At 42.8% G+C, this 249,655-nt stretch overlaps 4 protein-coding genes across 10 annotated transcripts; 1 reads left to right on the forward strand and 3 right to left on the reverse strand.

Moving 5' to 3' along the window:
- Positions 1–53,352: 53,352 nt before the first annotated feature.
- Positions 53,353–119,145, reverse strand: stim2b (stromal interaction molecule 2b). Of its 4 annotated transcripts, XM_084043404.1 has the most exons (14): positions 117,867–119,145; positions 83,961–84,091; positions 72,040–72,151; positions 70,376–70,487; positions 67,360–67,475; positions 66,684–66,861; positions 65,505–65,682; positions 64,452–64,676; positions 63,754–63,915; positions 60,482–60,582; positions 58,329–58,567; positions 57,273–57,456; positions 56,636–56,730; positions 56,007–56,171 (listed from the first exon to the last, which is right to left on the reverse strand). In XM_084043404.1, exons 1-14 carry the CDS (start codon positions 117,997–117,999, stop codon positions 56,140–56,142), a joined length of 1,998 nt encoding a protein of 665 aa, XP_083899530.1. In that variant the 5' UTR covers positions 118,000–119,145; the 3' UTR covers positions 56,007–56,139. The 4 variants fall into 4 exon arrangements, with proteins under 4 accessions (XP_083899528.1, XP_083899529.1, XP_083899531.1 ...); XM_084043402.1 differs by lacking the exon at positions 56,636–56,730 and having other exon boundaries at positions 53,353–56,171; XM_084043405.1 differs by lacking the exon at positions 56,636–56,730 and having other exon boundaries at positions 55,910–56,171; positions 57,269–57,456.
- A 4,640-nt stretch (positions 119,146–123,785) lies between these two features.
- tbc1d19 (TBC1 domain family, member 19) lies at positions 123,786–151,458 on the reverse strand. 2 transcript variants are annotated; one of them, XM_084043494.1, is made up of 21 exons: positions 151,304–151,458; positions 150,568–150,640; positions 150,331–150,376; positions 147,978–148,053; positions 147,754–147,828; positions 147,023–147,086; positions 145,972–146,018; positions 145,739–145,849; positions 144,652–144,724; positions 143,845–143,883; positions 139,866–139,978; positions 135,630–135,704; positions 135,039–135,101; positions 131,814–131,898; positions 130,179–130,223; positions 128,964–128,996; positions 128,699–128,808; positions 128,346–128,437; positions 126,774–126,889; positions 126,321–126,391; positions 123,786–124,450 (listed from the first exon to the last, which is right to left on the reverse strand). In XM_084043494.1, the coding sequence occupies exons 1-21, from the start codon at positions 151,400–151,402 to the stop codon at positions 124,376–124,378; spliced, it is 1,581 nt and encodes a 526-aa protein (XP_083899620.1). In that variant the 5' UTR covers positions 151,403–151,458; the 3' UTR covers positions 123,786–124,375. The 2 variants fall into 2 exon arrangements, 1 of the variants encoding a protein (XP_083899620.1); XR_014599701.1 differs by lacking the exon at positions 123,786–124,450 and having other exon boundaries at positions 126,374–126,391; positions 128,748–128,808.
- Positions 151,459–155,749: 4,291 nt separating this feature from the next.
- cckar (cholecystokinin A receptor) lies at positions 155,750–162,991 on the forward strand (the record flags this gene model as incomplete). Its single annotated transcript, XM_084042705.1, has 5 exons — positions 155,750–155,882; positions 157,151–157,402; positions 159,953–160,214; positions 161,374–161,501; positions 161,672–162,991. The coding sequence occupies 5 exons, from the start codon at positions 155,750–155,752 to the stop codon at positions 162,286–162,288; spliced, it is 1,392 nt and encodes a 463-aa protein (XP_083898831.1). The 3' UTR covers positions 162,289–162,991.
- Positions 162,992–169,035: 6,044 nt separating this feature from the next.
- On the reverse strand, positions 169,036–225,600 carry rbpjb (recombination signal binding protein for immunoglobulin kappa J region b). Of its 3 annotated transcripts, none has more exons than XM_084043708.1 (12): positions 225,489–225,600; positions 196,756–196,794; positions 186,421–186,516; positions 181,593–181,758; positions 180,053–180,227; positions 177,904–177,993; positions 175,851–175,988; positions 175,110–175,222; positions 174,553–174,693; positions 173,605–173,760; positions 172,735–172,838; positions 169,036–169,579 (listed from the first exon to the last, which is right to left on the reverse strand). In XM_084043708.1, exons 1-12 carry the CDS (start codon positions 225,506–225,508, stop codon positions 169,243–169,245), a joined length of 1,575 nt encoding a protein of 524 aa, XP_083899834.1. In that variant the 5' UTR covers positions 225,509–225,600; the 3' UTR covers positions 169,036–169,242. The 3 variants fall into 3 exon arrangements, with proteins under 3 accessions (XP_083899834.1, XP_083899835.1, XP_083899836.1); XM_084043709.1 differs by having other exon boundaries at positions 225,526–225,559; XM_084043710.1 differs by lacking the exon at positions 177,904–177,993.
- Positions 225,601–249,655: the final 24,055 nt, after the last annotated feature.

Below are 249,655 nucleotides of genomic sequence, written 5' to 3' on the forward strand. Positions count from 1 at the left end.
TGGACTAACTGTTACACCCCTACCATCATCAACCACAAGGTATTGCATCCTAGTGAGGAGCCCAGTACTGGGTTGGAGAGCAGCATACTATTCTTGTTGTTCTACCGTATAGAAACCAAGTAGAAACAGACGGGTGACAAAATAAAGGGAAATCATGAATAAATGAGTGGAGAAACATACAAATGCAGATGCCTCCTCCATACAGGCAGACTGCAGGATACAATTAATCTATCAACAATGTATCATGTTCTGTGGCATGTATAAAAATGACATTTAAATGGCAAGAGAAAATATCTAAGTGACTATGAAAGAGGGTTTGTGATGCATGTATTAGTGCATAAGAGCAAATCTTCCTCGGTTGACTGAGAATGTCAATGCAATACATGATCAAACTGTCAGCAAGAACAGTAAAAAAAATACAAATAAAAAGTTACATGTTGGAGTTCTGGTAGCTCGTGGTGGCCGACTAAGACAATTTATGCAGTTTTCAACCACAGATAGATGTATTTTATTTATGTTTAATTTTTTTAGACAATAAAATCTTTTTGAGAAAGACTATGCCAGAACGAATATGTGCTTCTTGTTTGCTCAAGAGGAGACGCTAGCTTCGACTGGGAAGGGAAATAAGGGGGGGGGGGGGGGTTGCCGTTGAGCAGGGTTAAGGTGCTTCCTTAACTGTGCGTGACTTAATGTGATGTGGATACGCCCCCTGGAGGACTTCAAAATCTCAATGATCAAAGAAGAAAAAAAAAATGTAAAGAGCCTGACAGACGTTGCAGCGTCTTCTGACTTTGAACTGAAGGCAACTGGGAGATCACACACACACACACACACACACACACACACACACACACACACCGGTGGAAATGTCACCTGTCATCTGCGTATTTACATTCTCCCAGCAAGTTTCTCTTGAGAGCTGTAGTATGTGAAAGCATGAGGATCACACAGCAAAAAAAGGACAAAATCACCCCACGTAGGTTGACCTTCAGTACGTTGACGATAAACACGGGGAGGGACAAACAATACAGTGCCACCACACCACACACAATGGTCTTACTCTGTCTGCTCTCAACACTTCAGCACCCTTTGTTTCTTTGTCTTTTTTTTTTACCAGTTTTTACCCTTTTTGGCCAATATTTCCCCTGACATCAGTACATGTAGCAGCCATTTTCTTCACAATTTTAAGAAGGAGTATTAAGTAACTAGTGACAAAGGAAATGGGGATTAAAGGAGCACTTCGCCCATTTTCAACCATATCTTCATTTCCCAGGCAGGTTTCTGGATCGTCTCTGAGACGCAGAGCGAATAGACCGTAATGGTGCCATCTTACAACGAGCATTAGAGAGGGCCAATTATATGAAGATAAGGTTGCAAATGGGTGAGGTGCTCCTTTAAGTGGTCAAACAAATTGGTCTTTGAAGCACATATTCCACACCCTGGATCTGTCTAGTATACCAGTCATACACCTCATCCTACCCCCCTTATCTCCACACGTTTATGCATCCATCCGGCCATCCATCCATAAAATAGGTGTGCAACAGTTAATCAATCAATGTAATTGATTATCTAAAAAGAAGTCGATAATTCCATTAAATAATCGATTTAAAAAATGTAAAATAAATAGTGAAAATAGACTATCTACAAGCTCACAACGCATCGCAATCAGTGCAGGCTTAAAGGGCAAGACCACTTTGGTAGAGGTTTGGGTTGTGTAGTTACCTCGCCATGATGTAACTCCAAAGGTGGACAAGAAATAAAAAATACTTGCTCCATTGATTAGAAATTGATCATTCAAAATATGCTCCCCATTGACTTACATTGTACAGTAAAACAGCTCTCAAAGTCGCTCTTTTAGTATGTAAAAGAACGTAAACAAAGTTGATTCCGACAATATAGAACATCATCAAACCCAGTACTGTTTGTTTTTTGGAAAAAAATGTTAACTTCCTGTTGATTTTGCTATTTTTATTAGAAAGAAAACCCGGACTGGATCGGCGGATCCGGATCCGGATCTTCAAATAGTAAAATCAGCAGGAAGTTGACATTTTTATTAAAAAAATAAATAGTACTGGGTTTGGTGATGTTCTATATTGTCTTAATCAGCTTAGTTTGTGTTCGTTTACGGGCTAAAAGAGTGACTTTGAGAGCTGTTTCAGTGTACAATGTAAGTCAATGAGGAGCATATTTTGAATTATCAATTTCTAATTAATGGAGCAATTATTTTTCATTTCTTGTCCACCTTTGGAGTTATATCATGGCAAGGAAACTACACAACCCAAACCTCTACCAAAGTCGTCTTGCCCTTTAACGGAAGGGCTTTAGGTGCTGAAGCACAGAGCTTCAACCTTGGGGGGGCGCCAAACGGCGGGGAGAAAGTGAAAGAAGACTGAACTATCGCCGAAAAGCGTTGAAATTTAGAAGCAGCCGCTGCTGAAGGAGTGCTGAAGGAGTGCTAAAACAGTGAAAACGCGCCGGCGAGGCGTAAAATTTCCGCACAGCCGCGCACCGAAACGGGTCGTAGCACCGGGCACCACGAAGGGTTAGTGCGGCCCTGATCGCAATGTGACACGTCGCCGTTGTTCAACGAAGTATAAAATAATGATAAAGTGGTTAGTTGTTTTCATTGATATATAAAACAAAAGTAATTTGTTTTTAAAGGGTAAGACCACTTTGGTAGAGGTTTGGGTTGTGTAGTTACCTTGCCATGATGTAACTCTAAAGGTAGACAAGAAATCCAAAATAATTGTTCCATTGTTTAGAAATTGATAATTCAAAATATGCTCCTCATTGACTTACATTGTATGGTAAAACAGCTCTCAAAGTCACTCTTTTAGCACATAAACGAACACAAAGTAAGTTGATTCAGACAATATAGAGCATCACCAACCCCAGTACTGTTTTTTTTTTTTAATGAAAATGTCAACTTCCTGCTGATTTTGCTATTTTTATTAAGAAGAAAACCTGGACTGGATCCGCGGATCCGGATCTTAAAATAGTAAAATCAACAGGAAGTTGACATTTTTATTTAAAAAAAAGTACTGGGTTTGGTGATGCTCTATAGTGTCTGAATCAGCTTTGTTTGTGTTTGTTTATGTGTTAAAAGAGTGATTTTGAGATCTGTTTTACCGTACAATGTAAGTCAATGAGGACCATATTTTGAATTATCAAGTTCTAAACAATGGAGCATTTTTTTTTAATTTCTAGTCCACCTTTGGAATTACATCATGGCAAGGTAACTACACAACCCAAACCTCTACCAAAGTGGTCTTACCCTTTAAATGTACGCGCTCCTCAATTATTCTTTTAATCGAAAACATAATCGGTGGAATAATTGCCAAGAACATAATCAATAGCTGCAGCCCTACCATCCATCCATCCATCCCACTTTCACTCTGTTGTTTTCCTTTTGCAGTGTTACAGGTTCTCTCCCTAAAAAAGCCTCTAAAGATGGGGGTCCTAGTGACTAATTTTCACTGTGCTTTATCTGCATGGCTGCTGTTGCATTTCCCTGCTGTCTGACAGCGGGCTGTTAAGTGTAAACACCCCACACTGCTATTTCACCCCCGTGTCTCCTCTGGCGTGATTACAGACAGTGCATGTATCACTTCTTATTGGGCTCAGAACTGGGCTGTGGCAGGGCTTATTTGTGTGCTGCCGGGGGCCATAGAAGTTAAGAGAAATGGATTCATGATGCTGCAAGTAGTTAGGTAAAGACCTACAGTAGAGTGTAAGAAACGGCATCCTAAAGTTAGCTGTGAATAGGTCTTGCGTGCTCTCGTTCATGTGGGCATGAGGGGTGGGGGCAGTGGTGTAAAGTAACTAAGTACCTTTACTCAAGTACTGTACTTAACTACAATTTTGAGGTATTTTTACTTTATTGGCGTATTTCCAGTTCATTACTTTTACTTCTATTCCACTACATCTCAGAGGCAAATATTGTACTTTTACTCCACTAGAATTATTTTAAAACTTTAGTTACTAGTTACTTTTAAAAATGTTATTGAATTTTGATTACAAAACATACATTATACCCACTTCAATCCTATATATATTTCATCCATTTGAAAAAAGCCAATCAACAAGCTCACAATGCGCATTGTGAGCTTGTAGATCTGCTATTTTCTAAAGATTTATATACATTTTATACAATTGAAAACTTGTGAAACTGAACATTCTGCATAATGAGTAATTTCTACTTTTGGTACTTTAAGTCAATTTTACTTTTACTCAAGTACATTTTGAATTCTGGACTTTTACTTGTAACAGAGTATTTTTTAAATTGCATTATTGATACTTTTACTTAAGTAAAAATATTGAGTACTTGGGTGGTGGAAAAATAAATGCATTTTTGACATATGCATGGCTCATGAACCATGAGAAACACAGGTACTTTCTAAGTATATTTCATGATATACGCTGTTCACTATAATGCATCCCCCTGATGGTGTTTATGATTAGCCACAGGCAGCAGTATGACAAGGCAGTGGAGTGGCCTCGAGTGTGACTGACAGCCTTGCAGTGTCATCCAGTACAGTGTATATGGCCTACTGAAGTATAGTGTGTGTAACACTGAACGCCTGTCAGTCACACTCGACAGTGTGATGATAACTCGCCACTTTCTACCTCACGGTGGAGAGTGATGTGTACTCCGCCGCGATCTATCATACACCGTCATCATCACCATCGCTTTTAAGTGACACTCGTACAGGACTGACAGAACAGGTCTGGACATGCACACACACACACACAGAACCTACAAGCTCGCCAACACATCGCAGCGCCAATATGGGCAAAGAGATTTGGTGTAGAGGGAAAAAGGAAAGGGACCAGGTATACAGATCCCCTGGGGGACCCCAGTGAACAAAATATAAAGGGATTAAATGGTTAAGAGTGTGTGTGTGTGTGTGTGTGTGTGTGTGTGTGTGTGTGTGTGTGTGTGTGTGTGTGTGTGTGTGTGTGTGTGTGTGTGTGTGTCTCACTCTCACTCCCCAAACGGCCTATCGTTACTTCTCGGGACAAATGTGACGGGAAGGGGGTACACCGTTCTTAAACCAAGACGTAAAAGGGTGAGGGGTCCGCCAAAAAAAAACAGTTAAAACGACGGAGGTGTGCCGTCTAAAGCGGACTTTAGCCACGAGAGGCACGGCCGAGTCGCCGCGTCGAGTGTTGCGAAGTCCGCTTCAGCCGACTCAGCGCCGTTCGAGTTAAAGGTAAGTGATATTTTTTGGTTAAAACAAAAAGTATTTTGTTAAAAGGTTAAAGCACTATATTCTGATAGTAATCATTGCTATAGAGTGTTTGTTCAGTAACAGGAGTCTCCCCGTCTCTCCAGCTCTTTAATAAACAGAAAATACATTTTTCGGTAGGTGTCAAAATCTCAGCCAATCAGGAGAAAGTACCCATTTTTAAGCTTAATTTGTATAGTGTTCCAGTTCCAATTTTGTCTGCTCATTTCTTAGTGTCATCACTTCCAATTTCACTTGTTTAATCTATATCCTGATTGAGTTCTCCATCCTGATTGGATAACATTGGAAATGAAACTGAAACGAAAATGCATTTTCTGTTTTATAAAGAGCTGGAGAGACAAGGAGACTCCTAATACTGAACAAACAGTCTATAGCAATGAGTACTATCAGAATATAGAGCTATTTAACACTTATTTTAACCAAAGCAAATCACTTACCCTACCTTTAATGTCCCGATAGGGACAGAATCATAACTCATATCCCTTCTAGTCACAACATGTTCCGTCACGGGGACTCTTTTAAATATCAGATCTACAAGCTCAAGCTGTGAGCTTGTAGATCGGCTATTTTCAAATGGCCGAAATGTATACATAGCTAAAGTGGTTAATGTATGTTTTGTAATTATAATCAAAATCTACAAAGTAACTAGTGACTAAAGTTGTCAAATCATTGTAGTGGAGTAAAAGTACTGGAATGTGGAAATACTCCAGTAAAGTAAAATTACCTCAAAATTGTACTTAAGTACAGTACTTGAGTAAATGCACTTAGTTACTATCCACCACTGCACACACACACACACACACATATTTCATGGCAGAGCAGAGGCCCATCTGTGGCGAGTGTGTGGCACAGGCTGCCACTGCAGCAGCAGCAGCCGTGAACAACAGGGGGATGGATGGATATAGTGGTGTGTGAGGGGCTGCAACAGTGGCATTGTGCTCCATTGAAGGGGGAATTGATTGTGTTCACTCGGATAGCTGCACAGCTCCTCGCGGAGGAGGAGAGGCGGGCGTACGTGATGGAAGAAGTACTCGGATATTTTACTTAAGTAAAAGTAGCAATGTCAACAAAATGGAAATACCCTGTTACAAGTAAAATAACTGTATTGAACATTTTACTTCAGTAAAAGTACAAAAGTATTGGCGTCAAAATATACTTACCAAAGTAAAAAGTGCTCAAATGTTATGAAAATAAATCTACATGACTACGTAACTATGTAACTTAAGTTTTAAAATAATTGTAGTGGATTAAAAAGTGCAATATTTGCCTCTCAGATGTAGTGCTGGAGTAGAAGTTTAAAGTATCAAAACATCTAAAGTAAGGTAAAAGTACCTCAGAAGTAAGTGAGTGTGTGGGTGAGTAAATGTACTCAGTTACTGTCCAGCACTGGACGGAGGCCATGTGATGCGGATGAGCCGGCACTCGAGAGACCGGCAGAGCGGGCAGGAAAGGTGCAAAAAAAGGATCCGAGCGAGGGAGGAGGGAGAGAGGGGAGCGTGGGAGAGGGAAAAAGTGCAAAGGCAGGAGGGAGGCCAAGGTCTGTAAGGTCATCACTATGTCTGACACTCAGCAGAGTAAATGGCAAAAATGTGTTAAGACCATGTGGCAAGTAAAAAAGACAAAAAAGGGGACAGTCCACAGAGCACATAACTTGGCCAGGCTGGGCTGCCTAGCTAGGGCTGTGTAAAGCATGGGTTGCAGCCTTCATCAACATCATTTAAACTGGAGGGGGATTGCATTTCTATGACATAAGGTCCAAGTTTTCACATTTGTGGAGCACACTATGGGCAAGTTAAAGTGCTTTTGGAGGTGTGCTCTAGTGAGTCTACTGTAAGAGGTCCCTCAACACAGTTGATTGGATGTTGCGTTCATGATAAATGGTGTTTTTTTGTAAGAAATAGTCTTCTCCCACGTATCTTTGAAGCCAATGAACCACTTAATTAAACCACTCACGCTGTGAGCTTGAAGATTTGCTATTTTGTAGTTCCGATACTTCTTTTTGAAATTGTAAAATTGTGATTCTTTTTTTCTTAAACAATTTGAAAATGTGCCAAGAATAGGTTTGTCAGGTTTTATATGGTTAAAGGCACACCGGAATTACCCAAAACGTGTTTGATGGTCACTGTCACAACAATATCATGTGCACCTATTTTGGCGAAATAATTCAATACAATTAATATTTCTTAATGTTAACTATACACTAGTAAGTAATAAAGTGTAAAAACCTAATAAGTTTGGTGTCTGACCATATACTGTAGGTCAGGGATGTGCCAACACTTGAAAAAGAGTATTGAGGTTATAAATTAAGTTGAAAAAAATACATGATGAATGTGTTTGATGTTCATAAAACCGTTCTTCAAAGACACTATTAGTAATATTAAATGATTGACTCATTAAGTTTGTTAACAAACTACGGTATAATAAAAAAAAATCAACTATAAGAAAGAGGGAAACTTTTTTTAAATAGCTGATTTAGCTATTTTCACATTTTTTATCAGTGGAACCGAGTGAAACAAAATATAATGCCTCAAGTCCTACAATGTAATGCCTCAAGTCCTACAATTCCAAGTGCTTGTCGGGGTGGGGGGTCCCCAGTTCTATTATTTTGGGGCGTCACGGCCTGAAATTTTGAGATCCACTGGACTAGGTTATAGAATAGTTTTGAATTGACCAAGGATATACAGAATACTAGATAGGGTGATATAGGATGAAGAGAAAAAAGTTTGCGCTCTTATTAAAAAGTCGAAATAAACAGGTATTACAATCGGGTGCGTAAGCCAAACACAATACAAAATCTTTCTTGTATTAAATTCCCTTTTTTAATGTGTTTGTGTGCAAGCATTCCTTTTGCCTTTCTTGTGTACAGATAGAACTATTGAGGCCAATGGCAGAATCAGGAAATGAGTGGGGATGACATAAGGGTCACTGTAGCTGAGGTAGTTCTTGACTGCTAAACATGAATAGCTGGCACTGCCATCTGAAATACTGAGGGCCATTAAATATATCTTCTAAATACCACAATGCATAATTTGACTTTCCGATATCAGCATGTGACATTTGTCGAGCGACAGTAAAAGGTTTACGTGCCAAAGAAGATAGGGGTGACGGAGGGTCACACGAATTGACAAGACGCAGCCAACGCTAAAACATTTTGAGCAGAGCAACCTTGAACTGAAGCCAAGCAGCTGTCCTCGTGGTAGCATTGTAATGAATTCAGAATGAATGTTTTTCTACATCTGGCTTACCTTGTTTACTATCTGTCTGGAAGGCAAGCATAGATTGTGTGGGGTTTGGGGGGGGGGGGGGGGGGGGGGGGTAGAGAGAAAGATAGAGAGAAAAATGCTACAAAATCTCCACCCATTGTACTCATGTAATGAGCAGCAAAAGATTCAACATTTGGGAAGCAATGAATACTGTGCATCTGCGTCCCTTCCCTCTGTGTTTAATCAGTGCTTTCATCCTATTTGTCAGCGCCTCTGCTGTAACCCTTATGCCAAATGTATGCTCCATCGTACGACCGTGTCGCCTGCCTAAAATAGCCGATCTGCAAGCTCACGTGCTGAGGATGCGAAGCATTGTGGACCGCAAGCCCACAACGCAGTGCGGATGCCGCTTTGTAAGCTTGCAGATTTTTTTCATGTTGTCGTCGTGTGTTCTCCTTTCACCATAAGTTTCGCTTGTAGAGAAAGTGAAATTGTTGCCCACAACGACACGCTTTGTGCTCTCAACTCTTCATAAAACACGTTTTTTTCCCATCACTTTTTCTTTTTGATGCCTTGTAGTGAGCTGGGTTCAAAAAGCTGCAAAAACACAATGTTCCTTTCCACAGAATTTCTTTTTTACTTTTCTTTTCGAATCGTTAGAGTGGTTCTGGACAACCGCCGATCCGACCGCCTTCACGTCGGACACCGCACTCCCTCGGGTCCTCTGCAATACACAACTTTCATCTTCAACTTTGAAGATGATCGGTTTGTGCAGTTCTTGAGATACCCAAAGGAAAGAATTTATAGAAGGATTCAATATGAATATTGTGATATAACAAGACTAGGGTGATGCCCATTGGGAATGCATGCCCCTCCAGTTATGGAAGTGTGTCCATAACATGCATGTCTTTTTGGTGTGGAAGGAAGCCGTAGCACATTGGCAAAGCTCACATGAACACTGAGTGAAAATGCATATAGGGCTGCAACTATAGATTATTTTCATAGCGATTATTCTATCAAGTGCTTTTTTGATCAATCGAATAATTGAGAAGCAAAGTTTGTTTTAATGAACGCGAAATATTCTATCTAGAACTGGGTAATTAACTGAATATATATTTTTTATATTGATATCTAGAACCAGCAATAACCAACTTAATCTTGCTCATGTACGTTAATCCAATTTTAGTTGATAGACTAAATTGATTGGTTTGACTTAACCATGTATGTACTTCATTGTACAACAGTAGCGTACAATTCTTTTTTAAATAGCCAGTCTACAAGCTCACTACATGTTGTATAGCGACATGCTGTGAGCTTGTAGTTCTGCTATTTTCACTTTTCTATAATCGTTCATTAGTCATAATCAAGTCAAAAGTTTAAAATAACAATGACATTGATTTTATGTCATATCGCCTAGCCCTAATTCTAACAGATTTTTATAATCAACTTCATAATCAACTAAATCAATTAGTCTGAATAAGCCTTGCTAAGCACTGAGCCACCATGCCACCCAAATAATGATGTACAATAGTATATCACCCTCACACAATGTCGTAACATGAGTAAAATCACACAACTGGTGCCTTGAGACATTTTAAAGATAAACCTGCCTCACCACGCTCTCCCCACTGTCCCCTTGTTCCACCATCCTCTCTCTACACAAACACCCACACACCTAACCCTCAACTGAGTCACAGACTGAGAGACTGAGGGCCCCACAGTAAATTCCCCATGTCAGGTACTAGCTGGGGGCCATAAATCCAGCCGGACTCACATGGGTGGGAGGTGAGGATGGGGAGCCGGGAGGTAATTTGTGGCCAAAAAAGGGGGCATTTTTCCTAGGCGCTCATAAACCAAGAGCCTGGCCTGGCACACTAATCCACGGGCCCCCCGAACTCTCTCCAAGCTAGCCGGAGGCTTGACACTGCTTTCGATCATGTGTAAACTATCGTGAGGGGAAAGGCCGTCATTTATTTCCCATGATCCTCTGGGAGGGGTTGGGGAGGGAAGGGCAAAGATGTGCAGGAGGGATCAGACAGAATAATATCACCCCTTTCTCTCACCTCTCCCGCTCTCATCTTTCTTCTGGTTTTGAAAGATGGGAAGGAGTGAATACATGTGTGTTTGTGTCTCTGCATGTGTGTATCTGCATGTGTGTCTCTGCGTCTGCGCATGTGTGTGACTGTGTGTGTGTGTGTCGTTCTAACTTTAGGTGACTGCATGCGTGTACATGGTTTCTAGATCATCAAGCATGCCTATGCTGTGCATGTATGTGTGCGTGCTTTGATTACAGACTGTATGTGATTGTTGGGAAGACAGCGAGTGTGTGGGAGGGGAGTCAGTTGGATCCAGGAGACACTAGAGAGAGCGCAGGGGAAAAAGGATTTTCTCATGAATCTTTAACACACACACACACACACACACAGACATTTAATTTTACAGCAGCACAAATGAGGGGGGACAAGCGACACCCCTGTCCCCTGGCTACAGTGTGTGTGTGTGTGTGTGTGTGTGTGTGTGTGTGTGTGTGTGTGTGTGTGTGTGTGTGTGTGTGTGTGTGTGTGTGTGCAGCATGCATGTGCGTCGTACACATACAGTATGTGTGTAATAGTTTAGTGCACACTACCACTACTTTGAATGAGCACACGTGGAATGGCGATGCTCGCGCGTTCATTTGCAGCATGTGTGTACTGACTTGCAACATACTCTATGCAGCCTCCGAGCAGCGCCTCTATGTATATGTATGTGCATGCATTCCCCTCATCAGCAAATGTTGCTGCCTTCAAATAGCCTTGCTGGGTGTGAATTTGTAGCTGTGTGCCTCCGTGTCTGTGTGTAGCCTGTCCCTTCATGGATCAATGAATTAAAGTGTGGCGCCTCGAATACCAAACAAGGCTTTGGCTTGCTGTGGCGAGCAGACTGCACGTGGTCACTCTCCCCGTCTCGTTCCACAGAAATGTCCCTCCCCAGAGCTTCCTGAGAATGACTGTAGCGCTATTTAATAGTAGCCCTAGCTATCCTCCCTCAGCTACACAGCATGCCAGGGGCTCCCACCAGTAAGCAGCTCCCCTTGCGTTCCCGCATGCAAAATTTATGACTGCAGTGAAACACAAAAAAGAGAGAGGGAGAGAGAGAATGGGATCCAGTTCTGTCTCACAGAGCAGATATAGGTTTTCAAATCCCATACCGGCTTTCCCCAAGACATTGCTCAGCTGTGTGACAGTGGCAGAGGAGAGAAGCGAGGAGAAATGGAGAGAGAAAGCGAAAGAGGGGGGAAAAAGATTAAAGTGTTCCTGTCTAGCGCGTGTCTATTTTCATCCTGCTCTTCAGAGTATAAGAGTTTGTGTCTTATTACAGTTTGGAACAGACTCCCGAGCACTCCCGGCCCCCCTCTCCACTTTCTTTCTAACCCCCAGAGAAGGCACTCTGCCTGGGCTAGGGATAAGCGAAAGGTGGGCCCCTTTTTTGTGTGGAGGATCTGATGGCTCATATGGGGATAGCGTTCCAAACAAAAACACCAGGTTTAGAAGAAGTTTCAGGTCTTATGCACAATGAAAAAGGGGTGCACCACGGAACGCATATCTCCGCCAGGTCGGGTGGCCTACCCAGGGCTGTGTAAGAGGCAGAACGTGACATTGGCAGGGACAACGTGCAGCATTGTGTCAACACAAAAAGCAGGTACGTTGTTGGACACATGCACTTTCATAATAGTAAACAGTTTAAAATGGCTGGGTATTTCATGGCAGGATTGCCATGCATTGATTAGAATCTGTACCAGGCATTAGGTGTATGTGTGTTAATAATGTGTTTTTAGTTTAGGTGTAATATTTGAGCTTAAATCTGTCGGCCTATGTTAGGGCATTGTTTGAGTAACAGAACTCAAAGTGTCAACAGAGTGGTGGAATAATGTACAGTGCAACTGTATGGCAGAAATTATATTATTGAATGTAACAATGTTACATAATGCTCTTCTTCACAGCATGAAATACGAGGGGTACCATCAGGGGTCAAACTGCGTCTCTCTCCCTCTCTGGTCTCTGTGTCACATGACTCCCGTGAGTCATGTGAAAATTAATGAAGCATTATTGAATAAATAAAACTCTGCAACAAATGGTATACGTTTTCTCGATTATGGGCATTTCTTTCTTTCTATACAACAGGTCCCTCCCACATACTGTGGAAGCCAATTATAGCCAATATTTATGGAATATAAAAATTCTGTATGATACGGTTGTATCACATTACTCCAGAAAACATGTGTAGCAATTTGTGTGAGTTTTGGACAAAATTCAAAGTGGTGGAAAATCGAGTCCCAACACCATTGGGACTTGCGTCATGAACCAAGGAATCCATGGAAAAGCTTCGAGTCTACAACCTACGTTTTCAGCATTATAGGTCAAAACATAAAGTGGGCTGGTATAGCGCCATGAGGTTGATTTGAAAATGATGCGGGAATTGACTTCCTTAGCCTAATGGCAACGTGCTATCATACGTGCTAAGATATTTGGCACTGACCGGTCCAGCGGTTTGCAAGATTAGCCACGGACAGACACACAAACAGGGGCAAAAATATTATCTCCTGCTCCGGCCTTCGGCCTGGCAGAGTTAACAATCATTTGCTGGAAACTCGTTGTGATAAAATATTAATATTGAGGTAAAAGCCAATGATTAACTGTCATGGATAGAAAAGGTATCTACATCTTGCTCTAAACAAAAGCAATTTAATATTTCAATGTTATTCAGGACAAATATACAGATTGCAAATGTGGATATTAATCCAAGAGGCCCATTGGGTGCTGTCAGTGGTAGCTCTCCGTCATTACGTGCTTGAACGCACACATTTGAAAAATATGCAAGCCCCATCCCCTTTCTCCATACTTTACTCCAAAATCTATTAATTATCGGCATCTGCGACACCCTCCTACCCTCCTGCACCCCTGTTTTAAAATATAATGCAAAGAATATCTGAATAGGCCATGGCAGGCTTCCTAAAATCCCCATCAATCTTCATTTCAGAGTCAACCAAGACTCGCTTTCCCCCTCAGAGTGATAGTTAGGATTTCCACTGGCGGGGAAAATAGCTTCTTAAGATTGCCGCAATGTGGCCAACAAATCACGTTTTGACATCGTTGAAAAAGGGGTCAGAATCAATCAGCCGCCCAGTGGCCTTTGACATTCAATAAACGTCAGTGAATATTTATATGTGTCCCTAACCGGCGGGCTAAAATAACAGGCTGCAGATGACAAAATAACAATTAAGACAGGCCACAGCTTGGGAGCCCCTCACGTCTGGATCACTGGCATGACAGACAGGGCAGGAGGGACAGAGAGAGAAAAGAAAAGACAGAGAGAAAGTAAAGTGAAGTAAGGCAAAAAAAAGGGCATACTGTAGCAACAATAAGAAATGCCACATCACAGTTGTATGCCTCCACCAACCAGTTGCAGTTTTCATCCATGTCTGTCCAGACTCCAGACTCATATAATATGTTGTGTGAAGACTGAAGACTTTGAAAGAATTTCTCCAGGAGACCCGGCCTCTCCTCTCTTTCCTTTTGTGCATGTTGTGTTTGTCTCTTTCTCCCTCTGTGTTTGCTCTTTTTTTACTACCGTACTTGTGTGTGAATGATTTGAGGCACTTTTTTACATACTTTTTTTGCTAATTGGGCTATTTTCTCCCAATTTAAAGCTCTTGCACACCAAGTCTGTTTTGTTTGTATCTTTGTAAAGACGTCACCTGATAAAAATCGTTGTGCACAGACACCTTGCACACCGAGTGGAATGTGCGTTGTTCTATTAGTTGTGAAGGTTTTGCAGAATGAAACAAAACAGTGTCATCAAGCGGTGACGATGATTATGTGGTCCTCTCACAAAAAAAAGGAACTTGGTGGACATAGCGTAGGAGATGGTTGTGGATTATCTTCAGTCCCCATGTCATTCACGGGGAGATGGTGGAGATGGTGGATAGCTACAAGTTTCTGGGAGTGCACCTGATCAAACAACTGGACTGGACTGACAACTCTGATGCCCTCTACAGCAAGGGCCAGAGTATATTGTTCTTTCTAAGGAGGCTGAGGTCATTCGGTGTGTGAACAGGATGCGGAAGGGGGGGTTACACCCCCAATGCCGGGGACACAAGCAACCTGAAAAGCCAGGAAATTTAGCTCCATCGTGGGGGCTACCCTGGACGGGGTGGAGGAGGTGATGAAGGTGCGTATAGCGAGGAAGATATGTGCTATTATGGACAACCACTCTAATCCCCTTCACTTGCAGATTGTGAGAACGTTTAGCTGCAGGGGGAATGTCCCCCGGGGACAACCAATAGACTTAGACAGTCCTTTGTGCCGTTAGCTATGCAGATGTATGACAAGGCACACGTTGGTCGCTCATCTCGTTCAGTGGACTAATTGCTCGGAAACAGGAGCAGAACCAACACAGAATTGTATAGGGAAGACGCTTCATTATTGGCATAATGACTAAATTGGGAGATGAAAGAGCTAAAATAAATATTTACTTCAAGTAAATAAATATAAAAGAAATGTTATTTGAAACCGTTTTGTACACGAGAAATAGAAATCACTTTCAGACAGCATTAGCTTAAAGTTTAGCGTTGTTTAGCACTCTCCTACACAGATGGTTTGATGTCACAATGACGCACGGCTACAAAACAAGGTAAAGCGAGCTAAGTCGAGACCATGCAGTGAAAAAGCACCAACAGAGAGAGAAAAGTGATGGGGAGAAAGAGAAGTGCAGAAAAGAGCGCGAGAGAGAGAGAATATGAGAGAGAGATAGGGAGTCATCTCGTTGATGCAGTCATTTACCAGAGAGCAGCTCTCAGCCCACACAAACCCAAATGCCATCCTCTAAATTCGGCCCTAATTAGGCCCCATGTTGAATGGAGAGGACAGGAGGCTGAGCGCGACTAACAATATCAGTTGTTTACAATAACATCAACAGGCTTGTTATGGCGACTGTATGACAGGGTGATAAGGTCACACATGGGACTCTATTATAGCCGGGGAGATGCGGATGGATCGCGCCGAATTGATTCCTCCACACACACACCCCTCCGCCCCCCCGTCCTCTGCGAGAGAACGCGTACAGTAGGTGTTATAATGAACTTGAACTGAATTTCGGCAAACGACAATTAAACTGTGAATGTAGACGATGACAATCAGTAAAACTGGATAAGAAAAATGACGACCCAAGTGTCTGCCAGTCGTAACTCACATTTATGTCACAAACGCATTCAAATCACACTCAGTGGAGGCATTTACGCCCCACTTAGATGGGATCTCTGGACAACCGACGGTATCTGTGTGGGTGTACGGTTTTTGGTGGCGGTTACTGTATGTGTGCAATAAAAGCCGCTCTGCACCTGGCTTTCGACTGCATTCGCATTCAGGCTTTCTTCGCGTATGCGCCTGAGCTATGCCCTCGCAGTCCCACTGTGGACGGAAATAACCCCCGACATCACCATCCTAATGAGTAGTCTCGGCACACAGCTTTCTCCCTCTTTCTCTCCCTTTCCTTTGATTGATTGTTTTAATTTTAAAAACTGCAGTTATCTTTTTATTTTTTACGGTTTATTTTGTTGAAACAGCTCCTATCGGTCGCCAGCAGGTCACACAATTCCAATTTCCAGCGTCACTCGGCCCACCAAAAATGCAGAATGACCCTAAATAATGGCCTTTCACTCTTTCCCTTTTCTCTGCAGAGTCTCTAGTCTAATCCCCTCTCTCTCCCTCTCAAACATTGGCTCCCTCAGTCAGTCAACCATTGTATTCTCTGGAGCAAGGAGAGAGGTCAAACTAACACACATTTGGCATTTCATGTGAGGAAATGTGGTGGATTCAAACCATTAAGTTGCCTATTCTACTGTCTAAACTTATGAAGAGAGTGTATTTAGGGCAACGGTAACTGGGTATTGGGTCGGAGGTTTACCAATGTTATTTTTGTAAAAGTGCAGTAATGGCACCCTTATCCTCAAAGCAATTCAAACTTCCATATAATCAGTCAATACAATCAATCATACAATATTGACATTGCTTGTCCTGCCAAATCAATGCATTTTCGCTGCTTACAAAACAGACTGCATCCTGCACATTGAGAAGCTCTCCACACTGGCTCCCAAACATTTTAGCTCAAGACCCAAAAGAAAAATGTGATGTCTCTCTCTGGGACCCACACTTTTATGCAGGAAACGAGAAAAAAAAGGGATATTAACTCACAAGTGGGACCACGAGCCACAAATGGGTCCCAGTCCCGACCCACTGTTTGGGAAACACTGCAAAAAGAGATACTGCTGTCCACCCAACAGTAACATGGGTTTTGGGCTGAATGTGGGACTCGTTGTGACTTTTGACGCCCTGCAATTACAAGCACCAAGCCGGCTAAACAGGCCTGGGGAGTGCAACCCCCAGGAGGAGTGTGGATTAGGTTGTGGGAGTCGGGACACACACAAGGAACAGAGTCCCCAAGGGCCTGCAGTGCCTAAGAGAAAGGGTAAGTGAGTGTAAGTCCACCACTATCAAACAAGGAGACAGCACAGTATACAGTACACAGGAGAGTGACTCAAGCTCATTACAGATGAGGAATGTTAAAGCCCACAAAGGGGTTGGACGTGGTCTACTTATCACTGGCAAAATGGGGCATAAGACAGGAGAGTTGGGAGATGTCACTCAGAACTAACTCTTAGTGTTTAGAATAAGAGCCAACAGTGCTCTGATGGTATGTTATGGGTCACATTGTTATTAAACTGTAAAAGACTATTAAAATAAATTATAAACAGAGGCACTTTCAAAATAAACTGACCATATGAGTTTAGTGTGGCTATTATTAATATTACTATTATTAATGATTTAATTTCACATATTGGAGCAGTCAAATTATAAATTCAGAGACATAGCCTGTATCAAGTGGAGGACATATAATAAAGATTTTTGTTGCCTTGCTAGCAGCAGGGCTCTTGGTGACCCAATGGCTTTTCCTCTAGCGTCCACTTGAAATCATTACAGTACTGTATATCTCAAACTCAAATGGACATATTCCCATGACACTTTGGTCCCAAACTAAAATATTTTGAAACTACTGTCTAGGGTGTAAGGGGCAGCACAACCTCTAAAGGCCAGTATTGGGGCTTATAGACTCTCACCCTTGAGTAGACAGAGCAAAAACATGGTACAGGTGCAACATCCGATATGCGTTTCTTTTCCACAGGGTTCCCTGGAGGCTCTGCTAGATGGGACCACGTCATAACTACAATGTCCCCAGTTCTGTTCTGACTAGGCACCCGACATACCTTCTCTCCATCCTCATATTTCTGGCACTCTCCACTGACCTGGCTAAAGAAAGCGTGAAAAATGCTGCAAAAATAAGGAATGTGTGCTGCTTGACATTTTCTACAATCAATTACACCGCTACCTTAGATGAATCTTAACAGCATCGAGGCACATACAGTAGATAGGCAAAATCAGCAAAACATGCACAGTTCACACACATTGCTATGAGAACTAACCACTAATTAGCAGTGAGAACAATTTGATCCCACTAAAACAAAAACAAAAAATTACACTACACTTTATTCAAACAGAAGGTCAAACCAAAGTTATAACCCAAGAGATTACCCTCGTTAACTAAACAGAATAAGACTACAGTACATTATACCCTGATCAAATCCAGCAGAGCAGCCCACTCCATTTGAACTGCTGTTGACCCCTATTTCTGGATATGAAATAGGGATGTTTGATATGGATATATGGATATGGTCGAAATGGTTGTTTAGCAAATCTCAAGGTGTCCAGTTTCTACATTTGCTCAAAAACAAATGTTTTTTTTCTTCACATATAAATCATTGGACATCTTGATAAACTCTCAGGACATGTAATTTGCTATCCGTAAGACTGTCAGTGATTTTATGAATGGAGGCACACAGCCCACTGCTTGGTAATTGCCCTCTCAAAAGCCTCTGCTCTGTGAGAATTATTCAGCCAATCATATAGACTCTAGTAGAGGGAAAAGACCCCCACCATGTGCCGTCAATCACGCCCACATGCATAGCATTTCTTGTCAGCGAGGTTGGAGGGGAGCACGGTACGGATGCTAGGGGTTATAGGAAAGAGTCAAGGATGTTCTTTTAGTTGTATCTTTTTTATTCCAGAGCTTTGTGATGTCTTTAAAAACTGCCTGGCTGGTGCCTTCATTGGAGAAGATTCTAATTTTCCCTATCATTACCTTCATATAAGCTTAAGGTTTTTAATTTGGCCTAAGAGGCACTTGCATATCCCAAATGAGACCCCAGTGGCTAGAAGTTTGGAAATAAACAATAAAAGAGTGTGGCGGAGAGCAACAAAAGAACAACAGTCAGCAGGCACATTCAGTCTTAACATTTACTTGGACACCCATTACAAAAGGGCCCCAGCAGTTCAAGGAAGCGTCCCATAACCAGAAGGTCATAGATGCAATCCCCTATGCCTACCCCTGCGTTAAACCCTTCTCGTAAAATACATAAACAAATTATATGTGTCTCAGTGGGATGTGCAAGGAAGCAAGCTCCCAATTACATTGTGTAAAATGTTTTTCTTAAGTGCTCTAAAATGCCAGAGATAAAAAAAAATGTAAACAAAAAGAAAGACCACCACTATAAAGGTTGGAATATTCTACTATATTGAAAACAAATGCTTTCATTCAGAAATATATAAATTATATATGTTGATTCATTCATTCATATAGTATCCTCAAAATAGTTCCTTTGAGGATGTCTCATTAATGACTCATCAGTAATGACGATGGATTTCCTTTTTTTATTGTATTATATTTTTATATTGTTGTAGTGTTTTGTGTTTCATTGTGGTGATTAGGCTTGATTTCGTGTATTACCTTTGTTATAGTTTATTGTGTGTTCAGTGTGTCTATTTGATGCATGTTGGTTTTAAGCAGGCTTTTAGCCAGGTGACAGCCATCATGATGACAGAGAGTGTAGCACAGTGAATGGGATTTGTGTATGTGCATGTGAGTATTTCTGCATACATTGTTTCTTATTGTACATTCTAAAATTGTAAAAAAAAAAAAAGTGAAAGCCCTGGGCTAACCTACATTAACCTAGGGCTAAGCAGGAGTGAAAATGCCTACAGTCTACTGAATATATTGACCTGACTTAACATTGGAGTTGCAAAACTTAATGTGAAACAAACTGACTCCACTATTAAACAGCACACCACACTTTCAAATACTATATGAACCATTTTTCTCAACTCAAACTTGAAAACGATCTATTTTTCAACATTTATGAAACACCCAAAGGGAAACTTGGCCTTAAACTGTTACTTTTATAATTTCCACCTGAGGGAAAGGTAGGGCGGGTCTGCCACTCGAGCAAGAACCTGATTCCATCATCTTTGTAGGTGGCCTAGATCAGCCTCTGCCATTGGTCACTGCCAAAGGTTACCGTGAGGAGTATAGTGACAAGTAATAACCAATGATGAGCTATGATCTAAAAGAGCTCAAACACTTTTCTTGCCTCCCGACAGAGCCCCATAACTAATCCTCTAGCCTTGTTAAATGACGTAAGAGGTGCCAAGGCCATAGCTCTCGAGACACACTTGTCAAAAATGCATTTTCAAAGTTTATCTACAACCATGCCTCAAGTTATACAGTGTACGGCCTGTTCCGTTGATGCCAATACAGCACAGTGTTCTGCGTGATGCAAAGAACCCAAATAATGACGTACCATTGGGATTCAGTTAATAGAGCGCTCATCACATCAGCTCAGCTAGGTTGAACTGTACTACTTTTAAATCTCTTGCTCTGTTGCACTGCAAGAACACTATACTGTACTAGAAATAGAAGAGCAACCTAAAACAGTGTTTGAACTTGGGGCAAGGTTGTGTGTCAACTTTGAAAAGACATTTATTGACAAGCGCCTTAAAAGAGGAATGGCTTTGGTACATTTCTGTCATTTTGTCAAGGTTAGATGATTAGTTATAGTGTTCAGTTTAGATGCAAGAAGGGTGTGGTGTGCTATGTTATGTTAGAGCATAGCCTATCACACTGGCTCTACCTCCTGAGCCAATGCCTGTTTTGTATCAAGTTAACTTAACCTACATTCAACTCTTCTCTGATTTTGGCTGAGGATGGCGGATCTGGCAACCAAGATGGCGCCGCCCAGGGCTGCTATGGCAACGACGTGTGTTGTGTTCTGTCTGTTAAGTTTTGTTTACGTGTCCTGTGAACCCTCTTACACTAGAGAAGAGTTGCTGCACATTGGGTCTTCTACCCCACCGGACATTTTACCAACATTACTCACCCGTTCCACGGATATATTGGATATTCTGGTGAGGGGGACAGCGTTCTTTACCGCTGCTGTGCGTTGGACCAGACGACAACGGGGGAAGAGAGGAGGTTGTTTGGTTCGCCTACGGCGGAGAGGATCGCGTCCACCACTACCAGGTATATTCCTTGGCAACGTGAATTCCCTACCAAATAAAATGGATGAACTCAAGCTGCTAGTTTCGAAGGACAATGACTTCCAATCCACGGCTGTTTTCGCGTTTGTGGAGACACATCTGAAGCCGACAGTCCCAGACGGGGCTGTACAGCTAGAGGGCTTCTCCGCCTTTCGTGCCGACAGAGACTTCGAGGCGGTAGGGAAGTCGCGTGGAGGTGGATTAATGTTCTTTGTGAACAATCGCTGGTGTTCCGACGTGACAGTGTTGCAACAATACTGTTCTATTGACATTGAGACTCTCTTCATACTCTGTCGCCCATTCTATTCCCCCCGTGAGTTTAATGCGTTCATCCTCGTGTGTGTTTACATTCCACCAGATGCTGACGTCACCACAGCAGTAGACACACTGACAGAACAGCTGTCGGGGGTGGAGCGCAAATACCCGGACAGTTTGGCTGTGGTGCTTGGGGATTTTAACCAGGCTCATCTTAGCCGGGCTCTCCCCAAATACAGACAGCAAATCACATGCGCTACTAGGGAAATGAACACTCTTGATCACTGCTATTGCACTATTCGACAGGCATACCATTCTGTCCCCCGGGCTGCGCTGGGCAAAGGAGACCACCATCTCATCCATCTGATCCCTCGCTACAGGCAGAGATTAAAAATATCAAAACCTGTAGTGCGGAGTTTCAGAGTGTGGTCCAGTGAGGCAAAGGAGAGACTCTGTGCCTGGCTGGAGAATGCGGGCTGTGACCAGGACCTTGTTGAGTGGGCGGGGCCTGAGGCTGGAAACAGTCTGGATGAATACACTGACACTGTGACATCATTCATCAGCCTCGGTGAGGAAGTGTGCGTTCCTCTCCGCTCCAGGAAGATCTACAACAACGACAAGCCCTGGTTTTCAGCCCATCTCAGGAGGCTGAGGTCAGAGAAGGAGGTGGCCAGGCGTAGCGGTGACGTGGCTTTGTTCAGGCAAGCAAAGTACGGGTTTGCCAAAGCAGTGAGGGAGGCGAAACATCGCTTTTCAGAGAAGCTGCAGCAACAGCTCTCTGAGGGGAACTCCTCCTCGGTCTGGAAAGGCCTCAAGACCATCACTAACTACAAACCAAAGTCGCCACAAGCGTCCGACAACCTCCCCCTGGCGAACGAGCTCAATGAGTTCTACTGCAGATTTGAGAGAGAGGTTCCCTCCCGCCCTCTCCCTCCACCCCCCCAGCCACAACCACTACCCCCGTACCCTAGTGGGCCCCCCTCCTCCCCCCCCCCCACCCCCTCTCTCTGTCACGGAGAGAGAGGTGAAACTGCTGTTCGGGAGCCAGAACCCCCGGAAGGCGCCCGGCCCGGATTCTGTCTCCCCCTCCGTCCTGAAGCACTGCGCTGACCAGCTCGCCCCGGTGTTCACCAACATCTTCAACGCCTCACTGGAGCTGTGTCATGTCCCAGCATGCTTCAAGGCCTCAACCATCATCCCCGTCCCCAAGAAGGCCAAGGTCACAGGCCTAAATGACTACAGACCCGTCGCCCTGACCTCTGTGGTCATGAAGGTACTGGAGCGCCTTGTCCTGGCTCATCTGAAGCGCATCACCGATCCTGTGCTGGACCCGTTGCAGTTCGCGTACAGAGCAAATCGATCCACGGAGGACGCCGTGAACATGGCTCTGCACTACGCCCTACACCATCTGGACACTGCCGGCAACTATGCCAGGATCCTGTTTGTAGATTTCAGTTCAGCCTTCAACACCATCCTACCATCTATCCTGGAGCACCAGCTGTCCCTGCTGCAAGTGCCTGCCTCCACCTGCAGGTGGATTACGGACTTTCTATCCAACAGGTCTCAGCGTGTGAAGCTGGGAAAGAGCATTTCCAGCTCCAGGTCCACCAGCACCGGTTCCCCGCAGGGCTGTGTCCTGTCCCCACTACTATTCTCCCTGTACACCAACAGCTGTGTTTCCCTCCACCCGTCGGTCAAGCTCCTCAAGTTTGCCGATGACACCACCTTGGTGGGCCTGATCTCCAAGGAGGACGAGTCGGCCTACAGGAGGGAGATCGAGCGGCTGCGTAGGTGGTGCAGCAGTAACAACCTGGAGCTAAATGCCCAAAAGACAGTGGAGATGGTGGTGGATTTCCGGAGGAACGCAGCCCCTCCCCCTCCCATCATGCTGGGAGGCACCCCGGTGAACTCTGTGGAGTCCTTTAAGTTCCTGGGCATTACCATCTCCCAGGACCTGAAGTGGGAACTGAACATCATGGCCCTACTGAAAAAGGCACAGCAGAGACTGTTCTTCCTCCGGCAGCTGAGGAAGTACAGACTGTCAAGGGCTATGATGACCCGTTTTTATACGGCCATCATCGAGTCCATCCTCACCCACTCCATCATCACCTGGTTCCCCGCTGCAGCTGCAAAAGATCTCGTCAAGCTGCAGCGGGTGATTCGTTCCGCAGAGAGGGTGATCGGCCGTCCCCTGCCCTCCCTCAAGTCCCTACACGACTCCAGGGCGCTGAGGAGGGCAAGAAAGATCATGGCTGACCCCTCCCACCCTGGCCACGGCCTCCTCACCCTGCTCCCCTCTGGGAGAAGGATGCGGCTGCTGAAGGCCACCACAGCACGCCACAGACTCAGCTTCTTTCCCTCAGCTGCCAGGCTGCTCAATGAGTCTGGCTTCCCTCCTCCCCCGCCCCCAAGGGTCACTGAAACTTGACACTGGCAATGACATTGCACTACTGACCACTATGGCACTTTATATTTATCTATTTTCCTTGCACGGTGTTGTTTTGTGTTGTTGGTATTTGTATGTTATATGTGAAAAAAGAGAAACACAACAATGTAATTGCCAAAACAAATTCCTATGTGTATTACACAATGGCTAATAAAGGAATCTGAATCTGAATCTGAATTCCCCTAATTAATATATTGCCAAGTAAATATTTTCAATGTAACTTTTAATTGCCGGACCTTAAATGGTTACCGAGTTACAATTCCCGAACAACTCCAAAACATCAGTACTATGATGTCATATTGTTGACATTTGGGATCTCCATATATGGGCATAAAAGGGACACAGACCCACAGATAAAGAAATGTATGGATTTATAGATACAATTGACAACCGCCAATCCGACGACTTCCCACCCAAGCACATCATTCCCTTGGGTCCTCGGCAGTACAGGTGCCTTGTGAAGTCGATGGGTCAGACGGTTCTCAAGACACGCGGGGGAAATACAGACGGACAGAGCTTCTGTGCATAATAGACAATGTTCTGCACAGCTTCTGCATTGCAAAAAGCCAGGATGAACACAAACTTTGTTCTGTGCTATGCGGTCAATATAAAAAACATTAAGCGAATTTCATGTCATGTTTTGGGCACAGAATGCATGGAACTTAAACTGTAGGCATGACTTATATTTACGGGGCCAGGCTTCCAGCATGGACCCGTATTGTTATTCGCATTATTCCATTTCTTCTTCTTCTTCTGCCGTTTTTGCCAGTTCTGGCTGAACCGTGCATACGCTTTTTATGAAACTCGGCCATATGATAGATGGTCATGAAAAACGATCAAAAAATAAATCTCACAATCTTTCGTCAAAAGGTGGCGCTATAGCACACAGTTGAAAATGCCAACTTTGAACAGGTACAACTCATGCCCTGTTTTACCTACAGCCATAAAACTTCAATACACACATGCGTCTCCTCATGATGAACAACTTTCACACTCTGACTTTTGACCTCTGACCCTTAGATCTCCCACCATTTCCAATTATATGAAAAACCTATCTCCTCCTGGGATTTTTGAGTAATCTGCACGAAACTTTTTACACATGAACTTTGGACCTATACCAAAAAACGTTTGCAAAATATCTTCCATAAGTGAAAAAATGAAGCTTTAATGAGCCAATGAATATTGCAGTTTTATGACAATTATTCATCTGCCCCTAAAACATACATGCAGACTTACCATTCTTTGAAACTTTGCAGAAATGTAAAGGGCCATTCCAAATATCACTGAAACCAATCTTACTCCAATTGGTCAAACGGGGGCGCTATAGCAATTTTTTTTAAATTGAAACTTTAAACAGGCAAAAGTCATGCCTCGTTTGGCCGACAGCCATTAGACCTGCTTACACATGTGCCTTGACTAATGAGGAACACATCTATCACGTTAACCAGTAAGCACCGCTCTTATATTGTCCGCAATCTTGAGCAGTTTGAAAAACACTTAAACCCAGGATTTTTCAGCTATTTGCGTGAAACTGTATCATCTGTGTGATCTCCTTCCACAGGTTCTTGTCTGTTGGTGGCTTCTCGCTTAAATGTGTGCCCCACAACCTGAAGGTCACCAGTTCAAGCCTCACTTGGTGCAGACTTCATCTAAGTTGCATTTCACACAACATGACTATCAATGAATACATCTGCAATTGTTAAAGATAACATGAAATACTTCATTGAGTGTTTTTTACATACTTCATTGTGAAAATAGCTGATCTACAATCTCACAACTTTTCAGATAGCAATGAGAGTATGTTTTTTCAATGTATAACATACTTCATTGTGAAAATAGCCGATGTACAATCTGACAACTTTTAATGGTTTGTGAGCTTGTAGATCGGCTACTTTCACTAATTTTGGTTCTGAGGAGATGTACAATTTCTTCATTGGTAAATGGTTTGTGAACGAGTGATCTTTGTGTTAGTGAAACAGGGGCTTGGGTCATGACAGAAGGCAAGAGTTTGTGATCCTCAACAGACAATATCAGCCTAGACAAAGCTATAGCACTATAGGTAGTGTTGCAGCTACCTAAGAGTGCCTCACGATCGCAAGGTTTCCGGTTCAAGCCTCACTTGATGCAGACTCATTTAAGTTGAATTGCAAAAAACATGACTCAATCTATTCCGTTTCCATGGCTCTCTCTCTCTCTTCAATCTATTCCGTTTCTATCTTCAATCTATTCCGTTTCCATGTCTCTCTCTCTGTCTCTTCAATCTATTCCGTTTCTATCTTCAATCTATTCCGTCTCTCTCTCTCTCTCTCTCTCTCTCTCTCTCTCTCTCTCTCTCTCTCTCTCTCTCTCTCTCTCTCTCTCTCTCTCTCTCTCTCTCTCTCTCTCTCTCTCTCTCTCTCTCTCTCTCTCTCTCTCTCTCTCTCTCTCTCTCTCTCTCTCTCTCTCTCTCTCTCTCTCTCTCTCTCTCTCTCTCTCTCTCTCTCTCTCTCTCTCTCTCTCTCTCTCTCTCTCTGAGGGTCGGCCATAGCTGAGTGGTTAGTGAGCCCGCCTAGGGAGCCAGAGGCTCTGGTTGACCCAGGTACGATTCCAGGCCAGGTCAGCAAATGTGTCGACGAAATGAAATTTGTCCCTGAGCAAGACTCTTAACCCCTAATTGCTCACAGGCCCTCATTGGAAACAAGACCGCAAGGACTTTCATGAACTGACCTGTTAAAGGAATTATCATTTCTCTTTCTCTCTCCTGGCCCCGTATTATCGCTGCTTGCAGCTATATTCATTATTTGAATTTCGGCAAAGCCATATTTCACTGGGCCACAGTGTACTGCATGTATGGTCTATGAGAAAGTATGTGTGTTGAAATGAATTGCCCCCTTATTTGAATATCAGATCTATGCCACGTTTCCAAACAAGAAAATACCAAAATATCAATGTATTAATTTAGTAATTTACTAGTGCAAAGAGTAACTTTTCCCTTTAGTTATACAGGTCTCAAAGGTAAAATACCTTTGAGATACAAGATATTTCTTTCATCCAGCGTAGCAGCAGTATTGTTATGCAATACATAATCTTTAACAGACTAGATTTTTCATTATATCAAAATATAAATTCCTTTTCCAAGCTAGGGCCACAATGCAGTCAAATGTAAACAGCCTCTTTTGACAGTGCAGGCAAAGAGAAAGAGGTGAAGACACGTACGTACTGTACAGGTACACATGAGAACAACCTGACATGTTGCATCATCAATGAATTTTGTTTGTACAATGGATCTTGTTTTGTTTTTAGCTTTCCCTCCATTTGTGTATTTGTATAACATATTGTAACCTGCCTAGGAACTACGGATGTAAATTTGCATTCTTGCCAACTCCGGCATGTTCACATATTATATCTGTTATATGAATGTTCATTAATGTGCTGTCCCCATCACATAAACAAATAAAGTAAAGCAGAAGCTGAACTAAAGAATGATTTAAGGAAAAACACCACAGTAACAGTACCTCGTATTTACCGGCTTACTGTAAATCGCTCTGGATTAAAAGCGTCTGCTAAATGCCTAAATTGTAAATTGAAACAGGGCACACACTCATAGATCCCCCACATCCCACATTTTTTGTTTGTGGTAAAATTAAATTTAAACATTGCTTTAGTACCCTTTTGTACAAAAAAACAACAACAACCTCAGACTCAGTTACTGAACTGGCCAGGAGCATCACTGGCAAGTTAGTTTTGTGCACTGTATGTGTGCATTGCACTGTGGAATGGAATGAAAGGACCAAATGATGTCAATCTACAAGACCACCACCATTACACGCTTGGCCCCAATGGACCCGAGTGCATTTTCTCAATCATTTCAGTGTCCTGCTGAGTCCCCCCACTGTTGAACGTAAGATGAGAAGCAGATTAAAGAGTGAGATGTGGAAGACCTCAATGGGTCGATGCCCTACGAGACCCTAAATCACATCAATGACGACACTATTGGAATAGAATAGGACTCCTCTGTGATTTAAGCGCAGCTTTATGGCAATGCTGGAAAGTAATTTAGGTTAAAACCCTGAGGGGGATATAAAAACAAGCATGGGATAGCATACAAAAAAAATAAACACACATGCAGTTTGTATAAATACCTTGTGTACAAGAATGCACTGCACCTGCTCTAAATCATAAACATTTTCATCCATGCATGTATGCATGCAAAACAAGCGCACTGTCAGTTACCCAGAATCTACCTGCACCAGGCAGCGCATTGGGATCATTTCAACTTTGACCCCGATAGGGAAGGTCACAACTGACAAACTGTATACAATGTGCTTAAAGGGGCATGAAACCCTATAGGATGATTTTGTAGCTTGTTTTCTGTAAAGGTTAACAACTACAAATGAGCAAAACCATGGCAAGCTGCCCTTACACCGTGATGTAAGGAACACAGCTGCAACTAATAAAATGAATAATGGGTACGTTAGATTTACAGCGTAGGTGCGCCAATGTGCAAGCATTGACAATACTGCTGACTACTCTCAATGCTAGCACATTGGCACAACTAAATCTACACCATACATTATTAATTTTATTAGCCGCAGCTGTGCTGCTTACATCATGTTGTACTGACCATATTATGGTCAGCCCTCCATGTGTATACCCTTATGTAGTATTTAACCTGCACAGGAAAACAAACGACAAAATCAGCATTGGGATTCGTGCCACTTTAATGTTAACATGCAGCCAGAGCGCACGCACACACACACACACACACACACACACACACACACACACACACACACAGCTCTCACTTTCGAGACCATCCATTTCAGCCTAATATGTAGAGAGCTCTAAACAGCATCCATTGACAAGGGTACACCATACTAAGGCAACTGGAGTGGTTCAAGTGGTGCCAACCAGAACCCCTCGTCTCCTCTTTGACCCAGAACATCAGGGTAGTGCGCTGCATGCTTTGTGTGTGTGTGTGTGTGTGTGTGTGTGTGTGTGTGTGTGTGTGTGTGTGTGTGTGTGTGTGTGTGTGTGTGTGTGTGTGTGTGTGTGTGTGTGTGTGTGTGTGTGTGTGTACATGCATGCAAGAGAGTATGTTAACATATGCGCACGCAGGCCACACATGCATGTGCACTTACATTACGTATGTGTGAGTGGTTGTACATTAAGATGACATGACATGACCCTTTACTGATCCACGGGGAGGAATAATGTTTCTCAATGAAAAAAAAACTAATGAAGATAAAACAATACAATTGTTATGCTTAGACACAAGACATTTTCCAACAATAAATACAAGTATAAATGTACAGTCTACCACCAGTGAATATATGAATGAATGTACGGCAGAGACTCAGCAGTTAAAGTGGCAGCTTGGGAATCGAAAGGTTCCCGGTTCAATCCCCAGCTCCCCCTGGGTAAATGTTGAAGTGTCCTTGAACAACACCCTGAACCCCTTACAGCTCCTGATGAGTAGGTTGCGAAGGTGCAACGTCATGTGACGCCATTATGGAAGGGTTAGGACAGACAGCAGGGTTCTAGAGGAGATCACAAATATCTAGAGGTTCTAATACTACCAGTTCACTAACTAATGGCCTTCAGCTCATGCACTGATTGACGTGCCTGACCGTAGTTCACGACCTGCAGATTCCCAGTGATTTAAGACGATTTTTGGCAATACTGCCGACATCGAACCATCCGTACCTCAAAAGGAGGAATCCTTCGTCCAACTTGAACCTGACGTTTTGTGTTAAATCTAGTTCAGTGACATACTCTGACATCTGCAACCTCAACTAGCGCAATCTCCACTACAGTGTGTGTGAATGTAATGCACATTGTAAAGTGCTTCGGATAAAGGCGCTATATAAATGCACCTTTTGTTTTTATTTACATATATTGCCAATGAATAATGGATATTTGTACAGACTACCAGCATGATATGTATTATGTATACAGGCTTCAACAGTGAGTATATGGGTATATGTACAGCCTGAGCCTATCAACATTGAATATTGTCGCTGTTGCGTAGAAACCTTCCATGTCCAAAAATGTTGCTTTTCAGAAAATGGAAAAAATAATGCGTTCCAATGGATCCATTGTAGTTTGTCATTTTTTTTTCATTGGCTTAATATTTATTAAACCCACAGACAGACTTAACCTTTCACTTTCAAAAAATCATGACATGTGCAATCAATACACAATACAGTATCAACAATGCCCCTGGTGAATATTAAGAAGTCTCATCAGTATATGCTAGCCTAGTCCATCTGTGTGCCAGAGTCAAGTCAGTAGTAATAAAAACAGAACAGTGCCAGAGTCAAGTCAGTAGTAATAAAAAAAGAATAGTGCCAGAGTCAAGGCAGGAGTCAGTAATCCCAAACACCACAACAGACACGTACGGGCCAGGTGTGTAGACACTTGAGGGAATCAATAGCATGCAGCCACATACTCTTGACCCTGTCACTCTGCAGTTTGTCTGTGTGAATGGCTCTCTGCCATTAAGCCAGGGGTCTTCAACAGGGGGTACGGGACACCTAGGGGGTCCTCTGAGTTACTACAGGGGGGGGGGGGGGGGGTCGCCAAATCTTTGAGTGATTTTTCTTTTTTTTACATGGACCCTAATATTCCTATTCTGGTGGGAGCATTTGCAGAAAATAGCAGATCTACAAGCTTACAACGCATCGCGCTGCGACACGTTGTAAGCTTGTAGATCGGCAATTTTCGGCAAAGAGGTTTTGGTGTAGAGGGGGAAGAGGAGTAGACCAAGTACAGAGTCAAATTGATGGTGTAAATGTCTGAAAAATATGCATGAACATTAGCTAATAGAAACGATAATGTGTAAACAAACAGACAAACAAAAAACATGAATTGACACAACGCTGAGCTGCAAAAAGGTCTATGAAGCTATCTATGAAATCTATGAAAAAGTTGAATCTGCAACACAATTTTATACAATATGTAGTGGGGGTCCCTGCTTCATCTCTCTCTCAGCTAAGGGGTCCTTGGACTGAAAAACATTGAAGACCCCTGCACTAAGTCATTTGGCAAAAACTTCCCTCCTCCTGACACTAATTTCCCTATGTTGCACACACTTCTATTTCCGCTCTTGAATACTATGCAGTTACACTCGTATGAAATTATCTATGTATCTATCCATCTCACAAATACAAAGCCTTTGGCAGTCAGTCAACCATGTCATTCCCTTCTCTGCATTGGGGGATTGCTCTCCATTACTCTGTGACGTCTATCCTTCCTTTGATCTCAGCCAACACCATTTTTCTCCGCCTACTTTCTCACAATCTCACTCGTTCTCTTTCTCCACAAGAGAGTACATGAAACACCTGTTTCACTGCCTGGACTACTGGGGTGACATTTTATTTGCACCACTTTAGGAGGAGATCTCTGATGGTTAAACCAAAGAATAGGACCCGCACACCGTCTGAATCTTGCAACAACAAAAAAATAGTTCTTTGTTCGACGTTTCGGTCGTTAGACCTTCATCTGGACAGAAAATAAAAATTTGCACCACTTTTTTAAAAAAAAATAGCAAAAATAGTCAATCGATAACTGTGTGTGTATAGATCTGCTTTTTGCAATTTTCTAATTTCTAAGAACATTTTTAAATTTTGCCAATGATGCCCGAAATAAGGACGTCAGTTTGCAAGTGGTTAAATAATGAGGGGGTTGGGGAATGCATTGTTCTTATACTCAATGATAATGGTGTGTGTCAATTTATACTGTAACGGCAAACTGTGAGAGGCAGCGCATGAACTGAATGTTGACAATCATTAGTAATTACAACCAATGCCATGAAAGTCAGGGCCTTCCACCGACTAGGAGAAAAAGTGAGTGCTATTTAATGTGCCCAGTACAAGTTCCCAATGATCTTGCCAGTAGGGCTGCCCCCTAGAAGTCGTCAATTTTAATCTACCATACTCTCTCTAATCGATCAGCCAGGCACAGTAATGTTACCCACCAATGATATACAAATATAAATAATACACCAATAGTGCCTGCCCACCACCACGGAGGTTTTGGGTTCAAATCCACCGTGGTGCATCCGACTTCGTCGAGCGTCTCTATATCACCACAATCGGCGTGGAGGGTAATATTAGTTAGTGTGGGCAACCAGACTATAGTACTCTATAAACGTTATTCTTTCTTTCTAGATGAACTTTATTTCGGGCTGCTACTCCTCCCACAGTTTTTTTCCCAATTTGCAATATGTCAAAATGACCGGCTTCACCGGGAATCGTGCGCTAGTACTTTGCTAAGACATTTGTTACATGGTTTAATTGATATTGATTTATTAGTGCATTAAATTTCCCCATCCACTTTAATGGGAAAATGAAAAAACGCCCATTCAAGTATTTTCTTCTCAGAAACTGTAAGGGCTAGAGTTACAAGACTTGCAGGGGAGGTTCATAATTTAGTGCGAAATTATTATACAAAGTTTTACACCAGTCGGCCTCATGGTGGCGCTATAACAGCCCCCTTTACGTTTACCACACTTTGCAATTTCCCAGAATTGTGACGCGTCCAGTTATTGACTGCACTTATTCCTAAGGGCTGGTGCGGGAGGAGTAGGACGAAAGCTCTACATCCACCCGATGGGAGCTCCTCACTGGCAGGTGAGTCTGTAGGATACAACAGCAGAGACAACACACAAATGTGTGTGGCGAGGAATCAATTGGCATAGTGATTAAATTGGGGAGAAAAAGGGGTAAAAATAAGCCAAAATAAATAATAATAGCTTCATTTGAACAGAAACACGTGTGACCCTTCCGTCTCATTATTCCAATATGGAGAAACGGAAGGCTTAATGTGCCAGAACATTCACTGACTGGATTTCCAGCAAACAAGTAGTGCAAGCATGCCAGGAAAACAACGTTTTGTCCACCAACTGTAGCGCTCCACCTGATGTGTTCTATAATGTAAAACACAACATAACACTTTAATGATGACTGATTATCTGCCAAAGTTTAGACCAACTTATCCAGCCAGGCAAAATTTACAAGCATTTGGCTGGGGGCTACTGTTCTTTTCTCCATCCGTTATCGTCCAACAAACAAGCCTAAAAAAGGCATGGAGAGTCTGAACAATAATTGGAGGCAATAAAAGTCTTTGTTCACATTTGATCACAGCTATGCTGCAACCGATAGAAAATACTGTACCACAGATAGATTCAACCTTTCTTCAAATATGAGGGCTGGCATGTAGAGTTATACTTGCCATCAACACCACCAACTGTGACACAGAGAGACGTGACAAGCATGCTGAAATGACCTCAATATTTGTGCATGGTACTGAAGCAGCGCTTTACTCAGATACGAGGAAGAGCACTGTTGTCTCACACAGACACACAACCTTCAAAACCATTAGACTAGAAAAAATAACTATTCACCTTTGCGGCAACAGCTGGGATGCCGAACTTCGACAAGGCCATCGCGGAAAATTACCATTTGCATTTCCAATAATAAACCCCCGTTATTACCCCACTTCAAAGACTTTACATTTTCAACTCACAGCATAGCCTTCGAGGATGAAACGTATACTTGGTTTAAATATTGGCAGAAACAGATTCTCTTCCATTTATTTTCCATTGTCCTACATACTACCAATACCAGGGGTATTGGTAGTATGTAGGACAATGTTAAATGCAGGTAATACATGCAGGCACATGTACTGGTATATGGGGTGTAGAAGCGTGCGCGCGCACACACACACACACACACACACACACACACACACACACACACACACACACACACACACACACACACACACACACACACACACACACACACACACACACACACACACACACACACACACACACACACTAAAATTTCTCTTTAAAATGTAAGTCTCTTCCTCTGTCCTTCCTTCCTTGCTTCTAAGTAAAGGACCTGAAGGCATGTCTGCTATAGGTCTGTCTCCCACAAAAATAAGAGCACCAAAATGAGTCTCACTGCCCTGTACTAACTGTGGCACAGGTGCACCACCCGCCCTGTCTGTGTCGCACTGGCGGCTAGATACCTTGCTTTTCCGTGCACCTTTAAAAAAAACAATACATCGATGCATAACAGATCAGCGCCAGGGCATTTGTGGATGCCATAGTTTATGCAAGCAATAATTTGTTTCTCACATCAGCATAGCTTTATTTAGTCACAAAGAAAACAAGAACAGAGCATTTCATCTGACATGCCGAGTTCCTTCCGCAGTGAGGTCACTCACAGTGACACTTCAGCCTGCAGTGTCACTTTAGTCAGCTACTGCCATTTGTTATCAACCCCAGGGCTGATATCAGTTATCAACCTCTCTGTCCTTTATCACTCCCATAACCGAGAGCAAATACGAGCTGAGTATGCGATAAAGAGATACATCAAAGCTCTGCCAACTTCATTTCCTGAGTATTACTATAATGACATAGTTTATCATATCAATGTCCTCCAAACAATACATTTATATAATCACCAACCAGGCATTGGTGAACCTTCCAACGGTCACTGCTTTCTGCTATGTGTTTGTTTCCTTGTGCCCAATTACACAACCATGAATTCCATGAAACCTTCCATGGCAACCGTGTTGCTTTAGTTTTAAGGTCCTTCCTTACGCAGGCAGCTCGCTTTCGGTGCCAGTACAACACAGGCAATTTAGCTCTGCTGATTTGTCAGCTGCGTATAACCCCTTGGGAAGATAACGCTTTATCTTGTAGCAAAGGTTTATTCCATTTACTCACCCAAATAATGGATGGGTATCTGACTTCAAATTGTCTGACAATAATCTTGGGGTCTGACTTCAAATTGTCTGACAATAATCTTGGGGTCTGTGAAAAGGTAAATTACTGCATCTTGGACATTCTATTACAGAACAAATGACAGATGAAGGATAAATGCAGTCGGGTAATGCCATGGTATGTATAAACAAGCAAATAGTAGGGCTGGGCGATATGGACAAAATCAAATCATATATTTTTCACCAAACACCTCAATATCAATATATGACATTTTCAAACATTGCCAAAACTAGCCAATCTACTTGTAGATCGGCTACATCCACCATCTATTTTTGAAAGAATAAAATAAAGCTTAAAATACAAGACAGCAATTTTGCCATAACACGGTATATACTGTAATATGCAAAATTCCAGAAGAATTACTGTAACACGATATTGATATAACAGATATACTGGATAAATCCAACAAACACTACCTCGTGCAAGTTTACCATGTGTATACTGTAGATGCAGTGAAAGTGTCAAAGTTCATAGTATATTGTACTGTACATCAGTTGTTCTCATGGATTAAAGCAAAAATAAAATCTCACAACTGACAATGTTTGTATGACCAAGTCCTAATGTGCGATTTGTGAAACAGTGTGCTTTGATATGAAATATCAGAGACTATTAAGATTTTATGGAAGATGCTTCTACAAGCTTGTAGATAGGCTATTTTCGCTGTACAACTTGCTTTCATAGAAGACATCCTGCTGGCTTCTATAGAACAGACAGAACTTTAATCAAAGTGTTCTCAAACATTTTCATGTCAAAGACCCCCAAATTTTTATGCATTAGGCTATGGACGCCCATCTGAAATTATTTTATTCCAGGGACCCACAGAAGAGAAGAATTGTGAAAAGAGAAAAAAAAGAAATCTAAATGCCACCAAAGTTATTTTTCAATAGCTTATCTACAAGCTCAGAGCGCGTCACGATGCAAAGCATTGTGAGCTTGTCGATCGGCTATTTTCTAATACGGTATCTAAAATATAAATACGGTTAAAGTGGTTAAACTGATTGTGTTTTTTTGTTTTTGCTGGGGACTGCCTGGCACCCCTTCAAGGACCCCTGGGGGTCCGCAGACTCTACTTTGAGAACCACCATTGTACACAAGACACACCACTTTATACTACATATACTGTACTTGCGGTCATGCTACAATAAAACAAGCCTGCAGAAAATTCTAATAGTTTATATTTAAAAGTCCTAGATGGTGTCGTGCAAGTAAAATGTGTGTGGCTGCATGTGTCAGTACCTTCCAAGCTGTTTTAAGAAGGCTTATGCATTTATGCTTATGCTATATGCCGGGCTAAGGGACAGCTGTCCATTTGTTGGACATTGGTGTCTTAAGCCATGTTGTCGTGTTTGTTGTTGTTTGCCTTATGTGTGTAATTTTTATATTTTATGTTATCTCCAGTCTTTATCTGGACCCCCTAGTCTGAAATAAAGTTAGAAATTAATATCTCAAAATCAATCATGTAACAATTCCATAATTATCTTACCTGTGGTCCTGTGGCAATGTCTCTCCTGCTTGTCCTGTGTTAGGCCATTGTTAGAACTTCCATAATTCCCCCTGATTTAAGAAACAAAAAATACACAATGCTTTTAGACAATGAGGCCACTGTAACTCAATGACACTTTTAACTTCTCTTAAACTTGTCAAAACTTTTTTTCCAGAGGTAATTTGCTGTTTTAAGTCACCTAAAGTAGGCTACAAGTGATGGCTGACAACACCAGGCTCACACACTAAAAGAGTAAAATGATATTATTGTTTAAAATGTTTGTTTTTGTTTATAATAGTAAAATATATTTTAGAGGTGAATTAATTAGTAGGGACATGTCAATGGTTCCTTTATTGCAATACCAAATGTGACATAAAATACATACACAACACAGCCCTAGTTACAAAACTCGATAAAAATGTTAAAAGAAGGCTGAAGATAAACCGCCTGCTGCCTACACCTACATTGGCTATTTTTAGTGACATTTTCATGCTAGAAGAAATAGCAGTTAAAAGTTCTTTCCATGGCTGACCGATATTTCCTACTGCCAGGACAGACAGTCTGATCTCCAGCACAGAGATGTGGACACAGTGGACAGCCAGGACCAGGCCTGCTGGGTTCTACCATCTCAGCTGCTTAACGAAGGCAGTCCTGGCCACGACAGACAGTCCACACACTGACAATGGTGGTGAACTGCAGAGAAAACTTTCAGAGACAATGTTCATGTCAAAGTTTAGCTATAAGTTTAGTGAGGAGAAGCCAAGCCAGGTGAGCTGGAAGTTCTGGAACTCGCGCCACCCACTACATCCATTGTTTGGCCAACAACACCGACTGTTCTACAAGCTACGCGCGCGCGCACCTGGGGTGTAATATACGCCCCTCCCCCTCTAGAGAGAGAGAGAGAGAGAGAGAGAGAGAGACATAGAGAGAGAGAGAGAGAGAGAGAGAGAGAGAGAGAGAGAGAGAGAGCGCTGCAGTGCGAATTTGTCGTGGCTATCTATTGTGTATATTGTGTTCTTTTTTTTGTAATGTAAGGATAGGTTTGTTCCAATAAAGCCTTTATTTGAATTATTTTCCATCACAAATGATCCACCCCATCTCAAATTCTCATCTCTTACTTTACTGAGATTTAATTTATCTAACTATATAAATGCCGACCAACTTCCGCACCCTCGGTGTCCACACCCCACAGCTCTGTTATCGACTAAACAACGCACCGCCAGACCACATCTCGCCAACTGACTCGCCACGCCGGCCGCGCTGAATTTACACCTCGCGTAGGGGACATCTCACTCCTCACTACACCTTTTCCACCGCGCAACATAATTAATTCTACTCACCAAATGTCGGACAAAACGGAAGGGGAGCCAGCTTCGTACCGTTTACCGTGCGCACGACCTCATCACCACAACAGCACGCAGCCGCTGCGGGGGTTTTTTCCTTTTTTTCCAAACTTTTTTTTTGGTCACCATTTTCTCCAGGCACCATTTCTGGTGTAACGTCGGGTGTTTCTTTTCACCAGCCAATCACCTTTCACGTTGCCACGTCCGTTGCCACGTCGCGCTGACGTACGCTAAACAAGCGCTGCCGTGCGCACAATGCAAACGAGCCCAAAGGCGCGCAAAAATAAGCCGACCATTGCTTACACACAAAGTCAGACCTGGCAACGCAGCCTACGCCAATCATGTGTGAGAGATCTACAAGCTATGGGGCAGAGACGCCACCGTATCTTAGCAACAACTACAGCGCTCACTGTCATTGGTCCTGTCACGCTAAGAGCAGTCTCCAGACAATGGCATCGCAGACAGCTTGCTGTTACTGCTGTAGCCATCACAGGCAGTTGCAGCACGACGGACAGGGCGCTGTGATAGCTGCCATGTCGCTAACCTGGTTGTCATGCCTGCAGCGGCTGTGCAATCACTTTGTCAACAATGCACGTTCGTGTGGTGAATGTCTATATTGCTGCTCAGTTCGTCCATTGTAGATGGTGTATGTTTGTGTGTGTCTTCTGGAGAACTATGTAGCTCCACAGCAACTACAGTAACTAACGTAATGGCAGGACCGCCCCCTGCAACGCATGTTAGGCTGCATTATGGTCATGTAGTAATTTCAGATAATTTCGCTCCGATTAGAGCAGTGTTTATCAACCCTTTCACGCCGCCCCCCCCCCCCCCCCCCCCCCCCCAAATACACGTACTTGATCTGGGACCCCCCCATTCTGTTTGACTCCGTTCCACAAGTAAATATTGTGAAAATAGCCGATCTACAAGCTCGAAACGCCTCACGTTGAGAGGCTTTGTAAGCTTGGAGATCGGCTATTTTCTACATGATTGCCTCTTTCTTACATTCTTTGCCAATGTGGCCCATGTTTTCATAGCATAGTTTATTGACTACTTCTGTTGCAGAAATGGCCATTTCCTTTACTTTCGGTTTTTTATTGTCTCCGCCAGGCCGAAAGGCATGGCGCAAGACTATGTTTCACCCCCTGTCCGTCCGTCTGTGATAGCTAATCTCTCACATCGTTGACTTGATCGCAGCAAAATAACAGCCCGATGTGGAGAGTCAGTGAGAGCTGGATAAACGACGTAAAATGTCTCAAAAGGAGTCTGTACGCCTGTCGATAAATGAACACATGACCTCGGTGGGAGAGGAGATATTGTGTCTTTTGGACAAACAGCAGCGTGGTGCTGATGTTTGTTGTGTGAAGCAGCTTAATGTCAGAGTGTTTGTGTTGGAGCGCCTCAGTGCGGCTGCAGAGTTCATGTGCAACCTCTTCCACAGAGACACAGAGACACTAGAAACTCTGCTGGGGAAAAAAAACACTGCTGGCCATTGACTTTCCTATGGACATTGATCTACACACTGCAGGTATATCTGCTACACACACAACATCAAACTACACACTGCAGGTATGATGCAGCGTTAGCATTACAGCCAGCATGCCAGCGTAGTTCCCATATGGTTTCAAGGTGGGCTAAACCATATGGACCCCATGTCAGCAATGTCAGCGGCATCCACTTCAGTCCCAACTGCGATGCCCATGCAGGCTATAAGTAGCTTCTACCTGGCCCTTAGGTGGGCCCCAACTAGCCATGTTTATGTGGGACCAAGGCGGGTCCTAACTGGGTTTGCCCATGCAGCCTTTAACTGGGTTCTACCTGGGCCCTAGGTGTACCCTAACCAACCACAGTGCAGTGCCCATCGCTCCAATTGTTGTGACGTCAGGGCTCTCAATACTGCACATTGGTGGAGGAGGAGGGGCCGCAGGGCGACCGCACACATCGCTGAACCAATGGTAGCCCACGGATGTTTCCTCTGTGGATTTACAATCTGCCCCTCTATGCCACATATCATCCGCACTACAGGGTCTTCACTGACCGAGCCACGGCCCCACTGACCCTCATGACGCTACGCCACTTAAACGTGCGGCAGCATGCGCTGGGTTGCCAGGTTTGCACAGCCTGCGCCAGAAACAAGCAACCACCTTCATGGAAAAAAAAAAAACACCGAAATGGTCCGCAATGTTCCAGGGGTGTCCCCGCGCGTCCCAACACTCCACAGGGGGTCAGTGGACCATCAGGGGGTCCGCGGACCCCCTGTGGACCCCCTGAAACATAACAAATATTATTTCTTCAAATTTTTTCCTTTTTCAAAAAAAAATTTCCACAGTTTCACTCCGGCGATTTGGGTCCCCCAATATACACACGGCCACGCTGGGCCCCGTGCGCGGCTGGGGTTGAGGGGGGCGTAGCCCCCCGAAACTCTAGTTTAATATATTTCAGGCCAACAGATGTCTTAATCAAATGTCATGGTCCTCCAATTGTCTTCAAGGTGATATCTGTTTGATATTTGGCAATGATGGTCTAGTGGTGCTTGCTATTATATTATATATGTTCACGATTTCATATTATGAAAAATAGCAAATAGCAGATCTACAAGCTAAAAACCTACTGTGTACACACACAATTCAATTTCTTTATTTGAGTCCACATTTATAAAATATTTTTAAGTTACTTCTGATCTCCCACTCACTTGAAACAACATGTGTCTAGCACACACACACACACACACACACACACACACACACACACACACACACAGTGATGTTATGCAGTAGGATATATGCACACAAAGTCTATACACAATCTCACACACAAACAGTACCGATTGCTTTTGATCTATTCTAACCTGGCCTTGATGGATTTGCCTAGGCAGTGGGGAACTGGTACGGTATAAATTCATTCTCTGCAAAATCTCACATGAAAAAATAAATGTATTTATTGTGCTGCTGCTCCTATCCACACAATGCCATTTCCTGCCTTACTGTAATCTATTGTATACTGAAATAACCCCAGAAAAGAGAGCTGGGCTCAAGATATTAACCAGGACAAATGGCACCACTGTAACCAGTGCTGGTCACATGTTCCCCTAGCATGCACTTAGCCACAGACAGCACTCAATCAAACCACAAACTCCACACAGTCATTTAGACCAGTGGTTCTCAACCTTTTCAGGCTGCGACCCCCCCAAAATAATCATATTTGAGCTGGGGACCCCCCACCCTGACAAGCACTTTTTGTAGAATTGTTGTTGAGGATTTTCTTTGACTCGGTTCCACAGATAAATAGTGAAAATAGCAGATCTACAAGCTCGCAACGCGAGGCCTTGTAGAGCTTGTCGATCGGCTATTCGGCTTGTATATCAGCTATTTTCACAATTATTGCCTCTTTGTTATATTATTTGACAATTGTTATAGTATAGTTTGTTAATATACTTTTGATGCAGTAATGCTCTTTTTTCTTTTCTTTCTTTTTCAGGTATTAAAAAGGTCTTGAAAGTCCTTAAATTGTAACTTCGCTGTCATCTGGGGATCCCCCCCCCCCCAATCTGCTGCATAGCAATATGCAGATGTAGATCACCAACCTCAGAGTCAGAGTCAGAGTCATTTTATTTGCCATTTGTAGTGAACTACATTGGAAATGGGGTGCAAGAGCTAAAAACATTTTAAGAACATTTACAAGACATGATACAAAAAGGTACAAAAAAAACATCAACAATTCATAGAAGCATGAGGAAATAAATACGAGAGGGACATGAGCATTTTTTGGATACACCTTGGACCAGTCCTTCCTTTTCAGGAGATTGATCGCAGAGATCACATTTCTTGTAGGCATGTGCAAGCACAGTGGCAATCAAATCTATTCTGATTGCATAGTTTTATTACAGTGGTTCTCAAACTTTTTCATTTAAAGGACCCCCAGTTTGATATTCATAAGGCCATGGACCCCCATTTGAGTGTGCAAATGGAGAGTGGAACCAAATGAACCCTTATGGGTCCATCCGGTTCCATTTGTACATTCTCTGAGTTACAGGCCTGTAAGGATCCATTTGGTCCATAACTATCATTTAGCTGGGGGCCCCCCTGGAACCCCTTCAAGAACACCTGGGGGTCCCCGGACCGCACTTTGAGAAGCACCGGTTTACCATACATTTGCATCACCCCATGGAGAGTCAGCACTTCTCCACAACACCTCCACCTGTCCAACGGTCTTCAAACCGCAGCCCCCTTCGTGCTCACCGGTAAGGAAGTATGCAAATGTATTTCAAAATAATAGCCGCAGGGCACGATGGCATCTGTATTCTCAGATGTGCCAACCAGCTGGTGCTGGTGTTCACCAGCATCTTAAACTGCACCCTCTGATCATACAGGCAAAGTTACTGTACTGTACTTTGCATGAAGTTGAAGTGCCAAAGTGCCCAAGTAGGACAAAGTCACCTGCCTTGTTATACTGACTGTAGAATGACTCACCTCTGTTCTCCTTGACCACACACACACACACACACACACACACACACACACACACACACACACACACACACACACACACACACACACACACACACACACACACACACACACACACACACACACACACACACACACACACACACACACACACACACACACACAGTTTGGGAACTACATACAGTAGTTCCCAAACCCATAACTCTCAGAGTTACAGACCTGTAAGGGTCCATTTGGAACTCCCTCAAGGAACCCCGAGGGTCCCTGGACCCCACTTTGAGGACCACTGATGTAATAGCCCCCTGTGTGAATGGTCAATAATGACCTCTGTGCAGCTTGTACTGATCTACACAGTGCCTCCAAATCTGCCAGAGTGAACTGTAATCCTTCATCATTTGCAATTAGCCCTCAGGGCAAACTAATTAAAGAATTATACTAGTCATCATGGGCATACATGTCATCCTGGCACAATTATGCTTTCTGGCGACTATGTTAGGATTCTGTTGTTGTCGACTTTAGCTCTATATTCGGTACCATCCTTTCATAGCTGATTACAGTAATTGTTGACATCGCCTCTCCAATGTCACTGTGACGGATTGTTGTTTTTCTTCCATGCGTGACCCTGAAAATAAGTTTAAGGCATTACGTTAATGTCTGGCTCCTTCCCTCTAACACGCACACCCTCAATGGAGGTTGTGTCGGGGTACAGTATAGTCCTGGCCGCCATGCCAGCTGTATTAATAATGAACAGAGTGGAGCAGGCCTGGTGTTATCTCAGTCTGCAGCAGCAGCATCAGAGCTGGGAGCCATAGAAAGATCTCCACAGTGCAAGCCTGCCATCTACTGAGGGAGAGAGGGAGGGATGGGGGATTGGGAGGGGCGTGGGGGGCAGAGAGATGATGTGCATGTACAGTACCTGTTGACGCATTGGGTGAAATAAGTTTGATGCACTCCCCTGGTAGAAAGTACTACTACACACTCCATCTAAATCAAGAGCACACTTTCGATTTGTCTGGATCAATACCAAGCCTATCTTCCATGCTGGCAAACTAGAGGTCTGGTGAGGAGGGCTCACTGTGGAGAAGATGATATGGCTCATGTCAACTGAATGACAACATACCAGACCAGACTGGCAATGAGCGTTTGTTTCTCAGTTCACTGACTTCTGGCTTTGTTCTTGGTTAGACTGAGCCTAAACCATAGAATTTATGTTATAGGCTTTCTAAAATAAAGGGGTGTTTCCAGAGCCATGGGTGAGATCAGAAATGTCCAAAAATATGTAAGAAATTGCAGATCTACAAGCTTTTAAATCAACAATTTATGCCCTGTCATATTATGACTTATGTAGGGCTAAAGTGTTTAAAAGCGAATATATCAAATACCAATTCAATCCAGGGCTGCATTCAGTAAACTCGTATATGAAAGAATGCCACACATTCAGTGGATTGTGACTGCAGCAACACGGGAGTGTTCAAAATGAAACTGTGGATTATAGAAGAATGTGTTTATTACATAACTCCCACAGTGAGACTTCTGCTGTATATTCAATGTTTGTATATCCCATGCTGTCACATGTAGTTACACTCACTGAACTGGACCAATAAGATCAAATAAGATCCGCTCCTCCTCTTTTGTTCCCATTCTCCATCTCATTGACTATCCTTCCTTTCCTTCTTTCTTTCTTTGATGTCTCTCTATTTTCTTGATTCCTCAATAACAGTATGCCCCTCAGCCCCCCTCTTCTGCCAGCGACGGTGAGCCTGCCTGTGCAAAATCAGTGTTATAGGATAGAGAAATGGATCTCTGGTCTTTCAAGACTGCCATTGTCTTCAAAGAAATGTGCGTGCGTGCGTGCGTGCGTGCGTGCGTGCGTGTGAAAGTGGATAGGCATACCTACTGTACATGTATGAGCACTGCAGGTTATAAGTTTGGGTTTGTGATGTTTGTTGCATTTTCTCAATATTTATGTTGCACATACATATTGCTGCTGTAAGGCAGAAACCTTGTATGTCCAAAACAGTTACTTTTCAGGAAATGGAAAAAAGAACCTATGTTCCAAAGGATCCATGTATATATTATTTACTCACAACACAAGCTCTTGTCCATATTTTTCATTGGATAAATATTTCAGTATTTCACTTTTACTTAAAAGAAATAGCAAACATAGCAGATCTACAAGCTCGCAACGCCTCACATCGCGGCACGTTGTGAGCTTGTACATTTTGTTTTGTGTGACACTGTAGTATTACGAAGTTGAAATATAGTGATGGGAGGTTTCTGACCTATGGCGGTGTTATGCATGTGTTGTGTTGTGTTGTGTTGTGTGAAAGCAGCAGTTTAGCCAGCCAGTGATGTGGAGATACGTGGACTTCATCTTGTCTCTCTCATCCTGCACAGCTCGTCTGCTCTGTCACCAGCGAACTCAAAGCGAGAAATCTGTGACTTGATAAGTCTGCGTAACATCAAGAGAAGCAATGTTTTATTCATTGGCACAAAGCTCCTGAATTCACTCAAATCAAATTCGCCTGCTTTTGTTTGAGAGATCAAGCTATGGGTTTGACACGTATAGAAATGATTGAATTTGTTTGACTGGGGAAAGGTAGAAGGAACATTGTGTTGTTCCATGTGAATGTGGAGAGGATAAATTACAGAGAGGATAAAAAAAAAATGCTGATTCCTAAATGTGTTTCATTATTAAATATATATTTTATTTGTCAGAATAAAGGTTAATTTGTCCTGCAATGAGCATAGCACTATTAGTTAAAGTGTTTACTTCCATTCCATAGCTGTTAATGAAGTGCCTTCACTTGTTAGAAATATCATGTTTATTTATTTTGACACGTTTATACCATCCAAAACATTTAATAGTCTCAGTGATATCCATTCCCTACAGGGCTGGTCTGGAAACAGGCACAATAATGCACTTCTTCCAGCAGCACTTAATGGCTGGTGCAGCAGCAGCATTCATGAATAGTTCATGTGGTCAACTTGTACTGAGATGATGTCAAAAGGAAAGAGGCTAGGGCTTAGAAGGGCTGCAGCTATCGATTGTCTTCTTAGCAATTATTCGATCGATTAATCAAATAATCGAGAAGTGTGTTTTTTAATATATTTGAAATAACAAATCGATTAACAACTTAAGCATTATGTTATACTTTGTCACACGACATGTGTGTCATGCAAAATTATGAAAATGGCAGATCTACAAGCTTACACCGCGTCGCAAATCGACGCATTTGAGCTTGTAGATCGTATTTTCACTATTTTGGAAGGGAAAAAGCTTTTCACTTATAATGGCATGCCCAAAATAGGGATAAACTTATAGAATATATATCGATTATTTTTTATAGTCAATTATTTTGATTATTTCATTTTTTTTAATGGTGTGGCTAGTCTAGCTGTCTATAAGATCGGTATGTGTGTCTATCTATGTCTGTCTTGTCTGTGGCAGACACTTGCAAACACACTGCCAGTAGGCCACAGAAGTACATCCACTGCAAACATACGTTTTATACGTTGTAAGTATATAGGTTGTAAAATAATGGTCTTCTACTGTGCATGCTACCACTTACAGTATATTGGGGTAGCGGCACAAACGTGACGCACAGCTTAGCCAATCTGTGAAACACAGAAAGATTCACGGCATCCTCCATAGTCCTGCAGACAGACTGACAGACTGATAGACAGACAGATACAGGCCTACGTAGATTATCGGTTCTGGACAAAAACTAAACGGTCCGACCGAATTCCCGCGTCATCGGCAACAAAAACGGCAAGTTTGAAGTCAATCGGTCAGCCAGTGCCCAAGTTATGCCTGTGAAGGTCACACAGACATACACACACAGTTTTTTGTAATTTACTAGAGGGTCGGGGCGCTGCGCGCCCCTCCCCCCTAGCCGCTGCGCGGGGCTTTGTGTTTGTTGGTCTCTATAATATATAAAGCCATAATAGGAGATGTTCCCAATGGAGCTATGCCCAAATATGGAGTGTGTTGTCTGACCTCACTTGGGTCGCGTTGGCCGGTTATATAAAGCCATAATAGGAGATGTTCCCAATGGAGCTATGCCCAAATATGGAGTGTGTTGTCTGACCTCACTTGGGTCTCGTTGGGCGGTGGTCGGCGATGACGCTAAGGAACAACATGGCCGACTGTAATGTTGTGAGTTTGTGTTGGCCGCAATTAATTATGCTGCGAGGGGGCAGATGTGTGCTGAGCAGTATGAAGTGGCCTACAGACTGCGCGTAGTAATTCTGCACGTTGTGGCGTGTCTTGTTAGTGACATTGATATGTTGTTTTTGTGTTTAGTCCCACACAGTGGCAGTTTTTTTTTTGGGGTTTTGGGTTTAGAAATGTATATATATAGATAGATAGATAGATAGATAGATAGATATAGATATAAAGAAAATAAATGGTTCAAGTCAATACTGCTCTGATCGGGCTGAAACCGAACCCCAAATGTGGAGTCATACGACTGACATCACAGGCGGGTACCCATGAAGCCCAAGATCCACATAGGAGCCACGCCACTCCCATGTGGATCACCAGATTTATTTTCTTTTTTTTCCAGAGGTGACCTTGTGAAATTGTACTTTTATTTTGAAGCAGCTCACTGTGATCCAGGTCACAGTACAAACAGTGCATGAATATTCATAAATAGCACTTTCAAAGTGAAGAATGTATCTTACTGACTATCAAGGGATCTCAGGGAATTGTTATGTTATGTGCTCTGCAAAAACTATCCAACTATGTCTTCTAAGCATATTAACCACTTAAACCCTACAGTACTGTATATACTTTGTTAATCAGGGTCCCCCATGGCTCTATAATTACCCGCCCCCCCCCATACACACTTTTTTTCCCCTCTAAACCAAATCTCTTCTTTGATAAGCTGTAAGCTTGTAGATCTAAATATTCTAATATTCACCTATTAGTACATGCCCAGAATTGGGACAATAGGCTTCATGTGGTACATACAGTACAATCCCTACATGCTCTGGTATTATTCTGCCCATTTTGCTGTATCAATACATATTAATTAGTAGTAGTAGTAGTAGTAGTACTAGTACTAGTACTGGCTGATTCACCATTGATTGTCATAGACATTATCAAAAGTTAATGGGGAAAGAAACTTGAAAGTTTATTTGTATAGCACATTTAACTGTCACGATATCGCCGCGGACAGAGTGGTGGATCCAAATGCAGGACGCGACACAGTATAACGTTGAAATAATGGCACTTTACTAGAAGTTAAGGTTACAAAACAAGGTCACCTCTTGCAGGAGGGAAACAGACAGGAACAGAAACAACACCGTAACAATGGTTATCAACCAGCAAAAGGCCACCGGCTGGAAAGTCTTAAGTAGCCAACATAAGTCATTAGCCCAAGGGCTTGCAGCCGGGCGTGCTGCGGGTCCGAGCTCACACACAGGCCAAAAACAGAGTCAGAAAGGAGGAGGGGGGCGGGGCCGAAACCCCGCACCGTGACAGTACCTCCCCTCCACGGGACGACTTCCAGGCGTCCCAGAATGGGGGGGGGGCAGTGAAGCGGACCAGAACCTCCGGGGGGGGGGGGGGGGGGGGGGGGGGCAGCCAGGGCTCTGCGCGGAGGACATCAGCGCAGAGGGCACAGGCAGGGCAGGAAGGCGAGGCGTGGTCGAGGCCGGGAAGGCCAACCGGGTCCGGCCGGACTGCGGCAGGTGAGTCCGGAAAGGCAGGCGAAGACCAGGCCGAGAAAACTGGAACGATGCCGGAGGGCCGCCGGGCACTAGCCGGAGCGCGGCTGGGGAGGCCCGGACGGCGGGCGAAGGTCCAGGGACGGAGACAGGGGGGTCGAGGCCAGATGGGCCGCCGGGAACCAGCCAGGACTAGGCTGGGGAGGCCCGGGCGGCAGGCGAAGAACCAGGTGGGGGTGGGGGGGGGGGGGCCAGGGCTCTGCGCGGAGGACATCAGCGCAGAGGGCACAGGCGGGGGGGGGGGGGGGGGGGGGGGGGGGGCTGCCAGGGCTCTGCGCGGAGGGTGTCGGCGCAGAGGGCACAGGCAGGGCGAGAAACCAAGGCTGAAGAGGAAGGGCCCGGGCAGCGACGACTGGAGCACGGGAACCAAGTGGACCTGCCGAGGCCGCCAGCCAAAACAGAAGGAGCGGACGCCGCACCGAAACTGGCGGCGCCCCTCCAGGCCCGGACGTCTCGGCAGGCCGCTCGCCGTTCGTCGCCGCCGACCCGGGGCGAAGGAAGAGCTGCAGACAGGACAGGTAAGAAAGAGAGACAGAGGGGGAAAAACCAAGGCAAGGCAAGGTGAGCTCAAAACAAAACCACAACAGCAAAAACAAACTCAGAACTAGTAGAGAACAGAACAAAACAAGAACTTAACTTTCTACTTAGGGCGCGGGGGTCTCACTGGACCGTTGTTGATATGGTGGCCCCCCTTCGCCACAGTAGAAACATAGTCCAAGCCGGGCCCGCCGCTGCTTCTCCGTCTCGGGCTCCGGCGGGAACCCTACCACAGGAGGAGGAGCAGGACGGGGAACAGGAACAGGACGGCGAGAGAGAAGAGGATCGGAGGACACCGCCCGGCGGGGACAGTGACTCTCCCTCTCGCGGGAACCAGGACGACTCCCCGATGACGACCTCCATCGCCGGGCTCGCGCTCCCTCGGGGGAGGGAGAGTGGTGACGAACCCGAGGCAACCCCCGACGGCGGGAACTCCGCGGGTCGGAGGCCGGGTACGGGCCCTCACCCGCAGGTCCGAAGATGAGGAGGACGAAGCCGCGGGTTGCGGGGTGGAACTGGAGTCTGCTTCGGGAGCAACCACCTCCAGAACGTGGGAGCGGACCGTCGCCGCTTCCGCGCGCGCACTGACGGGCGCCTCCCCCGCCTGGAGCATTCGCTCCCACCGAGAGACACGGAACAGGATCGCGGACTGGCCGCCCGACAGATGGATCTCGAGACGCAGCAGGCGATCATCCATGCGGCGCAGAGTGTCGAATATGGCGTTTAAACAACCCATGATGGTCACGCCATCTACCTTGCCTCCAGGCGCGGACGCGCGCCCCGCTGGATCCATGGTTGGCTGGTTGATACTGTCACGATATCGCCGCGGACAGAGTGGTGGATCCAAATGCAGGACGCGACACAGTATAACGTTGAAATAATGGCACTTTACTAGAAGTTAAGGTTACAAAACAAGGTCACCTCTTGCAGGAGGGAAACAGACAGGAACAGAAACAACACCGTAACAATGGTTATCAACCAGCAAAAGGCCACCGGCTGGAAAGTCTTAAGTAGCCAACATAAGTCATTAGCCCAAGGGCTTGCAGCCGGGCGTGCTGCGGGTCCGAGCTCACACACAGGCCAAAAACAGAGTCAGAAAGGAGGAGGGGGGCGGGGCCGAAACCCCGCACCGTGACATTAACCAAGGCAATTCAAAGTGCTTTACTCAAAGATATTATAACGAGTTTGTGAATATCATTCAATGATATCATCACTGAGTTTGTGTAAACATCGTTATAGTATTGAATACATTTGATTATAACCAAGCTCTTTGTGAATTTGTGTAACAAATGTTAGGCGTTATTCTTCGGTACCAAAAAGAAAAAGGCTTTTGAATTGAAGATAGGAATTGCTGTCCACCCAGTGGAAATTATCTTTTCGGAATGAGATTTATAATGTCTCAAATGAGATTTCACAGTGCAATTTGTAACTCCATAACAACCCCTGATTTAAGCAGTGCATACTACTCCTTTCATTTACATGTGCCTCGGGTCTTTGGAAATTGCTGAATGCAGATTATGTCACGTGCAACTTGTCATTTATAAATTAAGGGGGAAAGAAAAAAACATCATAACATGATATCACACTGCTGAATTATGATGGTCTATAAGTGCGAAGGACTAATCGTTTATGAACCATGATGATTGCCATCACGTATGACAAACTGATGAAATGTTGTTTAATTGCAACAAATCCATCATAACTGTCACTCAAGATTGTCTGTTATTGAGAACTTTGATTTGTTTTTCAGTGCAGGCAAACGAAACGAGCCACCCGCCGATGATTAAAAGGTGTGGGCAAAACAGAATTCCCCGTTTGAAAATCAGGCATAGCTTGACTGTGACTTTACGATCAAATTGGGAATGGAATTCAGACTGACCGTGTCTGTTGAAGGAGGTATAGCTGCAAACATTCAGCTTGTAGGTGAGCCTTTGTAAAAAACAGAAATCTGACTGGAACTGGGTGGGTACACACATTTGCTGGAGGACTACTTTTGTGAATCCAAGCCAAATGTTCATATGCAAGTTTCCTTTAGCTACCATTTGAAAAGAGTAACGCCTGCACTTACAAATTGATAGACAACTTTCCTTTTTCCACTTGTTCATCTAAAAACATAGGCTACCCCATGTCTATATCTAAACCACTCCTAAAATGTACTTTTATAGAACCCGTGGCTTACTGTGATTGTATAGAATGTTTCTTTCTGTACAAACACTGAATACTGAATATAAATCCCTCTGAAGTGAAGCATGCGGTCTCTAAATCCAGTAACTTTAGTGTCAATGTTTTGATTTGGCACAGTGTTCAACGTTTTGAGTGAGGACACCAGGGTCCATATTTGAATGGCTTTATACTAAAACACACAGTCTCCAAGCCTCTCTCTTTGCCAGCCAGGGCTTCAGTGTGGCGAGACATTCTGCACAGTTCGTTTTATTTGCAGTGAGTACAGTCTGTGCCAGAGCTGACTTTGTCTCGCCCAGCCTGGGTAAACATGACAGCTTATCGTCTGGACTGGCCAGGTCTGTTTACAGTGAACTTGGACGAAGCCACTCAGCTCTCCAATGGTGTTTATTGTAATAGTGAGGAGCTCTGTCTGTGTGTCAATTGCTGTCCGTCTATATCTTCATTTGTACTTGTGCACCCCGCACCCCCCTCTCAAAACACAAGGGAATGGGAGGTGAGACAATACTTGCCATTAGGGATGCAACAGTTAATCAAACTAATCAATTTACCATTATTGATTATGGAGCATTTTCTATAATCGATTATGGTAAATTGATTTTTAATAATTTCTTAATAATCAATCCCTATTTTGAGCATGTGTCATTATAGACTTTTCAAAAAATTCAAAAATAGTGAAAATGCAAGTTGATGCAATTTTGTATATGTTGTTTATCGATTCACTAATATATAAAAATGTGTGTGCGTATGTATGGACACACACACGCACGCACGCACACACACACACACACACACACACACACACACACACACACACACACACACACACACACACACACACACACACACACACACACACACACACACACACACACACACACACACACACACACACACACACACGCGCGCGCGCGTACTAGTAATCGATAGAATAATCGCTACGAAAACGCAATGCCCTACTTGCCATGGCAGCCTACGTACTTGTCTTTCACATGTGAGCCATTTCTTTCATTGTCTGTGTTGCTTGCCTTTTTCATAACTCTCACCACGTCCCTGTCTCTGTGTTTGCTACCCTTTCAAAAAGTACCCCACCTTCCCTTTCTTGCACAGGAAGAAAGGTAGACGGCAGGCCCTGGTAGGTCACAGTGCATTAACCACACTAATAAACCCATTACATCGCAATGGAATGGGATCCAAGAGAGAGGGGGGGTAAAGATGGGAGAGAGGGCGATGCTGAGAGAGGGAGAGACAAAGCACAGCCTTCGTAAAAGCTCCTGATACTGTAGCCACTCTATATATGTACTTTTATACCCACCGTCTATTCATTACCTTCTCCACTACCATTCATTAGTGTGGGGGAGGAATCTGCCATACCCAGCGTATTGCATTTCCTTTTCCACTACTCTACGGCTTCTCTTTCAGAGCATAGCATCATACCAGGGCCCAATTAGAATGCCATTGTGGCCATAAATATCCACAATGGGTCTCTTAACCTGCATTACTACTGCCAGAGGAAGGAAGGAGGAGGTGGGAGGGGAGTAGTGGCTTCTAAATCTGAGTTTGAAAGTAATTTTCAATAAAGAGATCGCTTGGGATGGATTTTTTTCCCCCCAGAAGGCATAACACCACGTAGTTTACCGAGGAGTAGTCTGTAGGTTGTTCAAAACCACTGAAATGTTTGAATAATTCATATGAATTACATTACCAAGGTCATGCAACTATCAAATGCTAAAAAGAAACATACATTTCAAATCAATGTTCAGTCTAATGATGTTGCGGGTTCTTTTAGAGTTTAAACCACTAAATGCCAAGCAGCATGTAGCCAACATAACATAATGTACTTGTGCATTATTGTAGGCTACATTCCCATCATTAGCAAGTCAAGTTATGAACCTGAGGCTCTGATCAATAAGATCCTTATATGGCCTGACTGAACAGGCAACAAGGCCAAGTCAATTAATTTGTATGGTCTACAGTAGGAAGATGGTATAAGTGAAGATAAAGTCAACTGCATGACGAATCCATGTGAATGTGTTTCAGTGTAATCATAATGTCTCTGACTAAACCAAAGCTGCTGCGGCCAATTTGTTAACATAAAATTGCTGTACATTCAGTACTTGATAAAAGAAGTGATTCCGATCTTCGAAAACAAGCACGTGTGCCTCATTACATACAGTCTGTAGATTCTTATTTGTTTGCCCTCATTCTAAGCCACTTGCCTGAACATGGTTGAAGCCAGCTGGTTCTGAATGGTGCTCCATTCAAGGGAGTGGCTGACAGAATGGATTCCCCTTATACATTACTGACACCATGTGGCCAACTCAGTAATTACACCCCTGAGGGGGCGACCCAATGAGGTGGGCCTGTGGGGAAGGCTGGGATTTGTAATCAGTGGTGGAAGAAGTACTCACATTTTGTACTTAAGTAAAAGTAGCAATACCACAATATAGAAATACTCTGTTACAAATGAAAGTCTGGTATTCAAAATGTACTTACATTACAACATTATGTAGAATGTCCCTTTTCATAAGTTCAAATTGTATATATATATATATATTTTTTTTTTTAAAATAGCAGATCTACAAGCTCACAATGCGTTGCATTGTGACGCATTGTGAGCTTGTAGATCTACTATTTTCAAATGGCCGAAAGGGCTGAAGTGGTTAGTGTGTTTTGTAATAATAATCACAATGAAACTAGTAGTACTAGTAATCCTCTGAGATATAGTGGGGTAGAAGTAAAAATATTGAAAATGCTAAATACTGAAGAAAGTAAAAAAAATACCTCAACATTGTACTTAAGTACAGTACTTGAGTACATGCACTTAGTTACTTTACACCACTGGATTTGTTGCTGTGTACAATGGTGTCCGAACAACACATTCATCACCTGCAGACGTCCCCGCTCCTCTCCCTGTGTGCCGAATTGATGAACCATCAACACAAGTTTCATCACATTCACTTTATATTGATAAAGCAATCATGCATGCTTTTCTAGTGCGTATCACCGTTTCCCCTCCTCTCAAGACAAATGGGGTGTCAAAATAATACCCCCCCCCCCCCCCAGTTCCCGGCTCTGTGCTCTCAGTGGAATGTGGATTCCAAATGGAGGGTCATGACTGTGTGCTCTCCACACTTTACCGTATTACATACCTGTGTACCATGTGCAAAACACCAAATGTACTGACAACATTCAAATACACGACTCTAAAACAGCTGTTATGCCTCCACTTTTTTTTTTATTATTAATTTGTCTACAGTATACAAATATTCACACACCAAATGTTCTCAAAAGAAAAGAAAAGAAAATAATCCCTACCATCACGTAAACATTCAGATTTTTTCCTCGTCTTGCAATCCTCTCGCTTTTTTTGCTTCATTGCGTCATATACTTTACATGACTTTGCTAAAAAAAAGAAAAAAACAGAAAAACAAAAACCACAAAAACCCCACATTGCCAGGTCCTGCTGTTGCCGAAAGACCCTTTCTGAAATTCCTTGTCAAGTCATCACGGTGACATCTCATCATCGCTGAAACTACAGTACAGTCATCATGTCGCGTGTCTTGTCATGACACCCAGGAGTCACACCTGTTACATTCGGACGTAAAAGTGACGCGACAACAGTGACATCGTGTCCAGGATGAAGGGAGGAGGGTAGTAAAAATCACAGTGAGAAGTGAGAGCCCTTGAAAAGAGACTGTTCAATCTAGGCCCAGTGGCTAGGAGCGGGTTCAATGGAGTTATGCAGAGAGGGCGCCATATTGCATGGATTTGGAAGTGGGGCAAGGTACAAGGGGACAGACAGTGGCGAGTCTGGAACAGACCTGGCTCATTTGTATTTTGCTTTGCCCTGCTGGGAGTGCAAGTCAAGCCTTGACAGTCGTATAAAAGTGCATTAATCTGACACTAAAAACGTGTATGTGAATGTCTGTCCCTGTCGTATTCCATGTAACAAAGCCTACTCCTGCACTATCCCAATCAGGCTGAAACAAAACATTACAAATGGTTTGCAAACAGCATTTGACCCATATATGACATAGAGGGGTTGAATAATAAATAGGAACAGAAGGGGAGGTAGAGAGGATCGCGTAGAGGATGATGTTTGTTTAGTATTAGGGACTGGCTAACACGTGGAGTCTGAAGTAAAGAATCCAGGGGAACGGTTTCAGGGCAAATGAACACGGACAGATAATTGAGGGGTATGGATTAAATCTGCATATTCGTTAAACGTTCTTCAGTAAAAATCACTCCTTATGAACCCCCACCAATAAAAATCTATTTAAAAACATCTATAAGAACATAATGTAAAAACAAAGTATATATATATTTATATTTATATATTGAAGAATCCATAGGCAGGGGCACTGAAGACACGTCAAATTATTTTGGCTCTGACATTAGATGCTGCGTCTCCATTGCCCCGATCCATGCATTCTTCCTCTCTACATCTTTATTCAATATGTACTCCGCAAGCAGCGGCCCTTTCCCAAAAACTAGGAAAGCAGTAGTGCAACAAACTTTAGCAGGATTCTTTTTTTTCTCCTCGTTCATTCTTTCTTTCTTTCTTTCTTTCTTTCTTTCAAAGGAAATTAGTCACATACATGAGCTCAGGAGCCTCCATAAACTGGAGGTCACTCAATGTGTAAGAAAAAGCCCATGATTGAAACACTTTAAAAGATGCAATCCATAATGCAGAAGGAAACATGTCGCGAGGAAGGAAATCAGTTGTCTTTCATTGTCCAGGTTTCCTGCCATTTTTACGAGCCACTTTCACTGTATAAACTTCATATGGGTTAGTAAACATACTGGTGTTTTAAGAGGTGTTTTAAGAGGTGTCTTACAGTCTCTTGTACAGTGCAAACAGTGCAAACAGTGAAAACACGATACCTGACATCTTTTTCTTTTCTTTTTTCTTTTTTGTTGCATCGTGTGTTCACCAACAAACTTATGGATTGCACCTTCAAACCCCAAACACGCAGTGGCTTTTTGGTTCAGACTCACAAGAATTTGAGGAGACAGTGAGCAGGCCATGTGCTTTGCGGTTCTCTGGATGACAACCGGCCTTACCCTTGACCCTTTGACCTTTTGTTGACATTTCCTTGACCTCTGAAGGCTTATCTGTGAGGCTATGAGTGAGCTAAATAAAAAGGCATTATTGAAAAATAAGGCTACCAGTCTGGGGGGGGGGGGGGGGGGGGGTTGGAGGAACCCAGACTGAGCTACATTCCATCTTTGACATTTGTTTTTAAATTAAATTAAAGAAGAAAAAAGTGAAGGAAAATGGAAAAAGAAAATGTTTTAGCTTTTACGATGACGTCCTTTTTTCTTTTTAGTATTAGGGCTAAAACAACTTTCTCTTTACAACTTTATTTTCCCTCTCTCTATCCATCTATCTCTCTCATACCCCAGAAACCCCTTCTGCCAGTTTCATTTCTTCTTCTTGAACAGGCTCTTAATCTTAGAAGAGGAGCGCTTCATTTTCTCCCCGTTGTCGCTGGAGTCCTGGGAAGAGGCGCTCTGGAGCTTGTGCTCCTTGCCGACACTGCGACCCTCCGAGTCCAGGGAGGTGAGGGAGGGGTAGCGCCTCACGCTGCCGCCGGGCAGCATGCTGGCGGGCAGCTGGTTGAAGCTGCAGGACTTCTCCAGCATGCCGTTCACACCCTTGCCGGTGGCGGTGCTGTGTCCCTGGGTAAAAGGCATGCTGTGGGTTAGGTCGGGCGAGCCCTTGCGCGCGAACGCGTGGTGCTCCATGGAGGGCGAGGGCGAGGTGGAGGGCGGGCCGGAGGTGGGTGCGAGAGGCAGAGGCGGGGGGGTGGAGTCCCTGAGGCTGCCGCTGGTGACGGTGGCTGGGGTGCAGGCTGTGGAGGAGGCGGACGTTGACATGGGAAGCTCCTGGAGCTGGCCGAACAGCAGCATCTCGTCACGGGAGATCTTTCGGTAGGGGGTCTCGGACCCCGGTGTGGAGGCGCTCCTCTGCTTGCGCCCTAAGGAGGAGCTGAGGGAGTCTATGTCGGAACAGCTCTCCTGGAGGATGTCCCTGAGAGAGAGAGGGGAGGGGGAGACCAGGGACACAAGCATCAACATACAATTCATAGATTCTCAGATTCAGATTCCACTTTATTGTCACATTAAACGATTGCAGATGGACTATTATACTTTTTTTTTTACAGTTGCAGTTTCAAGAGTTAAAATAGAAAAAGAGAATAGAGAGGGAAATAAACAAGAAAACTAGTCAAAATCTCTATTCAATGTGTAATATACCCAAGGTGCATCCTAAAAAAAAATGCAATGGATAAAATAGCAATACAGAAGGCAGAAAAACGTCTTGTGCAGGTAGAGAAACAGAAGCAGATTTGGAAACAGACCCTAGTGCGTATGGTCTCTTGTACTGATGAGACTGTGAGACATCATTTACAGTAGCAGCAGATATCAAATATGACAGTGTAAACATAGTGGCAGTGTTGCTGCAGTGCCTCGCAGCCACCAACATACTGTATATACCCGAAAAACATAATCCCACATGGCAGCCTGTGTTGTGAGGACAGCCTGGCACTGGGCTGGGCTCAGGGCTTGTGAGACATGACCTTTGACGCCATCTAAATGTCTCAATAGAAGAGCAGGGAGACAAAATACAACCAATCCAGTTGTATAAGTTATATTGTATTAACATACTCTACTATACAGATTGGTCAAAACTACATTTTATTAATCCCTATTTAAAATGTTCAAAAAGTGTATTATCATTATTTAATGTTTTTAATCAAATCATTTTAATGAAACGTTCTCCAAAAATGTTCAGCAAAAACTTTCAAAAATATCAAAAGTATCAGATACACACACTTATTTTTTCTATGCTAAGTATAAAGGGCTAAGAGAGGTTAATGCAAAATGTCTCTCTCCAGCAGTTTTTGAACGCATAAATAGCTCAGAAATCCAACTTCTCAGCAGTCCCCACAAGCAATGGTCTGCATTTATATTTAAGTGTCATGCATGCGTAGTCTGTGTACTATCAACCGCTCCAGCATGTCATCTATACTGTCAGGCTCAAATAAGGAAAAAGGATGGATCGCATCGCAGGTGTAATTTGCATAATTATACAGTAATTAATGAATAAATCAATGGATGACTGCTTACATACCCCCTGCGTTCCACGTTGAAGAAGTGGTATTCTTCTACTGCCTCGGGGTGGTAGGAGTGGGGGGAACTGGCCATGGACAGCAGGTCAGGGTCTGGACCCATGAGTGACGACTGTGGGCTCAGAAGACTCCTGCGGGAGCGACACAGGCTGCTGTTTCGCGTCAGCGGCGGGCGGATCATAGTCGCTGCACGAGGACAAACGGAGAACAATGTGAGGACATGGTGTCAGACACAATGTCCGAGGGGGGTGTGGGGTTTAACTGCAACACAAAAGAGGATGACTAATGGGCCGTCCACACCTAGCACCATAAGTTTAACTATAAATATATTGTTTTAAAAATCGTTCCGACTCAAATGGATGGCTGAGGCCACACCACAACTATAACAACGACATCGATGTGGATGCTCACATGATTATCTTTATAGTTATACTTATACTTATTGTGCTTGGTGTGAACAGCCCTTAAAGCTTGTATGCTTCAGCGGAAGAAAAAGAAAAGTTGCGAGAATCATGTATTCTAAACCAATGCTCGTGTCAACACTTTTTTTCAGTTTAAAATAGGCTATGTTATGTATCCACTGACAGATACACACCACACACAGACTCAAAACTACACTGAAAGCAATACCAGCCACACTGGTACACATATGGGAGTTGGAGTTGTATGTCCAAAATAATAATACTCAATTCGGGATGAATTCGTGGGCTGAAGGTCAACTCGCGAATACAGAATCGACCACAAATAGACACTCAGTAAACAAGTATGCATCTCGCTCATAAAACACTGCGGCCCTACCGGGTCGCACAAACCTCAATCCAACATAGCCTTTTCATATAAATCAGGGTTTCTCAATGTGGGGTCCATGGACCCTCAGCGTTCCTCACAGGTCTGTAACTCTGAGAGTGTTATGGGGGTCCTTGACATTTTTTACGTTTTGAGAACCCCTGATCTAACACATGTGCACTTACACAGGGAGAAGTACTTAAACGTACTTAGTTACTTTACACCACTGATGAAGACTTAAAGATTAATCCTGATGCCCTTCCCAGACTCACTGGAGAACTGGGAGATGAGCGGGGGGGTGTCCTCGTCCAGATCGTCCACTCCGCCGGCGATGGGGTAGGGCGGCACCGAGACGCGCGGCATCACCACCCAGCTGTGGTCCGAGTACAGGCTGGCCGTCAGGCTGGGCAGGCCCGAGTTGTGGACCACCGCGAAGCCACAGAGCTTCTCGATCTGGTGCCAGCGGTGGAGACGCTCCCTCAGGCACGCCGTCACCTCGGACAGAGACTTCCTGGGGGAATTACGTGAAAGACAACGCAGTGTTTAGTAGAGGGTTGGGATCTGGAAACCGGAGGAATCGGAGGAACCAGATCCAACATTGAGGAACTGGAATCGGTTCCGTCACATTTGGAACCGTTTCCCCTAACCAGGTTTTTATCACACTGTCTGTGGTTCTCAAACTTTTTTAATGTCAAGGACCACCTTAACTCTGAGAGTGTACAAATGTCAGCATACCATGTTTCAAATTTATTTAGAAAAACATGAAACATGGTATGCTGACATTTAAAATAAATTATGTATACTGTCAGCGATGAGAACTGAGGACTGGAAGAAATGCAAACTTCAGTACCATACTTCACACATAAGTATATTTTTTCAAGTGTCAATATTGAGCTGAATTCTAATGAAATACAGGACAGTCGGTACCAACATTGCCGTTGATTTGAAAAAATACATTCAACCTCAGGAAAAATGTCATAATACTCTCAACTCCAAGCCAACTACTGACATTGTACAGTCATCTTCAAGAAAGCAATAAAGAAAACACCAACCATTTCCAAACAGGACAAACCCATTAATGTACATGTATAGACTATCTGTCCTTACACATACAGTACTATGGCTACTGTGGCTCTCAACAGTGTGTTATTTGGTTCATTTTTAAAAGACCAATTTATACTTCGACAACAGTGTCGTTCAATGTCGCTTGACAGAGTTGAAATTCTACGCATAAATCGGGGCTTTAGTTTTTGTTTGTTTCTTTTGTTTCTTTTTTAACAGCACATCTCACAGGTTAAGCCATTGAAAGTTCAATGTGGTTAATTTGGATGTAGCATTTGTTGCCTTTATTGTTGCATTATTATTATGGGATCGCTAAAGCGATCACACTAATGTTATTATTATTATTAGTTGTTGCCTCACACAGAGACTTGACAAAATGTCTGTCAACACTGACAGGAAAGTGTGCTGCAAACACTACACTTGAGCTGCTGTGGTCATATCGACGGACGGTGTGCCTTTCAATACCTTTTGCATTGACAAGGTGACACTGTAATAGAAATTGATATTCAATAACACACAAGGACCCTTCTGGTCGTTATCAGTAATCAATGACTAGTGTGACTGACTTCACATTAATGAAAATCAATGGATGAAGATCCATGAACGTGGCCGATAAACCACATTGTTCAGGAACATGTCTTCAATGTTGAGGACTATTGATTTGCCTGTAGTCACACTTGTACTAAATGTGTGATTGAATACTTTATTGGTCAGATAATGTATGTAAACAGCACGGGGTACAGTCAGACATTTAGGCTAAAAGGATAACACAAAAAAGTCCAGGGGACTTGTTTCCATTGTGGTCCTATGTATTCAATTCATCAACATAGCATACAATAAATAACACAATATTACATATCATCAACAAATACAAAACACTATATGTACAAAGGAGAAAAAGGAAAACGTGTCTGCAGTGAATGTCTGTGTGTGTGTGTGTGTGTGTGGGGGGGGGGGATTCTAACGCCACTGTGTCCCCCATGAGTCTATACTAGGCCCCCTCCTTTTCCCCCCTCGTCACCAGAAATAGCAGATCTACAAGCTCTTAACGCATCATGTTGTGACACACTGTGAGCTTGTAGATCTGCTATTTTCACCAAAAATGTTTGCCCCAGAATGTGGACACTAGGGTAGTGGTTAAAGTCATGCGTCTGTATATATTGTTTTGTGTGTGCTTAACCCATTAAAAGTAGGAAAGCATCTGTGTCATTTTAGATTTTAGCGTTGGCTATTCAAAAATAGCAGATATACAAGCTCACAGCGCGTCACTTCGTGTCGCACTGCAAGTTTGAACATCTGCAATTTTTGAACATTTTTTAAAAATCTTGACAGTGTGAGAACTACTGAATATTCTATTCCTTACTTGGCCTCCAGTATCTTGTGGTCGACCTCATCCAGTGATGAACTGTGGGCTACGTGAAGCGTTCCAAACACAGTACCCCTCTTCTTCTTGATTTTCTCCGCCTATGACACACAGACAAACCACACACACACACACACACACACACACACACACACACACACACACACACACACACACACACACACACACACACACACACACACACACACACACACACACACACACACACTAAATTAGATGAACAGAAAAACCCATATGGACGGTGTCAAGGAAACACACGGTTTCAAGATTCTCTTAACTGAACACAAGACGTCAAAGGGATAAATCAAGCTTTGCGTTGTGAGTCAACAATAGACACTTGTGCTTTGATGAGAGCGTCTCCCGGCTCTGTGTGTGTGAGCTACGTGCGTCCCTGAGTTAATCGTTCAGAGCCCATAATTCCTTCCAGCTGCAAGTAACAAAGACGAAAACAAATGACGCAATTAAAACATAATTTGGCTAAATCATCATGAATAACAAATGAGGGAAAAGTGGAGGCAGGAATGGGTTTACTCCCTCACATGTTCAGGTGAGAACTCAATTAAGATTCAAATGTTTGTAGTCCATTTTGAAACGGTGAGCGCTGAAACCCACAGTGTGATGCAAGAAAAACAGAGTTACTTCATATAACGTGGCTTTAAAGACAAAGAGATCACTTTGTCTTTATTTTTCCTAGGATTATGATGTTACTGTCTGGAGATGACGGGTGGGGTCTCCATGCATGCGAAGTCCACCCCTCCCTACTGAGCTGCCTTTCAACCCCCTGAGCCCTGGCATCCCTATTCTGGGGAGGGGGGAGATGAAAATAGCCGATCTAGCGACACATTGAGAGCTTGTAGATCGGCTATTTTCGCCGAAGAGATTTGGTGTAGAGGGAAAAAGGGTGCACTAAGTACAGTGCCAACTCAGGTCCGGAGAAATGAAACGCCGGAGTATATTCACACAGAAAAGTACTGGATTCTTGCTTGATAACATAACATAACATACAATGTACAGCTGCCTGGTCTAATGCTTAAATTATGCTCTGTCGTACGATGGTGGCACATGACAAAAATACACATCATTTTGGGGGTCCTTGACATGAAAAAGTTTGAGAACCACTGATATAGCAACATAGGTTTTTCAGAAAACATTTGTAGAATAGGCCTCAGGTCTTAACCACTTAAACCCCTGCATCGGTATTGTGGAAAGCTTTCGCTGAAAATAGCAGATCGACAAGCTCTTGCATCACGTTGTGAGCTTGTCGATCGGCTATTTTCAGCTAGAGCTTTCCCCACAATAACAAGAAAATAGAAAATACACTAGTATTGAGCCCTGAGGGACTCCGGTTACCTATGGGCTTTAAGTGGTTAATGGGTTAAGCAGAGTGATGGCATAAAATTGCATAATTGCATAAAATCTACCAGCACATGAGGCATGATGCATGCATACTACTGGCTCATTTCACCAGTGGTGCTTTCCTGTGCCGCTGGCTGAGCAGGCCGGCATGTTTTGTTTGATGTTCTGTGCCTCATGCAACGGATGGATGTTACACAACAAAACATGGATTATTCTGTTTGATCAGTTAGGTCCATTTATGGAGACATATGTGGAATGGCAGCTTACATTACTTTAAGCATCAGTCTCATGGATGTGATCAGAAACTACAACCCACAAACAAGTCACAGATTAAGAGCTGTTTAGGTTTGACAATGCTGGGCTGATTTCTCATTGGATACACACTGTTAGGCTCAACAATTTAATCTCCAAATACTAAAGCCATACATGGCAATAAGAGAGCCTATCAAACACCGGGCCTGATGCATTTGTAAAGCAATCACTGATTAATGATCTCAAGCCTATTTACCAATCACTGGTGCACAACGCTCGGTAAACCACCTGTACCATTACTCATATACATTACATTACTGATATAAACACCATAGACTAAACATATACTGTGTAATACACTCAGTTAAGTACATGTAACATTACTCATATATACAGACCAAAGCCTACTGTATACACTGTATTGGGGCATATTTGCTCATTTGCGTGACGTCAGGCATGTCCAGTCAAATGATATGCCAATTGTCACTGATGTCGGGCATGTCCAGTCCATATTACTTTACTTAATGCCATAACTTGACATTAACTTAACTTTATAAAGTACATTTATTTACTTTTGTGCTGATGGTCGTGGGTTCGAACGCTGCCTGGGGTCGACGTAAGCAAGGGCATGCGGCTGCAATGGGTTCTTAACGCCAAATCAAAATGGGTTCAGATCTGAGCCAAGTCTCCTGCAGGAGGTGCGTATGAAGCCTGTCTTGGACGGGAGTCTCCAGACGTAAATAAAAACGGATGTTGATGGTGGTAGAAAAGGCTCACTTGTGCGCCACTGTAGAATGTCCCATAATTGTCAATTTTGGATGAATTCCAGCAGCTAGTCGACGAATGCATTTCACCCTTGAAAAGGCATTTCCCAGCAAGAGTGAAACACCAAAACGCAGCTTATTGCCGAATTATGTATTTTTGTGTGTTTAGTTTTCATCAATTTTTAACAGGACTATGTAGAGCAGTGCTTTCCAAACTTTTTAGCTCGAGACCCAAAAGAGAAATTCCTTTGACTAGTGAAAATAGCTATATCTAGAATATCTAGAAGCACATCACAACTTTTTTAAGATCTACTATTTTCACTACTTCTAAACAATATATATATATATATATATATATATATATATATATATATATATATATATATATATATATATATATATATAGAATTTATTTTCATTTGTGTTTTTATTTTATTTTATTTATTTAATCTTTTGAAATAATAAAAAATAAATTGTTGGAAACTAAGAAAAAAAGGGTGTATTTTCGCGACCCATAGAAATGTGTCCATGACTCTAATGACACTAATGAGTCCCGACCCAGTTTTTGGGAAACATTGATGTAGAGAGACAGGGAACCATGAAGACATGCAGCACAGGTCTACAGCCAGAATCGAACCAGTCAACGGGCTCGCCCTGAGTTATGTGTCTCTTAATGTTCACATCACCCTCCCAGTCCCCGGGCACAGCGGGCAGGGACCACGTCGGACTAACACAACCCACCTTGGTTTCATTAGATTCGTGCACCGCTCATTTACTCAGATGGATTCGTATTTTGTAAATTACCCAGTGCAATGATGGCGATTATGCAAAACTAAAACAAAAGCAATGTGAAGAGAAAAACATTTTGGGCTAAAGTACCTCATCCTTGGCGACCGCCAGCTGTAGCTCGGCGCTCTGTTTCTTGATGTTGTAGTACTGCACCTCCACCTCGTGGGTGAGCTGCAGCCACATCTGCAGAGCCTCCGGCACGGACCACTCCGACTGCATCTCCTTCTCTGCTCGCTTCAGGGCCATACGCACCTGCATGGAGGCACAGCCAAGGGTCAAAGTTCGACTTTCATTTGTCAGCAATACCAATGCAAAGGCACGTGAATTTCATTGTGCGCTAATACCAACACAGCAGCTACAAGCAGCTACTCTCAAGAGTTAAGACATCAAAACTAAACTAAACATCAAATCTAAACTACATGACAGAATCGGTAAATATAGCAGCCATAAACAAATATGTTGTAATGGATACATTATGTGTAGACTCAAATTTCTGCACCTCTGTGTATGCCCACATATTTTGCTGTATTTATGTGACACACACACATTCCACTATATAAATTAAATCCTTAATTATTTATTGTTATTTTTGCGTCTAGAATGTTGAGGTAACAAAACCAGAGACTTTTACTATTGTGTACTCGAACATAAGATGTAACAATACGAAATGTGAATCTTGAGGAAGGAGTGAGTTGCAATAGTCTATCCAGATCCTGGATAAGGATCTGGGCAGACACCTGGGTGGGGAAGGGTTTGATCCATCGGATGTTGAAAAATTGTTAACCTACAGGATCGAGCGATCGCTGCAATGTGTGTCTCGAAGGACAGACTGTCCAGGACCTCTCGAAGGATCTTGACAGTTGGAACAGGAGCCACCAGGGAGTTGTCGACGTAGCTTGTAAGATCCTACAGGGGGCAGGACTTTCCAGGGAAGAGAAGAAGCTCAGTCCTGTCTGCGTTGAGATTGTGGTGGTGAGAAGACATCCACCTTGAGATGTCAGCCAGGCATGCAGCTTCAATTTGTGCGGCAGAGGGAGGGAAGGACAAAAACAGCTGAGTGTCATCAGCATAACAGTGGTAGGAGAGCTTGCGAGCAGAGACGACACGAGCCCAGAGGTTTTTAGTGTGGAGGGAAAAAGGAGGGGGCAAAGTGCAGACCCCTGTGTCTGTAGCTCTCCTAGCTTTGTGAATATCCGTGGTCCCAAACCGTGATGAATCTCACGTCCAGGGGCGCTCGGGTGGCATAGTGGTAAAGATCCCTGCCCACCACCACGGAGGTTGTGGGTTCGAAATCCACCGTGGTGCATCCGGCTTTGTTGGGCGTCTATGCGAACACAAGTGGCCCGTGTTCAGGGGAAGGAAGCCGGGCGGGGTCATTGCACGTACTCCCTACGGGCTGGGGCGGCACCTGTCAGCAGGGAGTGTTGGGTGGGAGGAGTAGGACGAAGGCCCTACGTCCTCCCGGTGGGGGCTCCTCACTGGCAGTTGAGTCAGTAGGATACAACAGCAGTGACAACACAGTCAATGTGTGTGGGGAGGAATCAATTGGCATAACGACTAAATTGGGGAGAAAAAGGGGGTAAAAAAGAATAGGCTACTCTAAATGTTTAAGAAAAAAGAAAAAGAAAGAATAAAAAAGAATATCACGTCCACTGATAGTCCTCAGTAGGATCAGACAGTCCTCAGTTGTCCTCAGTCCTACCATGTCAAGTATCTTGATTGGTTGATGTTTTTTATTGACAAAAATGCATATACATGACCATATATTTGTACACATCTGTCAAAAAGCTTCAGAGCTTATTTCCATCGCGGTCTTGTAACTGTTCATTGAGTTCCCTTACCTGTACCAGTTCCTCCTCCGCGTACTTGAGCCGGCTGAGCTCACTCTCAGCACCCTCGCGGAGCTCGCGGAGCCTGTGGGCCTCCTTCTTGGCCCCGCAGATCTCGTCCATCATCTTCTGCTCCAGGTTATGCTTCTCCACCGCCACCGTCCGGTTCTCCTCCTGTGCCTTCTCCAGCCTGGGGGAGGAGAGACAGACAGAGAGAGAGAGAGAGTATTTTGTTTTGTATTGTGGGGAAAGCTTTCGCTGAAAATAGCAGATCGACAAACTCAACGCAATGCAACACGTTGTACGCAATGTGGCCCCCTGGAGTGAGTGTTGAAATTGAGTGGCCCTCTACATCATCAAAGTTGCCCACCCCTGGTTTAGAGTGTACTCTGCATCCATCACGTTGCAACAATTTTATGCAGGGCTGAACGTGAAAGCGTTGAAGCAGTCTAGCAGCTTGTGTGATTTGAAGCTTATGTTACAAGTAGTCCTACTAGCCTCGATTAAACAACTCATAAGGTGGATGGCGAAACAGAAGAGGAAGCTGATGGGCAAATGAAAAATCCCATTCTTCACTCAGACACTTTGTTTCAAATAATACAAAGGGAAAGACACAAGCTGTGTGCAAGCTGGTTGAAATCGTCTCGAAGCGATCAGTATTCAGCAGTGTGTTCACTTTGTCCATCTACAAGTATTGTGAAAATTGCAGAGCAGCAATTGATGTTCATAAAGCTGATGAGCCTAGTAGAGTTCCATGTTTCTGATGAACCAAATCACTTTAATTTAACATGACATCTAACATGACTCTATAATGTATTTATATGTATGTAGTATGTACTGTAGTACAGTTTTCTTTTTCTTTATGTTGATAAAGCTGATGAGCCTAGTGGAGTTCTATACTGTATGTGTCTGATGTATTGAGAGTTCTTGAATCTTTCTAGATGTCAAGAGTGTAAAGACAAAGTGATATAAGAAATTGCTCTTAAGAGACACGTTTTGTTTGATGCACTTTGTCAAAGCTGGATAATGTTGTTTTTACACGTAACCTTAAATCATAGCGTGTCACTTCGTGCCACGCTAGGGAGGGACGGAAAACGTTTGAGAGCCACTGGTGCAGGACTCTCCGAAATGGGGATCTGCATCGGATCGGATCCAAAAAAATGCGGCCTGGGTCAGAGGCTCTAAGCTCACCGGCCCTGCAGCTCCATCAGGCTCATCTCTGCACTCTGGAGGCTCTCCAGGTCCCTCATCATCTTGTTGATGTGAACCTTGCTGGACTTGTTCTGCACGTAGGCAAACCAGCAGCCTCCCACACCGATCACAATGGAGATCATCAGGATGAAGTCTTTCATCCAGTTATGCTGTGGACCTGTGGATGACCGGAGAGAGAAGCGGGCGGGATTAAAAATCTCAAGAGTCCCAATCTGTGATTTGTGCAACAGCATGAAAGGGAGCCCACAACACCGACACTCGTCATTTTTAACAATACATTGTACAATTATGATGATTATTTGGTATTATTGTTCTAAATGTATTTTCCTGCTGTTCTACTACATACACCCAACCAGTTGAAGACATCACAGATTGAGGCTTTAACATTTGTCCTGAGAGGATGCGAATAGGAAAGTGAAAGAATCCAGATATGAAAAAAAGGTAGATGTGTTGCCGATTGAAGTCCATTTTAAAGTCATTGTCTTACTTAACAGATTATCAAATGAAATCAAGAATTCATATTTTGTCTCACAATATAATTTAGTTTCTCCATAGATTTCCCCAGATGTTAACTTTTGAAACATACAGTAGCACATGCAGTATTATTTATTTTCTGTGCATGTTATACTGTCTTCATTATAGTTTAGATACTTACGTAAAGGCGGTCCAAAGAGCACTGCATCCAATGCCTTTAGGTTGAGTTTCTGTTTATGTCGTTGGTCTATTATCTTCAGCTGTTGCGAAATAAACGACGGTTCATTCGCCGCTATTCTGAAATATGGGCAGAAAATATAAACCGTGAATAACCTGGAGTTGTTTTGATACAGAGTGAAACATAATAGAACCTGCCACAAGGTTGCTAGATTTGAAATATCACTTCAGAAATTCAGAAATCAAGTCAATTCCCTAAAACAAAAACAAGAAATGCACAATGCACAAAAATAAATCCTGGTAAAAAAATAAATAAAGCATTATGAATGTTTTTGTTTAACTTGTAGGTTACAGTTAGGATCAGGTTAGAGTTAACTATTCAATTAGATAAGGGTCAGGGTTCAGCTTAGGGTATAGCCGGGATTCTGTAAAGAATTGAAATGTATCCCCCGTCAGTCAGTCGATCAATCGATCAATCAATCAATCAATCAATCATTCAATCAGCCTATTCTCTCTCTGTATGTATACTATATAGTATATACTGTGTATGTGCGTGTGTGTATCATTGACAACACCATCTGCCCTTTGCTTACTTTTTCCCAGGGGTGGGGGTGGTATCTGCCACCACCATCTTAAGGGAATCAGACAACATGGCAGTCCTGTGAAGCACTCCCACCCCACCCCACCCCGCCCCGTGCCGTGACATCACCTCATGAGTCAGCACTCGGCTGCAGAGAGGCCGTAACGCGACACGAGCCGACTCCTCACCCCTCATGGCCCCTCACCCTCCTCTCACCCATCTACCCCGCTACCACCACGCACACGCACACACACACACACACACACACACACACACACACACACACACATACCACCACTACGCCCACACATCTCTGTTCTCTCATGCCATACATACAGTTAGCCAGTGGTGTAAAGTAACTAAGTATATTTACTCAAGTACTGTACTTAAGTACAATTTAGAGGTATTTGTTTTACTTTACTGGAGTATTTCCAATGTTGAGTACTTTTACTTCTACTCCACTACATCTCAGAGGCAGTTTTACTGCACTACAATTATTTGAAAACTTTAGTTACTAGTTACTTTGTAGATTTTGATTATTATCACAAAACATGCATTAACCACTTCAGCCCTATACAGTATATGTTTCGGCTATTTGAACATAGCAGATCTACAAGCTCACAATGCGTCGTGATGCAACGCATTGTGAGCTTGTTTTCAAAGGATTTGTATACATTTTATACATTTGAAAACTAGTGAAATGGGACATTCTGCATAATGTACTTTTTAACTTTTGATACTTTAAGAATATTTTGACGCCAACACTTTTGTACTTTTACTTAAGTCAATTTTGATTACCGGACATTTACTTGTTTCTGCATTGCGGTATTGATACCTTTACTTCAGTAAAACTTTTCCCACCCCTGCATACCTCCCCTACACCCACACATCTCTCTTCTCTCATGCCATACATACAGTTAGCTCTCTGAGTCACATTCCTGTAAGGTTATCCCACCTCCACCATCCATATCTATGCTTTCTCCGAATACCAAAACGCTCGCCCCAAAACACGGTCGCCCCCGGAGCAAATCCGGCGACCTCGGAACGGTCTCTACCTGGTATTCCTAAACATAACCTCAGTAAACTATGCCTACACCTAACCTTATTTGTTTGGGGTGAGTCATCCGGTTACCCTTTCTCCTGCACATCAGCCCGGATAATTTTGTCAACCCGGCGCGTTAACGTCTTTGTTTACAGCCACCGCCACAATGCAACCGTTAAAAACCTCGGCTCTCAAAGTGGGGTCCAGGGACCTTCAGGGTACATTCAGGGGTTTCCAAATGTAACTCTGAGAGTTATGGGGGTCCTCGAAAATTGTTTTAAACGGTTTGAGAACCACTGCATTAAAACATGGCTCAGCAGTCACTCTGCAGTGAATTTGTAAAGTCGGTTTGTAGGACAATATAATAAGCAACATAAGGTTACGGAAGGTATAGCGCGTGCACTTGCACAGATATACATAGATAGGTGTTATGTATGTAAGCCAAGGTTTCCCGTTAATTATAAACAATTTGTGAGCTTGTACATCTGCTATTTTCGATACGCAAAAACACCGTCATGCAGCAAAGCACAAATCAAGCTTTACACAGCTGTCTGCACTGAGTACGGGGCTTCTTGGTTCGCTCGGATGTTATGATAAACGGACCCGGGGATAATATCCAAGCAAGCACAGTGACTGCAATGGATAAAGTGGTGAAAGTCGGTGACACACTGCATGTGACGTTAATTATAATATAGCCGTTTAATTTATTCTTTGGCCCGGAAAAATATAATCCTGTCGGTCAAGGTGGCCGGCCCACAAAATGCCTAGTGGGAACCCTGATGTATGTGTATATCTTATTTCACTGTGTATTCTATAATACCCCCCCCCCCCCCCACCAAATATGCAAACGGTGTGTGCGTGTGTGTGTGTGTGTGTGTGTGTGTGTGTGTGTGTGTGTGTGTGTGTGTGTGTGTGTGTGTGTGTGTGTGTGTGTGTGCGTGTGCGTGTGCGTGTGCGTGTGCGTGTGCGTGTGTGTGTGCGTGAGTGTGTGCGCTGTTGTGTGCAATCATCTTTACTTCTGCATGCATTCATCTTTTTTTTTCATACTCTCCCTGCGGTTCCCTTCCAGTTTTGTGTGTTCCCCCTTATGACCAGCAGTGGGCAGCATTGATCAGAATAATAAAAATCTGATGGTACCTTGGGGAGTTATAATAAGGTCCACAATGGTGTTATCTGCCATAAATCCAATTCATAAACCACCAAATACCCAGAGAAAGGAGCTCACAAAACCCATGAACCTGAATGTCTTCCAGAAACTGGCAATGAGCAAGAACTTGTAACTTTGTAAGAAACGTAATGAAGATTATATTGGCGTTGCTTATTATGTAACTATTAAAGTGCAAGGCTGGTTATACAGTTCTCTGTGTGTGGTGTGTGGAGGAGGTGAACCGTGCTAACCGTGGCAACGTGTTCCCAGTGACCCGAAAGTCTCTGAAGTTTCTCTCATACTGAGGCAATTCCACCGAGTCCTTCAGCCACTGTACCGCGTCGTCACTGGTCCAGTTATGAACTGGATATTGATGGAGAAAAGAGAGTCAGACAGAGAGACAGACAGAGAGGGCAGTGTTAAACTATATCATGTTTACATGTCAGGTTGTGCCGGCAATAGGCTCTATGCACAGCAGCCATATTGGACAGAAATTGGGCCCCTTCCTTGCTTCCTTCACTGGTGTTACCAATGACACTAATGAAGGCTCTGTTCCATTTAGTGTAGCACAGTGGTTCTCAAACCTTTTAATTTCAAGGACCCCCATAACTCTGAGAGTGTACAAATGGAACCAAATGGACCCGGGAGGGTCCATTTGGTTCCATTCAATCCGGGAAAGTCATTTTTTATTTTAGCTATATACTGAGTGTGTGTGTCCCAGATATTCAAGCTCATAGCGCGTCACTTCGTGCCGTGCTATGAGCTTGCAGATCTGCTATTTTTTAACAATCGTGAAAATCTGTGCAAATCTCAATATATATATTTTTTCGAAGCAAACATTTTTAACTGAAATCTTTGCTTCTGGTGGTCCCTGGAACAAAATATTTTGAGATGGGGGTCCGCTGCCAAATACATATAATGGTGGGGGTCCTTGGCATGAAAAGTTTTGAGCACCACTGATATAGCAACATACGTTTTTCAGAAAACTGTTATGATTTAGAAGACATTTTGTAAAATCGGCCTCAGGTCTTAGTGGGTTGGCGGATAACTGAAAAATCTCCTGTATCGCCAACACTTCCAACAGGCCCAGTATGATAAATGTAATGCGGTGCTGCCCCCGTAGCGCCCACTGCTCCTGAGACTTAGGATGGATTAAATGCGGAGGACACATGTCACTGTAATATGCAAAATATACAGTGACAAATACCCCACAGGAGGAGGAGGAAATGTAGATTCAGTGCCCGCAGACAGTATAAATAAATGTATATTATACGACTATGCATAGATCATCAGTAAAAGAGAGGGAGGGGCCGAGGGTGAAGAGCATCAATCTGACAACAGTCTCCTCGTCCCTTTGTCGTCATTATTTCTTCTATTGCTAAGTGTTTCTCAAAGTGAGGTCCGGGGACCCCCAGGTGTCCTTGAGGGGGTTCCCGTGGGGGGTTCCCCCAGCAACATTAGTTAATATAACATAAAAAAATAATTGTATTCACTTGAACCGCTTTATCCTATTTTATACAGTATTTAGGCTCTTGAAAAATAGAAGATCTACATGCTCAGATCTGGTATTTGTGAAACATTTTTGAAAAGTTATTCCTCCCTCCTCTTCCCCAGTCATTCATCTAGAAATGTTAACTGTTTCGTTTGGCGAGTGCAGGATGAAACATGTACTGTGGTGGCGGAAATTCATATAAGAGTCATTATGGTATTGATAAATTTTATGTACAAGTTGGGTAGCAGCTTTGATCTCCTGCGTTCTCTTCCTATCTCTGAAACTTACTCAGGAACATGAAAAATGTCCATTACATTTTGGTACCAGAAGATGGGTGGCATTCTACTCAACTTTGAATTAACAATACATTAAAATAAATAAATACCACAATGACTGTTATATGAATTTCTGCCATCACAGTACCTTCGGAGTTCTTCCAGCTTCGCCACAACTCCTCCACAGTGATGTGTTGGTCCTCGCGGTGCAGGTTGCTGTGCTTGTTGGTTTGCTGCTGCTTCATGTCTTCTATGATGAACTGGAAAAAAACAAAAGGCATTCAGGGGATTACCGAGGATCACACACTTTATCCTCCGCACACACAAGTTCATAATCGTCTTTCTGGTGCTTACACTGAAATCCTCAGGGTTCATTTAATTCTGACTTGTAGAAATGGATGGTGGAAGTGAGTGAGTAAGTAGAAATGGATACAAATGAACCCGCGAGGTCCATTTGGGTCCATGTTTGTTTACACTCTCAGAGTGTAAATGAACACAGTCGGTGATGCAAGTAGGGGATGCAAAGAAGTAATGCATTTGTCACTCCTGCTGTTGCTCGATCTCACTGTGTCTCAGTCTGTGTGTGTGTGTGTGTGTGTGTGTGTGTGTGTGTGTGTGTGTGTGTGTGTGTGTGTGTGTGTGTGTGTGTGTGTGTGTGTGTGTGTGTGTGTGTGTGTGCGCGCGTGCGTGTGCGACTTGCGTGCTGCACACAATTTTAACAGAGAGAGGTGCTGTGAGAACTTGGCCTCGCCTAAAAGTGTAGTTTTGGATCACTCACACACACATTCTGTTCCCTCTCCTTTCTTCCTTTTTAGGGACTTTGCTGATGGAAGGAGAAGGGAGAGAGAGCGAGGCAAACAGAGCGAGAGAGAGAGAGAGAGAGAGAGAGAGACAGAGAGAAAGAGACTTGCAGAAGAACCACCACTTGGACCTGCACATGTCGTGTGTGTGTGTGTGTGTATGTGTGTGTGTGTGTGTGTGTGTGTGTGTGTGTGTGTGTGTGTGTGTGTGTGTGTGTGTGTGTGTGTGTGTGTGTGTGTGTGTGTGTGTGTGTGTGTGTGTGTGTGTGTGTGTGTGTGTGTGTGCACATGGTCATAGACGGACACTAATAAGTTATGTAATAGCAGAGACAAAGCAGTTGTGCATGCATATGTGTGCATACACAAGTAGTCCTGACCAATAACTTAACCGGATGTCGTCCTTTAGTGCCGCTGAAGTAAAGGCCACAGAACAGAAGGCCAATAGTCTGCCAGTCTACCAGCATGCACTGCCACATGGCACAAATCACCAAGGAAACAAGTGAAGGGTAACAACCAAGCCTTTCAAAAACACTGCTTTGTTCTGTCTTTTCAGTTCGTCAATGTGTGTGGTCTTGGCCACAAACTGTGGAGGTCATTAAAAAAACCTGTCTAATTTGTAAACCCTACCTGACTTTGTTACATAATCATCTGAGGTTGCCTGGATACAGTACAGTTGCCAATGGGCCACTGCAGCCATGGCTTATCTATATGTAATTAAAAAGACAATACAGCAGCTTGTACTAAAGTAGTAGCATGTAGCGCAACTTGCCAGAAAACAGTTAAGTTGCACTTTTAGGCAAATGGTGAACTTGGTGAAACCGTTTTTGCTTCCGGAGAGGTAGACTTTTACATTAGTATAAGTCCATTCCTCGAAATACAAGTAGTTTAACTCCTACATTGTATTAAGATACATATTCATAACATACTCTTATGCAAAATAACATTCTGAATTCAGCTTTTGCAAACAACCATTGAGATGTTCGTAATACTTTACAGAGGCATGTGAAATAAGCAACTAGTCTGTTACCCATATAGGTAGCTCTGTGCTTGCCTTGTGGCTTCTGTGGGAAAGAGTTTAGCATGATAACTCTGATCCTTGTGGTCAAGCTTATCAGCCTATTTAAATGTCACTAAGTTGCTGGAACCTATGGTATTCAGGATTTGATAGTAATAAAGTAGGCCATAATGAACAGCAAATACTCACTCTGATCAAAAAAAAAAACACATACTGTAGCCCCATATAGACCTCACTATACTGGGGAAGAGAAGTACTTTCACATTGTCCATTCGATATGCAATGATATGTATTTAAAATAAAAACAAAACACACACACACACACACACACACACACACACACACACACACACACACACACACACACACACACACACACACACACACACACACACACAGCATGTGTATATTGCTCACACACAGACAGACTCAGTAACAGGCAGAGAATGGCACAATGCTCAGCCTCAGACGCACGCACGCACGCACGCACGCACGCACGCACGCACGCACGCACGCACGCACGCACGCACGCACGCACGCACGCACACACACACACACACACACACACACACACACACACACACACACACACACACACACACACACACACACACACACACACACAGACACACACACACACACACACACACACACACACACACACACACACACACACACACACACACATGCACAGTAGCAAACAAAGAACCATTTTGTTCATCATCTCATGGTAGATTCCATAGATATGGATTCCAGATATTCTCGTACATTTCTCCTCCTCTCTACCTCTCTCTCCTTCTCGGTCTCCATTTAATGTCCATGACGGATTATGTGCCGTACCATCGATCATTTATCCCTCGTCAATGAGCACTCGGCTGTGTTATTTTTCATTTAAACCTCACACACATTACCAGGGCTCTAACACCAACGTGACAGCATTGTGCATTAAAACTCATTTCTCACGACCGTGACATTTGTCAAGTTAAGTCAGTTAGGACAACCTGTTACAGAACAGTACCACTGACAGCTAAATAATGAATGAAAAATAAAACTGGATTATAACTATGTAGCCAACGACATGGTTATAATGTGCCGTTCTACTGAGCTTATAATGCATTCTACTGAGCTTACAATGCACTTACAATACGTTATAAACGTTGTTATAAGTTGTCTTAAGTTGTCATACATGATGATAAACATTTATAACACGTATTATAATTCCTTATAAACACATTATAATGCATTATAAATGTGATTATGATACACTCGAGCCCTATATCCCAGCCAGGGCTTTAAGGTCTGCGGACAAGCTGTTGCTGGTCGTTCATATACACGACTAATTTGGGGAGCAGGGGTGACCTTGCTTTTGTGGCTGCGGGTCCCGGGCTCTGGAATATGTTGCCCCTCCCCATTAGATCTGCCCAGTCGGTTGGGGCTTTTAAAACCTTACTTAGAACTCACTTGTTCTCTCTTGCTTTTAGTTGTATTTAGCTCTCCTGTTCTGTCTTAACTCTGCATTTTTCTGTTTTTCTTTGTTGTCCTGTGTCAATGCATATTATTTGTTGATGCTTCTTTATGTTTGAATTACCTTGTTTTAACCATGTTCAGCACTTTGGTCGGCTTTGGGCTGTTGTAAATGTGCTACAAATAAAGTTTGATTTGATTTGATTTGATTTGATTATAATGCATTATAGACCCGAGTCCGACCTCTGGTAAGGTGTTACCGATGTTTTTATTATTGACTGAATCGAATAGTCTGATTTTCAACTTGAGCCCCATTTTAAACTTCATTGTACAATAGTGTCTTGCAAAAGCAGCGAAAATAGCTGGACTAACTGCTATTTTTTGATTCATTCATTTTAACAACCATGGCGACTGGCTGAGGAAACCCTGTGGGCCGAAACAATCGTTGGTAATGGCTGCTGCTGGGGGGATAAGACCTGAATAAATAAGAGCCTAAATGGACTTAAGTGAGTGCTGGTATTCCTTTCGGTGAAACTATGTCCACCTAAACCGTGCACCTTGTACACATGTACTTTGGACTACTCGTCTGATGAGTGCTTGCATCTTTCCGACCATGTTAGCAAATAACATTGTGGGAAGAGAAAGTTTGTTGTAAGTTTCCATTAGCTTGGCATCCCTGCCAATGATGTAAACAGCAGGTACATGCTCAAGCTATCATCCACAGCATGCCTGTGAGAGACACAGAGTAGACAGAAATAGTACCATCCTACACACAGAAAAATAAAGGTGCCAACTGGAACCAAAACTGGTTCTTCAGAGTGATGCCATAGAAGAACCACTTTTGGTTCCAGAAAGAACCTTTCAGACTATTTATTTGAATGGTTCTATAAAGAACCCAAACCCCTTAAACCATATGAACTTCATCAAATGGCTGAAATGTGTTTGTCGAAAATAGCAGATCTACACGCTCAAAACGTGTCGCACCACGGCGCGTTGTGAGCTTGTAGATCTGCTATTTTTGATGAACGTCTGCCTAATAAGACATGGTTTAAGAGTTCAAAGGTTCCTCAAATAACTTTGACCAAAAAAAGGTTAGAACTAGATGAGGAACATGAAGAACCATTCACTAGATCAAATGGTTCTTTAGTAGTTGATGGTTCTTTGTGGAACCATATAGCCTTTTAAAGGACCATTTAATAACCATTATTTTTCTGTGTATATAGTAAGCAGTAATGAGGAAGTATATGGAGATAAAGTTGAAAAAAGTGTTCCTTTAAGTTGTGATAAAGTTGTGTGATTTGATAGCAAAGTGTAGTTAACAAATATCCGTGCCAACTTTAATGAAAACATGCACACAACTTTCTCTCTCCACACAGTCACACAGTCACACAACGCGATGCGTTGTGAGCTTGTAGATCGGCTATTTTTCTTTTTTTTTGTGAAAATGAAAGCGGTTACGTGTGTCTGTGGGTTTTATAAATATTGAACCAATGCAAAGTATCAACAAGAGCTTGTGACTAAATAATAACTACATTGGATCCATTGGAACACTCTTTCTTCCATTTGCTGAAAAGTTACTTTTCAGTAAAACTGATACTTTAAAGGGATAGTTCACCCCAAAATGTACTTATTTTCTATCAAAAAATAAATAAATCTATAAATAAAAAAATCTCCATGAATTCAAGGCTCCATGGGGTGAGTAATCGATAGAAAAAAAGTAATTTGGGGGGTGAACTACTCCTTTAAGTAACAGTTTTGGTCACATGAGGTTTCCGCTGGACAGCGACGACATGCACTCTGTGGAAGAATCTGCTGTGCCTTGAAAGAGGACCCGGAGCTGTCCAAAGACCCTGGATCTGGTTCCAAGCGCTGGGGTGTGAGTAAAATGTCTGGACCGTCCCTCTCTCTCCACACAGCCCCCCACCCCTCATGCACCATGGGACTTCAACACAAACACCTCCTCCCGTAACGCTCCCCACCCGTCCAGCCCCTTCCAGACATCCAACCCATCTATAGATAGAGCCTAGACACTCCTTCAGACTGTTCAACTTGGCTCTTTAATTTTTTTTGATGTATGATGTTTATGCAGCTTTCATCATGATCACAGATGTTTAAAAAGACAGGTGCCATTAAAAACACTGAATTATTTTGCTGATTACGATATAAAACAAATTTAAAAAATGCCATCTTTGTTGGCTCTGTCCTCAAACACACCAACCTAAACACAACACATGTGCTGTGTACTGTATATACCGTATATTATCACCTACTGAGACATAGGGCTGGGACATAAGGACAAAATATTGACCAAATACCTCAATATCAATATTGTGAGGATATTATCGTATTGTGCGTTGCCTCTCCCTACAGATACACAGGACACAAACCTAACCCAGGGGCCTCAAACCCTAGCACAATACAGCTGCACACAGATACACACACACACACACACACACACTCACACTCACACTCACACTCACACTCACACTCACACTCACACTCACACTCACACTCACACTCACACTCACACTCACACACACACACACACACACACGGCGACTGCACACACACACACACACACTCACGCATAGATCACCCGTGCGACTGTGATGTGGGTCGGGTTCTGACAATTTCAAAGTGATGTAACTTGATGCTTTGGAGTGTCTCCTTGGCTGACAGACAGCATGCAGCCCAGGAAGCCTCTGCACCTGCCGTCCCCCAGAGACCAGCCAACAACCGCAACGCAACAAACCCCTGCCTGGCTGCCTGGCACCACCCAGAATAGTGGAGTTATAGAACACATGGATTAAAAGCAAAATAAAACCTCAAGACTGAAAATGTTTGTAAGACCAGGTCCTAATGTCCCCGATTCGTGAAACAGTGTGAAAAAGGAGACACCCACACTAACGCTGATACCTAAACAATTAACACAATATGTAAAATCATGATGTTTTAGAGATATCGTTCCTGCTCTTGTACATACTGCCGCTGCGCAACATGCTTCTGTAGAAGACAACACTGTATACATCCACTATGCATGCATTCAGATTCAGTCCACTTCACACAGATGAGACGACACACATATTTCCCTAATCCAGTCCAGGGTCGTTCCAACACCCAGGCCTTAGGGAGTCTTAAACAGGGCCTTAAAGCACACAGCCCTCAAGCTATGCAGAGACACCACTCAGGTTAAAGAAATGCCAAGGCTATTTTAGAGCTCACCTACTATCCTAGCATCCTGCTAGCCATTTCTTAAGGTCTCCGGTTGGACTGATAGAAGAGTATTTTAGATAAATTTTATATATCATCTAGACCAGGGGGGTTTTCAAACTTTTTGTGTCCAAGGCACACCAAATGGCAAGTCAAAATCTCAAGGCACACCTGTAAAACATATCCGTGCAAATAAGTCACCTCTATAACACGTATTATCACTCGTATCACTCTAAACTCAGGGGCTCCGTACTAAACAGTTACTTCAAACACCGGAACCACTGGTCCAGAGAGCACACGTCTTTCCCTGTAGCTGGGGAAAGAGCTGAGTAGCCTTGGTCAAGTGTTTTTTTTTCTCCTTCTTCTTTTGTTAATAAAAGGGGAGAACTGGCTCTGACTGGAACACACATCCCTCCCCACTGATCAGATGAATGGGAGAGAGGAGAGGGGGACTGTTCTTTTACAAATTACTTCCTGTGGTTCCTGCAGCTGATGTGACTAGCATGTCACCAGCACCTGTCAATGATTCGGCAAGCTGCCCCTGCCTCTATAAATTTTCTCCTGTGTGTGTGTGTGTGTGTGTGTGTGTGTGTGTGTGTGTGTGTGTGTGTGTGTGTGTGTGTGTGTGTGTGTGTGTGTGTGTGTGTGTGTGTGTGTGTGTGTGTGTGTGTGTGTGTGTGTGTGTGTGTGTGTGTGTGTGTGTGTGTGTGTGTGTGTGTGTGTGCGTGTGCGTGTGTGCGTATGTGTGTGTGTGTGTGTGTGTGCTGGTGATAATAAACCTGTAAACTGAGAGCTACTGTATATGTTACGAGTTAAAAGCACATTTCGGTGTTGAATTTTGGATGAGGTTTCACGGGGTTGACAAGGCAGTTTGCTAATGAAATATAAAAAGGGTCATCGCCTTCCACTTTCTGAATCATATGTCACAACCGCGTAATTTAAATCACTATAGGGCACTGGTGAGGAAAGTCTTCACACAGGACTGTGATGTATTTCCATTTTATGTCAGGACATACAGCTTGCTCAGTAGACTGACTTACAGGTCGTAGGCTTGAATCTAACCCATGACCTTTCTCACATGACATTGCATAAGCCCTCCCAACTTTGCCTATCTTCCACCACTACACTATGTGTGCCTAAAATGTCAAAAAACTGAAATGCCTTTAAGAAGTCTTGAACAAATGACTATCTGTCAAGAAGCGGGGCACCATTAAACGTTTGTGCTAACAAGAATGAAGCCACCTCATTTCAGCATGCCTCCTGCTGACAGGGCTTCTAAACTCTGACTTGTCGTCCAAGCTGTAAATCACTTGTTTCACCCCTCAACATGCTCTTTAAACAAGAGGTTTAAAAAAAGCTGCCGTGCTTGTCACTGTATACATACGCTGTCTCTAAATGATTACACAACCAACACTTGTCATCTTTACACAATGGATGGCACAATATGACATTTCAGGGCCAATACGGTATTGAATACCGATAATGAATATTAATAAACGGTGCATTTATATAAATGGTAAATGGTGCATTTATATAGTGCTTTTATCAAAAGCACTTTAAAGTACATAGATTGTGCATTACATTCACCCATTCATACACCGATGGCGGAGGAAACCATGCAAGGCACCAGCCTGCTTATCGGGAGCAATTAGGGGTTCGGCGTCTTGCTCAAGGACACTTCGACAGTAACTCTGGGGGAGCCCTGGATCGAACTGAAATCCCTCAATTCAACCCATCTATAGGGTTGAATTGAACCCATCAACCCAATCCTTCATCCGGCCACTCTACCGGCCACTCTACCCCTGAGCCACTGCCGCCCCATTAATAATAACATTACGTGTGATGAGAATGACCAGAACTGTAATTATACAAGTGATCCAACATGTATTTATTACAGCAGTCCATATTCAGACCTCAGTATGGGTTTTCCTGGCAAAAGAAAAAGGTGTGTCACAGGAATCAAGAGAGAGAGAGCGAGAGATAGTCAGAGAGAGACAGAGAGAGAGAGAGAGAGAGAGAGAGAGAGAGAGAGAGAGAGAGAGAGAGAGAGAGAGAGAGAGAGAGAAGGAAACATCAGTAGGAGCTTTGTTATGTGTTGTTGATGCTGACATTGACTTGTTCATGATCATGGTATGTGTTGGGCTTAAGGGGGGGGGCTGTCAGACCAGATGCCAGCTAAAAGGACTAGTGACAGTAAGGCCTTTCGACACTCTCTCGACCCCCAACCTGTGTCAGTCTACCAGGAAGAGAGACCTTATCATGGCACTGATGGTAAGCAGTGTTAACCATGATGACAGTATCATATATCTGACATCATCAGAAAAAGGAACATTTAGGAGCTACGGTATTTAGACATAACAATAAAATATTCTTCTTCTTTTTCCCTTTTTTTTCTGTAGAAGAAAAAACTTTGTTCACTGGGAAACAACATTTCGGTTCTGAGACCTTCCCCAGGTTGTCTTATTTTCTGTCTATCAGCCCTAATATGGCCCTCATTTTTTTTTTTTAAGATATATTTTTTCGCTTTTTCTGCCTTTATTGATAGTAGATAGTGGAGATGGACAGGAAACAGGGAGAGAGAGACGGGGAGTGACACGCAGCAAAGGTCGTCCGGAACGGGATTTGAACCCGCAATCCATTAGAGCCTAGGACCGCTAGGCTAGCGAGCGCCTCCACTTTGGCCCTCCTCCGCACATCGTTTTATGTAGGTGACTAGGTGTGTAAAAGTCTTACTTTTTCTCATTTCACGTCTTATTTCTGGAAAGATTACAAATGATTAAGGCAAACACAAGATCCACAATCACATTCTCAACATCTGTGTCACACTGACACTCGCAACATAGATCCGAGTTAAAGACCTACATTCATTGTTCTGACATACATAGCATTTGCTGATATCTACTAATTTGGTGAAAACAGTGGCAGTCATTTCAGTCCTTAAAGGACTCACAGTGTACTTGACATTACTGCAAACCATTTTACAAAGCATTATCATATACGTATTAGACTTTTTAGGAGGCCACTGGGTTCAGGTCATTCAATATGGTATGAAAATAAACTTGCAGAGACTTGAAATGTCGCAGTTAAGGAGGAGCATTTCAAATGATTAAGTCATGCTGAAAATAGTCCCTTGCCTTGAAAAGACTGATTTACAATCAAAAATAAAATGTCTATGACGTATTAACCGCACCATGATGTTTAGTCAAGTAATAATACATTTATTCAGCTAAGTTCAGTCATTTTAAGTCTAAATATAATGCTTTTATATGGTCCTTTACCCCCTTAAATCATATATACTTTGTTGACCAGGGCCCCCAGACCTCTGTACTAGATCCGCTTGTTTTTTCAAGAAATCTCTCCAAAAATAGCCGATTTACAAGATCATGTCCACAAGATCTGTTATTTTCGTTGAATGTTCAACCCCAGAATAGGGAGGCTAAGGTTAACGTGATTTTCTGCCCGTCACTGAATTCTCAAGAAGAAGCCAGAACTCCTTAAACATGATTGCCAGCCAAAAACAACTTAGTCAAACGGCAGCAACTAGGCTAGGGCCTTCATCTAAAGACACACATCAAGAACATAAATTAACACATATACGTATGTGTTAATTTATCAGTTGAGACACATTTTCATGTCAAGGACCCCGGAATTAATATGTATTTGTTCACGGACCCCCATCTAAAAGTATTTTGACCGCTGTACCAGATGGGTGTTGTTAAAATGTTTTTAAAAATATTCAAAATTCACTTATTTTCTAGATTCTTTTTCGAAAACAGCCGATCTACAAGCTTGCAGATCGGCTAAATATCCGCCACTCATGTGGCCTAATAGTCGCTTATTTTGGGCTTGTTTTCATAGACCTGGTTGCTTATTTCTCTCGCCGCAAAATCTGGCAACACTGTGTACATCCACTATGCATTCATATTCCGTCCACACAGATGACACGCGTATTTCCCTAATCCAGCCCAGGGGTCGGTTCCAACACCCCGGCCTTAAAGAGTCTTAAACAGGGCCTAAAGACACACAGCCCTCAAGCTATGCGGAGACACCGCTCAATGTCACAGCCAAGAGCTGTGGTATAACCGTTTCTCGCACCTGCACTGCCCTGCCAGTTGAAAACGACTCCTGCCACTAGATGCACACAAACAGAATGTGACCGCCATGGCCCACTCTCTCTCTGGGCTCCTTTCAAAATAAGAGACTGGTGATTAGCAGCGGGCAGGGCAGGTCACAGGGTCCTCTGGTCACCTGTCAGTCGCTCACACGGCCCTGTCTGTCTGCTCGTTTTATATGGCCCTATCCCTCACCATCACACACACACACACACATACATACACGAACGCACACGTGCACGCAGGAACGCTTACACACACACACAGCATACTCCCTTTGCATGAACGGAGTTGTGTAAAGTTATCTGATGACTTGAAAAACTGTATGGGCAAAAGAAATGCACAGTAATATATTTCCAAGAGAACTAAAATGAGTTGCTAAACAACCCATAACAGAGTCACACACACGGTCACTGACACTAATACCTTATGTAATAGCAGAGACGAAGCAATTGTGCATATGTGTGTGCGTGTGTGTGTGTGTGTGTGTGTGTGTGTGTGTGTGTGTGTGTGTGTGTGTGTGTGTGTGTGTGTGTGTGTGTGTGTGTGTGTGTGTGTGTGTGTGTGTGTGTGTGTGTGTGTGTGTGCGTGGGGGGGGCGGGGGGGGGTAGAGGCTGTAGTAAAAGCCCATGCACATCCCAATGTCCAATAAAATGGGTGCTGGATTAAAAAAAAAAACGTGTAGATTAGTGCGTAAACATCTGCATACCAAATAACTCCCATTAAGAGGATTTATTTACTGCAATGATGTGACATTGCGAGCAACAAGCTGCGCCTTTTCAGACATACACCATCTTCTGAAACTAGGGGTCCTACATTCTGGGATGTAGGACCACTACATCATGTCACGTCATTTAATGCAATGACGTGGCATTTCATACAGACAGCATCTTCCGAAACTAGGGGTCAAAATGTAAACACAATTGTTGGCGCAGTTGGTCAGAAACAGGGCTGTGAATATTCTCAGCAAGGAGGTCAATACTTTCAAATTAAGATTTTAGCAGATTATAGCTCCAATCACCGTTTAGGATGCCAGGACTATTATTGTCCTGACTGTGTTGTTGGATCAAAGGTTAAGTAACGTTATTGCATGTGTTTCAATTTCGGGGTAAGTGAGCGATGCAAGGTAGCGATGAGCATCACTGCAAGCTATTCAGAGTAAAAAGAAATTACCTGTTCTCCGTAGTAATTTCGTCTAATCTGTGGAGTAGAAAAAGAGGGAGTCCCGCACACTGTCTTCACTTACAAAAATGTCATCAGGCATCTGATGCCTGATGAAAGTCCGAGTTACCGAAGACAGTGTGCGGGACTCCCCTTTTTTCTGCTCTTCAAGTTCATTACTCATTACACCTGTCCGTCTCCGTAGGTGTGCAAAAGGACTTTTTCTTCGCAATTTGATCTGTACCCTTAAAAGTACAGAGTTCGGTACTCAACCCTGGTGAGAAGTGTGTGTGTGTGTGTGGCTCACCTCCACGCTCTCATTGACCTCAATGCCTCCGTCATTGTCATCGTCCAGCTGCTTGTGGATGTGGCGGAGGGCTTCCAGGCTGAAACGGTCGGCTTCACCCATGCATGGTGGCACGACATGCAGACAAGGATCTGAAAGGCAAAGGTCAGAGACAGGTCAGGGTAAGGCAGTGATTCTCAAGCTTTTTAATTTCAAGGACCCGAAATTTGATATGCATTATTAGGCCACCATGGACCCCTATTTGATACATTTTAAAAATTCCCTCTGGAACCACAATCTAAACTGTAAAATCACAAAAACACCAAATGGACCCGTAAAGGTCCATTTGTACAGTCTCAAGACCCCAACGTGCTCCAAATAGAGCCATCCACCCACCCAGACTTTCTTCCAATCACCTATCCACCTAAAGTTCCTTATTGCTAAGACACCATCATAATGCCAACCAAATACCACAATGAAATATATATAAAACGCAATTAAATAAATAAAAAACACAATGACGGAGGTAGGATGCGTTGCTATTCGGTTGTTAAGCCGTGACGTTGCACCCTGCCAGAATAACTTCAGGGTCCAAGTGTGTATTTTCCCAATATGCGCAGTGCTGTGTCCCTCGCTGTTTTAACTGATCTGATACAAAAATAACGACTAAAGTGTCATTCCACCGCTTTCCTGGCAATGACAAAGAGAAGAGGAAAAATATATCTATATATAAATATATATATATATATATATATATATATATATATATATATATATATATATATATATATATATATATATAAATACATATAAAAAATAATATTATAATGTTAATAATAATAATAAATAAATATAAATATATATATTAGCCTACTTTTTACTGTCTATGATATTAGCATTAAGACCCTTATTAACCCTCAATGGTTCATCTCTGAAAAAGGAGGTTATTGTAAAAAGATTTACGGGTTCCAACATGTTTGTTTACAATGAAGAGTGGACGGCGCTGGTGCCTTTTGGACCCGAACGTGACGTCGGACTACAAAATGAATAGAAATAGAATAGAAAGAGAACATGACGTCACACCATTGAAAGTAATAGCTGAAAACGGATGGGAGCGGGGGCGGGGACGGGGTGGGGACAGTTTGTGGACAGTTTGGGGACAGTTTGTGTTTATGCATGTTCACTAGAAGGGTACTAATTATTTGTATAAATTCCTAAGTCCAAGCCTGCTCCCAATCGCTCTGGTCTGAATGAATGAATCACACACTGTCTTTAGCAACCATCGTGGCAGAGTTGGCACAAGCTTATTCGGAGAATAAAAACAGCGAGGTGTGCTGAGGTGACCGTCTCATCACTGCATGTTGTAGTAATCCCACCGAAGTGGATGGATGGCTTAATTCCTTTGGGAGCATGTACGGGCCTTGGGAGAGTCACAGACAAACAACTCTTCAAGGACCGCCTGGGGGTCCCCGGAGCCCTCGTTGAGAAGCAGTCGGGTAAGGTAATAAATAAGATAAACACGGATCCCAACAGGCTATGATGATCTCAGCCGGCAGTGCGCCACACATGACAGCGGTGTGTGACCTGCAAATAAGTTTGGGCCCATATTCTTTTTTTATTCCAGGAAAGCTTATATATGTTTAGCCAAATGTTGTTTGAAATCCTTTGTCCAAATGTTTAACCATCAATAGCTATGCACTCAATGCACTCAAATATTTGTCTTGTAAATGACTTTGAGTGACTGCGTAAAATAACTGCTTGTGGACAGGACAAACATAATCAGCATGTGGAGTACGTGGCTGCATGCAGTCCATTATGTGCATTTGGCCTGTAGCTGTGGTGCGTGTCGCATTGTGTCATCATGTGACCACACGGCAAAGCTTGTTCTTCTGCTGCGGTGATAATTATCATACCAAGCTGTCATTGAGATATCGTGTGTCAAAGCAGCTCACCCTCACACACAGGAAGAACACAGAATACTTTGTGAGTCAGCGTGTACCGTAACTAGTGCGGCATGGCGAAAAACAGGTCTGAAACGTTTCCCCACGTCGGTGTCACCTTTATCCACTCTGTACGCCTTTGTACGGTGCTGCTGCTGTCAATCCATGAACTCCCAAGGCACCCAACCCGCAACCCCCCCCCCCATACACGTCACACACACACACTTTTATTTGTATCCCAAGTATCCCACCAGGGAAATAAGCCCATAACTTTCTTTCAGCTTCGCTGCCAGTGGACAGTTTGAGCTGGCAATCTGCCAAGGTCTTGCAATAGGAGTCACACGTGCACACGCGCACGCGCGCACACGCACACGCGCACACACACACACACACACACACACACACACACACACACACACACACACACACACACACACACACACACGCTTGTAGAACTATACTGGACAAAAGCAGACAATAACAATAATAATACATGTTATTTATATTACACTTAACATTTGAAACAAATCTCAAACTGCTAAAACATTCAGACGAAGCCAATTCACGCAGTGATCCATAGAAATTCACACACACACACACACACACACAGACAAGGAACCCAAACAGTTCACCGTATGGTCACTAACAGCGTCACCAAAATGATGAAGCACAAACTTGCACAATGAAGTTATGCTCCGTAGTGCCGTAAACACACAAGCATCCACTTCACATACAAACGCCATTGACATCAACAAGATTGATATTGTACCATGTTGAGCTATCCTATGACAGATTGTGTAAAAGGGACCAGAGCCAAGACCTTGTCCATTCCCAGCAGGTCCTCATGTCCCCAGCCTGGCAACACCAACCTCCCCAATTGTTGGTGGATAAAACAGAACGTTTAAACCTTATGGGTCGAACTGAGACTAGTCTCGTTTTTTATATACCGTAGTCCTCTTTCTGGTTGTTGTTGTTGTTGTTAGGATATTTGTCACAGTACATTTGCATTGAAATGTGTCCTCTGCATTTATCCATCCTAACTATTAGGAGCAGTGGGTGCTATTAATACAGCACCCAGGGAGCAGTTAGGGGTTAAGCGTCTTCTTGTTCAGGGACACTTTGGCAGATAGACTAGGCCGGCTGGGGCCCGAGTGACCTTCTGATTCCCAGACGGCCTTTCTACCCACTCTATATTTCTCTTATTGAATAAGAATAAGCAGACATGTGTAATGCATATCATTGCTGTCAGGAGGAAACCTTGTGGGCCCTATCTTGGGCGCCGCCTTACCCCTTATCCATAAACTTTTTTTTTTACTATTTTGAAAAACATGTTCAATTAGTTCAAATAGCCAAACTACAAGCTCACAACGTGTCGATGTAGATCGGCTAGTTGAACTATTTTAAAATGTTTTAAAAAATAGTTAAAAAAATGGCTAATAAGTTTAGGGATAAGGGGTAAGGCGGTGCCCCAAAATGGGGCCCTGTATGTCTTGTCCAAAACTGTTACTTTTCAGGAAATGGACAAAAGAACCTGTGTTCCAATTGATCCAATGTGGTAGTCATCTAGTCACAAGCTCTGGTTAATACTTTTCATTGGTTAAATATTTACAAAACCCAGCGACAGACGTAACCAATTTCATCCTGGCCTGCCTATTTCGGGCATGTCATCATAGGGAAAGGTTTTTCAATATGGCAAAGAATAGCTCACAATGCATCACATTTTCACTACTTTAACGTGACTGTCATACAACGAAGTATAGGGCATTATGAAGGGGAAAATAAATAATATGGAGATACAAGGTTTCTCCACAACACAATCACTACTGCCTTTGACCAAGGTCATAGGATTATCATGACAATGGACAATGTAGCAGCAATCCTGTGTGGGACATGGTGTTCTAAACCAATGACATCAGTCACAAGGCTGTAATGTGGAGTCTTTCTGAATAGAGCTCCTTATTTTAACTCTTATGAAAATGGACATTGCTCTAGGTCATCTGCTCCTTGAGACTGCTTTGTTCCTAGGCCTTCCTGTTGCAGTCCTGGCTGGGACTCAGGCTAATGTCCCAGGCCAGCAATGTGCCATTCCAGCAGCACTGCATTGGCACAATTTTGTATTATCGGTGAAGGAGAGTGTTATTTTTGTTATCGTTTTTTCCAAGTGCAAAAAAGCTGTGTTTTTTATTACGGTTAGAGATACGAGATCTGTCAACTGAAACGGCACTTAGGCCAGTGGTTCTCAAACTTTTTAACGTCACTCTGAAAACCAAGGTCAAATGATGCAATAATTAAACAACAGTTACAGTTGCAAAAGTGAATAATATGGTGAATACCTATTATAATACACTGAGAGCATCATGACTGGTTGCATCACTGCCTATAATGGGAACAGCACTGGCCTCAACCACAACCAGCAAAGGCCATAGGATTATTAAAGACCCCAACCTCAACCACAGACCATTCAGCTGGTACTGTTTGGCAAGTGGACAGTCTGCCTGTTGTACGTACACTCACTCACTCACTCACTGCAGAATAATTTACTATTTTTACTGCTATTTCTATTCTTATTTTATAGATTTTTCCCATGTTGCTGCAGTGTCATGGAGTCAAAACCCAAGACGTGTACTCTCTTTATACTTGTATGTGCAATATTCTCATTATGAACTGACTGTGATTTTAGTGGTGATTTTAGTATTGTAGTATTTTAGTATTATTTTAACTAGGAGTAGTTTTACATTATAGTACAAGCCAATTGAACAGCTCAATTATGCATTTCATGTATTGTTGAATGACGATAAAGCTATCTATCTATATGGAGATGTAACAATAATCTTGAGTCTGTCTTGAATCTTGAATAGCGCCTCCAACCATTTTGTGAAAATAATCAAGAAGATTTCAGCTTCCTCTTTCTTCAATAACAGTCTGTAGGTATTAATAATGAAAAAAACACTAATATACAGCATTATGCAACTTTATTCACACAAAGAGGCTCTTTGAGTGAACTCTTACTGCCTATTACCAAGTTAAAAGCATCTGAAGCATGAGCACAAGTTACATAATGAATTTGCTTAGCTTGCCAGAGCAGTTTACATACACTGTGGAATATAATTTGGATATCTATTTGGCTGTTTGGTTACTTAAGCAGGCACACAACACAAGTACCTCACTTGTGTTTTACATAGACAGACAGAATGAGACATACATATACACACAAAACTGAATGTGTGTGTGCCTTGAATCATTTCCTGAAATGTCTTTGCATGGATGCAAAGACAGATGTCAGAACACAGCAGTATAAACAACTTTCTGTCATGTTGATCTCCTTTCTTAGTAATTTCAGTCTAAATTACTGCCCCAATTCTGTTTAACGCGTTATTCACTGAGGCCTTCAAGAACAGACTACAGTCTACCAAATGCTTTAGAGGGAATGATTATTACAAGACACACTCCTTCAATGGCAGCCGTCAGGCAGGACCGCCTGGTGTGTGTTTTCTTCATTTTAAAAGCTTTGCTTCCTCCCAGGTGTCATGATTTGAGTTGCGGAGAAAAGTTGTGAGCGGCACAATGGGGCAGGGGTAGGAGTGAGGGGGAGGGAAGGGACCATGATGTGACAGGAAGTGACTGTGACTGTGCTGGCGACCCCCAGCATTCCCGGGGACGCACGCTAAATCAAAACAACCGGCAGAAGTGGTCCCAGAAAGGGATAAATTTGGACAGCATTGAGCTATTAATAAACTTGCTTGGCTTCCAGTTGTCAGGATGTGGCTTATCTTGTAAAACCACAACAATGGCAGAGGTCTCCCTTGCTCTTTCTCTCTCTCTCTCACACACACACACACGCACGCACGCACGCACGCACGCACGCACGCACGCACGCACGCACGCACGCACGCACGCACACACACACACACACTTTGGAGCGCAGTGTCTGTGTGGTACAGAAAACTTTTGTGATGTGGTGCCTGGTGGCTCAAACAAAGAACAGACCATTATGTTCCTTGTGAGCAGGACACAGGTTCAAAGTCTTCTTTTCTCTCTTTCTGCCTTCGGTTACCTGTCTCTCAACAATGGCCTATCTGAATTGAAGCATAGAAATGCCAAAAATAAATCTTAAAAGCAGAAAAGAATGTTCAACTTCTGACCAAAGCGCTCTTCCAGACAGAGACAACAAAGTGACTGTCAACACGTCACAGATCATCTCGTTTTTTTTCTACAAAATAATCATGTCATTATGGAGGCTTTGTCCTCGTTTTCACAAAGGGATCATCACAGTGGAGTGGAAGACAGCAAAGGAGGATTGTGCGTTGTGGGACTTCCTTTGTGCTGGCGTGCGTCTCTTGTTCCCTGGTGGTGGCATGTTGTTGTCACGTTTGCACCTGGCAAGCCTGGTGCCCTTCGACACGAAGCATTCTGAGTGAGCAAGTGATGTGATCGGTGAAAAGTCATGCGCAAGCGCAAGACAGATTGGGTCACAGGAAAGTCTCCAGGCAAGTTTGTTTACTTTTCTTCACACACTTGAAGGCTTTGCACGCTAGTTTGACAGGCGGGGAAGTGATAGTTGAGATAGTATTACCTTACCAATGCAAATGTTCATTAAACATGGCAATGGCCTGCTCAGGGCCAGTGAACACAAAATGTATCCACAGGCGCCACACAGCAGAATATACGAATGTGGACTTGTGGAGGGGTTGGCAGATGTATGTCTGCATCTAAAGGGAATAGTACACCGTACAGTATGTGCAAAGACAAACTGCCAGTACCTTATAGCCTATAAACCTGTCCCAGAAAGTAATCTTCAACCCACTGAAAGCATTGAAAGAAATGAAACAAGAGGAGATACAAGCCTTATTAGGTGGGATGTAGAGAAGTTCGTAAGTCACTGTCGAGTTGAATTCCCCTTTTATGGCCCATTTTGTCTGACTATGCACTGTTAAAAGCCTTTGGTTGTGGGAGTATCCCAAACCCATCGTATATCTAATCTCAACTTAAATCAGGATACTTAAAAACTATTGTTACATTTTCTATTTGAAGAAAATTCACTGAGATGATTTAACAATTCTGATAGATCTTCACCCCTTTTGTTTTTATAAACGGAAAACCTCATATGCACAATTTTTTCCACAGACACCATTCCTTAATTCTACCACTTTTTGTCTTATTGTTGCTAGTGCAAAACAAATGCACGCAGTCTAGACAATGCACCAGACGCGTTTAAGACGCCGTCCCAGAAGTAACGAGCAATCGTGCTCCACTACAATCTATTTTTGCCGCGTGCCACTTGCAGAAAGCAGCCAAAATAGACAGTGAACTGAAAACAATAGTCATATTGACATCATCCACCGGTTGTAACAATATCTAAGCTTAAACATCGCAGGCCCGTCCAGATTCTTCCAGTCCAAGGCATTAGACATGTTCTGTATCCGCTACTGTCCAGCTCTACGGCTAGTACTGGCACTGAGGATGTCACTAACATTAATGTCTTTTGGTGTGGAAGGAAACCAGAGCATCCGGAGGAAATCCATCTGGAAACGGGAAGAACATAATGGGTATCTCAACTTCCCAAAAGATGACTGTTGACTGTCAACAGTCAAACAATTAATTGTTAATTGAGTATGCATAAATAAATACTACACTGGGTTTGATTGATTGTTTGAACAGTTTGCAAAAACAAGGCACGGTGGCACAGATTTATACAAAAGAATGCTAAAAGGATAACCCAGATAAGCCCTCAGGGCTTGTTTCCACTTGAGACTTGAGATTTGATCTGGACTTGTCTAGAATGACTTGAGATTTTACTTGACCTGGACAACGATTACAAGACTAAATACATTCACCTTTACCCATCTGTGCCCAAAGTCCACCAGGCTCTTGGGTGGAGGTACAGGCGTGGTCCACCTCCTCCCACCAAAAACATCCATCCACATCTTGGATGAGGAGCCAGATTCAGTGTAAGAGTACTCCAGACGAGTGGAAGTGTGGGGGCAGAGACGGTGTGTAATTAAGACAGTAGGATATGATGGGTTTGAAATGCGACTCTGTGGAGCCAAGGGGGACAAGGGGATGAGGTGTCCTCTTTTGACCTGTAGACTGTTAAAGCTTACTTGCCTGTTCTTACTCTGTCAGTCTGCCTGCCTGCCTGCCTGCCTGCCTGCCTGCCTGCCTGCCTGCCTGCCTGCCTGCCTGCCTGCCTGCCTCTGCCTGCCTGCCTGCCTGCCTCTCTCTCTCTCTCTCTCTCTCTCTCTCTCTCTCTCTCTCTCTCTCTCTCTCTCTCTCTCTCTCTCTCTCTCTCTCTCTCTCTCTCTCTCTCTCTCTCTCTCTCTCTCTCTCTCTCTCTCTCTCTCTCTCTCTCTCTCTCTCTCTCTCTCTCTCTCTCTCTCTCTCTCTCTCTCTCTCTCTCTCTCTCTCTCTCTCTCTTTCTCTCCCTCTCTCACACTCACACGCTGGTTGTCTACTCCGCCAGGCCGAAGGCATGGCCAAGACTATGTTTTGCACTCTGTCCGTCCGTCCGTGTGTCTGTCCGTCTGTCTGTGAACAGCTTATCTCCGACACCGTTGGCTCGATCGCAGCAAAACTGTGCACACACACTCCCTGGATGCCAGAGCAGAACCTCTGCCGCATTTTTTTCAGATCGGCCCGTTATAGTGCCACCAGATCTTTGCAACTTTATTTTTATATTAGTCCTACAGATTGTGTCCAAACATCACGCAAATTGGTACATAGTATCTCTATAGTCATGTGATCAAGACGAATTCCATCCTGATTAGCTAAGATTGGCATCAAAAGTTTGTGCTCGTGAGTGGCTCGTTTTGAACAAAATGTCTCAAATCATGAACGCAGCGTACGATTGCCGTGATTTGCACAATAACCTGCCTGACCTGGCGGAGACCTGCACTTTTCTAGTTTGACATGCTACTGGTGTCATTTGACTATTTACTGCACATAATTCATAATAGTGTAGAGTGTGTATAAACAGTGCACACACACACACACACACACACACACACACATACACACACACACACACACACACACACACACACACACACACACACACACACACACACACACAGCTGTATGTGTAACTAATAAAGTACAGTATATGACTATAAATAGATTTGCTGTTTGACAATAAAAGCTTCCTGGCTTGATGTCTCGAAATCCCTCACGCGATCCCACAATGCAAGGCGGGTCCCAGCGGTGAACCTAAATGGCCGTGTAGACATGCCATGCCACCCATGCCAGCCATGTCAGCGGTCTGTTAAGACCATTTGGCACCTTTCCAACCCCTGATCATAATAAATGCCCGGGGTTGGATCTATGCCCAGAGTAACTTGTGAGTTAGAAGTGACTGTATTTAGAGGTCTATTTACAAAATGTGTGTCTGTAATAGCTTTCCACTGGTGCACCCATGTCAGAGAAGGTTTCCCGACCACAATGCACCTATGGGATTCCAGGGCTGGATTGCCTTTGTGGTCAGGTACGCACTGTGTGTACAACTCTGCTTTGTGTACAACTCTGTCAGTCATTCCTGGTGCCCAATGAAGTGACCCTCCCCTCGGGGCATGACACCTGCTCTGCCCCCCGCCCCACACACACACACACACACACACACACACACACACACACACACACACACACACACACACACACACACACACACACACACACACACACACACACACACACACACACACACACACACACACACACACACACACACACACACACACACACACACACCCACCCCACACATAGTCTGACCCGTGCTCTGATCCCTGTGACGAATCCTGTGCGTCTCATGGTAATAAGCCAAGAAACCTCCCCAATTACACAGTGTTCAATATGGTCTGAATGTGGATCCGATGGCTCCAAAATTCCAGTGGTTGGGGTGGGTGGTGCTGGGGGAAGGGGGTGAGGATGTGATGTCAATCTGTGTCAGACTCGCCCCCTGCACCGAGCGCCCATATGGCAGTGCCATAAGTCAATCTGACGGGTGAGTATTAAAGGCAAGTAAATAAAGCTTCCCGAGAGTCTACCATTTCATCTCATCAGCAGCCATTAATAAGACGCCTACAAATACCCACTCGCAAGCATGGAGGCCGTGCAAGAGACAGAGAGAGGTGGAGAGAGAGAGGAACTTCAGATGACATGTGACGTGATACAATAGTAAAGAGGAAGACAGGAGATACGCAAATTGACACAATGGCTCCACTTGCACTTAAAGTGCACAGGGGTCCTTGAGGGGGCTCCATGGTGCCCAGCAAAAGGAGGAACAGTTTAATTTCACCCACAAACCGCTAGCCCAATGTGCACATGTATAAGAATGACTGTATTCACTCTCTCCACTGTCATCAGTCACATACCTACAGTACAGACTTAGAATTCTATACTGATTCTAATCTAACTGATTCTAATCTAACAACAAAATTCTTCTCTTATGGGGGTCCCTGGCACAAAATCTTTTCAAATGGGGGTCTGCAGCCTCATATATATCTATTTGGGGGTCCTTCACATGAAAATATTAGAAAGTGACCGGCAGCATTTAATAAGTATGACAATGAGTGAACACATGCAGGTGCAATTTTGTATATCCCTGTGAGGAAAGGAATTCTCCTGGCGATCGCAGAGCTCTACAGCTCACTTCCCCTCACAAATCAAATAATAACAGCACTATCTCAACGCTCAGTCTAAATACAGAGATAATACTTATTCGACTGGCTTTGGGGTTTCGTTATTTTTGAGCCCCGGCCAACATTTCTCACTTGACATGTGTCTAAATTTCAGCTAGTATGAGCTGCTGCTATGAAGACAGATGGGCTTCCTCTGTACCCAGGATGCTCTGGGGCATGGCGGGACCATGTGTCAGGCATATAGTGTTACAACAAAATCAGCAATGAGCAAATACAACAGCAGCGGGAGACGCAGTGACAGTGCTGGCGAATCCACGCATATGGGAATGTATAAATTAAACACACACACACACACACACACACACACACACACACACACACACACACACAGCCCCTTTTCCCAGACAGGACTCGACACTTATGCACAAACATAAGCCACATTTCTCAAGCGCCACCCATACATCGACTGAGTGTTGTAAAACACTAGGCTCCATCAATGTGTGTGTTATCCACGCGCACACGCAAGTGCATGTCTGCACTCTCACACAACATGCACACACACACACACACACACGCACACACGCACACACACACACACACACACACACACACACACACGCGCACACACGCACACACACACAGACACACACACACACACACACACACACACACACACACACACAGCTCTATGCATGGGGCTTCACCAGGCTTTAGTACTGTTCCCTAAAACGATCCCTTAACCCATTAAGACCTGAGGCCTATTCTACAAATGCCTTCTAAATCACACTTGAAAGATTTTTTAAAAGTATTCGAAAATAGAAGATGTACAAGCTCGCAGCGCGGCACGAAGTTACGCGCTGTGAGCTTGTATATCTGCTATTTCTGAATATCCAACGCAAAAATCTAAAATTACTTTTTAATGGGTTATGTATGCACCCTTTGACACGTCTGACATAAACCTTAACTGTACAAACTGTACTATACTGTAGCACTAGTTTTTTTCAGAAAATATTTCACATTATGCATTCGGTCTGCGAGATGAAATGGATAAAGCCAATTAAGCTACCTGGTCTGCATAATGAAATCACACAAAATCCTTACACTCCCCTATCTCCCCCTAACCCAGCTGAACCCAATCAGCAACATGCACTACCATGCCCATGTACAACGCCAAGTCCAGCATCAGTAATCCTCCGTTTAGGCCACAGCTTAGAAGGTGTGCAAACGCACTGGAGGGAGGCCCACGTGGTCTGAGGCAAAAACTTCCAGAAAAGGAGACGTTCCTTGAGCCCGGTTGTCTGTGGAATGCTTCAGTAAAAGCCAGAACATGACATTTGGGAGGGGGGTCACTTGGATAATTAGCTTACTTGCCCTGCTGGCTGCTGTCATGCTTCTCGGCATATAAAACTAATGGTCTGTATCTGAAGTGAAAGGGGGGGGGGGGGGGGGGGGGGGGGGGGGGGGGATGGGAGACTGGGGGAGAGAGACCATAGAGAGAAATACAGACAGAAAGACACTATATTGTTGATGTCAGGTGGAAACCTTGTATGTCCAAAGCCGTTACTTTTCAGGAAATGGATTCCAATGGATTCAATGCTATTTACTCACAATCTCTCGTTAATACTTTTCATCAGTTCTTTCTTTCAAGGTTTCTGCCCGACAGCAACGGTATGAACTTTGAATAATAGTAGAGGTGATGATAAATGATTACAAGTGGGCAATAAGCCTGTTCTCTGGGGGCCAGTAACTCATGGGTTCAAATGCCCTCAGTGAACAGCTACAAGAACCATTCACAACAGCAGTGAGGACAAGATGAGAGGTTTCCCAAGGTTTCCTTGTGTGTTTTTTTTTTCAATTAAGTTTTTTTTTCTGGGAGTTTTTGATTGCCTAATTCAGTGGTTCTCAACCTGTGGGTCAGGACCCCCAGGGGCCAATTTGTCAAATAATATAAGAGAGAGTAAAAAATTGCGTTGTGAGCTTGTTTCACAATATTTATCTGTGGAACCGAGTCAAACTATGTAATGCCTCAACTCCTATAATTCTAAGTGCTTGTCTGGGTGGGGGGTCCCATTTCAAATATGATTATTTTGGGGGGTCACAGCCTGAAAAGGTTGAGTTGAGAGTGTAAAGACAGTGGCTGTTGTTTGTGTGTGAATCTAATGTTACTTGCTTTTGTCAAAGCGACTTTCCATATTTAGATGTTGAAATGTTATTGTTTGATTCTCTTGATATTTATATGTACTGCATGTTCTGTTCTTTCTCTTTTATGTAAAGCACTTTTAACTTTGTTTCGATAAGTGCTCTATAAATAAAGTGTACTATTACACTTTATTCTCTGACCTCATCACGAGCGGGTTCAAACCAAGCAAGCAGCTGGGTCCATATGGCATCTTTATAATTCATCAAGCATAATTAGCATTTTAAAGCCACAATCCGTAAGGACTGTGGTCTTCTGAAGCATTACAATAATATAGCCTAGAATTTCATGCCGACCGTTCTTGTACCACAATGCACGGCAATGGCTTGTTCTACAGAAACGCATAGCTACACAATATGATTTGCAAACAGAACTTCAAATAAACATACACAATGCAAGATTGGTGCGTAAGAGTCTCAGAGACTGGTGTTTTGGACTTACGGAGTGGGCCTTTAAGTCATTTAGGTTGCATTGCCAAACGAGCAACAATGATTTATTTGGCGTTATGGGAAAGAAACATGCACTTTTGGAGAAAATGACTGCTTTGGTCTTCGTTTAGCCTAACATTTGGCTGGGTGATTTGACATGCTCAATATGCAAGCCTTTAATGTATGTACATGCAGTTGTGCACACACACATCCAAAGCTTCAATCCTCTCTGTGCATAATCAGAGCTCAATGTGGCCTGACAGGGCCTAGATTCTAAAATGTATGTGAGTGAGGGTACCCAGGCAGGAAGCAGCCAATTCAAACAATCTGAAATTACATTTAAGAACTTTAGAGGGATTCTGCATCAATCAGGATGTTGAGGCAAACAGAGTCGGATATAGAAGTTTAATACATGAGCTCATGGGAGAAGTAAATTAAAGACTCAAGTAGTTCTCAACTCAAAGATAAGGGAGGAGTGACTTATGTGTCATAGGACCACAGCTCTACTGAAAACAATAAATACCACGTCTTGGTGGAATGGGATCATGATTCTATAATATTCAGAATCTCAGAACATACCGTAAGGTCAAGTTTTAACAACATGCTTCCACAGAACAATTGTCAAGAAAGCATTCTGTCCTGTCTACGTTCAGTGAGTAACCCATGCAAAATCCAGTGGTGTCGTTATAATCACTTGATATAGGCTCAAAGAGGTTTTATTTGAAACTGATAGAAATCAGGTTTACACTGTTAATCAGCATAACTTCCTGCGTAGGTGTTACAACTTCCTGTTTGACAGGATTCAACTTGTGATGAGTTCCCTAAATAGCAGCCTGAATAAGAAAGAATAAGCAAATCATGGTGTTCGCCCCTATTTGGTTTTAAGTATCTAACTTACACAAAGCATCAATCTAATAGCTACTGCAGTGGATGTCGCAAAGTGATTAAACATTAATTTGTTTAATCTAAAAGCAACCTGAGAGCTAACCTATTTGCCCACTTGACAAGAGTATCTCAACATGTTATGCTATGCCAAGGACATACAAGAAATAGATGCCTCTGATCTTTAAAGCTGCATCTGACAGAAAATGTCAACATGCATGATCTTGGTCATGTGACACTCTGCTTATTAGCATCAACAAAAGCCATTGAGATAGAAAGTGTTGCATCACCTCTGTTCACTCCACCGGACCTATTGTTTTACAGCAATGGTGGACCATGTAAACAAAGAATATAGATAGATTGTTTTGAATATTAGTAATTTAATATTCAATATTATATTCAGTATTCAATAATTTATTGGCAAAACCAACTTGCACTTATAATTCGTTTTGGTGTGCTCACAAACAAGAATGCGGAAGTAACGCTTGCCATCAGGCGACCAATAGTTTGAAACACTGCTGCATATACCTGTAGTTCCAAACACTGAATTCATATAATGGGTGTTGATGAAATATACATGAACCAAGTGACCTGTAGTGTTTCTGATCAACACCTTCACATATAGTACAGTGAATGTACTACCTTTCACCCCTGTATTTCTTGAAATAGGATGATAGATAACAAAATAGAGGTCATTCTTTTGCTGTTACCACCAGGTCCTTCAGTATGTAATATGAACTGAATCCATTTTGGACAGAGATGAAGGCAAGGCTAAGTATCCCTTGAGAACGCACCTGTTGGTCCGGACACACACCCTCGTTAGCAGCACTGAGATGGATTAGCAACCAGCTCACCAAAGCCTATTTTACCCACAATGCCTCAGAGAGGCCTGGGAAAAGTGTCTCCTTGGCTTCTATATATTAAGACTTAAGTTATGCCCATGCCCATCCTTTGCTGCCATCTTTGCAGTTAAGGTTTCAGACAATCCACCAAAATATGGGGGCCAAGAAATGCAATATGCAATATAGAAAAAGCAATATGCAATACATGCAATAAGCCATACAGAAACAGACTTAACTTGAGAGAAAGAAGACTATGCAATTAACAAATGAGTAAACAAATGAGAGAAACAGTTGAGCAGAGTTCTGAGGAATTGTGGAAATTAAAATGCAAGTCTTTATTATGTTGCTAATAATAGCAGATTTGAAACTCTTGTTAAAAATTCAGCCATCAAAAGAAAAGTTTGCCAAATATTTTACTTTGTCTACACAACATGGACAGATCCTAGTATTCTAATTAAGTTATTTTCCCAGGAGAAAAACAGTTTTTTCAAACTACTCAAAATGGCGGAAATTTTAAGGGGGGAGCTTAATGGTAAAAGTGACAGATGTATTCCTTGTGTGCAGAGGCACATGTGTAAGCAAGTTTTATGGCTGTAGGCAAAATGAGGCATGATTTAAGCCTGTTCAAAGTTTGCATTTTTGAACGATTGCAATAGCGCATGATCCTCTACCATACTGCAACGTTTTGTAAAAATATGACACCGCATTCATGTAGTTTGGGGTTAGGGGTTTTCATTGGCCCCTGGAGGCTTAAAAATCTCAGGGGGAGATAGAATTGAACAGTTTTTCATATAATTCAAAATGGCGGAAGATGTAAGGGTCAGAGGTCTTAGATCACAGTGACAAAGTTGTTCGTCATGAGGAGACTCATATGTCTAATGAAGTTTCATGGCTGTATGTTAAACAGGACATGCGTTATACCTTTTCAATTGAGTGCTATAATATCATCCACAAGAATAACAAAAGGGGACCTACACACTATGTGCGCTTGGCCCCCTAATAATAATAAAACAAATGTAACAGAAGACTGTGCCAGTGTAGTGCTTGCATTGGCACACCTAAATCTAATACAAACATTATTTATTGAATGAGCTACAGCTGTGGTGTTTACATCACACTGTACTAAGGCCAGCCTGCCATGTTTTACTATATTATCATTCTAAATCTTTAGGGAGAAGCAAAATTGTCCTAGGTCTTTCAGTTTTCTTTCCCCTTGTTAAAAAACATTCACACACCCAGATAAAAGGTCTGTATGTGTGTAGGCAAAATGTACAGTGAACATATACTGTATGTATTTTATTGTTCGTTTTCATTCCACACAAAATGTAATGTCTTACTGGGACTGGACAAGGTCTTATCCATTTTACACACTCCGTTATAGATCCATGGCTCAACATGATACAATATCAATCTTGTTTGTCAATGGCGTTTGTATGTGAAGTGGATGCTTGAATGTTTTACATCACTACAGAGCATTAATTCATTGTTTGAGGTTGTGTATCATCATTTCTGCAAAAGTGCTGGAAAGTGAATGAACCATAAAAATGGCCAACTTGCTTGTGACACACAAAAAGAGTTGAGAAAGACAAACCACACAAACAGGCATCATTCAGTGCATTGCTGCCTGCTTCCTCACTCATGCTTGTGTTCATCTCTGCATGCTATGCTTTGGATGTTTGCTATTAATCGAGTGTGTTGATGAGCATGGATCGGCAACGTGAACTGAGGGGGAGAAAGAGATGAGAGCATACCAAAGAAATCCACACCGCCCTGTGCCCCCTCTTGCGCAGACCACCACATCACGTGCCCCCATGCCAATGGAAAGTCCCTGAAATCAGAGGGGACTGCTACTTGCATCCAATATCTATCTTTAAATCCTACTTCAAACATACATCATAGAACTCTGCATTTCGATGAAGGGGGTGATTGTCATGTTATTCCCCGGGTCAACGTGTGCCTGCTCAAGTGCAATTGCTGTGAATGGAAGAGGATACGGTCGGTGTCTGCAAATGTAGAGTGAGTCGGTTGCATTTTCTAATGTCAAGGACAGTATGACACCCAACAAAAGTGACAAGTCCATGAGTTCCTGTGTTGTCGCACACCAAAACAAATTGGCTGACGGCAGCCTTTAAGCTTCAATCTCTCTCTGGACTCATAAATAACATTTTATAAATATGAAATACAAACTGGCGAAAATAGCAGATCTACAAGCTACCAAAGCATCCCAATGTCAGCTTGTAAATGGGCTATTTTTGTCATTTAAGTATGAAATAGGTCTTAAGTGTAAGAAAATGTGCACGGAGATAGGGGGGAGAGAGGGAGGAAACTGGCTCCATTGACACGCAAAAGAGCTCAAAAAGACAGAGAGGCGTCGTTGAATGTTTGTTTTCCCGTTTCCCGTTATGTCATAGCCTAATATGGGATTAGCCTACATGCACATCAGCACTTCCATTGCGGTGTGGGTTTACATTTCACTTTGTTTTCTGTTCATAAACATGAAGTGTTTGCAGATCTACAGTATGTGTCATTCAAAGCTCTCTTCCATTATTGAAAAAAGAGGGAATGGACAGCAGACAGTGACAATAGCCCGCAGGTTCAGTGTTTCTGAGTAAAGGATTAACACTGTACTACAAAACACTACAAAACTACAAAATCATCTAAGTAAATAGCCTTGAGAACCAACGGTCAACGGTGAGCCATGTGGCCCATGGAGTCAGGAGCCTATATCCTGTTTGTGTAGCATGAGGCAGCTTGATGTACAAGTAAAACCCCAGGACATAATGGCATTATGGTTGTGTGTCACAGTTCTCCTCTACGGCTGTGAATGCTGGACACTAAAGAAAGCCCTACAGAAGTCCCTGGACGGGTGCTACACCAGAATGTTACGTGTGGTACTGAACATCAACCAGGACGAGCACATTACCAACAAGCGTCTGTACGGGGCACTACCAAGTGTATCAGAAAAGATTGCAGTCAGGAGGATGAGACTAGCCGGTCACTGCTACCAAGAATTCCTGGTCAAAAAGCGTGTACAGTGGGAACCAACACACAGGCATCGATCAAGATTTATATTCAAAGATTTTTCAGAAATAGCCAAAGAAATCTAAAAATTACAGATACTATCCCGGTATTTATGAGTTATAAGCAAAAGCTCCAAAAATCCTGAGTGTGGATTTAAAATTGACAGCAGGAAAACCGGTAGAGCTGGCCACAATGACCTACATCTCCTACTGAGGTGCTTTCTGGATGAGTGACGGAGTCATTCGAGTGTAAATGTTGTCAGGCTGAGTCATCTAGGACTTACTAGTGCACACGGCAGTGGTCCACGGATGTACAGTATATGAGGCATCTACTCCATCTGTTAGGGGTTCCCAAACCTTTCCACGCTAAGGATCCCCGAATAGCCTAGCTGCGGCCCCCTATTGCGAAATGGCGTAAAAAAAAAAGAAAGAAAAAATTAAGAAAATATCAAAAATAGCTGATCTATAAGCTCACAACGCATCACACCACCTAAACGTGTGGTATGGGTGTGTGAGGTCAGGTGTACATGATGGAATTCATTATGAGAGTACAAACCATAGGGAATATAGACTGTTCTATGCATGTGAGTTACATCTATTGTTCTCTATTCACCGTGAGAAAAACGACATTAGTACACAGTACACAGTGAATGTTAGTCCTCCAGGCCTAGGACAAATGAGCAATGTTTTCAGACTGGGGGCCATTCTCTGTCTCTTCATAGAGACAATTATTTTACAACAGTGGTGGACCATGTTAACTAAGAAGATTAATATAATATACAATATTATATAATAGTAGTAATAATAGTAATATATTGCCAAAACCAACTTGATTTGGAATTTGTTTGTGTGTGCTCAAGGATAACAACAAGAACAAGAAGAATGCGGAAGTAACGTTTGCCATCGGGCAACCAACCCTGCTGTATAAGTTCCACTTCCAAACCCTGAATGCTTATAATGGGTGTTGATGAAGCACATGTGATACACGAACCACGTGACCTAGAGTGTTTCTGACCGCTCATTGATGCAACTCTTTCTATAGCAATGACTCTGACATAGAGTACATAGCAATGAATTGGGTCAGTGATTATGCCTCAGTGCATCCAACCCCATGCTTGACACGCGAGCGGCTACGAGCAGGGAAATGGTAACCACTTAAACCCTATACTGTATATTTTGGTGACCGGGTTTGCTGGAAAATCTGCTATTTTCACTTAATGTTCACCTACTTTTGTGAAATGTTTGCCTAATATGACATGCCCAGTATAGGGATGTTAGGGTTCATGTTAAGCCATTAAATAAAGCCCTATAATTCTTCGGGTGAGCCTTGCTAAAACGTCATGTCTGGCCTGTTGCCATGGCAGCAGAAACCCGGGTATATTGAACATCCAACAACTGAAGCCCACATCCATGTCACCAGCAGGTCAGCGGCGTCAGCCTGGCTGGCAGCCTGCTTTATCCAGGATTCCACCGACCAAAGGTTCCGACATCGGGGACGAGGACCGTACCGGAAAATGTAGACGGAAAGCATTACCAGTGGCTTTATAAATACCCTGGCGGCCTCCAGCACTGTTGTTGTGCATTCTGATGGGCCCTATTAGGGCGGATCACAACCCCAAAGCCTCCTGATTGAGATGCGCAAGCAGCTGTCTACCAGAGGCCAGACAAACTGAACAAGCAGGTGAGGACACGACACCAACCTTTTATTCTATACAGGAAATGTTGAGAGAAAGGACATTCGTGGAGAATTTTTGTTTGTGTAGCATTCCTTCACAGTGAATAAAGAATCCAAAAACGAAGAAACTGCTTGAATGAATTGAATTACCGTAATTAGGGGTCAAGAACTCAAGATTAAAGCTGCACTATAACCTCTTCTACCCCGGATTTGAACCCAGTTTCCTGCGCAAATGCTGATTTCTTTTTTACCATTGAGCTAATAGAGCCTGCCTGCTTGCTCAGGGGAGAAATTGAATCTTGACCTTCCATCAGGTCAAAATTTGTGTCAGATCCTGTGTCTAGGTGAGACATGACCTTTGACACGATCTAAATGTCTCAATAGAAGGGCAGGGAGACAAAATATAACCACCCCAATTGTATAAGTTATATTGTATTAACATACTCTACCAAAAGTTACATAGTGCTGCTTTAATAACAGAAAAACTATATAAGAAATCTGTTAATAAAACCCAGGCGTGCTCCTAGTTCGTGTATTTGATAGACTGACTTGAAAAATAGCACTCACTCATCAGAAGAATATAGTTTCACGTGTGCATTGGGTGCACGGTTCTGGCAGAAATAGTATCTTAGAAAAGATCGGCAGCACTCGCTTTTTAGGATTTCTTGTTTATTTAGTCAGTCATAAGTCCCAGGGCCAGGAGCATATCATACATGACGGACGTTTCGGCCCGCAGGCCTTCCTCAGCGTGATTCATGCCTACCTATGTTGAATGCACTTATTGTAAGTCGCTTTGGATAAAAGCGTCTGCTAAATGACTGCAATGTAATCTAATGTAAAGGAAGGCCTGCGGGACAAAATATCTGTTGTGTGGATCTCGGGATCCTTATAGAAACAGCGTGGCTCCAATGCGGATGTCGGACTTCATGTGATCAGCCTGTGACATCAGTCTTCTATGACGTCAGTCGTCTATCTAACTATATAAATGGCGAGCAACTTCCGCACCCTCGGTGGCGACACCCCACAGCTCTGTTATCGAATAAACAACGCACCGCCAGACCACATGTCGCCTACTGACTCGCCACGGCGGCCGCGCTGAATTTACGCCTCGCGTAGGGGACATCTCACTGTTCACTACACCTTTTCCACCGCGCAACATAATTAATTCTACTCACCAAATGTCGGACAAAACGGAAGGGGAGCCAGCTTCGTACCGTTTACCGTGCGCACGACCTCATCACCACAACAGCAGCCAGCCGCTGCGGGTTTTTTTTCCTTTTTTTCCAAACTTTTTTTTTGGTCACCATTTTCTCCAGGCACCATTTCTGGTGTAACGTCGGGTGTTTCTTTTCACCAGCCAATCACCTTTCACGTTGCCACGTCCGTTGCCACGTCGCGCTGACGTACGCTAAACAAGCGCTGCCGTGCGCACAATGCAAACGAGCCCAAAGGCGCGCAAAAATAAGCCGCCCATTGCTTACACACAAAGTCAGACCTGGCAACGCAGCCTACGCCAATCATGTGTGAGAGATCTACAAGCTATGGGGCAGAGACGCCACCGTATCTTAGCAACAACTACAGCGCTCACTCTCATTGGTCGTGTCACGCTAACAGCAGTCTCCAGACAATGGCATCGCAGACAGCTTGCTGTTACTGCTGTAGCCATCACAGGCAGTTGCAGCACGACGGACAGGGCGCTGTGATAGCTGCCATGTCGCTAACGCTAACCTGGTTGTCATGCCTGCAGCGGCTGTGCAATCACTTTGTCAACAATGCACGTTCGTGTGGTGAATGTCTATATTGCTGCTCAGTTCGTCCATTGTACATGGTGTATGTTTGTGTGTGTCTTCTGGAGAACTATGTAGCTCCACAGCAACTACAGTAACTAACGTAATGGCAGGACCGCCCCGTGCAACGCATGTTACGCTGCATTATGCTCATGTAGTAATTTCAGATAATTTCGCTCCGATTAGAGCAGTGTTTATCAACCCTTTCACGCCGCCCCCCCCCCCCCCCCCAAATACACGTACTTGATCTGGGACCCCCCCATTCTGTTTGACTCCGTTCCACAAGTAAATATTGTGAAAATAGCCGATCTACAAGCTCGAAACGCCTCACGTTCAGAGGCTTTGTACGCTTGGAGATCGGCTATTTTCTACATGATTGCCTCTTTCTTACATTCTTTGCCAATGTGGCCCATGTTTTCATAGCATAGTTTATTGACTACTTCTGTTGCAGAAATGGCCATTTCCCTTACTTTCGGTTTTTTATTGTCTCCGCCAGGCCGAAAGGCATGGCGCAAGACTATGTTTCACCCCCTGTCCGTCCGTCTGTGATAGCTTATCTCTCACATCGTTGACTTGATCGCAGCAAAATAACAGCCCGATGTGGAGAGTCAGTGAGAGCTGGATAAACGACGTAAAATGTGTCAAAAGGAGTCTGTACGGCTGTCGATAAATGAACACATGACGTCGGTGGGAGAGGAGATATTGTGTCTTTTGGACAAACAGCAGCGTGGTGCTGATGTTTGTTGTGTGAAGCAGCTTAATGTCAGAGTGTTTGTGTTGGAGCGCCTCAGTGCGGCTGCAGAGTTCATGTGCAACCTCTTCCAGAGAGACACAGAGACACTAGAAACTCTGCTGGGGAAAAAAAACACTGCTGGGCATTGACTTTCCTATGGACATTGATCTACACACTGCAGGTATATCTGCTACACACACAACATCAAACTACACACTGCAGGTATGATGCAGCGTTTGCATTACAGCCAGCATGCCAGCGTAGTTCCCATATGGTTTCAAGGTGGGCTAAACCATATGGACCCCATGTCAGCAATGTCAGCGCCATCCACTTCAGTCCCAACTGCGATGCCCATGCAGGCTATAAGTAGCTTCTACCTGGCCCTTAGGTGGGCCCCAACTAGCCATGTTTATGTGGGACCAAGGCGGGTCCTAACTGGGTTTGCCCATGCAGGCTTTAACTGGCTTCTACCTGGGCCCTAGGTGTACCCTAACCAACCACAGTGCAGTGCCCATCGCTCCAATTGTTGTGACGTCAGGGCTCTCAATACTGCACATTGGTGGAGGAGGAGGGGCCGCAGGGCGACCGCACACATCGCTGAACCAATGGTAGCCCACGGATGTTTCCTCTGTGGATTTACAATCTGCCCCTCTATGCCACATATCATCCGCACTACAGGGTCTTCACTGACCGAGCCACGGCCCCACTGACCCTCATGACGCTACGCCACTTAAACGTGCGGCAGCATGCGCTGGGTTGCCAGGTTTGCACAGCCTGCGCCAGAAACAAGCAACCACCTTCATGAAAAAAAAAAAAACACCGAAATGGTCCGCAATGTTCCAGGGGTGTCCCTGCGCGTCCCAACACTCCACAGGGGGTCAGTGGACCATCAGGGGGTCCGCGGACCCCCTGTGGACCCCCTGAAACATAACAAATATTCTTTCTTCAAATTTTTTCCTTTTTCAAAAAAACGTTTCCACAGTTTCACTCCGGCGATTTGGGTCCCCCAATATACACACGGCCACGCTGGGCCCCGTGCGCGGCTGGGGTTGAGGGGGGCGTAGCCCCCCGAAACTCTAGTATGACATAACTAGACATATGACTCCACATTTGGGCAAGGGTTCAGCGTGTTCACAGCCCCAATTGACAATTATAAATAATATTACAAGAAGTATGAAAAATGTGTGAAGGTACTTCTGTGGCGTACTGGCAGGCTTAATTGCTTGTGTGGACAAGAAATTTGGCACTGCTCGTGCTTAGCAGTTTGTGTGATTAGCTCCAGACAGACAGACAGGTGCGTGCACACACACACACACACACACACACACACACACACACACACACACACACACACACACACACACACACACACACACACACACACACACACACACACACACACACACACACACACACACACACACACACACACACACACACACACACACACACACACACGGCTAGCCCCTTGCAGAGCCATACGGTGAAGTATCTTCCCATTAATAAACTGGGAAGCTGCATAATTAATATGTGGCAGGGTAATGTAAATGATGGGTCCTGTCTGTGTATTTAATGGGCAGATTTTCATCAAATTATGGAAGGAATGATGAGTAAGTAGGCTGCCCTGAAGGTCTAGGTCACAATCAAGAGACAGAATAAGAGATGACGGTGCAGGCCAGGCAGGTTTGCACCCACATTTGTTTAGTAATCAAATGAGGTGCAATTGTATTCGGATGGTTTTAAAGGGCCATCCACAACAATGATAACTATAACTGTAAATATATCGTTTAAAAAGAAAAACATTCTAATTCAAGTGGATGGCAGAGTCCACACCACAACTAATTAGGTCCAGTTAAAGCTATACAAGTGCTTTGGAGCAACACTGCACCAGGTCCGTTTTAGGGTTGTTGTTTTTTTACACTAGATTCGAAGATCCCTTCGGAACAGCCTGTCCTAATCTTAAGAGTGGGAACGGATTTGTTTGTTGAATCGTTAAATTGGACTACACAGAACCAAGACATTTGGTCCACACTCACACAATCACTCTGTCACTGCGGCCCCAGAGAGAACCCAAAACTCACTCTGAAGTCCAAAAGCCTCTGAAAAACAGCCTGGCTTTTCTCTTCTGTGTATGCGGGTTTGGTTGACAGAACAGAGGCCAACAGCACAGGAAGTATCTCAGAATATAAATCGTTGTGCTCCCTGCGGCACTTAACCACTTGTCTTTATTTAATTTCTTTCTTATTTATCCTGTATTTAACTAGGATAAAAACCACATTGCGATTTCAATCAGCTTTTTCAAGTGGACCATGGACAATAAGGCAGAAACATTAAAACACACAAATAAAAACAAGAATACACAAACAAAATACAAATACAAATTTTCAGCTAGAAACTATTTAAAAACATGAGCAGTTTTCACAGTGGGAATATGATATGAGATGAAATTATTGTACATGAAAGGGTAATGTGCTTATGTAAGTTGCTAACTGCACCAGGATATCTTTGTATACAAACACGTGCCAATGTGAGATGTGGCATGTGTCTTCTTATGGTCAGAGATGACTGGCTGATACAACGGACTGATTGATACGATACACAATGATGTGTGAGGGATAAAGCATTGCATCATATAGTGTGTCTAAAAGTATGAAGAAGTATAAAATATCTAGCCTGGGATCCAGACTGATTGCTACGTTCGGCGTTTTTTTCTTTTTCTCACTTCGCTTCACAGTCTGGAAAGCCTCCTATCTCCGTGCACAAACGGGAGAAAACGAACCGCTGGCTTCTGGGGGGGGGGGGGGGGGGGGGGTTAGTGTTGTCCAATGTAAAACTCGAGTCACTTCCTGACTTGCCTACGTAATGGAAATTGGAAATACGAGTCAAATAGGACCCTGGCCAGACTGAGTAGCGAAGTGAGAAAAAGACAAATCAGTCTGGATTCCAGGCTATAAAGTATCAACATAATCCAATCTTTTTCTACATTTATTTCTTCAAATTGCTTTCTAAAGTAGCAGATCTAAGGGTTCGCAATGTGTTGAGATGCAACGCGTTGTGAGTTTGTAGATTGGCTATTTTTGAATAGCAGAAGTATAGGGCTGTGGTTAACCACAGTGTCAACAAACACTTTGGGGAGAAGCAAATGTTTACCCCACTGCTGAGCTGCAATACTAGCTTATCTCCAATCGTCAGAGGCCTATAAGCTTTTAGCACAATCAAGTTAATGACAGTGACTGTTAATACCATAGGACATTTTTTGTCACTACAGTATAAAGAAGGATAACAGGCCAGGTGGGAGAGGGAGACAACAAACTATGCATATAATGGAAGACGTTAACAACAACAAAAAATGTACTTCCGCAAATATTTTCTTCTCATCTCATAACATTTTCAATGAAAATAAAACGCATTTGTCCAATAGAATTAAACAACAGGACCCACTGATTGTGTCATGTGGTCTACTTATCTACTGGAACCGTGGGCCTTGAAAGTGCTGAGAAACCCTGAATGGCAGATGCTCTTTTCACGTGTTAATAGCATTGCTTATCCAATAATCAATGACCGGTGAACACCTGCCCTGGTGGTTCTCAACCTTTTCAGGCCGCGTCCCCCCAAAATAATCATATTTGAACTGAGAACCCCCCACTGTGACGAGCACTTGGAATTGTAGGAGTTGAGGCATTACATTTAGTTTGACTCGGTTCGCACAGATAAATATTGTGAAAAAGGCCAATCTACAAGCGCGAGGCGTTGTGAGCTTGTAGATCAGCTATTTTCAAAAACAAATCCTCTTTTTAGGTATTAGGTATTAAAAGTCCTTAAATTGTCACTTAAACGTAATCTGGGGACCCCCCCAAAATATCCCGTGGGGATCCCGACCCACAGGTTGAGAACCACTGCCCTGGTGAACCCACCCCCCCAGCCTAAATAACCATTGGCTTTCACATCCAGCAGATGGGGGCATGGGAAGGGGTGTGTAGTCAGAAGTTGAGGTGAGGACATGGACACCAGGGGTTGAGAAAGGGGACCCAGACCGTCCAGCTGACCTCTCAGGGGTCGGGCTTGAAAACTGCCAAAGATGTCATCACAAACTGTAATCAAGCTTCCTTGACAATGTAACCATAAACTAATCGCACATTTTTCTGATAGCAATCTGGGGTGATTATAGTTACTTAATACGTGTGTTATGTTCGCTAGCGAACACACTGTGTAATGTTTGAAATCTGATTTCATCATCCCGATTGCATGTATCCAGTTACGACCCATTACTGCACATTTTAATCTATGTTTGGGTTCGAAAGAGGCCATGTATTTAAGGTACTGTATTGCCGTGACCAGCTCAGTGGCCTGGTTAGAGTGTCCGCCCTGAGATTGTGGGGTCGGGATTCGATCCCCAGCTGGGTCATACCAAAGACTATAAAAATGTAAAATGTGCTCACCGGCAAGGGTTGGATTGGGGGTAAGTCCCTGTGACATACTAGCGTCATGTCCAGTGGGTGTACTGGTCATCAAGCTTGCCTCATGCTACAGAAACAGTAGATAGGCTCCTGCCCACATGGCTTGGCAAGGCTTACTTATTGCCTTGAAGGCACATTGTTTGAGAACTGTGTGTATGTTCCTCATGGCCAGAGGGAAGGGCTGCGTTTGTTGAAATGCCAAACGAGCTTAAGTATACACCATTAAAACAGGAGGAAGTCCACATTCACAATGCAACTGTACTCAAGTGAGTGCTACAGCAACTTTCACTCTCTTAAAGGGATAGTTCACCCCCAAAATGACTGTTTTTCTATCGATTAGTCACCCCATGGACACTTTTTTTGTTTTTGTCGCATTTCTAAGCCAATAATTTGATGACCGGTAGCGGTTCCGGTAGGAGACACAAAGAGTCTCCTTTGTATCTCCTACCGTAATCGCTGCCAACCGGTCCGCTGGCCATCAAATTATTGGCTTATGAATGCGACAAAAACAAAAAAACTCCATGGGGTGACTAATGGATAGAAAAAAAGTTTTTTTTGGGGTGAACTATCACTTAAACACTCCTTTTGCACCCATGCTGCTGATTGTCAAAACTGAACTTCATTCGCGAGTTTACAGGTGTCACAAATTCAAAGTATAGTTATTTTCATCCATACATTTAGAATTGCTCCTGCGTTTAAAATCTTCCTCAGTCTGATATATTATGCAATGTGTCGGTAAGATGGGTGGATATAGCCTACACAAGTAAGTAGGTCGGGGAGGCTTATTGTCGGTATCAGCCAGAGTGCGGGAGTCTATCCACATTTCACAATGCACTAGATCTCTGGGAGATGGATTGCTGAGGTGGAGCGCAACACCTACCATCAGCTCCCAGTACTTACCACACGACTTGCCACGCCCAAGCCATGCTACTCATGCGCTGAGCTGGCAGTGCCCTGGATCGAACCCATGACCTTGTGGTCAAAGGGCGAGTGTTCTACCGACTGAGCTACCCGGACACAAGCCCACACAAAACCAGGTCTATAATTGAAATGTCCCCCGACGAACTACAACATTTCAGAGGGAAATGGTGCTGTGGGATAAGTGGGGTGGACCGATACTCAAACCTGTCTCAATACCACAAATTAAGCCTGAAAGATCCTTCTGCACAGCACTGACAGTGTGTAATATACCACAATCTTCTATGTACTTGTGTGAATTGCCGCAAGTTCATTACTCATGTCTGTAGCACCCTCTTGACCACACAGCTAAAACAACTCAAACCAAATGAGTCATGTTTCATATAAAACAAACAGTGTGGTTATGTAATCCGCTTTTTCACCCCAAACTCCCACTACATGCATTCACATGCATAATCCTCCTCTCTTAAACCGTTGACTTGTTCTTTTGAGAACTGGATGCCACTAACGATATCTGAGATGGTTGAGGGGCGGGTCTGTCCAGCTAGCTCAGTGTTTCACATATGCAGGTAGGTATGCGGAGGTTATAGGGCAGTGTTTTTTAGCTCAAGACCCAAAAGAGAAGTTTGATGTTTCCCCGGGTCCCAAACTAGTTTGTAGATTTGCTATTTTCAATACTTCTTAAAAGTTTGTTTTCTCCCCTAATTTATTAAATGTCTTTTTGTATTTAGTTTTGTATTTATTTATGAAATTATTTTGGAAAATGTTTTTAGTTCATGAAAATTCTATTTACTTATTTTATAAATGTATAGGGGGTACTTGAGAGAGTGGAACATGTAAGAATCTCTGTTATATATTTGTTATATGTTTATTATTTAATGATAAAACATTGACAGACTTTGTGTGAACCAACTGATCTGTAAAATGTTAAACCAAATAAAATATAAAATAAAAAAACTGTTATTGAATAGTAAGAAATACTTATTTGCACATTATTTGAATATAATGGCATCAAAACTTACTGAAATGTTGACATGCCACAGTTTGAAATAAATCTGCTCAGGAGGTACTAATAGCAACTCTTTCACTCCATTTCTTATTGGTAATGTCATGTTGTTCATCAGGTTTGTTATCATTCATTCATCTCATCATACGGCTTGCTATGGTTTTCTCTTGCACTTTTCTATAACACAAAGTTGTAGTTGGGTAAAGGGTGTACTTGGATTCAGAAATCAAGGAAAGGGTTTGCTGAAACCAAAGAAAGTTGGAGAACCTCTGATCTAGCTGACCTGCCAGTGTTGCCAGATTTTGCGAGAGAAACAAGCAACGATGTCTATGAAAACAAGCCCAAAAGAGGCAAATGGGTCACACTTTAAACCTATATACATTGGCTATTTGAAAATAGCCGGTCTACAAGCTCACAACGCGTCTTGAAAAAAATATTCAACAATCTTGGAAAAAAAATGTGGAATCTTTTTTTTTAACAAATCACAACACAAATCTGGTACGGGGGTTCCTGGAACAAGAATATTTTCGGATGGGGGTGCACAGACAAATACATAATCATTTGGGGGTCTGGTTTCAACCATAATATTAAAAAAAAATCACACCCTGTGTGAAGGTAGCGGCGCCTTTGAATACATTATGTCATCGATATGTGTTTATAATGTGTTTATAGCCATGTGTCATGTGAAGCTTGACCAATCACTTTGTTGACGGGTCTGACCAATCAGAGCGTCGACGACAGATAAAGTTAAATTGAGGATCTAACTTTAAATAACTTACCTAGAAGGAGACTTTAGCCAAATAAAAATATATACAAAAAAAAACATGAGGAAATAAAAAATAAACCTTGACATCATAGTGATGTCATGAATAGTCCCCTTGCCTGACAAATCACAACCTTGACGGGCCTGACCAATCAGAACCTTGACGGGCCTGACCAATCAGAACCTTGACGGGCCTGACCAATCAGAACCTTAACGGACTCTTGGATTCTCGATCGTCTCTATCAAACCATTCTGTCATAACGGATGACTGGGTCCCGAACTCAGACTTTCTATACATTCACCCTTCATCTGTTCTTGTATCTTTCTCTTTCTATTCGTCATATTAACTTTAAATAACTTACCTAGACTTTAGCCAAATGAATAATAAGATGAAGTCATTGTCATCGTTTATATAGACATCGAATTCTATATTCATGACATCATAGTGATGTCATGAATAGTGACCAATCACAACTTTGGCGCACCTGACCAATCAGAACGTTGACGCACCTGACCAATCAGAACGTTGGCGCACCTGACCAATCAGAACGTTGACGCAAAAGCCAGGCATAGAGGGCTAATATCCTAGGTATAGAGCGGCTAGCGCCGCTAAAAACACTTCAGAAACAAGCCCCAAAAAACACAACCACCAATATTTACAAGCAACATTACAGAAAAACAAGCCCAAAGTCGCTTATAATAAGCATACATGCCAACACTGCTAACTGCCCAGCAGGAGTTGATCCTGTACCTCCAAGTTAACCTTTTCCCAGACCACTACAGCTGTAATACAGTAGAGCAGGACATTCCTTTATTATTGAGTCTGCAGCAAGAAGCTCTCCACGGACCAGAAACAAACTTTCATGCCCTGGCCCATACATGCACAAACACACACACACATACACTTCTGCCAAGTGTACTCACAAACACACATGACATGTACACAGACGGTCTCTCTTCCTCTCACTCTGTTAGTGAGACTCAATGAAAAGGCAGGTGACCTTTCCAGAGAGCCAGCTGGGAAATGGGTTATTCGGTCATGTCCACTGACAGTGTATTAGCTCACTACTCTGTGTGGGTTATCACCTGATATATTTGAATGGCTATTGGGGGGTAAAACCTCCGGCCCAACTTTGCTCTTCTGAGCCCATGTCGTGGGAAAGGGCAAGCATACGTCTGCCTTAACCAATTTATATCCCTGATTACATTTGAATGTGTAGCCACTATCCAGTCATGAATGCATACCATCATGCTTATGTTGATAGACTGTATACTCACTATATTCACTGTTAATATACTCTATATATTATCCAGATACTCACTGTTGAAGGCATCTTGACACTGACTGTACATTATAGTCAGTCTCATATTCACTGTTGATAGTCTGTATCTATTCAGATATTCATTGGTGTTAAATATTATTCATGTATAGGTGATAGATTGTGCATTTGTATATTTATTGATAGAAAACACATTTAACTAGATGTCTAATGTCTAGACTAACACTATGTTCTTATTCTTATCTCTCTACTCTTGCCTACTGTACATATCCTGTGTTTCACGTTTAGTGCTGTTGCTGCTATGACACCTGAAAGGGGAAAAATAAAGGTTTATCTTATAGCAATTGTCTCTATAGGATGAGTGTTTTATTACTTTCTTCAATAGTTTCAACAGACAGGGATGGAGGTTTTGAATACATATAAAATGATATATATTCATATATATATTTATATTCATAAAAGCACTGTGACGGTGTATCAATATAGTTGTCATTATATATTATGACAACATGCTGTTGAGGCAGCCAAATATGCAAAAAAATAGAAAAATACATATTTGAGTCCAACTTTTTATAGACTATTTGAGCATCTAATATTTGCATATTAGAAGTTCTCCTGACCTACCTAAGGGCAAGTATTAGACCTAGGAAGTAAGGTCACAGGTGTGCTGTGGCTATTAGCTCTGATTTGAATAAGAGGATTCCGATAATGGTTAATTCAACCATACGTGGCAACGCCTGAGAAGGTAGTGTGTTGCCATTAGTTTTTTTAGTCAAATTGAAAAAAAGGAAGAAAAGAAAAGAAACTGCCACAAGTCAAGCTTAACAGAGAATGACATTTCCACTATATCATCAGGGTCAGATTTAGGAGGGTGGGGGCCCCTGGTCTTGAGTCATTGGTGGGCCCCCCTACACACCACCACAAAATGTTAAGCTACAACTACTCCAATCAGAACTTATGACCATTGCATCCCAATGGAGTATGTATGTTATAGACATAACCCATTCCCATTTAGACCGGGAACCCCTAAATGTAACTATACCGTTCAATCCGGGAACCCCTTTTGGGGTTGTTGCTGCTATGTACAGTATATAGCAACATAATTTTTTTTAATGTAGTTTTTCAGGAAACTTAGGTCAGGATTTAGAAGGCCTCAGGTCTAAATAGGATAATATATAAAGCACAGGATGTTCTGTGAGGACGACAGAGAAACTAGTATGTAATGTCAACGCTATAGGCTGGTTGATACAGCATCAACACAGAACAGCGTGGCAGGCCTACCATGATGCCTCTGTCATCAAAATGTATCTGGATCATCCCTTATTAATCCACTGTGTCAATTACGTTTTTATCTCCTGTAAATCAAAAGGGTACAATTTCAAATGTAACTGTCAGGTTTTCCTTGCACACTTACTCATTCTGAATACATCATATTCAAAAAGCTTCTGACGGAGGCTTGATTCAATTTAAATTCTGCCCAACTGAGCAAGACTTTCTTCTGTACAAACCGGACAGTCTGACCTTAACCATCTCATAAATAATAATAATAACAATAATAATAATAATAAATGTGTCCCATTTTAGTTGCTGTTGGGTATATGCACAGGCATCTGGAATTTGTCCTCCACATTTAACCCATCCTAACTATTAGGAGTAGTGGGCAACTAGTGAACAATGCCGTTGGGATTCACGATTCCCAGACGGGTCGCTCTACCTCCTTAACTGCTTCCCTATGCCATGAGGCTGTCAAATGTATTAATAATTCATGGGATTCCTCCTACCATTTATAACCATATGATGACTTCAATATCGCTGTGCCATGTCAATGGCCTGTGTGTGTGCTTAAATTGACCTCAAGTACTTACAGTGAAAAAGTTGACTTCAGTGATGGAAGAAGTACTCACATGTTTTACTTAAGTAAAAGTATCAATACCCTATTGTAGAAATAGACTGTTACAAGTCCAAGTTCAGTATTCAAAATGTACTTGAGTAAAAGTACCAAAGTATTGGCATCAAAATACACTTAAAGTACCAAAGTAAGAGTACTCATTATGCAGAAGGTAGGATGTAGGATACACAAATAGAAGTCTGTCCTACACAGACAGCCGGTGCAGATCTTAAGCTTCATTTATACATAGCAGATCTACAAGCTCACAACGCGTTGCATCACGATGCATTGTGACCTTGTAGATCTGCTATTTCGATGTGTGACATGGTGCACAACCAACAAGTATAAATGAGGCATAAGGAGGAGTATTGAATCAATCAAGCAGGCTGCAAGTGAAATGTCATACACCACTGGCCACCATCACAATATTAGGTTACTAAGCCAGCTTTGATTTATAAGTGACCTTAACACATACTTAGGCGCACATCACCGATACCCTTGCACTTATTAGTTGGGCAGTGTGGCAGAAATCCCAGAACACATGTCGTTTACTGAGAGGAGACATCATCAAGCATTGTCTGATATTCCCATAATGAAATATCTGATCACAGTATCACACACACGCCTGTGTGACCTTCAAATAGGCCCAGATGGCGCTTTGATTTATTTAGCCATGGCTGAGGAACTGCCAACCAACAGTGTGCATGTATGTGCCATCCATAAAGGTAACAGGATAGGTGGGCACTAGGGACATTTGGGCACCTTGATGTAAAATGGGCTATTTTGTCCAAAATGCTAAAAAATAGAATATTTGAAAAATGGTCTTACTGTAAGTAAAGTAAAGTATACATTATTAGAACATGATTAAACATTTGACAATTAAGGTCTAATATTTCTGCAATTTCTACAAATTGCAGAAATGTGGCATTGTGGTTTTTGTATATACTCATTTTGGGGCATCAACAAGTTGAAGGATAAAATTAAGTCTTAAATTACCATTTTTCAAATTATATATATATTTTTTTACATTTTGGACAAAATAGCCAATCTTACATCGAGGTGCCCAGATGTCCCTAGTAGTGCCCACCTATCCTGTATCCTCTATAAATCACCAGCCCATCCAGCATTGGCCACAACTGGCCACATGTCGCCGGCCTTAGCATCAGGACGTGACGTGGAGAAGGTATTCATGCCGTGGGGGGGCGGGGGGTGCATGAGGAGGAGGGGGTGCATCGTGCATTCCGGTCATGCCACCGGCATTCCTCAGCAATGTACAGGGGGGAAAAGGTGACTGTCGATGAAAAAGCACGACCCCCCCCCCCCCCCACACACACACACACACACACACCTCATATCATCACTACTCCACAACAAGCACTACTGTCTGGGATACAAATTCCACGGCATTCTTCGAGTACAGTACATTGCATCATGGAGGATGTGTGTAAATCATTGTGTCCATTCCACATCAAAGGGCTTACCTGTAGAGGCTGCATTACTATCAGTCGCATGGTGGGGATCATTGGAGTAGGCTGTGACCTCCAACCCCGCCAGTACCGCATAGATGACGAGTCCACGTAGCAATATATTCACTACCTTGTGGACCGAAGTCATGTTGAAGGAGAAAAGCTGAGAATTCTTTTATCCGTGGAAAAATGTTTTTGGGGGAAACAGAGCAACAACAAAAAAAATGCAATCCCAGAAGGAAGAAAAATGATGACAATGACAATGCGCAGTCACCAAAACTGCCTTTTGTGCATAAGTAACAGAATGTGTCGTGTCACTAGAAGGCAGTTTCAAATGCAAACAACTTAATACTTTGTGTGATAGACTCGGTCTCAGCCAACATACCGCCTAGCAAAGCAGATAGCTGCCGTCATTGTTATTACTACAGTGTAAGCTAACATGGACGGGACTGTAGAAGTGCTGGAGATCACTACAATTTAATGGTTAACGTTTAACGTGCTCCAAAACAAGCCAAATTAATTTAAAAAACCAAAAACTCATATAGCCTCTGTACCCTCATATAGCCTTTATAAATATACGTGACCGTGGCTTTAACTATACGTCAAGCCGCAAGCGATCCCTTCCATGCCTCTGATCACCAGATTTTATAGAATTAAAAGGAAGCCTCGTCTCTGTGAAATCGATATAGTCCTAAGAGAAGTGAATGAAGTGAACTTGTAGTGAAGATGAGAAAAATAACCCTTAAAACCCTGTCCGGAGGCCCGGAACAATGCAAACAGCAATAAATAAATAGCAAAAAATAAATAAAATGCCAAAATAATAAAAGGCAAAAAAAATAAAACGCAATTTAAAAAAGGCATAAAAGCCCCTATGTTGATGATATCGTGGAAATCCGGCTCTTCTTCCCCCGCAACAACACACACACTCGTCGTATTATAAATCCTTTATGTTAGGACAGAATAGTCAGTGTAATACTTCCACGTACTGTATGCAAACATCACGTCTGGAGAGACTAGGTCCGCCTCTTCAAACCAAAGTAGCAAATCCCATCGCATACTAGAATATAATGTGGTCCTTGTCCTTCCTTTTGGGTGGTTTATATAAGTAAGTCCTCCTGTAAAACCTGAGTCTCCAGTCAGCCGACGACGACAACAACAGGCGACGACATTGATTCACCTACTTTTACAAAATGAAGTTTATAAAGTGTGTGTGTCGCTCGCTGCTGCCGGTGGCTGGTGATGATATATGAGCCTCTCTCTCTCTGCTGGATGTCATCAAGATCAACTGCGTGTGTGTGTGTGTGTGTGTGTGTGTGTGTGTGTGTGTGTGTGTGTGTGTGTGTGTGTGTGTGTGTGTGTGTGAGAGAGAGAGCGAGAGAGAGAGAGCGAGAGAGAGGAGCCGGCTGATGCAGAAGAAAGAAAGCATGGGGTTTATGTGTCGTCGTACGACGGTGTCCCCCGAAACTAGCCGATCTACATGCTCACAGCGTGTGGCATCCGGGACGCGCTGTGAGCTTGTAGATCGGCTATTTTCGGGGACACCGGTCGTACGTACGTACGACGTGCTCAAAAAAAGAGAAAAAAGGGAAGCCTGCCTCGGGGCGGAAGTCAGTATGCAAATGGTTTTAACATCAGGCAGGGTGATGTTCAAATCTACGTGCCACCCCTCCCTCCCGCCACGGCCACGCAGAGCAAACACGACACTTTAAATACGCAAGTCATTTGCGTATAAGCACAACAAATAATGACTAGCTAACGCAAACAATGACTAATAACAATGACGCAGACACCCCTAAGATAGAAAGAAAGAAACACCCAGTTGCGCTAGAAATGGATCAAGATTGGCATGATGCGGTGGTGGCGCGGCTTGAGCTGCTGTGGTCGCAACTCGCAAGGGAGCTGGGGAGGCCCTATAACTATATGGGGAGGCCCTATAACTCTATGGGGAGGCCTGGCTGCCCTCGGGTTTCCTCATGAAGAGGAATTCTCCTCAGAAACTTCGGGGGGGGGGGGGGGGGGGGGTTCTCGTCACGGTGACGCAGATGCTCGACGGTCCATTGTTCTCTCTCTCTCTCTCTCTCTCTCTCCCCCTCTCACTCCCCCCTCCCTCCGTCTCTCTCTCTCTCTCTGTGTCCCCGTCTCTCTCGCGCCCTCGCTCGCTCTCTCTCCCTTCCAGTCTGTCTCTCTCTCTCGCTCTCTCTCTCTCTCTCTCTCTCTCTCGAAGTTTTCCTCCTATCCGTGTTGAGAGCGTCTATTGGCCAGAGCGTCCCAACATGGCACACTGTGATTGGCTGCTCCAGCCAACACTTGCGTCTCTTTTAAAGGTCCTGTGGTGCGCGGGAAGCTTCTCATCATCGTCCACATGCATGCTAGACAAAAAAATATATATATACACTACTACTACTCATAATAATAATAATAATAATAATAATAATAATAATAATAATAGGCTAATAATAATCTGCAACTAATTTTAAAACAATATTTGTTATATTATTTAATAACAAACAATGTGAATGTTCAGAAAACTACATGCCAAAAAAAAATGAAATAAAACAGTTTTAATTTAAACCGTTGTTATCCATTCGAATAGTGGGCAAACTGGACTGGTCTGGAAGGAGTCGGAACAACTTCATCTGATGCTATAGCTTGTGTTTCTCAAAGTGGGATCCAGGGACCCTCAGGGTTCTTTGAGGGGGTTCCAAATGGACCAGAAGGAACACACTGAGGACACTAGCAGGAGCACTCATCCAATGTCATTTCTACTATGCAGGCACCTCATGGTAGGCCTACTTTAGCACCACAAAGGCATTAAAACAAAGCTGCAGACCTCTCAAAACAAACTGGTCAGGTTACTACTTGGCCTCATACCCAGAACTCACCAAATCCCTGCTCATTTTGCTAGGGTGGGATGGCTCAGGGTAGAGGACATAGTAAAGCAACTGGCAATGGGCCTGGTCTTCAAGATACGCAAGAAAACAGGGATACCCATATCAGTCAGACAATTGCATAAAAAAACACACAGGCTTAACACCAGAGGGAGCTCCACTGATCTCACTCAATCCAGATTCGGCACAAACATGGGGTCAAATTAGTTCTACTTCTATGCCACCAAAATGTGGAACCCTACCAACAGACATCAAAAAGTGTGACTCCTTACCCTCCTTCAAAACCGCCATAAAAGAGCACCTGTCTGCAAATTGTCCTAGTAACGTCCAAGCTCAACACCAGAAATGCCCCCCCCCCCACCCCCAACTGTTTACTGTAGGCCTACATATAATTTGTATTGCTACTAGTGTTGAGGATGTCGTGTATATCGCTCTGGATTAAGAGCGTGTGCTAAATGCCTAAATTGTAAATTGTAAACATTATTGTATATTATTGTATGTCTCGATGAATTGAATACACAGGACCACAATGGAAACAAGCCCTTAGGGCATTTTGTGATATCCTTTTAGCACCATTGTATAATCGTACCTCTGTACTATTTGCAAACTGTTAAGTATTCAATCAATCAATCAATACAATTTAAATCAATTTGTATATTCTCAGAGTTACTGAGGTCCTTGAAATGACAAAGTATGAGAACCACTGCAATAGCTCAATGATCTGATGGGGCAGAGCAGGCAGTTTTTCCCGAGGAGGCTCAGGTTCTTCGATGTGTGCGGCAGGCTACACAATATGTTCTCGCCGTCTGTGGTAGCCAGCACACCGTTCTTTGCTGTGGCATCAAGGTTGGGCAGCTGCACAGATTTGTGCCAACAGCCATCCGACCTTTTTTGTGCCCATGAGTGTTTGGGTGTGTGGGTGTGCTTGTGAGCTAATATGAGCATGTTTGCAAATTAGTATAGTGTATTGTTTTGTTAGTGTGTGTGTGTGTGTGTGTGTGTGTGTGTGTGTGTGTGTGTGTGTGTGTGTGTGTGTGTGTGTGTGTGTGTCTGTGTAAACAAGTATGTTTTTGCATGTGAGTATAGTTTATCGTTGTATTGTACCTATTGTAATGTTAATTGTTGCACTTGTTTAAAAATAAATATACATATATATGCTTTGCTAATTTAACACCCTGAATTTTCCACCTGGGGATTATTAATACTTTTGGCATCTTGCAATAACACTATACCTATCACAAGGACTAGTTCATTAGGTGTTATATGGTTTTATTTTTTCATCAAATTAAAGCTGACAGTCTTATATTTAAAACCTCACATGTATTTATAATGGGTCATTCCAAATGATGAGAGCATGGGAAATAAACATTGAAACAATGGGCAATTTTTCACATTCTCCAGCCATGTCCAAGGGCCATAAACACATCTGAGTTCCACCATCTGGAAGGACGTTCCAATTCATAAATTGCTTCCAAGGATGTATAAGCGAGACACAAGGATGGACAAATAACTATTGTGAAAAGGCCCGTGGGTCACTGTCCAAACACTCTTAGAGAAGGATGGCTGAGATAGACAGGCAACATGATATTGCCAACTACAAGAGATGTTTCGGCCACTGCCACTGCCAGCCTCAGACTGATGATAGATAGAAGGCACGTCCCTCCTGCAACCAGACACGCCAACCATCAGGACAGAGTGTGTGGACAGACTACACAGTTAACCACATGAACCCTAGCGTCCTTACTCTGGGGGGGGGGAAGGGCAAGCTAATCTGCAAGCTCACAACATTTGTGAGCTTGTAGATTCGTTATTTTCAGCGAAGAGCTTTGGTGTGTAGTGAAAAAAAGAAGGCAAACAACAAGTGACCCCAGGGGGACCCAGATTAACTAAGTATATAGGGTTAAAGTTGTATTGGATTGATGCCATCAAGATACTTTTGTTGTACGTTTGTGTTCAATGACAAAATAAAATCATCCATACATCCATACATCCATCCAAGTGTTAATGCCCAATGTGTACATAGTCATACTTGCCCTGCCTTGACAACCTTACAGGCTTATGCAAAGGTTAAAATGTAATTTAGATATCATGTTATGTATACACAGATGCCAGGTTAATTTGTTGACCTGGCATCCTATAGTTTGTATACTTTCAATGTACAGTTTATTTATTTTTGGATATTATACAGTTTAGACTGATGATAGGTTCTTGGTTGCATTTGATGTATTACCTTGTGTTTACCTTGCTTATACAGTAAATCGCTCTGGATTAAGAGAGTCTGCTAAATGCCAAAATTGTAAATTGTCTTACGACCGTGTCAAACTAAAAATATTTACGGTTTAAAATCTGTTATTTTTGGCAGGGTCATTCAACAACGCAGGCTATGAATTAGCCATAACAGAAGTGGTCCTCAGTGGGGCCAAAGGAGGTGCATGTGTGATAAGAGCCTGCTGTGGGAGCCCTGGTCAACAGGTGGCAGATGTAACAGGGACCAGCAAGAGAGAGAAAGGGAGGGAGAGGAGGGGGGGTATTTGAAAAAGATGAGCTGCATAATTTGATACCGGCCTGGCAGAGAGGATGGCAGCCAACAGTGAGGGAGCAAGAGTGGATGCTAGGAAGATGGCCGAAGGGGCAGGCTATCATGTTCTCCAGTGCTGCTACCTGTCATTTATCCATTCTGCCTGCACAAGCTCAATACCTTTGGTGAGGTGAGCTGCCAGAATGGAAGACACCCTGCCCAAATATTTACACTATCACATAATACGTATTATATTCAATAAAGGAGTATGCATAACCAAAACGGTGGCTTTAGCAGGATTGAGGAAGGCTGCGGAACAAATCCAAGGACATACTGTATAGATGAATTCAAATAAAAGAATCAAGAACAAGAACAGATTTAACAAAGAGTGATTGCATTAACAAAGAAATGTAATTATGTATTTGTTGTAAAATAACAAAATACTGGGAACGAGTGACATGTTTCCTAATATTTAATTTATGTACAGTACAGCCGCATCAAAAATGCATCTGTGCAATTGTTGTAGAATATTGCAATTTGTAGCTGCTGTGGGAGCTTCCGATCTTCTCATTAATAAGCAACAGTGCAGCATTATGACAAGTTGCAGTTACCAAATACATTACTCAATCTCATTAACACTTCATTAAACCGACTCAAAGATGATAGCACTGTTTTCTCACATGCTGTTAATGCAGTACAATTACTGCTTCATTCAACACATCTGTTAATGAGCCTCTCAGCTAGTCCTAGCATTGGCATACATCTTTCTTCAGCAAGGAGGTTAGTTAGCCTTGCTCTTCTGCAGACTATACGTACAGTATAATATCTAATAACATGAAACAGTGTAATAACTAGTTATGGAGCATGCATTCCGGGGGGGGGATATGTCTTTTTACTTGACCATGTGCAATACTAATTGATGGGGTCTGGAATGAATGTGCATACGTGCCAAATATGTGTTTTGTTGCGGTTTGTTGGTGTTCCAGACACAATAAGTCAGCAACTCCTGATGGATGATCAATGGCGTCGGCATGGCAACAGCACGGCCGTCTGGCATCGCTTTATCGCCCAGGTGGTGCATGCGTTCAAACGCACGGCACCACGCCATGCAATGCTCCTCAGATGTCGGTGGCAAAAAGGAAGATCTGGATGAGGGGCATGACCTTCAGAGTTGAAAGGTCAGCGAGGACAGCCTGTGATGAGGTCATCAAACGAAACGCAAATCAGACACTGTTTCGCCATAATTGCTTGCACATCCCTTATGTAGCAGCAACCTCCTGAGAACTCCCCCCCCACGAAACATAATTTCAGCGTTTGAAAAACGAACCACAGTGACACTGATTGCAGGATCCTCTGCAAAACGACGACTCGCGTGTTGGAATATGCCGTTCCCCACCATGGCCTTTTGGGATTGACAAGAGATTAAATTTAGGGACCCTATCATGTTTAGAGAGAGGGTCTAATATTTCAACGCTGGGCCCGGGGCTCTAAAAATAAGGTAAGGAGCAGTGTGTTATAATAGCTTCTCCACAGGGCCAGGTGCTAAATGAGCAAGCAAATAGTTCCGGCCAGCATGTTAGACCATCAGGTCAGCTTGACGCCCTGTGCGTCACTCGCTGGATTAACCGACCCCCCCCTCCCAAACCCCTCCTGCTCCACCCACTCACACAGGAGGCTAGCGGGAAGGAGGGCGATGGGGTGGAGGGAGGAGAGGGGAGAAGGGGCGAAAGGAGGGTGAGTTATCATCACAAGGCTTACTTTTTTCTGTCGTTATGATGGCCACAGCATAGTATGGGAACTGGTGAAATAGTATACTGTATATCGTTCCTGTCAGGCAGAAACCTTGTATCTCCATATTTCAACATTTTGTAAATGAATTCTTCTTCTTTGTACACGTCGCGCAAAAGTAGTGAAAATAGCAGATGTTCAAGCTCTGGGAGAGTGTTGATCTGCTATCCTCAAAAGATTTTGAAAGTGAAAGTGAAAATGGTCTGTTTGTGGGTTTTATAAATATTGAATCCATGAAAAGTATTAACAAGACAAGAGCTTGTGACTAAATAAAAGCAACGGTTTTGGACGTACAAAGTCTCCACCCAACAGCAACGATATACACTGTACTGTACACCAGTGATTCTCAACCTTTTTCATTTCGAGGACCCTCAGGTTGATATACATTAGGCCACCGACCCCAATTTGATGTGATTTCTTTTCATCTCTGGGACCCCAATCTACACTGTAAAATCCTCAGTGTTCATTTAACTCTGAGAGTGTAGAAATGGACCTAAATGGACCCTTACGGTTCCATTTGGTTCCATTTGTACTCTCCCAGAGTTCAAGACCGGTAAGGGTCCATTTGGACCCCCTGGTGGACCCCGGCCCCGATGTAGAGAACCAGTGCTGTGTATACACGACATGACACGATCACGATGCGCGGCAATGACGTACTCCCTGTAATAACAGCTCCTGGAATGACAGCGTGGGACGTGGAATATGTCCACCCACCCCGAGTTTCAGTCAAATCCATCAGTCGCGCCTTTCGCCTTAGTCATGTGACACCTTTCAACCTTTTTACTGACATGACTCAGCCCGGCGAGCTGCGCTTTTTAATCGTCAGTGACATCAACCGTTTCGCGTGCTTCGTCGTCTAAAAAGCAAAATACAGACCCATGCTGGGCTTTATATATAAAATCCCCCCGACGCGTACTATTTCAGCTATAGCAAGGGCCTTTTTGAGGAGGTGGCGGTGATTGGGAGTGGACTGGGTGTTGGTGGTTGGAGGGTACGGGGTGAGGAGGTGGGTGTACATAAGCAAGGGGCCGAGGATTCTAGAGTGTCCAGCCAGCGTTTCTTTTTTTTTTCTTTTTTTAAGATGCGTGCATGCATGCAGAAGACCGGGTTACAGGCACCGTCTGGTAATCAGGGGCTATTTCCAGCCCTGTAGGGCTGCGATGGTGAACAGGGAGCAGAGTAGGGGTGAAAGCGCAGTCCCTCGCATCTACATACACATGGACGCCCAGTCGCCCACGCACGCACACACGCACACGGGCGTGAAAAGCAACTCACCTCGGCCGAGGCCAGAGACGTCACCTCCATCAGATTCTCAGCGCGGAAGGCAAACACAGCAGCTGCTAGGACTGAAGGTGGGAGGAAGAGAGGACAGCAAAGTGATGGCCATGAGAGAGATAGAGAGAGAGACAGAGAGAGAGAGAGATCGGGGTGAAGGAGGAGAAAGAAAAGGGCATGGCATGGGAAAGATGAGGAGGGGAGGTAAGGGAGGAACATGAGAAAATAGTTTTTTAGACTATAGTGCAGTGATTCTCAACCTTTTTAATTTCAAGGACCCCCAGTTTGATATGCATTAGGCCACAGACCTGGGAGTCAAATCTCACTGCAAAATCCACCCAAAAGGGGCCATTTTACCCCCCGTGTCCCCAGACCCAACGTTGAGAAACAGTGCTATAATGCAAACAGGAAGACACTGAGTTCAAACTGAGTGCTGGTACAGTAAAAGCCTACCTGCCACTATCTCCAGTGAGTCATAGCCCAGGATACGGTCCCAGAGTAGCAACAGCTGGTCCGTGGAGAGATACCCGGAAAAGGCCCGCACCATCCACTTAAAAGCTATACGCAACCTGGACACAGAGTTAACAGGTTATACAAGAGCTCTTGTTTACTGATGAAAAAAAGAACACACAATACGCTTCTTTGTATAATAAATACTTTTTTTGCACTTGATCTGTCTATGTAGGTATGAGGCTATATATCATGTTTTGTGTTGGTTTGTTTACTTTCAACAAGCCTGCATAAAGTATGGGTACTCTCAGTCCAGTATGGAGCATATACAAGTCAAATACAGGTCAGTTTTGCTGATAAAAATAAAACAATGTTTAGCTCTCACATACAGCCAGAGAGCTTAATCAGTTCTCTAAGCCAATGAGGTAATCACACGTAAAGCAGTTACTTGAGTAATCGTAACACCACAGGTGGCACTATATTCTCATTCCCAATTCAATAATAATAATAATAACAACAATACACTTTACGATCTTTCATCCATTTAGTGGAAATGTCGACTTGTCATAATTTCAACTTGAGTGTACGGTTTCCATGAAAACACCATACTTGGTTACTTAGTTTCATGTGTGTTTTCACCAATTCACCACAAGGTGGCAGTACAACCTCATGTATTTTGCAACCTCACTGCAACAACTGGTTTGAAGGATGAAATGGAGTGGGTGGAAGATTAAAACACTGTATTAACACCACATGAGCAGTAAAGCATAATGTAATAATCTAATAGTATTAGTGACAGAAGAACATATTTACTTCAAGTAGTAGTCAAATAGCAGATCTACAAGCTCACAACATGTTGCAAAACTTGTAGATCTGATATTTTTGCAAGCGTTCAGCTACTGTATTATATAACATGCCCAGAATAGGGATGATAGAGGTTTGTGTAATCTCTCAAAACAGATTGAATGAATAATATTTATTTTAACCAAATGTTTTCCCAGATTGCGGTTCATATGGCTAAATTATTTAACTGGTCCAAGAAAATCAGGGTCCTTGGTCAAGCCTAAACTTTACTGAGTTCTAACTTCTAACCAAGGTAAGGGTTATTATTAATCTATTCTACACACACAAGAACACAACACTCCTCCTGATGCCGGTCAATTCTCTCTGTGTGAATACTATTAACCTAGCGTACCTATTCTAAGCACATCATTATAGGTGAACAATTCTGCAAAAATAGGCGTACAATCAGCAAAAATAATAGATCTATAAGCTCACAACACATGACCTTGTAGATCGGCTAATGTCTCCGAAGAGATTTGGTGTAGAGAGGGAAGAAAGTAGGGGACCAAATACACCACAGAGCAACTCTAGTCAACTAAGTTTTTAAGTGGTTAGGAAAAAGGTATCTACATTTTCCATCCCCGATGAAACCATGATAATATGAATGTTGCTACTTTCCCTGCAATGATAATGTTTGCATCTATTATTTAATACAGGGCGTTACAACACATCCCCAGTATGTTGAAAGTTGACAGACACATAATGAGATATTTGTATGAGCAGGCTACTCACGGCTGAGCATCGATCTGTCGAAGGTGGTAAAAGAGCTGGGGGAGGTGCGTCTGGAGCAGACATTCAAACTGGAGACACAGAGATACGATGCCCTGCACACACACACACACACACACACACACACACACACATTATGAACTGTGTGTGCACAAACACAAAATACAGGATACAACTGAGCCATGAAATAGCACATACATATAATTATTTTTTATAATAATTTGTGAATAGAAGATAAGCTAGACTGTGTGTGTGTGTGTGTGTGTGTGTGTGTGTGTGTGTGTGTGTGTGTGTGTGTGTGTGTGTGTGTGTGTGTGTGTGTGTGTGTGTGTGTGTGTGTGTGTGTGTGTGCTTACTGAATGCGAGGAGGATATAGAGTGCAGTCTGAAGAAGTAGCGTACATACATCTCTCTGAACACACTGTACAGCTTTGACGGCTCATTATAGAGGAAGCACAGAGGAGCCACTGGAAGACAGACAGACAGACACAGACACAGACACACACACACACACACACACACACACACACAAATCATCAATATTTTAGATACTGCTCACACATTTTGCCTTTCACGTGTTTACTGTAGACATTGATAATGTTGACGTATAAATTGTACTCACCATACATTGAAAATCCATGAAATGGAATGACACCTGTTTGAGAGACATTTTCAAGTCAATTCACTGCATTGCACAATATAAACAATTCAATCCCATGGATGCCTTTCACAGAGGCTGTTTTCACTGTTGAACGCAGCTGAAGGACAGTAACAACGTTAATCATGCGTTAATCATGTTTCATTTACTACTGTAGGTTTGTTTCTGCGTGCCAACATGAAGTTAACTGTACATGAGGTGTCCATCCTGGCACACAGTATGCAACACACTCAAAATCAATGTTATTACTACATTATTATCGCCGCCAGGCCTTCGGCCTGTTATAGTGATTTATGCAAAACAATCTTTTTTATGTTAATCCTACTGATTTTGTCCAAACATCTACTACTACTCGTAGAGATTTTCAGCACTTCCGCAAATCAACATATCGTGTGCAATACATTCTTACAATGATGGCCCGCCCATCTGGCCTGGCGGAGACCTGTGCTCCGAGGAGCACACTTTTCTAATCTTCATCTGTGTTTACCTAAACATGTCTGCTTTGAAAAGTGTCTATTGTATGCTCTGCAATTAAGTAGCTGGAACCTGTCCTACATTGATTAGAGAACTAAAGTGCATGGGTATCATGGATAAACTGATATTTTTGTTGTTTTTGCAACAGGCTAAGCACGACAGGCAAGGTTTTGATATCAGTTATCTTTATTTCTGAGCGACCACATGCTGCTTGCCATGCATTAGGTGTATATTATAGTAGATGGCCACAAATAAACAAATAACCAAAACAACCTAAAAAAAAGGCAGATACATAACCTATCATGACAATGTGTCTCTCCTCCTCGAATGTTTGAGGGAATGACTGATTAATCCTGTGTGCATCGATTACCTACTGTAGATGCAGAACAGGTGTGTAGTCACAACTAGCTCCGAGTCCAATCAGTAGTTTGACCCAGGCCAGGTGCGACTGTTTAAATCAGCCACCCCCGCCAATCCCACAAACACATTTACCTGCAGTTTAATCGGGACATTTGGATGTAATTCCTTTCCATTGAATGGGGTGATTCATAGTACATCGGCTGGCTGTTTCCTGGACCCATTTTCCCAGGAAAAGGCCTGGCTAACATTTCTCAGAGATGTCTAAAATCTCTAGAGTGATATGCTTGATAATTCATGCTGGCAACTGCTCCTGAGCACTATGTGAAAGTGAAGATGCAGTCTCACCGTTAGGAGGATACACCACAGCACACTCTTCATCGCCCACTTTTCCTAAAGGCACACACACAGTTGTTATTGCTATTGTATTCTCAGCATCCTGATCCCCATAATATACATTACAGAAAGACTGAGCGATACATCAGGGTGATATTTGTATTTAGCATTGTCCTGGTAAACCATCCCAGGTCGAGTGAATTCACATGATCATGTGATTGTGATTGACAGATGCTGATTGGCTATTCCACCTTTTGGTTTCTGCAAAACGCCCACCCAGCGCTTGGGGCCAGACCAAGTTGTTGAGCAAAGGTAGTGACAAGCTGATCTACAAGGTCACAACGCATCACATTGCGATGCATTTTGAGTTTGTAGATCAGCTATTTTTGCAATTTAAAAACAAAACTGTGAAAACTTTGAAAAAACTGCCCAAAACAGGGAGGCCAGGTTGAAAGTAGTTAAGTCTGTTTGTGAATTTTATACATATTACATTTTTTTAATGTATTTATTGCTTTTGACAAGTACATATTTACGTATACATATTTATTCTAATGAAAAGTATTAAGACTTTTTTCCCCCATTTCCTGAAAAGGAACAGTTCCGGGCAAACCGTAGAACGATTCCACCCGACAGCAATGATGTGTGTGTTTAGGGATGGTACGATAATCGTCATTATCATTTATGGTGATAAAAAACGCTCACAATAATCGTATCGCAGAGATTTTAATTTATTGTTTAATTGCCCTCCGTCATACACTAGGATTAATTAGTTTTGTTGAGCTGCAAATTCAGTACCATTAAACCGTCGATACTTGATAATACGGACCTGTGAGGAGTACATTTGGTACACTCTTATTTCACTATACACAAATCGATTCGCCAAAAATAGCAGATCTACAAGCTTGTGAGCTTGTAGATCGGCTATTTTTGCCGAACGTTCCTCCCAGAATAGGGATGCTGGGAGGAACGCTCGGAACGTACACAAAAGTGTAATTTTAAGGCCTGGACGGCTAGCGTAGCGGTCCAGGTAGCCTGACAGCGCGTTGCAGGTTCGAGTCCCGAGCCCCGACGGCCTTTGCTGCATGTCACTCCCCATCTCTCTCCCCATTTCCTATCAATCTAGCATCCTATCAATAATGGCATAAAAGCCCAAAAATAAATCTTTAAAAGAAGAAGTAGTGTCATTTTAAGTTTTAACCCATTAAGACCTGGAACTGTGTCATTTTTATATTTGAGCTAAAAAGCATTATTTTACACTTTGGGCTATTCAAAAATAGCAGATATACAAGCTCACTTGTAGATCTGCTATTTTTGAAAAATCGTGAAAATGTGTGCAAATCTTTGAATATATATATTTTTAAAGCCAACATTTTTAACTCAAATCTCTGCTTCTGGGCGGTCCCTGGAACAAAATATTTTGATGGGGGTCAGCGGCCAAATACATATCATTTTGGGGGTCCTTGACATGAAAAAGTTTGAGCACCACTGATATAGAAACATCCGTTTTTCAGAATACTGTTGAGATTTAGGAGACATGTAGAATTGGCTTCAGGTCTCAATGGGTTAAGCAGAATCGTGACATGTCATTTTCATATCGTCCCGTCCCATCTCTACGTGTGCTGCTCGGCGAAGGACAGAGAGTCTCACCCTGGATGTAGGACTTGGGAGGAGTGGCGCTGTTATAACCGAAGTGTTCCAAGACAGCGGTGTCTCTGGAGAAGCACAGCAGCACCTGGACATACACACATTTACACGTTACACCCACGTACAGTATAAACAGTACAGTACAACACACACACACACACACACACACACACACACACACACACACACACACACACACACACACACACACACACACACACACACACACACACACACACACACACACACACACACACACACACACACACACACACAGTAAGCTGGGGCTTATTTGAATCAACACAATTAAAATCATATTTACTTAACATTCAAATGCTGCAGAAGTTTAACCCATTAAAACCAATCTGTGTAATTTAAAATGTTTGCGTTGGCTATTCAAAAATAGCAGATATACAAGCTCACAGTCCGTCACTTCGTGCCACTCTGCGAGCTTGTACATCTGCAATTTCTGCAATTTACTCTTTTTTTTTTAATCTTGAAAGTGTGAGAACTACTGATTTAGAAGGCATTTGTAGAATTGGCCTCAGGTCTTAATGGGTTAAAAGGGTTTGCATTCATTTTAAAACATTATCCCAAGTAATCAGCACACTATTGTGCTGATTACTTGGGTCTTTTTCCAATCATACAGGCATGCAACATGATGAAGGCTTCTTGCACAGGTACACACACACGCACACGCATGCATGCAATCAAACGTGTAATTAAGAAAATACATCACACGCACCCCCTTCAAAATACACGTACACACAGATGAGGACCGACAATCTGAGCCCACACACACACACACACACACACACACACACACAGTTACCGTTCTTAAGTTACCTAGGGCTTCTATTAAAACACTTTTATTTGGTCACTGGCGAAATGATGTGCTTGAGTCACTTCCATTACTTTCAGTCTATTAAACCAGGCCAGCTGGAGCCAACATTCCAGGATGTTCTGAGACAGACAAGTGAACCGTAACAGGCTCTGAAGTGGCCATTCGCTTCACGAAATATGAGTGGAGGTTTTTCCATTACAATCCCATCTCTGTGTTTTTTGGGGGAATGAATTTCAATTCCCCTGGCCACTTGAGCTGTATTGCATTCAGCAAATTAGCCTTGCGATGAACCGACCTCACGGACGAGACGGAAAACAATGACTATGGGGGTGTCTGTGGAGTTCATAGGTTCTGCTCTTTGATCAACCTGTGGGACTGGATACTAGACAATGTTCATTTTAGAAAGAGGCCAAAATGCAAAGAATTAATTCAATCAATTAATTATAAATTCATTGAATCATTATTTATGAATTATTTCATCTTTTTTTGTTTTAATGCAAATGTTTTTAGTCTGTAGCACTTGAGATTTGTTTCAAATGTGAAGTGCATTGTATTATTATTATTATTATTATTATTATTAATAATAATACATGGCCTCACTACTCAGATCTACGATGTGGCACGTTGTGATGCTTTGTGAGCCTGCAGATCTGCCATTTTAGCTGTATGTTCACCTATTTTGACCAAATGTTCGCTTATATTACATACCCAAGTACAGTGCATAGCATACCTACAATAGGGATGCTAGGGTTCATGTAATTAAGAGAAGTATTGCTCATTACAATTTCTTTCACTTACACCAATGGTTCTCAACCTGTGGGTCGGGACCCCCAGGGGGATCCCCACATAATTTTGGGGGGGTCCGCAGATGACAGTGAAGTGACAATTTAAGGACTTTTAATACCTTTTTAATACCTAAAAAATACCAAATTGTCAAATAGTATAAGAAAGAGGCAAAAATTGAGGCAAAAATAAATGATCGACAAGCTTGAAGATCTGCTATTTTCAAAATATTTATCTGCGGAACCGAGTCAAACAAAATGCAATTCCTCAGCTCCTACAATTCCAAGTGCTTGTCAGGGTGGGGGGTTCCCAGTTCAAATATGAGTATTTTGTGGGGTCGCGGCCTGAAAAGGTTGAGAACGCTGCGCTACAATAATTATACTTTTTCCTTTTTTGCCCACCACTCCCACAAGATTATACCCCCAATTTTCTGAATAATTTCACAGACTAGTGTGCTCGCTTTCAGACAATATTGACAGAGATGTGAAGCTTTTGAGCCACGCCTGTGTAATCACGATAAGCCCCCGGGAGGGGTGACTGCATTATGTGTCATCCTCATCCCACAGTGCTGGCTTGGTTCACTTATCTACCTGTCCAACAGGTGAGAAGGCAAACAAAGCTGTGGCTACTGGAGCGGCTAATAATAACAAAAGCTCAGACTGGAGACTTTTTATGTGCAGTGTTATGTCTGCTTGTTAAAAACGACTTTGGGCTTGTTTTTCTGTAAAGTTGCTTGTAAATATTGGTAGTTGCGAGTTGCGTTTTTTTTAAATAGCAAATCTACAAGCATATGCGACGCATTGTGTGCTTGTAGATCAGCTATTTTCGAATGGCCAATGAGTGTAGGTGTAAAGTTCTCATGTGACCTATTAGTCGTAGTTGTTTTTTTTGTTTATGTGCGATTATCTCTGAAGTTAAGAAGCAGAAAATAGAACAACAGATGAAGCAGGCTGCTGCTATCAATCGCTGAGATTAGATGGTATTGCAATGAGTTTAATCCTTTGGGACATTCAAAGACGAAGTATGAAGGCAATAAACGTTTAGTTTTGTTCTGTCATCTAGTGGTATGAAAGGACGAGGATGTAACATGGATCCGTCTTGAGAGGTAAAAATAGATAGTGTAGGCCTGAATACACCGTGGGTGCCCAATGCACGGCACATGCACGCACACTGCACCTTCCTCGGTGTATCCTTAGTGGATATACTCATCGCTGTCGAGCAGAAACTATGTACTGTACGTCCAAAACGTTACTTTTCAGGAAATGGAAAAAAGGATGTGTGTTCCAATGGATCCAACATAGTTATTATTTAGTCACAATGCTGAATGCATAAAATCCACAGTTTTTTTCTCTCAAAAATGGCAGAGGTTGTACCGTATATAGGCTACTTTTGCTACTTTTGTGTGACACTCTTGAACGACAAAGTGAGCATTATTTTACCAAAAAATAAAAATACATTAAAAAGGTGAAATATGGAGATACTAGGTTTCTGCCCGACAAGGATATGCAAAATAGATCTATTTGACCTTCCCTGTAGACACTTAGTGAAAAGGACAGAAAAGGATTAGGTTGAAATGAGAGATGAAGTTAGAAGAAGCTCACCTGATAGAGATAGTCTTCAAAGACAAAGTAGTAGTCGTCATTACTGGCTGTGAGCTTCACGTCCTGGAGGATGGGACAAGCATCGGAAATAGCTGATATACAAGCTGCAATGCGTTGTGAGCTTGTAGATTGTTAGGCCCAAGGATAAAACCATCTGTCATTTTATCTATTATTTTATGGCTACAGTATGAGTTTGTAGATCTGCTATTTGTTTTAAATCATGAGAATTTGTGCAAATCTTTGAATATATTATATTACTATATATATAATAATAAAATATATTATTTTGTAACTCAAATCTTTGCTTCTGGGGGGTCCCTGGAACTAAATATTTTGAGATGGGGGTCCGCGGCCAAATACATATCATTTTGGGTGGTCCTTGACATGAAAAAGTTTGAGAACCACTGATATTATAGCAACATAGGTGTTTCAGAAAACTGTTAGGATTTAGAAGACAGTTCAGGCCTCAGGTCTAAATGGGTTAACTGGGAAATACAAATGTAACTCGTGTCAGCATAATGGAAAAGCAGTCAAATCACCAGTTTCATTTTTATAAACTGGTGATTATAAACAAAATGAGGTGGAGCGTACCTTGTAGATGAGGTTGTCCACCAGCAGGTCGTGTTGTATGACCCCGGCCTTCAGCTGCTCGTAGTGCATCACATCCTGAACAGACACACACCAGCAGTCGTAATCATCATCATCATCATCATCATCATCATCATCATCATCATCATCAACCGACATCTTTAACCACTTGAACCCCAGCATCCATATTCTGGGGGGAATATTATCCAAAATAGCCGACCTACAAGCTCACGTGAACTTGTATTTTTTGGCAATATATATATATATGATGGAATATGATTAAGGTTTTCATATCATACACACCATACCTGTAACTTTCACTAGCCCCCCCCCAAAAAACTTTTTTTGCGTGCAGGGATTAATCCGTCCCTGTGTACAGAGCCAACTCAGCTCCAGTAGACTAAGTCTAGACAGTTTAAGTGGTTCATTACACTGACACAAGAGATGAGGGGGAACATCTATATGCTTTGTCCATGTAATAATTTTCTAGTAATGAGACTATTATACCAATAAATAAATCAGTTAAATTCTTGACTGAGGTTAGCATTTTGAGCTGAACGTCTGTAAGATCTGTAGGATATGTCCCGAAAAATCCCTAGCGTGCAGAAAGAACAGTTTGCCCCACTTATTATTTAAAAAATCCATAAACCACCTCACGAACGTTGTTAAATTTAAGTTTTATGCATTCGCTGACTGTGACGATAGCAGGAGACGACTCTCATGTTTCCGTCAGAGTGGTTAAGCTCAAAGCTGTCACAAAATAACCAGAAAACAGGCAATGTTGGTGGAAAAGGGGGAAATAAAAATGTCTTTGGTGACAGATGTTAAGGACCCTGGATATAAATGAACGGCGGAAGGAGAGGAGAACCAAAGGTACTGTAGACCTTCAAGAGTTCAAGACCCGACTTGAGGGTCTCGCAGCACAATCCAGTGACCTGTACACCATCAAAGGGAGATATTTAAAAAACACCTGGTTGAAGCGGTTTATCTGTATCTAATAGGGGATATGAGGTTACTGGAAGTGAAGTTCACTGTGGGCACAAAATGTTCATTTAAAAAGGTGCTGTAACTGATATATTTTGGTTAAAACAAAAAGTGTTTTATTAAAATATTAAAGCTCTATATTCTAATTGCTAATAGACTATAGAATGTTTGTTCAGTAACATGGGCCTCCCCCTCTTTCTAGCTCTCCGAATATAGGTTTTCAGGTGGGTCACCAATTTCATCCAATCAGGAGAGAGAACACATTTACCAGCTTAAATGTTATAGTGTTCCAGTTCCATTTTGTGTGCCTGTGTTTTTGTTTCATCACTTCCAATTTCATTTGTTTATCCTGTATGACTTCTCTTTCCTCCTGACTGGATGAAAATGGTATCCTGACCTGAAAATATATTTTCTGTTTACTAAAGAGCAGGAGTGACAGGGATATCCCTGTTTCTGAACCAACTCTCAATGATTAATGTGGTACATTTTTGCAATGAATAAATCACTTACATGACGTTAACCACTTGAACCAGAGAGTCTCTGTTCAACATTTGGCAGATCTACAAGCTCACAGTGTGTCGCAACACATGACACGTTCTGAATTTGTTGACCGTCTATTTTTGGCAAAGAGAAGCTGGTGTAGAGGGAAAAAAGGAGGGGATCGAGTCCCCTGGAGGACCCCAGCAAACAAAGTATATGGTTTAAGTGCAAAACGAACATGGCCAAAAGGGACCGCAGGGAATACATTTTTGAATGAAGTGTTCTGCTCATTTGTTTTCTAACAGAAATTTAGTTTTTAAGAGACATTTGTCTGACCACGGATCAGATGATTTGAGGTAATTGTATCATTAGCATACCTGATCTGGGGGTTAGACGGAGCCAGTCAAGCCACCGCACCAAAGTATGTGGAACTGGTCCACAAAGACAATATTATTGAGGTGGATTTCATAGTGAAAGAATTGCAGCATCAGTGGAGATCAAGTAGATGTGAAAGTGCATTGTATTACATTTTAATGTGCAAAATGTGCTATAAAAACTGAGCTTGATGATGAACAGATTCAGGTATTTAATGTGCAAAATGTGCTATAAAAACTAAAGTTTGATGATGAACAGATTCAGGTATTTAACAAGCCACCAGTTTATGCAATAACTTCAAACTACAGCAGTCTGCACACAAACAGAAAGTACTGACGCTTGCCGACTTTCTGTTCAATGTGTTGGTGTTGGTCTGGGATTCTGCAAACACTCTCCAGACCTCAGCCAGGTCCCTGTTGCTCTCCCTCAGAGATCCATCTCCCCACGGCATGCATTGTTTTATCCGTGGTGGACGGTTACTAAGTACATTTACTTGAGTTCTGTACTTGACCTGAGGCCGATTCAACAACTGCCATCTGAATCAGTATTTCTCAAACTTTTTCGTAATTCAAAATTATCCAAACATTTTCCAACACTTCAAACACTGCTATTTTTGAATAGCCAAAGCTAAGAAAGTAAGTAAAGCTAAAAACTAAAATGACACAGATGCTTTCCCGGTTATGTAAATTGTGTTGAGTTTTGAGTATTGAGTATTGAGTATTGAGTAGTACTTAGTACTTAACTTGAGTATTTGTATTGTTGGATACTTGTTGGATTACTTTCACTCCACTACATTTCAAAGACAAATATTGTACTTTTGACTCCACTACATTTCTAAGGAGGGAAAAGTACAGTATGAATTTACCACTTAAGCCCCATTTCAAATGTAGGGAAAATAGCAGATTGTTTTTGATTACAGACAATCTTTGATTTCTTTAGAAAATATCAAAATTTCAATACAGCAATGTGTTGATATCAAAATCAAAATGTATTTTGAAATTTGTACTTTTGAATTCTTAAGTCTGGAGCTCTCTGCTGGAACTGTGTTGCCCCAGCGACCCGACCCTGGATAAGCGGATGCAGATGGATGGAAGTATTTTTAAAAGTATTTATTTTAAAGCAAGTACTCCTGCACTTCAACTCAAGTACAAATATGGCAGAGTAATGTGATTGAGTATTTCCTCCACCACTGTGTTTTTATCAGGACAGCTGGGATATTCGGGGAGTGTGGGTGGGGGTGTTCTCAACATTTATTATACAGAGCATTGCCACACAGGGAGCAACCCATTCTGTTTGAGCTAACTGATGCTAAATCACCAGCGTTTGATTACGTTGGCATTGGAGCAGCCAGGACACGGTGCAGCAGTGTGGTGTAAACAGTAGGGCCCGCTGGGATATGTCTGCCTGTGGGACCAGTCGCTCTGATCTGTGGTCAGTTGTTCCAGCTCAGAAACATGCATGGGGATCTGCTTGTTTCCTTTGCACACGGAAGCTCAATGCAAGTGCAATCCAAAAACAATATTGGATGCAAGTTCACTGCTTGAATGACGGTCAAAAAATATGACCACTAATAGAATGAATCTTTTTAGTGGAAAGGTGGGAACATCTATTGATTCACGAAACCTGTGGGTGTGTGTCTGTCTGTCTGTCTGTCTGCCTGTCCGTTTGTCTGTGTGTCCCGGACATAACTTACTAACAGAACGGCCTCAAACGTGTCGCGTGTCCCATGTGACCCGGGGGTGTGCAGTGCCCAGTGTTAATTCGATCGGATTCAGACCAACAGTCCGAATCTCTACAAGCTCAGGCAAGCTTGTGAGCTTGTCAGGCTATTTTTGGCAAAGAGATTTGGTGCAGAGGGAAAAAAGTATAGACCCCTGGGTGGGCCCGATCAATGAATATACTGTAAGGTTTAAAATCGGTGGTTAAAGTGAAGTGAAATAAAAAGTTTAATTCTTAGTGCACATCCTCTGTCATATTGTTCACCTCTAAATACTGTATATCTGGAAACAGAAGATAGGATCCTGACCTACATGGCTCGTGAACCGCTGGTTCACAAGGCTACTTACTTACTTACTTAAAAAGAAACCCCCAATAGTAATTAAGGCAACAGCTCTCTGAATGCTAAAGCGGATGTATCAACAGCAAGGTGAATGTATCACATACCAACACAGCCTGTTGTGTTGCATCATTAAGCATCTCTATTGACTTGAACGCACAGCAGGCCCTTAACAGCCTAATCACGAGGAAATGGGATCAGTTGAAAAGTTCACCTTGTACACAAGATGAAGGCTGGGAATAGCTTCATCCGTGCACGCCTGGCCAATTTGTAACAATCACTGCGGACAAACACAGCGAGAGACCAACTTGTGTGCATGGCATGCGCGCCTGCATGTACTGTACCTGGGGCTGGTTAGTGGAGTTGAGGATGAGGGCCCACAGATCTGCCCGGAGCCCCGTGGGACAGCCCTGCCTGCTGTACTGCTGTGCCGCAGCACAGTCCAACGCAGACAACACTGGTAAGGGAGGGAGACAGAAACAGTTACCAACGGCAAAAGCAACAACATCCATTACAATACTACACTGTGAAAACAGATAAAGAACAGAAGTCTATAACACTTTTAGCAGGATGTAAAGCGAGTGCAGGCCATGGCACAGTGGCCTTTCAGAACAGTTTGTGATTCACTGCCTTGCCCTGAGGACATGCTTTATGCACAGAAATGGTTCTGGCAATGCCTGCTAACAAAAGTCATCACATAAGCCCCCAAAGCCACTCACAGTTTTGAACACAGACACTACTACATAAATCTGAACTCCAGTCTCCTTCCACCAACCATGACAGTACCCAAACATGCACGGTCCTTGACTTGAGGTGTTCGTCAGCCATAACACGAAACACCCTTCACTTCTTTATTGAATTTATTTCTGGAGCATTTTCCTCTTGGTCTCCACTCGACGCTCAGACGACCGTACGTATACGCCTTGGCCCCTGGCAAACACACGCCAGCCAAGGAGTGGGACCCAAGCTAGCACAGGCAATTAAGCGTGTGTGTATATATGAAATGGTGGCTGTGTGCTTAAGAGTCCCGCAGATCGAAAGGCTGATTGGGGTTTAGAAGAGGTCAGTGTTTACGTTGGATTCATGGCACGGTGATGAGTGTGGAGTTAAAGTGCGCCTCTCGGTCTGTTAGGATAGACGGCGCGGGACGACGCCACTTGAGAGGGCAAAGGAGACAATTCATTATGGCAGGAGATGACATCAGGGGTATGTAAGGGAGAGGGAGAGGGGGAAAGACAGAGCATAAGTTGAGTCAAAGACAGAGGGAGAGAAGGAAAGAATTGCTCAGACACATCTGCTTTTTATGTATTTGCAGCAAGTAAATGTATATGCAATTTGTAGTCGACACTAACACTATTTCCGAATATTATATTTTCATTTTCTGTTTGTATAAAAAACGTAAACACTTAAGTACATTTTATTTAAGAAGCACTTTTAAAAATGCCTGATGCTGACCAAAATTGTGCTGTGCAAAATTGAATAACACGAATAAACATGGGATATGGATGTCGATTGAAAGGTTACTGTAGTAAACAAACACGTAACAGTATGTCAAGCGGGCCAGCCATGATACAGATTAAACTTGTTCAAACACTAGTGCATAGATAGAGGCTTCAATTTTTGTCTTGATTTAAAAACAGAGATAGAAGGCAAACACCTGATACTGAGTGGTAGGCTTTTCCACTGACTACAAAAGGCATGGTCACCCTTGCCTTAACCCATTTATACCTGAGGCCGATTCAAAAAACGCCTTCTAATCCTGATCTAAGTTTTCTGAAAAACTTTAAATATTTATTAAAACATTACAAAAAAATAATGTTGCTATATACTATACATAGCAACAACAACCCCAAAAGGGGTTCCCGGATTGAAAGTATAATTACGTATAGGGGTCCCGGTCTAAATGGGTTAACAAATTAAACCCTATATATACTTCATTGACCGGGGTCCTCCAGGGGTCTATACTAGGTCCCCTCCTTTATCACCTCTACAACAATTATCTTGAAAATAGCTAAGTCCGTGAGCCAGGACCCCAAATTTGGAGTCATCGGTATCATCTGGGGGGAACAATTCTCATAGTGATTTTTGGGAAGGTATACACCTCTAGTGCTAGGAAATGTGTGATAGCCTTGCATCTGTGGTAGCTTTCTGTGTGGTAAAGGACATACTATTCACAACATTCACAACAGCGTGGGGGCAGTTTAGCCAATGATGGGATTGAAGAGATGAGGGCGGTGATTTTTCTGTGTGTGAGGATACACCCCAATCTTTTACGACCAAGACACACCAGTGCTTCAACTCCGCCGCTACTGTTACTGCACATTTTAGGGAAGGCGTTAGTCCACTCCACACTTAGCCTGTGATATTCAACTGGCGGCCCACGGGCCAAATTCGTTCCGGGGGGAATTTTCTTGTGGTACTGGAGCACATTCCATACTCCAAAAAATATATAATAATCTTGGATGGATGGTTGTACAGGATGACCATTTTGGATGTTTTTCATAACTGTTAACCAAAACTCATTAATGGTTATAGTACAACATGATGTCCATTGTTATGTGCTAGGTCCGGTAATGGACATATTATGTTCATTTTGGTGACATTTGGTGACATTTTTGCTTTTTGTTTATATACGAGTTCATGGCTGATAAGGGCACAGGCTCTTATGATGCGTTTCATGAGCAATCTGTTCAGAGTTCATCATGACATTCAGCCCGGGACGCTTTTGAGTGACTGAATGAAACATACGTAAAAGCTAATGGATGTACATGGAAAATAGATGGAGATGACATGTGAAGGGACCACTCCACCAATTGTCAGCCTATTCATATAACTGGTCCTCACTATGCTCAATATAAGATGCTCCATTCTGATGCTGAGCAACAATCTGGTTGCGAATGTCTTGAGAGAAGCAAATGGATGTACATGGAAAATAGATGGAGATGACGTGTGAAGGGACCACTTCACCAATTGTCAGCCTATTCATATAACTGGTCCTCACTATGCTCATTATAAGATGCTCCATTCTGATGCTGAGCAACAATCTGGTTGCGAATGTCTTGAGAGACCTCTTTGCTTTTATCCATCATGAGATGTTTCTTGTGTGACTGCTTGGTAACAAAACAACCTTTTTATATCCCATCAATTTGAACTAACCAAGCTAATGTTTTTTTTTGCACAGATAGGAGGTAGAAATACTAATTACTTACGGAAATGAGATGGTACATTGCCTTTCCTTGCCTAAGTACACTGCTTTTTCGCAGAGTGTTCCTGTGCTATTCCACTTTATACCACAATTCTTTGTGGACTTTACTTTTGTAATGTTTTTACATGTGTAGATTTCTTGAGTTAATACCAATGTCTGGTAAAAAAAATCATGTGAATAGCGTCATTGGAAATATATTTACTGGGAAAAAAGTTGATGCATTCAATACTTAATTTACCCATTGTATATAGTATAGCACATTGGTTGGCTATTCAAAAATAGCAGATATAAAAGCTCATAGCACGTCACTTTGTGCCACGCTATGAGCTTGTAGATCTGCTATTTTAGAAAAATTCTGAACATTTGTGAAAATCTTTGAATATATATTTTTTCAAGCAAACATTTTTAACTCAAATCTTTGCTTCTGGGGGTCCCTGGCACAAAATATTTTGTGATGGGGGTTCACAGCCAAATACATATTTTGGGGGTCCATGACATGAGGGTTTCTAACGCCAAATCAAATGGGTTCACATGTGAACCCATCCTGAGGAGGCGCATCTGAAGCCTGTCCTGGATGGGAGTCTCCAGACTTAAAAACGGATGATGATGATGATGACATGAAAAAGTTCAAGAACCACTGATTATAGCAACATATGTTTTTCAGAAAACTGTTAGGATTTAGTGGATATCTTTTTTCGGCCTCTGGTCTTAATGGGTTAAACAAGACTATGGAACTACCAAGAACAACAAATGGACCTCTGTGACCTTTGTGTCAGAATTAGGGCAAAGTAGATCAGAAAAGGAGGAAGTGGCCAACCCGTTAAGCGCTTTAATATTAAAACCTTCAAAATGGATACTGTCGAGAGCCGGTGAAGAGAGGCTAAAGCCACATGGATGATTCTCTCTAGGTCATGGAAGAAGACTTGACCTTCAACGAGCTTTGAGAGTTTATTCGCTTATCAAATCTGAGGTGTCCGGAAGATTTTCAGCATGTGATTGTACATATCGTGTAGATGCAAAGCTCTGGCCATGTCAATGAGGCGACATTAGACCAACAGAATAGACATCTTGAACATAAACCTGTTTAGATATGTAACCATCCCCCCCAAACCCCTTACCTTTCTTCCCGATTTGAACGTACTCGCTTTCAAACAAATCTGTGCAGTGATGGGAGAGAATGAACAGGAATGTATCAGCGATCAGCAGGGAGGGATCCGCTTTAAAATCACACTAACTTTATCAGCTTGATTTACAAACACACAACCAGACTACAATACTATTTAAATCCTGAGACCTATACTATAAAACTGACAATTACTGGACATACAGAGATATGGTTCGAGAGATACCAGACTGGCCTCATGGCACGCACGGGCGAGGTGCACAGGCTTATGCGATAGCTCTGAAGTCTGCGTTGTTTACACCATTTCATCTGATGTGTTTATAAAGTAAACAAATGTTTATCTGTGTTTTCCTGATGAAACCTTCATCGCCAACATTGTTCTACAAACTGAGTAAATGTTCATTACTGGAAGCCAGGAAAATGTGTGTAATTTAGGGATGCCCACAATTATCATAATTCTAGTCATTCTAATTTGTGACTAACATACTTTTATCAACAAATATCAAAAGTTTAATCTCTGATCAGGAAAATTCCATCTCATGTATTTTTGCAATTGAACATATAGATGAAATTATGTAAATTGATCTCTGTCCATTTTCTATTTGAGATCAAGGTTTTCATTTATTGCCACCTTATCTGTAGATCAAATGAGTATCAAATGACTCATATACAGTATTTCTGAATATTGCCACACAAGTACTTAATTTGATCAGTTATAAACTAGTGACTGAATAAAATGGTTAGTTGACACAATTCTAACAAGACATGTTGACTGATTCACAAAATTGATGTTTGCAATTACCTGGATGCATGTGAGTGTTGTCATCGATACCCAGCTGGCCAGTGGTCAAGCTTAGTTCTGAATAAGCCTCTCTCTGGAAAAAACAAACAGGCTTCAATCTGACTGTTACTCAACAACATTAGAGAAACTCATTGTACCATTTCCATGACCTATCATCATCTTAACTCTATGCCTGCCAATGACGTATATATACGTCTTTTAATTATCAGCTGTTGTCCGCCAAAGACGTATATATACGTCATGGAAAAAAAGGATTTTTTTTTTTTTTTTTTTTTTTTTTTGCATTTTTTTATAATTTCAACCCTTGTCGAATTACGAACAGATTAGGAGCTAAAAATGTTCGAAGATTTGCTGCTCCATTCACTTCAATGTTAAAATTCAAACGGACAAACAATTCACTTTGTTTTTTGGTTTAAAACTACTGGTTTTGAGCTATATTGAAACATCAAACAACACATGTCAACGAGGTCAAAATGACCTCGTTGACATTTGTGAAACCACACCTGAATCTCATCTGTGATTAGAAACCATCTGGGGATCAATCATACTGGAGGAAAAAAATCTGTGGCTACGCGAACAGGTACCAAAATCATGGCAAAACCCTGGCAGAGGCTACAGACTGTTCTGAAAAAACTCTGGCAGGCAGAGAGTTAATAGCAGACACTGCTATATACAGTATTTTGTGTATGGTATCTGCAAGTTGTTCCAATGAATCCAATGTAGTTATTATTTAGTCACAAACATCCACATAGACAACACTTAACCACTTTCACTTTCAAAAAAGCAGTTCTCGCTTCTCTTGTTAATACTTATTGGTTAAACACTTTCACTGTCAACTTTTTTTGTGACGTGTTGTGAGCTTGTAGATCGGCTATCTTTGCTACTTTTGTGTGCTACCTTTATACGACACTATTGCATGACGAAGTTGAGCGGAAAAAACATACAGTAAAAAGTTGAAATAAGTAGATATGAGATCTGTGCCCGACAGCAACAAAGTTCAAAGAACAGACAGGAACACACACACACACACACACACACACACACACACACACACACACACACACACACACGACAGTCAGGCCCCTACCATCTGCCGGACGTCCCTGACATTGAGTGGCACTTGGATTAGACCCCAGTGGCTCCTGGCGCTGACCTCCTCACAGTTATCATGGTTGGGGTTCCGCAAGCTGACAAGTACCTGGCGAGCATGGGAAAGGCTGCGTTACATAGAGCACACCAAGCGTCATTTTTCTCCATAATTTAAAAGACAATTTACTATAAACTGCTGCGAATAATTTGATAAGTCAGGAGTCAAATTACCTCGAGGAAATCCTTGGGGGCATAAACAGGCCTGAAGCGACTTAAATCTGACCAGGAAGACAAGTGAATGTAGGAAGATTGCACGTGAGTTCATGTCATTTTTCAATTAAGTACATACTCAAGCACATCTGACTATCTGACTAACATAAAACTAGCTTTCCATTACGCTCAATAAAGATCTCAGCAAAAGCTGTATGTGAAGTACAAATCAGGCTTGAGTCATTTTAGATTTTTGCGTTGGCTATTCAAAAATTGCAGATATACAAGCTCACAGTACATCTGCTATTTTTGACCATTTCTGGAAAGATCTTGAAAGTGTGAGAGCTGCTGATTTAGAAGGTATTTGTAGAATCGGCCTCTGGTCCTAATGGGTTTAGTAGGACTGTGAGCCAGTGTGCAAATAGCACAGCAGCACAGCAGCCCAGAGAAGGGGTACGTTTAGCACTGGGTGGAGAGGTGAAGGAATTCCTGTCGTTATCGCGTCTCGGTCTGGTGAGTCTGGACAGCCTCTACTGTACGCTCACAACCCCTGGTGTTTATAGCCTGGGGACGGCACACAGCTCTAAATGTTATCATACCCTACTCTGTACAGATAGCATTGTTAGGACACTAGTGGCTCTTTTCAACTAAAAGACCTAAGTGAACCATGCAGTGCCGTGTAACGTATTTCACAGGTTCTGGATTTGTTTCCATGCGCTATATGGCTCGGTTTCAGATATGGTTCTCAGATCCTAATTTTGGAACAAAACAACAAGTTCTGGAAGATTTCAGGTTATGGAAGGTTCTGTGTTTAGCCTTCGTAGTCAAAGATTGCCATAGGTTACACCATGTGCTTTGCACAGGTTTGAAGAATGGGCAAGAACTAGGCCTTTCAGCACTGTGACATGACAATGCCCTCTGAGGGGGGGGGGGGGGGGGGGTACAATTCTGTGAGCTAACTTAGTGGACACTTATGCTAATCTCAAATACATCAGCGCCTGATTGACTGCTGCCAAACTCTCATCTAGTGAAGACTTGGGTGTCCCCAGTCTTCTGGAGAGTGTGTCCACACCTGGTTCATCGGTGCCCATCTCATTCCATTTGTTGGTAAGCTCCTTCTGCTCCACTACAGGCCTCTGCGGAGCAGTAAGAAACATGTCAAAAGGTGTGTGTCCTGTCAATACAGCCCTGTGGGCCTTAATCAGCAAGATACATCCCAAATAAGCATTTAGTTAAGAAATTAAAAATGTAAAACAATAAAACACTGGGAGGTGCAAACCCTGAACAATCCATTTTCTCTTGTTCCAAGTGTCTCCTCTCCAAACAAAGAGGTCTATTTGTTGAAACGTTGATAAACTACTGATTGGGAGCAAGTTACTTTTACAGTGTGCAGACTCTATTTATTTTGACCTGCCTTGATCAGTTTGTCCTGCACTTGCTTTATAGTAGATGTGCAGCTTTTTCTTTTAACAGCTTACTGATCATTCCATGTTTCATGGAAATCTGCTCTACATTTTTACCTTGACCTTATTGTGACTTTGCTCTTTGACCTACTCAACCCAGAAGTTAACAGCTAACTATGCTTCGAGCAGAGCTTAGCCACAGAGTTAGATAGCACAGCTCACAGCTTAAGCGTGAACAAGTGCAAAGTGAAACCGCCTATTAGTTACGATAAACTATACAGTGGAAGGGTACAATGTAAAAAAATGCTATTACACCAGGAAATAATTATGTTTCCCAAAAGCTACAACAGAGAAATATTGTGAATGTGCTCAGCCTTGATTGAAAACACATTTTAGGCACCTTGCGAGCCAGTGGGACTTCCAACTCTGTACACATGCTGTTTAGGCTTTTGAGGATACGTTTCTCCCAGTTGGCCTGTCAAGGAGAACACACACACATACACACACACACAGTTAGCGGCAGATACGGTGCTAGAAAGCGGTAAAAAGTGGACCACATCTCCTGCGTGGGCAGGCAGAGACAGTGTCACATTGACTGATGGAGATAGGAAGAGACAGACTGACCTGTGCCTTGCGCATGTATGCCAGAGGCTCTTTGAGGTGTTCTGGAGGGACTGCAGGGTGGCTGTGGGGAGGTTGGCTGCACCACGCAAAAACAACAGTAGTGTATAAAAACCCATTAAATACCAGAAATGGAGAATATTGGAAAGGTTATGAAAACAAAAGTACATACACTATATACTCTAGTGTACATATTTAATATACAGTGTGTATATATACAATTTTATGCATGATGATATGCAAAAAATCTTTATTGTATGTAATTTACTTTATTTAGCTTTTTTTCTTACAGTTGTTGTCTAACCAATGTGCCAGTATGGGTGGGGGAATGGAGGAAGGGAACTCTTTAAAACTGGACAAGAAACAAGAAACCATTGTTTTGTTTTTTTTCATTTTCATTTGTGAAAATCTTTTGAAATACAAATTTTATGTAGGAAAACGTGGGGTCGCGACCCAAAAATGGCTCCCGGACCATTGTTTGCGAAACACTGCTTTAGTCCCCTCGTGAACTCCTCTAAACCAAGTCTACCACGTGGTTCCCGTCTAAGCCCACTTATCATGCCCCAGACATATTGCGTGACTCATGGTCTCCTTGTGTTACACAACTTTCACCCCAATATAAACACCCTACAACAAGACATTGGGATGACTCGCGTCCAACAGGGGGAGGAGGGGGTGGGAGTGTTTTATGTCACCCTTAAAGAAAAACAGTGGGCAGTGCAGCTGTAGGCATTTCAATCTATGAAAAAGTCAAATTTATAGTCTGTAGTTTGAAGGTGTCGCTTCACTTGCTGACAAGAATTGTACTTCAAGCTATAAACGCAGCTTGAAAATGTACTCTCGTCGACTAGGCAAGCAACACTGTCGAGCGATGGCGCATAAATCAAGCTTAAGGAAGACTATATACATTATGTCACCCTTGTCACTGTAGAACAAACAGTTTTAATGAATGACATGCTTTTCCCTGTTTGAATGTAATAGAAACTGCATCAAAAGACTGGGTGAAACAGCACTGTGAGACTGTGTATAAAAAGCTGAACTGATAGACTGCTGTTTAATTTCCCATTGGAGAGCTGAACACAGATAAGGGGAATCAAACGAAAACTGCAATAGATGATAAGAAGAATCAAATAACACAGCAAAGCAGGGAGCATATTAAACACTGTCCTCAATATCTGACAGAGACAAATGGGTCCAACGCGGACAAACACAAATCTCATATCCAGATATTATAGGCGTCAAACTCATCATTTGACTACACAAACAAGGATATTGGTGCAAACTGAGGTGACGGTGGGCCAGCGACAGGCCAAGAGGGCTGAGGGCATGCAGGTCTGCATCACAATTGGCAGGAACTGCATTGTGACCACGTGTACAGTATGTACAGTGCATGTCAGAGTGCATGCCCTTTTGGCGAAGAAAAGGCCATTCTTAATAGATTTTCAATGGCCTTTTTGGCTACAAATTTAACATGAGCTTAATTTGAAAGAACTGAACCCATGTAAAAAAAGAAAAGTAAATTGGGTCATAATATCTAAAGTAACAGTACTATTTCAGCACATGCACAGGATCAGACAATCTGGACGTGTACTGAGCCTGTATGGTTAGTTGATTGGTCTAAACTTTGACCACTTAGTGGGAAATCCAATCATTTTCTCAAACTGGCATGACCACCCATTAGGCAAAGTAGGCAGCCACCTAAGGTGGCATCTTGAGGGGGGGGGGGGTCACACTTGCACGATCGATCAGTGCAAGTTTGCAAGTCACTCGTTTGCAAGTCACATCAGTGAGGGTGAATTAACTTTGTGATACTGCCTGACTGCTTTGGAGCCTGATGCCTTCAGAAAATATATTTGAAAATATATTTTCATAAATGGAAATGACAAAACAGATGATAGCTTCCTGGATATGGGGGAGCAGGTGTGCTTCCTCTTGTGGGTATGATTGGGTGTAATATAAAGCAGCATGTGATGTACCACCATCGTTCCCTTTTAATGTGCTCTGATGAAGGCTCGAGTCTAGCCGACACGCGTTAGCAGCTGGAGGAACAGAAATTAACTGCGTACTTGAGCCAACCGTCTTGCATTTGTATTTATTTTTGGAATGCTGCAATTTCCACGTTTTTTTTTAAAAGACGATAGCTTCCTTCCAACTTTTGTAATTACAGACTCTCTGTAGCCAGGTATTCATACATTATGGAAGAGTTGTTTTGCATGATAGATTAACCAAAGTGTGGTATGTTTTGACAAACAATTTGTGAAACCAAAGAATCAATATGGAAAAGAAAGTTGTTTTGCATTTAAAAACAAAATACACAAATGCTATAATAGCCCAACAAAGGTTGAAAGTCACTTACACGTGCATTTCTCTATATACTGCATTCTGTAGCTTTCTTTCCCAACCTGTAAACATAAGTGTTTCTGTATTATTGTTGCACTAGTAGTCACTAGTAGTATTGTTTGCAGTAACAATAATATAAAAATAAGAAATTAAGTTAAAAAAAAATGTGCCCACGTGCATTACCAGAGACGGTATTTATTAAAAAAAAAGACAAATCATCAAATGTGACAGTTACCACTTGCAACATGCTTACCAGAGGTTTTAAGGAAACTGCGAACATCCTCTTTAAGAGATTCCAATTTGATCTCAGGTTGGTGTAAACAGTCCTAGTTCACATAAAATGAGTTATAAAAACATCATATGGACTGTGTTAGGGGTGCAACAGTTAATCAAACTATTTGATTTAATCGATTTGTCGATTAAAGAAAAAATATAATTGATGATCAAGAATTTATTGTATGTCATTATAGGTGTGAAGTTTTAAAAAAAGGATATAAAAGTGATATATGGTGAAAATAATCTACAAGCTACATAGCTCACAATGTGTCACGATGCAACACGTTGTAAACTTGTAGATCTGCTATTTTCACTATTTTTGCATGACACTGTTGCGCTATAAAGTATAAATAATTCAAACAAAATGTTACAAAAAGCATGCTTCTCAATTATTTGATTAATCCAAAAAGTAATCGACAGAATAATCAGATAAGAAAAAATAAGAAAATACTCTATAATAATTGCAGCCCTGGATTTTGCAAGCTGGTCAGCTGTTCGAGGTAAACAACTGACTCCGGACGACTTTTGGAGTCGTACACCTTGCAGACCAGAGGGGACTCCCTCTTTCTTTGGTGTTTCACACAGGTGGGCGTGGTTATATGTCTAAACCTTACAAAAACGATGCCTCAAAACCACGCCCACCTGGTCGTAACACCAAAGAAAAAGGCTCTCCCCAGAGCAGAGAGCTAAATGTTCACCTGATGTTCACTCACTTTGGCCTGTCTCTCGATCTGAGAGTGTAAATGGCTTCCTTTCAGTCGCTGGACAATCTGAGCAATTGTCATCGATAACTCAGTTCCGTCAGCCATCATTTTAAAATATATATATTTTTGTATATGATCACAACAGGACCGTCAGATTTTTGGAATCCATCGATGATGCACCCGATCTCGATCTCTGCAGTGGTTACTTAGCAACTTAGCAGCAGAACACCAGTGTTGCCAGATTGTGTAAGAGAAATAAGCGACCATGTCTCTGAAAACAAGCCAAAAAGAAGAGACTAAAGGCCACATGAGCTCTTTAAACATCGGCTATTTCAAAATAGCCCATCTACAAGGTCAAAGGATTCAGTTGTGAACCGTTGTGAGCTCGCAGACCTGCCATTTTCAAAAACAATTCCAATATTGAATAAAATGTGGAATATTTTGAATATTTTTGGAAACATTCTAACACAATTGCTCCCTGGCACAAAACATTTATGAAAATATTTGAGAACCACTGGTTTAAAAAAGAATTACAAAAATGTGGAAACAAGCCTAAATAAGCAACTACACTTTGGAAACAAGCAAAACGTAACCCGCTACCAATATTTTACAGGTAATTTTTCCAGGGCTGCCAACATTGGACTGTCAGAATCCAGGAGATTGGTTGGGGGCGTGGCTAGCGGGGCGTCTGGGGGTCCTCCCTCCAAATTTTAACATAGTAGATGCCATTTCATGTGTTCTGGTGATTTTTGGGAGTTTGATACCAAATCCAGAAGAAAACCAGAAGAAATGACGACTCAGGAGAGTGTCAGGAGACGTGGTCAAAAACCAGGAGACTCCTGCGGGATCCAGGAGTGTTGGCACTTGGCAGCCCTGACTTTACAGAAAAAGAAGCCCAAAGTCACTTATAATAAGCCGACATGGCAACGCTGTCAGCAGCGCCCTATTATGTCCTGGACCTAGAGGGAAACATCAGCATCCCACATTAGTTCCTACTAGCTCAACTCACTGCTTTTCTAACCTCGGTCTCAGTCTCAGTCTGAGTGAGTGAGGACCAATGTACTGAAAAGCAGCGATGAGTGAGTCACTCATCGCTGCTTTTCAGTACATTGGTTCTCCACCTGTGGGTCGGGACCCCCAAAGGAAAAAGACCATTACTGCATCAAAAGTAATCAACAAACTATACTATAAAAACTGGTGAAACATTGGCCAATTGTCAAATAATATATAATAAGAAAGAGGCAAAAAAAAATGTGTTGCGACTTGCGAGGCGTTGTGAGCTTGTAGATCTGCTATTTTAACAATATTTATCCTTTGAACCGAGTCAAACAAAATGTAATGCCTCAACTTCCAAGAGCCTGTCAGGGTGGGGGGTCCCCAGTTCAAATATGATTATTTTGCCGGGTCCCCAGTTCAAATATGATTATTTTGGGGGGTCAAGGTCTGAAAAGGTTGATAACCACTGCGAGTAGGCTGAATCACACGACATCATTTAAGATTTGCCAGCAATTGGACTATGTATGGTCGCCACCATTTTCCATGGGCTTTGATTTTTCTACGATGGACTATGGTGGACTTCGCCCATCAATGTGGGAACCATGAGTCAGTGTTGGTTCTCAAAGTGGGGTCCGGGGACCCCCTGGGTCATCCAAGGGGTTCCCAGCTAAATTGTTCTGTTGATAGGAACCAAATTCATACCTGTAACAATCGGAGACTATAAAGTTCCATTTGTTCCATTTGTACACACTCTCAGAGGTATGGGGAGTCCGTGGCCTAATTTATACCAAACTGGGTGGATCCTTGAAATTAGAATGTTTCAGAACCACTGCCATGAGTCACCCATTTGCCTATCACCACCTTTGTTTCCAGCCTGTGTGTATGCTACGTCTGTGTGTAGCATACCATAATAATGAGATTTATAAGTCAACTGAAACGTTGATCCATCCTGACAGCCTTCCATAAATTGCCAAAGCAGGCAAGGCTATAGACGAATCCACAGACGCGCTGCCTGTAGCTGCCTGTAGGCGGCCATTGCTGCGGTGTCGCTTCCGCGTAGCGTTGACACCGCAGCAATGGCTGCGCGCAGGGCAGCGCTCCGTGGATTTGTGTATAGCCTACAGCTTGAATACATGTTCTGCTATAATCCGTTAACACTACACCCCCGCGTACCTACACTCATACACAGAGACACTTGCACGCATGCACTTACAACAACCAAATATAGGCTAATAATAATAATAATCTTTTGCAGCACGCAGTGTAAAATACGTAAGGGAAACATTAACATTTCAACATCTAAATTATGGAAAGGTCTTTGACAGAAATAATAATATTGTGGCGATCCCACTTCTGACACCAATGTAACATGTTGCGCACCAAGCTGGAATCAAACCCGGTCTACAACTCGGCAGACCGGCAGGTAACAAGTAAAGCCAAGAAAGCTAGCTTACTTGGAGGAGCAAGTTACGGCCGGGTCTTTAGTGGGGTCGCTACACTACCCCCTCCTTTCAGAAGCACGGGTGTCAGAAGCGGTTGAGGACCGGTGGAGTGTGCCCTTGTGTGAGGGACTCAAGAGTGAATTGTGAAGCGCAAGGGTGTGCTTCTGAAAGGAGGGGGTAGTGTAGCGATCCCGCAAAAGACCCAGCCGTAACTTGCTCCTCCAAGGGAGCTTGCTTTCTTGCCGTTGCTTGTTACCTAGCGGCAGTGGTGTGTTCTAGGTTGTTTCGGAGGGATGCGATAATCATTCCCTGCATGACATGCGCATTGTGGAGATGCGCTAGCGCGTTTTCAATGGAGGAAATGGTTAGAAATGGTACGTACTGTATGTAGCGTAACACGGTAGAACACATCACTGCCTAGCTAGCGACCTGCCGGGCTGGAGACCGGGGTTCGATTTCAGTGGTGTGTGAAGCGTTACACTGGTGTCAGACGCGGTTGAGGACCGGTGGAGCGTGCCCTTACGTGAGAGACGTGAGGGACTCAAGAGTGAAGTGTGAAGCGCGAGGGCACGCTTTTGAAAGGAGGAAGTAGTGTAGTGATCCCACTTCTGACACCAATCTAACTTTTCACTGAGCTGGAATCGAACTCCGGTCAGCTCGGCAGACCAGGAGGTAACAAGCAAGGCCAAGAAAACAAACTCACTTAGAGGAGCAAATTATGGATGGGTCCCTTGTGGGTCGCTACAACACCCCATCAATTGAGGAAAACTCCCAATATGAGAAAAATAGGCAATATAATGCAAAACAAACAAAGAATAACACTTATAATAGCCTACTCAACGGGCATAATGTGACATTAATTTTAAAAAAAAGTCAATTGAGAAACGGCGTTTCGATATAGCCTACACAGTTTAAGAAGTGACCCTAAAAGAAGACAGTAAGCATGCAGTGAGGAGGAGCCCTGACACTCAGCAACATGGTCACCTGTTGTCTTCTTCCACTACACTGCCTACAGGACCTAGGCTCATACAGGGTTAATAACTCAAACATAAGTAGGGGCGAGGCCCATGAAGTGATTAAAAAAGTTATCAATACAATGAATCCTAAAACAGACTGACAGGCAAGGCAACCAGTGCAGGGAAGGAAAAGGAGGACGGACGTCGGAGACTGAGTTCAGTGGTTATTTTTTTTCAAATATGTTTTATTAAGAACAGATTATAAAATGTTATACAATTTGTACCTACAATGTACATTATTATTTTTTTAAGAAAAAAGAAAAAAGAGCAACAAATAAGGAAAAGAAAACCCTCCCACCCAATCATATTTTATTACATAAAATAAAGTAGTAAAATGACATTTTGCCATGGAAAACAAAAACAACACTTGAAATCACGACCACAGGTGGTGTCCTGTCCGTTAAGTGCTACTATCCAGCCAGGTAACGAACGAGGGGCAGCCAAACAAACCGTATCATTATCAAATTGTGTCTCTTTATTTTTTAAGGAGTAGACCTACCTTATTCTTTCAAGGTGAAGTGTAGCCTACTAGTCATTTAATTGAGCCAATGTTTAAATGCAGGAGCCTCCAATGTGTAAAAAAATATATATATATTTGGAGTTCGGCCGGTTTCAGGAGGAGAGGGTTTGGTTTGACGCGCACAGTGCAGCGCGCACGATGCGCGTCTTCCTCAAAGCGAGCAGCGCGCTCGCTTTGGGAAGACGCGCAAGACGAGAGAAGCGCACGGAACGGAACGGCACTGACGTTTGTCTACAGAGAAATGTCTCTTGGTTAAACAGGCTGTGTATTGTCATATTAGGCTACTGCTTGGCATCTGCGACACAGAAGGACACCTGCCTATAATCAGCATTCTTTTGAACCTTTTTAAAACCAGATCATGGCTGATGTTCCAGTGTGTAGCTTATTGGGATGAGACGTTTTTTGTCATTTTTCTAGGTTGACTTGAATTGTGAAGGCTACCGTGAGTGGAACTTTGAAGCAATCAGACATCATCATGGACATGGAGACGTTCACCTTGCACGACATGCTTAGTATAAATTCTACTGATTTAAACAAGATCTTGTGTAGCCTTGGGATTAGGAATATCTCTGACTGCGAGGATGAATATCAGGATTCCTCAAACGAATCGAAAGGTAGGCTTAATGACTATGGGCTTTCTTTCTTTTTCCCGCTCTCTTTTTTGTTCTTTCCAAGAAAATAATAATATGAAAATAGCACATCTACAAGCTCACAATGCATGCATTGACATTTGCCATGCACTGTGAGCTTGTAGATCTGCTATTTTCAAATGGCCGAAATATAGGCTATATAGGGCTGAAATGGTTAGTGTGTTTTGTAATAATAATCAAAATCTACAAAGTAAATAACTAAAGTTTTCATATAATTGTAGTGAAGTAAAAGTACAATATTTTCTTCTGAGATGTAGTGGAGTAGCCTAAGTATACTATAATACTCCGGTAAATTAAAAAATACCTCAGTTACCACCTGGAACTGGAAAAGGCTCACGTTTTATTTGTTATCATAAAATAAAACGTAAAAAGAGCCTTTTTCAGTTCCATTATGATATTCTTATAATTTAAAAAAGAATGGTGGCAAACGAAATTGTCATTCAACTGTCTGTTGGAATGGGTTGTATTGTACATATCGATGCTCCAAAGTGATGAATTTGATTCGTAGTCTATTCGTAAGTGACTTTTGGGCATATTTTGACTGGTGCGCAAAATGCGCATATTACGCATGTATTTTAGGCTACAGCATGGGGAATATGTTTTAATGTTGTCATAAGCAAGTAGCAACAGTCCAGTTGTTCTCATTCTTTGAATTAATTACGCAATTAGGCATATAGATCAGCCGGTTCTCAAACTTTACAATTTCAAGGACCCCACCTTAACGGACCAAATGGACCCTAACGGGTCCATTTGGTTCCATTTGTATATTGTCAGAGTTACAGACTTGTAACGGTCAATTTAGAACCCCCTCAAGGAATCCTGAGTCCCCTCAAGGAGTCCCAGGACCCCACTTTGAGAACCATTGATATGTTTGCCTTGTCTGCATGAAATGTTTTCAGAAGAAGACACTGACAGTGATGGATGCTGTTTAAATACTGTTTGTTTTAATCATGCATGTCTGAGACGTGTAGCTATTAAAACAATATTTAAACCATCATTTAAATAGCAAATAAACATCTAACAGCCTACCATCCAGAGTGGACATGGTGTGCTCATTTGCACTAGCGTGGGTGCATGTGTGATGAGTTTGTGCTGTCTGATTATGTAGTGCAATTTTCAGGGAACATGATGTCAGTAACATCATAATGTGTCTCTTTGGCTATCTGTCTTTTATTCTATATCCTTTCATTACTGATGTCATCTGTCCATCTGTCCATCTTCACGCGTCTCAGACATCGACCAGAAGGTGCGGATCGTCCTGTACAGCCTCATCTTCCTCCTCAGTGTCGTCGGCAACAGCCTCATCATCGCCGTGCTGGTGAGGAACCGCCGCATGAGGACCGTCACCAACCTGTTCCTGCTGTCGCTGGCGGTCAGCGACCTCATGCTGTCCCTGATCTGCATCCCCTTCACCCTCATCCCCAACCTCATGAAGAACTTCATCTTCGGCACCGGCATGTGCAAGCTCGTCATGTACTTCATGGGTGAGTGGACAGTAGGGGCCACACGGTTGCACACTAAAATCTGTGTTAATTTCACACTGAGAGTACAGAATTGACCCAAATGAACCCCTCATGAGGGTTCATTCGGGTCAATTTGTTAATTTAACACAGAGGGTTTACAAATGGCTCCATTTTTGCACCCTCTGTGTTAAATGAACACTGAGGATTTTACCATAGATCAGGATGGTTTTGTGTCTCAAGGGGATATGTTGATCTTTTGAAATTTATTTTTGGTTCTTTTAATTCCCAAGACATGTTTAACACAGTGGAAAAAGTTATAGCATTTGCTAAGTTTTTCTAAAATGGCCAGCATCGTTTTGAAAATAATGTTTTATTATAAGTGTATTAAAATGTAAACAATGCAAGTAGGCTAATTTGATGGATTCTCTCATGCAGACTAATGTAGAATTCTACAGTCCTTGGTCCTGGCTACATTTCTAAATGCCAAGATATGACATATCTAACAGTTCAGTTGTGTATTGCCTTATTGAGGGAAATCATATAGTGTTTCACAGAGGCGCTAAACAAAGACATCTGGGTTGTGGCCTGTGTATTGTATAAGGCTCTGTTTCTCTCTGCAGGAATGTAAACTGGCTAATGCTCAGTGAATAATAACCTTCATTTCAGTGACAAACTAACAGGAAAAGGTCCGGGAATGGCTTACAACCAAGCCTATGAATAATGTGATTTTATAAGCGCAAATATTATTCATAAAATACATCTGCATTGATGGAATGAGAGTGGTCAAGTATGACATGTTCCTGTTTGAAATTCAGAATATGCCCTGAATGATGCGTGCTCTGTATTTGCACAGCTGCATTGAGGCATATTAATTTATGTTTTATTACAGCCAGTGCAACGACAATTGTTACCTAAAGTAAGCTATGCAAGTTCTCTCAAAGCACGGTTTAAAAATCTTGCAAGACTTCATGAGCACTGCCTAATGATGGTGCGTGTGATATCTCCATCACGACTGAATTTGGTTAATTACATCGTTAATTACATTTTTTCTTCATTAACTTATGCACAGAAAAAGCCTGAGCATTAATTTACCTCTGACAGTGTAGATTACACTGTCAGAGGTAAATGAATGTTCAGGATTTGACTGTGTGTGGGGCCACTGGGATCCTAATTTTCAATGTCTCAATGCTTCCTGTTGGGTGTATGGTGACAACCACGGTGCTGCCAGCCACGGCCGATTATCTCATTTGTCTACATGTAGGATAACGTGTTTATGTGGCCCTCCGCTGGGATCGTACACCACGATAATGTGGATGTATTTATAGGACTCAATGTTATTATTACTGAGTTTGTTAACACTGCACTGTAACAGACTGGGCTGTATATTATATCCCATCGTGCAGGGTGTCCTCTGGCTCTATACAATAGTACATTTCAATTTGACAAATCGTTAAAGTGCCATGACATCACCAGCAGTCAGCGTGACAACGTGATGCTGTTAAATTGGCAAGTGCTTCTGACCACTTAAAGTTTAAACCCTCTATATTTTGTTAAACGGACATGATTTGAAACTGTACCTGGTACACGCTTTTCTCACTCTACACCAAATGTCTTCGCCAAAAATAGCAGATCTAGAGCTTGTAGATCTGCTATTTTTTGCCGAACGTCCCCCCCGAAATAGGGATGCTGGGGTTCAAGTGGTTAAGGATTACAAACACCATGATGTGGGGGTTAGCTGTGTCCAGACTGGCAAAAAGCCCAATTCAAGTCATGTTTAGCTTCCGAAAAGGCAACACTACCCAATCTGACTAGTTTCTGTCTTAGTGCAGTCCAGAAAACTGTTCTCTACACAAACCAAAACAAGACAGAACACAGATGATTGATGTCATGGATCCACTGAATGTTTGAATCCAAATCCTAGTGTTCTCAACAATATAACGTACTGTTATGCTTATGCGGTTATTCATGTATGTCCATCGTGTAGCAGAAGAAAATATAATATTATGACTATTAAAGAAACTCCTAATGAGACAGTTTGTTCTTTGATTAACAGTAGGTTTATTACAATCATCAAATAAAACAACAGCTTGAGTCACGCTGCTGAAGTCCCCTCACTGCAACAGAGTCCGTGGATCAGCTTGGAACGATGGCTCGAGTGTCAAGACCTGTAATAAGGCTCTCTTTAAGCTGTGAAATGCACTATGTTGCTGCTCCACTGCTCAGATTGCAATCACTGCTACTCATCGTTCCTACATTCATCACCTCCTCCTCCACCCCATGTACCTGTCCTGTAGACTCTGATTCTAGATTTCTCCTGTGGGACGTCATTTACTATCCTCTCTCCCTGTTTATTTTTGTTTGCTAATCTTTAAGGTGTATGCTTAAAGGAAGTGACAGGTTCAGAGCTTATTAGACATCAAGATCCATTACTCTGTATAGCCTGCCACTCAATAAATCAGTTTCATGTGAAACGTCTGAAATCTCATAATTCAACTCCATTATCTTGTAACCATTAACACGAACCTATAAACAGTGCAATATTTATGTTTTGTCCTTTCTTGGTTTGTACAGGAGTCTCGGTCAGTGTGTCCACCTTCAACCTGATGGCCATCTCCCTGGAGCGCTACAGCGCCATCTGCAACCCGCTGTCCTCCAGGACGTGGCAGACCAAGTCCCACGCCTTCAAGGTCATTTCGGCCACCTGGGTGGCATCCTTCATCCTCATGCTGCCTTACCCCATTGCCAGCACCCTGAAGCCCTTTATCCGTTTCAACAACAGTACGGGGTACATGTGCCGCCTGGTCTGGCCCCACGATGTCATCCAGCAGTCCTGGTGAGAGATGTTATCCTCTTACCTAGTCGCTCAACACATTTTCACACTTGAAGTTGTTGCACCAAACGGGTGACGACATGGGACAGGATTTGACCATGTGTCACCCGTTTGATGCGACAGGACTCCTCCCTGCTTCAGACATTGACACGATGATGGGACGTCCTGTCACGATGCATGTTGACGAGGACGGGTGATTTATGATTGAACGCCATTGAGTCGACAGAAGCAGACTTCTCACCGCTCGGCGCGGCCACTTGCTCGCTCACGGAGCTCAAGTCTGCTTCTGCCGGCGCACCTCCCGCATTTCAAACGTTTTTAGTGGACACTGAAAAATTACATGACGGGATCCCCTCCCTTCCAACGGGTGACACATGGTCAGATTGCCCCAACTCATCACTATAGTACAACTTGAGAGTGAGAATGTGTAGCAATTAGCAGACTGTCCAGAGTGACGACAGTACAGATAGGAGGTAGGTGGTAGGTGGTCTTACTCAAGGACACTTGAGCAGAATCCTCTCGAGATTGATGCTGACAATCTATGAGTCAGCACCCCAACCATTATTGTAGACCACCATTTAGTGTATTGTGTTCAGTGAGGAATTCAGTGGAATATGATATTGTCTACCATTTTCCAAATAAAATTAGTTTTTTACAATGTTTAGCCAACATTGACTCCATTATTCAGGTTTGATTGTTAACGTAAGTCTAATGGAGAAATGCTCTAGGTTCATGTATGATATATGAATAAAGCAGTGAATAGACAGTAATGTATTGTATTGTATTGACTGTCATGACAGAAGAGCTATGTCTATGTGGTGCACTGAAAAGAAAACCCACAAGAGGTAAATCTTCTGTTGATCTGTCAGTGCTAGTTAATGTAGGGATGTAGTTAGGCCTCCGGTTTGATAACATGCGATTCACTGTGACTGTTCTTCCTATGATTAATTCCCATGACCTATAGACACCGGTATGGCCCTTTCATGGCTGAAGACCTCATGTCTGCAGCTGCACTGAAAACACAAGAGGTACATCTTGTGTTGACCTGTCAGGGCTAGATGCTGTAGGGTTGTAGTTAGACCTCTAGTTTGATGAGATGTGACGGACTGAGTGACTGATCCTATGATTCATCCCCATGACCCACTTAATCTGTCCCCTTCAGGTATGTGTCTCTGTTGCTCCTACTCTTTCTTATCCCTGGGATAGTGATGATGGCAGCCTATGGACGCATTTCTCTGGAACTCTATCGGGGAATCAAGTTTGAGCTGAACAATAAGAAATCCAACAGAGGTAAGATAATTACTTGGGTTAACAGCACTATAAATCTCCTCATTCTTTGACTTATAACTGGATGCTTTCCCAAACAACACAGTGAACATTTATACCTCTTATCTGACGCACACAGTGCCAAAAAATGTGTGATGCTTGTGATGACATTCTACTGGCCTTCCCCCTGACAGAGAGACAAGCGAGCACTGGCAGCATTAAACCGGGTGACAGCGACGGCTGTTACCTCCAGGCGTCCAAAAGGAAGAGCCTGACCTTGAGTACGGCCAGTGTGGGCAGCAACGGGGGCAGCGGGGCCAGCAGCACCGCCACCAAGGCCAAGCTGAGGCGTGTGTGCAGCAACAGCTCTACGGCCAACCTGATGGCCAAAAAGCGAGTCATCCGCATGCTCCTGGTCATCGTCTTCCTCTTCTTCCTTTGTTGGACCCCTGTGTTTGTGGTCAACGCGTGGAAGGCCTTCGACCGGCAGTTGGCCGACCGCCTGACGGGGGCTCCCATCTCCTTCATCCACCTGCTGTCCTACGTGTCGGCCTGCGTCAACCCAATCATCTACTGTTTCATGCACAATCGCTTCCGCCAGGGCATGCTGGCTACGTTCGCCTGCTGCAGCCGCAGCCACGGGGGCGTCGGTTCGGCAAGGTCTACCGGAAGTGGCACTGCCAGAGGCGCTGGGGGGTCGGTGAGAGGAGGGCTAAGAAGCAGCGAAGAGAACGGCCACACCCCGAGTGGCGGCAGCTCACGCTTCACGTATAGTAGTGTCCGTGGATCAGCTTGGAACGAGTTGACTTGAATCTGACGTACATAGACTTACTGTAGATCACTGGCTCGAGTGCCGAAACCTCAAGACGTATTGAAAAGTGCAACCTTGTTATTAAGTAAGGCCCTCAAATTGCTTAATGTGACTTGTTTATGGCCATATATGCTGCTTTTGCTTGGAGTGTGACATGACAAGGGTGCAGAAGTTTGTCAATGCTGTGTCAGTGGTGTACATTCAGTGCTTATTTACAGACTCCCCTTCAGTCTATGTCAACACCGCTACCTTGTATGTAGCCTCTCTCAAGCTGTTTTGCTCGAGCTTGCAGCATCCACACTCTGTCTGACGCTGTCCAGACAAATCCTGAATGCCTGATCAGAGTCTTGGTAGATCTCAAGTCAGACTTACTTAAGAACTATTGTGTGTTCATGGAGTGGAATTATACCCATCGATGGATAATCCGCTCCCACACACTCTCGATAAACAACTCTCACCACTTTAAGGGTGACAGCAACATTGTATACAAATCTGGGTAACACAGTCTTTTGAAAGTAATTGTTAATATTCACTTAAATCCCCCTGAGTGATTAAAAGGTGGTTCCAAATCCCACCATGTGCCACGCAAGACACTTTGGAAAGTAATTGTTATCATTCATTTTAATCCCATAAGTGATTAAAAGGTTGTTCCAAATCCCACCATGCGTCACCTACACGCGTAAGACAATACTTTTAGGAAAAGACAATCCAGAAATGTAGATTGTTTGCAAGCCATTTTAGTACTTTCCTATCATTTAAGAATAACACAACAGTTTTAAATAATTGCAATGGACTCCACTCATTCAGCACTCTAAGCCATTTAAGATGTGTACAGAAATATTTGCAAATGCTATTATACCTAGATATGGTGGCAACCATAACTTTGATAGGTCATGGTAGAGATATACTGTATATTCATGTTTGTAATTAGTAGCCTATTAATCGGTTCCTGATATGCATTCCACAACATCTGACCTAGTCCACTAGCTTCAAAATAAGCACTTAAATCAACCCTATACTTAGTTGACCAGGGTCCGCCAGTGCTCTATACTTGGTCCTTTTTCCTCCTCACCAAATCTCTTTGGCAAAAATAGCTATCTTCGAGCTCCCAATTTTGTGAGCTTGTAGATTAGCAATTGCTGCCGAATGTTCATCTCGGAATAGGCTAGGGTTCATGCAGTTGATGCCTTTTACCAGCTGTCTATGTGTTTATGTGTGACTTCATAGTTGTAGGCCTTATCATTCTGTGGGACTTCAAGCACCTGTCTGTCCACTCTTCAAAGAGCATATTTCCCAGCACTGCCTGTCAGTCTCACCTGATAAATATTGACTTTGGTTAAGTATACTGCAGCGCAAATGTAGCAATTTGTTATTCCCATTTCGTTTACTCATTATGCTGTGTTGCAATGTAATCGTAGCTATAACCTCGCTCTGGAGGATAGATTATTTACACATCTGACATAGCAGGTATGTAATTGAAATCTGTGTAATATGCTTGATTGTCAGTATTTGGAGTTACTGTGTGATAGTGTGATTTCTATGCGAAGAATTTGTCTGTTGAACCTGTGTTGCAACAAGTTTTTGTCACCGTGCAAGATATTTTCCCGACAATAAATCAACCATTCAGCTTGCACAATGTGCTTCTGTCACTAACTCTATATCATGTACTGAAATAAGGAAAGTCCTTAATAATGGAAATGTCCTGAAAATGGTCTCATCTACTAACAAATAGAGCCTCAACCTTCTTATAATGTACACACACACACACACACACACACACACACACACACACACACACACACACACACACACAGAGCCCATGTCTTTATAATCAGCCACTGGCTGCCCAAATAAACAGCTGCTGCTACACAGACTTGAGAGAGTAGCTTGGGCTTTTAACAGAATGAATGAAGTGGATCTAAAAGGCAGAAAGCATTATCTCACAGCCATAATAGTTGACTGAAGGAGACTCCATTGGAACCACTTCCCACACAGTAAAATCCTCAGATAAAGGTTCAATTTGGTTCTGGAAGCCACTATCTCCACTGTGATGGAGATGCATCCAATATCGGCATTCAGAAGCAATACTGTAATAAAGTCACACAACTGGTTCTTACATGATTATCCGCATACATGTGAATAACCTGATTTACATACAACCCAACACCCTTGCAAAATGATTTAAAAAAAACCCCATACAAAACAGATTTTATATCACATTTTTATTTCTCTTTTTATGCCAATATTGCAATATTTTTTTCTCCTTTTTTTCTTCTTTTTTCATTTTTAATGACATACGGATTTGAGCATGAACTTGAACTGCAATATGTACAAAAAACAAACTATCGTATGTTATCAAAAAAAGCCGTCCTCTCGTTTTGACATTATTGCTAAATGTTACAAACGGCACAGGTTTCTACCATCAGCAACCCTTTGAGCACTGAGTACACTACCACACTGACACCTCGGCTTACCATTACTAGCATAATACACAGATAGAGTGAGAGTGAAAGATACTGTAGTTAAAGGACGTATGAAGAGGAGAGAGAGAAGGGTGGGTGGGTGGAAAAAACAAAGTCTGACCGTTGCAAAGCGAAGCGTTATCAAGCTGCATGTACAGGGAGGGCAAATAGCAGGAGAGAATTCCAAATGTACATAATATCTATATAAACATGGAAGAGAAATTTTTGAGAGCGAGTAGGAATTTAAAAAATATGATAGAGGAAGAGGGGTAAAAAGAAAGACAAGTTAAGCCCGATTTATACTTCGTCGTACAACGGGCGACGGAGCATAAATTTGACATTAGCGCCCTGTAGTGCAAACAGCCAAATTGACTTAGGGAGAAGTAAGGCTGAGTGCAACAGAGAAGGGGCTCCACACACCTTTTCATTGATTTAAAGCTGCCTCTCAATCTGCCCTGTTTTTTGTTTAGCAGTGCATGAAAAACTCTATGTTATAAAAAGACATTTGGCATATTAGAGGATACATACATTGTTCAGAGCTCATTATAAAAAAACAAACAAACATTTACAGCTGCTTTTGTAACGATCCAACAGACATTATGGCAAGGAGAGAAATAAAAAGGAGAAATATACCAGTTAAGTACAGAATATCTTGCAATAGCATCACAAAAGTTCATGAGATGGCATTTGTATTTTTCTCCCCAGACAGCTCAGTCACCATGTTAATACAGCGTAAGAAGACATGTAACATGTTACATGCCTTAATGAGTGAGACACAGAGATGCATTGATGCTCATATTATCTGACCCCCCCCTTCTGTAAAACTCCTAACACACTAAAGAGAAAACGACACTGTAAACCATCAAGCCAGCTCAGATTGTCAAAATGTGTTTGTTTTACATAAACATGCCCCCAGCTTACTAGTTTGTGAAAACTGTGAAACCCCTTCTGTTGACACTCACACACACAACAGTGGTGAACCAGGGGTTACTATGCTAAAAGAGGCGACTGCAAACTGTAAACGAAACAGAACAAAAGGCTGATGCTAATATAAGAGGCTATATTAAGCACACAACGAATTTAAGAGCACACCCTATTGAACATAAAGTAGAAATAATTACACACTGTAAAATGTACAGGAAGATTTGGTGAGCATCTCCATCGTCACCGCAGTAAAGGGTTCAGAACGGCCCGCGGGCTGTTCTGGAAAAACAGGTTTCACATCACTGTGAAGAAGTTCAAATTGGTTTTGTGATGCTACAACGCCACTATGGGCACATAGGTTGGTTGATAGCACCTGTTTTCTCCACAGAAAAACTGACAGACAGGAAGTTCATTTCAGGACAGACGTGACATGGCCTCTTTTTTTAAAAATACACTCCCAGGCCAAACTAGGCAGCTTGGGCAATAATGCACTTAATTTCATATTTTTTGTTTTTTAAACACCAACTAACATGAGGGGGAGACTTTGTACCAATAATTTAAAAAATATCAATATTACAATTGCAAAACATTTAACATCAATGACGGACAAGTGGAAAGTGGGAGCATAACTTAAACTTTTAGCAGTTTGGAGGGGAGCAAGTGAACCCTCTTTTTGGTTTGCTCCTTGCTCATATTTAAGGGTATGCTTAAAGGGCAAACATACTTCATTAAGTAGACATTCAATTTACAGCATCATAGTTATTTCCCGGAATAGTATACAGTTGTACTGTAATACTAAGTTCCAAAGTATTGCCTTTGAGGGTTTATACACAATTGTTTAAGAGTGGGAGCATATTTGGATCGTGACGGAAGACGGTGGGACCAAAGTTATCTGAAGTCCTTTTTTTTTTCTTAAGAGCAATTACAACTTTGAAGATGATCTGTTAAAATGAAGAGAGTCTAACTCAATGCTCCATTTTAGCGACTAGTAGGGAGACGTGACACAAACACACACACACACAAACACGCGCGCACACAGTCACACACACACACACACACACACGCACGCACACGCATGCACACACACACACACACACACACACACGCATGCACACACACACACACACACACACACACACACACACACACACACACACACACACACACACACACACACACACACACACACACACACACACACACACACACACCTGCTGGCTGGTGAACTAGTGGTCAGGCAGACACATCACAACACAGACAAAAAAAAGAAATGACCTGTACAATATTGCTGTATGTTTGGAAATACACATATTCAGTAATACACATATAGAAGGCCTTTCTGCTTCTACACGAGACTTGTTCGCCATAAATACAGACGAGTGCGGCTACTCTCGGACAGTGAGTTTACAATGTACACACATCTAGCTCCGTTAAGTGGAAACCACAGGACATTTAGTCACTTAAACCCTATATACTTAGTTGACCGGGGTCCCCTAGGGCCCCCTTTTTCTCTCTACACCAAAAATAGCCAATCTACAACCTTGTAGATCGACTATTTTCACTGAAAGTTTGCCTATAATGGCATGCCCAGAATAGGTACAATAGGGTTCATGTGGTTAAAAAGGCTAAGAGGCTGAGAACACCTTACAGTGCTCACAAGACAATGTACCAAAAAAGTTACGGCCACCACGCACCGCAAGGTACACTGAAAAACAAAACAAAACAAAACATAAAACATGTTATTGTAATTGTACATCAAAATGAAGGCCAATATATCCTTCGGAAGGCTCTTTTGTTTCACAATGTGGTTTTGGTAACAAGTGGTACGTGGATGGACATTACGGGTGTACAAGTTCAATTAGACATCAGCACCTGCAACGAGAAGCGAGGCAACAGTTTTTTATGTGCCAAACATAGGTGTTCTTCCAAAGTGAGTAAACATGGTATTTTGCAACAACAAAAAGGTGAAATACTTGATGTCAAGTTATCAGTAAGGCCACATCAAATTGGAAGTGTTTGTCTTGCTTTTAGGAAAACCAATGGAAGTAAAATGCCACCAAAAATCGGAGTACACACTGGAAGACACCTAGTTAGGCGTAGTTTCAAGAACACAACGGCAGAGTTCACAAGGTCATTTGATACTTTAGACCAATGTTACGACATGATCTGAAAATCCAGATTATGTGACATTGGATGTCATTCTTTTGACTGTGTGCACAGGAATAATATACAGTACTAAGGCTATCCTCAAGTCAATGACTACGCATATTAAATCGTTGTGAAAAATGATAAACTGACTTAGTTTTGTAGCTGCAGGAAGTCTGGTTTCTGAAGTATTCTGCAAATATCGCTATGGCTCTATGTGAGATGTACAGACATGTATAGTTTTTTTCCAAAGGAAACATAGCGCACATAAGAGTATTGCAGGCAAGGCAGAGGCATTGCTTAAAGCTTTTCCTTTTAAAGACTTCATAAAAACCAATGATATAAAATAGGCCCTCTGAGGTTATTCCCTAAAACAAAACAAAACGTTCAGTTATGTAAATTTAACATAAAATAAAAATCCCCAGACTTCAGATTTTTCCCCAACAGAAAAAGAAAAATATAAAAAATGGAAGTGTTCTATCCAAAAACCCTGGCGTTTCTTTATTTTCAGGGAAAGATCGCCATAAGTATGCACCTCTGGATTTTGGACCTCAAAAAAGAAACAAAACAAGAAAAAAATTAAAACAAAATATAATAAAACTGGGAAAAAAAAAAGAAAAAAGGCCAAGCTCAGAGGAAGAATAGAAACTATTTGGTAACAAAAGTGTACTATATGTTTAATACAAAAAAAGGTATGGAGAAAATGTACCTTTACTAAAGCTTATACAAGATCCTTGGTCCATAAAAACTATGTATATCATCACGTTTTATGTGTGTCCCCGTGTCCTCGCGCTCCGTCCCACAACAATACATCCAGCCCCCTTTTCAGATACATACTACACAGATAGATCAACAGATTAAAATAAAATATAAAAACAAGACAAAATAAAAACAATCAAGGAAAAATAAACTGAGGGGGGAAGGAAAGCGCAAAAAATAGACTATTTTTTCTTTTAAACACAATTTTGTACACGGTGGATGTATCGTTGTTGTGGTTTCCTTTCTCACAGCCAGGAAAAGGTGCTGGTGAACCAGTGGGAACTCCTCATTCCACATCTCCTTTTTTTTAAAACACCAGAACTGAACAGGCATGTCCCTTTAGAAACCACAGGAGGGCGACGAGGAGCACTTTTCTCTTATTTCCGTTGGCTGACAACTTGTTCATCCTTCAGACAACACCCCGCCCGCCACCCCTCCCCCTCTTTCCCAATCCCTCGTCTTCCCGTCCCACTGAAAAAATCCGCTTCAGCTTCTTTGAATTCCAAAATGAATATGCAGCACTTTAGAGAGAGAGAGAGAGAGTGGGTTATTTTTTTTCCTTTTTCCAAAAGTCCTTTTTTTTCTCTTTCTTTTTTCTTTAGCCACATGGTACTGTTTCACTCTCAAGGCATATTGTTACATGTTTTGCTTTGCATCCTATGCGTTAGGACACCACAGCAGACACAGCGGTGGAGGACGATGACGTTACTCCGCCGGCGTTGTTGGAGGTGCTGTTGGGGCCGTAGGCGCCGGCCTCCTGGCTGTTGTTGCCGCTGCTGCCGAGCAGGCTGCTGTTTCCAGCGCGTAGTATGGCCCCGGCGGCGTTGCAGTGCGGCCGGGGGCCGGGCTCCGGCGTGTAGGTGAATGTCAGCGTGGTGGAGTAGATGATGCCGTCGTTGCGCACAAGCGTCACCGGCACCTGGACGGGCTGCCGCACCCAGCGCCAGCCCTCGCGGAACGCCGAGATGTCGGGCACCACACACAGCATGCTCTCCGCACACCTGGGGTATAGGGGTGGAAAGCCATGTGAGAAGAACTGTAAGGGCTGCTGTGATCTGTGGCAATTCATTCATTCATGTGTATTCACTTTTAAAGTCTATTCTGGCTTTTGTGAGCACCTCAGAAATTTTTTAGTTGCTTGATTCAGTATTTAGTTATTTGATATTCATTTTATCAGACACGCCCCCTTCCTATACAAATCCATAATGTAACTTCAAACTCCATTTTAACCATGATAGAGTCATCGAAAACACCCGTTCTTGGTTCTGGTTACTGATATTGTCCTTGTAGTGCGTGAGGGGGGCGTGTTTTTTCAATTACTTTTTCATTTATTTTTAAAGTTTTTTTTTGGGGGGGGAGAAAGAAAAACAATGAAAAAAGTAATCGAAACAACATGGCCCCTTACGTATTAGGAGGGCACCTATGAGTCACCAGAACCAAGGACGGGAGTTTGATAATAGTTATAATGGGTTTAAAATGAATATCAAATCTAAATCTAAATACTGAATCAAGAAACTCAAAAACTGTCTTGGGTGCTCACAAAAGCCTGAGTAGAAGTTAAAATGACCCCAAACATGTTTGAAGGTGAAATATCCATTTAACCACTTAAACCCCATATACTTTGTTGACCGTGGTCACACAGGGGTCTATACTTGGTCCTCTCTCCTTTGTTCCTCTACACCAAATGTCTTTACGGAAAATAGCCAATATACAAGCTCACAACATGATGCATTGCAAGCTTGCAGATGTGCTATTTTGAAAAATGTTCGCATATTTTTGCTGAATGTTCGCCTCTGACGACCATGCCAAGAAAAGGGATGCTAAGGTTCATGTGATTAATGAACAAATGCCCTGTTTAGCTTTTGTTCAAGACAGGCAGACAGAGACGGAAGGTAAACATAAATATGTACAGAATTACTTTATATAGACAGATCAATAGATAAAATCAAATCTATGCTGACTGGACTGGCGTGAAGAACTGGACCACAGTGTAATGTTAACACTGACACCTCTAGTAAAACTCATCAGTCAGTGTGGGCACAGCACATGCACGTAGACAAAGCTACAGGTGACATCTGTCAAAACATTTCAGAGACAGTTTTTCTTATGTCGATTTTGAAACCCTTGCAGTGTCCACTCGACATACAGTATTCTCCACATGTTTAGCAAGCAGTGGCCCTCAGCATCTTTCATCTCTTTGACCACCTCTCTGACTTAATCCTACTTGGGCAGTATTGATAAACACTGAAGAACTCATGTAAATAAAAAAGAAAACCTCAATACAGGCTCACTACTTGCCGTCATTGTTTTACAAGGAAGGACATCTGTAGATGAACACTTAACCACTTAAGCCCAGTATTCTTAGTTGACTGGGGTCCCCCAGGAGTCTACTTGGTCCACTTATTTTTTCCCCTCTACAGTAAATCTCTTTGCTGATCCACAAGCTCACAAAGCATTGACCCAGAATAGGGACACTAGGGTTCATGTGGTTAACTCGGCTCAATGGCAATTAAAACAGTTTTCATGTGGACCATTTTGCAATATCATGGGTCTGCTGCTAAATTGATTCAAGTGTCTTTAGCAGGAGCTAAATGGACTCCTCAGAGGTTACCGGAGTGTTTGATAAAAAAAAAGGCTTTTCTGCCTTTATTGATAGTCTAAGTGGAGATGGACAGGAAACGGAGAGAGAGAGATGGAGAGAGACATGTAGCAAAGATCGCCGGAAACGGGACTCGAACCTGCGATGCGCTGTCATGATACATTACAGCCTAAGCGCCAGGACCGCTAGCCCAGCTTTTCTAAGTACCCGAAGTTGCTGTACATAAGAAAAGGAAGGAACCAACTTTATTATGAAAAAAAGAAATCAATAAAAAGATACGTGCAATATTAAAAATGATAAAAGGTTAAGGAAGGGTTGGAGAGAAATCTTAACTAGATGTTTCTCCAACCCTTACTATCAGTAGATTAAAGTCTGAAAAGGTGTGTTGCACATTACTATTATAATTATTATTATCATTCTAGTTTATTCTTATTTGAAGACATTTGACGGCATATATGCCAATGTTTTCCTGGATGAAAATAAAGCATGCATACAAGACTAATGAATTACACATGGCCTTCTTGTAAGTCATGTACATGTAGCCTCAATTCAGTTACTATGACAAATAGCAATGCTAAAGGGGGAAGTACTGACAAATTGCATCCCCAATAATCTGTTTTGTGCTTACATTTTATCACATTTGGGCTTGGATCATTGACTCGATTACCCCAGATATAGGAAAAACTTCTTCCAGGACACAGGTAAATTACATTAACAGCAGTAGGGGGACAGGGCAAAAAGAACAAAATGTGCCCATAGAAAGCAGCTTATGGCGGCTAAACAACAAAGTATAAATGGTCACGTTACATTTGACCAAAGCTCTCAAGAATTTGTTTTCAATTTGCAATCAAAGCTGTCACTGTTTAGTTGAAGAGGAGCTCTTCTAGGGAGCAGGCCCTTGATCAGGAAGCAAGTAAATTAGCATAAAAGGTTGCGGACAAGTCTGACTTCCTATTAAGGGCAGTTGTCCACAGAAAGCTTTTTTTTGTTGCTGCCAGCTCTTTTCTGCCATTCATTTCTATTGTAAAGTCACGCTGGAGCGCTCTTCTTCCTTGACCAGCATTGCGTCTCGATGTCCAGCGTTTTTTTGGCGGAGTGCTCTGGGCACCTCAAGCAGAAAATTGTTATTTTGGGAGAGAGGAGCGCTGTTCATCGATGTCACTTTCCTATGTTCTTCAACACATTAAAACTGGGAAAGCATCCGTGTCATTTTAGATTTGAGCTATATATATATATATAAAGCAACAAGCAACAAAGAACAGTAGTTCTCAAAAATAGCAGATGTGCACGCTCGCAGTGCTTGAAAGTGTTTTAATTTGAATCATTTTGCATTTTTTTGCCCACAAATGTTACCTTTGAACCACATGCACCCTAGTGTCCCGATTCCGGGTATGTCAAATAGGCGAACATTCAGTGAAAATATATCTACAAGCTATTTTCTGTGAAGAGATTTGGTGTACAGCGAAAAAAGGAGACCACCAAGTAATAGACCCCCTGGGGGATGCCGGTCAACCAAATATGCTTTATGATTAAGAGAAAAACTAAAGGAAACCTCACCTGTACATGGTCTCAGCCTCAACGTCACCAAACCAGACCCTCAGGTTTGGAGTGAAGTTCTGCCCCGTCAGCTCCAGCATAGCCACATCCCCGCCGCCGTTAAGCTGAGCGTAAATACACAACAGCCATCAAAATTCAAATGAGTTAACGATCAAATTAAGATCACGGTTCACCTGGCCTCACTGGCTTGTGGCGTAGAGCCCTGGCTGCGCGGGACTGTTTTCTTAGTCCTGCTCCAGCTGGATTTCTGACCAATCCCAACCCGCACTGGTTTCATTTCTGACTGCCGGCATTTCATTCGTCCCGCATAATCCTGAAATATCATGTCTAGTCCCGCACAATCCTGAAATATGTCTAGTCCCGCATAATCCTGCAATATTACGTCTAGTCCTGTAGAATCCTGCAATATTTTCAATGGGCCCGAAAAACATTACAGACAGAAACACAGAATGAGAGAGAAAGAGAGGGGAGAGAGAGAGAAAGAGTGACAGCCAATACAGAACCATGGACATTGACAGTCTCAAAGTGGGCACGGCTGAATGTAATGGTTGACAGTGGGATATTAAATAGATGTATTATACACATGTCTGTTGAGAACAACATTTCACAAGTAAGTTCTCCAATGCATTTAGCCATCAGATAAACGTGTTCAAGCTCAAGCAAAGCACGACCACACATGCTCCAGGTGTGCTACATCCGATTAATTTCGCGCCGATGCAGGATTTCACACGACACGCAGGGTCTCCCCCCCCCCCCCCCCCCCCGCAGGTATTTAAAACTCCCCCACTCCCACAACGTTTGCATTGGGTCCCAATGGGATTTCCCAAGGGATGTACTTTGGAGAACTGTAACGAGAAGACATAACTGTACCTGTAAGCTCTCAACCACAGGCACAGGGGTGACAGGTGCGTGGACGGGGCCCATGCCCTCGTAGAAGGTGTACTCGGCCTTGTCTGTGCTGATGATTGTCCAGGAGGCTCCGTCGTTGATCATCTCCTTGTTTGGTTCCTTTGGGCATGGAGTGGCCTGGCCGGAGGGAAGGGGAGTGACAGACCACAGCGTTAATTCAATATTAAGGGACTGTTTCCATCAAGGTGTTTTTTTCCCTGATGTATGTTTTGAATAGTTTTCAAAAGGAAGTGCAGTATACAGTATTTATGCTATTCAGAAAACGACATTAGCGTGACGAGGCGCTCAGCGTCTATTCTATGCTGCCTGTTCACATCAGGCATTTCCATCTTGTCGCCCAGAGTTTAAATATTGAAATACATTCAACACTGGGCGTCTGGACGAGAGCACAAAAATGCTTTGGTGGATACACAAAGTGTATTGCATATTGTCGTGTTTTTAGTGTGCATGTGGGGCAGAGTCGCAGGCAATTCACTTTCACTCATTTAACCACATTAATACTGGTGTCCCTATTGTAGGCATGTCATTATGGCCAAAACCTTTCAAAATAATGAAAACACTTCTTTCACAACATTTCAAAACAATTACTCTATCACTGCACTATGGCCCATAACTTGTGAAAATCTTTATAAAATGTAAGTCATAATAAAAAGAAAGTCGCAAAAATAGCAGATATATAATAAAATAGCAGGGCTAGTAGATTTGCCATTTATAAAAAAAAATCAAATATGGCTCTAGTTGCTAAAAAGCATAAACCAAAATCACAGTTTATGTAAAAATGATGGAGCACTGACTTAATTTTCTCTGCCTAACAACTGAAAGTAAACTGAGTTGACCCTGCAACCCTGGTGTGTGCAGCCTTGTTATTTCGGCAGGCTGTGTTGTGTGGAGTGAAGAAGCAGCACTGACTTGAAACTGGATGATCCTTTCTTGGGAAAGGCACAGGTACATGCGCTCTGTGTCCTTCAGGTAGAAGGCACACTTGTGGAGCTGGGAGACAGGGTCGTCGGCGTCCAGCAGCGCCGTCTGCTTGTCAACCTTACGGATGATCTGACGGGAGGAACACATTCAGATTCATTCATTCACTCATCAGTACACAATCAACACATATATCTTTTTTTAAGGACTGTAATGGACAAAGCTCCTAGCTTTATTGCGTTTTTAGCCTTTTGATAATGGTGGGGCCTATGTGTGTGTATTTGCACATATTTATTCATTGTGAATAAACATGTCAAAGTCAGAGTCAAAAGGAAAGAAGGTGGCCAACAGGGACAATTGCAATTGATGTGTATAATAAAGTTGTGTCTGAGAAAACGAAAACTTTGTGGATGAATGACAACGAAGACAAATAACAGAGGTTCAGGAGGTGTGTGTGTGTGTGTGTGTGTGTGTGTGTGTGTGTGTGTGTGTGTGTGTGTGTGTGTGTGTGTGTGTGTGTGTGTGTGTGTGTGTGTGTGTTTGTTTACCAGTCTAGGCAGGGCCATGCCAGTGACGGAGCAGACCAGTTTGACTGTCTGGCCGTAGTGGATGTAGCCATCTCTCACAGTGAACTCTTCTCCTTCTGACTCCTCGTCATCCACTGAACACACACACACACACACACACACACACACACACACACACACACACACACAGACAAACTGTTAGTGCTTCAAGCTATCACTGAAACACATTTGACTGAAATATAACACCAGTCTCACCAATTTAATCACTATAAAATGAAAGAGATGACTTGTCTGTGTGACCTGATCGATTGCAAACTATCGATTCAGTGCATCAATCTTTTTTTATAATTAGCATGTTAAGGCCTGATAATTGTAAAACAAACTTTTCAGGACCTGCAGGCAAGTCACACTTGACTTAACTTACCCCACAAACCCTCTGTTATTATACAATGCAATACAATAAAACTGCGGCTCTGTTAATAAATGCAACAGCCTTATTATTCATTTAAGCACATGAGATGCAAATAGTCATAAGCATATACAGTATGTGGGTGTATGCGTGCATGCTGTTCATATCACATGTTTGTGCATTCATTTCTGCAATAAGTGCCTTTCTGCATCCTTACCAGACTGAACCTCTATTATTTTAATCCTATAGCAATCCTAAATGAATTGAGCAAATGAACAACAAAGCATGTATAAGGTGTATACACAGAGCTATACAGAGAGGCTGTTGCTCGGGATCCATGGCTCGAGACTTACACAGGTGGATGTAGAATGCCCCCCATTGCTGGGAGCTGGCGTGAAAGTTGCCCCCTTCCACATGGAGGTAGCGCGTGCTGACCGTTTGGGAACGTAACCGGTTGAAGAGCGCCACTTTTGTTCCGGACGCGATACACACTGTGGAAGCACATGCGCACACACACACACACACACACACACACACACCCCCCACACAAACAAACACACACAAGCAAGTTATGCAACAACCCAACAATGACCTGCAATCCAGAGGTAGTGTGTTGACAATGTGATAAGTGATGGGAAAACAGCCTGGAAGCAAATATTACCACATTGAGCGTCATGTACTCTACATGTGTGCTGTGTACACAATCATACCAGCGCATACCAGCTACAGTGTAAACCACAGTGCCCTCTGGAGGCAGAATGTGTCACAAAAAACTTGTAAAACTACAGTCACAATATACTCGGTTAAAGGTGGTGTAAGTGATTCTCTTTTTTTTACAAAATGTTTTTGATTAAAAAGGTTAAAGCTCTATATTTTGATAGTACGGTAATCATTGCTATAGTGTGGTTGTTCAGTAACAGGGATCTCACCGTCTCAGCACTTTACTAAACAGAAAATACATTTTCAGGTGCGTTGCCAATTTCATCCAATCAGGAGAGAGAACCCATTTATAGGCTTCACTTTTATAGTGTTCCACTTCCAATTCCACTTGTTTATGCTGTGTGAGTTGTCTCTTCTGATTGGATACAATTTGTAGCCTGACCTGAACATTTATTTTCTGTTTCTGCTGGAGAGACTCAACACAAACTGTATTTATACAGCACATTTAAAAAACGACCAAGGTCGACCAAAGTGCTTTGCAGAAGCATAAAAACACAGAAAAAAGACAAAAGCTGTAAAAGACAAAGCCAAATAGCAAAAGGGAAATGACAAAGCGAAATACAAAAAGTCAAGCAACACACAATAAGAGCCACGAATACACCATCAGTTACATTTGAAAGCCACAGAGAAAACATATATCTTTAACCCATTAATACCTGGAACGCATCTGTGTCACTTTAGCTATTCAAAAATAGCAGATACACTAGCAGAGCTTGTAGATCTGCTATTTTTTTTAAATCGTGAAAAAAAATGTTGGGGATTTTTTTCAAAAAATTGTTAGGATTTTGAAGACATTTCTAGAATCGCCTCAGGTCTTAATGGGTTAAGGATGCTTAAAAAACTAGGCACGACAAACATTAGGAGGCAGGCTGTTCCAGAGCCTAGGGGCAGCTGCCGCAAAGGCTTGGTCACCTCAGTTTTTTTGGTTGTTTTTTGGTACAGTCAAAAGCAGCAGCTGATTAGCTGCCTTCAGGTTTCTGTACAAATTCCAAAATCCATGGAGAAACCAGGCTGTTGAGGGGCTTATAATCAAACAATAAAAGCCTAAAATCAACTCTAAAATGAACAGGAAGCCAGTGGAGTGAGGCCAAGACTGGGGTGATGTGATCACGTTTTTCTTTGCATGCGAGGAGGCGGGTGCACCAGCTGCAAGTGTGTAAGTGATGTTTGGTCGATTCCAGCATAGAGAGAATTACAGTAATCAAGCCTTGAAGAAATGAATGCGTGAATTACGGGGAGAGACGGGAGACCCCTTTTACTGAACAAATGCTCTATAGCATTGATTACTATTACTAAGAATATAGATCCATTTAAAACTATCTACTATTTTAAAACAAAATCAATACAATCAATTACAGCACCTTATGGGTTCGATATGTTGTTGACACAATACTATCCAACAGCTAGCATTGTTTGCATAGTGAGTCCTTTGTAGCAGACAGCGGTCCTGAGCAGTCAGGTTGCCCAATCAAGGTCAAAATCACAGTAAACTTAATTATCACTGAGGGGCAATTTGTTGCACAGCCAGCAGTAAATACAATCATCAACAACAATCAACACACCCACAGTATACAGATTTAGTGTTTTAAAAATTGTCCCCCTTTTTCTCTCCAATTTAGTCATTATGCCAATTATTCCTTCTCACACACATTTGTGTGTTGTCACTGCTGTATCCTACTGACTCACCTGCCAGTGAGGAGCCCCCACCGGGAGGACGTAGAGCCTTCGTCCTACTCCTCCCGCCCAACACTCCCTGCTGACAGGTGCCGCCCCAGCCTGTAGGAATACGTGCAGTGACAAATATCACCTTCCCGCCCGGCTTCACTCCCCCGAACACGGGTTAATTGTGTTCGTGTAGATGCGCGACAAAGCCGGAGGCACCACGGTGGCTTCGAACCCACAACCTCCGCGGTGGTGGCCAGGTACTTTACCACTGCACCACCAGTTATTTAAAAGGCCAAAAGCAGCAGGGCAAATTAGTTCTTAATTAATAATAATAATAATTAGTCCCATTTCATCCCACTATTTCATTCCCCGGGTGGAAATTCAGTTTTCAGCTTCACCCAGCTGAGTGCTTCTCAGGTGAGCGCGTGGGGGGGGTTCTCAATGGTACAGCGATTAATGTTCGCAAGAGCTTTGGTACTCATACAGAGATGCTTGAGAGAGCATGTGGGCCTGAGGTGTATACCAAGAATTCTGGCAAACAATGGAGCAGGAGCGCACACCAGCAGTGAGGAGGTGCTGACCACGGGAGATATAAAACTGTTTAAAAGAGAGGTCGCACAGCTTGTAGCCACGATGCAATAACCTTTTTTATTGAGAAAGACACCAACGTTTTCACACAAAAAGACTTGTCAGAAAACCCTGAAGACAAAACATGCCAAAACGTTGGGGTCTTTCTAAATAAATAAAAGTTATTGCATCGTGGCTACGAGCTGTGCGACCTCCTCTCTTTTAAACAGTTATACACCAAGAAATCTAAAACTATCAACAATTTCAATAGATGACACACCCATTGACAGAAATAGTGATTTCCACAAATCTTTCTGAAGTCAACAATGAATTATTTTGTCTCATCGACATTTAGAAGAGGGTTGTTATCGTGGCACCATTATGCATTTCATGTGTATTTTGATGCTGCTGTGAATGATTTACATCTGCAGTTCCCAACCTGTTTTGGATCAGGGCCCACTTGACATTTTTTTAAATATTGAAGGAAAAAATACTACGACTTTAACATGTTATACTATCAATAAAATTGTAGTGTTTTGCCAATTATTTGGAAGCCCACTTGCAATGTAGTCACGTCCCACCAGTGTGCCACAGCCCACAGGTTGAGAATCACTGATTTTGCATACATTGGTGATGTTTTGAGTGTATGTGTGTGTGTGTGTGTGTCAGTGTTGATTTCGTTGACTAAACCTATGATGAAAAATCTCTGTTGACTACCTTTTTCAAAACGAAATAAAAACTAAGCTATGATGACTAAATGTACTGTCAATTTCATCAACAAATCATCATAAACAAATAAAAACTAGACTAAAATGTTTGGGAGGGACTAGAGGAGAAGAGATCCAGTAGAACTAAGACAAGTCATTGTAGACCTGTAGCAGGTGTCACAGACTGAAAACAGCTGATCTACAAGGTCACAGCGCGTCGCAGCGTAACGTGTTGTGAGCTTGTAGATCGGCTATTTTCAGCATGCAGCTAAGTGAAAATCATTTTGATGCCATCACGGCCCGCCAAAATTAATTAATTCATTTTAGTCGACTAAATCAACTGTAGATTTAGTCAACTAAAATCTCACGATATTTAGTCGACTAAAACTAGACAAAGTAAAACATTTCAGGTGACTAAAATATTACTAAAACTAAACAGAATAGGCTCTATGCACAGCAGCAATATTGGAAAGAAATTGGGCCTCTTCTTACTTCCTTCACAGGTGTTACCAATGATACTAATGAAGGCTCTGTTCCATTCAGGTCAGGGTGCTGATATCGTGCATGTTGGCTCACTAGAACACTCCATTTTGGTTCGCAAATGGCCCCTTATGGTGGGTGTCTAACTCTGAGAGTTATGGAGGTCCTTGAAAATAAGACAACCACTATGCCACACTAAATGGAACAGAGCCTTAATTACTATCATTGGTAACACCTGCGAAGGAAGTAAGGAAGGGGCCCAATTCATTCCCAATATGGCTGCTGTGCATAGAGCCTATTGTATTAAAAAAGACTGACTAAAAATAAATCCAAAATTTGCTGTCAAAATCAACACTGGTGTGTGTGTGCATGTTCAGGCATTAACATTTTTCAACATGCTTTTGTGTTTCACTCACAGTCTGCGTTCTTGAGGGACTGCTTCTTTTTGGAGGGCTTGGAGATGACTTTGATCCTCTTACTGAGGAAGACGCCAATCTCGGCGCTGTTGCCGTAGAACATCTTGACGGACAGCATGAAGTGCTTTCGCTTGTCGGAGTCGGATATGTACAAGGTCTTGGCTGTGCAATAGTTCTGGCGGGGGCCACAGAAAGAGGAGGAGGGGTGGGAGACGGGAGAGAGGCGGGTAGAGGAACAGAGGGGAAAAGGGAGAGAGGGAGCGTTCATTAACCCATTCAATCCAGGAACTATAACCATTATTTTATACTTTGGCTATTCAAAAATAGCAGATATACAACAGCTTGTAGATCTGCTTTTTTTTTATTTTTATCTTGAATTTTTTTGCTAATCTTTAAAAATATATATTTTTTAAAGCGAACATTAAGTAACTCAATTGTAACTCAAATCTTTGCTTCTGGGGGTCCATGGAACAAAATATTTTGAGATGGGGGTCCGCGGCCAAATCCTTGACATGAAAAAGTTTTGAGAACCACTGATATTATAGCAATATAGATTTGTTAAAAAAAACTGTTAGGATTTAGACAACATTTAGTAGAATCAGCCTCAGCTCTTAATGGGTTAAGGCAGTGGTTCTCAAACTTTTTCATGTCAAGGACCCCTAAAATAATGTATTTGGCCATGCACTCCCATTTGAAAACATTTTGAGCCAGGGAACCCCATACAAGATTTCAGTTGTTAAAATGTTTCAAAAAATATTGAACATTATTCAGTCTTTCAAGATTTTTAGAAAATATATCTATTGAAGCTTATGGAACAGCAAATAGCCGATGTAAATAGGGTTAAAGTGATTATACAGATATATAAACTCATTTAGCTGAGGACCCCCTGGAACACCCTCAAGGACGCCTGGGTTTCCCCAGACCCCACTTTGAAAGCACCTGCATTAAGGAGCGTTCACGGATCTGTCAGGCAGCTGTTGGGAGGAGATTTAAGGTTTAAAAATCGGGGTGTGTGCGATTACTGTACGTCAGATTAACCCATTCAATCCGGGAACGCATCTGTTATTTTAGATTTCTTTGGCTATTCAAAAATAGCAGATATACAAGCTCACATGAACTATGAGCTTGTAGATCTGCTATTTCTTTGTATGCAAATCTTTGAATATATATTTTTTGACATTTGTAAAATATTTTGTTCCAGGGACCCCAGAAGCAAAGATTTGAGTTACCAATGTTCGCTTAAAAAATATATATATATATATATATTCAAAAGATTTGCACACATTTGCTCACGATTTCTTTTAAAAAATAGCAGATCCACAAGCTCATAGCGCGGAACTTGGCGCCGCGCTATGAGCTTGTATATTTGCTATTTTTGAATAACCAAAGAAATCTTAAGTGACACAGGTGCGTTCCCGGATTGAATGGGTTAAGATACAGTCCGTGGATGTATATGCAAATGAAAACGGAGACAAACAAATGGCAGTGAGAGTGTCAGTGCGCATGCGTGTGCGTGTGCGTGTGCGTGTGTGCGTTGTACCTTTCCCTCCAGGTTGAGCTGTTGCATCTCCTGGTCACTGTTGCCGATGCCGATGAAGGCGCAGGGCTGCGACTCCTGCTCCGAGCAGCCGTCTCGCTCCATCTGCTCCTTCTTTTTCTTCCAACCGCTGCCCATCAGGTACACACATGGAGGGGGGCAGAAAAACCTGCGCAATGGACACAGTCACACACACACACACGTTTGTATTACAAATACTTGTGAGGACATCAACATTTTAAGACGTCCAAGTTAATGGCTTTTTTGTAGTTTTGGGGGAATCTTTAACCGTAAGCCTAATAAAGCCAAAAAATAACAGATGTTGTGTTGTGAGCTTGTAGATCGGCAATTTTTTTGGTGTACGACACAAGCGCGCATGTAAGTAAATCAGGCATGACTTATCTCTAATCCCTAAACCAAACATTTAAATGCATAATCCTAAAACTAAACCCAACCTGAATCTTATTCAAAATGTAATCTCTAATCATCTTTTTATAGCTATACTATTCTACTATACTAGTGGGAACATTTGGTATAGTTATACAAGGGCACACACACAGCTTGTAGTGCCAGGCAGATTAAAGGACATCAAAGTGATGACATAGACCCAAGCATGGACATTCAACATGGCCTTTGCTCACGCTATTAAATGTTTTTTAATGACATCATTTAACTCTTTCACTGCCAGATTAAATACATACATGAATCGCCCACTGCCAGCGATCTTTGGTTTTCCTTAGCTTTTCAACTAGTCACAGAATATTTATATCCAATGTAATTGATCCCCTGACGGTTGCTAAACACGGAGGGTTTCAATATGTTTCCGTGAGGAAAAAGTCATCACGGAAAGGTTTAAAGGGGAAGCAGCAAAGGAAAAAGGGAGACAAGATGATTTTAGTGAATTATTCCCTCTCACTCTCAAATATAGCACCACACTGAATTTCTCAGATTGATCTCTGAAATATATACACACACACAGAGTATATATATACAGTATATATACAGTATATATATCATGTTGGAGGATTTGACACATTGCCCAGCCCTCACTTGCTTGATAGATAATCCATAGGCCGGGAAAGACAATCTGTGCTAGGGAAAAGAAGAGAGTCTCCTTCCTTAACCACATTAACCCTGGTGTCCCTCTTTGGGCACGTCATTATAGGTGAAAAGTTAACCATTTAGAAGAAAAGAAATGTTCAAAAATGGCAAAAGGGGCAGATCTACACGTAGCATTGCGATATGTCAGCTAGTAGATCGGCTATTTTCACTATTGTTGTTGTATGAAGAAGTATATAGCGCTTAAGTAGTTAATGGCTGCTGCTACGGAGATGTTCTCGAGCAAGGCACTTAGCCCTAACTTCATCTGTGGATTTGGTTAGCAACGACCAGCGTAGAATTATGGTTATACTTCTTCCTATTATTCCTTGCTTTTAAACTACTGTATACCGATACATATTTTATAGAGCTGGGCGATACTGATTCTTTTTTAAGCCTTTTGATGATATATTATGTATATCTCGAATCGGACATGACTTAAGCAGAGCAATTCTTTATTCAGAATCATCATTTATGCTAAACAAGCCTTTATTAAATGTGCCTATGCATATACATACCGTTTTTACAATAGATTCCTCAAATGTGAACATTCTTATAAACTGTACATTGCTGTAAATAAGAAATTCCAAGAAAATGTATGACTGGAATATTAATGAATGCACAAGAAGACCTCAGCTCTGACTAACATGTCCCGAGACCCCGACACAATGTCAAGCGAGTTTCTTCCTTCCTTGCCGTCCAATCATCACATTCCCCACACCATGTAGGAAGTCATAATCACTTTGTCCTTCAAGGACAAAGAGGACTTTCAAGAGACACCTAGTTTATTCCAGCCAACAATGTCTGCATTGCATAATAATCTAATCCAGAGGCCCTTAGCCGATATCATAGTTACATATAATATGCGTTTTCAGGGTTGTATAGTATTTATTGGATTGTTTTGTACTTATTTGATTAAGTATAAGTTCATGTTTTTATTCTGATTTTATGCATTAGGTATTATTTTCACTAATTTGTATCCGGTAGTCAGTATGTGTGTCTGTACTGTCCTGTTTTGTCATGGTGAATCATGGAACATGTGTAATTCCTGCATCTTGGCCTGTAATTGCCGAGCCATGAGGCCCATAGGGCAGGAGCCTAACTCCTGTTTCCTTGGCATGAGCTTGCCATGAGCTTGATGTACAAGTACACCCCCTGGACATGACGCTAGTGTGTCGCAGGGCATACTTGTAAAAGACAGAGACAAACTTTGTCTCAAAGCATTTTTTATATGTAGATGAACATGAAGTCCTGACAAAAGACAGTGTAATATACTGTATGCCAATATACAGAAGCTGCATTAGACAGACACTCTATTATTACCAGGGTGTATGCTTTAGTTTTCACCACTAGAGGGAAGGCAAGTACCAAACTACAAACGAGGGAGAGGAGAGGAGGTACATCTACATATTTAGTCTGGGTTTATGGTGTTATTATTATAATAACCAACAAAACACAACACAATCTCCCACTTCTACCAGGCTTCATTCATGTCAGGCCAACAAATTGCAATGAATGTCAGTGTGAATGAGCCCAAATTGGGAAACCAGGACATAACAAAAATAAATAAATAATAAAACAAATAGACACAAATAAAACCACATCCATATGTTTGGCATGTCGTATAGATGGTCATTTGATGTTGTAATTAGGCAAATTACATCTCAGTCAGCCAACAGCACTTATCTTTTCACTGGAGCCAAAAATGTGGAGGGAGGGTTGCACAGTGTTCATCTCTGATAGAAATCCTCAATGCTTCATCGGAGTAAAATATACTGCGTGTGTGTGTGTGTGTGTGTGTGTGTGTGTGTGTGTGTGTGTGTGTGTGTGTGTGTGTGTGTGTGTGTGTGTGTGTGTGTGTGTGTGTGTGTGTGTGTGTGTGTGTGTGTGTGCGCGCGCAACATGTGGTATCAACTCTTGTGCGAGTTGTGTTTCAAAGTTTGTGTGCTTTGGTAGTGCGGATTGTGTGGAACAGGAGGACAGTGCCCCTGGTCTCATGGTACCAGCGTCTCTGAGGGTGTTTGTCTACTTTCACATCCTATAAATAGACGGAAAGAGACACTGACAAGAGCGATAGAGGCTAGGAACTCTGCCCACACATTCTCATCGCACTCGCTCACTTCTGTGGAACTTACACATAAACGCGCAAATAATTACGAGTGAGAGGCGACATTTGAGGACACACACACACAACCCATAGTCACAAACCAGGCATACACACAAATGCCATCTCCGTCCAAAACACGTACAGCAGCTGAGCAACAGAGGAGCGCCCACAGGGACATCCACGGAGAGTTCGCCGCGACGCTCTCCTGTCTGTTTGAAATTAATTGGGAACACTTCGCTTAAGGCCTGTGTGCCTCTTGCGTGTGCCGTGCCCTGACGGCACATAATAAAAACAGATCCACCACAACGCGCGCGCGCACATAATGGGAGTCCCGCAGTGCGCCGCTTGTCAACCGCAAAATAAGAGAGGCAGGGAATAAAGTGAGCTGAAGCAGATGAACCATGGTTTAGTTGTGTGTGTCAAGACTCAACACACTGCAGTCTGGATGGAACCAGTGGAACACAATCCTTTTGGGGAAATGGGCCTGAAATGTAAAGCTCTGTTTTATTTGAATACAACTGGCAGAAAGATGAAGGAGGGAAAAGTATCGGTGTGTGTGCTGTCCTGTGTCGAGGTACACGCCTCCCAGGGGCGTTTGACTGGCTCCTCTCACTACTCCCGGCCTTGCCTGCATGACTTTAACTGGACAAGACAGCAGACATCAGCTGAGGAATTCAGCATCATCTAATCTATCCCTCCGTCCTTCACTCTCTATCCCCTCCTTCTCCTCCACCTAGTCCTCTCGTGATCCAACTCTCTGAGGTGTCTCAGAGTTGGCCAGCAGCAGCGCCTGATTCACCAAGAGATAGGCCTGATGAGATCCCAAGCAGCACTGCGTCTCGGGCCAAGAAAACAAGGTTGAGGACGAACGGATGGGGAAGGGAGAACAGAGACAGAGACAGGGATACAGAGACAGAGAGACAGAGAGAGAAAGTCTTCGACAGGCAGCCAGCTATCCGCAACAATGGCAACTTTGAACTGTAGAAAGTCTGCTGCACGCCTCACCTGGGAGTTATAACAACCACTAGAGTGTCACCAAGTATGGCAGAGCCGCAAGTTCCTTTCATGGTGAACCAACCTGTGCTCCCTGTGAGTGTGTGTGTGTGTGTGTGTGTGTGTGTGTGTGTGTGTGTGTGTGTGTGTGTGTGTGTGTGTGTTTTCCTCATGCCATTCCCAACTCAGCCAGGGAGTCTCAGCAGCCCTGGCAGTCTCGTGCCTGACTACACTCCCTCCCGACCCCTCCCGTGCACTCTGATCCTCCACGGGGGTTCACCAGGACGAGGCCCCTAAACCCGTTCTTATTTCCTGTGCTTCTAACCTGTGAACCTACCAACTCCCCCTCACTCTCCTTTGGTCCCTGTACCCCTTCCCTCCGGCCCTGGATGACCTTCACCTGCATGTGGCCGAGGTTCATTTCCTGCTCTCTGACTACTATCTCCTATTGTGCACTGGAGCGCCATGTGCATGGATCTTCTCCGTTTTCACTCCTAGGTGTCCCTCTCATTAGCTTGAACCCCATTTTCTTCTCGTACACTTTGCCAGTCCACGTAAATGACCTTTAATCAAGTTATCGTGAGCCAAGCCGTTACGTTTTGGCTGGTGTTGATGTCACAGAGGTGGACCTACCTTTTCTCATTGCCATAAGACTTCTGTGCAACTTTGGCATGCAGGATCAGGACAGTCTGGTCGCCCCGCTCCTTCAGGTAATTCCTCATCGCTTCTCTGTGGATGGAGAAGAGGGAGACAGAGAAGCAGTGTTCATCAATGTGCTGCTGTTGTTACATGATTCTGTGGAAGAGACCGGAGGTGTGGTCCAAAAATAAAGCCAGAGCAAAAGGCAACTAGACACAAGTTGTGTTACCTGTCCTACCCCCTTATGTTCTTTAAAGTACATACGGCAGTGGGGAGCCCATGCACGCAGGACGTTTCTCTTTGGAAGTGCATAGTGTCAACATTAGTATTAGTGAGACATGATGTAAAGTGTATAATGGATTAAATGGGTGACTCATAGTCATATTGTCAGTTGTATTTCAAAGGACAGTTTTGTTAAATTTGCAGATTCGATTTTGACTGAAAAGAGATAGAACATAATTTTTTATTATTAAATGTTTTACTTTGAAAACTGATATAACATAATCAGATGAGAAAGTGCAATATGGTTCGTCCTGATGTAGTATTATGGATCAGATGAGAAAGTACAAAATGGTTCGTCCTGATGTAGTATTATGGATCAAGTTGTTAAAAACAGTGTGTAAAAATTAAGAAAACAGACAAATAACATCGACCTTAACTGCATCCATGGATCTAATGTTCTCTTCTATGAAATAAAGTGAACTTTTGGAAGGAAAATGACAGGTCTGTCATCGAGACTGCAAGTGAACCAACGGGTACTGTAATTATTTGTATCGTGTAACGTATTAATGCCGTTCAATAATTTTGTGAAAGGAATTAAAACTGCTGGAACTCTATCCAGCTCCCTGCAATGTTTTGTTCTTGTTATAATGTTTTTAATCACCTGGTAATATTGTATACTGTGGTATTTTTGGGGTACGGTTTGATGGTTTAAAAAAACAATATATATATATGTGAACAGCTCAACCCTAATCCAAAGCGATGTGCATTGCATTCAACCATTCATACACACATTCACACCCCGAAGGCACAGACAGCCATTCAAGGCACCAATCTGCTCACTGGAGCAGTTAGGGGTTCAGTCAGTGTCTTGCACACTTCGACATGATGCCAATCGGAGCTGGGGAACCGGGAACCTTCCAGTTCCCAGATGACCGCTCTACCTCATAAGCGTCTGTAATCAGTTCCTTTGATGTGAACTTGCTTGCAATCCAAAAACTGGGTGCAAAATGTGCACAAATGTAGCAAGAAGGGCTACCACACGGCAGTTAGTTACATAATAAAAAGTAGAAGCAGAAATGTAAAAAGCAGGTATATGAATGGAATAGCTCTTTAGGTATCTCATGTAAGCAGCTCAATAGGAATTTTGACTTATTCTGTAATAATAAGTTCAATCACTGTGTTATTGCGTGCATGAAAACAAAGCCAACTGGATGAGCAGGCCACATACACAGAAAAAAAAAGAGATGTGTAATATGGACGGAGAGAGAGCATGTGCCGCGTGCATGCATTTGCAGTCACCCCTGGAACACCTCAGGATCCATGTGGTGTCAACAACACTGTCCAATAAGACCAAGCTGTGGGGGTGAACCGTTAGTGAACGGCTCAGAGGGACAGTACAGAGAGAGAGAGAGAGAGAGCGAGAGGGAGGGAGAGGACAGAGTGTCTGTAAGTGGAAATAAAGAGAGAGAACGAGAAGGAAAGGGGAAACAGCAAGCGCTGAGCTCACCGCCAAAGAATCCACATCTCGTGTCAAAATGTTGCAAGGTCCGTGCTCCAATTACCTCTGTCAGCCAGGCCAAACACCCCCCCCCCCCCCCCCAACACACACACACACACACACACGCGCACAACACTGACTCACACAGAGAAATTAATTCAATATTTTTTGGGACCAGTAGAGCTCATGTGGCCGAAGCAGTGGGGGTTGACGATCTACCACATGACATGCACAATAACAACGCAGTACTACACACATGGTCACAATGTACACACAGACACACACAAGGACCGCTTGCACAGATGTCAATGACACCTGACACGCCGCTTTGCTCGGAGAGGTCCCGGCTCAGGAGGACTGACACACACATACATACACACACACACACACACACACGCGCACACACACACAGAGCTTTCCACTCTGCCACGCAATAGCAGGCCGCACGCTCGGGTTAGACAGGCCTTTGTTATGGAAAGTAAGGGGCCCCCGAGACACGAGAAGGACGGATGGATGGGGCAGGAGGGGGGGGGGGGGGGGGGTGACAGAGGAAAAGAAGGACGGATGGGGGGAGGGAGGGGTATGCTGAGCCGTCTGGCAGGAGCATGAGGGTCATTTTATTTTTCATTATTTCAGCATGCAATCGAGAAAATTACTTTCCAATCGAGTGGGATATTTGCCTTTCTGACTGAATCGGACAGCGCTGCGCTCTATATTTCATTCTCTCAATTATTAAAAAGCTCCGTGAACACTTGAGAGCCCCCATTAGAATCCAACTGCGTTTCATTGGCTTCACTGTCGATAAAAGTATTGTGTGTCTCTATACATTAACAGGGGCACATAAATACTTCAGCAAAAAGAGAAGCCCGTCTCTAATCTACCCACTACGGATTTTCTTTGGGCAGATAGATTGTTTTATGAACATTCAGATGAGTCATAGCTACACTCAGGTAGGTCACACACACACACACACACACACACACACACACACACACAGAGTAAAGAATGAACCCCTGGAGCAGTGGAGCACCCCAGAGATTACAGCTCTGGCTGATTAAATGTGGAACATGATGTCCGAGCGCGATGATGTCATGCCTACAGGGAACCTATCACTGGACACCTCTGATAATGGCTGTGACCCAGGCAGCCACGCAGAAAGGATGACATCAGAGATAGGGCGCCACAGAGCCCAGTAGGGGTTGAGGTACATGCACAAACACACACACGACTCATTGCTTTTTTTCTCCATCAGATTCCATTTCCAAATCAATATGATCTCTTCACGATGGCATGCACAACTGTTGTTCATATATTGTGTGCAGATTATTTGATTTATTTTTGGAAGAAAAAATATATAAAGTTCTGCTCATATTCTGTACATTAATAAACTGCTTATGCTAAAGGTGGCTGTGAGGGTCATTTGTGTCCGGTTATAAATTGTTGTCACTTCCATGTACTGTAATGGTGCACATAATGCTAAGGCTCGATAATAATGATGCAACACATTTCTCTCGTCAAGCAACACAATCAAGTATTCTTGAGTATAAAGCCCCATTTCTAAATCATTTGAAATTATTATTTTTATTATTTATTTTTGAATAGCCGATCTACAAGCTCACAATGCTTTGCATCGCAACACGTTGACATACTGTATAATACTGCCATGCCCAAAATAGGGACACGAGAGTCAAAGTGGTTGTCCTGGGGGCCACCACTAGCCACCAGGGAAGTTACAATGGACCAGTGACAGAAAGTTCACCTAATACATACAGCATTTCAATTGTAATCCAACTCCAAGGGCCTCCCTCGTTTGAGGCTCCACAATCTCCAATAAAGGTTCTGTTGATTGTCGGTGACAGCCATGGCTTATGGTTTACATTGTTTCATGCTCATCAAACCATTCCACTGACCGCTGTAGATGGAGGGGCATTGTCATCCAGTGAGAGACCACTCCCGTCAGGGCAGAAATGGCTCGCTGCGGGATGAAGATGTCACGCAGAATGGCTCCTTGAGTATTGTCATTTGTGCTCTGCCTGGCTACTCATTTCGCTGCTCCCGAAAATAACCACACAATAGATAACCACATATTCAAACAGTTGGCAACAATCAGATGGAATTTTAGCAGCCCGTTTTTAAGCGCCAGGAGTCGATGCCAAGTGTTGCGACTTGGGAATACATCAAATGACAGACTTGCTCTGACTGCGCCACTTAAAATGGGTAATATTTTTTCAACTCTGGACGAAAACAAATTCTGCAGCGAGAGAAAGCCCACAGTCTCATTATTCAACAGGGCAGACTATGGATTTGTTACAAAGACCCAGGGAGCATCTCTCTTTGTCTGGGTTCTCAGACTCTCACCAGTCTTAGCTATTGTTAAAACCCCATTCTATATGACTAAATGATGACAAACAAACATGGATGTGCCTAATTATTATGACGTGAGAATAAACTGGACAGTGTATAGGAAATTAAATATGCAGCTGTTAAAGTGCTTGAGTTTTTGAATGAGTGCCATGTTGTTTCACCTACAGTACTAGACTGTGCAACTCTTCAATTTCTCTATGTCTGACGTGTTTCTGGCAGAAACTGAGAGTTAGATCCAAGACTTGTAATAAACTAAGTAGAGTATACAAAGCAAACAGGAATACCATCTGCACCCAGCAGCAAAGCATGGTTAAAAAATCTATTCATATTGTTTCTTGGCCATAAGAGCTTATTCTGTGCTTATTCTTGGTCTGTTGCCCTCTTAGAGTTACATTAATCCAGACTTACTCCAGATTTTACTGTGCAGTCAGAGAAATGGGTACTGTGTGGCAACAGGGGAAATCTGACCATTGTGACCTACCAGTCATCTCTAACAAGTACACACACCAACATGCACACTCTCTCTCTCTCTCTCTCTCACACACACACACGCAAATGTTTTTTGTCAAGGAGCTTTAAAGGCTGAAAAGAGAAGTGAGAGTGACAGACACTAGACTAGACACTATGTAGTAACTTCCTATAAGAGATCCTTACACTAACACACGCAGACAGGCCCTTTAGTACTACTTTACACACTCGCACACCGACAGGCCCCCTTGACACCGCTTTACACTCACGCACACAGACAGACCCTTTAGTACTGCTTTACACACACTCACTCACACACAGACAGACCCTTTTAAGTACTGCTTTACACTAACGCACGCAGACAAACCCCGAATTGCTCTCCTGGGGTCATAAAGATTTATCCTATCCTATTACAGTGTTTCCCCTACCATTGCCTTCCCTCCCAAGGCAATGCCACCCCCCCCCCACAAAATATGTTATTTATCTATGTTATGTGCTATCAGGCCACTGACAGCCAGTGTTTTATTCAATTTTATTTGAGAATACATTTGAATCTTCCCAAGAATGTTAAAAATAAAGATGCACATTCTGCAACTATTCCTGAATGAGCTATATAGAGCATGGTAGTGTTATGGGAAACAAATACCCCCCCCCCCCAATGGCATGGCCCATCAGCAAGGGTAAACCTGAGCGAAACACTGTGCTCACGCACGCAGGAAGACCCTTTGGTTGACACCACCGGTGCTATCTGCAATTTGCATTGCAGATAACAAAGGATATCTGTGCCCTGACTAATTTCATTTCAGACATTATGACGATATGGGGATTTCATCCCCTTTATAAAAGTGCACACATACATGCATAAGAGAACCAATTCCACATGCAATAAGACAACTGGCACGCAATGCTGAGTTAGAGATTGCAAATGACAGAAGAGCCGTGCAAACAGGACAGGAAACTAGATCCACAAACCACATACTTGTTCATTTAGCAGCCAAATAGGTTAGTATAACAGAAATGAAAGCTAAAATGATGGCTGGTTACTTGCTGAATTTGTGACCACATACCAACCACATAGCAGCTTATGACCCATGATTAATAACTGAGTAACATTTGGCTGGTGCTACATTGTCACCCAATTTGACAAACTATAGAGGGGTGGAGGATGACAAACTATCTCAGACATTCAACAACACAGAATGTGACATTTGGTTCAATAGCCATTTACAGATATATCCTATTCAAGGGTGCTTTCTGACTTTGATTGGCCTATGATATCAAAACAGGTAAAACAGAAGGAGATAGTTTCACATAAAGCCAACATGTACCGTAGCCAAAATCCATTTATATACATAAGTTATAGAACTCTATTGTTAAACTTTTTTAAACAAGACACAGAGCTGTACTGTTCCTTTGGTCAGCAATCACCATCGAACTTTTTCCCAGAACAACTTTATGAGGTGACAGCAACGTTTTTTTCCCCAATCAGTTTCAGGAAGACTCTTGTGTAAATAAGGCAATGCACATGCTGGGGGATGGATATCGAAAAACAATTGCTCACTTCTTAAAGTCAAAGACAAAAAAAACTAAAAACCGGAAGGTCCTGCAAACCCACCCAACACCATCATCGGTTCTTCTACATCTTTCCTTTCCTGATATTTGTTGTATTTTGACCTCTAACATTTTTGACCCAACTGTTAGGCTGTATCTGAAATCACTCACTGTATCTGAAATCACTCACTATATATCTACTGTATTTAGTGAGTTTGCCAATTTGTAGTGCTGTCCAAATGTGTAGTGAGAATTAGTTTACCCGATTGAGTGGACTCATTGTATCCCATAATCATAATGCATTGTGAAAAGTAGCCATAGGCAGTAACCAAGCACTATACTGTATACTAGGGCGGCATGCTATTAGGAAAACATGCAATATCATTGTTGAATATGGCGATGATGATATGACTCACGATAAGCAAACAAATACTGAAGTACAGTTTTAATACAGTCGTTCTGCCTTAGGTTTGCTGCTAACATAGAACCCAGACAATGAATAGCTATATACATTATATATACACACATACACACACATATATACATCCGTTACATCTGTTTTGCGATATTTAAGTCTATTGCCATACTGTATGTATATTCCACATGTTGATATTGTGATGATGACAGTTCCCCCCTCAGTGTCACTCTGAGCAAAACACTTAACCCGTAACTGCCTACTTTTTCAGCGTTCCTTCCGTCAAGACAGTTATGACAAAGGAGCTAATACAGACACAGACTACTAAAATGAATGTTATACTGTAGAAGTTGTCGTGTTTAAAGTCATACTGTATATGGCTCTTCTTCATAGACAGTTACAATAATTACAATATGGTCACTCGCTTTCGTCTGGTATGGTGCACTTTGGGCAGGAAATACAGAGTTTCAAGATGAGAGATGGAGTATCCGTGTGTGTGTGTGTGTGTGTGTGTGTGTGTGTGTGTGTGTGTGTGTGTGTGTGTGTGTGTGTGTGTGTGTGGGGTTTTGAAAAGAAGAAAGATAACAAGGAGGAAAACGAAAGCCATGTGAGAGTAGGGCTGTCACGATTACAAATTTAAGTTGACGATTAATTATCACTCAAATAATTGCGATTAACGATTTAATTGTGTTTCTGTCATTGAAAATGAATGGAACATTATGAATAAAAATTACATTTCTGTTTGGCTTTTAGCTTTCGGAAACAAAAGTTGCACAAGGCAGATATGACAACACACACATATTTAATTACTTTAAACGTAAAAATAAACATTAATAGTGGAAATAGTCAATCTATAAGCTCAAAGCGCGATGCGTCTTGAGCTTATAGATCTGCTATTTCCACTATTTTTGACATTTTTTGAAAATATGACATCTTTTTACATGGAATTGATTATGACGATTATGCAAAGATAATTGCGATTATATAAAATAATTGCGATTAGACGATTATGTAATAATTGTGACAGGCCTATGTGAGAGACCTAGCAGTGTCAAAAAAGATGTCTGGGGGGGAAGGACATTTGACAACTACAGGCAGCGCAGGTGGTGTTTGTGCGTGTGCGCATGAGGCTAGGTTGAAATGGCCTACAGATGCAGTAGTAGAGCACACAGTGACTATGATCCACCTCACACACAGCGAGGAATAGCTCCATATTGCACAATATTGCTTTGCGATATGATATCAATGATCAGGCTACACTTTCCCCCATTTTTAACAGAGTATGCCACAGCTAACTGCAGGTTCCCTGTTGAAAACAAAGCTTTCTTAACTTCCTAGAACGTACCATACATTAATCCAGAGGATGTGTTAAATTGTGTGACATGAATTCATACTAGAGACAAGGCAGCTGTGACCAAGGGTTTGAGTGAAAGGTACTTAGTTACAATATATGAATTCCTATACTCCAAAACTCGTCATTTTACTGAAAATCATTTGTAAGGTGGTATGATTTTGCATCATTTCAAATTCAGCCAGTGAACCATAAACCATAAATGTAGACAGCAAATAATCAAATCATTATATGTTTAGGTCATGAAAATATACAGCATCTTAAGCAAAGCCTCCCTAACAAATCTTATCTCAGCAGCATGTAAAACAAATGTAAATATCAAAATATTACAATATACAACAAGTCATATTCTCTTAAATGGTAAAATGTGTCATCAACATATGGCCACGTTCTAGACCAGTATAACAAGCCATTAACATTTCAGTTCCTTCTTATCGTCTGATGCTGTTCCAGAAGAGTTTCTTCCAGTAAGGCGATGTATTCTGCAGAGCTGGACGTCACTCTTTTGGGGGAAAAGCCGCCACTTCAAGGGTTTATTCTCCCAAGCAACAGGGGAGGCGGTTTGTCATGCTTATGCGCGCGCGCGTGCGTGTGTGTCTACGAGCGACTGGCTGTGTCTGCATGATGGTCTTTGTATTTAGGACGTCCCGCTTGCGCACTCAGATATTTTTCTTTTGCATGTGCACTTGCGTGTGTGTCATGTATTGTATTTCCAGTTGAGCAGCCTGCCTGACCGGGCGACCCTGCAGGACCCACAATTTTAGCTGCCCTAAAATCCCCCAAAAAGGACCCAGCAGATTTTTTGCTTCCTCCACAGCTGCCGAAGCGAAAATCATGGACTGGTCGCTCGGCAGGGGAGAACCGGACAAGTGGGTGTGTGAGTGAATGTGCAGACCCATCACAGCAATTAGGGGGGGACTGAACAGAGAGCAACACACAAAAACACTAAAGTGCACTAACACAAAAGAGAGAGACACACACACACACACACACACACACACACACACAGTTTTGTGCCTTTCGGCAGGCTGGTGAAAAAGAGCTGTAATTTTTCTGGCCATTGAATCCATCAGACAAACGGAGGGGTTGGTGGAAGCCAACAGACTGGCAGCACATGAATGAGATGGGGACACATCAAAAGGTGCTGGGGCCTTATTTTCCTCCAAAACCACGCCTGGCTGTTCCAGGCAATGAGCAACCCCTTATTTTCCCTGCTGAGAGCCACGCGCAATGACAAGCAAGCACACACACACACACACACACACACACACAGTACACCAACCCATGCACATCTGTACTCGACACAGAGGGAAACGAGGGAGAGAGAGCCCAAAAAAAGAGAAAAAATGAACACACACCAGAGGCAAACCACAGAGACCATGAGCTTTCTATGTTCAAACCCATGTTTCTCCAAATGACTTGGAACATCCAGGGGCAGAGGATGGAGAAATCAAAACGCTCCACTGCTGTTCAGCACCATGAAGTATAATAACATATATTAATACTGTTTCTTCATATAGTGACATGTTCATTATGTAGCGCTTAGACTTGATCCTTTTACAGGACACTATCCATGATGCGCTGCATTATTAACTCTTTCGCTGCCAGACTTGTTTTCAGAGGGTTTCACTGTGCTTCCGCGAACAAACAAAAAAAATGTCATCGCGACCGTTCGCTTTTATACGCCTTTGAAAATAACATGTCTCGGCCAAAAATGCATAGTAAAAAAAAAAAAAGTACACAGGATTTTAAGTAATAAGTTAACCAGGAAGTGAATGGAGCAGTAAATCTTTGGATCGCGTTATCCCTGGTTCTGTGTGAAAAAACTAAAAATAATAAATAATATAAGTGGTTGCGTTACATGTGTTTAGGCATTCATTTAGAAAGGTATAGGCTTTATGCAGTTAAGGTTCGGGGGATTAGTAACTTTCATGTGCTTCATTCGGCTCCACACGTTGAGCAAGGCATGCTGCTATGGTCTTGCTAACCTACACATTCTAATGACTATCGATTCAAAAGGCTACAGGACAGTCATATGTATGCTCATGCAGGTATGTGGTTGGTGTTATTAAGAGGGCACCTCCCAGCCAGGTCAGATGTTTGGCAGTATCTGGCCTTTTGTGACGTGGCACAATTTTTGCTGAAGAAAATAAGGTCAGAACTTGTACACCGCATGGGATCACTTGCAGTCATTTCATTTGATTTTCTTGTATAACATTGGAAAATGTTAAGAACCATTTCTAACAGCACATAATGGCTATATAGTTTAGCACAGTATTTTGTATTTGAAATCCATATAAGGAACCCAGACAGAACAATACAAAAGGTGTTAGTCATGTTTGTGAACAGGGTAGGCCTGCGTGTGTGTGTGTGTGTGTGTGTGTGTGTGTGTGTGTGTGTGTGTGTGTGTGTGTGTGTGTGTGTGTGTGTGTGTGTGTGTGTGTGTGTGTGTGCGCTCACCTTGTCAGGCGCTGTGGCTGAGGGCGCTCCCCAAACTTCCTGCAAAGACACAAAATTGAGAGAAGAGCTTTTAGAAGGCTGGTTGACAACCACATAAACAAACAAGAGCACAAACATTGTGTTCACAACTTCACACATTGGTAAGCTCAAACATTGCACACGTCCTGTCACCGTGGCCCTGTGCCAAACTGAGGCAAGTGACAAGGCGCTGTGCATCTGTATCTAAATGACACTGAACTCTGTTTCACCCCACTTCACTCCTTTTGCTCGTTCATATTTTTTGGAGGAAACGGCTCATCTATCTGGATGTGCTGCTCGAAACAAACTGTGTTTGCTTTATAAAGGCTTAGCAGATGCTCTCGTTCACAAAGATATGAGAGCAGCATTAAAATAAAAGATTTAAGTCATCATTACAAGCAACCAACAGGAAGGACAGTGACATATGCTGTGTACAAAGTCAAGGACATAGCTTAGCAGGGTTTGTGTCCTTCCATTATTCAATAAATGAAAATGAAATTAATGCAACTTGACAAGCAACGTATGTTGCATTTCATAAATGTGAAACATCTAAAAGGCACATCCCTCCTGATGTGGGAGAGTAGTAAGTGTTATTCCTAATACCAAATAAACCTTCGATTTAGAATGGCACTTTATTCTGTGTGTTGCAAGACCTGGCCAGTCGTGCAGTGCTACAAAACAGAAACATGCTCATAAAGATATACAATTATTTAGACAGTGTTGCACCAGACGCCCCTAAAAAGAAAGTAAACCCATCAGAGTCTCTGGCAGAGACCAAACTACTAGCACACAATCCAGAATACAGTATTTTGCCAAATTAGCATACATAGCCGCCTGCAACGCGACACGTTGTAAGATTGTAGATAGTCTATTTTCACAAAGTTTTCACCTATTCACCTATAATGACATGCCTAAAATAGGGACGCCAGATTGAAAGTAAAGTCTGTGGGTTTTAGAAATATTTAACCAATGAAAATAACTAAAAAGAGCTTGTGACTAAATAACTACATTGGATCCATTGGAAGTTTCTGCCCAACAGCGACAACATGATGCATGTATGTATGATGGCTCATCTCGATAAGCATAACAAAGTTTCACTATATGGTGGTAAAAACCCATCACTGCTCTCCTTTATATTCTGTTCTAGCCAAAGCGTTAGTCACACTTAACCCTAATCTTATGACTGTGTCATACTTTCACAAGCTAAAATAGGGTCTTGTCCTTCCTTAAAATTCTGATAGCCAAGCTTCTTGGAAATGCTGCAGCACGCAGCCAACACAAGTCACCAAAACCACAATGTGTGTCACAGCTAAAAAAGGTTTGTGACATTAAGACTGTGTGAATATACTACTACGTGTAGTAAACTTCTGCAACATCTTTGCATGGAGCACATGCTATTGGGTCGGCTGATTCTCTCTGCTTAAGAGGCGTAAAGGGTTACTTACGCAGACACAAGAACTACCAGAATAGGAAAGGGGAGGGAAGGTGGTGAAGAAACAAAGAAAAGGTTGAAAGTTTACAGAATTCCTTGGAATTGGCCATACAGGTGCATATATGGCCCAGAAATAAAATATAAAACGGTTTTGATTATTTTATTAAAATTGATTCATAATCGATTATATACTCGATTTTGGAAACATTTAAATCCCCCCCAAAAATACAGAAAATAGCCGATCTATAAGCTCACAGTCTTTTGATCAGATTTCTTTACCGAACCTTTGTGTTTAATAATGTTGTACAACCAACTACAAAACAGGGCTTCAGTGGTTAATCAGATTATTCAAATTAGTCACAATCTTTTCGCATCATTTCGCTGACATATTTATATCTTTTAAACGTGCTTCTCAATTAATACTCTAGGAAAAATGTATCGATCAGATCAGCAGATAATCAACAGTTGCAACCCCACCAAAGTCCAGACAAAACTCTACGGTATAAGACTAGTAAAATCTCCTGATATGATGCAGGCGTGCAGTCTAGCCATGCAGTCTAGCCAGATGAACCATAAAGAGAGCAAGGGAGAAAGAGGGGAGGGAAGGGGATGGAGAGATTGGGCGGGTAAAGGGAAATAAAGAGAGGGCTGAAATAGAAAAATCAATGGCCTGAGTGCTGCCTCTCTCGGTCTCTCCTCCCTGAAGAATTTCTTTCATCGCATCCATCTGTCAGAGGGCTACAGTAAAACCTGGCTTACAAGCCCTGGTTGGCACAAGTCAGCGTCGGAGGTACAAGCACACGGCACGTGGAGGTGACTGGCAAGGGGGAGGGAAGGAGGGTGTGTGGGGAGTGAGTGAGTCAGTTAACCCATTCAATCGAGGTTTTCTGAAACACTTACAGTATGTTGCTATGTCAGTGGTGCTCAAACCTTTTCATGTCAAGGACCACCCAAAATGACATGCATTTCGCCGCGGACCCCCATCTCAAAATATTTTGTTCCAGAGGACCCCTCCCCCCCCCCCAGAAGCAAAGATTTGAGTTACAAATGTTTGCTTTAAAAATATGTATATTCAAAGATTTGCTCAAATTTTCACGATAAAAAAAAAAGAAAAAGCTGTCTACAAGCTCATAGTGCGGTACTCGGTGCCACGCTATGAGCTTGTATATCTGCTATTTTTGAATAGTCAAAGTATAAAATAATGGTTATAGCTAAAATCTAAAATGACACAAATGCGTTCCCGGATTGAATGGGTTAAGGGCCGTGTGAGTGAATGAGTAAAGAGTGTGTATATACTGTATGTGTGAGTGAGTTGGAGAGAAACCGAGACACAAATTACATTTCCTATGTTACAAGATGTGGTAAGTCTGGGTCACGTAGAGGGCTGGTAATACAGCAGCCAAACGCTGTACCAAATGTACACTGTTGTAAAAAATACTGTTAAAACATTAAGATAAACAACGAGAGACAAGGAGAGAGGGAGATACATGAAACAGAGACAAAGAGAGAGACACAGAATAAAGGATGAGGAGGAGGGTAGTGGAGGAAATAGAAGGTGGCAAAGAGAATGAGAGAGGCAGAGAGGATGAGAGTGAAAGAGAGAGAAAGAAAGAGGAGAGGGAGAAAAAGGCAGAGCCACCAGGAGGGGGGAATAGAGGTGGAATAATTAAAGGGGAGTCCGATCAATAAGGTTCCCACACTGAAGCGCTGATGCTTCAACGGGCTAATGGATTCCAGACGGCTCGCTCTCTCTCTCCCTCCCTCCTGTTTACCCTCTCCCTCTTGCACTGCAAACAGTGAAAGATGGAGGGATGGTTAGAGGGGTGTGTGATACTGTAGCGAGACTGCACAGGGCCAAGGCGACAGACGAGGCAACGAGAGGCAGAGAAGGGATGGAGGGACGGGGGGGTGTAGGTAGACGGATGACAGGGAGAGGGTGGAAGAGGAGACTACAACAGGGAGAGAGGATAATGGCACCAGCAACCAGAACAGTCACAAATGCACTTCCATGAACTCTGCATTCAGTATGTTGTTACTGGACACTTTTCCACACAAGTGCACTACTGCACACACACAGGGAGATTTTCCAGTAGCAGGCCAAATAATCGGATTTGGAAGTGTGTCTTCACTTAGCCACAATCAATACACATGAAATAGACTACAGAAGAGATAGTCAATCTAAACCGTCCTACTGGTATCTGGAATGGAGGTCAATAGTATAACTAATGAATAAAAACTAGTAAAAGAACAAACAAGGAGGACTAGTGGAATAAAAATATCTCAGTCAAACAAATATTATGTAAGAATTTAGTTGAACAAAAAAAATCTTCAACCTGGAATCCTAGATTTCTCATGTTGATATCCAAATGAGAATCGCTAATAACTTCAAGATGGGGGAGTGCCAACTAGTATAATCCAGAGGCTCTATGAGAAACCGTTTTGGCGTGCACGGACAGAAGGCACAGTTATATGGAACAATGGCAGAGATGTAATCAGTTAATGGAAATCGGCAGCCACCCGATGCAGCTGTGTTTGACAGAGTATTTAATGCTCGTCAACGTGCCAGACATAGACTGACCAGTACAGAGGTATCTATCTACTAGTGATCCATCAGACATGCACCGATTGCCTTCAGAGAGATATCGTATTGAATTTCCAATTCAGTGCGCTAGGGATTTATTTGTTAGCTTTTCGTTTTCTCTTCCTCCTTCTTTCTCATTAGCGTATCCTCATCTTTACTCTTGCGGGACCATTCCTTGTGGATATCGGATTCGCACATTTGATATCAAGGTTTGTTCACTGGAGCAGTCACTTGTTGACAGTAACGTTAATAGTGTATTTATTAATGAAGGTGAGACGTAAAAGGCGAAATCCCTTGTTATAATATTTGACAATATATGAAGTTATTAAACAACAGTACAATAGAATGAGTTGAGCTAAACCACAATGAAGTCAGTGTGGCCATCGCATAAAAAGGGGCTATACATGAAGAAAAATAATGAAGGTGCTCAGCAGTTCTGTGAAAAAACACCACATTTCCCATCACCTCCAAGAACAGACCGACTGACTGACACATAGACACACACGTAAACACACAGTGTGAAACTCACCAAGAAAGCTCAAACACACAGGAAACCACAATGTATTGTTGCAAACAGGATTGTCAACTGTTGCATTCGCAGATTTTCACCTGGGTCGGATTCCAGATGGACCATTATGTAGGGGCATCATTTATTTTATATCTACCAATATCTACCAATTACATTTTATGAAGGAAATTAGTTTTGGAATGGAAGTCTTCAGTTGTATTACAAACTAGACTGGGTTTCAAATAAAACATTGTCAGGCGGCGTCACCAAAGCCTAATGAATCAATGCAAAGCCTGGACAAAGACTCCTCTTGTCCATGCCTGTACCTTTGAGGCTGGCCCGCTAGGCCATCTCCCCGTTCTCCGATGCTCCCCCAAGATGGCACCCTGGGACTTGAAAGTAGCATCTGGCAGTCTGGGAAAGACCATCACTCCCTAGCTTAAGCCATGAGATACAGGTTTGCCGCTGAAATTAGTTCTGGTATTTCTTATTGGTTCAAATGATCTGTTTAGCCCATAGCATTGGCCGGAGGTCCCCGTCTATATTATTTTCAATTTGGACAGAAGATTTATCTCAATGTTCAATCAGTATTCTGATTCTAGGTAGGTCAGGTTTCCTCATCTGGCCATGGGCCAAAGGAGGAAAGGGAAGCTCTGTCAGAACACAGGTTTCGTCCGAGTTGCTCCCACGTCCGTTATCCCTTTTTCTCTTCACTCCTTCCTTCCTTCCTTCCTTCCTTCCTTCCTCCCGCTCTCCCTCCTCACCTCCTGAACACTATCACCGATCCCATTGGATACACAATAGGGGCAGAGACACAGCAGCAGGGCAAACAACAGAGGTGGTGTGCACTGCAGTCAGGGCCAGGCTGCAGGCTGCATCGAGCTTCACTGTGTGGAGGAGGCATTGATAATCTGAAGCGTCCGGCCGCTGAGAGGTGTGGTGTCAGCAGGAAAGAAAACGACAAAGGGCTGCGCGTGGGACGGCAACACAGTGGCCCTCATTTATCAAATTCCGTAAAACATTAGAGTGAGAGAGAGGGGGGGGGGGGGGGGACAGAGAGAGGCTTCTCTCTCTCTCTCTCTCTCTCTCTCTCTCTCTCTCTCTCTCTCTCTCTCTCTCTCTCTCTCTCTCTCTCTCTCTCTCTCTCTCTCTCTCTCTCTCTCTCTCTCTCTCTCTCTCTCTCTCTCTCTCTCTCTCTCTCTCTCTCTCTCTCTCTCTCTCTCTCTCTCTCTCTCTCTCTCTCTCTCTCTCTCTCTCTCTCTCTCTCTCTCTCTCTCTCCCCCCCTCCCTCTGAAGAGAGAGGGAGGCCTTGATAGTGCCCCTGAACTGATTTGTTTCTTGGGTGTTTTTTCAGAAGCTGACAGGGGAGAAATCTTTAGGGCAAAGTGTGAAGGTAACTGTAAATGCTAACAGCCTTCCCTACTTTAAATCCCTTTTCAACTTATTATAGCGTACAGGTAGCTGGTAAAGACTGCTGTCTTACGGTGTGACAAGCATTACTGCTTGTCACACCTCCTCCATGGTCGCCAGGCAGGAACCACCGATCCTCATGGCCTTGATAGGCCATTAAAACGCCAAGCCCGTTGATTGGTACCTTCCCTTGGCACGGTTATTAAGGAGGCCCGCGTGTGCCAAGGTCGATGAACTGGCATTAAACTGGCACAGATTCCAATCAGACCATTAACGACCAGGATGTCCTGAGTCCTGTGCTTTCCAGAGGGAAGCGAGAGTGATGTCACCAGAGCTGCTCTTCAGCCAAACACTTAAAATATAAGTTTGGGTGGGAGGGGGGAACACACGTTTTTAACCTTCATTTCAACAGGAAGGTCAGTTGAGAACACGTTTTGCACAGCTGCAGCCTTGTTAGTAGCTCCCGTCACAGATTGCTATGTGTTCATGTGCACCGTTGTCAATGCATACAGATAATGACAAATACAAAGACAGCCTGTTGCAAAATAATATGGACATGAATTAATGTAATTCTTACTGCTGGTATATAGGCTAAACAAGACTAAAATAATCTCAAAGCCGTACTAGCAGCCCCTGGAGAATGTGCTACTCCTTACAACCAATTAGGCATGAGCCAATATTCAATACTGTTGAATTGAATGGCACAAAACTCAGCCAACTTGCGTTTTCATTCAAAATGTTTCATTATCCTTTTTTTGCTTTGAAAAACAATCCTGATACCGTACCAATATGAAGGACCGCCTTAAAGTCTTTGCATTGGTTCTGTGGTGCCGTTATTTTTTACATTTGCAAATGGTTTCCAGTTTCCACCCAGTTTTAGCCCATTCAATGATTTAGATGTCACCAGACATCTCAGCAGGCAGAGATATCTGATCGACTAGCATTTACAGACGTTTTTACAAAAAATGTCATTACTCCAATAGCCGAGTGGTTAAAGCGTGTGCCACTTAGACTTTGATGCCCGACAGCGTGTCCTAGGTTTGATTCCTGAGCCCGGCGACGGATTTGCTGCATGTCACTCCCCAACACTCTTCCCGTTTCCTGTCTCCTCTGCCACTGCTGCGAATAAAGGCAGAAAAGCCCCCAAAATATCTTTAAAACCTTTGTCTCATTACAAACAATCAATGTATGATGCTTTACCAAGATCCATGATATACTGTATGTATATAGTATATACTTTAAAATAACTCTTACATCCATCCACTATTAATCAAAGTCTGTCAAAACACAGCACAGACACATATAGCCTGTCTGACACTTCAGTAGCTCCAAGGCTGCAGAGAACAGCAGAGACATATGGGGCAGCTCATTATAACACACACAGCCAGGCATACAGTACAAGCACAAATGCCACACGGCCATTACTTGGTGTCAAGAAATGGACATCAGCTTTAGAGGAACTTAGAGGCCTTGGCCCGTGAGAAGTGGGTCCTACACCTCTAGAAATCTTAGTTTTTACATGACCAGCATTGCTTTCATTTTACAGGACAATAAGTAATAACAAATAGCATACAGTACCCTACAATCTAACAGATTAATATTGGCTGTGCTCCATTTTCTTTTGTGTTTTTGCACTTGTTGTGCGGTGCTACCAAAAGTCTAGAGCTACACCACTTTAAATTAGGAAACTGCTTACATTTTGTCACAAAAAAAAAGCAACTTTCATTCACTCCATGCTAATCACAAACCCCTGTTCCCAAATTCCATCTCATGCCCGTATCTCTCTGTTGGTCATAAAGCTACACATACATGAATGCATACACCAACATTCTACCTAACTAAAACTAGATTTTCTAGCCTATGTGGTAAAATCTGCTTGTTTCTCTCTTGGCCAGGGCCCCCTTATAAAGATACATCATCTGAACGGGAGTCACCTTGTTAACCACTTAAGAAGACCCAAATCACCATGACATCACCACAACCCAAAATGTATTTCCGGATCGATAATGCAGACAGCGCATTGGAGCAGTATTATTCATTAACCTTATATCTGGAAGAACAGGGCACAAGTTTATGATATTGTTATCGACTATTAGTAATATATTTTGTTGTTATATAAATATCCACAGGCTGACAAGTAGACATAGCTAAATGTTTTGGACACTTTATTTTATATTGTGAAAACGTCCATAGACATTCTATCCGGAAATACCTGTTTGTTTACAAACAGTCAAGCATTCCGATATGGTCTATGTCACACGACGAATAGAGAAAATAGCCCATATACAAACAACTCTTGTAAATCATCTTATGTTCGCTAATAGGTTTTTTGAAATGTGCGTGCGTGCATGCGTGAGAGAGAGACTCCTATGGATTAATTTCCCTTCCTTGTCACCTAATATTTAGCCTGCCTTTGCCAGACAAGTACTAATTATTTGCCCTGTAATCCAGAGCAGCTGAGTTTCCAGTGCTGTGATCGAGAGGCATCTCTTGCTGCAAACGACAACGTGTAAAATGTTACAGCTATAAGACATTAACATGGCAGATATAAAAATGTAAATAAGTGTGACCAGCGTTCAGAGGTATATATATATTGTATGTATAATATCCTCCACAGATCTGCGACAAAGGCACTGCAATTGCAAAGTAAATGAACTTCTCATTCAAAATAGATGAACCTCAGAAAGAAAAGGATTCACAGCATCTGTTGTGGCCACAACATACACAGCCGAGTAATGTTAGACAGGAGTTGTGTGTGGGAGAGCATCGGCGTGGTTCTCTGACAGGTACCATGACGTATGAGGTATTAGTGACGGATAGGGGGGACAGCTGCTATGAATAGAGCATCGCCCACCGGTCCTCATGCACAAAAACACACACATATGTCCACAGACATGTACACACACACCACAGGGGGCTGATTGAGAGTGTGTGAAGCCGGACTGTCACTCACACTGGGATGTGTTTGACAGCTGTGACTGACAGTCAAAACAGTTGGAAGGATAAAACGCACATCAGCGGAGGGTTCCTGGGAGACCAAAATACACACCCTGACATGTCCTCAGCACTATGTGCCCCCAACACACACACACACACACACACACACACACACACACAAGAGAAAGATAGCAAAGACAGTATCCGATACCGCACTTTTACTTCTTTCACCACGTAATGGAAGCCAACAAGTAACTGTGGAGTAAAAATCACATTTCAACCATTTTGACTGACGCTCTCTTATATCCAGGTGCAGTGTCTAGCTTAAGGACATGACAGGACACTTTGGCTGTCATGGTGATTAAACCTGTCATGTTTTGGTTGCAGGATAGGACAGGTCCTCTAACCACCCTCTTGGTTGAAACAGACTGTTGTTGCTGCTCTTACAAAAAAAGACAACCTCATTAACCAGAACCTGCGGCTAGCAAACTCAACTGGCATAATAAATCAAATATTAAAATAACGCAAAATAAAAAGCAACAACTATACAAGGCCGCTCCATGGAGCCCAGGTCTTCGCCAGACCAGGGCTGATTGATTGGATGTTACTTGTGTGATCATGATATATGGTGGGGCTTGTTTTAACACCCGTCCCACAAATTTGTGAAGCCACTTACGTTTTCATGAGACGTTTGGAATAAAAACAAATGTATGTATTGGGTCGGGATCACATCGTGGTGAAATATCTTGCAATGAGTGATCCCCTGTCGCCAACCAATCAATCGTGCGAGAACCACAACGATATATAGCCCGATTTCAAGAGAGAAACGTGTGCAATGTGAAATGCTTAACGATCTGTTTACTCGCCAACCATTTCAAATGTCAGACAGTGTGTAGGGGCCCTTACAAGCAAACGGCATGGAATATCGAAACCCAGTTTGACAGCCATTGTCTGTCACATGACTAAAACGATCATTTGTACCCAATTCGGTGGGGGAAAAACATATTTCTGCAACAAACAGTGACATGTGTAACATATTTGTGGCTTCTCCTAGGGTTGTGAGTGAAATCGCCTTTGGCTCTGCGCTGTCCCTCAATGTGGGACCCAAATTGGTAGAGTGAATGCTGCATTCATGATTTCCAGGAATGGAATATCATCATCACATGACTCCAGAGATAATGTGTCCTGATTTATGTGAGTTTTGAACAAAGTATGTAGAGTTTTATTAAAAAAGTGTATTTTGAAGAAAATGCTAAATGGCAGAAAATGCAGTAAGGTGAATTCAAGGCTTATGGCATGCGTAATTGATAGAAAAAAGTAACATTTTGGGTGAACTACTCCTTTAAGTCGAACAAAAATGGTGCACCGATTCTATCAATGCAGAACTTGGCACTTTGTAACATAACTGGACTGGAATGATGCACGTTTCATCCATGACAAAATCCTGTTAGAACAGTTATCTTTCGTTGCTGTTGGGTGAAAACTTGTACGTCCAAAACCATTCCTTTTTAATAATAATTTTAAAATAGCGGATCTACAATGTCACAACGAGCCGCATCGTGCCACGTTGTGAGCTTGTAGATCTGCTATATTCACTACTTTTGTGTGACATTCTTATATGATGTAGGGCATTCATTTATGAAATATGGAGATACAAGTTTAATGCCGGCAGCAACACTGTCTATTAACAGTGTGAGCTTGTAGATTTTCTTATTTTGAAAAATTAAAATGTTGACTTTATTGTTTAAAAATGCTCAAAATGTGGATAAAGTTGGGGTAAAAAGTGGTTAAAAATAAAGAATTGTAAAAATGCAATGCCCTTTATGGAGGAGGGTCTTCTTTCTATCCCACTTTACATATTCAGTTGCCTATGTGCACAGCACGCATGCTCACAGACACACAGACACAGACACACCCCCCTGCCTACACCATCTAACCTCTTGACCCTAGCCCTCCCTGGAGTAACAATACACAACCCACATAGGAGTTCAGACGCCATCATTCACATGCTCAAGGTCAAGGGTCGGGTTGTGACCCCTGCAGTCAACGGCAGGCGATGCGTGTGCGGGGCCTGAATGCAATCACATTAACATACAAAGATGTGATTGACTTTAGGGCTTTCAAAATTGGCCAAAAATGACATGAAAATTCCTTCTTAAAAAACACATAGGTTCTCAAATATCTATTTTTGCACATTATGGGGAAACCAATACGAGACATAAATACTTATATAGGTATATTAATTCATACAGAAACATAACATTAAAAACAAATTTGTCGCATCATTTATGCCTTAGACCTCTCTGCGGAATGTTTCGTACTTTGTTATTCGATAGCCTCATATTTACTAATGTTAGTTAGTTACTGGTTTAAATAAAAGCCTGATCTATTAATTGAAAATGTACAGTACAACGGACATTCAACACTCAAGGTTTCCTTGACATTAAAAGTTTAAAACGGGAAATGATAATCAAACGATGTAAAGTTATTGACCAAAATCCAAACTCGACTTTTTAGATAGTGAGTAAAAATCACAATCTGTATGCAGCCTAGAGGGGTTGAGAAATCTCTGCCATCATTACTGGTCAACATCAACACAAGGATCGCTCATTTCAGTTTAACACCTATATTTTGAATCAATTAAAGTGATGTTGTCTGTTGTGTCTTGTGTGACTCCTGTCCAGCATTTAGTGCAGAGGCCCTAATCTGGCACAGCTTTATGGTGTAGAAGAACAAAACTGTGTTCTCGCGAGGCCAGTTGATATACAAGGTAACAACAAACAAGGGCCACACGAGAACTGTCAAGGCAGCCAGTCGCAGTGCCTTTTTTCCCCCCAGAGTGGAACTTAAACGTTTATTACTGAATGTCTGTTCGATTATATTTTCAAATTTTAAATATTTATTAACAGCCCTAGTTGACTTTCACCACTTGAGCCCTATTTAAAAAAAATCTGATCTACAGTATGAGCTCACAACTAGTCGCAGCGTAATGCATATTTGAAAATGTTTACAATTTCGGAGAAATGTTATACATTTAACATTACATTTAATAACATGCCTAAAATAAAGCACTGATGCTAGCCTTGTTCACTAATTTTATTTACCTCTCTTCTTTTTAAGCGAGGCAAACTTAAGTTTGACTGGTTGTCCGAGTATCTGCTACTTTAACACATAATAATAATAATATTATTATTATTATAATAATGCATGCAAATGAACATTGTTTAGAGTCCACATGATCAGGTGACCAGACAGGATGGATGGATGCATATAAAAGGCAGATGTTATAAGCTCAAACAGTAATGAAAACGGGGTGTTCTGGGAGGACAGTGTGAACCAGTACATTTCAGAGCCAGACATTCAAATGATGTAGTTTGTTGTACAGACACAATCATAACATTAGGCCAAGACTTTATGTTGGGCGATGAAGCCCTCCGAGACCACCACCCGGCCCGCCCAGATTTACGTGGCTTGGCAATGGCCATTATGGCATTTAGGCCATTTCAGTTGATACGTTTATTTCACAAAGACGCTACATACGCTTAAAAGAGCGAGGAAGTTTAACACCATGTAAAAAAAACTAAAGGTTTTATGAAAATGTAGATTGAAATAGGTTACATTTAAAAAAGGTTTTCTGAATAGTCTTCTGGATTTGTGGACAGAAATGAAATGGTCCAATGCCGCCCAATGAAGCCGAGGTTCAGTTTAACATTCAGGTGCAAAAGAAAGGTGAATAATTTGTGGAGCACAGACAGCCACCATCTAATTAAATCCTGCATTTCTCAGAACTGTAGCGTTTACGCAGCAGGTCAAAGCTGCACTCTGGTGGGGAGATGGGTGGGTTATGTGTGAATGCCACACATGGACACGTACTGCAGGGTGTGTGTTTCCATAGGCCTCACTCTATGTGCATCTTTGCGTGTGTGCGCGTTGGGCAACAGCAGGGTAAGGGTGGGGTGGTTGGGGGGGTTAAGGGATTAGATGCATAAAAGGTGTCTGCTTTCTTTGCCTAAGGGCTGATAGCAGATATCACAACTTTGAGTGAACGTACACCTCAGTTACTACAAGCACCACACTACCATCACAGCACCCACCGGCCTCCAGACACAGGCCAGCTCAGTGACACCGAATATGCAAAGACAGCTCAGACTGTGGCTGAAATAGGTGGGGCTGGAGCTTATCCAAGTTTTATAAAAACACCAAAAGAACAATTCTTTACTGTAGCGTTTCACTCATCGACTCACTCAATCATATAACAAATTATACACACACCAGTGCTGGTTAGAATGTCGTCAAATGAATCTGTCGAAAGCTAAAACAATGAGCTAAGCTAGGTTTCTAGCCTGCCATAAATATAACCTTGAACCCAAACCATAAATCATAGAGATGCCCAAATCTTTTGTCAGACTGAAATATAACCTGGGCTATGGGCCAAAAGAAATTATTTTGATATGTCCCAGGAGAAAGCATTGGCTCCTTGTGTCTTGTCAAGGGTGTTTATTACTAAGCCTTGTAATGATGCTGCAATCTCAAAATAATACAGATAAGCCCACTTCAATTGTACCCAAAAACTGCCAAACAGTTACACTGTACCATTCTCTCTGGAACATGTTATCAATTTTTTTTGAGGATGCCTCAAATAATGCCTGTGGGCTGTACTTTGGGTGGCCCCCTGTCATAAATCAGCACTTAATGGAGGATAAAGACAATCTCTAGTGAGGTCATTATGCACTGGTAAAGATATCACAACTCAAGACATGTATTCCTAACTGCCATGGGAGGAAAGATTGACGATGGATGGGAATAGTTTGTCTAAGATTGTGTAACTCTGAGCGTGTGTGTGCGCTTAGGTAGGTGATAATTATACCACCTCTCTGATTATGTGCATTATGAGAGGTCAGATTCACGCCGAGGTGAGAGACATTTCTCAAAGTTGAGCACAAGCTACAATACCTGTGGCGGCCTATTGACAAATACCTGCATCCTTATGTCACCAGCCCACCCCCCCCCCCCCCCCCCCCCCCCCACACACACACACAAAACCCTCTAGCAACTTTTTTCACACTATGCATTATGAATTAATGTTGCCTGTTGCTTAAATACACACACACACACACACACACACACACACACACATGCCTTAAATAGCCTTGTGCCTGTGTGTGTGTGTGTGTGTGTGTGTGTGTGTGTGTGTGTGTGTGTGGCCGGCGCGTGAGCATTACACTCACATCACTCAAGCACATATTTAATCATCCATATATATTTTCTTAAACCTTCCCGCGTGTAGGCAAGTCTCGACACTAAACTAATTTCCCCGAGCAGCTTTGAACAAATGTGAGACAGAAATGGAACGAGACAGAAAGAACCAGACAGTGACATATAGAACAAGACAGAGAGGAGATACAAAGAGAGAGGAAGCGAGTAGGAGGCAGACACTACAGACAGAAAGCAAGAGGTGGCTCGCGTCAGGGGCGGCCGTCAGCTCTCTCCTCTCCCCTTGCACGGTGCTTGGCTTGGCATCAGCGCCTGGCATGTGCCACCCCTGCATGCCAACAATCACAGCAGCATGCAAGGAGCGCCGGGGGGGGCAGACGCAACACAAATATTCCCACAATCCTTCCTGTTGTTAGCGAATGTCCCTGAGGAAACCGGCAAGCACAAGCTAAGGGGAGCGGCTCTAGAGAAGAGAACGGTGGAGAAATGGATGGGGGTGGGCGACGTGCGGGGGATAAGCTAGGGAGAGACAGAGAGAGAGATGGGGAGGAACAGAACAGCGAGGAAGGGGTCAGGTAGGCACAGATTTGAGAAGGATAGAAAGACGGATGATATCAGAAGTTAACATAAAAATGCTGAAACCAATCTGACCGACCGATCTAGTTGGGAGTGAATGGATGACCAATTGAATTGATGAATAAATCACCAGGATTCATGAAACACAAAAGAAAAAATGACCAAAAACATATGTATGAGTGTATGTGCGTATAATCTGTGTATATACACACACGTATATTATATTTTATATACAGGTGTGTGTGTGTGTGTGTGTGTGTGTGTGTGTGTGTGTGTGTGTGTGTGTGTGTGTGTGTGTGTGTGTGTGTGTGTGTGTGTGTGTGTGTGTGTGTGTATATACACACACACATATACATATATACACACATATATATATATACACACACACACACACACCGTGGTTGGCTAAATGCATGCGAACTGAACTGGTTTCTCCTGTTAACTGACTGTTGAAGGGCTGTGTGACACGTTGAGCTGACTGGCTGCAGATGGCAAAGGTCTGGTAGCTGCCCTGAGACGCCCTGTGTGTGTGTGTGTGTGTGTGTGTGTGTGTGTGTGTGTGTGTGTGTGTGTGTGTGTGTGTGTGTGTGTGTGTGTGTGTGTGTGTGTGTGTGTGTGTGTGTGTGTGTGTGTGTGTGTGTGTGTGTGCATGTATGTGTGTGTAGTGTAGTTGAACCGAGTTGGGAGAGTCATTTAAGGCTGGGTTTGCAAGTAAGTGCATGTGCACATGTGTACAATGTTGCATGGATACGTGCGTGTGCACGCACACACACAGCCTGCCTTTGACATGGGAGAGCATAATGACAGAGGGAGAAAAGCCTCACTTCATTGCCTCTCTCTCTACTGGGCTCTCCTGCATCACCACACGTACTCTGCATGCACAGTAAAAAGACAGCAACTATAGTACACAGCAGCATGTAAAGCATGTGTGTAGCCTAATAACACACACACACACACACACACACACACACACACACACACACACACACACACACACACACACACACACACACACACACACACACACACACACACACACACACACACACACACACACAATGTAGTACAAACAAAGTACAATCCAGCACATGCACATAAAATATTATGTACGGATAATAGTATATTAATATACGGACAGTAATTCACATGTATGTCCCAAAACCACATTAATTGCTTAAGACAAAACACTTTGCAATGTGGATGCAAAAATTTAAGTATGCATATGCAACGTCCGCAATGCAGGGATTTGTCCAAATCAAGACAAGAACATGCACACACAGCATGTGGAAAGTTCTAAAATATGGTACATAGGTGAATAAACCAGTTACAATTTAAAAAATCACACCCAGTGTGAAGTGGGCGGTGTGTGGTCATCACAACATGACTCACTTTAAAAAAAAGGATAAATGACTTTTTTTAAAGTCCATACTGCTATTCATAGGGCTGCACATGTGTCATGTGTTTCGCTAGCCAATCACAGTCCTGAATTTGCAAAGTCAGCCAATCACATTACAGTTAGTGGTGATGACACTAGCTGTAATGTGATTGGCTGATATGAAAAAAGTATCGATTTGCATTAACAATGGAAGGGTTAGGGGGTACACAATTTTTTTGGTCGGTGTCCAAAACTCACTTATGTCATTTTGGATATTCCTGATTGTATGATGTCCTGTTTTTTTAATTCAGAGTAGAAATTGTCCAGCAGCCCTCAGAGATGCATCATAAAATAGAGTACGAGGATGGTTTATCATGTGCTTGCCCTGTGGCCTTTTATAAACCCTACTGAGCTGCATGTATTTCAATCTAATACAGTTACTATGTGCCATTCCTTGGTTAGGCTGCTCTGAAAAGATAATTGTCTGACAAAAAAAATAGCGAATGGTGGGATTTGTCACTTTTAGGTGTAGCAGCTACTTGCTTGCACACGCCTACCTCAATGCTTGCTCCATCTTTTGTGGGTTTCCCTTTGCCACAGCTTAATCCTCTGTGTGTGTGTGTGTGTGTGTGTGTGTGTGTGTGTGTGTGTGTGTGTGTGTGTGTGTGTGTGTGTGTGTGTGTGTGTGTGTGTGTGTGTGTGTGTGTGTGTGTGTGTGTGTGTGTGTGTGTGTGTGTGTGTGTGTGTGTGTGTGGTGTTCACCACAAGCTCCATTCAGACAACTTCAGTCCTTCATGAAACAAAGATAGGCACTGCTGGTCAGCCTCAATGGAACTATTAAGTGCTCAAATTGATAGAATTCAGTCATTTTAAAACAATTCTGTGTGGAGATTGCATCTCTTCAACCCCAAACAAAACATTGTCTGTCTGACAGAATTGCTCAAACTACCAGAGTTGCCTGGACGTCTTTTTTTTTCAGTGAAATTACAACCAGCCAAATACCAAATGCTGGTCAATTACACCTGTAGCCCCTAAGCTTTTCTACCATTGCCGTTTAGAATAGTCTCAGATTTAGCTGGTGAATGTACCTTGAGAAACGACCTGGTGGCGTATTAGATAGATCCTTTAAGTGAATTTTGGAGCCTTCTCTGTTTTCTTTTCAGCCAGGAGCAACGCTGAAAAAAATGGATGACGAAAACACATCCGATTTGGTGTGCAATGTAGGGTTGGGTATTATGCTAAAACTTGTCTTTCTTTTTTTATTACTAGCAACAGACGGTGTCAGTTAGGGCTGCCACAGACGCACTGTTGCGCCGATCTGCACCAAACTGGCCACGAACACTGTCCAGGGGTCTGCCATCAGAATAGCAACACCAGGAGCCCCATGTGGCGGGCCCCTGGGTGCCACAGGCGCACAGTGGCTCCGACCCGCACCAAACTTGGCACAAACACTGTTCAGGGGTCTGCCATCAGAAAAGTCACACAAAGGGCACAGGTTGCACCTAACTTGCCACAAACACTGTTGTGTTCAGGTATCTGACATGAAAATAGTCGCACCCAAAAATCTAAATAGCACAACAGCAGTGTTTAACACCTCAAATGGCCATGACTCTGTGACCATTGCTCTGATCAGCGCAATATAGGGCTGGACTTGAAGGCTGCATAGCGGCCTGAAAATCTAGTGTATTAATATAAGCAGTGGTTAAGGACAAAGAGAAGCAGGCCACCCTATGTATAAATAGGCTATAGCGTGAAATACCCACCATTCGGATTGTCGAGTTGTTGGCAATTCCCTGCCAAAATGTTTGGATTAAATATTTGGTTTGGTTGAAAAAATTACCCCCGCAGGATGACAATTTCAGAGCATGTTTGTTTAAAAGTTTGGTACATTATTTTTGTGTGAAAATATCAGACTGTGTGCATACTTAGGCCTGAAGACGCATTCCGTTTCAAGTCCTGAAGACGTATACAAAAACAGCCTATGGACTTTGCTCAGCAGACTGGAAGTGGTCAGGTGTACGTACGTGTATGTCACTGGAATACTACTACAGTACATATGGACATAGGCTAATCCTGCCTCAATGTTCGCAACAGGTTGCTTGTGACAGGCCATAGGCTTAAGGTGTCAGGCAGAGTGTGGAGGACCTGGTTGCCCTGAACTCTGAATGACCCTCACCTCCCTCTTTCCTCCTCAGCACTTTCCTGTGCCAAGCCGATGATACACTGATAACATTTAACGGAGAGAGGGGGGGGGCAGATGACAGGAAGTGAATGTTGACTGCATCAACCTTCACCTGAACCCATTGTGGGTGACAGCGATCATCAGTGAAGATCCACGCACATTTAATAAGGTATAATAAGACCCTTTGTATTTTCAATTTCAGTATGTTGTTTGTTGCCTTCCGCAGGCACATTGTGTTGAAGGGGAACAGCTCCTGTAATGGTCCTTCAACTCAACCAAAGCACAGCACCTACTCACTCCTCATTCAAGCCAGGCGCCACTAGCCAGCCACGCGGAAATGTAACTTGTTAGTGTGCTATGCAGCTGATAATCGTGTTTCTATTGAGGACCATTGCTATGCCAACTAACAGGTTTTCAGGACTGAAAAGGTCGAAAACGGTCTCAAATAACATGACGAGTGCCCAACTCAACTACACTAAACAGAAAAAGAAAACGACAGTATGTCCCATATGGTCTTGATGACATATTGTTTGGAACCGGCCATTAAGTATGGAAAGAGTCTCACTTTGGCCTTTAGTTCTGCCCAGCAAACCACTGCACCACCACAGACTGGACCCAAGGACTGATTGGACGGGAGAAAACACAGAATTCCTTGGCAGGGAAAAGACTGGAGGGAGAGAGAGAGAGAAAGAGAGAACGAGAAAGAGAAAGGAAGAGAGCAAGTCAGACATTCTGAGAAACCTCAGCGACCTTTAGCCCACATGTTGCGAGATCCTCAGCAAACCAACTGCAGTGGGCTGTGGCGCGTGTGTGTGTGTGTGGGGGGGGGGTGATGAGTTTGTCACCTTCTGCCTACTGTCTGGTTTCAATGTTGTCATGACAGGAGAGGGAGGGGGAGACGGGGAAAAGAAGTAGTTTCATTCCTGCTACGCATTCCTCTTTTTCACAACCCACTGTCTTGTTTCTGCACGAGTCTGTAGCAGAGAGACAAGTGTCATTAATAATGATAAAAAGAAATCAACGGGGTGTCAAGAGATCTCAACCACACAGACGCACTGGAAATCCACAATGAGCGGAGTAACAATTGAATTGAACTCAAATGATTTGCTTTAGTGCAGCTTCAAACTCATACTAGAATCCTTAGTAAGTTCTATATGATCCTGTTGGCAACATTTTTACTCTCTCCAGATTTAAAATAACATAGGATTTTGTTTTGCAATATGAAAACAAACAGCAGGGAACATAACTTGCAGCCACAAGTGTGAAGTTGAACTGATCAACCACAACACTAACAACCTCCACCGCCACCACCTCCCCGCCTTCAAGAAAGCATTGTCTCCCCAACCACAATCAATGGAGTGTTCCTCAAAACTGGCCCACACGTGCTCGCTACTTCATTGTGATTCTAGGCACGGGCCAACCCCTCCTGATGTCGACGTCTGCACGAATGCCACAAGGCGGATTTTTCTCCAGAATGAGGGAAGAAATATCACCCTGGTAGCCGTTAGCAAAACAGGAGACAATGCAAAGAAACACTGCAGATAACAGCGCAATTTCCCTGCTGTCCCTCACCCCTCCCAACCATTCCTGAGGTTCTTGCCATCTCCCTTCCAAAGCCCGTCTCGTCTTTTTTTCTTTCCCTCTATCCTTTCTATGCATTCCTCCCTACATCCCTCTTGCCTGGGTGATGCAGAATGCTCTTCTTTTTTGGGATGCCATCACTTTGACTCGCATGGGCAAAAGCCATCGCTAGAGGTGCCCCTTGAGGCTTTTGGAACCTTGTTATTAGCCCCATGCCCCCATCCAGGCTGCCCGCATGAAATACAGCACCGCAACTTGAACTTCACATAGTAGATTCTATTCTATATCAAAATTGGCTAAAGGGAGGATCGGCGGTGCAACATAGGTGTGAGGGCCGCGTAGTGAGCCGAACCTCTGGTTCTATAAAGTTCAAGAGTGTCTGTCTGGACATATTATGCAGATATATGGACATGCCTGATGTCAAAGTACGCAAATCTGTGTTATTAAGCAGCGGCTGACACCAGCCCAAATCGCCATTGTTAGGCAACCGTTTCTGTTGTGTATGACGTCAGTCAGACCAGAGCTCGATCAACAACAGAGAAGGCAAGTGAGGGAGAGGTTATCCTTATTTATATCAATTTGTGGGTTGCCTTGAACGCAATGTGTAAACAGATGCACAAATGTCACAAATGAGACATTTGTGACGTAACATGCCATTGTGTGGGTGGGACATCACAAACATAATGTTAACAGGTGCAAAGACGTCATAAACTTAACATTTCTGTCCAAATCCAGAAGCTAGCTAATCGGCGTGCCACAAGTGTGTGTATAAAAAGTGCGCCAGACAAGGTTTGCTTTGGGACAGTAAAAATCTAAGTCATCTAAGGATAAAGACAAAACATTGCAAAAACAGACATAATCCCTCATAGCTTGCTGCTATATTCAACATTGGTTACTTGAATGACGTTAAAGTTAATAGAATTTTCCAATGGTAAAACAGTTGCCCCCCCAAAAAAAATTAAGATTCAAGATGAATTTTGATGGGGCTTTTCTCTCGGATGACTATAATTCATCATTCATCATCCTGTTTGGTTCAAGAAAATATTTCAATTGTTTAAACAGCTACATGCTGCACAAAAGCTAGCCCACATCAAAGCAGAAGTGTCACTGTGTTGACAGGTTTGTGCATGCCTATAAATTGTGAGCTTTACTAAAGTAAGACAATTTAAAAATCTCTTTTTGGGGGGGGGGGGGTTGAATTCCATAAAAATAAAGCTGTTTTATGCAGCCAAGCCTCGTGCCAAAGAGCCAATTGGCAGGGAGAAGTTATATTCATAAACCATGTATGTTCGTTTACACACTCTATACACATACATTCATGATTATAGTTTAATCAGCAGGCAAATAAATTAACTTAACTAATCCTTGCTCCTCACACTACTAAGTGACAATTAGCCTCAATGACATGAGCAAGTGGGAAGAGCTCATTTATAAAATGTGAAAGACTTAATTATAAAGCTGAACAGATTCATCAAAAATGTGTCTTGTGTTCTCCTATGTCCTATTTAACCTCTCCGCTTCACAGAGGAAGCAAGGCTCTATGGTCTTTCTTGAGAAAGAGCCTCAAAGACAAGAGCCTTTCAGATGGTGCAACCGGCAGGCCCAGGCTATATCAAGATGTTTCTTCCAAAAGAGCTAATCCGTGGGGTGGCTTACTGGTTGCCACTCCCAGTTTATCTGATGCGGTCACGAGCGGCAGTTTGCTCATGGGCTGGGACGGCGTGGCTGCAGGGGGTTTTCCCCTTCGTGGGAGAATCCGTGGATTTCAGTCGACTGGCGTGTGAATGGATGAGAAAAGGTTTACCAGATACTAGAGAGAGAGCATTCTGATTCCAAACCAGACACTTTTGACAACCCCGGCGAGCTCCAACAAACACAGTCAAGAATAACAAGGCAATTATCTGGGCCAACCATGTCAGAAAATAAGGCTTTTTCTCCCTAAGCCTGTCTCTCTGGTGAATTCTCCTGGTAGCTTAGAACAGCATATCCTTGTCTAATAAAGAGGCCTTGGCATGACTCGTTCCTCGCCAATTAAAGCTACAATCCAGGACTTATTTTAATGAATAAAATGTTATTTTAACCAATCTGCAAGAATTATGTTACTACAATATAACAAGCACATCTGCAGTGGTTGGAGGTGGTCTCTCTAATCGTCCATTCAGAAATGTCCGGGTAGGGCACTGACTGGTTAATTAAATGTCAATTAAGTTATTTGAAGCAGACAGTGCGACATCATAGCAATTACATAAAACGTAAGGATTGCAGCATTAAAAAATAAGTCCAAAAACAAATTCCCCCTCCTCACCCCTGGGGAGAAGGGGGGGGGGGGGGGTAACCACTGTTCAACGGAAAAACAGAAATGGAAGAGTAGAAAAACACAAAGGAAAAAACACACACACACACACACACACACAAATAGCATTCAGTCTGACTCCTGTTGCCATGGAGTGGTGGGGGGGGTCACTTCATGTTTTCTGAATGAAACATCCTGACTGTGGAGCAACGGTGGAGCGGAGGGTAAAGAAAACTGCTGATGTGCCAGAAACCACCGATCCCTTGGTGATGCTGTAATCTCTACCAACAGCAAACGGAACAGGGGGCAGAGAAGGGCAAAAGCAGAGGCTGAGGAAATTCTCTTGGAAGTCAGGGTGAGAAAATAGAGAGGATGAGGATGTCTCCCTTGACTCTCTATATAGCTCTCTCTCCCCCTAATTCCTCGCTTTTCTTCAGACTTAAAAGAGTAGATTAGCGCATCCACGGCTAACAACAACACCGCAAGGACGTGGGGTACTCTGTCAAACATGACACCGGGACCGTTTTTGAAACCACACTGGCTTTTGTGTTACCGAATGGTAACGACTATGCTGGAGATAAAAGTATGAGCTCAGCAGAGCTCTAATGCTTTCCGAGCCTTGCACAAGTAAATAATGCTCACTTGCTCCCGCTCTCTTGCAGGAGGAATCTGAGCCCCCTTTTCAGGCCCCGGGCTTTGGAGAATTAGGAAATGCGAGACACCCCCCTCCCCCACGCACTCCCACAGCCCTCCTCGCGCCCACATAACAAAGGTTAATCAAATACATGATCGATAGAGAGAGCCACTTGCGTCTAAGTCATAGGAAGGGAACCACGATGTGAGACATAGCATGGCTGGGCTAATTCAGAATGACGGACACTCTCTACCCCACACACACACACACACACACAGTACATACCACACACACCAACATGTGGCTGAGGACCAAGAACAAGGTGGAGTGCCAAGTTGGCAGTGAGCCAAGTCAAATTACTCAAAAATGTGCATTTTCATCCCCCCTGGGTTTCTCCTGTAGCGGCTCCCTTCGAGAGAGTGAGAAACATTGAGAGTGAGAGAGCGAAGGGTAACAAGAAATGGAGAAAAAAGCAGACTAAGGTCGGCAAGGGCGTGTGGTACCTTAAGAGGCACGTCATCACACAGCCAAACAAGTTGAATCTGAACCTTGAATGAATCTGTAAGCTTGGGGGGATATTTCAATCATGTGATGTAATGGATACGCGTTGAACTTCCAACACAATAGGCTACTGTATGTATGCAAGTAAAAACCCCTAAATCGTCCAGCGGCGGACGGCACACTTATTTTGGTAGCTTGCCTGTGCAGTCTGTACCATTATCCCCTGCGGCCCTGCGATGCCTTTGAAGATGTTCACATCTCCTGGCTGGCTACAGTGCTGGTTTTGAGGTTGGGGGCCCATGCCCCCCCGGGGTGGCATACAGATCAGGTTTTTACCAGCTTGTATTGCTTCCACCATTAAACTATCCGTCAATGTTGCTGCTCAGGTAATGTGCGTGTGGACACGAGGTTGGGGGGGCTCAGAGCGGCACCTCTTTTAACTCTAGCCACAGCCTTCGCCACCAAAAAGGTCAGCGCTTCCACATCTGCTCCTCTCTCTGAACCTCTCCTTTCATAAAAGGGGAGGGAAGAGGAGAGGACCCCAGGGAATGTGTTCATGCACACACACACACACACACACACACACTTCAACTCGTGTTCCTAGGTAACACCCCAACCTCCCCCCGCAAAAAGCCCTGACTCACACCATCACACCCAGAGTCTGACTACAACCCCAAAGCAAAACACACTCTCATAGGTCTTAGCAAAAAAAAAAAAAGAATCATGCACACGCGGCTTCTGTCTCTCATAGCCAGGTTCAATGGTATCAGTGCACCAGCAAAGAGAGGCTTGCCTTTTGGCCTGAAAGATGCCTCCATTCGTTTTGTATGTGTGAGTGTTTTCTTTCCAGCGATGGGTTGAAAGGGGGAGGGCGATGAACTAAATGGAATCTCGTTCCCCCAGGGGCAGAGCAGAGGTAGTATTGTGTTGAAATAAGTGATTCATGCTTTTATCATCCCAGGTGAACAGTGCTGCTCTTTCAGCTATCACACTCTCTCTGGCAGACAGAGAGCGGGGGGGGTGGGGGATTAGGGCAACACTATCTGCTTTTTCTGATTTATTTTTTCCAAAATTCAGGGCTGCATTCAGGAGATACCAACCCCGTCTTATCTTAGCATTCTGTAACCTCCTGAATAGGGCCGGGATCTACTAAATAAGACTACAAGAACAAAATGGTGCTTCACCTGCCCATGTTTTGCCGTCTTCTTGGTAGCAAGGCGAGGTGAAAGCCCTACTATAATTTTACAATTTAGGCATTTAGCAGACGCTCTTAATCCAGAGCGATTTACAGTCAGTAAGCAAGGAAAACATGAGGTAATAAGGCTATTTCAAATGCATAGAAATAGTCATCTAGGATCCAAACCAATAACCTAGTCTAAAAACAGTATAATATCATAATATATAATATAACAATAATCTGTACATTGACACTGTATAGTATACACACAGTAGTATGCCAGGTCTACAATTGACCTGGCGTCAGTCTAAATAACATGGTATCTATATTACATTTTAGCCTTTGCATAAACCTGCAAGGTCGTCAAGGCTAGGGCAAGTGCTACGGTAAGTGCTACGGGCTAACGAGGAGTCTGAAGAGGTGAGTCTTCAGATTACGGCGGAAGATTGGGAGTGAGTCTGCAGTTCTAACTGCAATGGGGAGTTCGTTCTACAGTTTGGAGGAGCTACAATTCTGGCAGCATCTTAAGTGTCAACATCCAGAAAGAAAAATAGTAATACAGCTTTTATTTCCCAAAGTAATAAGAGGTAAAAATGCCTTTGGAAACAAATGAATTGACTTGAGCCTCAGATATCTGACACACACACACACACACACACACACACACACACACACACACAAGACCAAGCTGGTCACGTCAAGCCTTGTGGCTACTTCCATTAATGCCTGAGTTACTTCAGTTAGCTTGACCTTATTTATTACTACTTTATTATCTATGGACATCTTTAAGCAACCGTAACCCTATTGGCAGAGAGCTTAAACTATTTTAAACTGCATTTGTATGTTGTACACAAATGGACATTTGTCCAGTTGTGCTTTTTCTTTTTACACAAAATACATTCTTAACGGATAAATATTTATTTTTAATTTGAATTTATACTACAGAAATGTCATTTGTATTTTAAAGGAGGCATTCAAGACTGAGACTAAAACAGCAATAACATGCTTCCTTGTTTTACTTATAGTTAACCTGCAGGCAGCAATACTACATACAAGATCCAACCGGCGTCAAAAAACTATTCCTACAGTAACACTGACCCTTCCATGCCCTTGCCATAGCGCTAATATCATATTCATGATCATTATTCTGGCCCATCGTTGTCAATGTTAAAGGTGAAGAGGGGGGGCTCTGGGCTGTGGTCAGGGATCTGTCTCTGTAGCCTCTAGCCGTTGACATGGCCAGCCAAATGCTAATAAAGACCCCTTATGGCCCTTTAATTTTCTGTTAAACCTCTCTCACTCGCCTAGCCACCCACCCACCCCATCTTTATCTCCTCCACTCCCTCCGCCTCCCATAGAAAAAACACGCTTGTGCATACACACACACACACACACAAGACTCTGGAGATATCATCTGGACAGGTGGCCAGCCACCCAGACCTGACCCGTCTGCCCTCTCTCGCTCGCTCGCTCACTCCCTCTCTCTCTCTCTCTCTCTCTCTCTCAACTGAAATCAGCTCAGGTCCGCTGGAAAGCCCCAAATGAACATGCACAGCCACCCATGACCCCCACCACACACACACACACACACACACACACACACACACACACACACACCTCCTCCAGCAAGCCCAGCTAATGTCTGTCACCCACTGAGCTGTCTGTGGGGATTACTGCCTGGACAGTACAAAAAAGGCTTGTGTTTGGCTAATGTGCAGGCAAATCATTTTAATCAGATAGGGTTTACTAGAGTGGCTGTAAAAGACAACATTTCATTATGCCACTCATCTAAGGTTACCGGGGTCGAGGCAGCGTGCATTTAACAGAACTGATTATGTTATTAACATACTCCAATTAGGTTAAATAACCCTACAAAAGCGGCATCGTTCTGCTTAACCAACAGCCAGTCGATGTAAAATGAAGCTCCTATTCAAAGCCTTAGTTACCTCTATATAATTAGTGGGCTAATAATAAGCCAGTGGCACTGGTAAACAAACATTTAGGAGGAAATCCTGCTCATTTTTGCAACAATTTCTTTCAAGCTGAACAAAGTTCTGCAAATTGCTATTTGAAAACTCTGATGTTTTTTCATCATTACTCCCTCATTTAATAATATTTGTAATCTCGCATACTAATGGGAGGAAACGCATTCACGTTCTTTGCAGCAGCACATTTCATCCACATTCGACTGCCAAGGAGAAATAGCATTGGCTGTTTTCTAGAGCAGGGGTCTAGACTTGAACGTTTTTCAGGCCAACAAGGAAGGACCCCCTAGCTGAGAGAGATGAAGCAGGGACCCCAATATTGTATACAACTTTGTTGCAGATTAAACTTTTTCATAGATTTCACAGATGGCTTCATAGACTTGTTTGACAACACTGTCATCAGTGTATGTTGGATTCATGTAGATGTGTATTTTCTGATATTTAACCACTTAAACCCTCAAAAGTACACTAAACCTCTTTGCTGAAAATAGTCTATCTATAAGCTCACAGTGTAGATCTGCTATTTTTGTCTAAAGTTCTCCTCAGAATAGAGATGCTAGGGTTCAATCCTATCACACAAAGATTTGGCGGCCCCCATGTAGTAACTCTAAGGACCCCCTGTTGAAGACCTCTGTTCTAGAATCTAGAGCATTAAAATGATCATAATTATCACACATGGCTGCAGTTGTAGTAGGTGTTAGTAGCAATCAACTGCCGTCGAGCTGTCCTTGGGTGCACTCGACATAAAATGATAATTAACGTTGGGTTCAGACGATAGCAGCAGCACGCACAGTGCGGGACTGTTTAGTAAACAAACGCTGCACTATTTTCTTCCCCAAAGCTGTCGTGCAGCAACGTGGGCAACAACTACTCTCAGAAGGTACACGTTGATTAGATTACACACATGCTATGTCTCTCTCTACTCAGCATTTAATTGATGACTTGGAAAATGTTGCGTGGTGACTTTGCATCAAAACTCTTGCAGGTTTGTCAACAAGACTCAGTGGAGTTTTTGCCTCTTTTTAAATAAACAACCAGTGGTGGAAAAAGTACTCGCATGTTTTATTTAAGTAAAAGTATCAGCACTGCATTATAGAAATAGTCTGTTTACAAGTAAATATTCGGAATTAAAAAAATGTATAAGTAGAAACGTATTGGTATAAAAATGTACTTAAAGTACCAAAAGTAGAAAGTACTCATTATTCATAATGTTCAAGGTTTCAAATGTATACAAATCTTTTGAAAATAGCAGATCTACAAGCTTGTAGATCGAAAATAGCCCATCTACAAGCTCTGCATTGAGAAGATGCATTGTGAGCTTGTAGATAAGCTATTTTCAAATGGCCGAAATGTATATAGGGCTTATGTGGTTAATGTATATTTTGTAATTTTTGCAATTTACAAAGTAACAAAAGTTTTCAAATAATTGCAGAGGAGTAAAAAGTGCAACATTTGTCTCTGAGATGTAGTGGAGTAGAAAGTAAAAGTACTGCATATTGGAAACACTCCAGTAAAGTAAAACAAAATACCTCAAAATTATACTTAAGTACAGTACTTGAGTACATTTACTTAGTTACTTTACATCACTGTAAACAACGAAGGAGAAGAAGCCCCATGCAGAGCCTCCTTGATGCTGACAAAGCCATTGACATGCAACGTGTTCCATCCACAGCCCAGCCACACATTGCTGGCTAACCCCGTTAGCCCCCGTTGAATCACATCCACCCGCTTCATTAAATAACACGTCCATGAAACGATCAACCGCTACGGCTTGGCTATTAGTGTGAGATAAACCATTCCACCGACAAAAGCCCCAAGAAGCCACAATAAAAGAAGGAGGGGAGGTGGTGGTGCGTGGTGGGCAACACGTTTGGTTTGTTTTGTTTGCTGCAGCTCGCCTTGCTGCTTGGTTAGCCTTGCTAGCTAAAACGGCTCGTCGTTGTGTGTTAAAAGACCTCCGAGGAGCGAAGCGGTCAGCGGAGCCTCCTCCTGGTCCTGGCCGGGGTTTAGGCTCCCCTGGCTGGGGCGCGGAGGCTCCGTGGAACACCGCTGTGCTCCGCACCGCACCGCACCGTGCATGCAGCAACAGTCAACTAAAACCTGCTTCAAGAAGAAACGCACAACAAACATTCAAACAACAACAAACATTCAAACAAAAGAAACCACTTCCAGTGACTCCTGCACAACCACACAGAAGCACCAGGCGGTGTTCAAGAACACCAACACGAGTTAAAAACAACACATTTTGTTGTTATACGTGTGTCATTCTCCTCTTTCCTCCTCTTTAACTCCTCTCCCACCATCCTAGCCCTCAGAAGCTCACACTCACCCTGTCACAACAGGCGCCATCTTCCACAAACTCTCACCAAAACTCCAATACTCGCGATAATATCCTCCTTATCCTCCTCTCCCACCAGGGCTCAACAATCCTCCTACCGCCGAGACAACAGAAGCAGACTGGAGGAGGTGCAAAAGGACGAGGGAGAAACAGAGAGAAAGGGGGGGAGGTGGGTGGGTGAGGAGCAGTGTTGCCAGATCGTGCGAGAGGAATAAGCAACCAGGTCTATGAAAACAAGCCCAAAAGATTGATTGATTGATTGATTGATTGATTGATTGATTGATTGATTGATTGATTGATTGAATACTTTATTAACAGTTTGCAAAAAAGCACAGAAAGTTCCGTTCTATTATAGAACTGAACTTTCTGTGTTTTCTTTGTATAGAACTTCTATACAAGGTCTGCTAGAAGGATTAAAACCCAAGGAAGTACTATGGCTTGATTCCATTAGGCCACATGTGAGTACTCTAACAAAATAGCCAATTCTACACACCAGCACCAAATCTTGTATGGGGTTCTCGATCTGGCACAAAATCTTTTCAGAAGGTTGGGTCTAAATATATATTAATGTTGGGGTCCTTGACATGAAAATGTTTGAGAACCACTGGTTTAAACAACAACATTAGTTAACAAGCCCAAATAAGCAACAACACTTTAGAATCAAGCCCAAATAAGCTACACTTTAGAATCAAGCCCAAATAAGCAACTACAGCTTATAATCAAGCCCAAATAAGCTACACTTTAGAATCAAGCCCAAGTAAGCAACTACACCTTATAATCAAGGCCAAATAAGCTACACTTTAGAATCAAGCCCAAATAAGCTACACTTTATAAATTAGAATCAAGCCCAAATAAGCAACTACACCTTATAATCAAGCCCACATACGCTACACTTTAGAATCAAGCCCAAATAAACAACTACACTTTAGGAACAAGACCAAATAAGCAACTACACAATTTTTACAAGGCCACTTTAGAGAAAAAGAAGCGCACAGTAAAGCAAAGTTTGTTGTTTACCCAGGGTGTCGGACTAAGTACGAAACTTGTTTCCAGCCGGACCCTGCATGGAAGCCTTGCTCAAGGGCTATTCAGCGGTGATTCATGATTGATGTGATGAATTGGGGAATCGAACTAGGGACCTTCCGGTATCAAGGCCGCCCCTCTAACCACTAGGCCACCGCTGCCACTACAGTCGCTTATAATAAGCCGACATGGCAACACTGAAGGGGAGGCGGCGGAGAGAGAGAGAGAGTGAGCAGAAAAGGGCAGACGCCACAACAACAGGCGTGGGAAACTTCCAGGATCGCGCGAGACTTCGAAAACTCTCACAATAGGCCGGCGTGCAGGGAGCGTCCACTTATCGCGAGACGTGCGTGGCAAGCCGGAGTAGTTGTTTACCTTGTGGGCTGCTGAAATACTATTCCCACGTGTTTACTTTACCCGGGTAATAAATTACAGGCACCGATCGTTTTTTGGGGGAAAATAACTGCTTGTCACGAGAAAACCCTCGTTTTACTTTCCCCCAGAACACACACACACACACACACACACACACACACACACACACACACACACACACACACACACAGATCTGTCACGTTTCATGTGTCTGTCAGCTCGTTTAATTTATGAAACGTTCAGTTCAGACAGTGGTGGAAAAAGTTAAGTAAGTTTACACTTATGTGAAAGTTTCAATGCTGGAATGTAGAAATACTCTGTTAAATAAAAGTCCGTAATTCAAAATGTACTTGAGTAGAACTAAGACTACAAAAGTATTGGTATCAAAATGTACTTAAAGTACCACAATTAAAAGTACTCATTGTGCAGAATGTCCCATTTCACACGTTTTCAAACGTATAAAATGTATAGCAATCTTTTGAAGATAGCAGATCTACAAGCTCACTATGCATTGCAATGCAAAGCATTGCAAACTTAGATCGGCTATTTTCAAATGGCCGAAATATAGGGCTGATGTGGTTATAATGTTATTATAAAGTTAATAACAGTTAGTTATAAAGTACGATATTTGCCCCTTAGATGTAGTGGAGTAGAGGTAAAAGTATTGGAAATTGTAAATACTGAAGAAAGTGAGAAAAAAAAAACTCAAAATTGTACTTAAGTACAGTAGCCTACTTAGTTACTTTACACCACTGTCTGCTCGTGTAATTTATGGAACGTTCGGTTCAGAGACAGCTGGGTTTCATTTCGGCCAAATATCGAATTTTTTATCATCACCTCCCAATAACGTGGACGATTTACTAGAGGTGGTGAGACGCTGGGTTTATGAGAAGTTATTGGAGGAGTCCTGCAGGCCCAAATCACAAATCCCTGGAGTAACATTGCAGTTAACTTTCTTGGGGGAAACAGTCGTGTGAAAACGTGAATCAACCATACAGTGCAGACAGTGGTGAAAAGTAACATTTACTCAAGTACTGTACTTAAGTACAATTTTAAGGTATTTTTTACTTTACTGGAGTATTTCCAATATGCAGTACCTTCATTTCTACTACATCTCAGAGGCAAATATTATACTTTTACTTCACTACAATTATTTGAAAACTTTAGTTACTACTAGTTACTTTTTAGATTTTGATTATTATTCCAAAATATACATTAAATACTTCAGCCCATATATACATTTCAGCCATTTGAAAATAGACGATCTACAAGCTCACAATAACATTTTATACATTTGAAAACTTGAAATGGGACATTCTGCATAATGAGTACTTTCTACTGTTGGTACTTTGAGTACATTTTGAATTTGAAAAGTACAATACTTTTGTACTTTTACTCAAGTAAATTTTGAATTCCGGACATTTACTTGTAGTGTTTCTATATTGCAGTATTGATACTTTTACTTAAGTAAAACATGTGAGTATTCTTTCCACCACTGAGTGCAGATTAGTACAGTACATTGCCATCACATGACCACCCTCCTCAGAGCCAAAACTTCACTCAAAGTACAAGGGAGGCTATTATATAGGCCTTATCATACTGCAAGAATGAGGCACAGACTGCTGTCTGTCTGTCTGTGTTCTTTCTTTTCTTCTTTCTTTTTTTGCCTTTCTCTCTTTGGACATCTGCCAAACTGTATTCAAAAAGGTTACATCTTCCTACATTGTCAGCTTGTCCGGGTCAGCTCATTCTCGAATATCTGTGGGTGGGTCGGAAAGCCATAAAGCCTCAATTTCTTGTTGTTGTGTTGTGTCTTGTCTTTCCCACTTCATTTGAATATGTTTGGCCTCTTTGTTAAACTCATAATCAATCAGATCTGCTTGGATTTTTCCCTTAAACTTCAAGGACCAAAGTGAAAGATTCGAGCACACTGGCAGCCAATCAACCCTGCACTCATATTTGAGAGCAAGAGAGAGAGACCTCTGTATGAACTACTACGGGGCAGAAGTCTCAACTTAAATAGACACATACTGTACATGTTAAGATTCAGAGCCATTCTTTATTGTCCTCCATAGAGGAAATTTGCTTTCACAGTCTGTACACAAACACTCAAAACAGGGTATAAACAAATAAGAACAGACCAACAACTAACACGTCTGTCTGTTACAGTGTGCCCAGGCTATTTAAAGAAAGAAAGAAAACTCATCTGTTTGGCTGTATAATTATCTGCATTGGTTGGAGGTGGTCTCCCTGTTCTTCCACTGAGAAATGTAGAACCTGGTATTGGGTAGGAGGACACCTACTGGTTAGTACTGTCGTAAACTCATAAGCGCAGCGCCGCAGTATCTCTCCGGGGCCAAGCAGGGATTCTGTCAAGCGTGTGTGTAGTAGAAATTTGGTCTCTCAATGCGGGAGACCCAGGTTCTAATCCTGGGAAGGATATAAAACTTACGGATTGCAGATTTAGGGCAGTGATGATGGCTGAGGGCACAGAACTATTTTGCAGAGTAGTTGTCTATAACTGTGGCCAGAGGGGAGGACATGTTGAACACTTTGATCCATGCTCTTTTCAGCACTGTTGAAGATTAATGTTGTATCAACCATGTGGGTGTTAATTTCATTTCATGCTGTTTCAAGAACCATGACCAGACCTGCATGAAGTTATAATGCATGCATCTTTGGGAGTCTCCTTTGAAATGACAAGCCTAAGCAAAGCCCTGCAAGTGACCCCTTGAGGCCGTCCTGCTACTTACCAGACCAATGTGGTTTGAACCATGTGACATTACTGTCCTCAGAGACACCCAAAAGACCACATGAACCCTAGCCTAGCGTCCCTGTTCTGGGGTGAACATTTGGCAGAAATAGCAGATCCATAAGCTCTCAACGCTATGGTCAGCGAAGAGATTTGGTGTAATAGGAAAAAAACGAGCGGACCAAGTATAGAGCCCTAGGGGACCCCAGTCAAGGTTTTAAGTGGTTAAAGTAAAATAAAATATAGTACCATTATTAAAAAGCTACAGGGTGCCTTTAAAACCAAAAGCAAATGGAAATTTGGTTGTAAGGGTGGCACTAGAGGAATGGCCATGGGTTCACCAAAATAAGTATGGTTTATCCTGCATGGTCTACCCATTAAATTATGAGGGTGGTGCTAGCTAGAGGAAAGGTCATGGTGTCACTAAAATCTGTATGGTGCATCCTCCAGACAAATTCCAAGTCAATCCAGTCAGTAGTTTTCAAGATGTGTTATCTGAGAGTCGGAACCAAAGTGGTGTAAGGACAGACGGATGGTTGGACCATGGACCATCCTTAGAGCCCCTAGTGAGGATAAAACAACAACAACAACAGCAGTTGACTCAATTTGCCTTACTTTGCAAGTGATGTCTACTTTCAACACTATGAAGGCCGGATTCAACTATATGAATCAAGCAAAATACCATTCAAATATTTGAAAGCTTATATGAAATATTTTAGCCCCTCCAACCGCAACAAATTAACCTCCACTCTTCCAGCAACCACAGGTCCAAATCCACACACCTGAATTCTCTCTTTAGCGTATTTATCTGAATGCATAGTACATAAAGCCACACATTTCAGATTTTTCAGAGGCACAACACACTTTTACAGCCACTTCACTGCTCTGCCAGAAAGGGGAAAGGAAGAGTTGGAAGAGAGAAGGGAGAAGGAGGGGTGAGGTTTTGCATGAGAGTGTGCCTGGCCCGGTGCCAACACTATGAAGACACAGAGACGAGGACCTCATCCTCCCCTAAACCATTTTTCCGTTCCCTCTATTTTTTATAGTCGGCGGTGAACCTCCAGTTACACTCCAAGCTGAATGGGGAAGCGTAAAGTTTCCTCAAATGTTTCACAGCTGAACACACGTGCAAGTATTTTTTAGAGAAAAGGGAGCGGAGAGAGAAAAAGGAGGCCTTGCTTTGCCGACATGGTTGCTTTGAGACAAAGGGTATAGGCATAATACGCTCAACAACTGCTCTTCAGTCAGAAGTTATGTATGTACGTCATGTACTGTATATCGTCCCTGTCACTGCTGACCCTTAGTGTTTGGTCTTGGGAAGAGTGTCTAGAAGACCATTGGTTCTCAAAGTGGGGTCCGGGGACCCCCAGGGGTTCTTTTTTTGCCTTTATATGTTGGCTATTCAAAAATGGCAGATCTACAAGCAGCGCGTCACTTTGTGGCGCGCTCCGAGCTTGTACATCTGATATTCTTGAGAATTTCTTTAAAAATATTTAAAAAATGAATTTATTTTTTAAATGTTGAATTTTTTAACACAAATCTCTTCTGGGGGTCCCTGGGACAAAACATTTTCGGATGGGGGTCTGTGGCCAAATATATATCAATTTGGGGGTCCTTGGCACGGAGAAGTTTGAGAGCTACCGGTGTAGACTATCACGTCTCCACTGATACACATGATGTCGGCTGACAGTGAGAAGATTCACCTGGAGTGCCCGGCCAAGCCGGAAGCACCATGAGAAATCGAACCCCAGTCTCCATGGGGGTGGGCAGGAACTTTACCCCTGCGCCACCCAGACGCCCATACCTTTCTTTATGAAATATGTGTGATTCCTCCATGCACACTTTCGGACACTCATTTATGGGCAGTACACAAACAATAATGAATATTTTGAAAATGTCACTTTCTTTTTATGCTAATGAACTACTATTTATTTTTAAGATTTTATTTGTTTTTAAATACACACAGTATAACAAAATGCCCAAAGGCTGAGGGTGAATGTACAAAAATGAAAAAAATTAAACTCATCACTGTGCACCAGGCCCTCAGGACCCTCTCAGGGGCCCTGATTCAACCACATTTTGATTATGCTAGCACCTCCTGGTACTCCAACACCTCAGTGTCACTAAAGACTAAGCCTCAAACCTCCCAAAACAAACTGATTCGACTACTCCTCGGATTGGGGCCCATGACCCACCTTTCTCCCACCCATTTTGCCAGCCTAGGCTGGCTCAGGGTGGAAGACAGGGTTAAACAACTAAAAATGGGACTGGCCTTCAAAATTGTAAATTAAAATTTGCCCGATATGCCCCCTATTCCCGCATATCTGAGTAAATACCTCCAAAAGGTTAGTGACACCCACAGTCACAATACCAGAGGGAGCGTTAACAACAATTTGGTACCACCCACCCATAAAACAAATATGGGCAAATTCTCCTTCTACAGCACTGCCACCCAGGATTGGAATGGTCTAACCCCATCCCTCAAAAAATGCAGTTCGCTGGGCTCATTTAAAAGAGCCTTAAAAAAATCACCTTTCAGGAGGCCAAAAGAGGAGGTAGTACCATTTTCCCGTTGGACAGCCGACCCCCCCCCCCCTGTTCTTGTACATATCTTTCCCCCCCTTTTTATTATTACTCTCCGCAGGAGAGTTTTGTTTTCACTTTCTAAATATGACACACCGATTGGTCAAGCCTCACGTGACACGTGACAATACGGTGAAATATTGTATAAATACATGGCATCACTTTGGCAGTGTCTTTGTCACTGCCAAAGTGAGGTAAGACAGGAACCATCACGAAATGGCTGCATGGCTGATACATAATTGGCAAATAGGACAGATAGGACACTTATATAGACAGGAGGGATATGACACTTACACAGACGGATAGGACACTTATAGTACACAGACAGGACGGATAGGACACTTATACAGACAGGACGGATAGGACACTTATACAGACAGGACGGATAGGACACTTATACAGACAGGACGGATAGAACACTTAGAGTATACAGACAGGACGGATAGGACACTTATACAGACAGGACGGATAGGACACTTACATAGACAGGAGGGATATGACACTTACACAGACAGGACGGATAGGACACTTACAGTATACAGACAGGACGCATAGGACACTTACAGTATACAGACAGGACGGATAGGACACTTATACAGACAGGAGGGATAGGACACTTACACAGACAGGAGGGATAGGACACTTACATAGACAGGACGGATAGGACACTTATACAGACAAGACGGATAGTACACTTATACAGACGGATAGGACACTTATACAGACAGGACGAATATGTCGGACACAGACCTGTGTAAGTGTTTGATCGGACACTTATACAGACAGGATGGATAGGACAGTTGTTGGAGGAGGCGAGGAGGCTCTCCACTTCCGCATTGAGCGAGTGTGCATCAAGTGTATCCTCGACCACTCTCAACAGCTCCTCCCTCACTTATACAGACAGGACGGATAGGACACTTATACAGACAGGAGGGATACAGGACGGCATAAGAAGTAGAATATTCCTAGAAGTAGAACACTCCCAACATTCCCAACACAAGTCTGCCGGCGGAGAGTTGTGCTCCGAGGAGCACTTTTTCTAGTTCCTTTTGTTGTACATAGTGTTATATATATATATATATATATATATATATATATATATATATATATATATATATATATATATATATATATATATGTATAGGCTATATATATATTTATTTTTTTTGCTGTTTTATTTCTATTTTCTTTGTGTAATGATATTCGAACTGTGGTGCCACTATATATGTCTATGAATTGAATACCAAGGCCCTCATTGGAAACAAGTCCGCAAGGACTTTTATGAACGGACCTGTTAGACAAAGTATTTTAAATGTAAATGTGTTGTTTTACATTCTTTTGCCTAATAAAATATTCAATCAATCAATCAATCAAAACCAACAACACTAAGGTTAACATGTGTTCATATGACCCTATTCATGTTGTCAGACGTAGACTGACTTTCTTTGCCGTGGGTATTTGTATGAAAAGGGCCCCTGATATGGATGTATCATATGCAGCAATTTCACTGGTTTAAACAACATTTACAGTATGTAACAGATTAAGATAGCCTACTAGTCTAAAATTAAGGAAACACTCAGAAAACAGCCACAACTGTGCACATTTTGATCTATATAAGGCCATTAAGACATTTAAAGGCTTAATATAATAACGAAAATGTATCTTAAATGCAGCTGAGAAACTTCGGTCAACTTCATCATGTACTTGCATAATATATGGTCTTTTGGTCGCAAAAACAATTACCTAGTCTACTTTGGATCTGATGGGTAGGGTTCGGTACAGTCCAATTGGAAACACTTGCCTGGTCGTAGGGTTGCTTGGTCCTGTCATTATCAGAATGACTGCTGCTACAGCTAAATCCTCTGATCTCCGACTGCAATTCTCCGGCTCCTCCTCTCTTCAATACCTTCGGTTCTGGTCCAACTCCCACAAATTTGTGAGCAACAGGAGGTTGTTGGTTTATTCATAATCTTTGGATTTGATGATAACTCCCGTGGTCACTAGTTTGAACTAGAGTTACTAGGTCTAGGTCTTGCTCGATTGTGCAATTGCCGGCCTAATCACTTTTGGTTTCTTTTTTCTTGGTAGGTTTCACTGTTTTAAAATACTTGCTTAAATATGCACACTTTGCAGCTGTTGCACAGATAGCTATTGAATCCCTCTCATATGTTTTTGAGCTCCTGATTATTTTGTTTCCCAATTTTCGACTTGTAAACAATGTGAATGAAATCACATGTTGCTTCCAGGTAGAGGGTGGTAGCCAGAATGGAATACAAGAACGCTCGCCCCGAGTCTAATTTGGCGGCTTCGGAGCGGTCACCAGCAGTTATTCCTAACCTAAACATGACCTCAGGGCGAGTGTTTTTTGAAACACGCGTTACGGTTACCGCCGGAATTCTGCGCTTCTCGTCAATGAGTATATGAGAAATAATATGAATTATGGGGATATAATCCTATAGGCTACATAATATATCAGAAATGACAAAAATTCATTTAGCAGATGCATTTACTGTAGCCTATATGTAATATTATGTGTTTACCAACATTGAGACTGGACGCACAGGTGATTGTTCATGCAATCAATTCCAAACACATTGTTTCGGGGTGGGCTGGTTTCAGTTCATTCAACCTCCTCTTGTGTGTTGGCTAGAGAGTCGTGCCCTAGCGAGACATGACAGAATGGGTTTCATTTGCTGCCGGCCTGCGCGCGCATACTGGTTCTTATAAATGTGACGTCGTCTGTTAAGGGGTCTATTTGTATTTATTAAAAACTGAAATTAATTAACTTAAATTACTTAATGAATGCCCTCCTGGTCCCGTTGCGTGTATGGGTTCACATAACCCAGCAACCCTGTCCCTACGCAAATTACGCCACTGATGGGTTCTAATGCCTAACAGCGAAACTACTCTAACTACTCTTTCTCCCTGTCTCTAACCCTGTTTCCTGTCTCTCTCCACTGTATCAAATGAAGGCAAAAAAAAGTTATACAAAAAATATATTATAATTACTGGACCTATGAATATGTATAGCCTACTTTGATCCTCCAGACCTCCAATAAAATAGGGTAATCCAAGTTGTATCCACAGAGAACATTAGAGCAGAAACGTCAAATGCACAAGCCAGTCACTCATCATTGATGGGACCCACGTGTCATATCGGGGACGGAGGAGCACTTGTTTAGTATCACTTAATCAACCTGGATACTTCCTCATTGACCATTATGTGTCTTTAGTGAGGCTCTAGTTGGCATACCACATGTGACATCACACCCTGTCCGAGTTATGTGCCCAGTGTCAAACCTGGATTCAGTGAGTGCTGCAGTAAAACACATAATGCTTTGGAGGTATGCAGAGCGCGAAAAAACCTTGAGCATGTTCGTGGGTAAGCTTCAAAAAGAAATTAAGATAACTAAGCACAAACCAACATTTTTGGAGGAGTGGTAATTTAAGCCTAATTCACACTTCATTGGGCCATGTCACTCGAAGAAATGAACAGATTCTCAACTGGAAAAATCAGTTATTTTCATTAAGTGACATGATCGTACAATGTATAAATTTGACTTTAGCTTCAATTCCCTTCGTCTTGTCTCCATGCCCCTTTCCCTCACAAGGCATAACGTGATTATTTTTAATGGAGAGGGACCATCTCTAGAGCTCAATGAAGGGAAGGTAAGCTGCCAATTCAAGCAATCACAACTAAGCCACAAGCCAGGTCTATAAATCCACTCACTTTTCTGGCTAAGCTCATGACCCATTGAGAGAGAGAGAGAGAGAGAGAGAGAGAGAGAGAGAGAGAGAGTTCATACAGAAAGAGACAGAGCGACAGAGTGAGTTTGCTTGTTAAATATAAATGTTGCTCCCACCAGATGCTCCCACATTGTGTTATATCTCAATATGGATTTGTAGCAGCAGGTACACAATCTTATTTGTCATAGTACTAGAATGGTATCATCGAATAAAGCAACTTGACTATCACAGTAGAAACTGACAGTGAACTCATTCAAGGCCAAGTTAAAACAGTCAAATTAATGAGTGGAAATGTTTTTCTTCTTTGCTCCTGACACTCATTTTCATATCTGGCTTATCCAGCTTAAGGGAATCATTACTGCAAGTTCATTTTTAATAAGAAATCATTTTTTATCTGTAGATGCAAGGACCAGAGACTTAATGAGAGAGGGAGCAACCGAACCAATTAAGGAAGTAGTTCCCTGATTAGCAGCACTTCTTTGGAACCAAATCATTTTGATACTGTCAGAGGGTTGTGAAACTTCCTGAAATGAACACATGTTGACAGACACGCAGTCAGACAGAGAATCAGTGACAGGCAGAGAAAGGTGAGCAGACACTGTATCAAATGTCAAATGTTAGAACGGCACACAGACACATACTAGACCATGTTAGACAGTCAGACAGACAAACAGATACACATGGGCATGTAGGACCAGGCAGGGTTCCAGAAAGACACAGACAGGAAGTCAGTATTTGGCGCCTTATACCAAACTCACTGATTCCATCCCACCTTCATAAACAATCTCATCAAGCACAGTAAAATGTCAATGTGATAATCTAACTATAAAAGTGTAAATATTTACCCATTAGAATAACACTCAGGATTTTATGGAGAGCCCAGTATCTGAACCGCTAGATAATATCATATTCCCTCAACAAACATCATAACACTAAGGGGTCATTGATCAAGCCTGGTTGGTGTGTGAGTCTGAGTTCACAGCATAGGGAAGGAAGTCACTGTCAGGCTGTCTACCATCAGTCTGTCTGTCTGACAGTGCCAGAGAAGCCAAAGATGTAACACAGCAGTCAGCGTGACAAATGGAGAGGACGATCTGTCCTATGGGGCGTGCCATACTTCAAAAACGCCCTTTGCACCCTTTGCGCCCTCTGCTGAAAGGCTCCCCCTTTCATCACAACTGTCTTTGGAACCAGCTCCCGAGCGGACATCATGGGGCCTGACAGCTCTGTCAAAAGGGGGGGGGAAATGACAGGGTGATAAGTTTGCAGAGTGCGCCGGGAATTGACACTGTTTTGCAACGAGTCTCTTTTGAAAGAGAGAGGGGAATCAGAGGAAAGAGACGTTTCCCCTTTCCTGGACCTGTGTGGTTCACACTGAGTTCAGTCTGCCAAACTCTTGCAGAGTGAGATCTGCACAGGCACACTATTTGGCAGCCATGACATAGGCTTTACATGACATGTGAAAATAAGCAACTTGATATGACTGACTCATACAACAGTGGCTCTACAGAGGACCTAATCTTCATTCAGTAAACTATAATGGGACCGTTTATGGGCCTTCATGAGAGCCTTTTATTGTTTTCAGTCAATCTGATTCCTGATAACGCAACAAAATGTATATGATATTAAAAAATAACTATAATTTCATACTATCACCCTGGATATTTTTGCGGTCTTTCATGTAGTTGAAAGAGGACATGGTTAACCATGACACAATCACAAGTGCCATAAAACCATTAGCGTGATAGTTATCAGCAAAGCCAACAGGTCCAGAATAGATAAGACAAAACCAAAACTAGCCTGTTTCCTCCATTGCCCTGGCTGGGATGTCAGCTTTGCAACCATGACTATTTTCAAATCATCCCGTTAAGAGTTGTGTGTGGCAGATTGTGTTCTCATTTTCACTGGAGGGAAACTGTTTCATAAAAAAGTTATATGAGTGCGGTTCACTTGGCGCTGCCTCTCTCCAGTACCTTTCAGAGTTCAAGTCTTGCCTCTGGGTTTTGTACTCTGATTAAAAAAACAGAGCTGATCATGAGTTCTGAAAATATGTATAATGCATTATGTTGTGGAAATGAAAATACAGGCGGCCTTATGCATTCTTCTGGCAAAAAATGTATCTTTTGCAAACAACGCCTTGAGGGAAAGAAAGCACATAGAAATGTATCAAAGTCTTTTCATGTGCAGCTTTTTGGTTGCAATTTGACATTTGAGGGCATCTCACTTTAGCTGTTGATTCACTTCACACCTAGCATGTAAAATGCACATACTGTATACATTTTATTGTAGACATTGTAAAAGGCAAAGCCTTTTACAAAAGCACACGGTCGAATATTTGACCGTGTGCAATTTGTCGGCAGTCTGTGTTTGTACTGCATGTTATCTCTATGTAGTGTATACTGTAAGCACTATGTTGTCATTGTATTTTTAACAGAAGATACTGTATGTGTCTATGACAAATCTCCCCATGGGACAATAAAGTCTTTCCCATCTTGGTCTTATCTTAGCTTATTAGATGATAGTGGGGTATGATGTGTGTAGAGAGGCCAAAAAAAACCTGCCTGCGCCATTTCTTCTTTTACATCTCTATGTTCATGAGATATGATCAATTATGTAACCTTGGCCTTGACCTTTTGGTTTTTGACCGCGACTGTTGATCTTTTTGGCCTAAACGTTTACACAATGTGTCGAGTAACAACGCATTGTGAGCTTGTACATCTGCTATTTTTGAATAGCTGAAATATAAAATAGGGCTTGGTTAATCATCTTTTTTTGGAGTAGGCTACTGATCACTCCAACCAAATTGTATGAAAATACAATTCTGGAGTTGTCTATTTTGCTCAGATAGCCAAACACGCACGCACGCACGCACGCACACACGGGAGCGATTACAATACCCTGCCCGCAGCAATGCGTGATCAAAAACTTCCAAATCAATTATGTTCCAGTCAGTGTACAGTTCATAACCGTAACGTAAGGACCTGGATTTTCTATAATAAACTGTAGCAGCAGCAGTAGCCAAAAGGATGGAAAAGTCAAGCTTCCCACACAAACTGGGAAAGTCTTGGTGTAGCATTGTTCCCCTCCCTTAATTACCACCATCAAGAAACCGAGCTTTGCTGAAGACACTAAACCTGTTTGTTCCAGGGTTCAGTGGCCAACAGTTAGGTACTGTAGCTACTACCAGTGGAGGATATAGTAACAAAGTACATTTACTTGAATACTGTACTTAAGTACATTGTTTGAGAAAGAAATGCCTAGGCGGAAGCAGTTTCAGGATGTTCACAAAATCAAAAAGCCAAATCCCCCCCCAAAAATATCCTGTTGTCATTGTTATCCTCGGTTGTTTCATAAAAATCTTAACTTTTGGAATTCAAACTGTAAACTCTTGTCTGTGGTGTGAGCTGTCACAGACCTCAAGGAAAAGTCCCACAGATCAAGTAACACAAGACAAGCTTAAGACACTTGAATCTGGGCTAAGACCAGATAGGCAGGCGACTGGGCACTAATTATTCAAAAATACACACAGCATAAATCTGTGTTGATTTGTCATAGCAACTCCATCAATGCTATGGTGACTCAGCTGTCATGTGGTCAGGTCACTTTCATTTCATCGGCTCCCCTCAATGTCTTTTCACTTGTAAGTGACAATCACGTTCCACCTCGGAAAATCTGACTCGATGCAGGCAGCTTGTTAGATTTGGCTGCTCCACGTCTCTTCTTGACCCCTTTTGAGTGTATGTGGCTCCAAAGGGTGATTTATGAGTGTCATAAGAAACATGGGCACATGTTGGATTTTTCTAACCTCAACACAAGTTATTTTGTTTGTTGTCAGGATGTGGTTGAAACATCATCTTCGGAGCCTCTAGATAGGCTATCGCGGTCGGCTGGGCCGAAATCCAATATTTGCAGAGAGTTTTTGTCTCACTGAAAAGGGCTGGTAGAAAAATCCTCCACAATTCTAGTCCATAAGAGACTAATCAGGAACAGGGTCAAATATGTCATAACAATGGCCACGTCCAACACAAGTAAAAGGTCTCCACTCTGTGAGAATGCTCGTGGGATATTCATACGCAGTAAACTAAGAGCATAACTCATTTAGTTTGGTTTGTTCCACTCGTCCTGCATTGGACCACTAAGCCAATGTTGGTGAAGGCTCAAAGCAGAAGTGCTATAATGTTACAGCACAGAGCTCAATGGTTTTGACAAGATCAAGTGGCAGGCTATTTTATATTGTGACAAACACATGGACAGATTTTCTTTAGCACTTAGTCAGACTCAAACCCAAAGCTGCACCGTTTTTAATTTTGATCTTTTGGACACTTCTCAGTTTTTACACCCCATCTTCCGGATAATCAATTAGATATCTAGGCCACGTGTATAGTTTCTGTGAACGAGAGGCTTTTTAAAGGGACTTTTAAAGTCTGTTCACTGTACCTGATCCTGGTTACCGTGAAAGTGTAGTTTCACGCAGCATTTAAAACCTTATAAAACATGATATATTGTATATTTATATTGCTATTGTTTTGGAGCTAGTGTTTAGACAGACAGCTTCAGTTTGTTAACCACAGCATATTTGGCTGCTGGAGAGGGAACAAAAAGGAACAGCTCTCAGCCAAGTGAACTTGTATAACCTTGACCCTTGTCTCCCAACACCCACATCTCTCTCTCCCTCTCTCTCTCTCTCTCTCTCTCTCTTTCACACATACATGTTTTTCACACACAGAAACACACCAAGAAATGCACAAAAAAAAATACATTTTACAGTAGGGGTGCAACAGTTTTAAATGAAACCAATCAATTCAATCGATAATATATGAGTTACTAAAACAATTGATTAATAATCAATCCCTATTTTGGGCATGTCATTGCAATCATTATTAAAAAGTCTATGAAAAATATTTTCAAAAATAGTGAAAAAGCTCACAACGTGAGCTTGAAGATCTGCTATTTTCACTATTTATGCACAACACTACACGATTTGCACAATAGCTTGAGTCCTATTCTACAGCATCCATTCCCACATACACACAACCACACGCGCACACACAACCACGCTCTTGACTATCTCTCACGCGAGCTCTAGCTAAGTGTCTGCACCGCCAAGGCTGTGACCCCTGACCCCCTCCCTCTCCGGTCCCCCTCCTCTTCTATCTCCCAGGCGGTCAGTCTGGAGGCTGGGTTGGGGGCGGAGCAGGAAGAGCTCTGGTGATTAGGAGTGGAGGCCGTTGCAGGGGGTGAATGGAACCCTGACCCTGTGTCCCATTCCTGGCAGTCACCCTGCCACTCCAGGAGTAAGGAAGAGGCCCAGGAAATATTTGTGGTGGATCCACACCCCGGACTAGATAATGTGTGTACACACACACACACACACACACACACACACACACACACACACACACACACACACACACACACACACACACACACACACACACACACACACACACACACAAACACACTGGCCACGACAATATCCCCTACAGATTTCTCAGAGACGCAATCGCCTCTGTTGCTCCAATCATTGCCCACATAACACATATCAGTCACTGTCACATGCCACAAGATTTCAAACTTGCGATAGTAACCCCTCTGTGAAAAAAGGAAGCTAATTACCGGTAGAATATACGATGAGATCGACAAGTATCTCACGGAAACTAATATATGAATTCCAATCTGGCTTAGAACATCTCATTCCACTGACACCTGCCTTCTCTCTTTGACCGACTACATCAAATGTCTCGGACAAGAACAAATTGCAGGTTGAAAAAGACTAAAATCTGAAAAGGTAAAATCTGAACATGGCTCGCTGATAACAAACTGTCATTACACCTACAGTAAGTAAAACTGAATCCATACTTTTTGGGTCCAAAATTAACCTCAGTAAGGCCACAGACTTTACGATCAGAGTGGGTGACAATGTTATCACAAGAAAAGAAGAGATTATCTATCTGTGTATTTTAGATAACAATCTTTCCGGTGATAAAATGGCAACAAAAGTCATCAAGAAAGTCAACCAAAGAATTTTTTTTTGGGCAGGATCTCCTCGTTGGCCACAGGCACAACACCAGAGGGAGCTCCAACTGATCTCATTCCCCCCCAGATTCGGCACAAACATGGGGATGAATTAATTCTACTTTTACAGTGGTTCCCAAACTATGGGTCTGGACTCCCAGAGGGGTCCCCAAATTATTTCGAGTGAGTGAGGGAGTGAGTGAGTGAGTGAGTGAGTGAGTGAGTGAGTGAGTGAGTGAGTGAGTGAGTGAGTGAGTGAGTGAGTGAGTGAGTGAACACATAAGTGAGTGAACTCTCAAGCGAGCAAGCCATTTACTGAGTGAGCAATGAAAAGAGGCAGCGGATGAGTGCATGAGAGTGAGCGAGTGAATGAATAAGAGAACATGCGAGTGATTGAATAAATGTGAACAGACGAGTGAGGAAATGAGGTACTGGGCCTTCAGCGGGAGCGCTTTTTCAAACGCAGGTGCCTTAATTGTCCTCCAAACAAAGCCCCCATGAGTGGCCCAACCTGTGAATGAGTGTCTATTAACAATAGGGACAATGACAGGCACGTGAATAAATGACTGGATGAATGGGATGAATGAATGAATGAAGAATCGAGCTCTCAGAAGACGGAGCATTCTGTTCTCTCGCAGAGGGGAAGGAGAGAAAGAAAGGGTGGAAAGAGAGGAGTGGAGGCTTGTATGGAAGAGAAAAATGACAGGAGGACAGAGGAGATTTAGGGGTAAAACGAGACAGGGGGGAGGGAGATATAGAGGGAGCCTGGGCCAGAGAGGGAGAGAGAGAGAGAGAGAGACAGAGACAGAGAGAGAGAGAGGTGCGTTGCAATGGAGAGCAACATAGAGGTGGGGAGGGAGGAAGAGGGGGCGAGAGGGAAGAAGGGAGACAGAGGGGGGTGGGGGTGAACGTTGGGTTTTAGGCAGCCCATCCCGCACAATGTGACATGGCACACGCTATTAATTCTGGCTCAGCGGAGAGACCCTGCCTAGCCATCTGCTTGGGGTCAGGGGCATTTGCTGGGGTCGGCTTCACATCTACCCCCACGCCTACCCCACCTCCCTCCCTCCCTTGCTCCCTCTCTCTCTCACACACACACACACACACACACACACACACACACACACACACACACACACACACACACACACACACACACACACACACACAAGCCCCTCCCATGCATGTCGCCTGGCAGACACCCGGCGAGGCCCGCGTGCATTTCCATAAAACAATGCAGCCAACCTGCTCCCGTGGCGTAGGCGGGGGTGTAGGGGGATAGCGGGGGGGGGGGGGGGGGGGGGTTGCAGAGAGAGGAAGAAGGGTGGGGGCAGTTGGGCAGAGCGACGGCTAGCGCCCCCACCCATTAACAATGAGGCCTGTCAGATGAAAAGGGCCTTGGTGAACTTGATATACATTACAAAAGAGCCCCACCACCACGCCAGGCCCGGCCCGGCCCAGTCCAGCCCTGGCGACCTGCGGTTGAATTTGAGCTTGGCGTTCGTTCGTTTGTTTGCAGTTTATTCCCCCTGACCCGCGCCAGACACACACACACACACACACACACACACACACACACACACACACACACACACACACACACACACACACACACACACACACACACACACACACACACACACACACACACACACACACACACACACACACACACACACACACACACACACACACACACACACAGGCATCCATCCTCCTCACACACATGACACACGCACACTCCCCCCTTTCTGAAGTGTGGCAGACTGGTGTTGCCGGGTGGGTTTAGTGTTCACTTCCACATGAAAAAAAGGAGCATAGCAAGAAGAGAAAAAAGGAGAAGAGAGAGGGAGAGAAAGACAGACAGAGGGTAGGTCATATTTCTTTGTCACAGGCTTGTTTTAGCTTGTTCTGAAATTAATCATTACTTACCATTTATTTGGGATTATTATAAATAATAATAATAAACATATATATAGTATAGCAATATCAACACAAAATGAACGGAATGAGTCCAAGAGAAGTTGAACAACACAGTAATAACAGATTGGACCTGCCAAAGCTGTTGATGCTGAAGGTTGGGATTAGAACAGGAATAAGTGAAGATCAAAACTGCCTGGGACAGATGTCAGTGTACCAAAAAACAAACCCTCTCCCTCCCTCTATATCCAACTATTCTCTCCATCCAATATAGAAGAGAGGCATGACATTTAAAAACTGATTAGACTTCCTGATTTCCTTGACCCGCACAGTTTGTATTTATTTGTCTGTGTGACCAGGAGTGTTTATGGGTAAAGAGGGGTTTAAGCCTGCACTCCATTCCGCAGGGTAAATCCATTAATCTGTTCTTGGACATGTCTGGAAGCCAAAACAAACAAATAGGATGCCCCCTCGCATGACATCACAGGGGCTAGCATTGGCCCCTTAAAGAAGGGAGGTGGTGACCAAAGGGTTGGTGGTACAAAACCTCACGGCGCTGTTTAGGAAAAACACCATTCAAGAGTGGACTAATTGTCATATACCTTCTTGCGCATTAGAGCATAGCAGTGGCGGCCATTTTGTGGTGCCACAGAAAGAAAACCCATTCATTTTTCCGACAGAGATTCCCAAACATATTTATATCAATTATTTTCAGCCTGGAACCAAGCCATTCAGGCTCCTGGTGAATCATGACCATAAAACATTTGATTCTGTGTAAAAAGAAATTGACAACTGCAAAGGAAAGGGTATTTATTAAATATATTAAATATACATTTTGTGTAAAACAAATATTCAAATATTTGTTTTACACAGAATCAAATGTGTTATGGTCATGATTCACCAGGAGCCTGGATGGCTTGGTTCCAGGCTTAAAATAATTGATTGATATAAATATGTTCGGAGATCTCTAAGGGGAAAAATGTATGGGGTTTCTATCTGTAGCACCACAAAATGGCCACCACTGCTATGCCCTGTTGGCCAGACCACATATCATCACACACAAAATGTGCCCATTCTTTTTGAAAGCTTTTACATAGTGTGGTCAAATATCCTTGTTAAATGCAGAATTTGTTGTATGTACTCAGTGATCTTTCAATTTATTGACAGCCTTAGCTGACACAACTTTGTTTAAGATGTATTGATAGGAACAGGCCCACACCGAATGTTGGAACGAGAGGCTTTCATTACCAGTTCATAATTATTATAATTTTTTGTATATTTCTGTGAGATTACCTCGCTCACTCTCTGAATGTGAGTGAGTGTGTCTTGAGGAGAAGAGTTCAAGGGTCTAAATGAGCAGGTGACATCGACAACAGCTGGCAAATAGGCCGGTGACCTCAAGGTGCCGAGAAAGCAAGAGAGAGAGTAAAAGGGGAAAAAAGAGAGAAAAATCAAGGGACAGAGAAAGCGTGAAAGAGAAAGGGAGAAAGAGAGAGGGGGAGGGAGGGAGAGAGACAGAATGGTGGTGTAGTATGGCTAACAGAGGCCTCTCAATAGCCCAAGATGAACAAGACCTGAAACTAAACCTGTGAAAAGGAACAGAGACCTGATGGCAGAACTCTTTCTAATCAGACTTGTAGATGAAAACATCCCTCAGACTGATCCTCTGACCCAGAAAGAAAAGACAACCTGATCCAACCTGTCTCACGTACAGGACTGTTGAAGGACTGTTGCTAGACATGGCTAAAGATTGAGTCAAAACACCATACAGAGTCTGCTATAGGGCATAGCAGTGGCGGCCATCTTCTGGTTACATTGTTCCAGACCTCAATCATTTTCCCTGTAGAGATTTCCAAAAATATTTATATCAATTATTTTAAGCCTAGAATCAAGCCATCCAGGATCCTGGTGAATCATGACCATAAAACGTTTGATTCTGTGAAAAAAAAATAATTGAAAACCGCAAAACAAAGGGTATTTATTAAATATAGTACATCATATGATTAAATATTTAAAACATTTTTTTTCACAGAAGCAAATGTTTTATGGTCATAAATCACCAGGACCCTGGATGGCTTGATTCTAGGCTTAAATTAATTCATATAAATATTTTTGGAAAGTCTCTATCGGAAAAATGAATGGGGTCTGGAACGATGGAACCAGAAAATGTCCGCCACTGCTATGCCCTATAGGTTTGTGTGTGTGTGTGTGTGTGTGTGTGTGTGTGTGTGTGTGTGTGTGTGTGTGTGTGTGTGTGTGTGTGTGTGTGTGTGTGTGTGTGTGTGTGTGTGTGTGTGTGTGTGTGTGTGTGTGTGTGCGTGCGTGCGCGGTGCGAGTGTGCGTGCGCGTGTGTGTGTGTGTGTGCATGCTCATGTCTGCGTGTGCGGTATAAGCATGCGCCCGTCTGTCCCCATTCCGGCCTCTCCCTGTCCTCACGGTGCTTATAAACCAGCCCCATTACCTTTAAATAAAAAAACATCTTTCAGACTTTTCCCCTCTCTCCGTTTCTTTCCGTTCATTTTTAGTCTCTTCCTGCCCTCACTGCGGGTTACCTCTGACTCCTGATTGGGCGGCAGCACTGATGGGCCAAAGCGGTGATGTCACTGCTGTTATTTTCAATAGGATGAGCTCACTGGTCCAAACCACAGGGACACTGGCATCCAAGTGTCAGGGAGCGCATGGTCTGGGTTGCTATTGGGCCTGGCGTTGGCCTCTCTCTCTGTCTGGCTATCGGTCCGGTTAATTCCATTATTATTTTGTTGGCTCGGTGAGGTTTGGAAAACAAAAACGGGGGTTGACGGAGGAGAAGGGTTAGGAAATAATAAGCGTTGTGTAGGAAACAAGTGACAGTATGTGGTGGTGCAGAGCAAGTGAGAGGAGAGAGAGTCAGTGACAGAAAGAGGGAGAGCAAAAAAGAGAGAGATGGACGACTAAGGAGAGAGCGAGAGTGTGCAACAGAAGCAAGAGAAAGAGAGACTACTCGCTTCGTGCGGCAGAGCGGAGGCCACGAGCGAAGGTCTCAAGAGGCAGACAGACAGGAGGCAGACAGAACATGGAAAGAGTGACACAGAGTACAAGTTGGGCCAGAGAGGACTGATAAAACGCTAACGCCTGATTTATTTTCGGTTGCACATCATGTCTCGCACCAAAAATTGCAAAATCAAGAATCAAGAGAATGAAGAGGGCTTTTTTGTCACTCACACGCACAGGTACAAGCTAAATATTGGTGTGGCATATTCCGCAACTTAAGGCTGTGCTGACAACAATATAATATACATAGGATAATACTGGATTTGAAAGTAAATAAAAAGAACAAGAAAAATAAGCAAATCACTTTAGCAGCAGTATAGGGGTCAGAATTGGGGGTGGTTTAGTATCAGATAGATTTACAGAATGTGCAGTAAGATACATCTATACATCAGCGTTAGGTGTTTATTCGTTGATTTCAATGTGTAGTAACGGCCATGCATATGACAGGGTCTGCTCATCCTACCATACCTACAAGATCACAAAGCATAGCAGCACAGTGTGAGACACCGGCAACACAAGTATAAATCAAGCATAAGCATGCTTCCTCTGCTTCCACTTAAGAACCACTGCTGAACCAATTCCTGATGACTTTATGTTGTGGGCAGGGGGGTTGGGGCGCGGGCTGTCATAGTATAAAGACATAGTTTGTAATTGACTTAATCTACTACAAACATCCTAAATTGCACAACATACACATCAGTTGGTAGACCGGGAGAGAGTAAAGCCAAGGCCCATTGTGTGCAGCATGCAAACAAGCAGGCAGACCCTCTCTCTCTTACACACACGCACTCGCACACACACGCACTCGCACACACACACACTCGCACACACACACACACACACACACACACGCACACATGCACACATGCACACACACACACACACACACACACGCACGTGCACGTGCACACGCACACACACACGCACACGCACCAAACCTATAGAAGACTCTGGTGTCACACACACACACACAGGGGTTGCGGTAATAATGCTTATAAGCTTGTGTGCACAGCATGTACACAGTATACACCATCACACGAACTTAAAGGCATAGAAATCCACAAAACTGTACACAAAGACAGACGAACACACACACACACACACACACACACACACACACACACACACACACACACACACACACACACACACACACACACGCACACTGTGTATGTGCGTGTGTGTGTGTATGTGTGCGTGTGTGTAAATCAATTAATATATGCACACTTGTGTGAGTATGTGTGCGTGCATGCGTGCGGGTCACTCTGGGCAGCTGGCCAGACAGCTAGGAAGGAAAAGAGTGGGCTTCACCACAGGAGGTTGGTCTGGGCACTGTGCCAGTCAGACACACACACACACACACACACACACACACACACACACACACACACACACACACACACACACACACACACACACACACACACACACACACACACACACACACACACACACACACACACACACACACACACACACACACACACACACACAGCCTCAGGCCGTGCGGTCCTACTGTTCATGCCCGCGGGCAGGCAGACCACTCACTGACTACCAGAGAAAGACACACACACACACACACACACACACACACACACACACACACACACACACACACACACACACACACACACACACACACACACACACACACACACGGAAGAGAAAGGGAGGGAGGAAGACAAGAAAGGAGAAAAGAGAGGGGAGGTTGAAATCAAACAAGTCAATGAGATGGGGGTGACACAAAGAAGGGCAAGAAGGTGGTAAGACGAGCAGAGAGAGGGAGAGAGAGGGAGAGAGAGAGAGAGAGAGGGGGGTGGAGAATGAGGGAGAGAGGGAGGGTGAGAGACAACAGAGAGAAACAGATGAGAACAAAAGGCGAGAGTGGAAAAGCAATGAGATAAGGGTGCGTGGGCCGGGGAAATGTGTGCACGTGTGTAAGAGAGACATGGACAAACGGTAAAAGACAGAGAGAAAGAGGGCTTTGTATGTGTGTGTATGTGTGTGTGTGTAAGTGTGTGTATGTGTGCGTGCGTGCGTGCGTGCGTGCGTGCGTGCGTGCGTGCGTGCGTGCGTGCGTGTGTCAGTCAGTGTGAGAGAAAGAAAGGCGAGAGGGAGGGGGCAAGTAACACAGAAAAAATAATTTAATTATGGGAGGTGAAGAACCTGACACATGGTGCAGAGAGCAGGAGAGAGAGAGAGAGAGAGGCGATGGTGAAACAGAACAGAGAGGAATTCTTCTCTAGAGACAGAATTAAGCAAAGAAACAAAACAGTCAGTAAAAGGGCTGCATTTCTACAGCGCCTTTATCCAAAGCTGTTTACAATGTGCGTTACATTTACCCATTCAAACACCTATTCACTCACTTACGGTGGAGGCAGCCATGCAAGGCATCACCCTGCTCATCAAGAGCAGTTAGGGGTTCAGTGTCTTGCTCAAGGACACTTTCGCACAAAGCCAGGAGAAATCTGGGCTTGAACCAGGGACCTTCTGGCTCCCAGATGGTCTATAGTCTCTCCTGAGCCACTGCCACTTACCGGCAGCAACAAACATGAAGTGAGAGAGAGAGAGAGAGAGAGAGAGAGAGAGAGAGAGAGAGAGAGAGAGAGAGAGAGAGAGAGAGAGAGAGAGAGAGAGAGAGAGAGAGAGAGAGAGAGAGAGAGAGAGAGAGAGGGTGTGATTAGGAGATGAACCTTTCTGCCATGAGGGGAGG

Source organism: Gymnoscopelus microlampas, assembly GCF_963454915.1.
Source record: "Gymnoscopelus microlampas genome assembly, chromosome: 19".
NCBI lineage: Eukaryota > Metazoa > Chordata > Actinopteri > Myctophiformes > Myctophidae > Gymnoscopelus > Gymnoscopelus microlampas.

Bases quoted from the DNA above. Each gene is read 5' to 3' on its own strand.
- stim2b (XM_084043402.1), bottom strand. From the start codon at position 117,999: ATGACTTCGGTCCACAAGGTAGTGAATATATTGCTACGTGGACTCGTC. The intron at 66,862-67,359 runs GTAAGTATCTAA...GGTCATCCACAG, and splicing joins GCTCTTTGGACCGCCTTTAC to GTCCACAGCATAACTGGATG. The intron at 57,457-58,328 runs GTGAGTCTGGGA...GTCCTCGTGCAG, and splicing joins GCTCATCTCCCAGTTCTCCA to CGACTATGATCCGCCCGCCG.
- tbc1d19 (XM_084043494.1), bottom strand. From the start codon at position 151,402: ATGATGGCTGACGGAACTGAGTTATCGATGACAATTGCTCAGATTGTC. The intron at 143,884-144,651 runs GTAATTGCAAAC...ATCACTGCACAG, and splicing joins CAACACTCACATGCATCCAG to ATTTGTTTGAAAGCGAGTAC. The intron at 135,705-139,865 runs GTACAGTACATG...GTGTCTGTTCAG, and splicing joins ACTCCACTAACCAGCCCCAG to GATGTGATGCACTACGAGCA.
- rbpjb (XM_084043708.1), bottom strand. From the start codon at position 225,508: ATGGCGCCTGTTGTGACAGG. The intron at 196,795-225,488 runs GTGAGTGTGAGC...GTGTCTTTGCAG, and splicing joins ATGGCGCCTGTTGTGACAGG to GAAGTTTGGGGAGCGCCCTC. The intron at 177,994-180,052 runs GTGAGTGAAACA...GTATTCCTACAG, and splicing joins GTCCCTCAAGAACGCAGACT to GCTGGGGCGGCACCTGTCAG.